Source organism: Bubalus kerabau, chromosome 2 (assembly GCF_029407905.1).
Source record: "Bubalus kerabau isolate K-KA32 ecotype Philippines breed swamp buffalo chromosome 2, PCC_UOA_SB_1v2, whole genome shotgun sequence".
Lineage (NCBI taxonomy): Eukaryota > Metazoa > Chordata > Mammalia > Artiodactyla > Bovidae > Bubalus > Bubalus kerabau.
In genome coordinates, this window is record NC_073625.1 from 147,481,153 (window position 1) to 147,769,510 (window position 288,358).

Consider the following 288,358-nt stretch of genomic DNA (forward strand, 5'->3'; position numbering starts at 1 on the left):
AATTCAAGGCAATATTAGACAGTGATAGCTTCTTATACTTATTTCCAGGTCACATTTACTTTGCCCACAATTTAGGTATTAGGAACTTTATCATCTCTTGTGTACAAATTTATGTATCTACTGTACCTATTTATGTTGCATTTGCAATCATTTGAACTAAATTTTATCTAAGTTCCTTTAATATTCCAACTGTATGATTTCTATTCAAAGCTGTGTTGGAGGAGGTCAAGTTGATCCATGAGCTGAACCCAGGCAATAGGAGGATCCCACTGATCCCCAACCCCAATCCTTAGAATGTGAGTTCTGCTTGCTTCCCCCACTCGCAGAAGCTACTCCCATATACAGCCTTGAAATTGGAATGTGATGTTGAAGCTGTCTGAACTGGACATCTGACTGAATCCAGTTAAGACCTCTTTATAAACTTTCAAGATTCTGGCAGATAGGTGAAGAAATCTATTAACCTTGCAATTACCCAAAACAAGCATCATAAGTTCCCTTGCTTATTGAACCTGCCACCTACCATTTTGACATGGTTTGCCTTTTCTTTAGTCTGTCTCTATCCTCCACATACAGGGATGGTTCCAGATTACACTTGGGGCAGCTCCCAAGGAGGTTGCAAGTCAATAAGCCAATTAGAAATGTAGCAATGTTACTGTCATCATCTTGCATTCATTTGTGTTGACTAAGTCACAAAACTAGGTCTTATATTAAGCATCTAGATTGTATATGTTGCATTCCATTAGTAATTGACATAAATATCACATAGCGTGACTCCCTAAGGTTAGAAGAGTAAGTAGAGAGTCACTTGTGGTTCAATAACAGTATCTTTCAGGTTCTTTGCCATTGTCACAGGTAAAGTACATTATAGTAATAAAACGTAATGAGGTAAGATACAGATCATTTTTCAACTGGAAAGGGCGCTCTGTTCACTGCAGCATAAGATATAAAGCAGCATTTTGGGTACCTCAAAATATATGGGAATCCAGTAGACATTGGAGTGGCTCATTTTGATATTCCAGGAAATCTCTCCTTCAGTTCCTGATATTGAACATCATATTTAGTCAAATTCTAGCATATCAGTCCAGGATGAAGGATTGAAAATCTATAACCTGTGAAATGAGGGAGGATGAAAGAGGAATTGATAAGCAGTGCAGCAAGACTACAATAAAATTTCTTGTGGGAATATAGTAGGGTTAGGGAAGATAATGAACAAGTTTGTAAAGATAAAAAGGAGAAAGGAAAGCTGCTTTTTCACATACGAACTTCACCTTCAAAATTTTATCCCATTGGCCTACAAAAGGATTTATTTTGTGGTTTTTGTGAAGGATAAATCCACATTAATTGAAGATCTTTTTTGCAGTAAGAAGATATTCAGTCTTAATGATTTTGCAGTTCATCACTCAGTAACTTTCCATGTATATCAGGAAGAACTCAGCACATATATTGGTTAAGAAATATAAAGAAGTACAATATTTGATATCATATGAGAAACTTATTGAACAGATAGCTAAGTTCAATAAAAAAATATCAAATGTTAGTGTTTGCATATAATCAAAATCTTCTATTTAGGAAAAAATATACATATAACTTTTTTTTGATATATATAACTTTTTAAGGTTTAAATGAATTTAGGGTATGTCCTAACAGTGATTTCCTTTACTGCTATTGTTGAGGCTTATTTTTTAGATTCATTAATGGAGCTGCAATATCAGTATAGCTTCAGTACAAAAGCTGTAAAACTAAAGATTTATTCATATTATTAAACGTCTATCATAGATGGTGTCTTTAACTTTTTATCAGAAGTATCATCATGCCCAGGTAGCAGATGAGGCTATACCTTTATTAGCCAATTATCACAGAACAATACTGGAAGCCTATACATAAGATCTTTTCATTTTAAAAAGAAAAAAAATTCAAACCAGGATAGCTTCTACCCACAGACATTTGTCTTTACAACTTTCTAGTTATATCATTATTCTGCATCATTCACCAGAGAACATTATTCTACATGTTAAATTGAGTGATGCACTGGAATGACAAAGTTTTAATCTTCACTAAAATTTTAAAAGACATACAGCTATATTTGGCTGAGGAAGCTGCCACTGATTCATTTATAGATTTTTTTTCCCCAACTGCAATAAAGTTGCAGCCATTTTTTTCAAAGCCTATCATACATTATAAAAGAACAGTACTTCAATTAATTCAATTTCTAGGACAAGGAACTGGAAATACAATTACTTGAACAGGATGTGGTTTAGTTAGTTAAAGGGAAAAATGACCTTTTAAAATTCAAAAATCCATTTTAAAATTCAAAAATCTATTTAAAATAAAAGTAATCTAATGATGATATGTATAGTGATGTTATATCAATTTAGAAGCCAAAATATTAAATGTCATAAGCACAGGAATTGGAATACACTAGTTCTTGTGGCAATGGTGCATTCATAAGTAGACAAAACCTAAGCCTTTGCTATATTCATAATGGACAAAAAAAAAAAGAATACATTTCTCTATTCCTCTATAATTTGAAAGTCATGTACATTCATTCCACAGGTATTTATCGAGCCCATTCATGTGTAGAGCCTATCTTTTCTAAGCACTTAAAAATTTTCATTTTCTAAATTAGATTCAGGGCTTGCTTTCTATATATTTAAAATCAATTCAGAGAGACAAGTTTCTATGTGGGTATGTCATAACACAGAGATCTATCACAGAGCTCAGGGAATGAGACACTAATGTCAGCCTGAGGAGGTTGGAAAAATAAATCAATGGACAGAAGCCTTTTATTGGCAGCTATGGCTAAGTATGAACAGTAATATAAAGAGTAAAAGGACAGAAACATTTCAGGAGAGGCAATAATATAAAAAATATTTTTAATTGTGAAAGAACATGACATATTAAAGGTAAATGAAGACTTGTATTTCTGAAGTGAGAAATATGTAGTACAGAATAGTGGGAAATGATTTGAGAATCATAACTTTGAACATGCCTTAGATAGATAAATCCATTATTTCCTATGTGGTAATTTAATACACTATAAGAAGGCATATATTGGCTTGGACAAAAAGTCCCTTTGGTTTTTAAGTAAAAATGAAAGATATATTTTTCATTTTTACGAACAACTTTATGGAACAACATAGTCACAGTTTTGTACCACAACCTTCTGCCATTTTTCAGGCAAATTCATAATTCCATCTTCCCAAAACTTTTTTATCAAAGCACTGTTTCAGGTGCCTTTACAGTCTTCCAGGAAATTGAAAATTTTTCCATTAAGATAATTTTGTGAAAATCAAAATAAATGGAAATCCAAAGATGTAATGTCTGGTGAATACAGTGGATACATGAGAACTTCCCAGCTAAACTGTAACAGTTTTTGCCTGGTGTTTGATCAAACATGTGGCCTTGCATTATCCTGATGGAAAATTATGTGTTTTTTGTTTAACAATTCCTGACATTTTTTCATCAATTTCTGCTTTCGATTGGTCTAAATGGGAGCTATACTTGTTGGAAGTAATCATTCGGTTTTCTAGGAGTTTATAATGGAGGACTGTCCTCTAATCCCAGCAAATAAACAAGATCACCTTTTTAGGATGAAGACCGATTATTGGTGAGGTTGGTAGTGATTCATTTCACTTGCTCCACAATTTCTTCCACCCTACATTATTGTACAGTGTCCACTTTTCATCACCTGTCACAATTTGTTTTAAAAATGGAACATTTTTGTTACATTTTAGTATAGAAGTGCATGTGGAAATATGTCAAGAAGGTTTTTTTTCACTTAATTTATGGGTACTCCAATAATCAAAGCAATTTGCACAAAGATGATGTAAACAATTTTTCAATGCTTGATTGGGATATTTTGAGTATGTCAGCTATCTCTCATGTGGTATAATGTTTATTGTTCTCAATTAATGTCTTGATTTGATTGCTATCAACTTCAATTGGTCTTCCTGACTGCGTGCGGCACATCATCCAGTGAGAAACTTCACAAACTTCAAACTTCAGTATGAAACTTCACAAACCAATTTTGACAGATTCAGTCAGTCACAGCACCTTTTGCATACACCACACAAATCTTTTCTTGTGTTCCAGTTGCACAATGAAATAGTATCATTTGAAGACACATGGATGGACCTAGAGACTGTCATAGAGTGAAGTACGTCAAAAAGAAAAAAACAAATATTGTATAATATGGTGTATATGTGGAAATCAGAAAAATGATAGAGATGAACTTATTTGCAAAGCAGAAACAGAAACATAAACAACCATACGGACACCAAAGTGGGAAAGGAGGGGTGGAATGAATTGGGAAACTGAGACTGGCATATATACATTACTATGTATAAAATAGATAATTGATAAGAATCTACTCTGTAGCACAAGGAACTCTACTTAATACTCTGTGGTGAATACAGTCATATGTATACATATATCCACAGGAAGAAAATTGAAAAAGAAGTGGATATGTGTATACATATGACTCATTCACTTTGCTGTACAACAAAATACTAATACAACATTGTAAAGCGTCTATACCCAATAAAAATTAATAAAAAAGATAGAAATATCTTTATAGAAAAGTAGATTTTTAGTATAAGCAGAAGGAAAAAAATATCATGGGTAAAACTTTTCATTATTTTTTTCTCTTATCGTATATTCTAAATATTTCTATGTAGTATAATTTCTTTATCAATCCTTTCTACATAAAATCGATTTGAAAACAATAAACATGGATGATATATATTTAATTAATAAATGAAAATTATGATGAGAAGAGTTTTAGCCCATTTGAAAAGTAGGAAGGTTGAACCCTCCACTTTATATAAGAAATAAAAGTCAACTATAAAATCATATAACATACATAAATAAATAATTGAAGTTATTTTATGTTATACATGAAATTTGGGCTTTGCAGGTAGCCCCAGTGGTAAGGAATCTGCCTACCAAAACAGGAGATGCAAGAGAAGTGGGTTCGATCCCTGGGTTGAGAAGATCCCCCTGGAGTATAAAATGTCAACCCACTCCACTGTTCTCTCCTGAAAAATTCTATGTACAGAGGAGTCTAATGGGCTATAGTTCATAGAGTTGCAAAGAGTCAGACATGACTGAGCACACACACAGTACACTACATATACATAGAATTTACTATATAATCATTAATATATTTTAAATTAAAAGTAAAACTATTTTCCAATAATTATCATAATTAAATATGAAGGAACTCATTTTTAGTTTAATAAATTAACAATTTTCTTTTCAAAAACAACAGCTCATAGGCTCATATAAACTGACACTTTAAGCCATGCTCCCCATTATAAGAGCTGAAAACCTGAAAAATGTTTATTTCATGTGAAATACATTTTAGTGTATTAACTGTTGCTCAAAAATAATGATCATCAAGCATTATTTTAAATTTTAGTGTTATCTGAATTCTGAAAGTAAAGTGTATATGAATGATTTCTCAAATATGTTGTCAAATATATTCTGTAATAAAATATGCTTGTTGACATTTGTATACATTTTCTCTTTATAATCACTCTACTAAAAATATTGAGAGAGTTATGTTCAATCTTATTTGAAGTTATTTACTGCATACCATTTCTCAGGGTTCCTTGAGCAATGCTAATGTGAAACATTCTCCCGGAGTAAAAGTATCCAAAGTAATTTTAGTTTTGTTTGGAGGTTGGAATCTTTTACATTCTGAAAGGAAAAACTTCTGTTATAAATTTGAGGCCTCAATTGTAGCATGTTTACTCTGCAATTAACCATTAACCATTCTGAAGATAAGGCATGGCCGTGGAGACAAACAGATGTGGGTTCAAGGTTGGGCTTACCTACTTATATGCTTAGTGATATTGGTAAAATAGTGTATCTCTATCTGCCTCATCTATGAAATTAGGACAACAATGGCGTTTAATTTAGAAAACATTTATATGGTTTAAATCAGTCATTCAGATAGTACTGAACCTGTGTCTCAGTTTTTTTCCTTTCTCCCTCTCTTAGGTAGGACAGGAAGCTAAAGAGGGCTCTCTCTCTAGTCACTAAGTCGTGTCCAACTCTTGGGACCCTATTGACTGTAGCCTGACAGGCAACTCCAGGAGATTTTCCCGATCCAGGTATCGAAACCGGGTTTCCTGCATTTAAGGCAGATTCTTTACCAACTGAGCTATGAGGGAAGCCCAAAGAGGGCGGCGGCGGCGGCGGCTGCTGCTGCTGCTAAGTTGCATCAGTAGTGTGCGACCCCATAGACGGCAGCCCAGCAGGCTCCCTCGTCCCTGGGATTCTCCAGGCAAGAACACTGGAGTGGGTTTCCATTTCCTTCTCCAATGCATGAAAGGGAAAATTGAAAGTGAAGTCGCTCAGTCGTGTCCGACTCTTCCGAACCCCGAGGACTGCAACCCACCAGGCTCTGCTGTCCCTGGATAGAGGTGGGTATTTATCTTCTCCTACCTGGAAGGCTACAGCCTACTGGAGTCGGGTATTTCTATTCCCCCAGTTCAACTTGGTCCTGATTTTAGGCTCTGGTTGAATAGTTTCTCCTGAGGGCAAGTCTTCTTAAGAATAGTGTGCAAGTGAAAAAGTATCAGTCTTTCAGTCATGTCCAACTCTTTGCAACCGTATGAACTGCAGCCCACCAGTCATCTCTGTCCATGGAATTCTCCAAGCAAGAATACTGGAGTGGGTGAGTAGCCATTTGCTTCTCCAGCGGATCTTCCTGCCCCAGGGATTGAACCCGCATCTGCTGCATTGCAGGCACATTCTTTACCATCTGAGCTGCCAGGGAAGCACTAAGAACAGTGTGCTCTAACAAGATGGTTCCTTTTTCACTGCCTTCATGAAATCATGAAGGAATTTTTCTCTGATATTTTTCTGTAGGAAGTTGGTCAAACTCCTGGAGGTAAATCTCACAATATTTTCCCACCAAGATTGGATTTCTGTGGAGTTTTTAAAGACCCTAGACATTTTTCAGCTATAGTTGATATTTTCCTACCAGAGAACTAGTTTCTCTGGTGGATTCAGCTTGTGAGACTCTGTGCCTAGATGTAGCTGAGTATTCACTGGTCTGCATCTCTGGTTATGAGAGCACTGGTTTGCCCTGTGCCCTCCAGTCTCTTAGCCGTCTGAGAAGAGCTGTTGATTTTTCAGTCTATCTGTTCTTTACTTGTTGTTAGGATGGAGTAGCAACTTCCAAACCCCTTCCTTACATGCAGAACTAGAAACTGGAAGATTGCAGATATATATTTTAAGATTTATCTTGTATCTGGTCATCTTTCTGAACTCTATTCCTCTAATTCTGACATAGATTCTCCAGGAAATTTAAGGCAGTTCATGCACTCATCCACCAGTGAAAAGTTTTTTCCATCTTAATTCTTCTCATATGTCTTATTAACTTGGGTAGAAATTTCAGTGTAATGTTGAATAGAAGTAAGGATAGCTGGAATCCTTATTTCTGATTTTAACAGGAAAAGTTATAAATTGATTATTAATATTAGCACATATCAGATAATATTTAATTTCCATGATTAACTTATTTTTTTCCTTAAATGGTTCTTTAAGTCAGAATAAAGCAAGTTCCATATAATGAGTTTGGTGAAGCCTTAAATCTATACTTCCTCTCATCATCTTTCCATTTGCATTTGTTAGTAGAATATTCTGCATTCTGGAGATGGTAAAGAATACACCTGTGATACAGGAGACCAGGGTTTGATCCTTGGGTCAGGAAGATCCCCTGGAGAAGGGAATGGAAATCCACTCCAGTATTCTTGCTTGGAGAATTCCATGAACAAGGGAGCCTGGTGGGTTACAGTCCATGGAGTCACAAAGAGTTAGACATGACTGAGCAGCTAATACTTTCAATGTCATGGCATTGATTCATATGCATCTATCTTTTATAATGCTGGTAAATTGATATTTATAGCTAGCAGGTCTTTCAGATTCAAATTCAGTGTTTTGGCAAGAATAATTTATAAGCATCTGGTGTATTATCACAGGCTTCCCTGGTGGTTCAGACAGTAAGGAATCTGCCTGAAGTGCAGGAGACCAGGGTTCAATCCCTACATTCAGAAGATCCCCTGGAGGAAACCATGGCAGCACACTCCAGTATTCTTGTTGGAGAATCCCATGGACAGAGGAGACTGGCAGACTACAGTCCATGGGTTGCAAGGAAGGAGTTGGACACAACTGAACAACTAATACTTTCACTTCATAGTGTATTATCTATTGCAATATACAAGAAAATACATATGCTATCTAGTCACTAAAAATATCACATATTTTAGTGATTTTGAGATCGTTTAGTGAGTTCATACATTGTCTGTTTGATCTTCCATTCTAAAGTTTTCCATTATCTTTTATATAATGTTTTTTGCAACCAGTGATAATTGCTGTCTAAATCATTCCCGGCTGCTACTGCTACTGCTAAGTCACTTCTGTTGCTGCTGCTGCTGCTAAGTCGCTTCAGTTGTGTCCGACTCTGTGCAACCCCATAGACGGCAGCCCACCAGGCTCCCCCGTCCCTCGGATTCTCCAGGCAAGAACACTGGAGTGGGTTGCCATTTCCTTCTCTAACGCATGAAAGTGAAAAGTGAAAGTGAAGTCGCTCAGTTGTGTTCGACTCTTAGCAACCCCGTAGACAGCAGCCCACCAGGCTCCCCCATCCCTGGGATTCTCCAGGCAAGAGTACTAGAGTGTGTTGCCACTGCCTTCTCTGAGATCATTCCCTAAAGGCTGCAAAATAATGATGCTCTGGATTTATTATGTATTTAGTATTTATTAACTGTTTTTTTTCTATATAGACTATCTCTTCACTTCAATTATTTAGTTGTTAAATACAGTTCATACAGTAAATAAAGAAACATTTTGTTGTATCCCTTGTTTCTTCTCAGTGTGTAGAAAGAATGGATGCTGCCTATTGAGCACTATGGATTTATCAATAGTTTTCAATGAGATTATTTTGTTAATATCATTATGAACACATGAAATTTTACATAGTATTTCTATCAACTGCAGTAATTTTAAGCCTTGAAAACAAATGTACAGTCTATTAGAATTTTTACGTGTCTGTTGCAATTGATTGATCATTTATTAGAATACTGTTAAGAGTTTTTCTACAAATTTTTTAAATGCTTTATAGTTTAGTGATACTAAACTGCTATATATGAAATAATAATTTTAATTTTCTCCATTTGGTATTCATTTATTTCTCTACTCATAATCTGTATGTTTTGATATTTGATTTCTTTCATATGTGACATCTAAATTCCACTTAAACAGCATTTTTTCTTCCCTAAACTATGCTTTTGTTGTTGCTCTAACATTTTTGCTTTATTTTTAGAGATGTGGAATTTTGCATCATAGAATTTAAAATTTTTAAATAATTGGCATCATGCAAACTTTCATATGAATTTTAAAATGTGTTGTTATAATTGTTATAACTAAGCATATAGTTGTTATATAAGCATAAATGATTTTATATCATTTGTAATTATTTTGCTGTTGTTCAGCTGTTTTGTTGAATGTTGCCATACCTCCTTTTGTTTCTGGTTAACATTTTTATCCATCCATTCATTTTCCATCTTCCTTCATGAGTTTTATTTAGATATAAGCCTTAAAATTATCATTTAGCTAGAATTTGTTTTCTTATCTAATCCTACTGTATCTGTGTGTTAATAAGATATTTAATTTTAACTGATTGTGGTTACTGCCATGCTTGGAATTATTCCTATGTTCTTATTTTTGTATTTACATGATAATTTCTAGTCATACATACAATGGTACAGATACACATATATACATTTCCATAGTTTTGAGATTTATTGCATTGGTTAACTTGTTACATAGCTTTCCTTAATATTTTGAAAGCAGTGTATTCCAGATATCTTCTTGAATTCTTCAACCTGGACATGTTTATCACACCTATAAATACATTTTAAATGAAAAGTGTGAAGTTAATCTCTATCTCTATTCTCTCATTCAAAAATGCAAGACCTGTGGTATGCTTTAATTTTTCCATTTTTTAAGATAACCTGATTATTAGGTAACATTTTTTTAAAAAGTAACATGTTCCATCATGTTATTTTTTTTCATGGTTACTATTTCGTTAAACTCCAAACATTGCTTTTGTATTCATTATCTTAATTTGGTTTGAAAATGTCATCTATGACATCATTTGGAAGAGTATCTATAGATTGCCTACACTGAATCCTTATATTAGCATTCATTTTTTATTTCATCCTTTGAATTAAATCTTACATTGGCTGGGTAAAGATTAATTTTCATTACATTTAAATCTGAGAAATCTGATATCATTTGTTTTGTGGATATTGTGTTCCTCTTTGCAAGATTTTTAAATTTTCACTTTTTCTCACTTTTTGAAATTTCATCTGCAGTGTACTTTCTATTTTGTTACTCATAATCAGAACCTGCAAGTTGAGAAACAATTAGAAGATTCTTTTAAGTCATCTTTTCTTTAGTAAAAATCTCATCTTCTGTATGACCTAATCTTCAGGAAGTACCAAAAGATCATTGTTCTGTTGGTGCTACACCTCTTATTTTCCTTTGACAGTGTGGCATATGTATAAGTAAGAGATATATGCATATCCTACAAGAGATAGCCCATTTCATAACTATTTTCATTTAATGAAAGTTAATCAAAATGGCTGTCTGGGGAGGCCTTACAAATAGCTGTGAAAAGAAGAGAAGTGTAAAGCAAAGGAGAAAAGGAAAGATATAAGCATCTGAATGCAGAGTTCCAAAGAATAGCAAGAAGAGATAAGAAAGCCTTCCTCAGTGATCAATGCAAAGAAAGAGAGGAAAACAACAGAATGGGAAAGACTAGAGATCTCTTCAAGAAAATTAGAGATACCAAGAGAACATTTCATGCAAAGATGGGCTCGATAAAGGACAGAAATGGTATGGACCTAACAGAAGCAGAAGATATTAAGAAGAGGTGGCAAGAATACACAGAAGAACTGTACAAAAAAGATCTTCAAGACCCAGATAATCACGATGGTGTGATCACTCACCTAGAGCCAGACATCCTGGAATGTGAAGTCAAGTGGGCCTTAGAAAGCATCACTATGAATAAAGCTAGTGGAGGTAATGGAATTCCAGTTGAGCTATTTAAAATCCTGAAAGATGATGCTGTGAAAGTGCTGCACTCAATATGCCAGAAAATTTGGAAAACTCAGCAGTGGCCACAGGACTGGAAAAGGTTAGTTTTCATTCCAATCCCAAAGAAAGGCAATGCCAAAGAATGCTCAAACTACTGCACAATTGCACTCATCACACACGCTAGTAAAGTAATGCTCAAAATTCTCCAAGCCAGGCTTCAACAATACATGAACCGTGAACTTCCAGATGTTCAAGCTGGTTTTAGAAAAGGCAGAGGAACCAGAGATCAAATTGCCAACATCTGCTGGATCATCAAAAAAGCAAGAGAGTTCCAGAAAAACATCTATTTCTGCTTTATTGATTATGCCAAAGCTTTTGACTGTGTGGATCACAGTAAACTGTGGGAAATTCTGAAAGAGATGGGAATACCAGACTACCTGACCTGCCTCTTGAGAAACCTATATGCAGGTCAGGAAGCAACAGTTAGAACTGGACATGGAACACAGCCTGGTTCCAAATAGGAAAAGGAGTACGTCAAGACTGTATATTGTCACCCTGCTTATTTAACGTACATGCAGAGTACATCATGAGAAATGCTGGGCTGGAAAAAGCACAAGCTGGAATCAAGATTGCTGGGAGAAATGTCAATAACGTCAGATATGCAGATGACATCCCCCTTGTGGCAGAAAGTGAAGAGGAACTGAAAAGCCTCTTGATGAAAGTGAAAGTGGAGAGTGAAAAAGTTGGCTTAAAGCTCAACATTCAGAAAGTGAAGATCATGGCAGCTGGTCCCATCACTTCATGGCAAACAGATGGGGAAACAGTGGAAACGGTGTCAGACTTTATTTTTGGGGCTCCAAAATCACTACAGATGGTGATTGCAGCCATGAAATTAAAAGATGCTTACTCCTTGGAAGGAAAGTTATGACCAACCTAGATAGCATATTACAAAGCAGAGACATTGCTTTGCCAACAAAGTTCTGTCTAGTCAAGGCTATGGTTTTTCTAGTAGTCATGTATGGATGTGAAGAAGGCTGAGCACTGAAGAATTGATGCTTTTGAACTGTGGTGTTGGAGAAAGACTCTTGAGAGTCCCTTGGACTGCAATGAGATCCAACCAGTCCATCCTAAAGGAGATCAGTCCTGGGTGTTCTTTGGAAAGTCTGATGCTAAAGCTGAAACTCCAATACTTTGGTCACCTCATGTGAAGAGTTGACTCATTGGAAAAAACTGATGCTGGGAAGGATTGGAGGCAGGAGGAGAAGGGGATGACAGAGGATGAGATGGCTGGATTGCATCACCTACTTGATGGACGTGAGTTTCAGTGAACTCCAGGAGTTGGTGATGGACAGGGAGACCTGGCGTGTTACAATTCATGGGGTCACAAACAGTTGGACAAGACTGAGCGACTGAACTGAATTGAATCTACTACACGCTTCCTTAATAGTTTGAAACATGACAACTTATTATAGTAATTCATGAACTAAAAATTTCTGATACACATTTTTGAACAAGATTATAACCAATGTATTGTACTCTCCTATGATAGCTATATAAGCAAAAACACTACCTTGTCTCATCATTTATTTAGGTAATTGCTGCTGCTACTAAGTTGCTTCAGTCGTGTCTGACTCTATGTGACCCCATAGATGGCAGCCCAGCAGGCTTCCCCATCCCTGAGATTCTCCAGGCAAGAACACTGGAGGAGTGGGTTGCCATTTCCTTCTCCAATGCATGAAAGTGAAAAGTGAAAGTGAAGTCACTCAGTCATGTCTGACTCTTCGTGACCCCATGGACTGCAGTCTACTAGGCTCCTCCATCCATGGGATTTTCCAGGCAAGAGTACTGGAGTGGGGTGCCATTGCCTTCTCCGAATTAAGTTATTAATAAAAGAGTAAATACATTGAAGCATCTATCAAAGTGCCTGAGACATGATAGTTTAGTAAATGGAAATCCCATTTACTTTTGTTTGTTTTTGAACTAAATTACAGCTGCTCAATTACATGCAAATTCACCTCATGTGAAAAAACACACCCACACACTCACAGATCTAAAATGAGTTCTGGGTAGAGTAAGAATCACTTTTGCCTGATTTTATCCAACATAATCTGGCTTCTCAGGTAAGATGCCCTGTGGACCACGTTATTTTATTGTAATTGTATTTGTATTATCTTTTAAAAGATGAGTTTCTAAAGGGAAGAGACAATGCTATTTTAGGGGAAATTTGTATAGATCATGTTTTTGCCTTAACACCAACCTAAAAGACATGTAAAACAGTTTCATGTCTTGTAAAAAGCCTAAAGAAAGAAAGAATTTCATAACCGACCCTGATTATATACATGGAAAGGACAGCATTTCTTGCTAAATTGCCTTATAAAGTGGATTTTCCTTAAACATTGCTACAGTCTTTCCAAAAATAGTCTAATATCTTCCTACAGAAGTTTTTAATTGGGTAATTTGATTAGTACATTTGTTAGAAATAAAAACCCTATTATATATTTATGGCATAATGATTGACTAATTATCTTCAATAACAATTTTTTGTTTCTTGCCTCATTGCACATCAATGATTTTTTTTTAGAGGACTTACATGGAATTTCTAATTCTTTTTTCCACAAACACAGTCTAGAAAAAATTAATTTCATGGATTTGATTCCAGAAGGAGGCACCCTGTGTATACCAATTATGAAACTAGTAAAGCACTCTGTTTTAAGACACCAGCAAAACAGTAAGATTCATATAGGACACTTAGAATTACTATAGTTGATGTCTGAGACCTATCTAAATCTTGGAAATCCATTCATTGTGATTTACCTGCAAATGAAGAAAAATAATGTAACAGTAATGTTGATATCTGTAGTGTATTAGTACCTCAACCCTATCCAATACTAAATGTCTTACAAGTGATTTTGAGTTATTTTATTCCATCTTTCATTTTGTTTTCCTTAGTAAGAAGCTCTTAACTGTTTATAAAGTCAGTATCAGTGTCCTGTGTGAAAACACCAAGACCTAAGGGAAAGCCACAACCCCGAGGTCAAAGTGCCACAATTATTCCCTGTTTTACTGGAAGTGGAAGAATGTGAAGTGGCTTAATAATCCTTCCTCAACTCTGCCGTGGCATTTGTCACCTGGACCCGAAAGAAACACACTAAATCTCTCATAAATCCAGGCTCCCTCCACTACTGGCTTTATTCATTCTCCACATGAAAAAGTAAAATAAAGAATTATTATTTTGGCCAGGTGGGAGAGAAGATGTAAAATTCTCTCCAATGCCTTTGGCCCTTCTACTTCTCCACTAGCAATCATATTAACACTTTCTTCTTTATTCTTCATAGCACATATTGCTCACAATCTGGTTATTATAACATTTTCACATAAAAACTGGAGTAAGCTACTTCTGCAAACAACTAAACTCAGGTTTCCACTTTGGGCTTTTATGGAACATTAAGCTATGTAAATAAGTTAGAGATTCAAAATTCAGTCTTAACTAGGAATTCAGTCATGAATGAAGATGCCCAGACTCCTCATATTTCCTCTCATGAACTCTTAACTTATATTCTAGAAAGATGAGATGTAAAAAAAAAAATAATAATGTTTTTTGTAATAGTTCTACTGTGTATTAATAATAAATAATCAACATTGGCAGTTGTAGCAGCATGGTGCTGAAAAAGTTACCAAGGTAAGAAATCAATTGACAAGTATTTATTTCAGCATAAAAGTGATACTGCTATCTTTGGTGCAGATAACAGCAAAGCAGGAACCAGCAAAGGAACACATTGTAGCCTGAAGAAGTTTTAGAGTCAACATGAGCTATCTCTTCACATTTCCTTAGAAGGAAGTCAGTGAAATATCAGTAAAGTAGAAGACAAGTACATTGAAGTCTTGCTAACATCTATAGAAACAGAATTAAAAAGATTCCATTGGTTTTGCTGTATATATAATCTTACCCCTATGGTAAAAAAGCAAAGTTAGAATAAAATACCATGAGAACAATAAAAAAAATCATAATGCTAATATTTTATAATTTATTTTAAAATTCTTTTAGTAAAGGCAGTGTGATATCAGTAGAGGTGAGTTGTAATCTATGCATTTGGGGCAGCCTGTTCCTTAATGAGGAATATAACACTAAGGGGTTCAAAGACCATGACCAGAGGCAGCAAATACCCTTCAGCTCTCTGTATCATTAGCGTAATGAGAGTCAAAATTAGACTCTTACTGGTGATATTTGTGGTATTGACTAGAAATATTTTAGAATCATTCTCATAAATACCTTAACAACCTTTTCATGTTTTTCTAGTCAGAACGAAACTTCCAATAGTCCAATTATGTACCAATAACATATTGATCTTAAATATGCCCTTCTTTGAATTGCTGGAGCTAGAAGTATACAAATAAGATTTCCCAAATTCCCGTGCTAGGGTCTGACCAAAGTAAACACTGTTTGTGAATGATGGAGCTAGCAATTGATGAGCAGATTAAAGATATTAATTCTCTCCCCTTTTCTTTGCTTCTTTGTAGCATCTGTGGAAATAGGTGTGTCCTGGCAATAAGGGTATGGATAAGAAGCCTATAGTACTCACTTCTAACTATTGGAGCATACTGATATTTATTTTAAAAAAAGACAAAGATAAAAATTATCTAAATTTGCTTGTATTGATTAAAAGCACATTATTTTGCATAAAATGTCAATATTACTTGAATTGAAGCCATATATAAGTATCTATATTTATCTGCTTTTAGTGATAAAATATACTAGACACTAACCAATTCATGTTCTAGAGTTATTGTAATCATTATGTATCCTAAATAATAAAAGGAAATAAGGTAATTTTATTTAGATGTATCCATAATATTTCCTTATTATTGTCAAATAAATAATTTATCTCAATATGGAGGAAAAATGAATATGTATTAATTCATTTAATAAATCTATTTTATGGTCAATGTTATTAAACACCACAAGACAGGAAATTAAAAAAAAAAGCAGGAGAAAAAACAATGCTGCTTAACAAAAGACTACAGTTGTTAAGTTGCATAGAGGAAATGTATATTAGGTAAACACTAGTGATATAAAATAAAATTAGAAGTAATATTTTATAAATTGTCTTTAAGATTATGTGAAATGTCCAAAAGAAGTATAATACTGCTGCCAAAAGTGTGAAAATAATTGATGAAAATATGCCAAAGATAGGGGTTTCCGAGGTGGCTCCTTGGTGAAGAATCCACCTACTATTGCCAGAGACACAGGAGACTGTGCTTGCCTGGAGAATCACATGGACAGAGGAGCTTAACCAGGCTACAGTCCGTGGGGTCACAGAATCAGATCCTACCAAGCACACATGCACACAGGCACATGCCAAAGACACAGATTATGCAACATGCTCCTTTTATGCAGGTAAAGATGATAACTTACAACCCATGAAACACAGAGCAAGCGATACAACAGCACTCAGTGGAGGGTCAATGACAAAATAACACAGATTTTGTGAATTTCACTTATCAAATTACCCCCAGTGCCTAGGTCTGGTACACAACTGATGTCCAATAAGTAGTTGATAAATAAGTAACTGAGCAAGTAAATGGAGGAGGAGTTACTTTGGTTAAAAAAAAAAAAAAAAAAAAAAAAGTAGTGTTAGGGAAAGGCGTTCCAGGCAGAGAGGACAAGAAAGAGGTAGATGTTCTTGATGATGGGAGAAAGGCTAGTGACTGAGCCTGGAAAATACTGACAGAATAAGAATGGTACCAGAGGGGCTGGAGAACAGGACAAGAACCAAACTCAACAGAATCTTGAAGATAGTATTAAGTTTTTTACATTTTATCTCAAGTACAATATAAAATGATGTGTTATGAGCCTGGGAATGGTATTATAACATCTAATTTTCACTTTGAGGTTTTCCATCCAACTACTAGGTGGAAAAAAGTTGGGATAAAAAGATTCTGTTGAGTAAAGAAGAAGCAGATAGAAGGATATAGCAGTAATATTGAATGAAGACATTGGTTTGGGTTGGAGTAAATTTCCAAAAACACACACATACACATACACATACCCACACAGAAGGGAAGCTTGGAAATTTGAAAGAGAAATGAATAGAAAAAGAATTATGTTCTAAGAAGTATGATACTTGAATTCTGGTCCCTACTGAGCATTTACTAGCCATGTGTCTTTGCAAAAGTAAATTAAACTCATCTATGAAAGTAGGGCTACCCAGATAGTATGGAGGTAAGGAATTTTCCTGCCAGTGCTGGAGACACAAGAGATGCAGATTAAATCTCTGGGTCTGGAAGATCCCCTGGAGAAGGGAATGGCAAACCACTTCAGTATTCTTGCTTGGAAAATCCCATAGATAGGGGAGCCTGGTGGACTACAGCCCTTAGAGTCACAAAGAGCTGGACACAGTTGAGCACATGGCATGCTGCACATGAAAGGAAAGATGAGAATTAGAGGAACTTTAAGGTCTCTTCTAGTTCTACTACTGGAGACTATTTAATTTTTGAAGGAAGATGTTGTTGAGCCTGAAATTTTTAAAGGTGAATTAACCAAGGTTCTCCAGGTAAATGTGCCACTAAAACAAAGATTTTCATAAGAATAAAAAATAAAAATCTGGTTTTAGAACATTATAAGCAATGCTGAGTTTTAAGACATGAAATAGTTTGCTAATTTTATAAATCATAGAAACTGATTTGAAAGCACAAAAGTTTAAGCACTTAAAAATCTACACTCTTGGAGTTTTTAAAAAAATCTCTCCTAAGTAAATTTTGAGTTAAAAAGGAATAAACTGCATTTGTATTAAAAAATATATATGAATATACAAATAGTCCAACTAAAAATATACACCCAAAATAGTGGTCAAGGTATAAAGCAAAATTAGGATAGATATATACATTATGATATTTTAAAGGAAGTATATTGCTCTAAATACTTTCTGTACACATTAATTTAACTTTTGTAAATGAAATATACGCATTGGTGATGAGCAACCTGTGAAACATTCAGCAATATATTTCTGATCAGCATCTATTTTTAAACCTATTTCCTCCTTTAATTAAAGGAAGTGCCTTCATCTGTAATTGTTAAAATAAGGCATCATTCTGTTTTCTTTCTAGGATTCTGTGGTTTTTCTCAACCTGTCAAGAGACTATTACAGCCCCATTGCAATCTAAGGCTTCCCTGGTAGCTCAGCTGGTAAAGAATCTATCCGCAATGCAGAAGACTCCAGTTTGAATCCTGGGTCAGGAAGACACCCTGGCAAAGGGATAGCCTACCCACTCCAGTATTCTTGGGCTTCTCTGGTAGCTCAGCTAGTAAAGAATCCATCCACAATGCAGAAGACCCCAGTTTGAAAAATTACCTAACAACCCCATAGTAAGTTCTCTGAGACACCTCATAGTTCCCCATGTACACCCCCTTTGCAGTGATGCCATCATCCCAATTTTGTCTGACTACAGATGTGTCTCTTGAGGTTTCTGAGAGAAATGATGGTTCTGCCAAGATCCAGCTAAATCCCTCATTGCCACCGATGAAGACTGACAATAGTGTGTGCATGAGCAATCCCTGGGGATAGACGGAAATGAGGCCACAATATCTGTAGTTGGACGGTAAGCTTATGCTAAATACAGCACCAGTATTTTGCTGAGGCCCTTTGTTGTTGGGTTTATTTGGTTTTGTTTCTTTGTCAAGGAATATAGTCCTCTGGGGAGTTTGATTATCTTATTGAACTTCTATTGTTTGTTAATGATTTTTTTCCTTGTCTTCTAATTTCTGCTCCCATGGTTTTTTATTTGTCCTTTGAGTGTTTTATTTTGTAATCTATAAAAGAAAAAAGTGAAAAAATGATAGCATGATCAGTTTCCTTGAATTAACCCTGAGGTCGAGGGATTCTTAAGTCTTCCCAGACCAAATTTTTGAGAAATATATCCTCTGCTCATCATTTGAAACTTACATGGAACTTCTTTCTCAGTCTTGTCTTAATGTTTCTGAGAACTTTGTTCAATTTTATCTCCTCAGAATCAAAAGTTTTGTCAATTGGTCTTTTGTTGAATTCTAGAGACACAAGAGTACAGAAACATCAATTACACTGGTCATTGCTGTTCTCGTGTTGCCTGTTTAATATAAAATATAGATTTTCCAGGCCAAATATTTTCTTTATTCCTATTTCTTTACTACAATGTTAAATTATGTTTATTTCTCAGACTGGCACAATTTCATTAGAATAATTTGAAATTGCAATGCTCACTTCTTAGAATTTTGAGGTGAACAGAATTGTTTTACTGAGAGGTGCAAGCAAAGTACAGCCTTGAAGGAAGAAAAATATTTTGCTTAGCATATGAAATACTCCAATCATGTGTCTATTTAGGGATTAATAAATATTATTATTTGTTAAATATGCAGCTTGTTAAAATTTTAGGGATTCAATGTATTAATTCAAGCACACTTTTTCTTTTTTGTGTTTACATGTTAGAATGCCTTTTACTACATCTAAATTTTCTGCCTTTTACTGGTAGAATAAAGAACACTGGTGCTTTTCAATGATAATTTCATATGATAATTGAATGATAATTTCATGTCTCTACCACTAAAGCTACCTGGGAAGTCCTATAGGCACACTAGGATTATCTAATCTGGCAAAGCAGTCATTAATGCCTAAAAGAATGAAAGACTGGTAATTAAACATTTTTGTATCTTTTTATGACTTTGAAAAATATTTTTGCATAATTACCTTCATTTGTAGTGGAGCTAGTGGTCAAGAACCTGCCTGCCAGTGCAGGAGACATATATGATGTGGGAGTGATCCCTGGGTTAGGAAAATCCCCCTGGAGTAGGAAATTACAACCCACTCCAATATTTTTGCCTTGAAAATTTCATGGACAGAAGAGTCTGGTGGGCTACAGTCCATGTGGTCGCAAAAAGTCAGACACAACAAGAATTTTAGAATTGTGAGATTCTCCTCTTTTACTGGCCAACATGACTAAATACTGCCAGTAACCCCTATGATACCTTCAGCATTTGTACAAATTTATTCAAATTGCATATTCAAAACTATTACCAAAATAGCCCTTCAGTTCAGTTCAGTTCAGTCGCTCAGTCATGTCCGACTCTTTGTGACCCCATGAATCGCAGCATGCCAGGCCTCCCAGTCCATCACCAACTCCCGGAGTTCACTCAGACTCACGTCCATCGAGTCAGTGATGCCATCCAGCCATCTCATCCTCTGTCGTCCCCTTCTCCTCCTGCCCCCAATCCCTCCCAGCATCAGAGTCTTTTCCAATGAGACAACTCTTTGCATGAGGTGGCCAAAGTACTGAAGTTTCAGCTTTAGCATCATTCCTTCCAAAGAAATCCCAGGGCTGATCTCCTTTAGGATGGACTGGTTGGATCTCCTTGCAGTCCAAGGGACTCTCAAGAGTCTTCTCCAACACCACAGTTTAAAAGCATCAATTCTTCAGCGCTCAGCCTTCTTCACTGTCCAACTCTCACATCCATACATGACCACTGGAAACAGCCCTTACATAGTTTGAATTATGGAGATTTTATGTTTTGACAACTGACATAACAGTAAAACTCCATCATAGTTATCCTTTGACTTATGATTTCCAGCTAAAAAGACGTAAGTTTTTCATGACTATTATATGACGATTCCATTAGGAAATATCAAATTGAAGATTGTTAGAAATTCACCAGAAACTAGCTGTAAAAGTGATCTGCTTTCACTGAAGACGACAGAACACGTTAACGATTGCAAAAGTGGGCAGCTTCTGAGCAAAGTAAGATAACAAGATCAATTTTCTAAGTCTTCAGTAGCCTTTTGCTTTTTATTCTATCATTAATCTTACATATTATTACATTTGACATACTCTTTTAATTAACAAAGTTTCATCATTGTACTCTTTGTTACCTTCATTTTGTTGCATTTAAACACAATGATTTTCTGTGATTGCTCTGAAATTAACCAACTGATGGCTATTTCGTCCTCTACCTAATCTTACTGACTAAAAATTTAATAGCTGTTCCTTTAAACATTTTAGGAGATAAACATCTTTAAAACATCTCTTCAGATACTTAAATTTTTCTCCATAATTAATTCCAAACTTCAATCTTATTAATATTGAACTTTGAGCCCATATCAACAGATAGTTGTGCTGAAGAATTACAATCCTACCAGCAAAATCTAGTCCACCACCAAGAATATAAAGTAGTGTCAGGGGAGTGGGTAATTTCTTTGGTTCTGTCTCATCTCAACAAAAATTTAAGGCTACAGACATTAAAGCCCTCAATATCTCACAGTTCTCAGATAGACTGTGTTATAGCTCTCGGACAGATCAGTGTTACAGGTCCACGTTACAGTTCAGTTTTATTTAGAAAATAAAAGAAAAATACATCCTTGAGGAGTGAGGGCATGCCGACCCAAAAGACGCGAAGAGAAGAGAGCCCTGTCCCATTGGCTCCTCTTTTATATGTCTTTTCCTCCCTCTAGGCCTGCCGTATGTAAACTGGGCTAGCCAGGAGTGCTGTTTGTTCTACCTGAGGTCCTCAGTCTGGTCCTTGGACCTTCCTTTATTCTATCTTTGCGGGCTTTTCCCTTCCTTGTCTTTTAGCCACTGCCATTCTAGACTCCTGTTTCCTATTCTAACTACCTAACATTCCCCCCTCAAGAGATGGGAGGCCAAATTCTTTGGGAATAGGGGTGTCGCGGTCTTTCTGGCTACTTCCTGCTGAACTGGAACCGTGAGGGTTATTGGACCTCCCCCTCTTGCTAGACTCAGGCCTCAGAGTCCTTACAGTGGTGTCCATCTGAGGACGAGTGATATTTTCCGTGGTTGGCTGTAATTTTATATATCCTTGTTTAACTGGCACTGCATGTTGTAGTTTGTTGACCTGGGCAGAGATACAACAGGTTAGACAATTGATAATACATAGAACAATCATAAACAGCATCAATATGGCATAACAAGGACTAGTAGGGGCATCAGCCAACTCCAAATTCCCAAACCCAGGATGGCTTAAGTCCCTCCTTGTTCAGGGATCAGAAGATCTATCTCTGGTCTATTTTGGAGTACAACACCTGCCAAACTATGTAGGCTCTTTAGAGCTTCCTGAGAAATTTTTAGCCCCAGAAACTAGATTTTGGGGTGTTCATTAGAATGGCACTTATTTGTAGTGTTGAATAAGTATCTGAGATCTCCCAAGGTGAAGGAGGGGTATTGTATTGAGTCTCCTCTTCTCTTTTCTTCCATGGCTTGACTGGTGAGTAGTGAATCCAGGGGTCATGTCCTGGTACCTTGACTGCTGTGGGGGTAGAAAGTATTACAGAGTAACGACCCTTCCATGTGGGCTGGAGGTGAATTTTTGGGGACCCATCTTTCCAGACTTTAATTAGAACTTGAGTCACTGGAGCATATAGTGGTGGCTCCTTAGAATCTTTTGGGTCCTGGTTCACACCCCACAAGTGTATATGCTGTTGAAATTGCCCAGTGGCCATGGTATAAGACTGGAGGGTCTGAGCCTCTGGATCTAGGAAGAGGTCATTGACATAAACAAAATGCCTCCCATATAGCATCTCATAAGGACTAAGACCAACCTGTTCCTTAGGGGCAATATGGGTGCAGAGGAGAACTATTGGTAAAGCCTCCTTGCATCCTAAGGAGGTCTCCTGGGTTATCATCTTTATCGCTGATTATAAGAATTTGTTGGCTCTTTCTACTTTTCCTGAGGACTTAGGCCTCCAGCCACAATGAAGATAATAAGCAATGCCCAATGCTTTAGAGACCCCTTGGGTGACCTTAGAAGTAAATGATGTCCCATTGTCACTTTGTAATGACCTGGGCAGACCAAATCTTGAAATGATTTCATGGAACAGTTTTTTTTTTTAATCACCTCCTCAGCCTTCTCTGTCCAGGTAGGAAAGTCTTTAATCTATCCTGTGAATGTATATATCATGATTAATAGGTATTTATACCCTTGAGAAATTGGCATCGGGGTGAAGTCCATCTGCCAGTCCTCTCCTGAGTAGGTTCCACATCATTAGACAGGCTGGGCCAGCTAGGGTCTTTGAGCTCCTTGGGGGTTGTTTAATTGGCAAGTGGGACAAGAGGAGACCACTTGCCTTATAGTTGTTTGGAGGCCTGTTCCTCTGAAGGACCTTTCTAGAAATCTTTGGAGGGCCTTTTCCCCTAATGAGTGGTGGCATGTAAGTAGTTAATAAACTTCCATTGGAGGTTCTCAGGCAGAAAAAGAAGTCTCTCTTTTTGGAACCACTCATATGATCTTCTTGAAAGCCCTCATTCTTAGTTTTAAGAGTCTCACCTTCAGTATATGAAGGAGTTTCTGGCAAATTAGTCTGTGGAACTAAGGTGGCAACATCTATTAGGTCATTGTTCTGTAATGCTGCTGTCTTAGCTGCCTGATTAGCTGTTTGGTTCCCTCGTGCCACTTCCATGCTCCCTTTATGGTGTCCTTTACAGTGGGAGACTGTAACCTCAGTGGGCAGATGGAATGCCTCCAAGAGTCTGGCAAACGTTTAGCCTCTATCGTCTCAAAATTGGAGACTACTGCATATCCAGCTCTTCCTTTTCCATCCAAGACAAAGCTGCCTCCATCAGTGCACCAGATTTGCTTAGGATTGGTCAGAGGTTCTTCCAAAAATCCCTCGTGGGGTTTTGTCCAGTGATCCAAGGTTTCTAGGCAAGAGTGAAAGGGGAGAGAGCTCTTGGGGGTATGCCAGAGGGTGGCTGGGTTAAGAACCTCACAAGGGGATATAGTAAGGCCTGGATTTTCCATTAGCACTACTTGATATCTGAGGATTCTTTGATCAGACATCCATAAATGGCCTCTCCATTCAGGAGTTGTTTCACTTGGTGGCTGGTAAAAATAGTTTGCCCCCTAAAGAGAGTTTTAAAGCATCTTCTATCATGATTGCAATAGCTGCAAGATTTCGAAGGCAGGGAGGCCAGCCTTGGGCAGTTGGATCGAGCCTCTTGTATAACTAAGCTACAGGCTAAGGCTCAGATCCCAACCTTTGAGTTAACACTCCCAAGGCTATTCCCTCTCTTTCGTGGACATAAAGTTGAAATGTTTTTTCTGTGTCTGGCAACCTCAAGATGGTTGCTTGAGTTAAGGTTTGTTTCAGTGTAGCCTCTGCCTTCTTTTGAGGAGTTCTCAACATCAGTGGGATTGAATCATCCTGTCCCTTTAAGCTTTCATATAAGGGCTGGGCAATTAGACCATAGTTGGGTATCCAGATTCTACAGTACCCAGTTAGCCCCATGAAAGCTCGCAATTGATTTCCAGTCGTGGGGGAGGGCAACTGGCGGATTCCTTGTACCCAATCAGAGGACAGCCTCCTCTGATTCAGATGTGTAATCTGAACTCCCAGGTAAGTGACCTTTGTCTTGACCATCTGTGCCTTAGCACAGGAGACTTTATATCCCTTCTCTGCCAAAAAGTTTAGAACCTGAATTGCATGTGGTTGGGCATTTTTATTATCTGGAGGGCAGATTAGTAGGTCATCTCTGTATTGTAATATTTTCCCACAAGGTCCCAGGTGCAGATCTAGGAGATCCCGGCTAAGGGCCTGTCCAAACAGATGGGGGCTATCTCTGAACCCCTGAGGTAATACTCTTCAAGTCATCTGTTGGTGTTTTTCTCCAGGGACCTCCCACTCAAAGGCAAAAGTATTGGGATTCTTTAGAAAGTAGTATAAAAAAAAAATGCATCTTTGAGATCGAAGACTGTAAACTTGGCACAGGGTGAGATTTCTCCCAAGATTATATAGGGATTGGGTACTGTGGGATGGAGGGAGACTACAGCTTCATTTGTGATCTGGAGATCTTGAAACATTCACCAGGTTCCATCCTTTTATTTTACTAAGAGGATCAGGGTGTTACATGGCGAATTGGTGGGGACCAATAGCCCACAAGCAAGTAATTTATTTATTGAAGGCTGTAGTCCCCCATGAACCTCTGTTTTGAGGGGATATTGTTTCCCGTTAGGAAACCAAGTGGGATCTTGGAGGACAATGATGACTGGTTCAGCTTGGTGGGTTCATCCAGGAGTCCCCTGGTCCCACACCTGGGGGTCAATTTTGTCCTCCCATAGTTTTTGGCCCCTTTCTATTGGAGAGGGTGCTATGGGTTCTTCAGTAGTAACCAGAAGCTGTAGGGCTCTAGGGGCTGAAAAGCTTCCCAGCGCAAGGGTGGTTCCCAGTTTAGTGAACATATCTCTTCCCAATAAGGGAGTAGGACACTCAGGGACCACCAGAAACTTGTGGGAAAATATTTATCCATCCCAGCAACAAAGAAGTGCTCAGGTGAATCTTTTAGTAGTTGTTTTTCCTATAGCACCCAAAATGGTACAGGTTTGGGAGGAGAAGACTCTGGAGTAGGAGATCAAGACAGAGTAGGTAGCCCCTGTGTCAACCAAGAAATTCTCAGACCTACCTGCCACATTCATTTGCACCCTTGGCTTGCACCTCTGGAGTGAGCCACTTCAGTCCTATTGAATCATCGTGAGGGAAGGCTTGGTGCTTTACCTTGAGAGTCCCGGGACCTTGGGTCCTGAGGGCAGAGTGCTACCCAATATTCCAGTTGATGTCATTTATAGCAATCTCTTTTAGGAGACTTGTCACTGTTTGGACACTCTAGGCCCAATGCCCCGCCTGTCTACCAATTAGGCATTTGCCTCATGCCTTGTCCTTCAAGGACTCAGGTTTGCCATAGGGCTTCCCTGGAGGGCAGCCAGCATCTGGGCATGCCTAGTCTCTTTCCCTTTCTACCTCTCCTGGGCCCTGGCCTCCTTCTCCTGTTCTCTGTTATAAAAGATATTGGTGGCTGTCTGGACCATTTCATCTAAAGAGGAAGCAGGGTCCTGCTACTGTAGCTGTTGTAAATTTATTCTGATATCTGATGCACATTGAGACAGGAATTTGTCATTTAAAATCACCTGTCCCTCGTAAGAGTCTAAGTTCAGATTGGTAAACTTTTGGAGGGCCTCTTTTAGCCTTTCCAGAAAGGCAATGGGGTTCTCATTGGGCTCCTGAATTATTGCTGAGACCCAAGCATAGCTGATTACTTTTTTTCTGGGCTGCTTTCAGTCCTGTCTTCACACAGATAAGAAAATGATCCCTTTCCCAGATGTGCTCAGGGTCATTATAATTCCAACTAGGATCTGAGGAGGGGACTACAGGTTCCCCTACTGGGTATTTATCACTTGACATGTGAAGCCCTGTTGCATACCTTCAGGCTTCCTTTATGACCTCAGGGTCATATAAAGTTTGACTAAATATGACCATGATGTCCTTCCATGTCAAGTCAAAGGCCAAGGTAATGTGTTGGAATGTATCTATATATTTGCCTGGGTCATTTGTATAGCTTCCCAAGTCTTGTTTGATCTGTCTTAGTTCTAAGAGGGAGAAGGGCTTATGGATCCGATTTGGTCTGAATTCTCCTCCAGTTTCAGTTAAGGGATGTACTCGAGCTGGCTTTTGTGGAGGGGGTGCTCCTGGATATGGGGGCACGTTTGGATACAAGGAAGGAGCACTAGGCAACTCAGGAGTTGTGGGAGGCTCCAGCCTCTTCCAGGGTGTGGAAGGTGAGCCTTCACAGGGGAGCGGGGGGAGGGAGGGTTCCTTCTCTTGGTTGTCTGTGCCTAACACCATGCCTAGTAGGCTCACTATTAGGGCATACAACAATCCCATACTTAAGACAGAATTTCTTCATATCTCTTAGTTGGAAGAAAATTTGGACATAGGGGATCTCTGTCAATTTCCCTTGTTTTTTGTAGAATAATTCTAGCTGCAGGATGGTAATGTAATTTAAACTCCCATCCTCAGGCCAGTGTTCCTCATCCCCCAGAGGATACTGTGGCCACGCAGTGGAACAAAAGAATTTTAAGCAACTTCTCCTTAGAGTTAGAGGATCGAACAGCTTCCAGTTATCAAGGATGCATCTCAAGGGTATCTGCCAGGAAATGGATTGGTTATTTGCCATCTGAAAGACAGTCATGATAGGGAGGCAGAGAAAAAAAAAAAAAAAACAACAACTAATAGGCTCCTTTAATCTCCATGGGGGGACTTCCTTAGGGGTGAGTCTTTCTGAAGCTTATCCTATCCAGTACTGTTTCAACCTGAGAGCCAGGCGTCCCTGGGTCAGGGTGTAGATCCCCAGGCAGGCTGAGGCATGACAGCCTCTTGGAAATTGAATCCCCAGGAAGGTCAAGGCGTGACAACCTCATGGGACCCCTGGACTGGAGGATCCCTGACAGGTTGAGGTGTGACAACCTTTCGAGGACCAGATCTCAAGGCAGCTACTGGGGCTCAGCAGATAGTGCCTTTGGGACATACCGAGGAGTAGCCTCTCCAGAGTCACACTGAGTGACACATGACAGTCACACCAACTGCTGCTCGCCTGTTTGCAGGGGGTTCAAGGAAACAAGAAATGAGAGATTGTAAAGGAATTAAGATTTTGTTAGGCATCTGTCCCTCCAGCCATAGGAGCAAGGACCTTCTACCTTAACCAGAAGTCTTCTGGAATCTGAGACTGAGCTACATGAGCTTTCTGCTGAGTTCTTTTTTGCTGTCCCAGTTTCCAGCACGATGGTCTTCTTGTCACTTCCCCTGCACTGGGTTTTCTTCGTGTTCCACTTCTACCACGGGAGCTTTTGCCGAGTTGGGCTCCTGCTATGCTTGGCCTCCTCCTTGTGGTGGCTGCGCCGAGGTTGTTTCAGCCAGGTTAAATCGGAGTCACGGCACCATAGATGTCAAGGGTGTGGGTAATTTCCTCAGTTCTGTCTCATCTCAACAAAAATCTGAGACAGACCGTTTTATAGCTCTCGGACAGATTAGTGTTACAGCTCCGTGTTACAGCTCAATTTTATTTAGAAAACAAATGGAAAATACATCCTTGAGGCATGAGGGCATGCCGACCCAAAAGACGTGAAGGGAAGAGTGTTCTACCTGAGGTCCTCACTCTGGTCCTTGGATCTTCTTTTGTTCTATTTTCACGGGCTTTTCCCTTCCTTATCTTTTAGCCACCGCCATTCTGGACTTCTGTTTCCTATTCTAACTACCTAACAGTAGTATTGGGATTACCTTTGTTACAACAGTTAGATTATTCTCTTTGGAGACATTCCAGGCTACTCTGCTGCTGCTGCTGCTGCTGCTGCTAAGTCACTTTAGTAGTGTCCGACTCTGTGCATTCCCATAGACGACAGCCCACCAAGCTCCCCCGTCCCTGGGATTCTCCAGGCAAGAACACTGGAGTGGGTTGCCATTGCCTTCTCCAATGCATGCAAGTGAAAAGTGAAAGTGAAGTCGCTCAGTCCTGTCCTACTCTTAGTGACCCCATGGGCTGCAGTCCACCCAGGCTCCTCCGTCCATGGGATTTTCCAGGCAAGAGTATGGGAGTGGGGTGCCATTGCCTTCTCCAGGCTACTGTCTGCAGGAACTGCTTAATTTTATTAAGAATCTTCTCAGCAAAATAATCAGTAATTGATTACCTCCGAAGGAAATAAATATTATGTGCTCATTAGTCTTCTTTTAAAAGTATAACTTATGTTCTAGAAGTTTAATAAACCAATTTTAATTTTAATTTATTAGTCAGAGTTGTCATGAACAAATACATAACCTTGATTTCTATTTACATAACCAAGGGAGGGTCTTCCCAGGTGGCTCAGTGGTAAAGAACACAGCTGCCCAAGCAGGAGATACAAGTTTGATTCCTGGTTAAGGAAGACCTCTGGGAGAAGGAAATGACAATCCACTCTAGTATTCTTGCCTGGAAAATCCCATAAACAGAGGAGTCTGGCATGCTGTAGTCCATGAGGTTGTGAAAGAGTCAGACATGACCTAGGATGACAATCAAGGGAGAAATCATACTACAACAAAAAATACTATAATAAAAATTTCTTGCTGTGCATATGTAAATACAGCAGGTCACATGGAATAAATTGTGATTAGGCCAAAAGGAAAGCTTACTGGATCTTTAGAAATGGCACAGCTGAATTAAAACAGGTTTTTATTGCTTTAGTTGGATAATTCAGGCCTCTATCTTCAAAGCCTATCACAAAGACTAAAAACTATTTTCTTGAAGCTGACTAAAGTATCTTGTTCAATCTTTTAAACTCTACTGTCATTTCAAATCCACCAAAAATGAATGGAAAAAACTAATTCTATTCAAACAAAAGACAATGTGCTTTGAACAACCTCCCAAGGAGCAAAATCTTGGCAAGAGTGAATATCTTTGTCAAAGAGTGAGTCCTCATTTCATCTACCTTTAGACAAAAGCAGGGCCTGAGAAATAGAAAAGAAACTCCTGACAGTAAGTAGCTGGCTTACCCCTGACGATTAAGATTTGATGTTCCTAAAAGTTGGGGTGATACAGCTAAGCCCTGATGACTTCCTGTTCGAGCTTCTGTGGTGGTTCAGTCCATAAAGAGTTTGCTTACAATGCAGGAGGCCTAAGTTGGATCCTTTGGTTGGGAAGATCTGCTTGAGAAGGAAATGGCAACACACTCCAATATTCTTACCTGGGAAATCCCATGAGCATGGGAGTCTGGCGGGCTACAGTCCATGGTGTTGCTATGTTGTGTCTGACTCTTTGTGACCAAACCACTTAAAATATTGTACCAAACACAAACAACAGACAAAGTCACTTATGATCATGATGGAAAAAGAAGAAAAGTGTAATAATGTCTAAGCAGAGAAAAAAACAATAACTTTGTAAACTAAAACAACAGCTAGACACCGATTTCTTTACTAATATATATAACTGCTGCCTTTTTTAAAGTTGTAGCCTTACCCCACTTTGTTACTCTCATATTCTAAGTAAAAGTGTTTAAGATACTCAAACACAAAATCATCCCTATTTTGTAAGTGTGTCTAAGATCAAGCAAAATTCTGCATCACTTACCCTTCCCCCAAATTACCTAACAGAAGCACAAGTCATATATGTAATACAATTTGTGGTATCTCTTAGTGAGAAGCCCCATAGTTACCCACTGTATGTGTTCTCACTCAGCAACAAGCCAATAAGTCCAGCTTTATTCAACCCTTACCTGTTTTTGACTGGAGGACATCAACAAATATGTATGTAGAAGGAAAAACAGCAGGCTTTCTCTTAAAGATTTGATGGATATATTTAATTTTAAATGTAAATGTATTTATATTTTTGTTTACAAAAGTATAAAATGTCCATTGTGTTAAACCTGAAAAGGAAGAAAAAGTAAAACTCCGTAATCCTGTTTCAATGAAAAAGATCATTTAGCAGATCCAGGCACATCTGTATAGGACTTGCCATTATCTCTCAATGCCATTTATCATTTTAAGCAAAGTTCAAAAATCTGCATATGTGAAAGGAATTATTACACTATACCATGGTAACATCTCTAGAATTCCCTTTTTAAGTAGTTGTATTATATAAACAGCAAGGTAAAAACATAATGGTCCTTTGCATTTATTTAGAATCTAATCCAAGTTTGAATTAAATATTCTGTCAGGTTAGACTGATCTCTAATAAATAGACCCCAATAAAAGTTTATTTTTTCTCTGATGTAACTTTCCAGGATGGGTTTTCAACAATGTAGACAAGGAAAAGAGTGATTGTTTCACACAGAAGCTGAAGGATCAAGAAAGATTGTGTCATTTCCAAGAGATGACTTATAAGGCTGCTTGGTCATCATAACTGTTGCTGCTGCTACTGCTAAGTTGCGTCAGTCGTGTCCGACTCTGTGCGACCCCATAGTCGGCAGCCCACCAGGCTCCCCCGTCCCTGGGATTCTCCAGGCAAGAATACTGGAGTGGGATGCTATTTCCTTCTCCAATGCATGAAAGTGGAAAGTGAAAGTGAAGTCGCTCAGTCGTGTCCGACTCTTCGTGACCCCATGGGCAGCAGTCCACCAGGCTCCTCCACCCATGGGATTTTTCCAAGCAAGAGTACTGGAGTGGGGTGCCATTGCCTTCTCCATCATAACTGTACACCCAAAAAAAAAAAGAGCAGTGAATATCACAAACAAGATATTTTGACCAGACCTGAATCTGGACCACAACACTTTCATTCACATTCTATTTTGAGAGCTTGGGCAAATAATCACACTCAGTTTTAAAAGAGACTGAGTCTATAAGTTTAAAAGTCTGTGTCTATAGAATTAAAGGTATATGGGTTTGGAAAATAGCCACTGTTATCTTTCCAAATGTGTAAGGAAAGAATTATCTCCTTTGCATTTAAATGGTTATTGCTATCACACTAATTTTAATAAACATTTAATTACATAAAACTTTTTGTATGAGTTACAATATATACTGTGAATTTTTTAGAAAATAATACTTAATGAAAACTGTTCACCCAAATGGTTTACTGTTTTATATAAAAATAGTTATACACCCAGCCCTCTGCTGAAGGCTCAACTATGGAATTGTCATATCATTTGTGTGAAATACACTGAAAAATCTGACTCTATAAAATACAGGGCTGGTGCACTGGGATGACCCTGAGGGATGGTATGGGGAGGGAAAAGGGAGGGGGGTTCAGGATGGAGAACACATGTACACCCATGGCTGATTCGTGTCAATGTATGGCAAAAACCAGCATAATATTGTAAAGTAATTAGCCTCCAATTAAAATAAATAAAAAAAAAACACTTAAAGTATAACAAAAATATCATACAATTTGACAGCAAAACAAGTGTATTAGTAAAACATGAGTGAAATCCTTAATGTATGGAAATAAAAATCAGCAAATTTGAGTATCAACTATGTACAAGATACTGCTAAGCAAGATTTGGAATGTTATAAAAGATTATGGCAAAAATATTTAGTGTTAGCAAATCAAAAGAGGATTCAATTTTATCTACAGATTTCAAATTGTAAAAATACAATACTTTGTTAATAGTTTATTAATTTGTGAGAGTTAAAATATATCTAAGTTGAATTTGTATAATAGTAATCCTAAAATCCACTATTAAATGAGATGGATAATAATTTTATATAAAGCTACACTTTCTCACTTGAAGAAAAGTGAGATCAAATTAATACACAAAATCTTCATAAACAAATATTTTGGGTGATTGAAGTGCTTTAGAGCTGACAAAATTAATAAAAACTCCATAGCATCTCAGTTGATTCAAGTCTATGGGAATTCTTTCCTTGGATTTATTAAGCTGATACAGATGGATAAATAACCACATATATTTGCTGAAATCATTCTTCCAAACCTGTGGTCTCCAGGGTGAGGATGTGGTATACAGTGGTTGAATTTTCTTGAAAAAGACAAGTCATCCACATTCTTCTAAAAACAGATCTTTTAAAAATAAAAAAGATATATTATTAATATTAAATTCCTTGAAAACTGCTAATTTAAAAATAGGTATTCACATTGCACTCTCTTTTCTGGCTAATGGAGTAGACATATTTTCCCTATTCTTTCCATTTACTACAATTGTCAAATGTGTACATTATGCATAAAATGAACACAAGAAGACTTTGAAAAATGATGAGAAGGCAGACAGGTTAGGGACCTCAGGATGTAAGAACAATGTAGTAGTGTTCCATGGATTTTCTTTTTGCCTCCTAGATCCCACAAATGCCAAGAGACTCAGACAAACCAAGACCCAACCAAACTTTGGCCTCTCTAGCAAAATTACCAGGAAAAAGCCTAGCAAGTCAGAAACCTTTTAGGCAATAACCACTCAGTTCCAAACACACACACACCCAGCTTAAAGTAAAAAGGCAAGAGTGAAAGAAATATCCTCAGTATACAGTATATTTAATATAGGTACCATTTGTAAAGTACTGTTACAATACTTTTCAGCAAGTAAAAGGCAAGTGAGCTAATTTAAAAACATTTTCAAGGGATATGTTCAAATTTTAAAAGAGAATAACCAAATGGTAATAAACATAGGAAATAGTACTCAATCTTATTAGCCAACAAGTAGATGCAAAATAAACCCACAACAGTTTCACAATCTCACTGGAAGATGTCAAGTAAAAGAGACAGAAGAAATAAAGTGTTAAAGTGGAGGTGAATCAACTAGCAGTTTCATACATTTTTCGTGAGGTGATTCCATTGTATAAACATTTCTGAAACAGTCTGGCAGTAACTTGAAGCTGAACAAATGAATATACCAAGGTCCAGTAATTCTATTCCAACAGAAATATAAATGTGTGCATTTATATATGTATCTATGTGTATGTGTGTCAGACATGAACAAATGTATTCATAGTAGCACAGCTACTATTATTTCCAAACTTGGACACTCCCAAATGGTCATTAATAGTAAATTGTATGAATAAATAACGGTAGAATCACACAAAAGAATATTAAAACAGTAATGAGAATGTTCTACAGTGATACATAATATTACAAATAAGCTTCACAAGCATTAAGTTGAGCAAAAGAAGCCAGATACAATTAAATTTCAAAATCTGACAACTTAGACCTTAAAGAAACTCTAGGTGGGACTTCTAGAGCACTGTTAATTTTCTGTTTCTTGATCTGGGATCTGAGTCTATTGGAAAATTTGCTTTGTGACCATTTATCTTACTATGCAATTACATGTGAAATTTCCTGTATATATATATATTAAACTTAAATATTAATAGAACTTTTAAAAAGTAAACAAATGAGTCAGTTCCGCATATACTGATCTAAGAGGATTCTATAATGTGTCGTGGAAGAACAATCTGTATTAGTATATTATAAACTTATATACATAATTCTTGAAATCATAAAAACAAATAGGCTATAGATATGCATACAAATAAACATTTGGAAGTTACACTTTACTGCTGTATTTTGCTTTTCACAATTAATGTAAATGCTTTGTACTGAAATGTTTTTTGTTTAACTTATTGCTTAGTTGTTGCTCACATATTTCTATTTTCTTTTTTGCAATTTTATATATCTCTAGAAACTGCATTGTTCTCTTAGGCAAGAATGATTGCCTAAGATGATATATATATCATCTAGTTTATTTTAGGTTATATCATTTAGGTTATATATCATTTAGGTTATATATATATATATGTATATATATAAGCATATATGAAGAGATTTATTATAGGAATTGACTCATGTATTTACAGAGACCAGGAAGTCCACAGTCTGCCATCTCCAAACTGAAGAACCATGACAGCAAGTGGCATAATTCAGTCTGAGTCCCAAAGCCTGAGAACCACAGTGCAGCTGGTATAAGTCTTGGAGTATGAAGGCCCAAGAATCAGGAGCTTTGATCTTGGACAACCAAAGAAGGATGCTTGTCTCAGGTCAAGAAGAGAGAGATTATTCCCCCTTCCCCAGGCTTTTTGTTCTATTCTAGCCCTTAAATTAGACGATGCCTGTCTGCATTGGTGACGGTGGATCTCTTCCTCAGTCTCCTGAATCAAATGCTATCTTTTCAGATTTGAGGCATCTCTTAGGCCAATCATCTAGACATATGAAATTAACCATCATCAGTTCAGTTCAGTCGCTCGGTCATGTCCGACTCTTTGTGACCCCATGGACCACAGCATGCCAGGCCTCCCTGTCCATCACCAACTATTGGAGCTTACCCAAACTCATGTCCATTGAGTCAGTGATACCATCAAACCATCTCATCCTCTGCTGTCCCCTTCTCCTCCTGCCCTCAATCTTTCCCAGGATCAGGGTCTTTTCAAATGAGCCAGCTCTTCGAATCAGGTGGATAAAGAATTGGAGTTTCAGCTTCAACATCAGTCCTTCCAATGAACAACCCAGGACTGATCTCCTTTAGGATGGACTGGTTGGACCTCCATGCAGTCCAAGGGACTCTCAAGAGTCTTCTTCACACCACAGTTCAAAAGGATCATTTCTTCAGCACTCAGCTTTCTTTATAGTCCAACTCTCACATTCATACATGACCACTGGAAAAACCATAGCCTTGACTAGATGCACCTTTGTTGGCAAAGTAATGTCTCTACTTTTTAATATGCTGTCTAGGTTGGTCATAACTTTCCTTCCAAGGAGCAAGCGTCTTTTAATTTCATGGCTGCAATAACTATCTGCAGTGATTTTGGAGTCCAAAAAAGTAAAGTCTTCCACTGTTTCCCCATCTATTTGCCATGAAGTGATGGGACCAGATGCCGTGATCTTCGTTTTCTGAATGTTGAGCTTTAAGCCAACTTTTTCACTCACCTCTTTCACTTTCATCAAGAGGCTCTGTAGTTCCTCTTCTCTTTCTGCCATAAGGGGGGTGTCATCTGCATATCTGAGGTTATTGATACTTCTCCCAGCAATCTTGATTCCAGCTTGTGCTTCTTCCAGCCCAGAGTTTCTCATGATGTACTCTGCATATAAGTTAAATAAGCAAGGAGACAATATACAGCCTTGATGTACTCCTTTTCTTATTTGGAACCAGCCTGTTGTTCCATGTCCAGTTCTAACTGTTGCTTCCTAACCTGCATACAGGTTTCTCAAGAGGCAGGTCAGGGGGTCTGGTATTCCCATCTCTTTCAGAATTTTCCACAGTTGATTGTGATCCACATAGTCAAAGTCTTTGGCATAGTCAATAAAGCAGAAATAGATGTTTTTTCTGGAACTCTCTTGCTTTTTTGATGATCCAGTGGATGTTGGCAATTTGATCTCTGGTTCCTCTGCCTTTTCTAAAACCAGCTTGAACATCTGGAAGTTCATCATTCATGTATTCCTGAAGCCTGGCTTGGAGAATTTTGAGCATTACTTTGCTAGCGTGTGAGATGAGCTTGACATACGAAATTAATGATCATACAAGTCAGGAAAAAACACAAACACACACATTCCAGGGGACTTTCACTTTCTATTCAATAAATGTAAGCTTCTTATCCTAGTATTCTTGGACTAACATCTAAAATACACTTTTCTAACTTTGACTTCCACTACTTCCTTACAGGATACTTCTGGTCAAGTGAAACTGGATGACTTACTCTTACCTATAATATCCTACTTTCATGCCACATAACTGTTCAATTCTTTTTTGTCAAGAAAGTGCTGTCCTTCATTTCTTTTCACCTCCATTGAGTTAAATTTCTTTAAGGCCGTCTCAAGTACTAACAGTGATCTCTGTCTAGAAATCTAATCTACTCAATGTGATAGAATGTTTGTTAACTTATGAGATCTTAATTTATATTGTGGTATTATTGTATTCTTTATGAATATTTTATTTTTAATTTAAAGAGTATTTTATATACATTTTTACAGTTTATTGAGATGTGACTGACATGTAAAAATTGATTACATATTTAAGGTAAGCAATTCAATAAGTTTGGGGATAATTATACACCCACAAAATGATTACCACCATTAATGCCATAGAAATATCCATAACCTCCCAAAGCTTCTTCCTGCCCCCTTTTGTGATGATGATAATGATGATGATGGTGAGGTTTATGTGTGTGTATGTGTGTGTTTGCTGAGAACACTTTATGTAAGATCTACCCTCATAGAAAATTTTAAGTATACAATATGTTATTGTTACCTATGGGCACCATGCTATATCGTAGATCTCCGGAACTCATTTATCTTATATAAATGAAGATTTGTACTCTGACCACCATTTCTTCACTTCCCTCTATTCTACTGGCTGGAAATCATCATCTGCTTTCTGGTTTTATGACTATTTTAGATGTCATATAAATGAGGTCATTCAGTATGTATCTATTTTTTTGTGTGTCTGATTTATTTCACTTTTGTGTATACCTTTTTCAGAACTTTATTTTATTCTGGTTAGTTCATTTTATCTAACTTTGGGGTTTTTGTTTTCTTTTCCATGCTTTGACTTATCTCTCAAAAGGTAAATAAGAAATGTCTGCATTTGAGATTTGGCATTCAGCAAAGGGGGAAATGCTTTTATAACTGCTATCGATTCATCATGAATTTCTTGGGAATTTCTTGCTTGATTAAAAATATACAGATCCCCAAATATACTTTGAATCTTTCCACTGTTTTCTAAGCCTAGAATATTCTTTCTACATATTCTTTTCTGCCTGTAAAAACTCAGTTCAAATGGGCTTTTCCCTCTTCAAATTTAATCCCTCAGTCATAATCACTGACTTGTAGAACTAAGTAATTCTAAGTGCTTCATAGCAATCTGTCCCCTACTTTTACTCAACAAATTGTAAGTTATTTGAAGGTAGATTCCTGTTTTTTCTACCCTGCTCCTACGACCGTTAATCAAACACACACACACACACTTCTACCATAATGTAGCAAATCACAATATTCACTGTGTGATATTTAAATTGAATTTGGCTTATTTAGAACATCCCATGTACTAAGAAAGAGGAAGATGGAGAAAGTCACAGTAAAATGATCCTTGACTTATTTTAATAAATAAGAAGAAATGCTTTCCATGACATTTTTCAGAAAAAATTTGAATAAAGAATTATGAATAAGTATTTAAATTTATATTCATTCATTAAAATATTCCTTTAAAAATCAAAGTTTGTCCAAGACTAGGAACTAAATAAATATTTACTTGTCTTTCATTTTTGGTTGACTTTATTTTTTTCTTTTAGTTTTATTCACATAATTGACATGTAGCAGTATATTTTAAGTGTACAGCATAATGACTTAACATATTGCAAAATTATGTTTTTACCAGTATATTACCCAGTTTCACATATTATATACATAAACATACATATATATCCTTTTTTTTAATCCATTCATCTGGTAAGGGTCACTTAAGTTGTTTACAGATTCTGGCTATTGTTAAAAGGCTGAAGTTAACATGGAGTTACAGATGTCTCTTTGAAATGGCGATTTTGTTTCCTTCCGCTATATATTCAGAAGTGGAATTATTGAATCACATGGTAGTTCTGTTCAAGATTTTGAGGAACATCTATAGTGTTTTCTATGCAAGTGAAGAAGCAACAGTTAGAACCAGACATGGAACAACAGACTGGTTTAAAAATTGGGAAAGAAGTATGTCAAGGCTGTATACTGTCACCTGCTTATTTAACTTATATGCACAGGGCTTCCCTGGTAGCTCAGTTGGTAAAGAATCCATATGGAATTCTCCCAAATCCATGGGAGACCTGGGTTTGAAAAATCCTCTGGAAAAGGGAGAAGCTACCTACTTCAGTATTCTGGCCAGAAGAATTCCATGGACAGAGGAGCCTGGCAGGCTACAGCCCATGGGGTCACAAAGAGTTAGACATAGCTGAATGAGTAAACATGGCACAGAGTACATCATGCAAAATGCAGGGCTGGATGAAGCACAAGCTGAAATCAAGACTACTGGAAGAAATATCAATAACCTCAGATATGCAGATGAAACTACCCTTATGGCAGAAAGCAAAGAGGACTAAAGAGCCTTTTTATGAAGATGAAAGAGGAAAGTGAAAAAGCTGGCAGAATGGGAGAAGATAATAGCAAATGAAGCAACTGACAAACAACTAATCTCGAGAATATACAAGCAACTCCTACAGCTCGACTCCAGAAAAATAAATGACCCAATCAAAAAATGGGCCAAAGAACTAAATAGACATTTCTCCAAAGAAGACATACAGATGGCTAACAAACACATGAAAAGATGCTCAACATCACTCAGTATCAGAGAAATGCAAATCAAAACCACTATGAGGTACCATTTCACACCAGTCAGAATGGCTGCGATCCAAAAGTCTACAAGTAATAAATGCTGGAGAGGGTGTGGAGAAAAGGGAACCCTCTTACACTGTTGGTGGGAATGCAAACTAGTACAGCCACTATGGAGAACAGTGTGGAGATTCCTTAAAAAACTGGAAATAGAACTGCCTTATGATCCAGCAATCCCACTGCTGGGCATACACACTGAGGAAACCAGAAGGGAAAGAGACACGTGTACCCCAATGTTCATCGCAGCACTGTTTATAATAGCCAGGACATGGAAGCAACCTAGATGTCCATCAGCAGATGAATGGATGGGAAAGCTGTGGTACATATACACAATGGAGTATTATTCAGCCATTAAAAAGAATACATTTGAATCAGTTCTAATGAGGTGGATGAAACTGGAGCCTATTATACAGAGTGAAGTAAGCCAGAAAGAAAAACACCAATACAGTATACTAACACATATATATGGAATTTAGAAAGATGGTAACAATAACCCTGTGTACGAGACAGCAAAAGAGACACTGATGTATAGAACAGTCTTATGGACTCTGTGAGAGAGGGAGAGGGTGGGAAGATTTGGGAGAATGGCATTGAAACATGTAAAATATCATGTATGAAATGAGTTGCCAGTCCAGGTTCGATGCACGATACTGGATGCTTGGGGCTGGTGCACTGGGACGACCCAGAGGGATGGAATGGGGAGGGAGGAGGGAGGAGGGTTCAGGATGGGGAACACATGTATACCTGTGGCAGATTCATTTTGATATTTGGCAAAACTAATACAGTTATGTAAAGTTTAAAAATAAAATAAAATTAAAAAATAAATAAATAAATAAAGTACTATTGCAGCCAAAGAATTTGAAAAAATTAAATACATTTATATGTATAACTGAATCACTTTGCTGTACACTTGAAACTAACACAGTATTGTAAATCAACTAACTTCAATATAAAAAATATTTTCACATGTTGTAATCCACCTCAAAAAAATGGATAAAAATAAAAAAATAAAATCAAAAAACAATAAAGATAAAAAAAATACAAAAACAAGAAAAAGAAAAAAAAATAAAAAAAAGAAAAATCTGGCTTAAAACTCAACATTTAAAAATCTAAGATCATGGCATCTGGTCCTATCACTTCATGGCAAATAGATGGGAACACAATGGAAAAAGTGACAGACTTTGTTTTCTTGGGCTCAAAAATCATTGCAGAGGATGACTGCAGCCATGAAATTAAAAGATACTTGCTCCTTGGAAGAAAAGAAATGACCAACCTAGACAGAGTATTAAAAAACAGAGATATTACTTTGCCAACAAAGGTCTGTCTATGTCAACAAAAGTTCGTCTAGTTAAAGTTATGGTTTTTCCAATAGTTATGTATGGATGTGAGAGTTGGACCATAAAGAAAGCTGAGTGCCAAAGATTTGATGCTTTTGAACTATGGTGTTGGAAAAGACTCTTGAGAGTCCCTTGGAGTGCAAGGAGATCAAACCAGTCAATAGTAAAGGAAATCAATCCCGGATATTCATTGAAAGGACTGATGCTAAAGCTGAAGCTCCAATACTTTGGCTACCTGATGTGAAGACCCGATTCATTAGAAAAGACCCTGATGCTTGAAAGACTGAGTCAGGAGGAGAAGGGGATAACAGAGGACAAGATGTTTGGATGGCATCACCGACTCAATGGACATAAGTTTGAGCAAGCTCCAGGAGATGGTGAAGGACAGGGAAGCCTGGTGTTCTGCAGTCCATAAGGTCCCAAAGAGTCAGACATGACTGAGCGACTGAACAGCAATTAGCATTTTAGGACATTTTATCTTTACTCATGGTCACTGAAATGTTTCAGTCAGATACTGAAATGTTTCCAGATTAACAAGAACCTTCCTTATTTTTGACAGCAAGGATACATTTTGTATTTTCTTTCTTGTCTAGCATCTGCTTACTAGATCAAATTAATAAAACATTTCTTAATTATACGTATTAACTGGATGACATAGCCAAGTAGAACTTTTTTATGGTAAAAAGAAGGACAAATTAACAATCCTGCTAAATGTATCATGAAATGTAACATAATGGAAGGTAAAAAATATTAGCTCCTAGAAAAAATATTAAATAAAATAAATTTGAATTCAACTTAGGCTGAATTAAAGTTAATAGTAAATATTAAAAGTTACCATTATTCCCCAAATTATGGTCAAAAACACTTCTAAACATGCAGTAATATCATCTCACCCAATATGATTTACCTTCAACTCTTCTTTACATAAGGACATTTGTTCCTCTGCCTTTCCTCACACATACTAATTCCTGTTTTTGCCATCACATCATAACATTTAAGACCATATTATATCCTCTATAAGGTGGCTTATATGGCAAAGAATCTACCTGCAATTCAGGAGACCTGAGTTCAATCTCTGGGCATTGAAGATTACCTGAAGAGAAAAATGGCTACCCATTCAAGTATTCTTGCCTGGAGAATTCCATGGACAGAGGAGCCTGGTGGGCTAGAGTCCAAGTTGGACACAACTGAGCAACTAACACTTCCACTTTTTCATACTATAGTTACTTAATGTGGCAGGGAGAATAACAGTGTTGGCACTGCTGTTCAGTCATTCATTCGTGTCCAACTCTTTGTGACCCCATGGACTGCAGCACACCAAGTTTTCCTGTCCTTCACCATCTCCTGGAGCTCATTCAAACTCATTCCCATTGTGTTAGTGATGCTATCCAGCCATCTCATTCTCTGTTGTCCCCTTCTCCTTCTGCCTTCAGTCTTTCCCAGCATCAGGGTCTTTTCTAATGAGTCAACTCTTCGCATCAGGTGGCCAAAGTTTTGGAGCTTCAACTTCAGCATCAATCCTTCCATTGAAAAGTCAGGACTGATTTCCTTTAAGATAGATGGTTTAATCTCTTTGCAGTCCAAGAGACTCTCCTACTCTGGATCTCAAGACTCTCAAGACTTTTCTTCAACACCACAGTTCAAAAGCATCAATTCTTCAGCACTCAACTTTCTTTATGGTCCAACTCTCACATTCATATGTGGAAAATATGAATAAAACTGGAAAAACCATAGCTTTGACTAATCAGACTTTTGTTGGCAAAGTAATATTTCTGCTTTTTAACCCACTGTCTAGGTTGGTCATAGCTTTTCTCCCAAGGAACAAGCATCTTTTAATTTCATAGCTGCAGTCATCCTCTGCAGTAATTTTTGAGCCCAAGAAAATAAAGTCTGTCACTTTTTCCATTGTGCCCCATCTATTTGCCATGGAGTGATGGGTCCAGATGCCGTGATCTTAGATTTTTGAATGTTGAGTTTTAAGCCAGCTTTTTCATTTTCCTCTTTTACATTTCATCAAGAGGCTCTTTGACTGTTATTTGCTTTCTGCCATAAATGTGGTGTCATCTGAAGTTATTGATATTTCACCCAGAAATCTTGACTGTGGCTTGTGCTTCATCCAGCCCAGCATTTTGTATGATGTACTCTGCATATAAGTTAAATATTCATGGTGACAATATACAGCCTTGATGTACTCCTTTCCCAATTTGGAACCAGTCTCTTCCATGTCTGGTTCTAACTGTTGCTTCTTGACCTGTATACACACATGTACATACATACATACATATCTTGACCTGCATACACATATGTACATACATACATACGTATCTCAGGAGGCAGGTAAGGTGGTCTGATATTCCCATCTTTTTAAAAGTTTTCCACAGTTTGTTGTGATTCACAGTCTAAGGCTTTAGCATAGTCATTGAAGCAGAAGTAGAGGTTTTTCTGTAATTCTCTTGCTTTTTCTATGATCCAATGGATAATAATTGTGCTCCCCTCTCAAAAAGATCTCCATGTCCTACTCCCTAAAACCTGTGAACATGTGCTGTTACATGGCAAGGAAGATTTAAATATGCAGATCATTAAGTTTGATAATCAGTTGACTATAAAATGAGGAGATTATCCTATACTATCTGAGTGGGCCAAATATATTCACCAGGGGCCCCTTTAAGAAAGTGGACAAGTTGTACAGATGAGCAGCTTTAAGAGCTTTCACAGGATTCAAAGGGAATGCAGCTGTGCAGACACCTTTGTTTTAGCCCAACAAGACTAGTTTGAGACTTCTGATCTTTACCATTGTAAGATTATAAATGACTGTGTTGTTTTAAGTCAATAAGATTATGGCCATTTTTATAGAAGAAACAGAAAATGAATACATTGCTTGCAGCCCACCTCTAAGAAGGTGGACTGGATTAGCTTATAGTTTTGCTATCCTAGAAGCCTTTTTTTGGTTACACTTTACCCAAAATGTACTTTTTTGTGTCCAATCCTGGGGATATTTATTATTAACTACTACTTTATCAATCAACCACAAATAAGTATTTACATTTATTCTGACCCAACTCTATTTTTGCTTATGTAAATGTTTATTATTGTTATTACCTAGGATATGTTAAGAAATGGTACAGAGTTTTGCAACACTTTTCTTTTCCAATCAGTCTGCAATTAATAGAAAACTCAATAAGCACTATTAAGTGATTTCAATTTAAATCTAATGTTGGTTTATGTTTATTTTCCAATATGATGCTAATAAGAGAATGAGAAAAATAGATCTATTTTCTCAATTCACCTCTCCATCTTTTAAACTTTTTATGCTTGAGTCTTTTTTTTTTTTTAATTTTATTTTATTTTTAAACTTTACAAAATTGTATTAGTTTTGCCAAATATCAGAAAAAAAAGAAAAAAAGAAAAAGAAAAAAGAGAAGAAAAAGAAAAAAAAGAAAAAAAAAAAAAAGTACTGCTAAATAGGGACAAATAGGCTGTTTTGAATGCCTGATGGGTTCAGTATGTGAGCTATAGCTCATAAAAATATAATTTGCTTCATGAAAAAAAAATAAAATAAAAAAAACTTTTTAAAGTAACTATACATACGAACTAATTTAGTAATTAAAAGCTATAGAAACTAAAAAACAAAGAGGAGTTTTTATGTAAATTAACACTTTATATCCAGTTCTCCATGCAAAGTTGCCAATGTTAACACCTAAAACAAAACTAAAATGGTTTTATATCCATGTAGAGAAGGCAAATTTTAATAAAAAGGATTGCTTATAAATAGCAAATAAACCTATCATGACATTGCAAATCTCAATAAACTGGGCATATTATTTGGTAGTTAAATAGGAATATTTTAGTAGCAGCAAACTTAAGAGCCTCTCAGAAATTTTTCTAGTATATTTGTTTTAATTTGGTTGTGAAGATTTGCTTAGAGCAGGAAATTTACAATTTTTACAGCCAAACAGCTTTATATATATTTTTTATACATTGCTAAAGATTTAGACAAATCAGCAGACATTTGTATATTATTATGTGCCTGAACTACTGTATCAACTTATTTCTACAGAAAAACAATTTTCTGTATTTTAGAATCTGTTGAGTTAATGACTGTACCAGTAAATATCTACTCTGCTTTGAAAATGAACCACCAATGACTAATGAAAGGTAGAAAAATAGAGAATAAAATGGAAAGAATTCATAAATTTTCCTGTGGTTGTGAGAGTTTAAATTGTTATTGTTGAAATATCTTCAATGACCTGAGTAGAGGAGAATGTTATTTTCTTTTTTTTTTATCAAAACGAAAAATTTAAGTTCTTATGCTTGCAATTACATCCACAATATGTGGCACTTTTATGCTCTGGTTCACTATGCTGCTGCTGCTGCTGCTGCTAAGTCGCTTCAGTCGTGTCCGACTCTGTGCGACCCCATACACGGCAGCCCACCAGGCTCCCCTGTCCCTGGGATTCTCCAGGCAAGAACACTGGAGTGGGATGCCATTTCCTTCTCCAACGCATGAAAGTGAAAATAGCAAATATTAAATAAGTCAAGAGCTTCTAAACTTTCATGAAATGCAGATGATTTTGCATGTCATAGTAAACTCATTCTGATTTCTAGTAAACTACTGTTTCTCAACTTTACAAAAATTTTCCCAATATTTCACAGTGGGAAAATTCAAATCTTTTGGAATAAAGTCCTCTTTCTTATTTTACCAAAATTCTCCCAAAGTTTCCCATTTTGGGGAGGGAGAGGTTACATGATCTTATTAAAGTATCAAATATAATGCTATGATTATAAAACAGGTAACTGGTCCCAAATACTATATTAAGTGGCACTACTATGTTTTCTGGAGAAGGAAATCACAACAGTATTCTTGCCAGGACAACCCACAAGGACAGAGGAGCCTGGCAGACTACAGTCCATGGGGATGCAAGAGTCAGACACAATTTAGTGACTAAACCACCACCACCACCGCTATACCTTCATTCTTAAAAATGACTAGTTGTGAGAATTTAGTTACAGAATAAGGATGGAATGATTTAGGTGGAGCACTTTTTCCATACCCAGGGTTAATTAATGTAACTAGGCAAATATCTGGCCTTATCATTCCAGGGAGGTTATTCAACTGTTTCCTTATTTATTATAAGGAAATTATAATATATAATAAATTATAATATATGACAAATTATAATATATAATCAATTAAAATATCCTTTGGAAATAAACACTATTATTCATAAAAATTGGATCAACTTGATAAAGGTGGGAGAGAAAAATCTCAGATTCAGATTTGAAGTGAAAAAATATGGTTGAAGATAAAGCCTTGTAATTTTTTTTTTCTTTTTGGCCTTTGTATCATTTGTGATCAGTCCTTTGCTAAACTGAGTTAATTTCTGTTTTGCACTTTGCATTTTATGTGTAAACTAACTGCTGATGCCCAGATGAAGCCCCATGAGGTTATTTGACCTATTCACAAAGAACTGAACGCAATAACATCTCAGTACAAATAAAGCAATCTCCAATTGCATTTATAAAATTTTACAGAAAAACTGGAAATAACAAGATTAACACATATATAGTGTCAAAATCTGTTTTTGATAACAGTACAAATACTCTATAAAATAGTTTACAATTCTACAACTAAGAGGGACAATAATGCTGCAATGATTTTAAACCTTAGGGAAGCATTCAGTTCAGTTCAGTTCAGTCACTCGGTCGTGTCTGACTCTTTGCGACCCCATGAATCATAGCATTATATGAATCTAAAATAAGAATTAAACCTAAGAAGGAACAATATTTACAAATGTATTCAGTTTGGTTCAGTCGCTCAGTCGTGTCCAACTCTTGCGACCTCATGAACTGCAGCATGCCAGGACTCTCTGTCCATCACCAACTCCCGGAGTCCACCCAAACCCATGTCCATCGATTCGGTGATGTCATCCAACCATCTCATCCTCTGTCTTCCCCTTCTCCTCCTGCCCTCAATCTTTCCCAGCATCAGGGTCTTTTCAAATGAGTCATCTCTTTGCACCAGGTGGCCAGAGTATTGGAGTTTCAGCTTCAACATCAGTCCTTCCAATGAACAACCCAGGACTGATCTCCTTTAGGATGGACTGGTTGGATCTCCTTGCAAGAGTCTTCTCCAACACCACACTTCAAAACCATCAATTCTTCAGCGCTCAGCTTTCTTTATAGTCCAACTCTCACATCCATACATGACCACTGGAAAAACCATAGCCTTGACTAGACAGACCTTTGTTGGCAAAGTAATGTCTCTGCTTTTGAATATGCTATCTAAGTTGGTCATAACTTTCCTTCCAAGGAGTAAGCAACTTTTAATTTCATTGCTGCAATCACCATCTGCAGTAGTGATTTCAGAGCCCAGAAAAATAAAGTCAGCCACTGTTTCCACTGTTTCCCCATCTATTTCCCATGAAGTGATGGGACTGGATGCCATGATCTTAGTTTTCTGAATGTTGAACATTAAGCCAACATTTTCACTCTCTTCTTTCACTTTCATCAAGAGGCTCTTTAGTTCTTCTTCACTTTCTGCCATAAGGGTGGTATCACCTGCATATCTGAGGTTACTGATACTTGTCCCAGCAATCTTGATTCCAGCTTGTGTTTCCTCCAGCCCAGTGTTTCTCATGATGTACTCTGCATATAAGTTAAATAAGCAGGGTGACAATATACAGTCTTGAGGTACTCCTTTTCCTATTTGGAGCCAGTCTGTTGGTCCATGTCCAGTTCTAAATGTTGCTTCCTGACCTGCATACAGGTTTCTCAAGAGGCAGGTCAGGTGGTCTGGTATTCCCATCTCTTTCAGAATTTTCCACAGCTTATTGTGATTCACACAGTCAAAGGCTTTGGCATAGTCAATAAAGCAGAAGTAAATGCTTTTCTGGAACTCTCTTGCTTTTTTGATGATACAGCAGATGTTGGCAATTTGAGCTCTGGTTCCTCTGCCTTGTCTAAAACTAGGTTGAATATCTGGAAGTTCACGGTTCATGTATTGCTGAAGCCTGGCTTGGAGAATTTTAAGCATTACTTTACTAGCATATGAGATGAGTGCAATTGTGTGGTAGTTTGAGCATCCTTTGGCATTGCCTTTCTTTGGGATTGGAATGAAAATTGACCTTTTCCAGTCCTGTGACCACTGCTGAGTTTTCCAAATATGCTGGCATATTGAGTGCAGCACTTTCACAGCACCATCTTTTAGGATTTGAAATAGCTCAACTGGTATTTCATCACCTCCACTAGCTTTGTTTTTAGTGATGCTTTCTAAGGCCCCCTTGACTTCACATTCCAAGATGTCTGATTCTAGGAGACTGATCACACCATCATATAAAATACTTTTCTACAAGCCTTCCATTATCTTATGTTCATTTTTAGAAAAAAATAAGGATTCCCTTGTCTGCATATTCTCTCCTATTCTTGGAATCATTTGTCTTTTTGATAAAGACTATTTAAACAGATGTGAGGCTATTTCTTATTGAATTTTTGATTTGCATTTACCTGGTAATTAATGTTGAGCTCCTTTTCATACACAGGTCGGCCATTAACATGTCTTTTTTTGGGAAAATGTCTATTCAGGTCTTTCGCCCTTTTTCAAACCTGATTGTCTTTTTGTTATTGAGTTGTAGGAGTTCCTTATATTTTTTCATGTTAATTGTTTCACAGATATATGTTTTGCAGACGTTTTCTACCATTCTGGACGTAGCTTTTTCATTTTATCCACGTTTACCAGAGGTAAAGTGACTCGGTGGTAAAGAGTCTGCCTGCCAAAGTAGGGGCATGGATTTAATTCCTGGATCTGGAAGATTCCCTGGGCAAGTAAATAGCATCCCACTCTAGTATTCCTGTCTGGAAATCCTATGGATAGAAGAGCCTGGCAGGATATGTCCCATGGGGTCACCTAGAGTTAGACATGACTTAGGAACTAAAACACAAAAACAACAAGAGATCAAATTGCCAACATTCATTGGATTATTGAAAAAGCAACAGAGTTCACAAAAAACATCTATTTCTGATTTATTGACTATGCCAAAGCCTTTGACTGTGTGGATCACCACAAACTGTGGAAAATTCTGAAAGAGATGGGAATATCAGACCACCTGACCTGTCTCTTGACAAATCTGTATGCAGGTCATGCAGCAACAGTTAGAACTGGACATGGAACAACAGACTGGTTTCAAATAGAAAAAGGAGTAAGTCGAGGCTGTATATTGTCACCCTACTTATTTAACTTATATGCAGAGTACATTATGAGAAATGCTGGGCTGGATTAAGCACAGGCTGGAATCAAAATTGCTGGGAGAAATATCAATAACCTTAGGTATACAAATGACACCATGCTTATGGCAGAAAGCAAAGAAGATCCTCTTAATGAAAGTGAAAGAGGAGAGTGGAAAAGTTGACTTAAAGCTCAACATTCAGAAAACTAAGATTATGGCATCCAGTCCCATTAATTCATGGCAAATAGATGGTGAAACAGTGGAAAGGATGACAGACTTTATCTTTTTTGGTTTCAAAATCACTGCAGATGGTGATTGCATCCATGAAATTAAAAGACACTTACTCCTTGGATGAAAAGTTATGATCACCCTAGACACCATAGTAAAAAGCAGAGACATTACTTTTCCAACAAAGGTCCATTTACTCAAGGCTATGGTTTTTCCAGTAGTCATGTATGAATGTGAGAGTTGGACTATAAAGAAAGCTGAGCACCAAAGAATTGATACTTTTAAACTCTCGTGTTGAAGAAGACTGTTGAGAGTCCCTTGGACTGCAAGGAGATCCAACCAGTCCATCCTAAAGGAAATCAGTCCTGAATATTCATTGGAAGGACTGATGTTGAAGCTGAAACTCTAATATTTGGCCACCTGATGAAAGAACTGACTCATTTGAAAAGAACCTGATGCTGGGAAATATTGAAGGTGGGAGGGAAAGGGGATGACAAAAGATGAGATGGTTGAATATCATCACTGACTCAATGGACATGAGTCTGAGTAAACCTTAGGCATTGGTGATGGACAGGGAGGCCTGGCATACTGCAGTCCATGGGGCCACAAAGAGTTGGACATTACTGAGCAACTGAATTGAACTGAACTGAATTGAACTGATCCAAAACAACAGGAATTTTTTAGTTATATCAAGTAGTTTGTCCTGGCTATTTTTTTTTTTTTTTTTTTTTTGCTTGGGTAGACATTCCTGAGGTGAAAAAATGACCACTGAGGTTCTCACATCAGCATTTGAGAAGCAGTTCTGAAAAAATTTGGAAGCTAAGTGAATGAGTGAGACATGCTGATGCTGCTGCTAAGTCACTTTAGTCTTGTCCGACTCTGTGAAACCCCATAGATGGCAGCCCACCAGGCTCCTCCATCCCTGGGATTCTCCAGGCAAGAACACTGGAGTGGGTTGCCATTTCCTTCTCCAATGCATGAAAGGGAAAAGGGAAGGTGAAGTCGCTCTGTCGTGTCGGACTCTTAGCGACCCCATGGACTGCAGCCCACCAGGCTCCTTCGTACATGGGATTTTCCAGGGCTGGCACCTAAAACTATCTATTGAAAATTTATTGTTCATAAAAATGATTCAACTTTGCTGATTATTTGTGAAGACCATCTTCCTAGAAGTATGATTACTTGGTCTTTTGGGGCCTCATCATTATTAGTTGAATACCAGACATTTATGTTTGACAATAGAAAATGAAAAAAATATTAATATTATTTATTCCCAGAAATGAGCATGCATTTTCTTTCAAGTGTGGATTTTGAGTCATTGAGAACCTGATCCAGGTTTGGCATTTGTTGTTGCTGCAGTTACTCTCAGTGATCCACAGCTTTAAATTCCTCTAACTGTTACTGTTAGATAACACCACTGACTAAATGGACATGAATTTAAGCAAACTCTGGGAGACAGTGAAGGAAAGGGGAGCCTGGTGTGCTGCAGTCCCTGGGGTCACAAAGAGTCAGACATGACTTAGCAACTGAGTAACAACATCATTGCCTTGTGGTTATATTGAGCCTGATTTTCTATAAATATTTTCTTCATACCCAGATTATGTCGTTTCTTTTACCTACAACTTAAAGTGTGTGGCCCTCCTTACTCTTCTCCCTCCTTTGTGGTCAACTGCAGTCCTTTATTATTTAATTCTCACCAACCTTTTTTTGGGAGTGCTGATCTGTTGCTATGGTTCAGCATGGATCTTAGGTGCTGTGTCCCTTTGTCTCCTGGATGATATTTTCTCAGTGATTTTTGTCCCTCTTCTTCCAGCAGAAAGAGGATCTTAGTGATATGGCCTGGTCCTGGCTGTAGTGTGTTACCTGTCTCCGGTTGGTAATGAGGTTCAGCCCTCTTCCTACTGCAGCTTAAGGCCATTTTCCACAAGGGAGTTGGGGAGAAGAGGTCTGCATGGCCTCAAATGTCTCTACAGCCATTGTCATTCTCTTCTTTGAGTCCTGAACCACAAGGGAAGCATTCTCCAGTCTCTGGCTTTGACTCTTATCTTGTGTGTGTGTGTGTGTGTGTGTGTATGTCTAGAGGCTTGTAGAGAAGAGCCTGAAGCAAGCATGAATTTTAAATGCTTGTACTAGCCTAGATTCTGTCTTTGGTAATTGGTTAAACATTTTAGCTGATTCCTTCTAACTAGATTTATTGGCATCTGGTATAAATATTATGTATATGTGTGTGTGTGTGTGTGTGTGTGTGTGTGTGTTAGTGTTAGACTATTTGCGACCGCATGGACTGTAACCCTCCGTGAAATTTTCCAGTCAAGATTACTGGAGTGGGTTGCCATTTCCTTCTCCTGTCTTACGTATATATATTTAATCCTGCAATAAACTTAAAATTATCTAGTTCCATCTTGTGATTAGATAGATGGGATATTTAAATCTCACAATAATAAACTGACTAAAACTAAATTCAATGTTTTTTTCATTTTTTTCTGTGGTACATATGTTTCTAAGGAAAATGTATCAGTGTCTATTTTTTTCTTAAATTTATATTTCTAATACCTAGAAATATGTCATGCATGTAATATATACTCAATTAACATTTTGTTAATAAGTGTTTAATTCTACCAAATATGCTTACTGATCATTCAATCTCAATCCCCAAAAGAATAATTTATGAAACTCAGTGAATAAACTAAAATAAGTTAAAATAAAAAGGGAAAACATACAACAAATATTATTATCCGATTTATGTGCAGAATATGGTAGTTGTCTATATAATGTAAGTATTATTGCTGTCATTCCTGAATCATCTGCTAGCATCTCTATTCTATGAAAGGATATTTAATTCTTTGTTTTAATATATCCCTTTAGAGTTATTAAAAGAAAAACATCCCCTAGAGAAGAATGAATCCTAAAAATCTACTTTACAATAATTGCATTTATGGATCCAGTAGAAAAAGAAAAGCAAGGGTATTGTTAGTTATTGGGATTGGGGACGGGGGAAATGAAGCATGAATGATATTATTTATTGAATATATAACATGTAATTACAACTTTGTATGTGTTTTTTAATGTTAAAAAATTAGCCAAGTTCTTTGTTTATCCATCTTTTTCAAAAAACAAAACAAACAAACAAAAAAAACTAGTCCTCAGAAATGTTTACCAACTTGCCCTATTTACTAGATAGAGTTAATGAATGAGCTGGGGTCATAGCCCCCTCCAGTATCTTGTACTTTTTCACTATTTCTGAAATGTCTTCCTAAGGTCAAGAAGATGAAAATGTAAAAGAGGAAGTACAGAGACTGGACTTAGAATATTATTCTTTTTCACTGTGCCAGACAGGAGTTTAAATAGGAAAAAATAACTAGAGATGAATGAAGATATAAAGATATACCTTTAGATTCTGACAGGTTGAAAAGTTTTTTATTCTCTGTGGACTAATTTGAATTAGAATAGTGAAAAGCAGGTTATCATCACCTTGTTCAACTTTCATGATATTCAGGTATATTTTAAAAGAAAACACTCAAAAATGAGTTGCAATAAATAGGTAATTACATTCTTTTTTATGTGTTCGTTCCTTGTAGCTACATAATATTTAGACTGTCCACTTATAGGATTTTTTAATATTTATTTTCTATTGACTGATGATTGGTTTGCAATAGTGGTTTGCTTTCTGTCATACATCAATATGAATTAAACATGGATGTACATATGTCCCCACCCTCTTGAATCTCCCTCCCAACTCCCACCCATTCCTATTCCTCTAGATTATTACAGAGCCCCAGTTTGAGTTTAAAAACTTGATCTAGCACAATTTTAAAGAAACTCAAATTATTTTTTCCTTCTGTTTAAAAAATACATATTCATAAAAAAGAAACTACTTATAAAATGAGTTTTTTTTTAATTTCTGACAAAAATAGACCTTTTTCTCTTTTGATCTTCTGAATAAAGCAGCTTTGCTACATTTCTACTTTTCACATAAAGGGATGAAATAGTGAATTGTTAATCATTTTCATGCACTGTGACTATTAACATTCTTTAATTATCCTGTTAATCAGTGTAATGTCACCTGTTACAATATTCATGCACTACATCTATGTCACCCATTAGTCCAATTAATTAAAAGCTCAAAGTTATTTATTGATTCATAAAATAACTGGATACAGGTCAAACACCTCTATAAAATTTGTTAAATTAAAATTTTGTATCTGAGTTTTATTTGTCTTAGTTTTACTTGCCCACTCTTAAGTCAGAAAATTCCAGATATTTTAACATTTTTTATTTTATTTTGCTTTGCTAGTCATCATTTTCAAATGTAATCATCTTTTACAGGTATGTGAAATATAAAACAACAATAAGCAAAACAAAACAAAACGAAAAAAAAGTCCTGCTTTCCTGGAACTTACTTTTTAGAGGAAGAAGACAGACTATTACAAGAAATGGGGCAAATGAGTAAATTATATAGTATGTTTGAAGCTAATTGGTTTTATGGGAAATAAATAGGAGGACAAGGAGAGAAACAACATAAGCAATTTTAATAAGATGGTCAGGAAAGAAATAAAATGAAGCCATAGACTACTGTGACCTTCATGGATTTTTGGAAAAATCTACTTCCTTCTCAGTTTCTAAATATTCTTTCATTCTTTTGATCCTCAGTGAGAATTTCTTTACTATATTTAGGGTATTAGAAAAAAAAAATATTTAGAAGCTTAATTAATTGCTGCTTCTGTTTCGAGCTTGGCCCAAATCCACAAGGCAAGAATTCATTATGCCTAGCATCTAGCTCAAACTAAAGAAAAAGGAGAAAACAAAAGTACCATTTAAATAAATAAGTGTACATTAAAAGTTTTTTATTCTGAAGGAGTTAATGAACTCGAGTGAAGACAAGAATATACATATAAAATGACAATTACTTTTTCAAATGTAGAAGGCCTGTAGATTTTAATACATCATTTTATATGAAAAGTGATAGACTAGTAATAAATTGTGAAGCATTCTAATTTTATATACTTTTTATTTCAAACCAGGAAGAACAAAATATGATTTGCCATCTCTTAGAGACTTACTTCGGAGAAGGCAATGGCACACCACTCCAGTACTCTTGCCTTGAAAATCCCATGGATGGAGGAGCCTGGTGGGCTGCAGTCCATGGGGTCGCTAAGAGTCGGACACAACTGAGCGACTTCACTTTGATTTTTTACTTTCATGCGTTGGAGAAGGAAATGGCAGCCCACTCCAGTGTTCTTGCCTGGAGAATCCCAGGGACGGGGCGGGGGGGGAGGGCGGGGCGTGCCTGGTAGGCTGCCGTCTATGGGGTTGCACAGAGTCAGACATGACTGAAGTGACTTAGCAGCAGCAGCAGCAGAGAGGTACTTGGTGGCTCACACAATGAAGAATCCACCTGCCAATGCAGGAGATGTGAGTTCAGTCCCTGGATTGAGAAGATCCCCTATGGAAGGGAATGACTGCCCACTCCAGTATTCTTATCTGGAGAACTCCATGGACAGAGGAGCCAGATGAATTGCAGTCCATGTGGTTGCAAACTGTCTGACACAACTGAGCAACTAACCTGGAGACTTTCAAATATTCAATCCTAAAATTGTTATCTCTGCAAACAACTGTTGGGCCCTAGAAATTAGAGTACTTAAATAATTTGAACTTCAGCTTCTTCAAAATTAAAATTAATAAAGCCTATTTTCCATATTTTATCTCAATTTTGAAAATAATTTAGAAAGTCATATTTTATTTCTTAGAATATGCTTTATCTCTTGAATAGCTTTTAAAATTTTATTCATTATAAAGCTAGTATATTTTATTATATATCATATATAGTATAATCTAGCATTCTCATCGGAGAAGTCAATGGCACCCCACTCCAGTACTCTTGCCTTGAAAATCCCATGGATGGAGGAGCCTGGTGGGCTGCAGTCCATGGGGTCGCTAAGAGTCGGACACGACTGAGCGACTTCACTTTGATTTTTTACTTTCATGCGTTGGAGAAGGAAATGGCAGCCCACTCCAGTGTTCTTGCCTGGAGAATCCCAGGGACGGGGGGGGGGGGGGGGGGGGGGCGGGTCTGGTGGGCTGCCATCTATGGGGTCGCACAGAGTCAGACATGACTGAAGCGACTTAGCAGCAGCAGCAGCAGAGAGGTACTTGGTGGCTCACACAATGAAGAATCCACCTGCCAATGCAGGAGATGTGAGTTCAGTCCCTGGATTGAGAAGATCCCCTATGGAAGGGAATGACTGCCCACTCCAGTATTCTTATCTGGAGAACTCCATGGACAGAGGAGCCAGATGAATTGCAGTCCATGTGGTTGCAAACTGTCTGACACAACTGAGCAACTAACCTGGAGACTTTCAAATATTCAATCCTAAAATTGTTATCTCTGCAAACAACTGTTGGGCCCTAGAAATTAGAGTACTTAAATAATTTGAACTTCAGCTTCTTCAAAATTAAAATTAATAAAGCCTATTTTCCATATTTTATCTCAATTTTGAAAATAATTTAGAAAGTCATATTTTATTTCTTAGAATATGCTTTATCTCTTGAATAGCTTTTAAAATTTTATTCATTATAAAGCTAGTATATTTTATTATATATCATATATAGTATAATCTAGCATTCTCATCGGAGAAGTCAATGGCACCCCACTCCAGTACTCTTGCCTGGAAAATCCCATGGATGGAGGAGCCTGGTGGGCTGCAGTCCATGGGGTCGCAAAGAGTCAGACACGACTGAGCAACTTCACTTTCACTTTTCACTTTCATGCATTGGAGAAGGAAATGGCAACCCACTCCAGTATTCTTGCTTGGAGAATCCCAGGGATGGGGGAGCCTGGTGGGCTGCCATCTATGGGGTCGCACAGAGTCGGACACGACTGAAGTGACTTAGCAGCAGCAGCATTCTCATAGTCAGATAAACAGATGTCATAATTATGATACTTGATTATCAATTTTATCCCTAAATTCATCCATGGGACATTTTTATTTTTGAGAAATTAAGAAAGAAGTAATTGTATGCTTTGTTTACATGCTGATAACTTTTCAGTTACCTGCAAATCTTAAATAGTATGACACCCTGTTATACCATTTAACAGTTAATTTGGACTTCTCTAGTGGCACAGTGAATCAGAATTCACCTGCCAAGGCAGGGGACAAGGATTTGATTCCTGGTGCAAGATTCCACATGCCATGCAGAGCAACCAAGCCAGCACACTGCAACTAATGAGCCATGTGCCGAGAGCCTGCGCTCTTCACCAAGAGAAGCCATTGCAGTGAGAAGCCTGTGCACCACAAGGAAGTGTAGCTCCCAGTCATGGCAACTAGAGAAAGCCCACATGCAGCCACAAAGACCCAGCACAACCAAAAATAAATAAATAGATTAAAAACTACTTAAGTAGTTAAGCAAAATTAGCTTGCTTAAAAAATTAAATTTTATAATTAAAATTTTACATTTTTAGTATTTGAACAAAATGGGGAATTTGATAGTTTGTTTTATTCAAGTACTCCATCTTTTCTAAAATAGGACAAATTCGTCTAGAAATATATAGACATACGTCACTTATACATCAGTAGTACTCTAAATTTTTTTTCCAAAGTATACTACAGCTATATGAAAGGTAAGTCATCAGTTGTTTTTCTATTATATGAGAGAGAGAGAAGTTATGTGTGTGCTGGAAATTCACTCTGGGTTTTTGTTTTCCTATGTCTTACGGAGTATGCTAAGAATATAAGGACCTGACAGCTCTTTACTTATGCCATTTCTCAGGGTTGTGTTTGCAGCAGGCAGGCAACCTTGAGGGATGAGGTATTATAGGCCAAAGAGCAGATTTGTTTATTGCTTGATATAAAACAAGTAGATCCCCCAAGGTCTGTATTCTTCAACAGTGAAGAAACACACTCTATATACAGCATGAATGCTGAATCTGTGGGCTGCTGGGCTGCCTCACGGTGGACTCATGAGACTCAGGGACAATGAGATGTGATGCAGATATCCTGATGGGCATGCTGCTTGCTATGCTGTGAGTAATAAAACCTTCCCTCTTTGACTCAGCAGTCTCTTGTCTTCTGCTAGTGTATATGACAGTTAAGACCCACTTGTTAAGTTGTGCACAGGTTGTTAAATCCCAGATCCAACAATAAGTGATGTACACATTATAGAAGACAGCACTAGGGTAAAAATCAAAACAAACAAATAAAACCCAGATAGAAAATATGGTCCCTTTCCAGGATTCATTTATAGGACACATCTATATTCCCAAATACACAAGGGAACTGCCCCAATAACCTCATAACATGAGAAATATATCTCTAATTTATAGTTCCACATGATAGTTTGCCAGATAAAGTTTTATTATGTTTTTTATCCTTGAATATAAATAGCTTTCAAAATCCATTTTCCTTTATAGCATTATGTTAGGTTGATAACATTCTGTGCAGTGAGCTTCCCAGGTGGCTCAGTGGTAAAGAATCCACCTGCCAATGCAGGAGACTCAGGAGACATGGGTTTGATCCCTGGGTTGGGAAGATCCCCTGGAGGAGGAAATGACAACCCACTCCAGTATTCTTGCCTGGAGAATCACATGGACAGAGGAGCCTGGCAGGCTACAGTCCATGGCAGTCACAAAGAATCAGACTCAACTTGAGAGACTGCACATGCATGCATTCTGTGCAGTAATACCAAAGCACTTGAGAAATCATTCTGTAGAAAATAGTCTTTTAGCATTATGAGCCTATGATAATTTACATGGTTAATCTAATGTAAATTTTCACTTATAAAAAAGACAGTGTCCTACTTAGTAGTCAAAAAATAACTTGAAGTTAAGTTCCCCACTTGAAAATAATTAGAAGGAAATGTTGCCAAAATAAATTGAAGTATTCACTTTCATCTGCTGTTTGATATATCTGAGATAAAATAGCTTAAGTAAGAAAGAAAAATTAAATTTATTTTTACAAAAGGTATCTGAAGCACTTAATTTTTTCCTAATCCGTAATCCCTTAACTATTTTGTTTTGAAGATGCACTGAGCTACTTTAATTGGGAGACAGCCCATAGAGGCAGCTTGCTTTAAATTCAAGCTTTTCTTTCTCAGCTAAATTGATTTTTGGTGTTTATAACCAGGGCCCACAATATTACCCACCACGGACTGACTTTAATATTTTTACAATCATTATTGCATTTTCTATTTCTGTAATCATGGTAAATATAGCAGAACCCACTTTAAATACTTTACTAAGATAGAAGGATCTGCTACAAAATAGAAGAGGATAAATTGGAGGGAATAAAAATAAATTAATAAGAATGTTGTCTGACAACTTTAATAGCATGGTAATAATAACATCTATTGAAACTACAACTTATATTTTTAGTAAACAAAGACATGAACTCTCAAACTTTAAAACCCCAACAAAAGCAAGCAAGCACTTGTAGCTAAGATATTTATGCTTTTAAATACTAATACTGCAGCTGAAGGACAATTGAGTAACAAAAATCAACTACAGAAGAAAATGCTCCTGCTCAATAAAGATAATCCGGACACTATGCAGTCAGAAAATGTTAATGTTGCCTACATAAATTTCAAGAGGCCTATGAAATCATATTCCACCTGTCATTTTGGACTTTGCATATTTTACTGGAATTTTCTCTGCTAAATGATGTATAATAAGGACAGAAATAAATTTTAGTGTATGTCTACATCATTAACAGTAAGTAGCACAAGCAGAAGCGATAAGCTGGTGAGCTGAGAATCAGAGCTATTTAAAAAATAACCCAGAGAGCCTGAAATTCCAGTTACAGTGGAAAATTTACATGTTGGCATTCTAATACTTGAGACAAAAATGCTTCTGGTGGTGAAACAAGCCACTTTTCTTATATCAGAGTATAAAAAAGACATGTGTGGAATGTACAATTTTAGACAGATTGTTGGGGAAAAATGGGGCCAGGGAGAGAAATGGCAAGACTTTCAGTAATTAAAAGAGTAGATTTGGAGAGAAGAGAGTTGTGACAGTAATGATAGAATATGCTTTTGGAATACCATGTTACTATTTTTAACCAGTTACTATTGTCTTGCCCATAGGACTAACTTCTCACATTTAATATGGATTTCTGATAACATTAGAAAGCAAGAATAACATTGCAGAGTACCTTTGTATTTGAGACAAATTATATTTATAATAATTTGAGCATATCTCAAGATATGCCTAAAGCAATACAGATGTAATCAATATAATATATATAGTAAAATGATAAATTCTAAGTTCTTAAGACTGGCTTTGCACAATAAACAATTTTTGCAATTTTCACATCAGGATATAAGGATGATACTTTGTGGGGGTGTTTCTAACCCTTACCACATTTGTAATAAAAACACTTTCAAGAATTTACTATTTACTATTAGAGTTTCTGACTCTATCACTTGGAGTGTTCCATAAATATTTGTTAAATGAATATTGAGTAATGGACCTCCATAGAGTGAAGAAACATGTAGGGAATCCATGAGAAAGGAGTGCAAAACCAAAAAATGGAGAAATTTGACTCCTGACCACATCAGTCTTAGATAGTCAGCTGTGTGTCACTGGAAAGCTAAGTGCTCCACAGAACTTTTTGCTTTTGAAACAGGAGGGAAGAAGGGCACAACCTTTGAAAAATGACTTAGCCTGAGGACACAACATAAACTGATTAAAATCAAATATTCCAAGGTGGCAGACATGTACAGATATGAGATTTCAACCATAAAGAAGGCTGAGTGCCAAATAATTGTTGCTTTCAAATTATGCTGGAAAAGACTCTTGAGAGTCCCTTGGAAAGCAAGGAGATTGAACCAGTCAATCATAAAGGAAATCAACTCTGTATATTTATTGAACGGACTCACACTGAAGCTCCAATACTTTGGCCATCTTATGCGAAGAGCTCATTCATTGGAAAAGACCCTAATACAGGGAAAGATTGAGGGCAGATGGAGAAGAGGTTGACAGAGGATGAGATGGTTAGATAGCATCACCAACTCAATGGACATTGATTTGAGCAAACTCCCAGAGATAGTGAAGGACAAGGAATCCTGTTATGCTGCAGTCCATTGGGTCCCAAAGATTTAGACATGATTTAGCAACTGAACAACAAGATGGCAGACAAGTCAACTTCAACTAGACCTTGATCTTCAGTATACACTCATTGTAACACATCAACAAGCTAAATGAAACACATGACAGTCCCAAGGTCGACCATCAAATACCAAAAAATGGACAGTGGCCTAATTCCTGGAAATCCCCACCCCTTCACCCAAATGATTGGAATAATCTTCCCAATCATTAGCCTATGAAATTACCCAGCCCATATTTCGAGGTGGCATTTGTTCTCTGTGTTGGCCCACATTCTCTGTGGAGTGTTTCTCTCTGAATAAATCCACTTCTTACATATCACTTTGCCTATCACTAAATTCTTTCTGCAGTGAAATATCAAGAACTTCAGCTCCTTTAGGTCCTGAAACCAGGCTCTGTGGATTTTGGCTGGGTTTGAATCATGACCACATGGGTTCAAGTCCTATCCAAGGTAAACAGTTTCACTTTGTGTGACAGAAAGGCGCCATATGCACATATTTCAGATTCTTTGCTGAATTATGTTTCTTCCATTACTGTTTTCATTTTCTATCTTAGTTCTTTCAAATAATGTATGATTAATTCTTTTTAATTACTTTATTTTTTTATTGAAGAATAATTGCTTTACAGAATTTTGCTGTTTTCTGTCAAACCTGAACATGAATCAGCCATATCCTCTCCCTTTTGAACCTCCCTCACACCTCACTCCCCATCCCACCCCACTAGGATGATAGAGAGCCACTGTTTGAGTTACTTGAGCCATTAATGTATGGCTGATTTTTTAATAGAATTTCTGTTAAGATTTTAGGAGAAGATTTTGGTGAAGTTAAGTATAGTTTCATATAGACAGTATAGTGTCAGTTGTTAAGGATGTCAGTTCTGAAGCCACGTTTTCTGAGGTCAAATGTCTTACTGTTATTGGTTAAGTATGTCAATATGCAGATTAAAATAGCAGCTACTTCATATGATTACACTGGAAAATTATATCAGTTACTTTTTAAAGTTTATGGGCTTTGATATATGCTTATGAAAAATTAACCTCACAAGAAATTTAAATACTTCATACCCTGGACCTCCCTGGTGGTCCAGTGGCTAAGACTCCATGCTCCCAATGCAGGGGAACCAGGTTCCATCCCTGGTGAGGGATGCTGCAACTAAGACTTGACATAGCCAAACAAATAAAGTAAATAAATAAACATAATAAATAAATACTTCATACCTTAAAGTTATTACATTTGTCCTCTTCAAATACACATACAGTAAGAAAAAGTATATTAATTTCCAATTGCTGATATAACAAATTATCATGCACTTGGTGATTTAAAGGGATTCCCTGATGGCTCAGTTGGTAAAGAATCCACCTGCAATATGGGAAACCTGGGTTCGATACTTGGGTTGGGGAGATCCCCTAGAGGAAGGCATGGCAATCCACTCCAGTATTCTTGCCTGGAGAATTCCCATGGACAGAGGAGCCTGAGGGGCTATAATCTGTGGGGTCACAAATAGCCAGACATGTCTGAGCAACTAAGCACAGCACAGTGATTTAAAACAACAGATATTTATTCATTTACCTTCTTACAGGTAAGTTGCTTGACATGGCTTCCCTGGGATAGAATCAAAATTTCATCAAAGATGGTTTCTTGCTTCATAGAGCCCAGAGGCTGCTAGTATGGCTCCTGGCTACATCACTTCGATCTGTACTTCCATTATCACATTACCTTTTTCTGTAATGTCCTGTCTCTTACAAAAATCCTTGAGATTACATTGGGCCCACCTAGATAATTTTCTCATCTCAAAATTCTTATCTCAACCCCAACTACAAATATTTATGTTTGTTTGTTTGCCATATAAGGTAACAGTCACCGATTTTGAGGATTAGTATATAGACATCTTTGCGGGGGCAATTATTCAGTCTATTACAAGTATTGAAGGTCAATTTCAAGAAAACAGCTTGGGAGTCATCATTTGATGACCAGTCCAAAAGAGCTGCCAACATGGATAAATACTTGAAGAGGTGATACATGAGAATTTGCTGGGAACTAGCTGCTTGGGTAAACTGAAAGGAGAAATACAATACAATTTCATGAACTGGAGACCAAGAGTGGCAGAGCTGTTTATCCTAATTTTCCAGTTTGTATTCTTACAATTCCACATTCTGTGGACCCTTATGGAGACTTGTTAGAAGAAGACTTTTGCCTTCAAATATCTCTACAGTGGCATTTATCAAAGTCCTGAATGTTGAACCTGCTTATCCTGGATTCAAAAGGATACAGTATGTACTGTGGTAGCTCAATACTGCCAAAGCATCTGTACAGAAGAGATTTCTAGAGGGGCTACAAGTAGCATTGCTATGTTTGAGTTATAAATAGCTTAAAAGGTACCATGCACTCAGCTTATGTAAGAACCTTTTTCAATTCTTCAGAGTTAACTTCAATCAGAAATAGAAGAATTTTTCAAACTTGAAAAATGAGTATAAAATGTGTGAAATATAATGTGAAATTTAGGAATTGAGGATGTAGGGACACAGATATAATTTTTGAGAAAAGGAAGTAACTGTAATGTTTGGTAAAGGCATTTATTAAATTTGATAAGTATGTAGATTCTCTCAGTACATAGCATATGGGCTTTCTTTCTACATCACACTGGGCTGAAACTTTTTTTTTTTAATTTCTTCATAATTCAAGGAGAGAGAATCTGCCCAGCATAGAACCTTTTAAGCAATAATCAGTAATTAGATCTGAAATTGAATACAGACTTAATTTTTTACTTTGTGAAGGAGCCTCTACTGTAGGATGTGTCAGTTTTAAGTTAAAATATAAAATAAATATCATGACTAGAACCATTTTAGGAGAATTAACATTTATCATTAAAATAAAAGTACTAAACAAAGCTGAATGTGTTTATTTCAGTCATGCATATCATTCTACCTTTCCTTTTTTTTTTCCTTCACTTCTCTTAAAGTGAAATTTTCTGGTAAGGGATATTATAAATCAGACCAACTTTGGATTCTAAATGAATAGTTTAAACCATCACTAGAATGGACTAGAGTGGGAATGTGTAGGAGAAAGAACTGGGTCCTAGGTTTTGACCCATACTGAAGTAGTATTTCATCTTGAGTTAGGCAACTTGGTTGTAGAGATGCTACAATGTCCCACTCTCAAATGTTCTTTATAATACCTACCTTAGGTGGAAAGACAAATCAATTGGTGTGTGAGTGAGTGAGTGAGTGCAGTTGTTCACTTGAGTCCAATATTTTGCGATCCCATGGACTGTAGTCTACCAGGCTCCTTGGTCCATGGAATTATCCAGGCAAGAATACTGAAGTGGGTTTCCATTTCCTTCTCCAGGGGATCTTCCCGACCCAGGGATCGAACCCGGGTCTCCCACATTGTAGGCAGATGCTTTACCATATGAGCCACCAGGGAAGCCCATCAACTGGTGTGTATTTAGTTTTAAATTTTAAGCTGTGTAAATTTTGACAATTAAAAGTCCATTTGAAATCACCATAAAAAGAATGTCCATCCTAGGCAATACTTAAATATGATAATTAACTTGCACTTCACTTAACAAGTTTTTCCTATAAAATTACTCTGTTGTCAGTAGTAGCACAGATGTGGCAGATAAATTTTGGTACCAATATCACCTTCAAAATCTGTATCAAATAACACAAATCTAATAAAAATAATGTACTTGTAGTGTGTATTAGAAGGCTTTCCCAATGACTCAGTGGTAAGCAATCCACCTGCAATGCAGGAGTCATGTATTCGATCCCTGGGTCAGGAAGATCCCCTGGAGGAGGAAATGGCAATCCATTCCACTATTCTTGCCTGGAGAATTCCATGGATGGAGAAGCCTGGTGGGTTGTAAAGAGTTGGACACGACTGAACGACTCAACATGAGCACGAGTGTGTATTAGGTTTCTAGAGCTGTGTGGGAATTGTTTCAAATTTACCAGCTTAAAAAATACTACTTATTTTCTCACAGTTTCCTTGGATTGGAGTCTAGGCACAGTTTAGCTGCTGCTTCTCTGGTCTTAAAAGACTGTAATCTAGCTGTGAGCTATTTCATCTAAAGCTCAGAGTCCTTTCCCAAGTTCATGTGGATGTTTGCAGAATTCATTTCCTTATTGTTGTAGGACTGGAGCCCTCAGTCCCTGAGGCCATCTTTTTTTATAGGCAGTTCATGAAATAGTTGTTTGTTTTCGTTAAGGAGACCAGGGAGATATTTCTGATGTTTTATTCTTTTTTAAGGAACTCACCTAATTAGGGCAGGTTCACTGAGCATAATCCCTCTTTGGGTCGACCCAGAGCCCACTAATTTGGAACCTTAACTTCATTTGCAAAATGCCTTCGCCCTTGTCATGTAATCTAATCGTGAAATTAAATTCCATCATATTCACATATCCTGCTTACACTCAAGGGGATTGGACTATACCGACCACGTACACTAGGTGTGGAGGAATCTTGGAATTCAATCTTAGGGGTCTGGCTGCCACAATATGCAAATAGAATAAAATTTCAAGAAAAGTTGCCTCTTTTCTACAACCACCCCCTAATTCTATCCCGTTTCCAACCAGATTTTCATTCTGTAGTTCCCTTCCACTCAGGATAGTAATTCTGGAATTCCAACTGTCACTAATATGTTTCACCTTTTTTCAAGTCAGCATTTCTCAACCTTCTTTTTTCATCACCCACATATGTAGCCTTTTTAGATATTTGCTTTTTCTAATCACCCCACCCCATGACTCTTTAATACCAAAGATAATAAATATATATCTATTTATGTATTATATGTATACTTATGCCTTATACATAAAAAAGAGAAAAACTTTTTTGTTTGTTTGTTTGTCTCCTACAGGACCAGATTTTGCTCCTTTGGCTGCCTTATCCTTGATGTTGAGAATGCATGCTGTAAGTGTACTTGATTCTACTTGCTCTTCAGCTCTGAATACAGGGCCAATAACAGATGATCACTGCATAATTCTCAGAAGGGTGAATGCATGCATGTTTACAAAGCAAACCCTAAACATAGAAGCTGGCTATAGAATTTGTGTGAATTTTCCTCTTCCTTTTCTACCATTTCTTCTTACCAAATTGGAATTATTCCATTTCTGGCTAATACCTATACTCACAAATGGCCAGAACCAAGAACTAAATTTTAGAATAGTCGATGTTTTCAAGTGCTAACAATCAAATGCATGGCTGTATAGAATGTAGCAACACAAGTGGACAATAATTAGTCATGCATTTCAATTATTCATAGTCTCCCTTTCTCCCAGGGAGTAGATAATCACTATGTCTTCTTTAGGTGAAACACTGATTAAAAATAATAACTCAAATAGTGCTTTAAAACACTTAAGACAGTTAAAACCATTATCTTTAATCACTGTTGTCATTTTCTTTACTAGACTTCTTGGCATAGACAGTTAACAACTATAAAAATGTCATATGACATTGTGAAAACACTTGAAGATGTATAAGAGTTTCATGAAATGGACTGGAAGGAGAAGCCTAGGCTGAATGACAAAGAAAGCACTGTTGTCAAGCTGGTAAAGACACTACTTTCACAGTGTTATACTGAGTGACATGATGTAAGTTCTGTTTCAGGGATACTTACCAGGTGCAGAATTTACAGGAAGTCCCTAACATGGGGAAATACAGATGCATTGCTATAATGCCATTCAACACAAGCTCGACTTGTAAAGCAAATATTATCACCTGTTTCCAGATTATATGTACACCCCATATAATAAATAATTAGTGCAAGAAACTTCAGGGAAGGTGAATATATATTAGATAGCTGTAGTAGTTCAGAGTAAAATATCCATGTCTGGTTCATTGTGACTGTCTTGTTTCCATAACACAGTGATCCAAAAATAGTACACTGCACTGTTTTTGCTGGTATTCTTTCTTTCAAGAGATATTTGCTTATTGATTGCTGTGAGGCAAGGACTCTTCTGCGTATTGAGTACAAATGGTGAATAACATTGAGGTGTTTTGATTCCAGTACTACACTTCTGAGAATTTAATTTGCATCACTTAGAAGCCTTATTATACTATTCATACTGTTCATGGGGATCTCAAGGCAAGAATACTAAAGTGATGTGCCATTCCCTTCTTCAGTGGACCACATCTTGTCAGACCTCTTCACCATGACCCATCCATGTTGGGTGGCCCAACACGGCATGGCTTAGTTTCACTTAGCTAGACAAGCTGTGGTCCCTGTGATCAGATTGGCTAGTTGTCTGTGACTGTTGTTTCAGTCTGTCTGCCCTCTGATGTGCTCTCTCAGTGCCTACCATCTTACTTAGGTTTCTCTTACCTTGGACATGTGGTATCGCTTGGCTGCTCCAGCAAACAGCAGCCGCTGCTCCTTGCATTGGGGAAGCTCCTCTCATCCACCGCCCCTGACCTTAGACATGGGATAGATCCTCTCTGCCACCGCCCCTGACATTGGACATGGGGTAGCTCCTCTCCCCCACTTCCCCAACCTTGGATGTGGGGCCGCTCCTATGCTGTGCAGCCGCTGCTCCTGTTCATGACCTCATGAACAGTATGAAAAGGCAAGAAAATAGGACACTGAAAGATGAACTCCCCAGGTAGGTAGGTGCCCAATATGCTACTGAAGATCAGTGGAGAAATAACTCCAGAAAGAATGAAGTAAAGGACCCATAGCAAAAAACAAACAAACAAACGAAAACACCCAGTTGTGGATGTGTCTGGTGATAGAAGCAAGGTCTGATGCTGTAAGAGGAATACTGCATAGGAACCTGCAATGTTAGGTCCATGAATCAAGGAAAATTGCAATTGGTCAAACAGGAGATAGCAAGAGTAAATGTCAACATCCTAGGAATCAGTGAACTAAGATGGACTGGAATGGGTGAATTTAACTCAGATGACCATGATATCTACTACTGTGGGCAGGAATCACTTAGAAGAAATGGAGTAGCCATCATGGTCAACAAAAGAGTCCGAAATGCAGTACTTGGATGCAATCTCAAAAACGACAGAATGATATCTATTCGTTTCCAAGGCAAACCATTTAATATCACAGTAATCCAAGTCTACGCCCCAACCAGTAATGCTGAAGAACCTTAAGTTCAACAGTTCTATGAAGACCTACAAAACCTTTTAGAAGTAACACACAAAAAAGATGCCCTTTTCATTATAGGGGACTGGAATGCAAAAGTAGGAAGTCAAGGAAGACCTGGAGTAGCAGGCAAATTTGGCCTTGGAGTAGAGAATGAAGCAGGGCAAAAGCTAATAGAGTTTTACCAAGAGAACTATTGGTCATAGCAAACACCCTCCTCCTACAACACAAGAGAAGATTCTACACATGGACATCACCAGATGGCCAACACTGAAATCAGGATGATTATATTATTTGCAGCCAAAGATGGAGAAGCTCTATACAGTCAGCAAAACAAGACCAGGAGCTGACTGCAGCTCAGATCATGAACAACTTATTGCCAAATTCAGACTTAAATTGAAGAAAGTGGGCAAAACCACTAGACCAGTCAGGTATGACCTAGATCAAATCTCTTATGATTATACAGTGGAAGAGAGAAATAGATTTAAGGGGCAAGATCTGATAGACAGAGTGAAGAATGAACTATGTATGGACATTCATGACATTGTACAGGAGATAGGGATCAAGACCATCCCCAAGAAAAAGAAATGCAAAAAAGCAAAACAGCTGTCTAAGGAGGGCTTATAAATAGCTGTGAAAAGAAGAGAAATGAAAAGCAAAAGAGAAAAGGAAAGATATACCCATTTGAATGCAGAATTCCAAAGAATAGCAAGGAGAGATAAGAAAGCCTTCTTCAGCAATCAATGCAAAGAAATAGAGGAAAACAATAGAATGGGAAAAACTAGAGATCTCTTCAAGGCAATTAGAGATACCAAGGGAACATTTGATGCAAAGATGGACTCAATAAGGGACAGAAATGGTAAGGACCTAACAGAAGCCGAAGATATTAAGAAGAGGTGGTGAGAATACACAGAAGAACTATACAAAAAAAAGATCTTCATGACCAAAAAACCACGATGGTGTGATCACTCACCTAAAACCAGACATCCTGGAATGTGAAGTCAAGTGGGCCTTAGGAAGCATCACTATGAACAAAGCTAGTGGAGGTGATGGAATTTTAGTTGAGCTATTTCAAATTCTGAAAGTTGATGCTGTGAAAGTGCTGCACTGCACTCAACATGCCAGCAAATTTGGAAAATACAGCAGTGGCCACAGGACTGGAAAAGGTCAGTTTTCATTCCAATCCCAAAGAAAGGCAATGCCAAAGAATGCTCAAACTACCACACAATTGCACTCATCTCGCAAGCTAGTAAAGTAATGCTCAAAATTCTCCAAGCCAGGCCTCAGCAATACATGAACCGTGAACTTCCAGGTGTTCAAGCTGGTTTTAGAAAAGGCAGAGGAACCAGAGATCAAATTGCCAATATCCGCTGGATCATTGAAAAAGCCAGAGAGTTTCAGGAAAAAAAAACAAACAAACACATCTATTTCTGCTTTATTGACTATGCCAAAGCCTTTGACTGTGTGGAACACCATAAACTGTGGAAAATTCTGAAAGAGATGGGAATACCAGACCACCTAACCTGCCTCTTGAGAAACCTGTATACAGGTCAGGAAGCAACAGTTAGAACTGGACATAGAACAACAGACTGGTTCCAAATAGGAAAAGGAGTGCATCAAGGCTGAATATTGCCACTCTGCTTATTTAACTTATATGCAGAGTACATCATGAGAAATGCTGGACTGGATGAAGCACAAAGCTGGAATGAAGATTGCCAGGAGAAATATCAACAACCTCAGATATGCAGATGACACCACCCTTATGGCAGAAAGTGAAGAAGAACTACAGAGCCTCTTGATGAAAGTGAAAGAGGAGAGTGAAAAAGTTGGCCTAAAGCTCAACATTCAGAAAACTAAGATCATGGCATCTGGTCCTATCACTTCATGGCAAATAGATAGGGAAACTGTGGAAACAGTGGCTGACTTTATTTGTGGGCTCCAAAATCACTGCAAATGGTGATTGCAGCCATGAAATTAAAAGATGCTACTCCTTGGAAGGAAAGTTCTGACCAATCTAGACAGCATATTAAAAAGCAGAGACATTACATTGTCAACAAAGGTCTGTCTAGTCAATGCTATGGTTTTTCCAGTGGTCATGTATGGATCTGAGAGTTGGACTATAAAGAAATCTGAGTGCTGAAGAGTTGATGTTTTTGAACTGTGGTGTTGAATAAGACTTTTCAGAGTCTCTTGGACTGCAAGGAGATCCAACCAGTCCATCCTAAAAGACATCAGTACTGGGTGTTCATTGTAAGGACTGATGTTGAAACTGAAACCAATCCTTTGGCCACATGATGTGAAGTGGTGACCATTTGAAAAGACCCTGATGCTGGGAAAGATTGAGGGCAGGAGGAGAAAAGGATGGCAGAGGATGAGATGGTTGGATGGCATCACCAACCCAATGGACATGAGTTTGGGTAGACTCCGGCAGTTGGTAATGGACAGGGAGAATTGGCATGGTGCAGTTCATGTGGTTGCAAACAGTCGGACACGAATGAGAGACTGAACTGAACTGAACTAGAAGGCTTATTAAACACAGCTTCCTGAATCCCACCCCTAGGATTTCTCAAATCCAAGGTTCTACATTTTTAATTATATTCAAATTGAACAATACCATCAGATAATGCATTATATGTTGGAAGTTATTCTACTTCATCCACTCATTCTGAGCATGCTCCTTCATTATACTCAGACTCCTCACCCATCCTATCATTTCCGCTACCTCTCTTTCTGTCCCAATTGTCTCTTGGATGACTATTTTCAAAATTTAGAGTTCTGGAATGACTTTTCAAAGGCAAAACAAAATTAAAAAATAGATCTGTCCTTAATAGGAATATTCTTTTACTGATGGCTTTTTAAATCCTTTGTTCTCCTTACTACATTTATCACCAAAAACGAAAGATATATGTTTATGAGAAAATAATTGAGGATGAATGATGCAAGCTATGATACAGAGAATAAAATTTTGTTAGAAGAATCCTTTATATTTCAAATATGAGTTGTAGCAACCTTTATCTATGCTGTAAACAGTATTTGTTGTAAATAAGCATAGCTCACACTCAAAACAATCTGACCCATTGTCATATTTACTTATTTTTGTAATATATGCTGTTTAGGCATGAATACAAAGTGGTATATTTGTTATTTGTAATGATAAAGCTAATACAATACATTTTTCCTTCTCTAGTCAATGTGTTACTTCTCTAGGATCTATAAATAATATCAATGCAAAAGGTTTTCTAATAAAATGCCCAATTTAATATTCCTTCCTTACTCATACATTAAAGTGACTCATGGCCATACATAATACATCCAAGTAATTGGGATTTCTTCTCTTAGCTCTAGTGTATGATAGAACAGGTACTAGAAACATTTTTATTACCTATGTTATCAATATATTTTAGAAGGAGGAGAAAGAGGTGAAGGATGTAGTAGACAGAGGCTGGGGTGCCAGAAGGAAAGACAAAGAAAAGGAAAATGAAAATTAAAGCCATTATTTGCATCCATGAAGCTAACACATCTCCACTCAGTAAACCTGAATTAATTGCATGATCAATCCACTAATCTAATTTTAAAGTTCTTGATGACCCTTGCTTGTTATATAGTCTTAATATATATATATATATATATATATATATATATATATATATTTTAAGATTTGGTTTCATAATACATAAAATATTTATTGTAAAAAAATTTTGTTTCTGTTGATATATATTTAGGAATCCCTCAGAAACTATGGTAAATTGCTGTTAATGAATGAGAAATAAAATGTGTAACAGATGGGTTTTCAGAATAGAGAGGTAGTGAGTAAAATATCTGTAATGATAATTTTGCCTCTTACATTTCTACTAAACAGATGACATAATGCATTCTAATTACCTGAATGAAGAGTGATCTTTTTTTTTAAACTTAATTTATACCACAATGAATTTGCCATGAATGTAAATTAACACTGAGCAGGTTTTTTGTTGAATCCAAATGCTAAAATGTGTGTTTTTTCTAAGGATGGCACATACACACAAAGTACTTTGAAATTATCAATATTTCCTTCTTCTGTATTTTAGTCCAAATTACTCCCTAGATTTAAGCTGATTGTTACTATTGTTTCACATTCATATAGCTCTAAAAATTTCGAAGAACTTACAAGGTCTGGGCAGTTACTTCAAAATTTCAAAAACCCAGTATGAATACATTAAGAAATAATAACCCATTGTACAAACCTTCATTACACTTTTATTTTATTTTTCATAAAAGAAAAATCAAAATTGCTCATTATCTGTACAGATGGAAAAGGAAACTACGAACCCATGAAATGCAGTTTGGGAATGAATGCAGCAGTGTATGAATGAGCACATGTTTGAGCTTCAACTGTAAAACAGAATGAATTAGCTCTTTCTGATTCCAGGCCTCTTTATCTTTATTTCCAGTCCTATTTATTCCTGGCCTCGTTAGGCCAGGTATTTATTCAAAAATTTAATTCCAAAGGATTCAGTGTTTTTCATGACATTTGTCATACGGAGTGTTCTGATTAACATAACACCTTAACCTAGAGCAGAATTCTCAAGACTTTTCTGTGCTCCCATGGCATTTAGAAATCTTGTTAAAGTGCAGTTTCTGATTCAGTATTTCAGGGGTAGGGTTAGAGAATCTACATCTCTAACAAGCTTGCAAGTAATGCTGATGCTACTAGTTCTCATTAGATTGAGAGAGATCTGGCTGAAAATTTCCCTGGGTCAGGTAATGCTCCATTACTAAACTGTGGGGACCAGTTGAGAGTTTCTGGGCCTTCCTATGAAGAATAATAGTGTGGGAGTCTCTATTATAAATAATAATTCATAAGAATTATTTCTTCTTAAGCAAAATAATTTAAGACTATTTATTTATCTTGAGAATAAAAACTCAAGATTATAGTTACAGTATTGTTTCGATCTTTTTTCTAGTTATAAAAAATACATTGCTTACAATGGACACATAAAAGCAGGCATGCTCACACACATCCACACACATGGGCATGTGAGCATACATGCAGATATAAACCAAAGGCAACTGATTTTTTGATGCTACATTCAAAACTAATGCTTATACACTTTAGTTAACTGCCTCTGTTCTACCACTTATAATTATGGTCCAAAATGGTGCAAATATTTAAGACAGAAAAATTTCAAAACCTAACAAGTATAGTTTACTGCCATTTCTTTTTCTTTTTACTAATAGTAGATTTATATGAAAACCAAAGCCATAATTATTTGAAATGAGGAAAATATTGTGTTTCTGCATGTGATGAAAAAGACAGGCTGAAGTGGTTCAGAAAAAAGCACTTACTTTCTATCCATATTTTCCTGTCTTCTTTTGAATTCTGAGTTTTGAATAAAAACTGTAATTTCTGGCAACAACCTGTTTGAAAAAGACCTTCAAAGAATAGGCAAATGAATAATGATTCTAACATCTTCTTGTGAATGGAGTGATTGTAGAAGCTACTGTAAATATAGTCAAGAAAGACATTTTGTTGACCTATTTTCTGAAAATATTTCTCATGCCACCTGGAAAAGTTAGTCAGTGTTTCAATCAAATGATTAATTAAATTATTCCATGACCTTTCCTTCAAATTCTAGTTATTGGAAATAATTTAAGAAAGGGAATGTATCAAGACATCCCACGCATATCAGATCAGATCAGATCAGTCGCTCAGTCATGTCCGACTCTTTGCGACCCCATGAATCGCAGCACGCCAGGCCTCCCTGTCCCTCACCAACTCCCGGAGTTCACTCAGACTCACGTCCATCGAGTCAGTGATGCCATCCAGCCATCTCATCCTCTGTTGTCCCCTTCTCCTCCTGCCCCTAATCCCTCCCAGCATCAGAGTCTTTTCCAATGAGTCAACTCTTCACATGACGTGGCCAAAGTACTGGAGTTTCAGCTTTAGCATCATTCCTTCCAAAGAAATCCCAGGGCTGATCTCCTTCAGAATGGACTGGTTGGATCTCCTTGCAGTCCAAGGGACTCTCAAAAGTCTTCTGCAACACCACAGTTCAAAAGCATCAATTCTTCGGCATTCAGCCTTCTTCACAGTCCAACTCTCATATCCATACATGACCACAGGAAAAACCATAGTCTTGACTAGACGGACCTTTGTTGGCAAAGTAATGTCTCTGCTTTTGAATATGCTATCTAGGTTGGTCATAACTTTCCTTCCAAGGAGTAAGCGTCTTTTAATTGCATGGCTGCAGTCACCATCTGTAGTGATTTGGAATTCAAAATTAAATGAAGTAATCTTTACTCTCTGCCACTATCTAACCCAGAGTCTCCATCTCTGGCCTCAGTCTACGGTAATGTTATTTTTATTTACACATTAACCAATGCTATAAATTTGGAATTTAACCCTCTTTCTTACTTCAAACACCCAAACTATGTTCCTATTTGGTTCCTTAATGTATCTCGAATAAATTTCTCTTCTCCAGGTGTATGATCAATCACTTACTTGGATCCTCATCATCTTTCCTGTGTATCAAGAAAATCTTCTTCTACATTGTCCCCTGTGTTAAAGGTAAGCACAGTCCTGCTAGTTATTAAAGAAATCATCTTAGCCTATCTGTTTAGAAATGCTTGACCATTAGAGGGGGAAAAAAAAAGATGAATTTGACAATTTTCCTATTTCCCTCTGTTTTCTGTTGATACTGCACTTGTCAAAACATCACAGAAGTTAACAGGACAAAAAGCATAGAGTCTAGGAATTCCCTATACTCTGAAGACTCCTAATAAAAGTGTTAGTTCTCTTACCATTTGTGTTAAAATATTTTGCATGTAATTCAATACTACAGAATAAAGCTCTCCAAATTATTAAGTCTGTCAAAAGTTCAGAGACAGTTTTATGTTAGGATAGAATTTTTAAGGTCTTTTAGTTAATAAAGCCTTTGTGAAATGAAAAATATGGCCCATAAAACTGACAGAATATACTTAGATATCATTATTGCCTAAAACATGTTTACTGAATATGTTTAAAGTTCTGTATTTAGTCCTTTCAGCACATAACACAATGAAAAGCAATATTATAAATTAAAAAATGATATGGCTTAACACAGAAAGTTGAATTTTCCTCTGTTCTATATTTTAAGGCCAGAGGTCATTCTAAGGGTCACCCTGGCATTATAATTCCTTAGGAAACTAGCCTTTTGGGGTAACCATTGGGTTATAATTCCCTTTGACAATAAACACATCCAGCCAAGAAATGCCATCTCACATCTTTCCAAGGAACTGGTGTCACTGAATTGACCAGAAGCAGGCCCTATGGGGTTTCTCTGAACAAAGCCTGTATCTGAAGCTCCAAACTGATGTAATGTATTTTCAATTTTCCACCAAAGTTAGGACTAGGAGGCCACAGGGTGTTTATTAAAAGATATAATGCTACATAACTTATATTCACATTCTTTACTCCACTAACTAACCAATTAAAAAAAAAATAAACATGTTGGTCTACTGTAAGGAATAGATTTTGGAAAAATCATCATTATTGACATGTTAGTCTCATGTTATTGACATAAACTCTCCTGGTTTAGGATGGGAATTTACTTTTTCAAAGAACACTGAAAATCATATCTTTAACCTTCCAGCAGAATTTTTTCAGAGAAGAGAAGGCCTATGTGATTTATTAAATGGGGCCATCTCATATGCGAGTAAAGTAATGCTCAAAATTCTCCAAGCCAGGCTTCAGCAATACGTGAACTGTGAACTTCCTGATGTTTTTAGCTGGTTTTAGAAAAGGTAGAGGAACATCCAACATCCGCTGGATCATGGAAAAAGCAAGAGAGTTCCAGAAAAACATCTATTTCTGCTTTATTGACTATGCCAAAGCCTTTGACTGTGTGGATCACAATAAACTGTGGAAAATTCTGAAAGAGATGGGAATACCAGACCACCTGACCTGCCTCTTGAGAAATCTGTATGCAGGTCAGGAAGCAACAGTTACAACTGGACATGAAACAACAGACTGGCTCCAAACAGGAAAAGGAGTACGTCAAGGCTGTATATTATCACCCTGCTTATTTAAATTCTATGCAGAGTACATCATGAGAAACGCTGGACTGGAAGAAACACAAGTTGGAATCAAGATTGCCCGGAGAAATATCAATAACCTCAGATATGTAAATGATACCACCCTTATGGCAGAAAGTGAAGAGGAACTAAAAAGCCTCTTGATGAAAGTGAAAGTGGAGAATGAAAAAGTTGGCTGAAAGCTCAACATCCAGAAAACTAAGATAATGGCATCCGGTCCCATCACTTCATGGGAAATAGATGGGGAAACAGTGGAAACAGTGTCAGACTTTATTTTTTGGGGCTCCAAAATCACTGCAGACGGTGACTGCAGCCATGACATTAAAAGATGCTTACTCTTTGGAAGGAAGGTTATGTCCAACCTAGATAGCATATTCAAAAGCAGAGACATTACTTTGCCAACAAAGGTCCATCTAGTCAAGGCTATGGTTTTTCCTGTGGTCATGTATGGATATGAGAGTTGGACTGTGAAGAAGGCTGAGCGCCGAAGAACTGATGCTTTTGAACTGTGGTGTTGGAGAAGACTCTTGAGAGTCCCTTGGACTGCAAGCAGATCCAACCAGTCCATTCTGAAGGAGATCAGCCCTGGGATTTCTTTGGAGGGAATGATGCTAAAACTGAAACTCCAGTACTTTGGCCACCTCATGCGAAGAGTTGACTCATTGGAAAAGACTCTGATGCTGGGAGGGATTGGGGGCAGGAGGAGAAGGGGACAACAGAGGATGAGATGGCTGGATGGCATCACTGACTCGATGGACATGAGTCTGAGTGAATTCCGGGAGTTGGTGATGGACAGCGAGGCCTGGCATGCTGTGATTCATGGGGTCGCAAAGAGTCGGACATGACTGAGCGACTGAACTGAACTGAACTGAACTCCTAACTTGAAACCAAGGCTTAAAAGTTCATCCTTTCACTCAACAGGCTTTGAGGCAGGGTTCACCTTTAGAAACCTGGGTGGTGAGTCCTGGTGAGTTTTTGCTCCCAAAGCTCTCTCCAATATAGCACCGAAGTCAAGATCCTGTGCTGTCCCATGTCTTCAGTTCCTAGATCATATTCAGTCAACCTGATACTCTATTTTCATCATCTTATGAATCCCAACTAGTAAAAGCTGAGGGAAAAAAAAATGTGTTTTTAGATTGCCATCTTAAAACTTCAAACTTGATTGGAAAGAAGTAACAACAAGCAGTAACAATAAGTAACAAGGGAGAGTACCCACAGACTTGGGAAGCACAGTAAAAGCTCTCTCAATTCAATTCATTCATGCTATAAAAGTAATAATGCGGAAGGTTTGATTTGATATTGTAAAGTCATATTATTTTGTGTAAATCCTTTTATAATCTGCTGGGTGGTTTGAATAACCAAACCAAGGACAATTATATACAAATGAATCAGAGATCAGCTGAAGATAAACTTGGAAAATACAATTAAATCAAACAAATTTAGAAAGTGTACATAATACATATAATTTATTTGTCAGGAGGTTTTGGAGTATTGGACTATATGTGAAATGAAAAATCTATATGTTAGTGAGATTAAGACCATCAAAATCTCTTAAATATGTATAGTGTTATCCAAGTGTTTTTATTGAATTCTAATCTTATGTTCTCATGGTGCAAGAAAGTGACTAAAATTCAGTGTCGGGGCTAGAGCTACACACAGAGGTAAAATAAAAATCAGTCACTGAACAAATAAAATATATTCCAGTCTTCCCAGGAGGGAAAAAAAAAAAAAGCCTCACCTGGGGAGAGGCCTGGCTGCTCTAAAGAAATGTTACATAACACAGTAACCACAGGACTAGCATAGCTGATTTATGGAGCCTAAGGGAGATGCAAAATACACTGAAACATAAATACATGAGCAGGTGGGAAATAGTCCTGAATATGAAAATAGATGAGGGTAAATGGGAGAAAACCTTTCATTATGTGTTACTGGGGTTACAATTTAATGAAAATCCAATTCTAGAGATTCTTTAAATGAGAAAATAGTATTTAAATACACAACTTAAGACATATAGAAAATAACTATTCATGCTAGGATGGGAACGATTCCCAAGAAGGCATTGCTAGCATATAGTGTCAGATTTTATTTTATGGTCATTAGTACATAAATATATGTAATTAGAAGAGGAGACAGATAAGCCAATAGCAAGATGCCATGTTTAATTTAGAGCTTTGAGATTACAAAGCCTCACTCTAACTTTAGGCTGTTTTCCAGAGAATGGTTTTAGTTCAGCACATACAAATGCTTCTTCTGTATTTGGTATAATATATGAGAATTTTTCAAAAATAAAAAAGCACTGCTGCTACCACTAAATGGCTTAGGATAAAATGGTGTATATTTTTAAGTAGGTAAATAAATAACACTTGAGGATACTTCAAATGATAAGAAGTATTGGATTGAGGAAATGTAAAAGGATCTCCTGAAAAATCTGACTTGAGGATTAACATAAAATATGTGCTTTGGTTAATTGATGAATGTGCTTATGTAACATGGAGGACTATGAATTACCCTAAAGGACCAAATATTTCAAAAATGTTCTAAATTCTTTTAATGGTTTCAATGTACCTTTTTAAAAACCCTTTATTGTGACTCTTCAGAACAATCTGAAATGACAAAAGGACCCTCAGAAACTATTATCCTCCATCTCTTTAAAGTCCACCTGCCTCTTCCAATGTTGCTTTTTAGACAATTAGACTATTATGATAGAAAGGTGTCAATATCCAGTTAAGTTGAACTCACCTATGATATCCCATATTTCTGGAAGCAAAACTGCTTAACATGCAGTCACATAAGGGCTTTCCTGGTGACTGAGCTGGTAAATAATCTGCTTTCAATGCAAGAGACCCCAGTTGAATCCATGGGTCATGGAGATCCCCCAGAGGATAAAATGGCAACCCACTCCAGTATTTTTGTCTGTGAAATTCCATGGACAGAGAAGCCTGGCAGGCTATAGTCTATGAGTTCACAAGAGTTGGACATGACAGCGACTAAGCCCCCATCACCAGCATACTTGCAGAAGGGACCAACGGCCAAAATCCTACTAGTGGTGGTACAGAGGTTTCTTCCTTAAAGACTTTTAATGGACAAACATTGCTAAAAACTGTTATTACTTTTAATATATTTTAGTTTTATAGATTTTATAGAAGAAACCAATCTGGATGTCAAAGAGGGTCATTCACTAACCCATTTTCTACACACAAGAAAACCCTTTAGTTATTTAGTATAAAGTTGACTCAACTGGTCCAAGATAGCTTAGCTGAAGAACAGGCTGATTCAAGCTACAAATTCTAGAGGGTCTTCTTTCACAAAAGGTTCTCTCCTCTCCCAGGAAAATTCTACTGTACATAGTCACATAGAGGTTTCTTATCCACCATCCCTACATACATACTGAGAATTATGAGGTAGGATTCCTCTTAATAGAAAAGTTGACTTGAATGGATAAAGTCTATCTGTGTCTGGATGAGCTGTTATATAAAATCTTATTTTATATTTGCACATATGGCATTAGTCATGTGACTTAGTCCCTTGGGCAAATATAAAAGAAATACCATAGCTTGAGTGGCTTCCTCCACAAATATTTATTTCTCATAGTTCTGGAAGCTGGAAAATCCAAGATCAAGGTGCCAGCACACTTGCTGTCTAGTGAGAACTTGCTTCCTGGTTCATATATAGCCATCTGCTTGTGGTATTCTCACATGGTGAAGAAAATGAAGAAACTTTCTGAGTCTCTTATGTAAGAGCACTAATCCCATTCAGGAGGACTCCATTCTCATGACCTAATAGCCTCCCAAAGGCTCTCATTTCCTAATACTACCAGTTTGAAAGTCAAAGTATTAGCCATTCAGTTGTGTCTGATTCTTTGCGACTCCATGGACAGTTGCCCACAAGGCTCCTTTGTCCATGGGATTTTCCATGCATGAATACCAGAATGAGTAGCCATTCCTTTCTCCAGATGGTCTTCCTGAACCAGGGATCAAACTCAATGTGGGTCTCCAGAGCTGCAGGCAGATTCCCATCTGAGCCACCAGGGAATGACTTTGGGTGTTAGTATTTCAACACACTAACTTTGGAGGAACACATCCAGTCCATAACATGCTATAGGGTGCATAACTCCTATAGAAGTTGGTTAATGACCATAAAAGGATATACTCATCTTGTATCACTGTTATTCTTTTTGAAAATAGTATCTATCTAATGGCTGAACGCCAAAGAATTGATGCTTTTGAACTGTGGTGTTGGAGAAGACTCTTGAGAGTCCCTTGGACTGCAAGCAGATCCAACCAGTCTGTTCTGAAGGAGATCAGCCCTGGGATTTCTTTGGAAGGAATGATGCTAAAGCTGAAACTCCAGTCCTTTGGCCACCTCATGCAAAGAGTTGACTCATTGGAAAAGACTCTGATGCTGGGAGGGATTGGGGGCAGGAGGAGAAGGGGCCGACAGAGGATGAGATGGCTGGATGGCATCACTGACTCGATGGATGTGAGTCTGGGTGAACTCCGGGAGTTGGTGATGGACAGGGAGGCCTGGTGTGCTGTGATTCATGGAGTTGCAAAGACTCGGACACGACTGAGCGACTGATCTGATCTGATCTGATCTATCTAATGCACAAACACCACACCATAGTGGAAAATATCCCTTCTAGGGACATTGGCAGGTCATAGGAAATGCTGGTGACTGACTTCTTCAGGTTTCCAAGTGGGTAGAATGGCTGTGAAGAGAACCCATTCAGCATTTTACAGAAGAGCCACTAAGACATCTGTTCTAAACCCTGTGGAGAGCAGCAGAGCTGTGATGGCTCATAGCTCCAGAGGACATATGGCAGCCACAGAATGTGCTAGACAAGGACCACCAAAGCTTCAGACAGCTCTGCTCCAAACCCTAAGGGTAATGAGGCAGCATCAGAGTAGTCTGCCAGTCACCAAAACTCCCAAACCAAGAGACAGTTGAAAGTATAAGAAGCTTAAAGCAAATCAAGTCCCTAAAACATGCAAACCATTGAAAAAAGGTGGATTTGCTACCAGAGGAAAACCCTAGGTAGTGAGATTGGTAACAGAGAAAAGGAGGTCAGAAAAATTGGAGCTCAGAAAAGTCCCACAGGAATACATATACTCTGTGGCTGCTGGTTTAGGAAATGCAAAGATTAAAGACATTAGCAGAGCTCATAAATATGAGGACTTGAAGCACAACCAAGCAGATGGTCTGATATAAAATCCTAGAATGCATCTGGCTTCTCCATGGGGCAAAAATTAAATTTAAAGCCAATTTTTTGGTTTCTGAGAACTAACAGGATGAATGAGGTAGAGACAAGAACCAGGTCAGGGAACAGAACTCTGCTCTTCCTCCCAGGGGAGGATTGGTGTTCAGAACATTCCTGAACTAGCTAGATATTGGATCTGACATGACTCAGTTTCTTTTGTGTCTAGTTTGTCCTTGCTCTTCTTTTGTTAAGCTGTAAAATTATATAAATATTCTAGATGCAAGATTATATAGGCATGTTGCTTGGCTACAGGCATTACAGGCTCTGCTATTGGCTACTAGGAAAGGTGGAAAATTTACAACACCAAGTGGTCTGTACTCACAAAGCTTGCTAATGCTGTAAAGTTCTAACAATGTCTCATCCAAGTTCTACCAATGTCTCATTACAATGGGCTGAATTGTGTTTGCCCCTAAATCATATGTTGATTTGTTCTAACTTCCCACACCTCAGAGTGAGATTTTATTAGGAGATGAACTCTTTCAGGCAATCAAGTTAAAATGAGATCATTCAGTCTGGGATGAGAGTGGCTAAATCAGTATGACTGATGTCTTTTAAAAATGGGAATATTTGGACACAGACACAGGGAGAAACCATGTGAAAATGAATACATGACACTTCTAAAAGCCAGGGAATATCCAGGATTGCCATCAACTCACCAGAAGTTAGAGGGATGCATGGAACATAGTCTTTCTCAAAACCTTCAAAAGAAACCAACTCTGCCAACATCTGGATCTTGAACGTCTAGAACTGGAGTTTCTAGAACTGTGAAAAAATAAATTCCTGTTATTTAAGCGAACCAGTCTGTGCTATTTTGTTTTGATAAGAAAGTCATCACCATTGATCCTATACAACTGGACATCAAAAGTGTGCTAGGTTGCTTCAGTCATGTCCGACTCTTTGCGACCCTACAGACCTCTAGGCTCCTCTGTCCATGGAATTCTCCAAGTAAGAATACTGGAGTGGGTTGCCATGCCCTCCTCCAGAGGATCTTCCCTACCCAGGGATTGAACCCGCATCTTTTAAGTCTCCTGCATTGGCAAGTGGGTTTTTTATCACTAGAGTCACCTGGGAAACCCAATATCAGAATACTACTCTTGTAATAAAAAAGACTTGGCATGTAGCCTTGAACATTGCCAGTGTTTTGTTTCTTGTATTACTCTGAGAATAAAACCCACATTTGCCTTTAGTCTTTTGAACTCATCAGTAACAGGTCATCAAATCATGGACAAGCCCAAGTAATGTGTTATTCTCATGGATGTTCGACAATCTGTTAACAATGATGTCTATGCTTGGGAAGATATTGATACTTTATTTCTAATATAAATATAAAAGGAAATTAAATGTAGGTACTTCTTTAGCTGCTTCCACAAAATTCAGTTTTACTTTCACAAGCATTTAGTTATGGGTATCTTTTAATTTCCTTTGTAATCCATGAGTTAATGAGAGGGCTATCGTTCAATTTAAATCCTTTGGGGATTTTCTAGGTAATTCCTTGTTTCTGTTTACTAATTTCATCCTTTGTGATTACATACTCTGTATGGCTTCAAGAATTTGAAATTTATTGAAGGAAGACTCTAAATGTCAGTGGTGCATGCGTGGTGTAATTGGTATAGTGCCTGGGCCTGTGCTCAATCATGTCCAACCCTTTGCAATCCATCAGGCTCCTCTGTCCATGGAATTTTCAAGGAAAGAATACAGGAGTGGATTGCCATTTCCTATTCCAGGGAATCTTCTTGACCCAGGGATTGAACCCACATCTCCTGCGTCTCCTGAGTTGAAAGATGGATTCTTCACTGCTGAGCCACCTAGGAAGTCCAAACTTTCAGTTAGGTTAGTGGGTTGATAGTTTTCAAATGGAGAAGGCAATGGCAGCCCATTCTAGTACTCTTGCCTGGAAAATCCCATGGATGGAGAAGCCTCGTAGACTACAGTCCATGGGGTTGCGAAGAGCTGGACATGACTGAGCGACTTCACTTTCACTTTTCACTTTCATGCATTGGAGAAGGAAATGGCAACTCACTCCAATGTTCTTGCCTGGACAATCCCAGGGACAGAGGAGCCTGGTGGGCTGCCCTCTATGGGGGCGCCCAGAACAGGACACGACTGACGCGACTTAGTAGCAGCAGCGGTAGTTTTCAAACTTCTCTCCTTTCTGATTTTTAAAAGTGACGATCTATAAAAAGTCTGGAATCTCTTTCCCCACTTAGTTCTGTCAAGTTTTACTTTGACTTTTTTTTTTTAATCTATTGTCCAATCCATACACATTTAAGATTTTTATGCTTTTTTGATCTTTTTGTAAGTATGATATGTTCCTCTCTATCATTGGCTATACTCTTTGCTCTACTTTTGTCTGATATCAATACTGCCACTGCAGCTATTTTATAATGTATGTTGTGCATTTTATCTTTTCTATCTTATCATTCTCAATCAATTTGTAATTTTATGTTTGAAATTCATTTTTTGAGTTAGCATAAAATTTCATTTATCTCAAAATGTTTTTTTTTTTAATCTGCATTATGAAGTATACATTCATTAACTAGAGAACTCTGCATTGATTGTTTTTATTTTCTCTTTCAGCACTTTGAAGGCACTGGCCATTTCCTTTTGTCCTTGTTTGTAAATCAGCCGTTAGATTTTTTCTTTGATCTTCTGCATGTGATATGACTTTTTATCTTGGCATGTTTTTTAGATTCTTTTTAGCAGTTTGAGACAGTGTGATTTGGTATGATTTTATTTTTAGTCAATCTATTTTGTGTTTTCAGAGATTCCTGGACCCTTTGATTGCTTTTGAGCAACTACTGTCAGCTTGTTTTGGAGGCCTAATTGAGAGAATCATTTCACAGAAACCAAAGTCATGACTTAAACATTCTCATTCTAAATCAGGTCCTTTCAAAATTAAATTCCCACAAAGTGGGGCAAATTTCAAATAATTCCAGTGTGAAATGAGGACTATGATTCCAATTGATTAGAGACTGTAAAGAGATAGCTGTTTCATATTATATACTTGGATGTTTTTGAATAATAACAATAATATAAACTGACTCAGTGGAGCACTACTAAAATACTTGGCAACAAACTGATAGTGTGGTTGACTGATAAAACAGCCCACTTCTAAAGTTGTGATAAAACTAATAAAATAGTACAGCCACTCATCCTAATGATGATAAATTTCTGATGTCCCAGTCTATTGAGTTTTCTTCTGTTACTATTTCTAAAGATAGGGTAGAATTAGCTATTTCTAAAGATAAGATTACTCAGTATTGGCAATACTGACATTTTTTTTTTCATATCATTTCTTTGAGGGACTATCATGAGCATATGTTCAGTAATATCCCGGGTCTCTATTTACTGGTTACCAACACCATCCTCTGCCACCGCCAAGCGTTACAATCAAAAGTCTCTCCAGACATTGTACATGCCCCTCGCAAGAAAAACAACCTTGGTTAAGAACCGCTACTATAGACTATACATCCCTTAGAATGACTGAAATATACCTTTATGCATGGTGGGGAGGGGGAAAAGAAAGTGTTGCTAATAGCCTATTTGGATAGGACTATTGGTCTGCTAAGGACTAAACAGCTAAGGTATTTGGTTGCCATCTTCTGGAAACACATGCAACAACTTATTCATAAATTTGATCTTCAAACAATACTCATAAGTGCCTATATGAAGTGCCACATCTAGATTAAACCATCTGGACTTACAGTGCCATTTAAACATATTAGTTATCATCTCTTCTATAGCCCAGTAAATCTATGTTGTAACCCATCATAATAATGGAACCACCAAAAATGATTCAAATGATCTATATGAAATTTTCCTGACTTATATAACTGCCACTTTATGGGTCTTCTCACTGGTAACTACTATAGGAACAATTGGTCCCATTCTAGTCAGATATTTAAAGTATACCTGAACATATGTGCTTAGTTGATTTTCTATGTGTCCAAGAGTCAGGAAAATAAAGAGATTGTGAGGGGAAATAGTAAGTACCAAATTGATTCTTATGCTTTAGAGTACTTACTTTGACCTCTGCAGATAAATGATGGATAATAGATAGGTAGGTAGTTAATACCACTCAGACAGTGGATACCAAGATAAACATGAATAAGGACACATAATTTCTTTCAGATGATTCCACAACCATGATATTATGCCTCCAGATGTGATTCATATTGACAAAAAGGTAATTATTGGGTTCCATGGAAAACATCACTCTAAAAAATTGAAAAAGAATAGTCTCTTCCATGAGAAGGCATGACATCTAGTTCACAAAAGTGATAGGAGACCAGAGGAAGGTGTTAAATATTGCTCTCCTTTCCTTACAGGTATGGACAAAAATCTCCAGCTGCCCTTCTATAATTTTCTAGGCAGTGACTCATTAACTAATAGCCTTACAATGTTCCATATATCATTTCCCATCTGGGACAGCTGTTTCAGACCTTTCTAATTCTTGCATCCCAGAAAATATCTCTACTATCTCTATGACCTGAATTAAAACAAACATGAAGGGGGGAAAAATGAAATAGTTCCACAAACATTTGAAGACTAAATTAACAAGAGACAGATGTGGATTGCCCTGGAGGCTAATGTCATCCCATCTTCTGGTAGGTTAGCAAAAGTCTGACTCAGCAGGTGTGACTTGACCCGATACAAAAAAGGGCTGATACCAGTAACTGCTGTTGGATGCTTCTTTTTATCTGGTCACTTTCTCAACCCAAGCACTCCTATTTTTTCACGTCTGTACATCTGTTCCCTACTGCTGCTGCTGCTGCTGAGTCGCTTCAGTCGTGTCCGACTCTGTGCGACCCCATAGACAGTAGCCCACCAGGCTCCCCCATCCCTGGGATTCTCCAGGCAAGAACACTGGAGTGGGTTGCCATTTCCTTCTCCAATGCATGAAAGTGAAAAGTGAAAGTGAAGTCGCTCAGTCGTGTCCGACTCTTAGCGACCCCATGGACTACAGCCCACTAGGCTCCTCCATCCATGGGATTTTTCAGGCAAGAGTACTGGAGTGGGGTGCCATTGCCTTCTCCAGTTCCCTACTAGTTGACTCAATAAATACATAATTATTATATGGGGGATTCTCTGCTGAGAAATTGGCCACAGTAGTATAGTCCATCTATCCTCAGCCTAAATCTTGGAGCCAGGGTTAAACTTTTGAGACTGTGATGTTCTGTTTAAACTTCATGTGAATTTTTCCCCAGTAAACCCGTTTTATATCCACAGTGCATGTGACCAGTGGTATCTGTCTCTTAACATTTACATCATATCAATATGCTCATACTTATACATTTATATGTTATTAATAAAAATAAATATTCAATATGCTAGCATTATTTTGAGTAGTTAATAGGTTGGAACTCTTCAAAATATCATTAATACACTCAATAAAATTTTAAAATCCCTTGTATGACTATATATATCTTAATGAAAATATATTACATGGCATTTCAAATAAATCTCCAAATGCTCATGAATATCAATAGTGGTGTTATTATTAAATGCCTTTGGCTATAGAGAAAAAGTCAGACAGATTTGATAATATATATTTAATAACTGACTATGCACAATAAAAAAAATCTTGGAAAATGCAGTGTCACCCAATCTTGACTTGAAAATCATCTTCAGATTTTTTTCTCATATTATTTTTATCGTATAATAAAATTACCAAAATTGTTTCTGACACTAATGTAATTTTAGTATATTTTGTATTCAAACATTTTTTAAGCTTTTTTTTTAATAAGCAAATTTTTGGCAATGGAATGCAATGAGGTTTAATGAAATTTCTAGGTATATATATTACAGTAAAAGTTATATAGCATACTTAAAATGCACTGGAATATTACATGATAAGCTTTACAAAATAGAAAATAAATTCTATTTATATGAAATATTAGAATGGGTAAAATTATCAGAACAGCAGCTGTCACTGGAAGGTTGGAATGGGATTGATTTGGCAGAGGCATGAGGATACTTTCAGGGAAAATGGTAATATCTTATATCTTCAAAAGGGTTTTGGCTACACAAGTTAAATTATTTTCCTAAAGTTAGGCAATGTACACCTAATATTTTTGCATTTCACTTTATTTCAAAAGAAATAAAAAAGATATTGAGCACTAAATGATGTAAATGCTTTTTATATCATTTTTTAGGAGGAAGCTTGCTAATGTCTGCAATTTACATTGGAATGCTTCCAAAATGAAACTGGACTGATGACAGGCATATTAATGGCAGAATAATTTCTTTGGAAGGAATGATGCTAAAGCTGAAACTCCAGTACTTTGGCCACCTCATGAGAAGAGTTGACTCATTGGAAAAGACTCTGATGCTGGGAGTGATTGGGGACAAGAGGAGAAGAGGACGACAGAGGATGAGATGGCTGGATGGCATCACTGACTCGATGGACGTGAGTCTCAGTGAACTCCGGGAGTTGGTGATGGACAGGGATGCCTGGTGTGCTGCAATTCATGGGGTCAGACACGACTGAGCGACTGATCTGATCTGATATGGATATTCACTAGTAGATTCATTTAATTTTGCTATATTTTGAAATGTTTTTAAAATTAAATTTTGAGAAATAGAATAAAATAAGATAAAGTTAAATGAGAACAGCCAGATGAACATAAAACATATTGACAATTAGGAATAATATATAATATATCTAACAAAGGAAACCCTCAAACTTAAGAGCTTGGTGAATATTTTTAATGCCTTGTAAGATGATGATTGAGTCAAATTTTTACATACAATATGGAAACTTTTATTAGAATAATAAAAATCTAACATGCAAAGACAAGGTTTTTGTGGGGTAGATAAATTTTTTCACTCTTAGGACTTTCCTTAAAAGCAATTCTTTAAAGTAATATACTGTGAAGAGTACTACTAACATTAAAAAAAAAAATGACATGTGAAGTCTAAAGAAAACAGAACACATGGAAAACTGACTTTCTAAAAATCAGATTTGCCCCAATCCCATTTTCTTCAGAAGGTCAAGAACTTCTTCTTATAGGAAATAGTTAGCAGATCTTTGAAAACTTTACTTTCAGCAAAGTAGTGGAGCGAGTAGAACAACAGAGAGTAAAATGTTGACTGAGATGCATTTTCAAGTTCCCAGTTTGTAAGATGTTTTGCTGCAATTCATGGCTGTCACTTTCTTGAAAATGATTGTGTCACATTGTTTAGCAGTTATGTTTTTCATTTATTAAAATAATTGTGTGTTAGTTGCTCAGTCATGTCTGACTCTTTGTGACCCAGTGGACTGTAAACTGCCAGGCTCCTCTGTCCATGGAATTTTCCAGGCAAGAATATTGGAGTAGGCTGCCTTTCCCTTCTTCAGGGGACCTTCCTGACCCTGGGGTCAAACCCAAGTCTTCTGAATTGGAGGCAGATTACTTACCATCTGAGCAACCAGGGAAGATAATTAAAACAATGCATATAAATAACCTTGTTACAGATCTCTCTGTGGGAATAGAGTCATTGACTTAAGTTATATTATATATATATATATATATATATATATATATATATGTATTTTAGCACCTTAATTTTTAAAAATAATTATTAAATGAAAACATTTATATTATGGGTTAGACTATGGAAATAAACAGAAGTGGATAAAATAGGAGTTATTGGCTCCAAAAAAATTCACAGACAAAAGTCATTTGGAACCCATTCTTTCTTAAGTAAAAAATATCTCAAAATTTCTAAAACATATTGAAATTAAATAGTAAGGTGAATGTTTCAGGAGAGGATAACAGTAAGGTTGCATATATGTGTGCTGTCGCTTCAGTTGTGTCCAACTCTTTGAGACCCTATGGACCATAGCCAGCCAGGCTACTCTGTCCATGGAATTTTCCAGGCAAGAATGCTGGAGTCGGTTGCCATGCCTTCCTCCAAGGGATCTGCCCAACCCAGAGATTGAACTCCTGTCTCTTATGTCTCCTGCATTGGCAGGCAGGCTCTTGGCCACTAGTGCCACCTGGAAAGCCCAGAAGTAAGGTTATAATTCCTTAATTGGCAATGTTGACAAAGGCTGGCATCACATTAAACTCCAATATTTTGGCCACCTGATGCAAAGAACTGACTCATTTTAAAAGTCCCTAATGCTGGGAAAGATTGAAGGCAGGAGGAGAAGGGGATGACAGAGAATGAGATGGTTGGATGGCATCACCAACTCGATGGACCTGACTTTGAGTAAGCTTGGGGAATTTGTGATGGACAGGGAAGCCTGGCGTGCTGCAGTCCATGGGGTCACAAAGAGTTGGCACCACTGAGCGACTGAACTGAACTGAAGGCCAAATAACAAGAACCAGATAGAATGACAAAATAAGCTACATTAAATCACATGGTGAGATCTAGAAAGAAATATGAAGAAATCAGTACATGCCAAAATAATGCCTTTTTTGTCTTTTTTTTTTTTCCCGAAGCCCTGAGTGGTCCAAACTTTCATGCATCTTTCTCTAGCTTATAGCAGATTAGTTTTGTTTCAAATATTCATTTCAGAACAATAATGTAGTTTTTTTGTATCTTGATTTCAATAGATCACTGGCCACAATTTATCATATTATCCTTGAGAAAATGATTGAAAAACAGCTTGATGATAAGCAAGTATAACTATCTGTGTGATTAAATTTTAAGAAGTTGATCACACAGATAGTTATACTTGCTTATCATCAAGCTGTTTTTCAATCATTTTCTCAAGGATAATATGATAAATTGTGGCCAGTGATCTATTGAAATCAAGATACAAAAAAAACTACATTATTGTTCTGAAATGAATATTTGAAACAAAACTAATCTGCTAACAATACAATTATGTAAAGTTTAAAAATAAAATAAAATTTTAAAAATAAATAAATTAATTTAAAAAATAAATAAATAAATAAATAAAAAAGAAGTTGATCATTAGAGTGAGAGGTCAAGCTAGGGAAAAGATGATAGAAAAGAGTCAAAGGTTGCTATAATATTTAATAAATGTTTAACTTAGATGATAACACAAAACAAGATTAAAACTTGCAGATGAAGCTGAATTGTTAATACCAACAATGAACTGAATGAAAGAATTGATATCAGTACTATCTTTACTAAATAGAAAATTAATATGAATTGAGCAATAAAATCGTATATATAAACTGGAAAAAGTGTATCTTCCATCCAGGATAAAAGAATAAATTGACTAATTTCAAAATGCATTAACCAGGTTGGTAAAAAATCCCAGTAAAAGAAGCTATCTTACAGTAAGTCCTTGTTGGTTATCCATTTTAAATATACCAGTGTGCATAATAGTGTGTACATATTCATACCAAACTCCCAAGCTATCTGTTTGGAACTCTGCTCAATGTTATGTGGCAGTCTGGATGGGAGAGGAGTTTAGGGGAGAATGCATACATGTATATGTTGGCTGAGTTCCTTTGCTGTCCACCTACAACTATTAAAACATTATTAATTGGCTATAGCCCAATACAAAATAAAAAGTTTAAAGCAAAAAAACAAAAAAAGAAGTGATCTTTATTTTTATCTTAGGACTGGAAAATTTCAGTTTTCAATCTAATTCCAAAGAAAGGCTATGCCAAAGAATTCTCAAATCATGGCACAATTGCACTCCATTCATATGTTAACACGGTAATGATCAAAATCCTTCAAGCTAGGCTTCAACAGTATGTGAACTAAGAACTTCCAGATGTTCAGGCTGGATTTAGAAAAGGCAGAGGAACCAGAGATCAAATTGTTAACTTCCACTGGATCATAGAAAAAACAAGAGAATTCTAGAAAAAGCAACTATTTCTGCTTTATTGACTATGCCAAAGCCTTTGATAGTGCGGATCACAATGAACTGTAGAAAACTCTTAAAGGGATGGGAATACCAAACCACCTTACCTGCCTCCTAAGAAGCCTGTATTCAGGTAAAGAAGCAATAATTAGAACAGGACATGGAACAATGGACTGGTTCCCAATTGGTAAAGGAGTACATCGAGGTTGTAAATTGTCACCCTGCTAATTTAAATTATATACAGAGTACATAATGTGAAATGCCAGGCTGGATGAAGCTCAAGCTGGAATCAAGATTGCCAGGAGAAATATCAACAACCTCAGACATACAGATGACTCCACTCTAATGGCAGAAAGTGAAGAGGAACTAAAGAGCCTTTTGATGAAGGTGAAAGAGTTGAGAGAAGAAGCTGGCTTAAAATTCAGCATTCATAAAACTAAAATCATGGCATCTGGTTCCATCACTTCATGGCAAATAGGTGGAGGAAAAAAATGGAAACAGTGACAGACATTATTTCCTTGGGCTCCAAAACCACTCATGATGGTGACTGCAGCCATGAAATTAAAAGAAATTTGTTCCTTGGAAGAAAAGCTATGACAAACATAGACAGCATATTCAAAAGCAAAGATAAAACTTTGCTAACAAAGGTCTGTCTAGTCAAAGATATGGTTTTTTCCCATAGTCATTAAGGACATGACAGTTGGACCATAAAGAAAACTGACTGCTGAAGAATTAATGCCTTTGAGCTATGGTGTTGAAGAAGACTATTGAGAGTCCCTTGTACAACAAGATCAAATCAGTCTATCCTAAAGGAAATCAGTCCTGAATATTCATTGGAAACACTGATGGTGAAGCTGAAACTCTAATACTTGGGCCACCTGATGTGAAGAACCGACTCATTAGAAAAGACCTTGATGCTGGGAAAGACTGAAGGCAGGAGAAGAAGGGGAGAAGAAAAGGAAAGATATACCCAACTGAATGCAGAATTTCAAAGAATAGCAAGGAGAGATAATAAAGCCTTCCTCAGGGATCAGTGCAAAGAAATAGAGGAAAAACAGTAGAATGGGAAAGACTAGAGATCTCTTTAAGAAAATTAGAGACACCAAGGGAACATTTCATGCAAAGATGGGCTCAATAAAGGACGGGAACGGTAGGGATCTAACCGAAGCAGAAGATATTGAGAAGAAGTGGCAAGAATACACAGAAAAACTGCACAAAAAAGATCTTCGGGACCCAGAAAATCACAAAGGTGATCATTCACCTAGAGCCAGACATCCTTGAATGTGAAGTCAAGTGGGCCTTAGAAAGCATCACTATGAACAAAGCTAGTGGAGGTGATGGAATTCCAGTTGAGCTATTTCAAATCCTGAAAGATGATGCTGTGAAAGTGCTGCACTCAATATGTCAGCAAATTGAAAACTCAGCAGTGGCCACAGGACTGGAAAAGGTCAGTTTTCATTCCAATCCCAAAGAAAGCCAATGCCAAAGAATGCTCAAACTACTACACAATTGCACTCATCACACACGCTAGTAAAGTAATGCTCAAAATTCTTCAAGCCAGGCTTCAGCAATACTTGAACCGTGAACTTCCAGATGTCCAAGCTGGATTTAGAAAAGTCAGAGGAACCAGAGATCAAGTTGCCAACATCTGCTGTATCATCAAAAAAGCAAGAGAGTTCCAGAAAAACATCTACTTCTGCTTTATTGACTATGCCAAAGCCTTTGACTGTGTGGATCATAATAAGCTGTGGAAAATTTTGAAAGAGATGGGCATACCAGAACACCTAACCTGCCACTCAAGAAACCTGTATGCAGGTTAGGAAGCAATAGTTAGAACTGGACATGGAACAACAGACTGGTTCCAAATAGGAAAAGGAATATGTCAAGGCTGTATATTGTCACCCTGCTTATTTAACTTATATGCAGAGTATATCATGAGAAACACTGGGCTGGATGAAGCACAAACTGGAATCAAGATTGCCGGGAGAAATATCAATAACCTCAGATATGCAGATGACACCACCCTTATGGCAGAAAGTGAAGAACTAAAGGGCCTCTTAATGAAAGTGAAAGAGGAGAGTGAAAAAGTTGGCTTAAAGCTCAACATTCAGAAAACGAAGATCATGGCATCTGGTCCCATCACTTCATGGCAAATAGATGGGGAAACAGTGCAAACAGTGTCAGACTTTATTTTGGGGGGCTCCAAAATCACTTCAGATGGTGACTGCTGCCATGAAATTAAAAGACACTTACTCCTTGGAAGAAAAGTTATGACCAATCTAGACAGCATATTAAAAAGCAGAGGCATTACTTTGTTAAAAAAGATCCATCTAGGCAAGGCTATGATTTTTCCAGTAGTCATGTATGGATATGAGAGTTGGACTATAAAGAAAGTTGAGTGCAGAAGAATTGATGCTTTTGAACTGTGGTGTTGGAGAAGACTCTTGAGAGTCCCTTGGACTGCAATGAGATCCAACCAGTCCATCCTAAAAGAGGTCAGTCCTGCGTTTTCATTGGAGGGCTGATGTTGAAGCTGAAACTCCAATGATCTGGCCATCTGATGCGAAGAGCTGACTCATTGAAAAAGAGCCTGATGCTGGGAAAGATTGAGGACAGGAGGAGAAGGGGACGACAGAAGATGAGATGGTTGGATGGCATCGCTGACTCAATGAACATGGGTTTGGGTGTACTCTGGGAGTTGGTGATGGACAACGAAGCCTGGCGTGCTGTGGTTCCTGGGGTCGCAAAGAGTCGGACACGACTGAGCGACTGAACTGAAGAAGGGGCAACAGAGAATGAGATAGTTGGATGGCATCACCGATTCTATGGACATGACTTTGAGCAATCCCCAGGAGATAGTCAAAGACAGGAGACCTGGCGTGCTGCAGTCCATGGAGTCTCAGAGTCAGGCATGGCTGAGTGACTGAAAAACAACAAGACTATAAGATTCATATGACCTTGAAGGAGAAAATCTGGATTATTCTCTTTGTTTAAGACTGACCACACCTGAAAGTGTGTCTGAATAGCACATTTTTAAAAGATTACTAAAAAGAATGCATAAATGATTAGAATCAGGAACATGATAGAGAATGAGAAGAGTATGGTCAACTGTGTCATATGAATAAAAGTTGTTGAAATCAGAGGTGTTTTGCAAAAAGAAGAGAATTTCTGGATGAAGGGAAAAATTATCTCAGTCCTAGTTTTCCTACATTGCTCATGTTCATTAGTATTCACGGTACCAATAACTATTTCTCTAATTATTTCACAGCACATGTAGCCTTGCTGTTCAAGTTGTCTTAAAATCATTGATCCCAACATCAAAATGTAGATGGTTTTAAAAATCTGTCATATGAAAGAAGAAATAATAACTCCAGAGAGCAAAAATAGAATAAATTCTTATCTCCATATATTGAGTAAATATGAAAAATTCAGCTCATTATCAGCCCATAACATTTAAGCCACATACAATACCACTTTAAGTCACATGATATAAAGTAGATTCTTGCACCATTAGGAAAATAACATCACTAGCAAGCATTAGTGTCCATTTCAAATCTAAGACTGTAATATTTTAATTTGGTAAGGAAAAACCATTTGTCAATGGTTTTTATCTACAATTCTTTTATCTACATTGAAATATTATATTAATCAAATAATCCCAATAATTACCTTTTGGCTAAAACCTGAATCCATTGACTCTTCAGTGTCTTTATTTGGTTTCATCTTTCCCCCATTCCACAGGCAGTGGCTCTTAGAATCCATATTCTTTTTTTCTGTATTCCCAAACCTTGGCACTTAGTATTTACTAACTCAAATCACTCTATTGAATTATAGATGACGATGGAAACTTCATGTCCTCAAAATTAATCGGCAATCCTAGAATTTTTACCGCTCGTAATAATTTGAAAAAGGTACTTCCCAAACCATAAAGTATCTGTATGACTAGAAAAGAAAAGTACAGAAACTCATTATTCATCAGTTTATTATCTAGCAGAAATTGGGCCCTGAGGAAGTTAAATATGAGGATTCTAGAGTAGGATGCATTATCTAAGAAAGGAAGTTCAGTCATGGCAACATGGAAGTTTAGTCACGGGTCTCTTCCATTGTCTAGGGATGTTGTTAGTTATGTTTTTCATATGAAAAATTGAGACAAGCTTAGTTTTCTCCACAATTCTGCTCTAGTCTATTTTATAAAAATTAATGAAAATGGTAACTTAAAAATTGTGTTAAGAGCAATTACATGAAATCTACACAAAACAGTACTGCTGACTATATACACGGTGTTGTACACTAGATCTCTATAACTCATCCATCTTGTAGACAGGATACTTTCTATCCATTGAAGAGCAACTCCCCCTTTCCCCTTCCCCATAGCCCTCACAAATCACCATTTTTCTCTCTATTTCTATAGTTTGACTATTTTAGATATGTCATTTAAATGGACTCATGCTGTGTTTGACTTTCTGTAACTGGTTTATTTCACTTAGCATAATGCCCTTCAGTTTCTTCTGTGCTTTCACATATAACAGGGGTTTCTTTTTTAAAGGCTAAGATTCCATTGTATGTATAATACCACATTTTCTTTATCAATTTATCCATTGATGGACATGCAATTTGTTTGCATAGCCTGGCAATAGGCTGCAAATTGTGCTGCAATGAACATAGGAATTCAAATATCCCTCTGAGATCTTGATGTCAATTCTTTTGGCTATATACCCAGAAGTATAATTGCTGGATCATATGACAGTCCTTTTTTTTTTTTTTTTTTTTGAGAAACTTCCATACTGTTTTTCATAGCAATTGCACCAATTAGCATTCCCACTAATACTGTATGAGGGCTCCAATTTCTTCACATCCTCACCAACTCTTGTTATCTTTTGCATTTTTAAATAAACCCATACATATACAGTCAATTAATCTTCAACAAGGGTGCCAAAATAAATGATGGGGAAGGATATCTATATGTGAAAGAATAAAATTGGACCCTTACACTATATCCCAAAATGAAATCAAATTAGCATTAAAATGTAAATACAAAAGCTGAAACTGCAAAATTCCTAGAAGAAATCACAAGGAAAAATTTCATGACACTGGTCAAGGAAACAATATCTTGGATATGACACTGAAAGCAGAGCAACAAAAGTAAAATCTGACAAGTGGGACTATATCAAACTAAAAAGCTTTGCACAACAAAGGAAACAATCAATAGAGTTAAAGGCAACTTGCTGTGGAATCGGAGAAAAGATTTGCAATCCATATATCTGATAAAGGGTTAACAAGCAAAGATATAAGGGACTCCTATAGTAACAAAAAATCCAATAACTCAGTTTTTAAAAGGCAAAGGACTTGAATTGACATTTCACCAAAAAGGCATCCAAAAATTGAACAGGTGTATAAAATGATGCTCAACATTACTAATCATGAGGGGAAGGCAAGTTGAAACTACAATGAGATTATAACCTCACACCTGTAAGAATGGCTGTTATGGAGAAAACTCTTTTCAATTAGGATTATTTTTGAGTTCTTCATGTTTAATGGAAAGAATCTGGACACTTTCTCTTTCTAGCAATTTTCCCTTCTGAAATTATTGCCTTTATATATTGTTTGCTCTGCAAACTCAAAGTTTATGTAAGTATTAATATTTTGACTATGTAAAAAGAATTTGAAATTGCTTACAATAAAAAGAGCATGACATAGTACTTAACAGCATATAATCTAGAGCCAAAATGTCATTTAGTCTGTATTTACTAAGCATCATTTCTCTCCTCTGGCCACCAGGTTTAGATGTTCCAGGAGCGTTCCCTCTGTGGGCTGCTTGCATCTTTCTGTTGCAGCAGGCAGATTTTTGTGCATCCCTCGGTGGCCCCGACTCACTATATTGCTTGGGTGTTCTGTTGGGTGGCACAGGCACCTAGTATAACTGATTACTGATGCCTGATGGAGTACAACTACTGTGAGACCACTGGTGGACCAGGCAAGCTCCCAGCACTAATAGGCTAGAGGCAAGATTCCAAAATGGCACTTTCCATCACCAGTGTTTCAGCATGGTAGAACAAAATCCCCCAAATGGCTGCAGCCAGGGTCTCCACACCCAGGGGGTGCTCACCTGCTTCTTGCCTCAAATTTGGGAGAGTTGGAGGACTAAAGGAACAGAGACAATGCTCTTAGTACATGTAAAAATTTTCACAGGCTCTGAGACCTATTAATAGGTCTGACCTAGGTGCCTTTCAAACTACTGCCTCTGTGCTAGAACTCAAAACCTGTGAGATTTTTTGCATGTACTCTTTAAGAGCATTGTCTCTGTTTCCAAAAGCCCTCCAACTCTCCTGAATTTGTAACTTGTCTTAAACATTTTGGGGAGCTTCCCAGTAGTGGTAAAGAATCAAACTGTCGATGTGGGAGACATAAGAGATGTGGGTTCAATCCCTGGGTCAGGAAGATCCCCCAAAGAAAGAAATGGCAGCCCCCTCCAGTATTCTTGCCTGGAGAAGCCCGTGGAATGAGGAGCCAGATGGACTACGGTTCATAGTATTGGAAACAGTCAGACATATCTGAAGTAACTTAGCACACACACATTGAGCATTTTTATACCAGGCACTATTCTGAGAATTTTGTATCTTTAACATAACATAACATACATAATATACATAGTATACATAACAAAACAAATATAACATTAGCCAATGGTTAAAGAGAAAGAAAGTCACATGGTGATTAAGGGGGGAGGGGTCAAGATTTGAAAAAAAGATTTACTTCTTAGCCATTGTCCCTCATCACAAACCTTGCAAAACAATACAGCTGCTTCTTAAGATAAGGGCATCTGGAAACTAGAGCATCACATTCCAAATTGTTCTTTGCATATTAAACTCTAAAAATATTCCATGAATAAAAAAGTCTGTGGTGAAATATATTTGAGATCCAATAGAGTCTGTTTCCCACACACCCTTACAAATTCACAAAGCACATCACAAACTCTTAGAAATCCTGAAGGAAGAAATCCTTTATATGTGTTAATTTTTACATTTTCCAAATTTTACTCTTTTGAGCCCCTAGAAACTTATGTACTAACCTTCTGGATAATCAGCCACAATACACATTGAAACATTCTCATCTGTAAAGTAGCTGGAGAAAATCTTTTAGAGAGAAATCAGAATCTCTCATAAAACACTGCATATACAAAAGCCTTCGTAACCTACAAAAATAGAAATCATTGATTAGAGATAATTTTGATAATGTTTGAAGAGATCCTCATTCCATATCTAAGAGGAAAATACTCCTTTCTCTCTTTATAGATGAAACAATAATCCCTGAAAAATTGTGATGTAATTATGATCTCACAACCTGCACACTGCTCATTCTTCCATATTACTTTAAATTGTTATATTTCTGATTAGTCTAATGTGAAAGGATTTTTTTTTTCTTTTTTAACCCAAGCCTCCTCTATAGAAGTGTTGACATTTTAAAGCTGAGCTAGTTCAATCCCATTTATGGCATCACTGCCAATTTCCCCAATTAGTCTGACAAGACACATAGTCTCAGTAGTCAAGTTGTCTTAGAATCATTGATCCAAAGACCAAAGGATAAGTACTGCTGATCTTCAAACCAGTGATCAGAATGGCCTTCCTAATTATGGTTGTCCACTCTCCTTTTTATCTGTATGACACAACCGTTCTTAACAGACTTGAGTCATCTGCCCAGAAGCTGTTGTCATTACTCATTAGAATTTCACATCCAAAAGGTGTAAACAAGTCTCCTGGTTTCCATCTAGAGATAAAAAGCCTTCGGAACAATTTCTTTTTTCACACTGCTAGATTTAACATTGTCTTTGCCATTTTATTTAATAGTTCACAACTTCTTTTTTTTTGGGAAATTAAGATAATTTCCTATAATTTTTATCTTTTTCTACAGGTTTATTTAATCATTTTTTATCCCTCATTTGTATATCATGACACAGTCATTTATGAATGACGATAATTTGACATTTAAATTAAAGTGTTAATAGATCTATAATACCTCTAAGTACACCATTGCAATATGATTTTTCTGGAGTTCAAAGTAGATATTGAAGGAATATGTGCTGAAATGGTAGAGTTCTTTCATTTATTTGGGCAGATTTAGTTACTTAATTAGACATGGATATAACCATGTAGATTACTAGTTAGATTAAAACTCAGTCTCTAGGAGTGGCTTTCTTTCAGAATTAGCGACTGAATGTATATGCTTCTCAGGTATTCAGAGCTCTCCAGTTCAATAGATTATCAGAATATTATTATTTATCTCTCTTGTTGACTGACTTTTAGCCTTTTAATGCCTTTCCATACCACTAATAAAGGATGAGCAGAAGAGACATTGAACTTACATTAGTCCACTTCTTAGTCAGTCACTGAGTCAGCAAGGACCTGCTGGGTGTCCATAGCACACAAATTACAGCAATTTTCTCTTGGTAATCACTTAGTGAGAAGGAAGCTGAAAAAAAAAATAATGATGCTGCATTTATTATGGTTTCTATGAATTTCAACTATGTATATTCTATTACAATGTGTACTATTGTTAATAATATTTATTTATATGACTATGTTTAAGTGTAATTTTCTCCTAAGTCATACTATAGAATTTGAAATATAATAATTTAAGTTCAGTATAAAGATAACATCTGATGAGCATTCCTTTATAATTCTTGATACTATTTTCTATTAATATACTGATGAATAGTTTTTTAAAACAGTTAAAAGTTCACCAGAATATAAATATAAAAAAATAGTCAATAATTGTACAAGTACCCCAGAACTGGTAACTATTGCAACCAGAAATATTGTGATTTTAAAAACATAGTTGTTGACACACACAGCCTTCACTCTGGTGAACAGAAGTGTGTGTTACTAAGAAATATATGTGAGATGTCTGTTCATTGGTTTTCCCACCCCCACCTTCCTCTCCCATTTTCTCAAATCTCTTGAAATACAATCTGCACCAACCAGGAGAATCAACTTTTGTGTCTTATAAGGCTCCAGAGTCTCTGCACCATCCATTCTGTGAAGCATTAACTGTTCTACTTCCTTCTATGTTCCCGAAATAACACAGTAGGGGTCAATAAAATGGGAAGTTCCCTAATATAAATAACAAAAAGAGCCCATGAAACAGAGTATAGGTTTCTATGCCTTATATTTGATAAAAGAGGAAATTCCTGACTAAGGGCAACTGGAGCAAAAGCTACCCTTTGTTTAGCCAGATCCTGGATCAGAGACAGGGTCTGAGAAAGCCCTTTTTCAGTCCAGCAAAATCCCAAGAGTTAATCATATAGCAAATACTGGAAAGTGCTTAAGAACATCTTTTGGCAGCCATGTTTCAACTTTTATTCAGAAAATAAAATTCTTCCTCTGCCCACATAAGCAGTTGTTGTTTAGTCACTTCACTCATCTCTGTTGTTTTAGCGACCCTATGGACTGTTCCCTTGCAGGCTTCTCTCTACATGGGATTTTCCAGGCAAGAATATTGGAGTGGGTAACCATTTCTTTCTCCAGTGGATCTTCCTGACCCAGCAATAGATCCTGTGGTTCCTGCCCTGTCTCCTGATCTGTTGGCTGATTCTTACAGTTGAGCTTATATGGAAGCCTATATAAACAGTATTAAGGCAAGAAATCTTCCAGACATATTTGTTTACAAATGCCAATTTTGGGTGGAATTTACCTTAATGGAAATACTAAGCATAGTTTTCAAACAAACAAAAATAATGTTAGCCTATGGGAAAAAAAATAAAAACTTTCTTCTTTCTCTCTCTGAATTTTCTTTAAGATCTATATCTACAGAACATAAATAGTGGGCACCCTGAAGTGTTTAAGAAAAAAAAAAAAGTCTTTACACTACTAAAAACCTCTGTTTTAGAACATCAGTAGGAAACAAGATAAAATTTCTTCCATGACTCACGAAGAGGAAGTCAGAAAGGAAATTTTAAGGGTTTAAGAAAGAGTGTTTACAAGTCATTTTGAGGAAGTCTGAAAACAATAAAGGACTTAAATAGTCTGCAGGCAATTTTTAAATGGTTATCTGTTTTTAAGAGAAAGAAGTTATAAAATGTTTGGACATATAAATTCCAAACATATTTTCCAATATTATTTACTTAAAGTTTCACTTACAAGCATTGTAATGATAATGAGCAGTCTCTCAATGGTAAACAGCTCATTAAACCAGGTTTCTGAGAGGAAGATGTATGCTTGCTGAAGCACAGGGCTGTTTGTTGTCTTATTTTTCTTTTGGTCAAAATACTAAAAAGCAGGATACTATATTTAACGATTCACATTTTCTCTCTCTTAAAACAATGAGACTATCTGGCAATGTCAATACCAGAGCTGCGTTGCCACAGGGAAGCCATCTGTTTGACCTGGCTTAAATTAACCTCCCTCCAAAGTTTCTTACAATTAGATTGCTCATTGCAAATCCACCTGCATTTAAATTTCTAATTTGTGCTCTTTCAGCATACATATTTTCGTGACGTGTCTGTATATTAGTTAAATCTGCAGTTTTTATTGTTTCTATTGCATTGCCGTGTATCTTCAATTTATAAAAATGAATCAAGAGTTGAAAGAGTTTAGGGGGGCATAAACTGTTGAAGAATTTTTGAAATGTAAGTTCTGTTGAGCAAGAACTAGAAATTCTAGGAATTTATTTTTATTACTTTCAAATTTTAGTCAGAATATACAGCCAATTAACGCTCGAGAGAATCGTACTGCTTCTAGTGGATTTTTATAAAAAGAGCTCACAGAGTTAACTGTTTATAACTTGACAATGAACCCTGGCCTATATTATTGTCCAGTTGGAACACTGACCTGAAGAAACTTTACAATTTGCTAACGATTAAATGCTTCATAAATTAACTGGCCATATCGCACAATCCATGCTAATAATCTTGATGTGATGTTATCAATGAGCTAGAGATTTCTGGCTTAGCAAATTTTTGCAATGAGTATATATGCATTATGTTATCATATTGTCAAGCAAGTGTATTCTCCTCAGTTCTGTCTCATCTCAACAAAAATATGAAGCAACAAATACTAAAGCCCTCGGGCGTGTCACAGCTCTTGGACAGACCGTGTTATAGCTCTTAGATCAGTGTTACAGCTCCTTGTTACAGCTCTATTTTATTTAGAAAATAGCAGGAAAATCCTTCCTCAAGGCATGAGGGCATGCCTACCCAAAGACGTGAAGAGAAGAGAGTGGGGGAGCATGAGAGAGAGAGAGAGAGAGAGAGAGACCTGGCCTTTGGCTCCTCTTTTTATATGTTTTTTCCTTTCCCCGGGCCTCAACTTTGTAAACTGAGCTAGCCAGGAGTGCTATTTGTTCTATCTGAGGTCCTCACTCTGGTCCTTGACCTTCCTTTGACCTTCCTTTGTTCTATTTTATCGGGCTTTTCCCTTCCTTGTCTTTTAGCCACCGCCATTCTGGACTTCTGTTTCCTATTCTAACTACCTAACAAGATGAAATAAATATTTCTCGATTTTATCAATATATACCATATGTTGTAACATTCTTATACAATTGTGTAAGCAAATTTTATCACCCAGAAAATCAATAGTACTTGCTTTTCATATTTGATCTCGTTGAGGTTAAACTTAAAATCAGACAATCTCACTTGTTCATAATAACATGATTAATCTGATCTATTCTATTTTTATCCATAAAGGAGAATAAATATATAAATAGGTTGCCCAGTTGTTTTATCTGTTCTTCTACTTTTAAAATTTCTTTAAATGGGATAAAAGACACATCTTTGTTAATAGTGTGATTCAGTGTGAGTTCTTTTTTTTCTCCACTGGATCAAAAGAAAATGTTAAATTTTCCTTTTATTGAGTGGGTTTAACTTAACACTTTATTCTAAAGATAAAATAATTATACTATTTATATATAGCAACATATTTAATTGTATTAATATTCAGGGTGAATAAATAAATAACATTTCTACTCCCTACATAATAAAGGGAGTGTATATTGTGACTCTACTGACTTAAAACATCAGGCTTTATATATATGTAAGCTATCCATATACCACTAAATTTATTAGCATTTTAAAACATGAAATGTGAAAGTGTTAGTCACTCAGTCATGGACAACTCTTTGGGACCCCATGGACTATAGCCCAATAGGCTCCTCTGTCCATCAATTCTCCAGGGAAGAATACTGAAGTGGGTTGACATTCCCTTCTCTAAGGGATCCTCCAGACCCAGGGATCAAACCTAAGTTTTCTGCATTGCAGGCAGATTCTTTACAATCTGAGCCATATGTTTCCTAAATATATAAATGTGTGTTTTATAATATGAAATGTTGAGCAATAAGTCATATATAATGTAAAACATTGGCTTCTAAATGTATTAATAGGATTTTGTTAAAGTGAATCAATACCAAATACAAAGAAACACCCTCCTTCACAAGGGACAGTTAGTTGGCCCTGTGATTGCTTAGCAATGACATTCCATAGCCATTCCAACCATAACTGTGTGTGTTGAGGTGGCAGCCAGAAAGCCAGGTCTTCCTGAAATCATACCTGACAGGATAACAGGTTTAACAGAGATCAGATCAGGTCTCTCTTCCATCTATCTCTACTGGCTCTTTTATCTGGTGTCCATAACTTGTGGGAAATGTCTTCTTATTTTCTTTTTCCCTTGATGGCTTTTACTATGATTAGCCCTGAGATTTTAGTCTTTTATACTCCGCCTTGATTCTTGCATGAAATCTCTCTATTTAATTTTATGTTTAACCCATTTAGACTTTTGATAATGATTGAGAACTACAAAGATCTTTGTTGGCTTGAGTGGATCTTTTGTTGCTACTTCAGACACTAGAAAACAAAATAACAGAAATTGTAAATGTATGTATTGATTTATTTTAAAATAATACATGTTACCATAAGTAACATAGCTTTTGAAAAATAATTATATTTTAAAAGAAAATTAGAAGAGTTGCTTTTCTTTACATTTCTGCAAATCTCTCTAGCATTTGACTTCATGAACAGCAGTTGGAATCTTATATATGCTTCTGGATTTCATCTGCTGTGATCTCAGATATCTTGTAGTCCCTAGAGAACACCACTCAGGAGAAAACAAGAGTGAAAAGGTCTAACAACGTCTGGGTAGCATTATGAAAATAGGTATCTGCAAATCTCTTAAAAAGTCTTGGACACTCCTAAACAAATCCACACTATATTTCAGAACCAGTGGCCTAGACAACTTTGTCAAAAATGGATCAAGTTATACATATTAAACTATAACTGTACAGATTAGACTCAGTTTCAACTCCAGAATACAGATTCTCTTGCATCCACAAGAAGCATGAGGACTCAGAAGAGAGAGATGGCCTCCAATTCCTTCAATGTACTCCAGGGTCATTTTTACCACCAATAGTATATGACCAATTGTATTTGTTGTTTATATATTTTAGATATCAACCCCCTATCAGTCATATAATCTGAAAATATTTTCTCCTATTCAGTAGGCTGTCTTTTCCTCTGGTCAATAATTTCCCTTGCTGTGCAAAGGTCTTTAAGTTTAATTAGGTCTCATGTGTTTATATTTGCCTTTAATTTCTTTCCCTTAGGAGAGGAATAAAAAAAAAATTACTACAGTTTAGTGTTAAGTCTAAGTAATCTTTTAGGAGTGCTATGGTTTGGGTTTTACATTTAAGTCTTTAGTCCATTTTGAGTTTCTTTTTTGTGTATAGTATAGGGAAATGTTCCAATCTTATTCCTTTGAATGTAACTGTTCACTCAAGATCAGAAAAACAAACAACCTGATTAAAAACCAGGGAGACTTGAATAGACACTTTTCCTAATAAGACATGTAGATGGGTAATAGGCACAGGAAAAGATGCTCAACATAGCTGATCATTAAAGATATCAAAACCAAAATCATAATATCACCAAACACCTGTCAGAATCGTTATTGTGGAAAAATCTACGAATAACAAATGTTGAAGAGGATGTGAAGAAAAGGGAACAATTGTACACTGTTTGACAGAATGAAAATTGGTGCAGCCACTATGGAGAACAGCATGGAGGTTCCTCAGGAAACTAAAAATAGAACTAACCATATGAGCCAGAAATTCCACTCCTGGATATCTATCTAATGAAAATAAAAACCCTATTTCATAAAGATGCATACAACTGAATGTTAATTGCAGCATTATTTATAACAGTCAAGACATGGAAGCAACTTAAGTATCCATCAACAGATGAGTGAATAAAAAAGGTGTGGTATAGATATACAATGAAATAGTATTCAGCCATAATAAGAATGAAACTCTGCATTTACAACAATGTGGTTGGACCTAGTGAATATTACATGTAGTGAATTAAATCAGACAAAGTAAGATAAATACTCTGTTATAACTTATATGTGGAATCTAAAACGTAAAATGAATATATACATAATAAAGTAGAAACAGCCTCACAAATGTAAAGAACAAACTAGTGGTTATGAGTGAGGAGAAGGAAGGGGAGAAGGGTGAGACAGGAGTACGGTATTAAATACAAACTGCTACATATAAAATAGATGACCAGGAAGGGTATATTATATAGCATGGGCAAATATAGCTATTGTTTTATAATAATTTGAAAGATAAATCTATAAAAGATGAATTACTATTTTGTGAAGCTAAGATATGCAGATGACACCACCCTTATGGCAGAAAGTGAAGAGGAACTAAAAAGCCTCTTGATGAAAGTGAAAGAGGAGAGTGAAAAAGTTGGCTTAAAGCTCAACATTCAGAAAACTAAGATCATGGCATCCGGTCCCATCACTTCATGGCAAATAGATGGGGAAACAGTGGAAACAGTGTCAGACTTTATTTTGAGGGTCTCCAAAATCACTGCAAATGGTGATTGCAGCCATGAAATTAAAAGACACTTGCTCCTTGGAAGGAAAGTTATGACCAACCTAGATAGCATATTCAAAAGCAGAGACATTACTTTGCCAACAAAGATCCATCTAGTCAAGGCTATGGTTTTTCCAGTGGTCATGTATGGATGTGAGAGTTGGACTGTGAAGAAAGCTGAGTGCCGAAGAATTGATGCTTTTGAACTGTGGTGTTGGAGACGACTCTTGAGAGTCCTTTGGACTGCAAGGAGATCCAACCAGACCATTCTGAAGGAGATCAGCCCTGGGTGTTCTTTGAAAGGAATGATGCTAAAGCTGAAACGCCAGTAACTTTGGCCACCTCATGTGAAGAGTTAACTCATTGGAAAAGACCCTGATTCTGGGAGGGATTGGGGGCAGGAGGAGAAGGGGACGACGGAGGATGAGATGGCTTGATGGCATCACCGACTCGATGGACATGAGTTTGAGTGAAATCTGGGAGTTGGTGATGGACAGGGAGGCCTGGCGTGCTGCGTTTCTTGAGGTCTCAGAGAGTTGGACACGACTGAATGACTGAACTGAACTGAATATCATATTACAAATCAACTATGGTTTAGTAAAAAATTATAAGATCAGCTACCTGTTTTGCAATACTGTAAACAGAATATATGAAATAATTGATAAATAAATAATAGCCACTTCTAATCACTGAATGTTAGAAACAAGTTCCTAAACATTCTAAAAATAATGTTAATGTTAATTAACATTAACAAAAATAATGTTAATGTTAATGTCAACTTAATGTTAAGAAACTAATATTATTACAGTTGAAGAAACTATCAGAGACTTACTGAAAATGATACAGCTAACAAATGTCAGACCTGAAACTACTTGAACTTCAGATCTGGCTGACTCCAAACATTGCCTTACATTCAGGAAAGACCTGTCTACAATTTAGTCATGTTTCATACAACACTGCTTGATGCTTCTATTAATAAAATAATAACATAAGATAATTAATGAAAATTAACTTTAATAGTCATTAACAAGTCAAGGTCTTAAAAAATATATAACTGAACTGCACTTGGGATTCCCAGGTGGCACAGTGATAAAGAATCTGCCTACCAGTGCAGAAGATGCAGAAGACATGGGTTTAATCCCTGGATCGAAGATCCTCTGGAGGAGAAATGGCAATCCACTTCAGTATTCTTGCCCGGGAAATCCTATGGACAGAGCAGCCTGGCATGCTACAGTCCATGGGGTTGCAAAGAAACAGACACGACTGAGCATACATTCGCTGAAATGCACTTAACATACTCACAAACTGTCAAAAGAAGCTGACCAGTTTTTCCCCTGATATTAGATAGGTTTCTGCATAAAATGATAGAAAAACTGTAATCATGGTAAAAATAAGTTCAGTTCAGTTCAGTCACTCAGTCGTGTTCGATTCTTTGCGGCATGCCAGGCCTCCCTGTCCATCACCAACTCCTGGAGTTCACTCAAACTCACGTCCATCGAGTCAGTGATGCCATCCAGCCATCTCATCCTCCGTCGTCCCCTTCTCCTCCTGCCCCCAATCCCTCCCAGCATCAGAGTCTTTTTCCAGTGAGTCAACTCTTCACATGAGGCGGCCAAAGTACTGGAGTTTCAGTTTTAGCATCATTCCTTCCAAAGAACACCCAGGACTGATCTCCTTAAGGATGGACTCGTTGGATCTCCTTGCAGTCTAAGGGACTCTCAAGAGTCGTCTCCAACACCACAGTTCAAAAGCATCAATTTTTGACACTCAGCTTTCTTCACAGTCCAACTCTCACATCCATACATGACCACTGGAAAAACCATAGCCTTGACTAGACAGACCTTGGTTGGCAAAATAATGTCTCTGCTTTTGAATATGCTATGTAGGTTGGTCATAACTTTCCTTCCAAGGAGTAAACGTCTTTTAATTTCATGGCTGCAGTCACCATCTGCAGTGATTTTGGAGCCCAGAAAAGTAAAGAGAGCTACTGTTTTCACTGTTTCCCAATCCATTTGCCATGAAGTGATGGGACCAGATGCCATGATCTTAGTTTCTGAATGTTGAGCTTTAAGCCAACATTTTCACTCTCCTCTTTCACTTTCATCAAGAGGCTTTTTAGTTCTTATTCACTTTCTGCCATAAGGGTGGTGCCATCTGCATATCTAAGGTTACTGATATTTTTCCCGGCAATCTTGATCCCAGCTTGTGCTTCTTCCAGCCCAGTGTTTTTCATGATGTAAAAGTATAGCAGTTAAAAAAAAAAAAAAAGTGGTAAAAAGCTCCAAGCTTTGGCTTGATATCTTCCCCTTCTTTTCTACTGGTTGGGAAGATGGCATTATTACAGTCTGTTGGTGTTTTGCTCAGGTCTTACAAGCCTGAGACTTGTGTAAAATCCCATTTAATTTCATATGTGAAGTTGGAAATTGCATTTTTAATCAGACAGATGTAAAAGTATCAGGGAAATAGATTAATACAACTCAGATAATAGTATGTATATTTATAAAGGTTAATTCTTGAAATGTGAGGACCGAAAAATTCATAGTAGGTATTGTCAACTTTTGCAAAAAAATTTAAAAAGTACATATGCTATTTCCTTCATTATATCTTGAATTCCTTTTTCTATTTCATATTGTTTTATTACTATAAGTATGTTACATTATTTGGGAACTTTTTCTTTGAGAAGATTCTAAAACATCATATACATTTTAAAATTATAGCTTTAAAAAAATCTCTGTGTAAAATTTAAAAGAAGAAAACACATTTAGAAAATTGTATAATGTAAAAAAATATTCTTTAGTAGCATTATTGAATTTTTATGCACACATGGATGCAATTTATATGCACTCCATTATGTACACATTGAATGAGAACATAGTTTATTTTGAGTAACCATCTTTATAATTTGTAACATTGTATATATATACTATTAATGTTTTAATAATATTTATTACTGTTTATATGATCTGTTTGTCTTCTGGCTCTCCCACCCCCCATACATACTTTATCTTATTTCATCACCATTGGTATTGAAATAGATATGTATCCCATGTCTGCTTTAGTTTTTTCTCCAAAAATAAGTTTTTAAAGGAAAATAGTGAAAGTGGTTAAATTGTAGAAGTGCTTTATATCTTCAGATGTAAAGACTGTGACTCATAATTTATATTTTTTTGTGTGTGTGTGACTCCATTTCTTTTGAGATTCAAAATTTGCTTGAAAAGAAATAATTACATATATTAACCTAGTTTTTAAAAGTGTTCTAGCATTTATGGTTGAAAATATTGAAATATAAACTCCTTTATTAATTCAATTTTAGTGAATTGCTTCCATATTTAATACTTAAAAGATGGGAAATCTGGTCAACCACTTGTAAAAGAATGAAACTAGAACACTTTCTAACACCATACACAAAAATAAAATGGATTAAAGATCTCAATGTAAGACCAGAAACTATAAAACTCCTAGAGGAGAACATAGGCAAAACACTCTCCGACATACATCACAGCAGGATCCTCTATGACCCACCTCCCAGAATATTGGAAATAAAAGCAAAAATAAACAAATGGGACCTAATTAACCTTAAAAGCTTCTGCACATCAAAGGAAACTATTAGCAAGGTGAAAAGACAGCCTTCAGAATGGGAGAGAATAATAGCAAATGAAGCAACTGACAAACAACTAATCCCAAAAATATACAAGCAACTCCTACAGCTCAACCCCAGAAAAATAAATGACCCAATCAAAAAATGGGCCAAAGAACTAAATAGACATTTCTCCAAAGAAGACATACAGATGGCTAACAAACACATGAAAAGATGCTCAACATCACTCATTATCAGAGAAATGCAAATCAAAACCACTATGAGGTACCATTTCACACCAGTCAGAATGGCTGCGATCCAAAAGTCTACAAGTAATAAATGCTGGAGAGGGTGTGGAGAAAAGGGAACCCTCTTACACTGTTGGTGGGAATGCAAACTAGTACAGCCACTATGGAGAACAGTGTGGAGATTCCTTAAAAAACTAGAAATAGACCTGCCTTATAATCCAGCAACCCCACTGCTGGGCATACACACTGAGGAAACCAGAAGGGAAAGAGACACGTGTACCTCAATGTTCATCGCAGCACTGTTTATAATAGCCAGGACATGGAAGCAACCTAGATGTCCATCAGCAGATGAATGGATAAGAAAGCTGTGGTCCATATACACAATGGAGTATTACTCAGCCATTAAAGAGAATACATTTGAATCAGTTCTAATGAGGTGGATGAAACTGGAGCCTATTATACAGAGTGAAGTAAGCCAGAAAGAAAAACACCAATACAGTATACTAACGCATATATATGGAATTTAGAAAGATGGTAACAATAACCCTGTGTACGAGACAGCAAAAGAGACACTGATGTATAGAAGTCTTATGGACTCTGTGGGAGAGGCAGAGGGTGGGAAGATTTGGGAGAATGGCATTGAAACATGTAAAATATCATGTATGAAACGTGTTGCCAGTCCAGGTTCGATGCACGATACTGGATGCTTGGGGCTAGTGCACTGGGATGACCCAGAGGGATGGTATGGGGAGGGAGGAGGGAGGCGGGTTCAGAATGGGGAACACATGTATACCTGTGACGGATTCATTTTGATATTTGGCAAAGCTAATACAATTTTGTAAAGTTTAAAAATAAAATAAAATAAAAAGATTTTAATTTGCTTTCTTAATCAGCTAAATACAATCATATAACTAAAAAAAATGGTACCTTGAAATATAGAAAATTTAAAAACAGAGTGATTTAAATCCATAGAGAATTGAAATGATACCCTAATATGAAATTTTGGTCTGGGCAGCTGTTATTTATAATGAAAAATAATATTAAAAACCATTTATAAGATTAATAAATCATTATTAATATCTTGTATAACACATTATTAGATAAAGCAAATAACCTGTAAATCACCTTTGGGAAAAAAGTACAGTTTACACGAGGTGCAGGACAATAGGAGAATGCAGGCAAAAGACCTAGCAGAAGGGGAACACTACAACTTGGGTTCAAGTCATCCTGGGTAATTCCAGCGTATACCTTTCAATTTTTAGAAGAATGAGGAATAGTTTCTGGTGATATTAACTTTTGTTTTTGCACTTATGAAAAGCATTTTTCCTTATGCTCAGGAAAAATGAATACACAAAATACACTCCCACTGAATCATTACTTTATTTTAAACAGCAGCCCTTCATGCTTAATATTAAAGAATTTTACTACAACAGGCTTCTAAAACAATAACATATAAGGATTACAAGAGGGAAGTTATCTTAAAATATATTGACTGTGCAAACAGTGTGTATGAGTCAATGTTAAGATCATACAAATTAGATTTCAAGATAAAAAATATTATTTGGAATAAAGAATTTTATTGCCTGATGCCTAATTATGAGGAGGATATAAAAATCCTGAATTGTTATGAATTTAACCATATACTTTCAAAATGTTACTAATTATGACAAAGTAAACATATAAATCATACTGCATTTTTATGAATGTATAATATATATGCCAATAAATATAAATGTGTTTTATTTTGAAATTTAATGAAGGAAAAGAATGCAGACTTTAGTGAAAACATTAGATTTGATCTAGGTCATGAAACTTAGATCTAGCTATAATTAAAAAAAAAAAAGACTAGGAAGAAAACTCTCATTTATTAATGTCTAAAACATGCTAGCTAATTAATTTACTCACTAATATGTAGTTCACACATTCTCCCTGATAAAATTGTCCAAAGTGTGTTTTATGGATGAGTTGCAATAATCTTCAAAACAATTTTTGTCATAATTTTACTGATGAGAAAACTGATATTCAGTTCAGTTCAGTTCAGTCACTCAGTCGTGTCCGACTCTTTGTGAACCCATGAATGGCAGCAGCTAGGCCTCCCTGTCCATCACCAACTCCCGGAGTTCACTCAAACTCACATCCATATAGTCGGTGATGCCATCCAGCCATCTCATCCTCTGTTATCCCCTTCTCCTCATGCCCCCAATGCCTCCCAGCATCAGGGTCTTTTCCAATGAGTCAACTCTTCACATGAGTTGGCCAAAGTATTGGCATTTCAGCTTCAGCATCAGTCCTTCCAATGAACACCCAGGACTGATCTCCTTTAGGATGGACTGGTTGGATCTGCTTGCAGTCCAAGGGACTCTTAAGAGTCTTCTCCAACACCACAGTTCAAAAGCATCAATTCTTCGGCGCTCAGCTTTCTTCAGAGTCCACCTCTCACATCCATATATTACCACTGGAAAAACCATAGCCTTGACTAGACGGCTGTGGTTAACTAGATATCTATTTCATACAGTTATCACAGCAGATTTTCAAGATGAGTATTATTGAACAAAGAGTTTAAACACATCCCCCAAGGATGCCTGGTGAGTAGCTGAGTCAGAATCTATTTCAGATTTTATTCATTGCAAGATCTTGTGCTTTATCCATCATGTTGTGCTCCCTGTAAAAGCAATTCAGCTTAAATTAAAGTGAGTATGGTGTGTGAGGTATAGTCAGAATCATCTGTCATAAAAAACTGCATTTCCTGTGGGAGATTTAAGTAACCTTATAACAGTGAAAACTGGCTCAGCCGGTAAAGAATCTACTTGCAATGCAAGCTACCCAGATTTGATCCCTGGATTGGGAAGATCCCCTGAAGAAGGAAATGACAACCCACTCCAGTATTCTTGTCTGGGAAATCCCAGGGACAGAAGAGTCTAGTGGGCTACAGTCAGTGGGGTTTCAAGAGTCAGGCACAACTTAGCGACTAAACCACCAATCACCACCAATAATTATGAACAGGCAAAAAAAAGATTTGGAGACTTGGTTTCCAATTTTATTTACAAATTTGAGTATTTCCAATTTTATTTTATTTATTTATTTTTATTCGCCTGTGTTTTTTTTTTCTTTTTTTTTAAATTTTATTTTATTTTTAAATTTTACATAATTGTATTAGTTTTGCCAAATATCAAAATGAATCCACCACAGGTATACATGTGTTCCCCATCCTGAACCCTCCTCCCTCCTCCCTCTCCATACCATCCCTCTGGGTCATCCCAGTGCACCAGCCCCAAGAATCCAGTATCGTGCATCGAACCTGGACTGGCAACACGTTTCATACATGATATTTTACATGTTTCAATGCCATTCTCCCAAATCTTCCCACCCTCTGCCTCTCCCACAGAGTCCATAAGACTTCTATACATCAGTGTCTCTTTTGCTGTCTCGTACACAGGGTTATTGTTACCATCTTTCTAAATTCCATATATATGCGTTAGTATACTGTATTGGTGTTTTTCTTTCTGGCTTACTTCACTCTGTATAATAGGCTCCAGTTTCATCCACCTCATTAGAACTGATTCAAATGTATTCTCTTTAATGGCTGAGTAATACTCCATTGTGTATATGTACCATAGCTTTCTTATGCATTCATCTGCTGATGGACATCTAGGTTGCTTCCATGTCCTGGCTATTATAAACAGTGCTGCGATGAACATTGGGGTACACGTGTCTCTTTCCCTTCTGGTTTCCTTAGTGTGTATGCCCAGCAGTGGGATTGCTGGATCATAAGGCAGTTCTATTTCCAGTTTTTTAAGGAATCTCCACAGTGTTCTCCATAGTGGCTGTAGACAGAACTTTTCTGTCTTCAAGCTCTGAAGTTGCATTATAAAATTAAAATTTAATCAGGGAAATAAAATAATTATACTCTATCAAATAATATGTCACTCAGTCATGTTCAACTCTTTGTGGCATCATCAACTATAACCTGCCAGGCTCATCTTTGGAATTCTCCAGGCAAGAATGTTGGAGTGGGTTGCCATTCCCTTCTTCAGGAGATCTTCCCAACCAAGGGATTGAACCCAGGTCTCATGCATTACAGGCAGATTCTTTACTGTCTGAGTCACAGAGGAAACCGCCAAATTTTAATTAATTTATGGGATGACTTAGTTCCCAGACAAGTTTCAAAAGTAGTGATTCTCAAATGTTTTAATTTCAGGAAACTTGAAACTCTTAAAACTTTGAAATCTCAAAGAAATTTTGTTTATGTGGAATAAAATTGTTACAAATTTACATAGGTATTCATTTAAATGAGATATTTGAAAATAATTATATTTAAAATATCAAAGTAAATACATTTAACCTATTTAAATGTATTTTACTTTTAGCAATGTATTTTATAAAATAACATTATTTCCAAAACAAACAAAAAACATAGTAATAAGAAAGTCATTGTTTTACATTTTGCCCAAACTCTTTCACACTTGGCTTAATGATGTAACATTTGCTGTTACATCAGATATGCAGCCTCTGGAAAACTCCACTGTGCATTTTTGAAGGTTTCAAAGTAAAAAATGACAAATAACATTTAGTATCATTATAAAAATCATTTGACCTCAACCCCCTGAAAGGACCCTGGGCATTAACTCACTAAATGGGTGAATTTTCACGAAGAGAGAAAAATCCAGTCAGAATTAGGAAGGCTTCTTGAGACAGAATGTTGTTGTTGCTTAGTCCCTCAGTCATGTCTGACTTTTTGCAGCCTCATGGACTGCAGCACGCCAGGCTTCCCTGTCCTTCACTAGCTCCTGGAGTTTGCTCAAACTCATATGTCTCTTGAGTCATGATGCCGTCCAATCATCTCGTCTTCTGTTGCCCCCTTCTCCTCCTGGCTTCCATCTTTCCAAGCATCAGGGTCTTTTCCTGAGTCAGCCTGGACTGCAAGGAGATCAAAGTAGTCAATCCTAAAGAATATCAATCTTGAATATTCATTGGAAGGACTGATGCTGAAGGTGAAGCTCCAATACTTTGGCCACTTGATGCAAAGAACTGACTCATTAGAAAAGACCCTGATGTTGGTGATGGACAGGGAAGCCTGCCATGCAGTCCATGGTGTTGCAAAGAGTTGGACATGACCTGAGCAATTGAACTGAACTGATAAATAGAAAAGAAGTAATTTAAAAATGCATACATTCATGCATATATGTACACAACATTCTGTTCTCTAAGTGTGTTTTTTTACTCTACCCCCCACCAAAAGCTGTGTTTTTAGAAATAATGTTCTAATTAATCAAAATGAAACTAACATATTGAACTCTGGGTTCAGATGCAAAGTGTCATGGCAATCAGCAGAAGAGAGTGTGTGTTTGGTGTGTTTTGAGGTTGGCTAAACAAAAACTTACTGAGAAGGTAAAAAGATGGTAATTTCTCTTAGAAAGATAAAGCTTGAAATAAGGTTTTCCTTCTGCCTGAACTTGATGATTAAAAAAAAAAATAGAATGAATATTTCTGTTTCACTGTAGTTAGCATAAGTGATCATAATGATATATCCCATGTATTTCTTATTTTGTTTTGGTCAGAGGCAATACAGCTACATGAAAGAGATTTACTGTAAATTATTGAATATTATTATTTTTTTATGGCTTCCCTGGTAGCTCAGCTGGTAAAGAATCTACCTGCAATGCAGGAGACCTGGGTTCTATCCCTGGGTTGAGAAGATCACCTGGAGGAAGGCATGGCAATCCACTCCAGTATTCTTGCCCGGAGAATTCCCATGGACAAAGGAGTCTGGTGGGCTACAGTCCTCGGTGTCGCAAAGAGTAGGACACAGCTGAGAGACTAAGGACAACATATTATTATTTCTTAATTTTTTGTTGAAGTATACTTTATATGGCTGGCTGGATTTTAAAAAGAATCATTGTCTCATTCATACATGATTGGTAACGTGTCACTATAAAATGAATAAAAAAGAAGTTGTCAGATCCTCTCCCAGGTTAACACTGTGAATAAATTCTTCAATTGATAAATAAGAAATAAAAGGAATATGTTCAAAACCATTTTTCATTTTAGTGAAACTTCCCATGATTGTTCCTAAAGCAATTTTAAATAAAACATATCATCTTGCATTTTAATGGGAACATGATTGGTTGTTTTATGAGTCCCTTAAGAACTGACTCTGGAAATAAAACATTTGTAATATAAATATGATGATACTTTTATTTTTATGCTAACTTCTGCTGTACTAAACTAAGCAATACTATATACTTTTTGCATTTTATTCCTCTAAAAAATAATGTATTTTAATCTGTAGAATTGCACTCTGTGCTGTTTTTCCTATGTATTTTCCTGTGCATTTATGAATACATAACATAGTTGGAGACATATCACGTTAATGTCAAATAGTGTCCAATCAAACAATACCACTTTTTTCCTAAGAATTATCTGATACCGAAAAAGCTGTATTTCGGGATTTGTATTTTAAACGTATCTATGTTATAGCTATGAAATTTATATTTAGGTAAGCTTTATACAATTTCATCCTATAAAAATACTATTTTTTGTGTTTCCTTGGTGGCTCAGTGATAAAGAATCTGTCTGCAATGCTGAGACACATGTTTGATCCCTGATTTGGGAAGATTCTACCCACTGTGGAGCAACTAAGCCTGTGCACCACAATTATTGATCCTGTGCTTTAGAGTCCAGGAGCCACAACTACTGAACCCACAAGCTACAGCTACTGAAGTTCGAACACTGTAAGGCCTATACTCTGTAAGAAAAGAAGCCACTGCAATGAGAAGCCCAAGCACTGACACCAGAGAGTAGCCCCTGCTGCTGCTGCTGCTGCTAAGTCACTTCAGTCGTGTCTGACTCTGTACGACCCCACAGACGGCAGCCCACCAGGCTCCCCCATCCCTGGGATTCTCCAGGCAAGAACACTGGAGTGGGTTGCCATTGCCTTCTCCAATGCATGAAAGTGAAAAGTGAAAGTAAAGTCGCTCAGTCGTGTCCAACTCCTTGCGACCCCATGGACTGCAGCCTACTGGGCTCCTCCGTCTATGGGATTTTCCAGGCAAGATTACTGGAGTGGGGTGCCATTGCCTTCTCCCAGAGAGTAGCCTTTACTTGCTGCAGTTAGAGGAAAAAAACAAGCAGCAATGAAGACTGAGCACAGCCAAAATGCTATTTTGTAACAATATTATAAAAAATGATAATGGTCAAATAATGCTCAAATTCATAGAGCAATTTTCTTCTCTGTACATATTAAAATTTAATTTTGTATTTCCAAGCTCTCTACAAAGCAAGGGCAGTGCATTATTAGTCCCCATAAAAGATATACTATCCTAAGAAAAAAATATTTAAATAAAATATTCCAAAGTGACTTAATTAATTAATGGTAGAGACAAAAATTTACCTCCTGATTTCTAAGTCCAAACTTTCTGAATGCCTCATATGATTTTTCCTGATATAAACCATATTTATTTCCAGAAATGTCATATCTTAAGAAATAGAATTTTTTCAACAAAAAAGAAAATATAAATATGTGAACATTTAAATAAACAATCCATCAAATAGTTAAATGAAACTCTACCTGTGATATGAAAAAAAGCCAGTATTTTTGTGTGTCTCTTTTTAATCTCATTATTAATTATTGAACAAATACAATTATAACAACAAAGAGCTGATACTCTTCTCACTAACAACAATAAACACCAGAAAACAGTGGAATAATATCTTCAAAATCCTGAGACCAGAGAAACAAACCAAAGGAGAACCTATCTAAATTTCATGTTCAACTAAACTACAAGTCAAGAGTTTGTTTGAAATAAGAAATCTGTGGAAGATGATAGTAGGACAAGACTAACAAAATCAAAAATATATGATGATTTTACCATAGTACAATGTGTAGATGTTTAGTAACCCTAAGTGTGTAAGGAAAAATCACAGCTTCAAGCATATAAATAATAGAATCTATAAGAGAGTAGCAGATAGAAGCAAAGAGCATCTGACAAGTCCAAGAAGAGGAGAACCAACAAACTACCAACAAATGCATTCTAGAAAATTGTTTGGGGGTATTTAAAGGGTCAACAGGGCATAAAAGTGGAAGGCAATTTTGTGCTCCTGTTCATGGATTCATGGCAAGCACTGAAAAGGCTGGAGAATGTTGGCTCCCATAAAGTCTTTAAAACTAGCAAACTAAAATATCCACCCTTGACAAAACGTCATGAACAGGAAAAACTGCTGAGAGTTGAAAGCAAAGAGATAAAGGAGCTATTGCACTAATAAGCCTGAAAAACAGGAAAACAATATCTCATAAAAATTAGAAATGAAAATGTGCCAAGAAGATGTGCCCACATACAGCTTAAAACTTAATCTAGTCCAAAAAAAAAAAAAAAAAAGACATTAACAAAAAGAAATGAGAGTAAAGAATTAAGTATTAAAAATTATGTGATAATAGCATTGTAGGTATATAGCTATATTTTCAAATATAATACTTCTCTTTTAGAAATACTAAAATATTGTGGGTGATAAATATTGACTATATGTTAATAATTAGTGAAGCTAAGTGATAACAAATATGGGTTCATTATATTCTTGTTTACTTTTATATATGTTTGAAATTTTTCAAAAAAAATTTAGAGGAAAATTCAGATAGTAAAAACACAATTAAAATAGAAAAAAATAAATTTCGCTAAGGGTGCTAAAGTATTTGAAAGCTTTCTGAAAAAAAGACATTATATTCATATAAACATTTTACCTGAAATAAAAGTTGATATTGTCAGGGGAGTGTGTAATTTCCTCAGTTACATCTCATCACAACAAAAATTTGAAGTGACAGATGTTAAAGCCCTCAGCATGTCACAGCACTCGGACAGACCGTGTCTCAGCTCTCTCGGATAGACTGTCTCAGCTCTTGGACAGACCAGTGTTACATCTCTTGGACAGATCAGTGTTACAGCTCCGTGTTACAACTCAATTTTATTTAGAAAATAAAGGAAAATGCAACCTCGAGGCATGAGGGCATGCCGACCCAAAAGACGCAAAGAGAAAGAGAGAGAAAGAGAGAGAGAGAGACCCCTGGCCCTTTGGCTTCTCTTTTTATGCTTTTTTCTCCTCCCCCTGAGCCTACCCTATGTAAATTGGGTTGGCCAGGAGTGCTGTTTGTTCTACCTGAGGTCCTCACTCTGGTCCTCAGACCTTCCTTTGTTCTATTTTTGCAGGCTTTTCCCTTCCTTGTCTTTTAGCCACCACCATTCTGGATTCCATTTTCCTATTCTAACTACCTAACATTCCCCCCTCAAGAGATGGGAAGCCCAATTCTTTGGGAATAGAGGTGTTGAGGTCTTTCTGGATACTTCCTGCTGAACTGGGATGGCGAGGGGCATTGGGCCTCCCCCTCTTGCTAGTCTCAGGCCTCAGAGTCCTTGTAGCGGTGTCCATCTAAGGATGAGTAAAATTTTCCATGGTCGGCTGTAGTTTTATATATCCTGTTGAATTGGCACTGCATGTTGTAGCTTGTTGACCTGGTGTCAAAGGTTTAGCCTCTATGGTCCGAAAATTGGAGACTACTGCATATCTGGCTCTTCTTTTTCTATCCAAGACAAAGCTACTTCCATCAGTGTACCATATTTCCTCAAGATGGATCAGAAGATCTTCTGATAATCCCTCCCAGGATTTTGTTCAGTGGTCCAAGGTTTCTAGGCAAGAGTGAAAGGGGAGAGAGCCCTCAGCAGTAGGCAGGAGGATGGCTGGGTTAAGAATCTCACAAGGTAATATAGTGAGGCCTGGATTTTCCATCAGCACTACTTAATATCTGAGAATTATTTTATCAGACATCCATAAATGGCCTCTACCATTTAGGAGTTATTTCACTTGGTGGCTGGTAAAAATAGTTAGTTTGCCCCCCAAAGAAAGTTTTAAAGCATCTTCTACCAGGGCTGAAATAGCTGCAAGGTTTTGAAGGCAGGGAGATATTTCTTCCCAATAAGGGAGGAGGACAGTCAGGGTCCACTAGAAACTGGTAGGAATATATTTGTCCATCCCAGCAACAAAGTACTCAGGTGAATCTTTTTGTAATTGTTTTTCCTGTAGCACCCCAAATGGTACAGGTTTGGGAGGAGAAGCCTCCAAAGTCAGAGATCAGGACAGAGTAGGTACCCCCCATGTCAACTAAGAAATTCTCGGACCTACCTGCCACATCCAGTTGCACCTTGGCTCCAAACCCATGGTGGTTATCTGTGACAGGCAGGCTGCCTGGAGCGGGCCGCTTCAGTCTTGTTTAACCATCGTGAGGGAAGGCTTGGCACTTGACCTTGAGGTTCTTGGGCCCTGAGGGCAGAGAGCTACCCAATGTCCCAGTTGATGTCATTTATAGCAAGATGTTTTAGGAGACTTGTCACGGTTTGGACACTCTTTGGCCTAATGCCCCATCTGTCCTGGCATTTGCCTCGTGCCTTGTCCTTCAGGGACTTGGGGTTTGCCATAGGGCTTCCTTGGAGGGCAGCCAGCACCTGGGCATGCCTTGTCTCTTTCCTTTTCTCCCTCTCCTGGGCCTTGGCCTCCTTCTCCTGTTCTCTGTTATAAAAGATATTGGTGTCTGTCTGGACCATCTCATCTAAAGAGGCAGCAGAGTCCTGCTGTTGTAGCTCTTGTAACTTTTTTCTGTTGTTTGATGCACATTGGGACAGGAATTTTGTCCTTTAAAATCACCTGTCCCTCATAAGACTCTAAGTCCAGATTGGTAAACTTTTGGAGGGCCTCTTTTAGCCTTTCCCGAAAGGCAATGAGGTTCTCTTTGGGCTCCTGAGTTATTGCTGAGACTGGGCACAGTCCCACAAGTAATAGGCTTCCTTCTATTTCCATGGGCAGACTTCCTTAGGGGTGAGTCTTTCTGACGCTTACCCTACCCACTGCTGTTACAACCTGAGAGCTAGGTATCCTCAGGTCAGGGTGCAGATCCCCAGGCAAGCAGAGGCATGATAGCCTCCTGGAGATCGAATCCCCAGGCAGGTCAAGGCATGACGACCTCCTGGGACCCCTGGAGTGGCGGATCCCCAAGCAGGTTGAGGCGTGACAACCTTTCAAGGACAAGATTACTAGGCAGGTCAAGGCATATTGACCTCCTGGGACTGCCGGACTGGAGTTGGGCATCCCGAAGGTCTCCAGAGTGACCAGTGCTGGGTAGGATTAAGGGGTTGTACTTTTAACTTATTGCCAGTTTGTTTACCACAGATGGTAACAGATACCATGATATAAAGCAATCCAAGCCTGTGCCCTGGTGAAACAGTCATAAGCCTTATCCTCTTACTGCTCTAAGGGATTCTAAGTCACTGATTTCTTCCCCTAGTCCTCCATAAGAGCAGGTTAGGGTGTCACCAAAGGTAAACGTTTCATTGTCATAGACTCACTTTAGGTAATAACAGAAGTAGTGACAAAGGAGTGGGTTTTCTGGCCCTGTTAGGTGCATTAAAGTACTTTAATAATGGGCTGGGTGGAGCAATGTTACCTACAGGGTCCTGGTTGTAGGAGTCAGTAATTGGCTTAAGAACAAATTGGTAAGAGGCAACAGACCAGATATTCCATACAAGTGGAGTGGAGATTTGATCTGGGGGTATGTTTGTAACTTTAGGAGAAGGATGGTAAGGGTTTGGGTTCAAATGGCCTGCAGGGCTAACTCCCAAAGTGGCAAACATTATCCCTAGAAGTCCAAGTGCCTTTTAAGGGATGCCAACAGATGGACTTCTAGCAGGCGTATTGTGCCTGTCTTCTACCCTAGCAGGTTCACTGAGAGATGCTGATGTTGCACAGGTTGTAGGAAACATGGACGATGAAGACCTGAATATCTAGAGGGGCTGGATATTATACAGTATTTCCCTTCCAAGGGCCAACTATTTTCTGGTTGTACCTCCAGAAGATTGTAGAGGAAATACTGTGGGCCTGGATGGGACTCAGGAAAAGGGAGTGAAACAGGAGGAAAGGGAGCAGAGCATAACTTTTGAAAGAATGACACAGGGCAAGGGCATAACATAAACCAATTAAAATCAATTGGGTCCAAGATGACAAGTCAAATTCAAGTAAACCTTAATCTCCAATCTGTAAACTAAATGATACACCTAGAGGTGGCAGGACAGCTCCGAGGCACTGTCAATAGATGGAGGAGTGGGTGGTGCCCCAGTGGTTGCGGTGATCCTTCCACTCATTACCATATGAATTCACCCAGCTTGCAAAAACTAGCCAGACCGCATTTCCTGGCCAAAGCCCTTGCTCTCTGCAATGGCCCACACCCTGCATTGTGCACTTCTCTCTGAATCCTAATCTACCTCTTACCTGTCCCTGTGTCTCTCACTGAATTTTTGCAATAAGACGTTATTGCCTGAGCTTCAGTAGGTCCTGAAGCCAGGCATTATGGGGTTTGGCTGGGCTCAAGTACCAGGAGAGAGGAGCTGAAGGATGGCAGGAAAAAGCAGTGGGAAAAATGTGCCAAGGAATCCCCCTCATAGCCTGCCAGAAAATCTGCTAAATATCTGACTTGTGCTCACAGTTTTCACTGGCCTGATCCTTGGCACAAAGAAGATTAAGGACAGAAGGACCCCCACTGGCTTAGGTAACAGATACTGGGGTTCAGCAGATAGTGAAGCCTTTAGGACATACTGAGGAATAGCCTCTCCAGAGTCCCTCAGTTGCACCCACTGATGCTCGCCTGTTTGCGGGGTGTTCAAGAAAACAAGAAACGAGACAGTGTATAGGAATTAAGATTTTGTTAAGCATATGTCCCTCCAGCCATAAGAGGGAGGCCTTCCTACCTTAACTGGAGGTCTTCTGGAATCTGAGACTGAGCTGCATGAACTTTCTGCTGAGTTCGTTTTTCGCTGTCCCAGTTTCTAGCACATTGGGCTTCTTGTCACTTTCCCTTCACTGGGTTTTCTTCGTGTTCCACTTCTACAGGGGGAGCTTTGCTGAGTTGTGCTTGTGCTGTGCTTGGTCTCCTCCTTGTGGGGGCCATGCCGAGGTTGTTTCAGCCAGGTTATATTGGACTCACAGCACCATAGTTGGCAGGGGAGTGTGCAATTTCCTCGGTTCTCTCTTGTCACAACAAAATCTAGAAGCGATGGACATTAAAGCCTTCAGCATGTCACACCTCTCAGACAGACCATGTCTCAGCTCTCAGACAGATCAGTGTTACAGCTCCATGTTACAGTTCAGTTTTATTTAGAACATAAAGGAAAATACATCTATTTCCCATGAAGTGATGGGACCGGATGCCATGATCTTCGTTTTCTGAATGTTGAGCTTTAAGCCAACTTTTTCACTCTCCACTTTCGGGAAATAGATGGGGAAACAGTGGAAACAGTGTCAGACTTTATTTTGGGGGGGCTCCAAAATCACTGCAGATGGTGACTGCAGCCATGAAATAAAAAGATGCTTACTCCTTGGAAGGAAAGTTATGACCAACCTAGATAGCATATTGAAAAGCAGAGACATTACTTTGCCAACAAAGGTCCTTCTAGTCAAGACCATGGTTTTTCCAGTGGTCATGTATGGATGTGAGAGTTGGACTGTGAAGAAAGCTGAGCACTGAAGAATTGATGCTTTTGGACTGTGGTGTTGGAGAAGACTCTTGAGAGTCCCTTGGACTGCAAGGAGATCCAACCAGTCCATTCTGAAGGAGATCAGCCCTGGGATTTCTTTGGAGGGAATGATGCTAAAGCTGAAACTCCACTACTCTGGCCACCTCATGCGAAGAGTTGACTCATTGAACAAGACTCTGATGCTGAGAGGAATTGGGGGCAGGAGGAGAAGAGGACGACAGAGGATGAGATGGCTGGATGGCATCACTGACTCGATGGACGTGAGTCTGCGTGAACTCCGGGAGTTGGTGATGGACAGGGACGCCTGGCATGCTGTGATTCATGGGGTCGCAAAGAGTCGGACACGACTGAGTGACTGAACTGAACTTAATATGTTTTTGTTTTTGTTTTTTCCTCCTCCTCTTGAGCCTACCCTATGTAAATTGGGCTAGCCAGAAGTGCTGTTTGTTCTACCTGAGATCCTTGCTTAGGTCCTCAGACCTTCCTTTGTCTATTTTTGTGGGCTTTTCCCTTCCTTGTCTTTTAGCCATGCCATTCTGGACTCCTTTTTCCTATTCTAACTACCTAACAATACAAAGTTCCTTAAATAGGAAAAAATGATAGTGGATGAACACAAAAAGAAACAACAACAACAAAAAAAAGGAAGTGAGAATTAAGAATAAATTAAATTTCACATCATTTCTATTTACCAATATGGAAAAAGTCATAATATTTTTCAAATATAATATATTTTTACCTATGCTTTATTCAGGTGAAAGTGCTTGGTTTAATATATCATTTAAAGTCCTGTATGATCAGGGCTTATTAAGTTATAGGCAACTGTGATAAGATTATTGCTAGAGATGTTTTCTAAGCATCTTTTCAGAAGTGTATGAGTCAGTAGGCCCACAGCAAAGAACAGAAGAAAAGGAGCAAAACACCAAGGCTGTCACTATCAAACTTCTGAGTTGGTTTAGCACCTGGAAGTCATGGTATTTTCTGTAAAAGCAACAACAAGACCAATGTATTAACACAATAACTTTGTATGCATGTTAGGTGGCTCCAGTCCTGTCTGACTGTGTAACCCTATGGATTTTAGCCCTCCAGGCTCCTCTGTCCATAGGATTCTCCAGGCAAGAATACTGGAGAGGGTTGCTATGCCCTACTTCAGGGGATCTTCCTGAAGGAGGGAAGGGACTGAACTCATGTCTTTTATGTCTCCTGTATTGGCAGATGGGTTCTTTACCACTAGTGCCACCTGGGAAGCCTTAACTTTGGATAGCATTGTACATTAATCACTAGCGATTTGAGTTATCTAAATTATGGATTGTGGTATCAGATTGCCAGTTTGAGTGTTAGCTCATGAATTTTGTGCCACATAATAAAAGTCAAATACTTATAAACCTCAGCTTTCTCACTCTTAAAATGAACGTTGACTAAAAAATACAGTCACAAAGTGAAAGTAATTTATTTGGTGGGAAGATTTAGGAACTCAGAGCCCAGGAGATAGGATCTCAGTAGCTCTGAGAAAACTGCTCCAAAAAGGCAGCAGAGAAAGTCAGGATATATACAAGTCTGTAACAAAGGGAGAAGGCAGCCTGAATATCAAAGATTAGGTATCAAGTTAAGGAATTTAGCATTCTATGTATGGGAAGATGTAAGCCCTTGGGCTTACCCAATTCACTCCTTTCATATGCACCTCAGCTATCTGGGGCCAATCCTGTCTCCTTGTTCATCTTGCATCTTACATTCCCCCAGCTCCTCAGCAATCACTGTGAGGGGTGGCAGCATCTGCTGGATCACAGTTTTGGGAGCTCTCATTCACATTTGGAGACCAGAAATCGCTGATGGCTGTGGCATTTCTTGCTTATTAATATGGCAGGAGATATTTTCATTTCACATGAAGGTAAGAATAGAACCAACCTCAAGGAAGAGGTCATAATGTATACAAAAGATTTAATACACTGTCTGAATATTCAAGAATGCAAAGTTTTAATTATGGTCATTAATTAGATGTCTCAACACCAGTTTCCAATACAGAAGGAATATGTAGACAGACTGAGGAAAAACAAAGAATAAAAACCCTCAAATATAATTAAATTCTATATAATAATTTTATTATCTCTGGATTATAGAAATGCCATGTTTTGTTTTAGTGGAAAATCATTTTCAGATAAGCAAGGGTGATTTGGATATAAATGTATATATTTTCATTTATCAATGGCTCCATTATGGGGGCTTTGCATTCATAATGGTAAATAAGATTTATCCACATTAATATAAAGTGCAGAGAAAACCAAGAGCTAAGGCAGATAAAAATTGGATGTGTGTGTGTGTGTTCAGTCATGTACAACTCTTTGTGACTCTATGGACTGTAGCCCACTAGGTTCCTCTGTCTATGGCATTTCCCAGGCAAGAATATTGTAGTGGGTAGCATTCCCTTCTCCAGGGGATCTTCCTGACCCAGGGATTGAACCCACATCTCTTATATCTCCTGCATTGTAGGCAGATTCTTTATTGCTGAGCCACTGGGGAAGCCCCTGAATTGGATAGTTCTTCAGTATTTTAAATATATTTTTTAGTGTATAATATGTTTGTGGACTCTTGGGTAATAGGATTTTATTTTCATTGTTCATGAACTCAAATATCACATCAATAAACTTAACATTTTACACTAAGTGCATTAATTATAACAGCAGCTATACAGGTTTCAAAATAATATCAATGCAGCATTGGTGAATTGGCATTAATTGAGACAGTATTGGATACAAAGGGGAATACATAGATTCCTCTCAGAATGGATTCAGGATGACACTAAATAAGACTATGGTTTAAAATAGAGGTATTTGGATCAAAACTTTTAGAAATTGAGGCTATCCCTTTTCTTTATAATTTAACTGATCTCCAAAAGAGCACTACTGAACATCCACTCTCATTTATTCTTTCTCTTAGGAAAAAATATGAACTAACATTTTAGTGCTTTTATGAGAAATAAACTCATTTTAAGATTACTTAATTACTCATTTTAAAATGTATTATAGCAAAAGTTAATCAATCAGGGATTAATTTAGTGTTCTCTTTGTGGCAGAAGAATTATTGCATCATTGCTTCTGACTCACACCTTGTTCATCTTAGTACAGGCTCTGAATTGTTTTGATAACCTTCTCTGTCATTTATTATGTCAGTGGCAATGTCATCTATTCCAGAGGTTGTTTTCCTTACCCTTCAATTCATTTTTGACTCACTTTCCTTTTAATAAATAGAACATTTTCTAGAAAAATCAATGGTTTCATTTCACTTAGAAATTGATTATTCATTTAGAAATTTTGTTATTTCATTTATTTATTTATTTTTGCTTCATCCTCATGTTATCAGCAATATTCAGGACCAATATAGGTCATTTCTGCCACAAATCATCAGCCATTGTAGCCTGCCAGATTTCTCTCTCCAAAGAATTCTCCAGGCAAAAAAATTGGAGTGGGCAACCATTGCCTTCTCCAGGGGGCCTTCCAGACCCAGGGACTGAACCTGGGTCTTCTGCATTGCAGGCAGGAGACTGAGCCACCAGAGAAGCCCTTCATTCATAGGTCACTTCTGCCATAAATCATCAACCTATCCTAATGTCTAGTCATTATAGTCAAAGATTTTTTTTTTTTACTTCTTCAAAAATTCTAAATCCTATACTTAAAATATCAAATTTCATGTCTTATTTTCTTGAGTTTTAGAGTTCATTGTTGCCTTTTATCCTTTAATCATGTGGTTTCTTTATAAACATAAAAAATATATTTTTATTTACCCAGATAATAGGTTGTCAAACTACAAATTGGCACTTGCCATCTATCTCTACAAGGATTAATTTATGTGCTGCTGCACTGCTAATTTTCAACACATCCAGAAAAGGGTTTAGGTTCCTCATGACTCACAGAAAGCTTCATGAGACTAGCAAAAACTTGGAAAAATATGTGTTAGAGTGCATGTACTCTCACTTCACCATAATCACATAAATACTACCTTCCCCCCTACCTCTTTGGAGCAGTTTCTTGGCACTATCTAGGATGCTGTCTTCCAAATCTCAGTCCTCATTTTGTCCCCATAAAACTTAACTTGCAACTCACACACTGTGCATTTTTTAAGCCAACAAGGTATTTTACTTCTTGAATTTATTTTTTGTTAGAATATTTTTATGATGCTTCTCTTTAAAATTAGTGTATACTATTGCTACATATTTTACAGTAAGATAAGAATCTATTTCACCTGAATGACAATATGGGTGGATGGAGGATCCTACTGTGTTCACATCCAGTGTTATTTACATAACAGAAGTCCAAGGCCAGTAAACCATATATGTTCCTTCTGGCTGGAAACATATAATAATATTTTTCATTTTCTTATTTACAGCTCAGCAATTTTACCAGAATTTGTCCTTTCTGTGTGTTTCTCATTAATTTACCCTGAATAATAGTTACACCTTTCAATTTGTAGACTCAGATCTTTCCAACTAAGGGGAAATATTTTTCTATAAATTATTGAATTATCATATCTCCCACATCTGTTCCATTTTCTCTTTTCACATCTGTCTTTCAAAGTTTGTAAAATAGATTGTTTCCTGAATGTTTACTTCATCTTAATGTTTTGCATTGTGCTTTGAGATTTTCTTGCCCTTAATTTTCCAGAGCATTAATCCAAGGCTCAGAAGGACCTACCAATCATTTATTTAATCTACACTGTACTTAATCTTGGAGAAGGCAATGGCAACCTACTCCAGTTCTCTTGCTTGGAAAATCCCATGGACAGAGGAGCCTGGTAGGCTGCAATCCATGAGGACACGACTGAGAGACTTCACTTTCACTTTTCACTTTCATGCATTGGGGAAGGAAATGGCAACGCACTCCAGTGTTCTTGCCTGGAGAATCCCAGGGATGGTGGAGCCTGGTGGGCTGCCGTCTATGGGGTCACACAGAGTTGGACACGACTGAAGGGACTTAACAGCAGCAGCAGCAGCAGCAGCACTTAATCTGCATAACTTTTAGTTTAATAATTATATATTTAAGCTCCAGGGAATATTGTTTTTGTTGTAGATTGATTTCTTTGTATGGGTGTGTGCTTGTGTAATGTATGTTATCCATTTACCCTGCCTTCAACAGTTGTATTTCATTTGACCTGTATTCTTTTTGTAATACGACCCTCTCTGGTAGCTGGAGCCCTCAGAGAGGTTATTGTCGCTCTTTGTGAGCTCACTCTGTGGTCTGCAGTCCAATTGCTTGAGTCTTTGCCATGGTGAACTCCTGGGATAGATGGGTTAGATGCAAGTGTGCATCTTACCATATCCAGTACTCCCTGGAAGAACATAGAAAATGCCTATCTGCTTGTTGGTCTCCCTATTTCCACTTCGAAGGTAGAGAAGATTGGGCTCATTAGCTCAATTCTTTTCTGAACTTTAAAAGTCTGGAAAAGTTACCACATCCTTTGACATTGACATTGAAGATCCTCTCAGTCCCCTGATGAGGATGCCAAGTTGCCCCCTGGGATCTTTCACCAGTCTCCTGTCCTGACTGGTTTAGTTCATCTTTATCTGTGTCAGCCACATGGGGAAGGGAGTAACATTTTCCAGACACATATTATTTAGAAACATATTGTTATCTCTATCTCTAGATGAGGAACCTGAGACCAAGAATCTTTAAATAACTCCAAGTCAGGCACCTGATAACTTCTATGTCCTGCCTCTTTGTTCACTGACAAATGGCCCCATACCTCATATGTATGAGGGGCCTAACAAAAATCTGACTTAGTAAATACTCAAAAAAATTCTCTTCCCCATGTACTTCTATAATATATAATCTATGTTAAATTTTTTCCTTTAGTTATTGGTTTATTTAATTTGATTGATGCACGTGAAAATTATTTTCAACAGAAGAAACTAAAGCAATTTAAGCTTGCATTGACTGCCGAAAAACAATTCAGATTTTTACACTGATAAGAATTAAGTTATTTGCAGATGCTTATATGTAGACTATGTCTTTAGCACTACATACACTCAAATAAATGCATCTTTTTGAAAAAAAAGTATCCCCCCTCCTTTGATTATCATAACTTTAGCATCCAATAATGAGGTTTAAAAGAACTTTTGCTAAAATCTCAGAAGCATGGAATTTGACAATTATTTTTAGTAATAAGAATGTGTTATATACTGACACATGTGAGGACATTCTTCTAGTTTGCTTTGAGTATATAGGTCAGAACTAAATTTCTGATCTTTTCCTTGCAAACCAAAAGAAACTTAAGTTTCATCTGTGCTCCTTTTTCTTCTTCTCATATTAATTTTGATATATATTGCTTTTGATATACTATTGAGCTCCCTATAATTACATAAGACTCACTTAAATCAATTTTGGAAAGAAGTAGGCAGATCCTAGTTGGCTGGTTTGCTAGATAAGAAGTAAGAAAAATATATATGATGACGCAAAATTGAGAGAGGACAAGAAAGACTTTCATCTCTCTTGAACAAGTTACTGAAAAATGATTGTACTTTAAAGACACCTAGCTGAATCTGTTTTAATTTGTATTCGTTTTGGGAGCATGAACATGAAAATTAGGGTTGAGACGGAAAAAGATAGTCCTCCTCTCACACAGTAATTAGTAGTTCAGGAATATTTGAGTATCTACCACCTTCCAGCTTTTGTTTGGGTGATGAAGATGGAAAGAAGTGTCAGGCAAGTGTAGGCTCCTAGGTTCTGTCTCGTTACAACAAAGATTTGGAGTGACGGACATTAAAGCCCTGGGCGCATCACAGCTCTCAGGTCTCGAACAGACCGTGTTTTAAAGCTCATAGACAAATCAGTGTTACACCTCTATGCTACAGCTCTATTTTATTTAGAAAATAGCAGGAAAATCCATCTTCAAGGCATGAGGGCATGCCAACCCAAAGATGTGAAGAAGAGAGTGGGGGAGTGTGCCAGTGTGTGGAAGTGAGAGAGAGAGAGAGAGAGAGATCCCCAGCCCTTTGGCTCCTCTTTTTATATGTCTTTTCCTTCCCCCTGGGCCTACCCTATGTAAATTGGGCTAGCCAGGAATGCTGTTTGTTCTACCTGAGGTCCTTACTCTGGTCCTCAGACTTTCCTTTGTTCTATTTTTGGGGGCTTTTCCCTTCCTTATCTTTTAGCCACCACCATTCTGGACTCCTGTTTCCTATTCTAACTACCTAACAGAAGGACAGAAAAACAACCCCCTGACTTCCAGGAAAGGAAAAAAAAATCAACCTTGTAGTAAAAAACATGTTTTTATTTTTTCCTATTTCTCTCTTATATCCTCTCTAGTTATTAATGTGAAAATCAGATATTGGTCTTTTTTTTTCTTTGAAAATATTAAAATAAAAATTTACACAGTACTTATTTTCAAAATATTCAAATAGAAAGATTATTTAAGTTTCACAAACTTCAAATAATTAACTTGCAACACAATTAGATATTAAAATTATCTCATTTGTAGAATTTTGATAACATAGCAAGGGAAAATTTTCTTTTAAAGATAATATTAACAGAGATAACCTTGATTGCAAAATTTTATTTTTCAACCAGTTCCAGCAGTTTTTTTATCTTTATGTATTATATACTATTTTTAGTTTGTTTACTTCTTTTTATAATTGTGATTATATACAATCATTGGATTAAAAAAAACTATTACTTTATAAATATGCAAATGCACTCTAATCACCAGATTAAAAAAAAATCAATTCATACTGATAAATTCTGAGTGCAACCTTTTAAGATTTAGAAAATTCAAAATGATCCTTCCAAATGTAAACTCTGGTTCAAGGTTTTTCTTTTTTTTTTTTTAAGGGAACTAAACTTTCATTTCTCTATATAAAAAATAAAATCAAAGTATCAACAAACTAAGATAATTTAACAAGGTTACTAAAGAAAAGAACTACAAATAATTAACCCTAAAGTGACAGGTTTTACTAATACGTGAACCACTAAATAACCATGAGTACTGTTTATCGGCTATTGTACTATTTATTTATGTGTACTATTTATTTCTCTATCATCATTATATTACATTAGGAAACTTAGAAATCATAGCTGTGAAAAAATATATTTTCTTTAAATACACACTTGGGTTAAATACACACTCAACAGGTTAGGAAAATATTAGCAAATCACCTAAATAAAATAATTTCAAAGATGGAGGATTTCATTTACTCTCCTCTACTTTTATAGATGGGCCAATTTACAATTCTCTTCCTCTGCTTAACCCTTCTGCTAAAGTTTACCTTTATAACTCAACTTTTCCATAAACGTCAGACAAACTGACTCCTAAACATATCCTCTTATTAAACTATCACATAGCTATACAGGTTACATTATTTCAATACCAGTATTGTTTTAGGTGCACATAGAAATATGTGGCAAAACTATACAATGATTAAAGAACTAATAATTTTCAATTTTTTAACACTAAAAAGATCAATGATATTACTAAGTCAGACTGCTCTGGATAAAAATAAAATAGTTGTTGCAAATTTTGCAGATAAATTTAGCTTGATGAGTTAGAAAAATCAATATAAAACTGCCCCAATGTGGTATTTTCTTTTGGTATTTGATATCAAAAATGTTATTTACACTGCTAAAAGATCATGTTTTACAACCCTTATCCTTTTGAATTAAAAATAGCCATATTGATTTTTGTTTAAATGGCTGGTCATGAGCACATATCATGAAGTAGTTAACAATTTATGATCAAAAATAGTAAAGCCTGGAATGCTAATTAAATATCTTAATTAAAATATGTAAGATAGTATATAAATAAGGTGACTAAAATATAAAGCATTATGATATGGAATTTAGATATCACCTTGCTAAAGAACAGATATTGAATGTGTTTATAGTGGAGGATTTTTTTAAAAACTTCTTGGTCAATGATTTTGTGAAGAAGAATTCTGAATAGCATGAGACCTGGAGGATAATATAAATTAAACACATTAATGTAATTAAACAATATTCAATTAATGAACATTTATTTTGTATGCAGAATCCTGCATTAGGAACTGTAAGACATAAAAAGAAATAAAAGAATGTGAGCTTCCAGTATCTCACATTTTATCTTTTCTTCCCTTACACAGGAAAATTAATTTGCTGGTGAATCATGCATATGAGCTGAACAATTTAAGAGAAGGTAGAGTAGCCAAAAAAAAAAAAAGAAAGACAGAAAAGAAAAAAGCAGGTTCCGAAAGTAACCATGTGGAACAAAGCCATTCACCAACCAGGACTGTCACCATAGGTTTGTTACATAAGTGAATAAATATTTATTTTTGCTAAGCCACTCAATTTTGGAACCTTCTTAATTGTGTTTTCCCTTCACTTTAGCTAACATAATAATTTGCACACACTTGGAAGAAAACAAATATTACAAACTTAGTATTTTACTAACATATTGTACATTCATATAACAGCTCATGAAGTAATCTCATAGAAGATGATGTGTAGCTACAGCAAAAACCAATTTTAATTTGCAGTGGAAAGGTTATACGTTCAGCCTCAGTTAGCAAGTAAATGAACTTGGCTTAAATAAAAATAAATTCTTGCTTTTCATTCTAGCATATAGATTGTAAGGAAAATTTTCTGGTAAGGATAATCAGACAACTGATTCTTTTGTTATAGATTCAATTATAGATGTTTCTACAACAAAAAACTATCTAAATGGGATAAATATCCTTTTTAATATCCATATTAACTTATATATTACAATAAAACCATGCTTACTTGTATCTGTGCTTCTGCTTGTGTTAAGCTGCTCCAGTTGTGTCCACCTACTTGCGACTCCATGGACTGTAGCCCACGAAGTTCCTCTGTGCATGGGATTCTGCAGGCAAGAATACTGGAGTAGGTTGCTGTGCCCTCCTCCAGGACATCTTCCCAACCCAAGGTCTGAACCTGCATCTTTTATGGTTTCTGTATTGGTAGGCAGGTTCTTTCTCAGCAGTGATACTAGATGCTAAATATGTTTCCATCTTCTGTTTGACATCATGATGAAGAACATCCTTTGAATAGAAAGATGTGATTAACGACCCACCAAAAGATATCCTTGTCTTAATTTCTGGAGCCTGTGAATGCCACCTTTTATGACCAAAAAAAAAAAAAAAAAAAGTACTTTGCATTGTGATTAAATATAAGGTTTGACATGGGGTATTATTCTGAATTATCTGGATGGGTCCTAAAATGCAATCATAGGTATCCTAACAAAAGGAAAAAAAAAAAAAAGTGGGGTTTTGGCACACAGAAGGAGGAAGAGAAAGCAATGGGATCAGACAAGCAAAGATGGGAGTTATGTGTCCACAGGCCAAGGAATACTGGCAGCCACCAGAAGCAGAAAGAGGCAAGGAACTGGTTCTACCTAGGGCCACTAGGAGCTTCCCTGGTGGCTCAGATGGTAAAGAATCTGGTTGTAATGCATGAGACACAGGTTTCAATCCCTGGGTGGGGAAGATCCCCTGCAGGAGACAATGGTTACCCACTCCAGTATTCTTGCCTGGGAAATCCCATGGATAGAGGCAGGCTACACACAGTCCATGGGGTCGCAAAGAGTTAGACATGACAGCAATTAACACTAACTAAGGGCCTCTAGAGATAGTGTGATCCTACTGACACCATGATCTCAGCCCAGTGAAGCTGATTTTAAACTTCTTGCCTCCAGAACTTAAGGTGATATTACATACTCAGTATTACATATAATGCATGCACACATTTATATTTAGTTATAAATTTAATACAACTGATGTGAAAATACTAACAGCAATTGTAAATTTAGAAATAAAATGTCAAAAATATAGATTCCCTAAAATTAATTTTATAGGTTACAATGTATGTGACTGTCCATAATTTTCCAGTCTTGGAATTATTCTTCATATTAGGAACTCTAAATAAGCATTTTCTTAATTTTGGCACACCTAAAACAAGGGAATTGTAAGATACTGAAATTTTTCAGAGCGTTTTTTCATTAGCCTGCAAGAGAAATTGGTGCCTGAGGAATTTAAGGGCTCAGAAATCATTGGTCCATTATAATAAATAAAGTATGTAATACATTTTATGATAGTTAAAGGGTATGCTTTGAATATGGTACCTGCTTACCCAAATTTATCATATACTGAAGGAAGGATTGACTGGATTCTTCTCCCAGGCCAGCAAATTCACTTTCTTAATCCCACTTGGGCATGGATGATAATTGTGCTCATTAGTGAATTACATTTGAATTGAGTGTTTCAGCCCAGTATTTATTTATTAGATAAGTTTGTAAACAAAATATCCTACTCTGAACAAACTCCTTTTTATGGTTTTTACATAAATTAATATGCAAGGCATTATGCAAAGGTGTTTCCTTCCTTGGAGAAGGAAATGCAAAGGTATTTCCTTCCTTGGAGAAGGAAATGGCAACCCATTCCAGTACTCTTGCCTGGAAAACCCTATGGATGGAGGAGCGTGGTAGACTACAGTCCATGGGTTCACAAAAAGTCAGACGCACCTGAGCAACTTCACTTTACTTTACTTTATGTTATGCAAAAGTGTAAAGAGATAAAATAATTTAAAAGTCAACATCATGAGAAATATTTTATATACTCTTGGACAGGATAAAATAATCACACAAACGATGCTAATTTAAAGTAACATTGGATAAGTATGTGTGAAGTATATCCAGATTGCTGGGAACAGGAGAATGAGAGGTATGGCTACATGATGAATTGGTACAATTTTACTTGACTAGAACTAGATACGGAGAAGGCAATGGCACCCCACTCCAGTATTTTTGCCTGGAAAATCCTATGGACGGAGGAGCCCGGTAGGCTGCAGTCCATGGGGTCGCTAAGAGTCGGACACGACTGAGCGACTTCACTTTCCCTTTTCCTTTTCATGCATTGGAGAAGGAAATGGCAACCCACTCCAGTGTTCTTGCCTGGAGAATCCCAGGGACGGGAAGCCTGGTGGGCTGCCGTCTATGGGGTCACACAGAGTCGGACACGACTGAAGCGACTTAGCAGCAACAGAACTAGATAGGATGTGGGCAAATTGTAGACAAGATAAAGCGAAGCCCCACCCAGAAAAAGACCTGAGGTACCTGGATTATGAAAAAGAAAAAAAAAAAGTTTCCAAAACCAGAAAGAACACATTATGTTAAAAAAAAAATTGTTGTGGAAAGAATAGTCTGATGTAACAAAATTTACCTGTAAAACTAGAAGCCAGAAGCTGAAGAACAAATGAAAGCAAAGATACAAACCTTCATTTTAGGTCAATAGTTTTTAAACCCCCATGCACATTACAGTCATCTCAGAGTTTTTTGTTTTTTGTTTTTTTTTTTAATCTCAGAGTTTTAAATGAGTCCAATCCTAGAGCAAAAACATTAGACTCTCTGTAAGTAGATAACTCTACAATATGAATTAAAATCTCTATGGGTGATTCTAACATGCAACCAGGTTTCGAAACAACTTCTCAGAGACTGAGAAAAAGCACTGTGAACCGACAATTCCACACCCAGCCAAGCTAAATTTCATGTGAAAGGATTCTAACTAAACAATACTTTACAAGCTATTTCTTATCCCAAGGAGAACCTAAGTGGAAAGGAAGATGGTAAGCACTGAGGCTTGCCTAGAAAATGTTAAACAACTGTAATTGACATAATACTACTCTATTTTTTGTGAGGAATATTGAGCCAAGTGATGATGATGCATGAATATTCTGACAAGAAAGATTCTTACATCTTAATTTAGCTCTGAGACTGCTTGTCCCATAATCAAATCTCAATACACTAGGTTAGAACAAGAACTTTAAGGATTATTTCCCAGACTCAGCCTCACATTAAGCTCAGTGTTTTGTATCATGAAATTAGCGAATAAATGGGCCAATTCTTTCTTTCCTTCCCTTTGTCATTGTTTCCTGCAGTGTGACAACAAAAATTAATGTCAAAAAATGAAGTCAATCTATGAAAGAAGTGGAGAACTTTATTCAAGCTGAATTTGCAGATTATAATCCAGAAATGGCATTTCAAAAAGCTCTGGGAACTGTTCTGCCTGTTAGAAATCAAAGAACATTTATTTAAGGTTTTTGAGACAGAAGGCTCTACATCAATTGACATATTATTAACAGTTTACACAATCCACATCTCAGTGTTATTTGGCCCCTTGAAAGATCAAGAAAGCATGCTACCTTTTAAAGAGCTGTCTTGATAATGCCGGGAGAATGTTGCTGTCTTGGTGGAGCAGGTATTTCTGCTCATGCAGGAAGTTTGGTTTATGCGTAAGTCAGATACACAGTGCACAGCAGTAGGGAGAGGGGAGGCCCAAGTGTATAGGAATTTTTATGTGTAAATTTTTCTTGTCTTGCTAAAAAACATAAAGTTTATTTCACAAGTGAAATACTTTGAACTTTTCTCTCACCTGTGTTTCCTACTTAAGCCATTCTAGTGCTTATTGAGTGGTCCCATTTTGTCAATTCACCTTACAAATATTCCTTATCCAAAGCCACTTTGAATATCTTCAAAACTATTTTCCAAATTAAGTAGCTTATAATAAAGCTTCACTGAATTACAAAAAGTAACAAGCAACTTTGATGCAAGACATTCAGTCCCTCCCTCCTTCCCTTCCACTTTTCCTCCCTCCTTCGTTACTACCCTCTCTCTCTGCCTTCTTCCTCCTTTCATTATTTACTTTCTTTCTTACTGATTTTTCTTTCTTCCTCCTTTTTCTCTTTTTTCTTCTACTTCTTTTCTCCTCACCCCTCCTTTTCCGTCTCCTTCTATCTCATAATTGCCCACCTTTCCCGGCAAGATTTGTAAAACCATACTTTGAAATACTGATTAACTTTTTTGATATAGAAAATGGAGAAATAGGGCTGTTGTATAGCTTGAGGAAATACAGATACAAAGCTATTCTAACATTAGAAGCTTCCTACTGTAGAGAATAATCTCCTACATTATATGATTAAGTCGTTTTGCAAAGACTCTACACTGCTAGCAACTGTAGCATAAGAGGACAATTCTAGTAAGTGAACATGTGACACAGGACATGCCAAAATGGCAACATTTTGTTACCTATATTTGAAAATCAACAAGATAAAATTTAGTGGTATTGAAGGACCCTTTTAATACACCCGGCAAAATATTTACTGTATACCTAGCTTTAAATCATGAACATCGGCATTTTGATCTGGGGCTGTTAAATCACTAATTAATAAAATAGGAACTCTTTTTTCTGAAGATAATGTTTACGTCAGTCTCAACAAGTACAAAACAAAACTGAACTTATCTTCTCAAACAAGCATACTACTTTTTATATATTGTTTTAATTTTCTCCCTAAGAATCTAAGCTAAAACTTTTTTTTGCTTTTGCTTTACTTGTTTAATTAGATAAGGAACATAAAAGAGAGTCATTATAGTTTTCTTCCATAATAAATTTCATCCAGAGAAAGGCACTACCTAAAGTAAAAGAAAAAAATCATATCAATTTTTTTCCCACAAATAATGGGTATGGTATGCCTATGGGATTTACAATAGAAGTAATTAAAATGTTTCCTTAATTTATTTTGGTTCATCACAAATTTTAATGTGACATTCATAAAATATATATGCAGAGTTTCCATAATAATAAAAAGCAAAATTGATGTACTGATCACTTGTTTCAAATAATAAATTATCACTATTATAGCAGAAATTCCACAAGTGCCCCTTACTGAACATGAACCCCTACATTTCCCAGAGGAACTATTCTGCTCTGATTTCTATAGTAATCATACTATGCTTCCCTGGTACCTTAGTGGTAAAGAATTTGCCTGCCAACACAGGAGACACAGGTTTGATCCCTGGGTCGGGAAGACCCCTGGAGAAAGAAATGGCAATCCACTCCAGTATTCTTGCCTGGAGAATCCCATGGACAGAGGAGACTGGTGGCTACAGCCCACAGGGTTGCAAAAGAGTTGGAGACTACTTAATGACTGAACAACAACAACATGCCATGCTTATAATTCTAAATTTATGCATTTATAAACTTTATATGCATACTATTGTTTCTTTCCAAACTTTATATAAATTTAATCATATTGCCTGTATTTTCACTCAATATTGTTTCTTTCATACATGATGCCTATAAATGTATTTCACTTAATTTTTATATTTCATTTCTTTTTAAGAATCTACCCTAATATATTTATCAATGTTGCCATTCACTTATAATTCGTGTCACGTTTGGGCAATAATAAACTTTGTGTCTGGGCTTCTCTGGTGGCTCAGATGGTAAAGAATCCACCTGCAGTGCGGAAGGCCTGGGTTCTATCCCTGGGTTGGGAAGATCCCCTGGAGAAGGGAACAGCTACCCATTCCAGTATTCTTGCCTGGAGAATTCCAAGGACAGAGGAGCCTGGCATGCTACAGTGCATGGGTTTGCAAAGAGTCAGACATGACTGTCCAACTTTCACTTCACAAACTTTGTGTCTATGAACATTGTTACAGATAATTCTGTACAAATGTGCAAGAAATGTTCTGAGGTCTGTACCTGAGTGTAATTACTGATTTGTAGCATTTGTGCATCTTGTATTTTAATGGGCAATGCCAAATGATTTTTCAAAGTTCTTAGACTAACTTTACTCCCTCAGGCAGTGTATGAGAGTTGTATGCCCTATTCCACTCCTATGCTTAGGATTTTCATATTTAAATATATTTACCAATATAGGGAGCATAATAATACATAATTGTTATTTTAACATACTTGTTTCTTAAGACTAATACACCTTCAAATTTTTATTGGATATGTGTATTCTTCTTCATGATATGATATTCCTGCTAAATCATTTGATTGTGTGGCATTTGTATTTTTTCTATTCATTTTTATTAATTTTTAGGAACTTATTTTTTGTTATTGTCCTTGCAAATATATTCACCATATTGTGACTTGTCTTTTCACTCTCATTTTAGTGTCATTTAATGAACAAAAGTCCTTCTTTTTAAAAAAATGCAGTTAAACTTATTTTCCCCTTCATGGATCACAGCCTTGTCATGGATAAGGGGCTTGCATAACTCAATGAAACAATAAGCCATGCCTTGTGGCTCAACAATGAGCCACCCAAGATAAGTGGGTCATAGTGAACTAAAGAGCATCTTGATGAGGGTGAAAGTGAAGAAAGTTGAAAGTGCTGGTTGCTCAGTCATGTCCAACTCTTTGCAACCCCATGCACTGTAGCCTGCCAGAGTCCTCTGTGGGATTTTCCAGGCAAGAATACTGGAGTGGGTTGCCATTTGCTTTTCCAGGGGATTTTCCCAATCCAGGAATTGAACCCTGGTATCTTGCATTAAAGGCACATTATTTACTCACTGAGACACCAGGGAAGTCTCAAGGAGACTGAAAAAGCTGGTTTGAAACTCAACATTAAAAAAGCCAACATAATGGCATCCAATCCCATTGCTCCATGGAAAAAAGAAGGGGAAAAAGTGGAAGCAGTGACAGATTTTATTTTCTTGGGCTCCAAAAATCACTGTGGACTATGACTGCAGCCATAAAAGTAAAAAGATGTTTGTTCCTTGGAAGGAAAGTTATGACAAAACTAGACAGTCTATTGAAAAGCAGAGACATCATTTGCCAACAAAGGTCCATCCAGTCAAAGTTATGTTTTTCCCAGTAGTCATGTATGGATATGAGAGTTGTACTATAAAGAAAACTGAATGCCAAAGAATTGATGCTTTTGAACTGTGGTGATGGAGAAGACTCTTGAGAGTCCCTTGGACTGAAAGGAGATCAAATCAGTCAATCCTAAAGGAAATCAACCCCGAATATTCATTGGAAGGACTAATGCTGAAGCTGAAGTTCCAATACTTTGGTCACCTGATGTGAAGAGTCAACTCATTGGAAAAGACAATGATGCTGGGAAAGTCTGAAGGCAAAAGGAGAAGTGGGTGGCAGAGGATGAAATGGTTGGATAGCATAACTCACTCAATGGACATGAATTTGAGCAAACTCCAGGAGATAGTGAAGGACAGATGAGCCTGGTGTGGCACAGGATGTGGTTGCAGAGAGTCAGACATGACTTAGCAACTGAACAATAACAACAAACATTTTAACCTTTATATTTTTACTGTTTTGTTTAATATATCCTTTCTGATCTTGAGATTTTTTTTTAAAGTTACCTGTATTTTGCCCTAAAATTTAGTAGTTTTGCTTTTACATTCCTTAGTTTACCTGTATTTTTTGTATGTTGGGAAACAGTAGTTCAATTTGATATATTTCTGTACAGCTACTTGACTTTCCCAGCAGTGTTATTAAAACAAAAAATCTGATGCACTTATCTGAAAAATAACATCCTTATATATCAAATTAAGATACTTGTGTGGGCCTTGTGGAGTTTTTATTCTGTCAACTTATGTTTTTTTTTTCGCAATGATTTTTGCAAAACATTCCTCCCCATTTTCATTTTCATCCATAAAGATTTGACTATTCACACACACACACAAACCTGGTGAGACTGATTTAAGATACCTAGAAAGATAAACTAGAAATAGTGTGCATTTCTATTATATTTGATTCTTGCAATACTTGAACATGATGAATATGGTGTATCTCTCCATGTATTAATGTTCATTTATGTCAATAAGGTCTTGCAATTTTTTTTCATAGAGGTTTTTACTTTATTTGTCAGATGTATTACTAGTTGTTGTACAGTTTCGCACTATTTTCTAATTGTTTCTGTAATCTAGAAATAAAGATGAAGTTTATTAGAATTTAAATAGCAATTGGAAAACTTTCTAAGCCCTCTTATTACTTATGATAATTTGCATGAGTCTTTAAAATACATATGTATATATAAATATAATAATATCAGCCAATAATAAGGACTTTGCTTTACACTTTCAGTCTGACACTGTTTATTACTTTTTAAAATTAAATATTGTGTTTTTAATTGTAATATGATACATAGACATTGGGTTAGCCAGCATTAATATCTTGCTCCTTTTATCAAAATCTAAGTGTTCAATGATCCCCTAATAAGTATGCTTGCTTTGCTTTTTTTAAAGTATTTTTTTTTCATTAAATAAAAGAGTTTCTCCATGTCAATACTTAGCTTAGAGATGTTTTTAACCAAGAAAGGATAATGACTGGCAGTTTGTGCCCTTTGTTCAAATTTCCAGTTATGAAAGAAGTAAGTTCTGGGGATGTAATGTGTAGCATGGCAACTATAGTTAATAATACTGTATTGCATAATTTGAAAGTTGATGAGAGTAAATTTTTAAACTTATCAGCACAAGAAAAAAATTTGTAATTCTATATAGTAAGTGATGTTATCTAGACTTATTGTAGTGATCATTTTACAATATATATAATTATCAAAACATTATGTTGTACACCTGAAATTAATATAATGTTACATGTCAATTGTACTTCAATAAATAACAACAAAACTAAAAAGCCACATGAAATGTTACTCAGTAATTTAATTACCCAATAAATATGAAATAATATGTATTTAAGTGGCCTTAATAGTATCTTCCTGGATGGTACTAATGGTAAAAAATCAATCTGCCAATGCAGGAGACACAAGAGATGCGAGGTGGATCCCTGGGTCAGGAAGATACCCCAGAGAAGGAAATGGCAACCCACTCGGGTATTCTTGCTTGGAAAATCTTATGGACAGCGTAACCTTTCAGGCTACAGTCCTTGGTGTCCTAAACTGTCGGACACGACTGAGAGACTGAATACACACAAAATAGTGTCTTAGGAAAATATGCAGACAGTAGAACCTGCCCAGTTGTCCTACTGGAAGATTGAATGAAATTGATTTCCATCGTCTTCCACCAATGAAAAAAAGAATAATAATGTTATTACACATTTTTTGCATCTGTGAAAATAAATATGTATTTCTTCCTCCTTAGATCTGTCAATGTGGTGGTTTACATCAATTGATGTCTTTGTGTGTGACCCATCTTGAATCTCAGGGACAAATCTTATTACCTGATAAGTTATTATACTCTTTATATATTGTTGGGATTGATTTGATAATATTTGTTTAGAACATTTATACCTTTGCTCAAGAGCAAAATAGCTATTATTTTCCTTTCTCAAGATGTCCAAGATACTAGCATCAAATTTTTCTGTCCTCATCAAGTGTGCTGAGAAGTGTTCTCCGATTAGTATTTTATTTAAGAATTTGTGCTAGTTATTTTTTTCCTTGAATGTTTAGTCTCATTAATTTGAGAAACCATATGTTCATTCAATTTTATATCTGAAAAAATTTTATTGATGTGGTACAACTTGGCAAGTTTGAAAAGCTGTATTTTTCTAATATATGTTCAGTTGCTTAGTTGTGTCGAACTCTTTGAGACCCCACGGACTGTTGCACGCCAGGCTTCCCTGTCCATCACCAACTCCTGGAACTTATTCAAACTCATGTCCATCAAGTCGGTGATGCCATCCAACTATCTTATCCTCTGTCATCTCCTTTTCCTCCTGCCTTCAGTCATTCCCAGCATCAGGGTCTTTTCCAGTAAGTCAGTACTTCACAACAGATGGCCCAAGTATTGGAGTTTCAGCTTCAGCATCAGTCCCTCCAATGAATATTCAGGACTGAATTCCTTTAGGATTGACTGGTTTGATCTCCTTGCAGTCCAAGGGACTCTCAAGAGTCTTCTCCAACACCACAGTTCAAAATCATCAATTCTTCAGTGCTCAGCTTTCTTTATAGTCCAACTCTCATATCCATACATGACTACATTCATGCATGACTACTGGAAAACCCATAGCTTTTACTTTGACTAATATATGTAGTCTAACGTATAACTAATCCTCAAATTGGTTGTTCTGTGCTTTTTCTGTTTATCATTCTTTCAAGGGGTTTTACAAAGGTTATCAATATTTTCATAATTCTTTGGGTTTTGTTCTTCTGCTCTATTATTTAATCTTTTCTTGTTGTATTAATTTGTATTCATATATGTGCTCTTTCTTTCTTACTCCTTTGTTAAGTTTAATATGCTGCTTTTTATGCATCTTCATTGGATAGATGTTTAACTCAATATTTTTTACCCTGTTTCCCTAATGTTTGCATTTGAGAGTAAATTTTTCTTTCTGATAATTTTTTAGATATAAAACACAATTTAAGATATGTATTATTTACCATAAGACCTATATGAAACTTACATAATATCCAATATCACTTATTTGTCTGTATACTTTTTAACTGAAGTATAGTTGATTTACAATATTATGTTAATTTCAGGTATATGGGAAAGTGATTTGGTTATATTTGCTCCTAAGTGGGCAACAGGGGGTCTACATACCTGCTACCATTGCTGTTTGTGATTTTCTCTCAATAAAAATTGTTCCAGCCAGTCTGGTATAGGATATACCTGGGCATACACCTTTGGTCCCTGGATACATTTTTTTGTGTGTCTTAAATACTGATTTCTAATATTAGCATATATCTAGGAATTTTTTCATATGCATCATTTGTTTACTTTCAACTTTATATTATATATATATATCTAAAATGATAATATTCTTTGCTTTTTTAATTGAAAAATTTAACAAATTTAAATTTGAGTAATATAAAATGCACTGTGCTTTAAAACAAGTGATCAAACTTCAGTTTCAGAAATTCTGCTAATTATTTTCTAATATCAATTCTTCACCCTTTTATTAACAGCAATCTAAATATTATATTGGCGTGATACTCCCCATCCAAAGAATATATTTCTCATGTGCCTTTACTCTGGACAGGGACATGTGATTATATTTTGACTGAATGATTGTGATAACTATTGTTACACATCTTTAGATGCATTGCTTCAAATAACTTCTATTCTACATTATCTCATTTTTTTAAGAAGTTCATTCTATATACTTGGGTGGACATTGAGAGGCAGCTAAATGGTAAAAATAGGATAAAAAGACATTTACTTTTCCATCCAAGTGTATTATAGTTAATGGCTTTAATCAGTCAAATGAAAGAATAATATAAAGAGCGCAAAGGGTAGTAACCAAAATCAGGGTTTTCTAAAATAATGAAAATAAATTGCCAAAATGTGACCTCTAGTTGTACTTATTTGCATTTGGAATTTCCTATCTGTCAATAAACTGATAGTCCTGTCATATTGCAGGGTAATTTATTACCCATATAAGGATAATCATGGCATCCAGTCCTGTCACTTCATGGCAAATAGATGGGGAAACAATGGAAACAATGACAGACTATTTTGGGGATCCAAAATCACTACAGATGGTGACTGCAGCCATGAAATTAAAACACACTTGCTCCTTGGAAGGAAAGCTATGACCAACCTAGACAGCATATTAAAAAGCAGAGACATTGCTTTGCCAACAAAGGTCAGTCTAGTCAAAGGTATGATTTTTCCAGTAAGTCATGTATGGATGTGAGAGTTGGACAATATAGAAAGCTGAGCACTGAAGAATTCATGATTTTGAACTGTTGTGTTGAAGAAGATTCTTGAGAGTCCCTTGGACAGCAAGGAGATCCAACCAGTCAATCCTAAAGGAAATCAGTCCTGAATTTTCACTGGAAGGACTGATGCTGAAAGTAAAACTCCAATACTTTGGCCACCTGCTGCTAAGAACTGACTCACTGGAAAAGATCCTAATGCTGGGAAAGATTGAAGGCAGGAGGAGAAGGGGACGACAGAGGATGACATGGTTGGATGGCATCACTGACTCAATGGACATGAGTTTGAGTAACTCCAGGAGTGGTAACAAACAGGGAAACCTGATGTGCTGCAGTCCATGGGGTCTCAAAGAGTCGGAGACGACTGAGTGACTGAACTGAACTGAACTGAAGGATGTTTCACCCTTAAAGGATCTCTGAACCTCAAATTTATCTTCATAAAAAGATGAGTTGCAATGTCATACATACCCAAGAACTATATTCTCCAATACCCACATTAAATTCTTCCAGAATAGTTGATGAACAAGAAACATTCTTCAGAGGTCAAAGCCAGAGATCAGGCAGAGCAAGGGACAGGACAAAATCCAGGTTGTCACAAGGGCTAACTTATTTTCAGTGTTTAGGGCAAGGAAATGAAAGTGAAAGTTCCCTCAGTCATGTCCGACTCTTTGTGACTCCATGGAATATACAGTCCATGAAATTCTCCAGGCCAGAATACAGAGTGGGTAGTAGTTGCCTTCTCCAGGGCATTGTCCCAATTCAGGGATAGAACCCAGGTCTCCCACATTACACACAGATTCTTTACCAGCTGAGACACCAGGGAAGCCCAAGAATACTGGGATGGGTAGACTATCCCTCCTCCAGTGGATCTTCCTGACCCAGGAATCAAACCAGGGTCTCCTGCATTGCAAGGGGGCTCTTTACCAGCTGAGCTACCACTTGTCTACTAATTTAACATTTTATGCTTCCCAGGTAGCAGCTAGTGGTAAAGAATCCGCCTGCCAATGCAAGAGGTATAAAAGATGTGGGTTTGATTCCTGGGTTGGAAAGATCTGGAGAAGGGAATGGCCACTCACTCCAGTATTCTTGCCTGGAGAGTCCCATGGACAGAAGAGCCTAGTGGGCTACAGTCCATGGGATCACAAAGAGCCAGACACAACTGAAGTGACAGCATGCACTGTCATTTTATATCTGGTTTGTGGGTCAGATAATTTCTCCTTTATGTAGACAATTCCTCATAAACCAAAGATCCTGAATTGGAGGCAGTTCAGTTGCTTGGTCATGTCTGACTCTGTGACCCCATGGACTGTAGTATGCCAGGCTTCCCTATCCATCCCCAACTCCCAGAGCCTACTCTAACTCATGTCCATTGAGTCAGTGATGCCATCCAACCATTTCATCCTCTGTCATCCCCTTCTCTTCCTGCCCTCAATCTTTCCTAGCATTAGGGTCTTTTCCAGTGAGTGAGTTCTTAGCAGCAGGTGGCCAAAGTATTGGAGTTTTACTTTCAGCATCAGGGTCTTTTCCAATGAGTCAGCTCTTCTCATCAGGTGGGTAAATTATTGGAGTTTCAGCTTCAGCATCAGTCCTTCCAGTGAAAATTCAGGACTGAAGCCTGATCAGAACATACATATGCTTTATTCTTCCCCCATAAATGAAATGTATATAGACCAAATTTTGATTAGAAAAAAAGTTGATTGACTATACTGAATAATTCTACTAAATCATTATAAAAAGTCTGCTGAATGGTTTTCTGGGAAAAATAAATCCCAAATGGGTCTTATTCATTTTTGAAAATTCAGGACTGATTTCTTTAGGATTGACTGTTTGGATCTCCTTGCAATCCAAGGGACTCTCAAGGGTCTTCTCCAACACCATAGTTCAAAGCATCAATTTTTCCGCTTTCTATATAGTCCAGCTGTCATATCCATATATGACTATTGGAAAAACCATAGCTTTGACTAGATGGACCTTTGTTGGCAAATAAAGTCTCTGCTTTTAATATGCTGTCTAGGTTTTAATATGCTGTCATAGATTTTTTTTTTTCCCCCAAGGAGCAATCACCTTTTAATTTCATGGCTGCAGTCACCATCTGCAGTGATTTTGGAGCCCAAGAAAACAAAGTTTCTCATTGTTTCCATTGTTTCCCCATCTATTTTCCATGAAGTGATGGGACCAGATGCCATGATCTTAATTTTATGAATGTTGAGTTTTAAGCCAACTTTTTCACTCACCTCTTCACTTTCATCAAGTCTCTTTAGTTTTTCTTCACTGTCTGCCATAAAGGTGGTGTCATCTGCATATCTGAGGTTATTGATATTTCTCCTGGCAACCTTGATTCCAGCCTGTGCTTCATCCTTGGAGTAGGGTAAAGTAACTCATTAGGACATGTTATTGCCATTGTCTCATTTGGAAAGCAAGAGAGTGATAAAAGTATATTGGTTGGCAAACTGATAAACTATGGAATAGACTGCAAGTTGCCTTCCAATACTCACTTTTCCTGTTTCCCTTGGAATAACAGATGTTCTGTGAGTTTAATTGATCTCTGAATAGCCACTATAAATACTGCTTGTTGCAGTGTCTTTGCAGGTGGGTGTATCCATATAATTATGTTTTGGATAATGTTTTGGATAATGGAATGTGAATGACATGGTCACATTACTGACAGATTTAATAAGGAATTATTAATCCATTTATTTTCCTCCTTCCTGCTGCAAGGACTATGAATATGGTGGAAATATAACAGCTATCCTATGCGAAGGGATTAAAGCCACCTTGATAAAATTATTTTTTGATGGACAAACTTCTATCTTGTTTAAGCCACTGCTGGTTTTGGACCTTTGGCACAGTAACTGAGCTTGTATCAAAGCCAATACAGAAGTTAGTACTTATACATGGGTGCTGCCTGAATGCAAGCACAATACATATGCCATTGTCTTAATCTCTGTCCTGAGTAATATAATTTCTGGAATGAAATTGCAACCCATTATCATACAAAATTATGCAGTAGTCTCTTTCAGTATTACTCTCCTTCCCATAAACCCTACAACAGTTGGTCATTGGGCTAAATCCTTTATATGTGCTATTTCATTTAATTTAATATAACTTCACTATAAAGATATTACTTCATCCCATTTTATAAGTTAGTAAAATGTGTAAGAAATTTTCCCATTAACTATAGGTAAAGCTAGTAAATACAGAGCCAGACTCCAATTAAAGAACTCACCTCAAGGCTCTCATTCTTAATCAACACCCTATCATATGCTAGGATTTTGACTATTTTTTGCTGTTGCTGTTTACTTGCTAAATCGTGTCTGACTCTTTGTGACCCCAAGGACAGTAGCCCTCAAAGCTGCTCTGTCCATGGGATTTCCCAGACAAGAATACTGAAATGGGTTGCCATTTCCTTCTCCAGGGATCTTCCCAATTCAGGGATCGAAAGAGTGTCTCTTCTGTCTCCTGAATTGCAGACAGATTCTTTACCACTGAGCCACCTGGGAAGCCCACCTAAGATATTTTACTTCTCAGCTAAATATTGCCTTGGAAGCAAAAAGGAACTTATACTTAACTACTAACTTAGAAATAAAATTGTCTTCTTTACCACTTACAAGAAAATAAAGTGACCTATTGAAGTTGGCCTGTTCTAACCAAAAATTCTCCAGTGAATTTTTATCCTTAGGAGTGTGTTTCAACTGTATCCACTTACAGTTCCAAGTTACTCACAGTAACATTTTCCTGAAGATGTTGATTGTGGAAACAAAGACAACATGAAGATAATGACATTAAAGATCAGTGGATTTGATATACTATCTCAGCAAGGAAAGCAATTGGGAAATGAAATGAGCAGTTAATATGTATAGTATGCTGCCTAACAGAAGCAGATGGATGACCATCTGTCAAAAATATAAGAATTCCATCCCACAGTGATAAACTGAACTATATAATTTCTAGGGTCATTTCGAGTCTTTACATTTTGTGGTATCTTTCTCTCTCTCCCCATATACATGTGTAGATAGATAAATACATAGATAGAGCCATGGGTTCCTTTGTGGTGGTTATGATTCTGGTAACCCATAATTCAGTTTAAACTATGTGAGGGCCACAAACCAAATCCCTGGGCTTTTGTGAGGCAGAGATTTTAACTGGGATCCTACTTAAAACTTGAAAGATTGTACTTGAATGAAACATTAAACTAGGTAAAACATTTGTTATCGCCATAAAGGGAAAATTTAAAATTATTACTGAACTCTGTTTGGGATCCAGGTAGAAAAGTTTTCTCTCAGAAGTAAATGTAATTAAAACCTGTGCTTCATTTGAGATTTGGTTTGACTTTCCACTGCCACATAGTTCAAAAATTTCAAACTTGTCTTAGTTATATATTATGATGAAGAATTCTAAATACAGATGATTAAAAAAAAACCCTTATTTGGTATGATGTTAGTCCATACAAACCAAAAAGGTCTCAGAGTGAAAACAAGCCTTACCAAAAAAGACTTACAATCATTAATTATTAATTTTTCTTTTTTAAGTGAGGTATGATCAACATATAACATTATATAAATTTAAACTATGAGATGTAATTATTTGGTATCTGTGTATATTATAAAATTATCACCACAATAAACCTAGTTGACATTAGTCACCATACATAGTTTCAAAACAATGATTAATTGTTAAGCACTCTCAAATAATAAGCTGATTAGAAGCAGTTTTATGTTCTATTGTATTATAATCAGGAGTGAGACACATATAAACATTTTCACACTATCAAAATTGAAAATGTTATTACTGTTGATTAAAAGTCAAGTAAAGGATGCATTTTGGAAACCAAAGGAAAGAAACAATGAAAAAAGCATGTTAGTTTTTTAACACATGGACATCACCAGATGGTTGACACCAAAATTAGATTGATTATATTCTTTGCAGCCAAAGATGGAGAAGCTCTATATAGTCAGCAAAAACAAGACAGGGAGCTGACTGTGGCTCAGATCATGAATTCCTTATTGCCAAATACAGACTGAAATTGAAGAAAGTAGAGAAAACCACCAGACCATTCAGGTATGACCTAAATCAAATCCCTTATGACTATACAGGGAAAGTGAGAAATAGATTTAAGGGACTAGATCTGATAGACAGAATGCCTGATGAACTATGGATGGAGGCACGTTCCTGACATTGTACAGGAGATAGGAATCAAGACCATCCCCAAGAAAAAGAAATGCAAAAAAGCAAAATGGCTGTCTGAGGAGGCCTTACAAATAGTTGAGAAAAGAATAGAAGCCAAAAGCAAAGGAGAAAAGGAAAGATATACCCATTTGAATGCACAGTTACAAAGAATAGCAAGGAGAGATAAGAAAGCCTTCTTCAGTGATCAATGCAAATAAAAAGAGGAAAACAATAGAATAGGAAAGAATAGAGATCTCTTCAAGAAAATTAGAGGTACCAAGGAAATATTTGATGAAAAGATGGGCTCAATAAGGAACAGAAATGGTAGGGACCTAACAAGCAGAAGATATTAAGAAGAGGTGGCAAGAATACACAAAAGAACTATACAAAAAAGATCTTCATGATCCAGATAATCACGATGGTGTGATGACTCACCTAGAGCCAGACATACTGGAATGTGAAGTCAAGTGGGCCTCAGGAAACATCACGACGAACAAAGCTAGTGGAGGTGATGGAATTCCAGTTGAGCTATTTCAAATCCTAAAAGATGATGCTGTGAAAGTGCTGCACTCAATAGGCCAGCAAATTTGAAAAACTCAGCAGTGGCCACAGGACTGGAAGGTCAGTTTTCATTCCAATCCTGAGGAAAGCCAATGCCAAAGAATGCTCAAACTGCCGCACAATTGCACTCATCTCACACACTAGTAAAGTAATGCTCAAAATTCTCCAAGCCAGGCTTCAACAATACGTGAACTGTGAACTTCCTGATGTTCAAGCTGGTTTTAGAAAAGGCAGAAGTACAAGAGATCAAATTACAAACATCTGCTGGATCATCAAAAAAACAAGAGAATTCCAGAAAAACATCTATTTCTGCTTTATTGACTATGCCAAAGACTTTGACTGTATGGATCACAATAAACTGTGGAAAATTTTGAAGAGATGGAAATACCAGACCACCTGACCTGCCTCTTGAGAAACCTGTATGCAGGTCAGGAAGCAACAGCTAGAACTGGGCATGGAACAACAGACTGGTTCCAAATAGGAAAAGGAGTACGTCAAGGCTGTATATTGTCACCCTGCTTATTTAATTTATATGCAGAGTACATCATGAGGAACGCTGGGCTGGAGGAAGCATAAGCTGGAATCAAGATTGCCGGGAGAAATATCAATAACCTCAGATATGTAGATGACACCACCCTTATGGCAGAAAGTGAAGAACTAAAGAGCCTCTTGATGAAAGTGAAAAAAGAGAGTTAAAAAGGGCTTAAAGCTCAACATTCAGAAAACTAAGATCATGGCATCCGGTCCCATCACTTCATGGCAAATGGATAGGGAAACAGTGGAAACAGTAGCTCTCTTTACTTTTCTGGGCTCCAAAATCACTGCAGATGGTGATTGCAGCCATGAAACTAAAAGACGCTTACTCCTTGGAAGGAAAGTTATGACCAACCTAGATAGCATATTCAAAAGCAGAGACATTACCTTGCCAACAAAGGTCCATCTAGTCAAGGCTATGGTTTTTCCAGGAGTCATGTATGGCTGTGAGAGCTGGACTGTGAAGAAAGCTCAACGCCAAAGAATCGATGCTTTTGAACTGTGGTGTTGGAGAAGACTCTTGAGAGTCTGTTGGAGTGCAAGGAGATCCAACCAGTCCATCCTAAGGGAGATTAGTCCTGGGTGTTCATTGGAATGACTGATGTTGAAGCTGAAACTCCAATCCTTTGGCCACTTGATGCGAAGAGCTGACTCATTGGAAAAGACCCTGATGCTGGGAAAGATTGAGGACAGGAGGAGAAGGGGATGACAGGATGAGATGGTTGGATGGTATCACTGACTCAAATGACATGAGTTTGGGTGGACTCCGGCAGTTGATGATGGACAGGGAGGCCTTGCGTGCTGCAGTTCATGGGGTCGCAGAGTCAGACAAAACTGAGAGACTAAACTGAGCTTAAATGTGTTGGCCCATATTTATTAGAAATTAAAAAGATTAGAAATTTGAATATGTTTTTTGGTTGTTTAAAAACTTGTAATATAAACAGCACAGACATATAAGGAGAGCAGGTACTTGATATTAAAGGAATCAGTCTCTTCTATTATTTAGGAGTAGGACAGAACTCTTTATTAGCTTCAGACTGTCTGTGGTAAATCTGCATGCTATAATAGTAAAGAAAATTATTGAAATTATATCCCCAGTACATATCTTCTAAGGTGTGCAAGTTGAGGGGAGGTGATAAGAACTTTAAAATACAAATAGAAGGAAAGAATAAAAGAGAATTTTTTTCCATTTAAATAAAGAATAAAGCAAAATATTAATAAATACAAGACAAAAAATTAAGAGTAAAAATAATCAAATTTTAAATATAAAAATAACCACATTATATTTTTGCTTCTGGTTTTAATGTGGTTGCCTAGCTCTTCTGGGAACAACTAAAGCAAACAGATAAAACATTTAGAATCCACTGAAGGACGTAAAAGAGCTTCTGGACAAACTGGGACGGCAGGGACCAAGACTCAGGAGCTAGGAAACAATGGGAAAGTGAGATGATATTCTGCAGCCCCTTCATCCATTCTGTATGCAAGACACAAGGCTGAGAACAGGAGCCTTTTGTGGGCAGAAGGAGGCTGCTCAAGAAGAAAGCAGTGGAGCTCTTTCAGTGGCCTCCTCAGTTCAGGAAGATAAAATTAGAGACTTTGAAGAACACAGACTCAGTTAGAAAAGTAGGATGAAAGACTGAACCTGATACACTGCTCATTTTCAAAAAGATATTTGCTAAACTTTGAAATTTCATGGACTGAAGCTCAAATATTTAATAACCTCACAAAAAAATACAACATGGAATATCCTGTGGTCTAGCCATGCTGAGTAGACAGGGATTGCAATTCAGATTGTACCATAGGGAAGGGCCCTGTGAGCATACCAGGACTCAGGTGGAACAGGGAGATTCAGGGGTTGAGGCTTACCAAACCTGAAAACAAGATTTGACTTCAAAATTTATAGTCAATAGATGACTGGCTCAGGAGAAATTATTTATACCGGTATATATATAAAAAAAAATCTAACCTTTTCTGATCCCTATCTTATACTATAAAGAAAATAAATTTGAAAGTAATTTAAAGGCCACATTATGAACATAAATAAAACATTTAGAGAACATCAAAGGAGACTATGTAATGACATAGCTTTCTTAAGAAAATAAAAGGACAACATGTAAAAAGAAAAAAGGTAATATTATCTATTATACCATTAAAACTTAACAATCACAAAGGCCGTTAAATGAAGTGAGTACACAGATGCCTCTCCAGGAAAACATGTTTTCAGGTAGATAATGAAGAAATTTGGGCTTCCCTGGTGGCTCAGAGGGTAAAGTGTCTGCCTGCAATGCAGGAGACCTGGGTTTGATCCCTAGGTCAGTTAACAGCCATGACAGAAATTGTTACAAGTTAATAAAAAATTAACAACCAAGAAAATAGAAAACAGTCCAAAGTATGTGAACAAACAAATTACTATATAGAAAATAAGTAATCAATTGCAATTGGAAAAATGTTTAAATGTCAATGATCAGGTAAATGTAAATTAAAACAATATGTTACTATCTCACAGCCAACAGTGGAGCAAAAGAAAAATAATAATAAGTCATTATACAAGACTTTACTAAGCTTATTGGGTAACAGACCATTTAAATTTTTCAGAGGAAATTCAATTCACACAGTTACTTGGGAAAAGCATTTCCATGGTTCCAAAACCGTTGACTATGTAGCCCATCACTGATTAATCTAGGTTACTGTTCTAGACAGAAGGATCACATGTGCACAAGGAAATATTAATATATCCAACAATCTTCATTTTTAGCAATGTTATAAATTATTGCAAAAAATATTTTTTAAATAATAGTACCTAAATAGGAGTATGAATAAAGTATGTTTTAATTTTGCAATAAACCCTAACATTATAAATAAATCAATTGACATGGAAAAACTTAAAACTATTAATTGTGAGCCAAAAAAAAGCAAACAAAACTGAAAATAGCAAAGAAGTATGATACGATCATTTATGTGAACTGTCAAAATACCAAAAACAATTAATTATTTAATTATCTATGTGTGTAGGTATTTGTTTATTAGATATTTTTATGTAGAAAATGTACATTTGCCATTGCAGAATTTTAGTAAAAGTGAAAAATTTATAATAATGTTCAACCAAAATATAATTCACCTATTAGTGAGATCATATAGATTTATTTTACTTAATATCATTATGAAAACATATTATATTAATATAATAAATACCTTTGCATAAAATTTTGATACATGTTATAACAATATATTAACATTTTCAAATTATTTTACATATACTATATATTGTAAAATTCCATATTCATCTGAAGTGTATGTATTATAAGTTGATAATTGTGGGTAAAATTATTTTTTTATACTTTTTTATAATAATCTTTTGTCATTTTTATAATCAAATGAAATAATAAACTAGAATAAGTGCCATAGAATTTGTGTAAATATCAAGTTGTTTAGGGTTGTGTCTAACTTTTAGATTACTTTTTTTTTTTTGACAAAGAAATTCAGAGTTTGCTCTTGATGATTTTTTTCCCCCCCAGTGGAGTACACTTGCCAGTTAAATTTATAGGTGGGCCATGTTTGAGTATATAAGATAAATTTATAAAAGTTAGTTTATGAAGTCAAAATGGTATAAATTTTGTTAAAATGTAGAAATGTTATTGCTGCTGTTTTTACCTTGGGATGTATACCACTAGCCTATGATGAGAACGGAAAAGAAAAAGGAAGATTAAAAGAGAAAAAGAAAAAGCCCTGTGGAATAAAATAAATATTAAATCAGATATTTATTAAATAAAATAAATACTAATAAAACAATATTACAGTGTAACGGTGTTATATACTAGGTTGTAAGCAATAAGATATTTAAAAATACTGTGATACCTACTAAATCAGAACCAAAACGGGTAGAGATGAGGTAAAATCATTTGAAAAATACCACAAGGTAATTCAACTCTATTGCTAGGACTGTAAGCCACTGGAGCAATGGTTCTTAGGCTCCTGTGGCTTCAGAATCTGTTGGAGAAGTTAAAACACAGCTTTCTGGGCCCACTCCCAAGCCTTGGTTTTCTCACTTTTTAGGCCTTGGATAATTACTGTTTGTATTTCTAATAAGTTCCCAAAATAGTACTGATGCTACTAGCTCAAGGAGCACACTTTGAAAAGCGCTGTATTTGAGATTCCTTTAACACTCCAAAGTGATTATGGTAGTTAGAATAAATTTTGAAAAGCATTTTTACATGTTTATTCTATTATGCTTTAATTTATACCTCATATTTCCCAATCAAAAATTTCATGTTACTGACAAAAATATTAAATTCAAAGCATGTGCTTTCTAGTAAAGCTGATCAGACCAGCTGTTCAGTGCAGTTCAGTCACTCAGTTGTGTCCGAATCTTTGCAACCCCATGGACTGCAGCATGCCAGGCTTCCCTGTCCATCACCAACTCCCAGAGCTTGCTCAAACTCATGTCCTTCTAGTTGGTGATGTCATCCAACTATCTCATCCTCTGTTGTCCTCTTTTCTGCCTGCCTTCAATATTTCCCAGAATCAGGGTCTTTTCCAATGAGTCTTTGTATCAGGTGGCCAAAGTATTGGAGTTTCAGCTTCAGCATCAGTCCTTCCAATGAATATTCAGGACTGAAGCCTGATCATAACATACATGTGTTTTATTCTTCCCCCTTAAATGAAATGTATATAGACCAAATTTTGATTAGAAAAAAAGTTGATTGACTATATTGAATAATTCTACTAAATCATTATAAAAAGTCTACTGAATGGTTTTCTGGGAAAAATAAATCCCAAATGTAATTCCTTGGGTCTTACTCATTCTTCCAAGAAATATAAAATTATGTCAATGATAGAGAAAAATCACAGTATAAAGCAAAAATATATATTTTATATCAAAGTACTCATGGGCCTTCTAATTCTTGATGACATGTTATATTGCCATAGCTTATTCTCTTCTCCCACCACGCTGACATTGTCCTTGTCAACATCCTACCATATATAGAATTCAAATTTATGTTAACTTTAAAAATTGTTTATAAAGTTTCTCAATGTTGAATAGTTATGAGGAATCGAACTTATTTTTCTTGTATTAACTCTTTCAATTAAAATTTAGTCCATAGATTCAATAAATTAAATAAATGTGATTTATTTTATACTAAAAAATTAGCACAAAAATGCTTTAGAAACATATATATGGGTCTATACATTATTATTTCAATAAAAAAGTAATATTCTAAAATAAATTGTACTATATAAATTTATATATAAGAAAACATATATATATAAGAAAATTACTAGTTTTAAAAAACCCTAGGCTTTCAATAAAAAAATATATAATTATCAGTTATATTTGCATAGAATTTTAATTATATATAATTTATTGAAAAATATAACTATTTAAAATTTATTCAAAATCATAAGTTCTTTGGAAATTATTTTTATTGATATTCTTATATTTATTATACTACTTTACTCATTGACTACACTAAAGCCTTTGACTGTGTGGATCACAACAAACTGGAAAATTCTTAAAGAATGGGAATACCTGACCACCTTACCTGTCTCCTGAGAAACCTGTGTGCAGAACAAGAGCAACAGTTAGAAATGGCCATGGAACAATGGACTGTTTTCAAATTGGGAAAGGAGTACATCAAGGCTGTATATTGTCACCCTGCTTATTTAACTTATATGAAGATTGCATCATGAGAAATGCTGGGCTGGATGAAGCACAAGCTGGAATCAACATTGCCAGGAGGAAGTATCAATAACCTTAGATATGCAGATGACACCACCCTTATGGCAGAAAGCGAAGAGACACTAAAGAGCCCCTTGATGAAGGTGAAAGAAGAGAGTGAAAAGGCTGGCTTAAAACTTAATATTCAAAAAATTAAGATCATGGCATCCGGTCCCATTAATTCATGGCAAATAGATGGGGAAAAAGTGGAAACAGTGACAGATTTTGTTTTCTTATTTTTATTTCCTATATGATTTGGGCTCCCAAATCACTGCAGATGGTGACTGCAGCCACAAAATCAAAAAAAGTCTTGCTACTTGGAAGAAAAGCTATGACAAACCTAGACAGAGTATTAAAAAGCAGATACATCACTTTGCTGACAAATATCTGTCTAGTCCAAGCCATGGTTTTTCCAGTAGTCATGTGTGGATGTTAGAGTTGGACCATAAAGAAGGCTAAATGAGAAAGAATTGATGCTTTCAAACTCCAGTGGTGCTGGAGAAGACTTTTGTTAGTCCATTGGACAGCAAGGAGATAAAAACTGTCAATCTTAAAGGAAACCAACCTTAATTATTCCTTTGAAAGACTGATACTGAAGTTCCAACACTTTGGCCACCTGATGTGAAGAGCCAACTGCTTGAAAAAGATACTGATGCCAGGAAAAATACCCACTCCAGTGTTCTTGCTTGGATTATCTCAGGGACGGAGGAGCCTGGTGGGCTGCGTCTATGGGGTTGCAGAGAGTCGGACACGACTGAAGTGAATTAGCAGCAGCAGCCAGGAAAGATTGAGGGCAAGAAGAGAAGGTGTCAACAGAGGATGAGATGGTTGGATGACATTACCAACTAAATGGACATGAGTTTAAGCAAACTCTGGGAGACAGTGAATGACGGAAGCCTGATGTGCTCCAGTCCATGGGGTCTCAAAGTGTCAGACACAAATTAGTGACTGAGTAGCAACAAATCATTTCTACAAATTTCTTGATGTAGTTTCTACCATTATTGAATCTCTACATAGACAGTGCCATATTTCTTTATACTTGAGCAAGATTCTCTTTAAATGAAATGGTACCACCCCTGACTGCTATTACCAAAATAATCTTAAACATCCACCAAATTGGGGTAACATTGCCATCTGCTGGATAGGTTTATCAAATTCTTAATGGTTGGTGATGAATGTGAGCATTATGTGCACCTGAAGCTGAAAAAAAAAAAAAGAAAAAACACACGATATCTTATATTCATTGGTATCCATACATCTAGAGTTTCTTCTAAATAAAGTACAAATTCAAATAAAAACTGAGTACATTAATTTCCTTGAAACAAAGTGAATCTATGATGGAGAGGTTTTCTGCAACAAAAAAAGTCTGAACTTGTTTAGAAATTGTCAGACAACAGTGACTTCTGACTCATAAGCAACATAAACATGAGTGTTCACTTTCTTTCTTATCCCACCAGCCAGACACCAGGTTTGTGACCACTGTAAATAAAAATGTGAAATACACATCACTGCTTCAAACTCAAAAGGACAACTTCTAAGACTAGTCACCAGGGATTTCTTCTCAGTGCATTCAAACACCTGACAGAGAAGGAAGATGTTTGACTTCTTTTGCTTTGAAAATAGAATATTCTGAAAAAGAATGCTACACATTCATGGAGGAATCCTGATAAATCCAAAGAGTGAGATTAGTGAAAGTGAAAGAAAAAAAGGGCTAATCTGTTGGCTCAGACAGTAAAGAATCTGCCTACAATGCAGGAGACCCAGGTTTGATTCCTGGGTCAGAAAGATCTCCTGGAGAAGGAAATGGCAACCCACTGCAGTGTTCTTGCCTGGAAGATCCCATGGACAGAGGAGTCTGGTGGGTTACAGTCCATGAGGTCGCAAAGAGTCTGACAGGACTGAGCAACCAACATTTTCACTTTTAGTTCCCTGAGGTCAGAGTTCCTCTCCTTCTAAACACTATTTCCTAGCCTATAGTTAATGCTCCTCAAGTGATAGAGGACATCACTAGTTATTCAACGAATGATAAAAGGCAGCCTTAGGAGGCAGAATATTAGAGCAGTAGGAATTCCTCTTAAGACTGGGTACCCATGCTGAATCAAAATGGTTTTGATGTTTGGCTTTCAAAAATAGGGTCTTTTTCCAGAGTGAGCAGTTACTATGAGGAGAGAATATTTTGGGACACAAATTAAAACTATCAAAAATAGGTATAGACAGAATAGGTCAAATGTAGGGTCTTTCTTCTATTAATCGAAAGAGATAATGCCATGAAAACCCTTTTGCTTAAAGAAAAAAACTTTAAGTGATTTTTTATTTTGTCCTCCAGATTCAAAAGAATATATCTTGGCTATAAAGCTGAAGCAATTGGTTATAAAAAGTCTAAAAAGATGGAGAAATTTGTAAAGTTTGATAAACATGATTTTTTCCAGTAAGCATCAAACAATCTATTGTAAATTACAGAAAAATAATGACAACTGACAAATTAGTGGGGGGAAAAATAATTACAAGAAAATATAAGACCTTTGATAGATGAAGAAAATCCAATCTACAAAAGAACAAGAAATCCAAGTTATAACTCAATAACAAAAATTCTTCTAAATTAAGAATGAAATGAATCTATGAGCAAAAGAGAAAGATGCTAAATACCAAGTGTTGTTACAAGGAAATGTTTTTATTTCAAATATTCAAAAATTGTGTAAGCATCCAAACTATGCACAATGGAGATGAATGAAAAACACAGGGAAACAGACTGGAAACATTAAAGGACATTTATAATGCAGATACAACTAAAGATCTTTTGGAAGGGTAGTAGGTAAGAAGTTATACAAGAAGACTCAAAATTCAAGAATTCTCTACTGAAGCCAAAACACTCATCATGCACTAAGCAAACAGACTTCCTTGACTCATAGTAGGTACTTATAAATTATTCATTGTTAAAGTCATTAAAGCAAAACTTTAGTAACTATATCATTCATATAAACTTCCTGAATAAATTACATAAATATAACCTCTCTTTGAATGAAAAATGAATAAAAATCCAAACTTAAGAAACAGGAAGAGTTAAAAAACTTAGTGTTGGCACTAAAGCCAACAAAATACAAAATCATGTCTATATAACTATATAGTATATAAAAGGTATTCTCAAAATAAAAAGTAATCATTTATGAGTCATTTTAAAAAAGAGAAGATAGATAGTATAAAAATACAATTAATACTTACTAGTAATTAAATATCTCTTATTTAATTTTAAAAATCCAGTTAGGTATAGGAAAAAAAATTGTAGAAATTTAGTATTCATGTTTTACAAATGGATTACTCTTTTTATACAAGGATGTAAATTTTATGTAAGTATGTATTTATTGATTTAAATTAATTTTTATTGGAGTATAATTGCTTTACAATGTTGTGTTAGTTTCTGCTGTACAACAAAGTTGATCAATTACATATATAAATAGATCACCTCTTTTTTGGATTTCTTTCCCAATTCTGTTGCCACAGAGCATTGAGTAGAGTTTTTTATACTATACAGTAGGTTCCCATTAGTTATCCATTTTATATATGGTATCAATAGTGTATATAGCTCAATCTCCCAATTCATCCCACCCGCCTTTTCCCCTCTTGGTGTTTATATATCTGTTGTCTATGTCTGTATCTCTATTTTTGCTTTGGAAATAAGTTCATTTGTATCATTTGCTCTAAATTCCACATATAAATGACATTGTCTAATATTTGTTTTTCTCTTTCTGACTTACTTCATTCTTTATGATAGTCCTCTAGGTCCATTCATGTCTCTGCAAATGGCATAATTTCATTCCTTCTTTATGGCTGAATAAAAGTCTGTTGTGTATATGTACCACACTCTTTCATCCTTCATATTGTCAACAAAAACAACAAAAAATAATGCTGTGAGTGTGCGTGTTTCTGGTTCATTGAAAAAGCACAACACATTGCAATGGTAAATCGTTTTCTCCCATTATGTCCTTGAATTTTTCTTGAAGGGTTTGCTTGTTTTTTCTTTTCATTTGGATATAAAGTTGAACAGTTTCCTTAACTTTTATGGTTAGTTTTAGGTAATTTAAAATATTAAAAGTACTTTAGACCATAAAATATATTTCTAATTCACAAATTTAAATGCCTAGTACCAGGTAAAAATCAAACAACCCAATATGATCTAAAGGTGAAACTTTTTCCTCATTTATAAAGGCAATCTCAAGAAAGTGTGTTTATGACCAAGGTACTCTTATCTCCCGCTACATAATGCTTCTTCTCCTCCAGAAACATAACTGTGGTATCTGACAATGTTGAGAATAAAGATGCAAAGAAGGGGATCAGAAAAATCTCAGCTTAAGCAATCTTACCATGATGTACATCAACAATTTCAGATTTGGTAGGTAACTAATTAGGTGTATTATCTTGAGAAAGGTTACCTCATTCTGGGGATCTCACACCTGCAGTTTCTTGTACAGCAAATTCCCACTGAATATCCCCCAGGTTCTCAGTTCAGATCAGTTCAGTCACTCAGTCATGTCTGACTCTTTGCAACCCCATGGACTGCAGCACGCCAGGCCTCCCTGTCCATCACCAACTCCCAGAGTTTACTCAGACTCAAGTCCATTGAGTTGGTGATGCCATCCAACCATCTCATCTTTTGTCATCCCCTTCTCCTCCTGCCCTCAATCTTTCCCAGCATCAGGGTCTTTTCAAATGAGTCAGTTCTTCGTATCAGGTGGCCAAAGTATTGGAGTTTCAGCTTCAGCATCAGTCCTTCCAGTGAATATTCAGGACTGATTTCCTTTAGGATGGACTGGTTCTCAGCACCCAGGAATCCTTTTAGATTCTCTCTGTTGAGCTCTCTTTTCCCTGTCTTGGGTAAAACCTAAAGTAAGGCCTTTCTGGCTCTCCTTTGTGACTTGATTCATATGACTCAATAGAAGTGCTGTCAAATATTGACACTTTGCCTCACAAACTGTGAAACATCAGATACCAAAGAACCACCATGATTCTGCTTCAGTAAACCACTTTGTCAGTCTCTCTCACTTTCTTAGTTGTAAACCAGACAAGAGCTCAAGGTGTTCTGTCATGTACAGTTGATTCTAAATTAAGTATCTCATGTAGTCTCCTTAGAGCCTCTTTTTGTTTGTTCAGGATTGGAATAACCACCACCAATCATAGTTTCCCATTCCCTCCAAGGAACTCACACACAGCTCCACAAGTCCTGAAAATACTTGGAAATCTCCAGATCTCAACCTAGGTGGTCTCTCAGTGCAAGTGAGATGAGGAGCTACAGAGCCATTTGTATCAGTACACTACTATTAATACTTTTAGAATTATAATCTAGCATACCACTTAAAAAATATGCATCTGATTTGTTTCAGCAAACATTTATTTTAAAAATTGAATATATATGCCACACCTGGTAGCTCAGTGGTAAAGAACCCTCCTGCCAATGCAGGAGATATGGGTTCAATCCCTAGGTTAGGAAGATCTTCTGGAGAAGGAAATGAAAACCTGCTCCAGTATTCATGCCTGGGAAATCCCTTGAACAGAGGAGCCTGGTGGTCTACAGTCTATGGGGTCACAAAGAGTTAGATGCAACTTAGCAACTGAGCACAACAACAACAATATAGAATGCACAATACACCCATTGTGAGAAGGAATGTTTAGAATTCTAGAGTTTTTAAATTGAATAAATGGATCCCAATTCACTAGAACAAAGAAAATAACAAAGAAAATCTAAATCTTAGATTAGAAAGCGAAAAATATTACTGCATTAATGATGATTGTAATAACATAAAAACAATAAGTATTTCTTTAAAAACACATAAGTGTTGTAGGACCAAGCATGTCATGCATCTCTCCATTCATTTTATTTATTTATTTATTTATTTATTTATTTTTTATGGTTTCTGGTCTTACATTTAGGTCTTTATTTTTTTTTTAATTTTATTTTATTTTTAAACTTTACATAATTGTATTAGTTTAGCCAAACATTTAACTCACTCTCTTCTTTGTCATTTCTCAGATGTTCAATTTATTACCTTTAGGACTGGCCCCTGCTAACAAAGTACATTATTTACTATTATGTTAATTCTTTAGGGTATGATTTTTACAACTAAAATATAAGAGCCATATGGCAGGGATACTTGGTAAATTTGCTCATGGATGTTTTCATTGTGGTAAAAGTTGTAATGTGCCATTTAGTAGATAATGTTTGTTTTTGAATAGAAGTGAATTAGATATCTCACAATCAACTTATATTGTTCTCTTGATATATACCATATAAGCAGAAATCTTTACTGAAACTTAGACTATATAAAATATCTTTTAAAAATAGACTGTTTTTTGAAGTAGTTTTAAGTCCACAGAAATATTAAGCAGAAGGTCCAGGGATTTTCTGTATACCTCCTACCCCGTATATGCATAACTTCCCCCATATGAGCATCCCTTATGACAGCGGTACATTTGTTAAACCTGATGAAACCTACATTGACATATCACTATTATCTAAGGTCCAGAATTTACATTAGGGTTCACTCTTGATGTTGAACATTCTACAAGTTTAGACTATCAACTACAAATTGACACTCGCCATTGGCACTTGCCATCTACTTCTATAAGGATTAAATCATGTGCTGTTGCAGCTGATGATTTTTAAACACACCCTGAAAGGAGTTCAGAGTGGAGAGCAGAAATTAGGCACTCTGTGCTCTGAGGGAGAGAGGGAAACTGGCAGGACAGGTATTCACATAGTTAGATATTTTCAGGAGCTGATTTTATAAGCCCAAATCTAGTATCTCCTCAATCCAAAAAAGCACTAAAATCCTTCATGGTGACAACCATTCCTCATGACTAGCAGAAAATTTCTGGAAAAATATGATGATTGCATGTTCTCATCCTTTTCCAAAATCACATATATACTGACCTTCCCCCTGTCTCTTTGGAGCAAATTCTCAGTGCTATCTGATGAGCTGTCTCCCAGGCTGCAGTCCACATTTTAGCCCCATTAAAACTTAACTCACAAACTCTCATGTTGTGCAATTTTTAAGTCGACAAGACTGATGTATAATGACATGTGTCTATCATCATAGTATCGTACAGAGTAATTTCACTGCCTTAAAAATCCTCTGTGCTCTCCCTAGTCATCTCTTTCTCTCCTAACCCCTCATAACCTGATCTTTTCCTTATCTTTACAGTTTTGCTTTTGTCCTCAAATTGGAATCATACAGTACGTGGCTTTTTCAGATTGGCTGCTTTCACTTAGTAATACAGATTTGAATTCCACTCATGTCTTTTCATGGCATGATAGCGTCTTTCTTTTTAGCACAGAATACTATTCATTGCCTGACTTACCACAGTCACAAAATACCTTTTGATCCCATGATAATATTTATGTATTTACTTTTTGCTCATTCACTCCCTAATTTAAATTAACAAGTATGTGCTTATAATATTAAAATATATAAAACACCGAAATTTATACTTACAATGTAATTCTCTTTTTTTTACAAACTTAATTAAAAAAAAAAGTCATGTGGATTTTCAAATAGGTAGTTTAATGTATATCTAAAAATTAGTATGTTTTTCACTTTGTCTCAAACTGCTTCCTCTTGTTTCCCTAGCTCAACAAAAAGTGCATCATATACATGGTTAAACAGGCAAGAACATTAACCAAGACTTTGTCTCCCCATAAAAATTTACTAAATCATGATAATTTTGGCTCCTCTCTATTACCAGAATTTAAGTATTTGATTCTGGATCCTTTGGCACTTAGTTTATGTCACTGTCAATGATAAAGTAGACTAATAAAATTTTCCAACTAATACTCCTCTAATTTATTCACTTCTCTGGAGCTAGAATAATCTTGGAAATACACAATACCAATATTTGTGAATTCCTATAATAGCTTTTATTTTTATTATTATTTTTTTTGCCATTTCCGTTCTCTTAATAAAAAAATGTAAATCTCTCAGCAAAGTCAACAACACACTGCAAGAGCTGAGTCCTGCTCACATGTTCAGCATTAATTCTGATCTCACTACCACCTTCCATAATATCCTCAGGCCACACTGAATGTCTTTCAGCTTCTAGTTCTTCCCTTGGAATTTTTGCATGTGCTATTTCCACTGTCTGGTACATATTTCTTTCTATCTAACAAATTTAAACTTGCCAAGAGCTGCTCACCATTCTCACCTCAACATGGAGGCTATTTTCTCCCAAGAGCATTCCCTGGTTTTTCTTTTGATTATTGTTGTTCTTCAGTGGCTAAGTTGTTTCTGACTTATTGTAACCACATGGACTACTGCCCATCAGGCTCCTCTGTCCATAGGGTTTTCCAGGCAAGAATATTGGAACATTTCCCATTTCCCCCTCCAAGGGATCTTCTTAGACTAGGGATCAAACTCTTGTCTCTTGAGTCTCCTGCATTTGCAGGAAGATTCTTTCCCACTGAGCCACCAGGGAAGCCCGTCCTTTGATTATACTCAATGGTAATTAGCAGTGTTTCAGGGCTTTACATATAGTAACTTATTTAATCCTCATAAACAAGATTTCCATGAGTTAGGGTGACACGTTTGGTTCATCCTAAAGGAAGCTGAATTTGCCAGGCAGGAGGTTTATTAGTGACTGCTCCTGTCAACAGCATTTGTGGAAGAAAAAAGAAGGAAGTTAGACTGAACAGAAGGAATCAAGCTGTGATGTAATCTCAAGGAACTCCTTAGCCAACTGGATGATGGTTCTGAAAACAGAACGACTGTAAATACTGAGTTGAGGTGACAGAGACCTGGGATCCTATTCTCTTGTGTGATTTAGCCATTGGATGTCAGACACCCCAGGCAAGTGGACTGAGTGAGACTGCTCTCTTCAGCTAAATCCCTCCCTAAAATGAATTTGACATTGAGAGCTATCTGCTGAAAGCAGTCCCAGCAGCTGGCATAATGTTAGACAGTGTTCTTATCCCAGCTTTATAGATGAGGAAACTTAGGAACAAATATGTTGGGAAACTCATCCTATTTACACAGCAAAATTACTGGATGGAGGATTCAAACCAGAGCGTCTGGCCAACAGTTCATAACATACACAGAAAAGAAAACAAAAACATTTCAAAAATAAAATATAGGGAAAAAAACATGATGCACTTGGCATATTCCAACACTTTAAAGCAATAATATAAAGCAATAATCATAAATGAATGCCTGATAACTTGGACTATGTTGTAAAAGACTTTGTCAAACAGGCACATCAAATAATTTAAAGAGAAACCACAAACATAATATTTAAAATAAATAGCTTAACAAAGTCTGCATCCAGAAAACAAATAAAATTGTTAAGAAAACAAAATTGAAAGGTCAATTTTTAAAAATTTGACAAAAGATTTGAATAAGTTCTTCACAAAAGAGAAAGTCCAAATGGTCTATAAACATCTTGAAAGGGCTCCACTTTTATAATCATTAATAAAATACAAAATAAAACTGCATTGAAATTCCATAATACACCCCCAAGTGGTTAAAATGAAAATAAGGTAAAACAATACAGAAATAAATAAGTTGTGGTAAGGTAAAAACATAGAACAAGAACAAAATCTCATGTACTGCTGGTAGAGAGCTAAAATCAGTGCAACTGCTTGGGAAAATCATTCAGCAGTAACTACCAAAGGTGAACATGTTAAAATCAAAACTTTCACTCCTAAATAACCCAGCAAAAATGCATGTACATTCTCAAAAATATGTACAAGAATGCTTATAGCAGTATTACTAGAAATGGACCCAAATTGAAACCTATCCAATTTCTAATAGACAATGGAATGAATGAATAAATCCTAGTATATTTACACAGTGATTTGCTATTTGTTTGTGAAAATGCATGGATTACTATTATATTTAACAATATGAACTGAGACATTAAATCCAGGCAGAAAAAGTACATGTTCTGTGATTCTGACATCATAAAATTTACAAACAGAAAAAACTAATCTATGGAATTATAAGTAAACATAGCAGTTATTCTTAACGGATGGGAAGGTAATACTGGAAAAGAACACAGAGACCCGTGTGAAAGTTCCTCAGTTGTGTCTGACTCTATGCGAACCCATGGACTGTAACTGCCAAGCTCCTCTGTCTATGGAATTCTCTAGGCCAGAATACTGATGTGGGCAGTCGTTCCCTTCTCTGGGGACTCTTCCCAACCCAGGGATCAAATCCAGGTCTCACACATTGCAAGTGGATTTTTTACCATCTGAGCCACCAGGGAAGCACATGGATGTTCATAATTTGAAGTTCTTTATCAAGGTGGTGGTTATAAAGAGAGGTTCAATTTATGAGAATTCACCAAGCTGTGCACTTATGATTTATGCAATTTTCTAGATGTCCTGTTGTGCACTTTAGGTCAAAGGAAAAGTAATTCCAAGCATTCTGGGTCCAATGATCATGATTTTAAGGACAATGTCCATTCATCATTTTCTATACATGTGAAAGTAAATCATTATAATAGCCTTGTATCACAAGGTAAAATCATATAATAAACTTGAAGGCTCAAATGTGATACATTAGTTTTGGTCCTAAACGTGCATCTCAGAAAAATTCTTGATTTATCCAACAAATGACATGTGAAAGAATTTGCAGATCTGCATTATTTGTTAAAAAAAAAAAGAAAAATGAATAAAGACAGAAAATATTCCAACTATTCATCAAGTCAACAAGAAAGTAAACTGTGGGATGTTAACAACACATTATGTATTGGTGGTATACATCAGTGAACACAAATAAACTACAGTCACCCACAACAGTGTGCATTAATTTTAGCAATAAACTGTTGGCTAAAAATCAAGTCCCTGAAGATTACACAAAGCATAAAAAAATTTTAACTATCTCAAAAACAATAAAAACTAAACAGCACAATATTTAGACATGTATATGAATACAACAAATTTTAAAACATAAACACTAATTCTAGATGGAAGTTATTATACCTAAAGGGGAGGCAAGGCTGTGGGACATTAAAAGAGCACATGATATTAACAAACATAACATATCGGTAATGTTCTAGTTCATGAATTATGATAAGAATTTACAATTTTTCAGTTTAAATTATTCATATAACATTAGTATATGACTTAGATATATGTTTCATATGATTTTGTATATATTTAATGTTATATTTTGAAGATGTTGATGTAAAATATAGAAAATCCCAAAACACCATGGGCTGTGATGGGAAGGAGAGAGATGAAATTAAAGAAAAAGTTGGATAATAGATTTAAGGAGACTTGTCTGTAATAAAAGAGCCAGTAGAAAGATAGAATAACAAAAGTCTTTTATATAAAGGTGGGAGTAATGGTCAGAGTGCAGCACTTTCACAGAATCATCTTCCAGGATTTGAAATAGCTCAACTGGAATTCCATCACCTCCACTAGCTTTGTTCATCATGATGCTTTCTAAGGCCCACTTGACTTCACATTCCAGGATGTCTGGCTCTAGGTGAGTGATCATACCATCGTGATTATCTTGGTCATGAAGATCTTTTTTGTTACAGTTTCCAAAGCAAAAACAGTACCCAGTTGTGGATGTGACTGGTGATAGAAGCAAGGTCCGATGCTGTACAGAGCAATATTACACAGAAACCTGGAATGTCAGGTCCATGAATCAAGGCAAACTGGAAGTGGTCAAACAAGAGATGGCAAGAGTGAATGTCGACATTCTAGGATACAGCGAACTCATATGGACTGGAATGGGTGAATTTAACTCAGATGACCATTATATCTACTACTGCGGGCAGGAATCCCTCGGAAGAAATGGTGTAGCCATCATGGTTAACAAAGAGTCTGAAATGCAGTACTTGGATAGAATCTCAAAAAAGACAGAATGATCTATGTTCGTTTCCAAGGCAAACCATTCAATATCACAGTAATCCAAGTCTATGCCCCACCCAGTAATGCTGAAGAAGCTGAGGTTGAACGGCTCTATGAAGACCTACAAGACCTTTTAGAACTAATACCCAAAAAAGATGTCCTTTTCATTATAGGGGACTGGAATGCAAAAGTAGGAAGTCAAGAAACACCTGGAGTAACAGGCAAACTTGGCCTTGGAATATGGAATGAAGCAGGGCAAAGATTAATAGAGCTTTGCCAAGCAAATGCCAAGCAAATGTCATAGCAAACACGCTCTTCCAACAACACAAGAGAAGACTCTATACATGGACATCACCAGATGGTCAACATGTAAATCAGATTGATTATATTCTTTGCAGCCAAAGATGGAGAAGCTCTATACAGTCAACAAAAACAAGACCAGGAGCTGACTGTGGCTCAGATCATGAACTCCTTATTGCCAAATTCAGACTTAAATTTAAGAAAGTAGGGAAACCAATAGACCATTCAGGTATGACCTAAATCAAACCCCTTATGACTATACAGTGGAAGTGAGAAATAGATTTAAGGGACTAGATCTGATAGATAGAGTGCCTGATGAACTATGGACTGAGGTTCGTGACATTGTACAGGAGACAGGGATCAAGATCATCCCCATGGAAAAGAAATGCACAAAAGCAAAATGACTGTCTGGGAAGGCCTTACAAATAGCTGTGAAAAGAAGAGAAGCGAAAAGCAAAGGAGAAAAGGAAAGATATAAGCATCTGAGTGCAGAGTACCAAAGAATAGCAAGAAGAGATAAGAAAGCCTTCTCCAGCGATCAATACAAAGAAATAGAGGAAAACAACAGAATGGGAAAGACTAGAGATCTCTTCAAGAAAATTAGAGATACCAAGGGAACATTTCATGCAAAGATGAGCTCGATAAAGGACAGAAATGGTATGGACCTAACAGAAACAGAAGATATTAAGAAGAGATGGCAAGAATACATAGAAGAACTGTACAAAAAAGATCTTCACGACCCAGATAATCACGATGGTGTGATCACTCACCTAGAGCCAGACATCCTGGAATGTGAAGTCAAGTGGGCCTTAGAAAGCATCACTATGAACAAAGTTAGTAGAGGTGATGGAATTCCAGTTGAGTTATTTCAAATCCTAAAAGATGATGCTGTGAAAGTGCTGCACTCAATATGCCAGCAAATGTGGAAAACTCAGCAGTGGCCACAGGACTGGAAAAGGTCAGTTTTCATTCCAATATCAAAGAAAGGCAATGCCAAAGAATGCTCAAACTACTACACGATTGCACTCATCTCACATGCTAGTAAAGTAATGCCCAAAATTCTCCAAGCCAGGCTTCAGCAATACGTGATGATGAACTTCCAGATGTTCAAGCTGGGTTTAGAAAAGGCAGAAGAACCAGAGATCAAATTGCCAACATCTGCTGGATCATGGAAAAAGCAAGAGAGTTCCAGAAAAACATCTATTTCTGCTTTATTGACTATGCCAAAGCCTTTGACTGTGTGGATCACAATAAACTGTGGAAAATTCTTCAAGAGATAGGAATACCAGACCATCTTACCTGCCTCTTGAGAAACCTGTATGCAGGTCAGGAAGCAACAGTTAGAACTGGACATGGAACAACAGACTGGTTGCAAATAGGAAAAGAAGTACGTCAAGGCTGTATATTGTCACCCTGCTTATTTAACTTCTATGCAGAGTACATCATGAGAAATGCTGGGCTGGAAGAAGCACAAGCTGGAATCAAGATTGCTGGGAGAAATATCAATAACCTCAGATATGCAAATGACACCACCCTTATGGCAGAAAGTGAAGAGGAACTAAAAATCCTCTTGATGAAAGTGAAAGAGGAGAGTGAAAAAGTTGGCTTAAAGCTCAACATTCAGAAAACTAAGATCATGGCATCTGATCCCTTCACTTCATGGGAAATAGATGGGGAAACAGTGTAAACAGTGTCAGAGTTTATTTTTAGGGGCTCCAAAATCACTGCAGATCGTGATTGCAGCCATGAAATTAAAAGACACTCCTTGGAAGGAAAATTATGACCAACCTAGATAGCATATTCAAAAGCAAAGACTTTACTTTGCAAACAAAGTCCTTCTAGTTAAGGCTATGTTTTTTCCAGTAGTCATATTTGGATGTGAGAGTTGGACTGTGAAAAAAGCTGAGAGCTTAAGAATTAATGCTTTTGAACTGTGGTGCTGGAGAAGACTCTTGAGGGTCTCTTGGACTGCAAAAAGATCCAACCAGTCCATTCTAAAGGAGATTAGTCCTGGATGTTCTTTGAAAGCACTGATGCTAACTCCAATACTTTAGCCACCTCATGCGAAGAGTTGACTCATTGGAAAAGACTGTGATTCTGGGAGGGATTGGGGGCAGGAGGAGAAGGGGACGACAGAGGATGAGATGGCTGGATGGCATCACTGACTTGATGGACATGAGTTGGGTGAATTCCAGGAGTTGGTGATGGACAGGGAGGCCTGGCGTAGTGCAGTTCATGGGCTCGCAAAGAATCAGACACGACTGAGTGACTGAACTAAACTGACCTGAATGGTCAGAGGGAGATTTCTGGGTTTGTCAGTGAACTGTCAAGACTTGCACATGAGCAGGACCATGCGGACATGTTAGATTCCTCCTTCCCTGATTCCCACTTGCAGGCTCCTCTTATTGGACAAACTGTCCTTTCCCTTGTTTGTACTTGTATCTGAACATGAGCAGGGTTATAGAAATAATAAAAATAATCTTCAAACTTTTTAGTGTTATAACTTTGTTTATAGGACCATGTGCTCTATTTGTCAGATGATTCATTTTTACTGTAGTATTCTTTATGTCTAGCATAATTACTGACAAATGCTACATGTTTTTTAAAAACCTGTTAAGCTGGTGAACTCATAGAAACAAAGAGCAGAGTTAGGGAGTGGTTGGTCAAAGGCTACAAACTTTCAGTTATAACATGAAGAACATCTGAGGATATAATGGGTAACAGTTCTAGTGATAACAGTGAATTGTATAATCAAAATTTGTAATGAGAATAGAACTGCAGTCGCCTCACTGAACACAATATATGAGGTGATAAGGGTGAATGGAAGATGCATTCATGATGTATATGAATATCAAATTATCCCATGATATACTTTAAATAGGGGCTTCCCTGGTGACTCAGGGAGGAATGGTAAAGAATGGTAAAGAATCTGCCTACAATGCAGGTTCGATCCCTGGGGGAAGATCCCCTGGAGAAGGGAATGGCAACCCACTCCAGTATTCTTGCCTGAAGAATTCAATGGACAGAGAAGCCTGGTGGGCTATATAGTTCATGGGTCGCAAAGAGTCAGACACGACTGAACAACTAATACACTTTAAATATCTTACAATTTTCTTGACAATTGTACCTTTAAAAAGCTGAAAAATTCTATTAAATTGATATATTTTAGCTAATCAATCTTATATATGTATCATTAGTTTTAACTATAAAAATAATTTTTGATCCATCAAATAGCAACTTGTATATGAATCATTTTATTATTAATAGTATAGCATTTCTTCCTAAAAGAGCTGTTTAACTTCAAGGCAATGACTCCAGTTTTTTTACAATAAAGGGGAGACCTGATGATATTGAGTAAATATAGGATCACAGATGGTCTGAGGATGAAAATATAAGCTGTAGGGCTATATTACATTTTGCAATCCTACAAATGAATCCTACAAACACAATCTTAAACTCCTAACACTTGACTGTTATCAATAATAGTCAAAATTCACCCTTCTTCTTAGAGGTGGATTTTTTGTGTAGGCTATGAAAAATTACCCATAGGAGTCAAGATATAACCTGAAGTTACTCAGTAAAATTTTAAAATCATGATAGTGTTAGGCTGTTAGAATAGGAACAAGGAGGCCATAATAACGGTGGCTAAAAGACAAAGAAGGGAAAAGCCCATGAAAACAGAACACAGGAAGGTCCAAGAACCAGAGTGAGGATCTCAGGTAAGACAAACAGCCTCCTGGCCAGACCAATTTACATAAGGCAGGGTCTGGGGGAGGGGAAAAAAAAAAAAAATATATAAAAAGAGGAACCAAAATAGAGCCTCTGGCTTCTCTTCTCTTCCTGTCTTTTGGGTGGCCAGCCATCATGCCTCAAGGTTGGATTTTCCTTTGCTTGCCAAATAAAACTGAACTGTAATACCAATCGTATGTCACTTCAAATTTTTGCTGTGGTGAGACAGAACCGAGGAAATTACACACTCCCCCGACATCTACGGTGCAGTGATTCAGATTTAACCTAGCTGAAACAAACTTGTGTCAGCCTCCATGAGGTGGGAGCCAAGCACAGCAGAAGCCCAACTTGGTCAAAGCTCCCGTGGTGGAAGCTGAATGTGAAGAAAACCCAATGCAGAGGAAGTGACAAGAAGCCCAGCCTGCTGGAAACCAGAACAGCAAAAACAAACTCTCAGAAAGCTCATGCGGCTCAGTCTCAGATTCCAGACCTTCAGTTGGGATTAGGAAGTCCTCACTTCTATAGTTGCAAGGACATATGGCTAGCAAAATCTTAATTCCTTTACAATCTCTCATTTCTTGTTTCCTTGAACTCTCCACAAACAGGTGAGCAGCAGTGTGTGCAACTGAGGGACTTCGGCAGGGGCTATTTAGTAGCTGTTGCCCAAGTGGGCGGAGAAGGCAATGGCACCCCACTCCAGTACTTCTGCCTCGAAAATCCCATGGACGGAGGAGCCTGGTAGGCTGCAGTCCATGGGGTCGCTAGCAGTCGGACACGACTGAGCGACTTTACTTTCACTTTTCACTTTCATGCATTGGAGAAGGAAATGGCAACCCACTCCAGTGTTCTTGCCTGGAGAATCCCAGGGACAGTGGAGCCTGGTGGGCTGCCATCTGTGGGGTCACACAGAGTTGGACATGACTGAAGTGACTTAGCAGCAGCAGCAGCAGCCCAAGTGGGTGGGGGTCTTCTGTCCTTAATCTCCTTTGTGCCAAAGATCAAGCCAACGAAAACTGTGAGCACAGGTCAGGTATTTAGCAGATTTTCTGGCAGGTTATTAAGGGGATTCCTTGGTACATTTTTCCCATTGCTTTTTCCTCCCATCCTTCAGCTCCTCTCTCCATCTATGCCACTACTTACACCATCTTTCCATTTCTGAAAGTTGTTCTTGAAACTATTTACCTAAGATTGGGATTTAAACCCACGTGGCAGGGACTCTGTGCTATGCTTAGTCACTCAGTCCTATTCAGATGGGACTTGAGCCTGACCAAAACCCATGGTGCCTGGTTTTAGGACCTAATGAAGCTCAGGCTCTTGATGTCTCATTGCAAAAAATTCAGTGAGAGACACAGGGTTAGGTAAGAGATGGATTTGTTCAGATTCTGAGAGAGGCACAGTCCAAGAGTATGGGCCATCACAGAGGGGAGTGTAGCAGTTATGGAATGTGGTGTGGTTAGTTTTCCCTAGCTGGGTGATGTCACATGCTGAGTGAGAGGATCATTCCAACTGGGGAACCACCCACTCCTCTGTCTTTTGACAGTAACTTGGTATCCTTGATCCTCAATCTGCTTGACTTGTCATCTTGTACCCATTTGGTTTTAATTGGTTTATTTTATGCCCTTGGGCTATGTCATTCTTTCAAAAGTTGTGTTCTGCCCCCTTCCCTCTGGCTACATGCCCTTTTCCTAAGCCCCTTCTGGGCCCACAGTGTTACCTCTACAATCTTCTGGAGGGACAGCCAGAAAATAGCTGGCCTTTGGGAAATAAATACTGTATAATATCCAGTCTCTCTTGGTATTAAGGCCTTCATATTCCATGTTTCCTACAACATCTGTGTCAACAGCAACTCTCAGTGAACCTGCTAGGGTGGGTGACAAGCACACAGTGCTTGCTAGAAGTCCATCTGTTGGTGGCATCCCTTCAAGGGCAATTGGGATTCCAGGGATAACGTTTGACATTTTGGGAGTTAGCCCTATAGATCATTTGGACCCAAATCCTTACCTCCCTTCTCCTAAAGTTAAAAACATACCCTCGGATCAAATCTCCAGTTCACTACCAAGGAACATCTGGTCTGTTGCGTCTTATCAATTTGTTCTTAAGCCACTTAACCAGCTCCTACAACCAAGACCCTGCCCCCTTGTAGGCAACATTGCTCCACTCTGCTTATGATTAAAATGCTATTAATGCCCCTAACAGGACAAGATAACCCACTCCTTTGTCCTTACTTCTGTTATTACCTAAAGTGGGTCTATGAGAATGAGATGTTTACCATTGAAACACTCTAAACTGCCCTTATGGAGGACTAGAGGAAATCAGTGACTGACATTCCCTCAGAGCAATAAGAGGATAAGTTTTATGGCTGTTTCATCAGACCAGGCATGGATTGCTTTACATGATGCTATCTATTCCCATCTGTGGTGGACAAACTGGCAATGAGTTAAAATTACACTCCCTTAATCTTACCCGGCTCTAGTCATGCTGGAAACCTTAGGGATACCCAACTCCAGCCTGGGAGCCCCAGGAGGTCCTCCTGCCTCAACCTGCCTAGGGAATCTGGTCCTCAGGAGGCTGTCACACCTCAACCTGCTCGAGGATCCTCTAGTCCAGGGATCCCAGGAGGTCGACATGCCTCGACTTGCCCAGGGATCCAATTCTCGGGAAGCTGACATACCTCGACCTGCCTGGGGATATTCGGTCTCCAGGAGGTGTCACGTCTCAACCTGCCTGGGAATATGTACCCTGACCCAGGGACCCCCAGCTTTCAGGTTGCGACAGTACTGGGTAGGTCAAGCTTCATAAAGACTCAACCCTAAGGAAGTCTACCCATGGAAATAGAAGGAAGCCTATTATTTGCAGGACTTAGCCTGGTCTCAGCAATAACTTAAAAGTCCCAACAAGAACCCCATTGCCCTTCTAGAAAGTCTAAAAGTGACCTTCCAAAAGTTTACCAATCTGGATTTAGATTCTTATGAGGGACAGGTGATTTTAAAGGACAAACTCCTGTCCCAATGTGCATCAAGCAACAGGATAAAGTTACAAGAGCTACAGCAGCAGTACTCCGCTTTCTCTTTAGATGAGATGATCCAGACAGCTACCAATACCTTTTACAACAGAGAACAGGAAGGGGAAACCAAGGCCCCGGAAAGGGAGAAAAAGAAAGGGAAAAGGCCTGCCCAGATACTGGCCACCCTCCAGGGAAGCTTTATGGCAAACCCCGAGTACTTGAAAGACAAGGCATGAGGCAAATGCCTTATCTGTAAATAGGCAGGGCATTGAGTCAAAGAGTGTCCAAACCGTGGCAAGTATCCTTAAACCATTTGCTACAAATGCCATCAACTGAGACATTGGGCAGCACTCTGCCCTCGGAACCCAAGAACTTCAAGATCAAGCGCCAAGACTTCCCATACGATGGTTCAACAAGACTGAAGCAGACTGCTCCAGCCAGCCCTCCTGTCACAGATAACCATCATGGGGCTGGAGCCAAGGGTGCAACTGGATGTGGCAGGTAGGTCTGAGAATTTCTTGGTTGACAGAGGGGCTACCTAGTTTGTCTTGACCTCCTACTCTGGAGCCTTCTCCTTCCAAACTTGTACCATTTTATGTGCTGCAGGAAAAACAATTACAAAATATCCACCTAAGCACTTCTTTGTTGCTGGGATGGATAAATATTTTCGCACCAGTTTCTGGTGATCACTGCATGTCCTACTCCCTCATTGGGAAGAGATCTTTCCCAGACTTCAAAATCTTGCAGCTATTGCAGTCCTTTAAAGAAGATGCTTTAAAACTCTCTTTTGGGGGCAAACTAATGATTTTTACTAGCCACAAAGTGAAACAACTCCTGAATTGGAGAGGCCATTTATGGATGTCTGATCAAAGGATCCTCAGATTTCAAATAGTACTGAAGGAAAATCCAGGCCTGACTATAACCCCTTGTGAAATTCTTAATGCTGCTACCCTCCTGCCTACCCCCGAGGGCTCTCTCCCCTTTCACTCTTGCCTAGAAACCTTGGACCACTGAACAAAACCTTGAGAGGGATTGTCAGAATATCCTCTGACCAATCCTGAGGAAATCTGATACACTGATGGAAGCAGCTTTGTCTTGGATGGCAAAAGAAGAGCCGGAAATGCAGTAGTCTCCAATTTTGAGACCATAGAGGCTAAACCTTTGCCACCAGGTACTTCAGCCCAATTAGCTGATCTCATAGCCTTGACTCAAGCTTTAGATCTGGAAAAGGAAAAAGAGTAGCCATTTACACTGACTTCAAGTATGCCTTTGTGGTGCTACATGCACATGATGCTATTTGGAAAGAAAGATGTCACTTGACCACCCAAGGGTCCCCAATCAGATATGGTGATCAAATCATTAGGCTCTTTTAGGCAGTCCATCTGCCCACAGAAGTTTCAGTCTCCCACTGTAAAGCACACCAAAAAGGGAGCATGGAAGTGGCACAAGGGAACCAAGCAGCTGATCAGGCAGCTAAGACAGCAGCATTACAGAACTATGACCCAATAGGGGTTGCTACCCTAGTTTCAAAGACTAATTTGCCAGAAACTCCTTCATATACTGAAGGTGAGACTCTTAAAGCTAAGAGTAAGAGAAGATCATATGGGGTGGTTCTAAAAGGAGGGACTTCTTTTTCTGCCTGGGAACCCCCATTGTGCCTGGAGTCCTCAGTCTTCAGGAAAAGTAGAACGAGCCAACCAATTCTTTTGTTTTTTTTCAACCAATTCTTAAAATAAGCAATAAAAAGGATAACCCAGGAGACATCCCTGGGATGCAAGGAGGCTTTACCAATAACTCTCCTCTGCACCCGTATTGCCCCTAAGGAAAAGGTTGATCTTAGTTTTTATGAGATGCTATATGGGAGACCTTTTGTTTATATCAATGACCTCTTCCTAGATCCAGATCAGACCCTCTGATCTTATACCATGGCCATGTGGGGTGTGAACCAAGACCCCAAAGACTCTAAAGAGTCACCATATATGCTTCAGGGACTCAAGTCCTATTTAAAGTCTGGAAAGATGGGTCTCCAAAGGTTCAACTCCAGTCCACATGGAAGGGCCCCTACCCTGTAATACGTTCTATCCCCACAGCAGTCAAGGTACCAGGACAAGTCAAGCCATGGAAGAAAACCGAAGAGCACACTCAATATACCTGTGAGCCCCTGGGAGATCTCAGATACCTATTTAGGACTACCAATGAGTGCCATTCTAATGAACACCCCCAAAATCTAGTTTCTGGAGATAATATTTCTCAGGATAGCTTTAAAGAGCCAACACAGCTTAGCAAGGCTTGTACTCCAAAAAAAAGATAGAGATAGATCTCCTGATCCCTGAACAAGGAGAAACTTGAGCCATCTTGAATGAGACATATTGTTTATTCTCCTGGCAACGGGGAATTTGGAGTTGGCTAATGCCCCTACTAATCCTTGTCATCACCTTATTGATGCTGCTTATGATTGAACCATGTATTATCAATTGTCTAGCCCATTTTGTCTCTGCCCAGGTCAACAATCTACAATGTGCCGTGCCAGTTCAACAAAGATATATGTAACTACAGCTGACCACGGAAAATATCACTCAGCCTTAGATGGACACTGCTATAAGGACTCTGAAGGAGTCTATAATGGTGGTGGTTAAAAGACAAAGAAGGGAAAAGCCTGTGAAAATGGGACAAAGGAAGGTCTAAGGACCGGAGTGAGCACCTCAGGTGAAGCAAACAGCCTCTTGGCTAGCCCAATTTTACACAGGACAGGCTCAGGGGGAGTACATATAAAAAGAACATATAAAACATATGTTCACATAAAACATATAAAAAGAACATATAAAAAGAGGAACCAAAATTGAGCCTCTGGCTTCTCTTCTCTTTCCGGGTTTGCCTGCCCTCACACCTCAAGAACGTACTTTCCTTTGCTTGCCAGATAAAACTGAGCTGTAATACCGATCCGTCCATCACTTCAAATTTTTGCTGTGGTGAGACAGAACCGAGGAAATTACCCACTCCCTGGACAAATGTATTTGAAACATAGTTGAAGAAACTATAGAAATGTGAAGTTACTTTATTGATACAGAGGCATAATTTCAACAGAAAAAATCTGTAGATTTGAGTTCAAACATCTACATTTTTACTATTAAACTGTGAGTAGAAGATCAATTGACCAATCAATTACTAATGGATACAGAAATGAGACTATTACAGCAAAAGTGTTAATGATCAAGCACTGAAACTAAAAAAATCTCCGTATATAATAGCATCTTTTTTTGCATCTCTATGATGTTAATTAATAAGTAATGTGGTTGACATAATAGAGGTAATGCAACTTAATAGGTGTCTTCTTTAGTTTAATAAATCAAATTATAATGAAATAGAGTAACTTTAAATATTTTCCTCTTCTTCAAATAACATTGAATATTCTAATTTCTATTTTGTTTAGAATTCAAACCACCCTCCAATGTTTATGAAAGGGATTTGAAATCTTTTTGCAAAGATATGTACTTTAGTAGCAGCACACCAAATTCTGATTATCAACTGCTAAGCCAGGGACTCTCAGAGAAGGCAATGGCACCCTACTCCAGTACTCTTGCTTGCACAATCCCATGGATGGAGGAGCCTGGTAGACTGCAGTCCATGGGTTTGTTAAGAGTCAAACACGACTGAGTGACTTCACTTTCACTTTTCACTTTCATGCATTGGAGAAGGAAATGGCAACCCACTCCAGTGTTCTTACCTGGAGAATCCCAGGGTCGGGGGAGCCTGGTGGCTGCCGTCTATCGGGTCGCACAGAATCAGACACGACTGAAGCAACTTAGCAGCAGCAGCAAACCAGGGACTCTAGCCACACTTCAATTCTGATGTTTTTAATTGAATAGTTTATACCTAAATGGCTGCTTAATGATCTGTGACCCCAGCTTCAAAAGAAAAAGCATTTCAATGATAACTAACTTCTAGGGCTCATGAAATTTTCATGGATTTATGAATTATGACACTTTAGATCAAAATCTGCTTATTCTTCTATGAGACTGATGCCACATCTGACGTTTATTCAGAAAGTGCACGTAGTGCTGGGATTCAGATTTAGGCAAATGGATCATTTCTCTGATTAACTAGCTTGATTCTCATCTATAGCCTTAGGTATAGATGAGAAGGATCCCCATTTTAATTCATGACAGTTGGTAATAAGATACTTTGTATTTTCTGTTATTTTACCTTTTCATTACATTAGAGAGGTTTCTGTTTTGTTTTTTTTTTTTCCACTCCTGTTTAAGTAAATCTTCACTCCCTCACATGTCAGTATTTGAGTGATTTTTTCCACTTCTATTTTATCTTGGGTCCAAACCTATGATTTATGATCAGAAAGTTTTGTCAGGAGTTCTTTAAAACTTTAGGAACTACATCAAGATCTCTATGGAAATGCAGTATTCATTTGCCAACAAAAATTAGATTTCTCTCTCTTTCTCTGCCTTTTTAAATGTCAATTCATGATTATTGAAGAAAAAACAGCATAAAATTATCCAGATTTTGTTGATCTTATTCCTGTATGTTGGATACAATTAATTAAACACAATTCAATAAATAATTATATAAGATTTAACATGCAAACCTCTATTTATTCATTCAATGGCTGATCATTGATCATTGACAATGTACCTGAGAACTTGCTAACTGGAAAAAAGAAAAGAAAAAAAAAAAAAGAAGGAAGAGACAGGTAAAGTTCCTGTAGGTTTGCTTTATATTGGAGCATCTTTAAAGTTAGTGCACCAAAATTACTCAGAGAACTTGTTAAAACACAGATGGTTGGGACCCACTCCCAGAATTTAGAACTCAGTAGGTCAATTAGCAGCTGATACTGCTGCTGCTGCTGTCCTGGGAACAACACTTGCTAAACCACCTATTAAATGAGTGCCTGTATCTCAAATGAATATTTGTCCATGGGATCCAGAGGATACTTTGTCAAAGTATTCGCTTCGTTTTTACCTTTATGGCAACATACATTATTCATTCCAATAATCCTGTTTTTCATTTGCTGAAATGATAGATAGTGAGATGAGAGAATTCTTTCTGGGTTGAAATGTTCAGCAATTCCTTGGAGCTTCATCTGTGACTATTTAAGATTATTAGGAATGCTTGCCAATTCTAATACTATCCACTGCTATATACTGTCAGGTATGATTTTTTTTTTCCCCTTGTAAATTCTTTTGAAGTATAATACAAAGAAAGATGCAAAATCACTAGTACATAGCTTGATACACTTTCATAAACAGAGCACACACATTCTCACCATCATCCAAATGAAGAAAAACAATATTATCATTACCCCAGAAACCTACTTAGAGTACATACCTTTCCATCAATATCTCCTCTAAGGTAACATTGTCCCTATTTCTAACACCATTGATGGAAATCTGCTTCTATACGTTAAATGGAATCACACTGAATGCACGTTTTGTGACTGCTCTCTTTTTGAGTTTTGGATTTTTGTTTCTTGATTATTTTTCCCCTCAATATCATCTCTGCAAGATGTGTCCTACCTTGTGTTATATAGTGGCTTGTTTTCTTTTCTGTCCTTCACTGTATTGTATGATTTTATTGCAATATATTCATTCTATTTTTGGTGCACAGTTGAGTTGTTTCTGATGTTTGGCTAAAGCTGTTATGGGAATAATTATTCATCAGTTCAGTTCAATTCAGGTCACTCAGTCGTGTCTGACTCTTTGTGACCCCATGGACTGCAGCGTGCCAGGCCTCCCTGTCCATTACCAACTCCCGGAGTTTATGCAGACTTATGTCCATTGAGTCGGTAATGCCATCCAACCATCTCATCCTCTGTCGTCCCCATCTCCTGCTGTGCTCAATCTTTCCCACCATCAGGGTCTTTTCAAATGAGTCAGCTCTTCGCATCAGGTGGCCAAAGTATTGGAGTTTCAGCTTGAACAACAGTCCTTCCAATGAACACTCAGGACCTGATTGCCTTTAGGATGGACTGGTTGGATCTCTTTGCAGTCCAAGGGACTCTCAAGAGTCTTCTCCAACACCACAGTTCAAAAGCATTAGTTCTTTGGCTCTCAGCTTTCTTCACAGTCCAACTCTCACATCCATACACGACTACTGGAAAAACCATAGCCTTGACTAGACAGACCTTTTTTGGCAGAGTAATGCCTCTGCTTTCTAATATGCTGTCTAGGTTGGTTATAACTTTCCTTCTAAGGAGTAAGCGTCTTTTAATTTCATGGCTGCAATCACCATCTGCAGTGATTTTGGAGCCCAGAAAAATAAAGTCAGCCACTGTTTCCCCATCTATTTCCCATGAAGTGATGGGACCGGATGCCATGGTCTTAGTTTTCTGAATGCTGAGCTTTAAGCCAACTTTTTCACTCTCCTCTTTCACTTTCATCAAGAGGCCCTTTGGTTCTCCACTTTCTGCCATAAGGGTGGTGTCATCTGCATATCTGAGGTTATTGATATTTCTCCTGGCATTCTTGATTCCAGCTTGTGCTTCATCCAGCCCATTATTCATTATAATTATTCATAATTTTCAGTAAACATGCATACAGATTTTGGGTAAGGTGTATACATAGAAGTATAATTGCTGGAAATAGGAATGTGCATTTTCAGCTTTCATAGATACTGCCAAGTAATTTTCCAGAGCAATTTTAACAATTCACAGTCTCACCAGCAACCATGTTTCTGCCACTCTAAATCCTTGTCAGTCCTTTTTTAGTTTATTTGTTTTTGTTTGTTTGTTTGTTTTTTGCTTGGTTTCTTTGTTTTTAAATTTAGCTATTCTGATGGATTTGTTAGAGAAGGCAATGGCACTCCTCTCCAGTACTCTTGCCTGGAAAATCCCATGGAAGGAGGAGCCTGGTGGGCTGCAGTCCATGGGGTCGCTAAGAGTCGGACATAACTGAGCGACTTCACTTTCACTTTTCACTTTCATGCATTGGAGAAGGAAATGGCAACCCACTCCAGAGTTCTTGTCTGGAGAATCCCAGGGATAGGGGAGCCTGATGGGCTGCCGTCTATGGGGTTGCACAGAGTCGGACACGACTGAAGCGACTTAGCAGATGGGTTTGTATAAAGACTAGCATCATCTCAGATGTATTGCAATGCAAATAATGGATATTCTCTCTTATCTGCAAAGTAAGAGATATTTTGAATATATCTTTATTATATGTAGCCATTCAAAGTCTTTCTTTTGTTTTCCTTTTTTCTATTAGTTTTCCTGCCTTCTTTTATTTTCTTGATTCAGCCAATGAACTCTTTGAAATATAAAGATATATCTTCTACTATTGTGTGGCTTTCTTTTCTCTCTTAATTGTATCTTGTTCAAAATTTTTAACATTGTTAAAACTATTTAAATTCAATGCATTCTATAATTTTTTTTTCATTTTGGTTTATTGCTGTTTAGGTATTAAGAAAGTTTTGCCTAACCTTTGCTAATATTATGCCCTATATTTGCCAATACCACAAATCTATCCAGTCTATAGATTTTTATAGATTTTTATTTAACTTTTGTATTTAGAGTTGTGTACCATTTATAAAGTTATTGTTTGTTGATGCAAGGAGTAAAAGATTTGTTATTTTTCTAAAGTATCAATCATTAAAAATGCTTTTACCTACTGTTTTAGAGTCTTTCTATGATCATAAGTCAGGTGACTTATATATGTGTGATTTGCTTCTGGACATTCAACTTTTCAATATTTTCAATTTTGTGTATTTCTAGAAATTAATACATTCATTTATGACTTTTTCATTTTAATGCATGGTATTATTTTAATGACTTTCTTGAAAATACTAGAATCTTAGAACATTTTTACTCCATTCACCTTGCCCTCCTAATTTATATTATGGCTGCTGTATAATTTGTGATACAACTATTACACTCAGATACTTAAACCCCTAAGGTATTATTATTACTATTCTATATAGTTAGTGGGGTCCAGATCACAAGAAGAAATTTTGCACATCACACATCACTTTCTAACTCTATATTCAATGGTAGTGATATTTAAAAAGGGAAATTGATGAATGTGACCAATTAGGATTTTTAAAAATTGTTGTTAAGCATTTACTAGCATACCTTTACATACAGTCAATATTCAATTAAATTTTTTGACATATTTAATTTTTCAACTCTTGTTATTCTTCTCTGATTCCTCCTTCCATGGATTCATTCTTCCATGACCTGATAATTAATTTTTATTATTTTACTGTGGTTGTGCTGGTGAAGCATTTCCACATCTGTAGGCTATCTTTATTTTACTTTCACTTCTGAAAATGATATTCCTTTTGTAAAGCTTGGGCTTCCCTGATGGCTCAGTGGTAAAGAATCTGCCTGCAGTGAAGAAGATGTAAGAGATGCTGGTTTGATCCCTGGGTTGAGAAAAGATCCTCTGGAGGAGGAAAGGCCAACCCACTCCAGTATTCTTGCCTGAAAAATCCCATGAACAGAGGAAGCTGGTGGACTACAGCCCAAAAGGTCACAAAGAGTCAGACATGACTGAGTGACCAAGTGCACATAAAATATTAATAGTTTTGATATTTTCTTTTGTTAATTAAAAAATGCCCTCCTGTTAAATTTATTGCTTCCTCCTTTCTTAATGAGTAGGCAATTGCCAGTCCTTTTCTTTTTTCCTGTGGTTTCTTTCTCTTCCATTCTTCTTTAAAGCATTTTATTGAGGTATGATTGACACACACACACACACACGAACACATACACACATGCACACACACAAAGAAGCTGTGCACATTTAATGTATACAACTTGATGAATTTGGAGATAAGTATACACTTGTGAAACCATCACCACCTATGAAATTGTCACCACAGTGTACATCATAAACATATCCATCACATCCAAAACTTCCTTTTTGTCCTCTGTATTATTATGTTTTGGGGGATAAGAACACAATATAAGGTTTACTCGCTTAGAAAAAATTAAAGTGTGTAATATAGTATTGATAACTATAGATACTATGCTGTACGGTAGATTTCCAGGACTTATTCATGTATACTGAAGCTTTGTACTCTTCGACTAATACCTTTCTGTTTTCTCTTTGCCCAAGTCCCTGTCACTCACCATTCTACTCTCTGCTTCTATGAATTTGATTATTTTAGATTCCTTGGCAAGTGTGTGTTTTACTTTAAGAAGGGCACACACTTATCAAAGACTATTAAAGTATGTGCCCTTCTATGTCTGGCTTATTTCACTTATGATGTCCTCCAGGTTCATCCATGTCAGAAAAAGCATGATTTCCTTCCTTTTTAAGACAATAAAATTCATTCCTTTGTATCCATGTGCCATATTTTCTTTATCCATCTATCCAAGATATACATATAAATTGTTTCCAGGTCTTGGATATTGTGAATAATTCTTCAATAAATATGAGAGTGCAGATGTCTCTTTGAGATCTTGATTTCTATTCCTTTGGATTCACAGAAGTGAAATTGCTGGATCATATGGTAGTTCTATTTGTGAATCATATATCTGATAAAGGGTTAATATCCAAAAAATATAAAGAACTCCTACAACTTGATAACAAAACACAATTAACCTAATTAATAAATGGACAAAAGAAATGAATAGGCATTTCTCCAAAGAAAACATTCAAATGGCCAATAGACATATGAAAATGTGCTCAACATCACTAATACTTGTTGTTTACTTACTAAGTCATGTCCAACTCTTTTGCAACCCCGTGAACTGTAAAGCCTTCCAACCTCCTCTTCAGTGGAAATTCCCAGGCAAGAATCCTGGTGTGGGGTGCCATTTCCTTCTCCAGGGGATCTTCCTGACACAAGGATCGGATCTGTGTCTCCCGCATTGGCAGAAAGATTCTTTACCACTGAGCCACCAAGGAAGTCCCACTGATTATTAAGGAAAGGTAAATCAAAACTATGATGAAATATCACCTCACACTTGTTAGGATGGCTCTTATGAAAGAAAAAAAAAGAAAGAAAGAGAGGGAGAAAGAGAAGGAGAAGGAAGGAGGCAGAAACATCTAGTTCATGTCTATCAGCAGCAGTCCCTCAGCAAAGCACGTATTATCAAACTCTTCCCTCTCCTAAGAATCAGCAAGTGCCCCAGGGGAAAGTGACTTACCCAAGTCTGCTTTCCAAAATCTTAGACTCTCTCCTCTTCCTTCCTTCAGCACTACCCTAAGTTCTTCAAACTGATGATTTTTAGTTTTGATACAACTTTACTAATTGCTTTTGGTGGAAGAGTTGATCTACTACAATTATTCTAACTTACATATTTCTCCAACTTTCTTGGAAAATCCCACAGGACTATTCTATTTAGACATAAATGTTCTATACTCAGGAAAAATATAAAGAGAGTGAATAAGGAAGAACTGTATCTATTAGAATGGTATTAGCATATGATACTAGAATATGACATGGTACTGAGGCAAAATTATTATTTTATATTATCAATATTAAATAATTTCCAAGTTATGATTTTTCTCAAGCTGGCAATGAACTAATTAAAAAATAATAAATAAAACAATAAGCAATGAGTGAATTTAAGTGGTAAAAATATTTATAAACAATATGAGCAAGATACAAAGTAATTCAAATTATAAATTACAGAGGTACATATTTGAATTTTCTATCTTAGCTTAGAAAATCATGGGCTTTGCTAACATAATCTTTCTGGGAGTAATTTCTAAAGTCTCAAGAGGCAAAATTGTCAAAAATTTTTGATCAATAAAATCCTATCATTTTCACATCTGTTTGATCTAATGTTAACTATGCAAATTGTATAAGAAATTGGAAAGAGAAGACGTATCTTTCAAAGGTAGATAAGTAAACCCAAAAGCAAAGCATAAATGTTTATTAAGTATACTTCCTTATATAAAATGACATTTTTGGAAGAGTTACACAGGCTTCAGTGTATATTTGGAATTATATATCATTTTTGTTGATATTATATTCATAATGTCTAATAAAATACTGATTTTTTAGTGTATGGTACTCAGAGATACTAGAATATTTGTTTATAATCTTCACAAATGTTAGCACAAAGACTTTTTTTCCTAAATATTTCTAAGAGAACTTTATTGAGTTTGCTGATGCTGCTAAGTCACTTCAGTCGTGTCCAACTCTGTGTGACCCCATAGACAGCAGCCCACCAGGCTCCCCCGTCCCTGGGATTCTCCAGGCAAGAACACTGGAGTGGGTTGCCATTTCCTTCTCCAATGCATGAAAGTGAAAAGTGAAAGTGAAGTCTCTCAGTCGTGTCTGACCCTCAGCGACCCCATGGACTGCAGCCTTCCAGGCTCCTCCATCCATGGGATTTTCCAAGCAAGAGTACTGGAGTGGGGTGCCATTGCCTTCTCCATTATTGGGTTTAAGATATTTTAAAAATCTGTTTTGAAAAGAAAATTTATTGAGTTTTTTCTATTATAAAGTTTTATAGCTCGGTTTTGAAAATGAAAATGAATCATTATTGAATCATAGAAGAAAGGAAAAGTTTATAAGATAAATTACCTTATGTTTTTGTGTTGTTTTTTCCCACTGTATATTAGTTTTTGGCCTGAATTTTAAAATTTTATTCTACTACAAAAGGAGATATGTAAATTTTACCATTTTTTTTAAAGATACTGTGTTAAAACTGAAAGTTTTCCAAATTTTCTAAGGTTATTAATTACTTATATATTAGTTTCATGTCTTGAATTATGAATAGTTTCCATTCTATAACTTAATACTCTAATTTTGCATGTTTTATTATTTATTAATTAGCTTTTAAAATTCATTAAGCACTACCATTTCCTTAAGAGAAAATTAAGAACACATTTTAAAAGACAATGATATTTAAAAATATATATAAAATAAAAATTAGTAAAGCCAAGTTTTGCAAAATCAGCACAATCTACATTTTTAAAAAATGAGTTTCATAAAAGTTATGAGAAAAATATCTCAGTTCCGTTCATTTCAGTTGCACAGTCGTGTCCGACTCTTTGCAACCCCATGAATCGCAGCACGCCAGGCCTCCCTGTCCATCACCATCTCCCAGAGTTCACTCAAATTCACGTCCATAGAGTCCGCGATGCCATCCAGCCATCTCATCCTCTGTTGTCCCCTTCTCCTCCTGCCCCCAATCCCTCCCAGCATCAGAGTCTTTTCCAATGAGTCAACTTTTCACATGAGGTGGCCAAAGTACTGGAGTTTCAGCTTTAGCATCATTCCTTCCAAAGAAATCCCAGGGCTGATCTCCTTCAGAATGGACTGGTTGGATCTCCTTGCAGTCCAAGGGACTCTCAAGAGCCTTCTCCAACACCACAGTTCAAAAGCATCAATTCTTCGGCGCTCAGCTTTCTTCACAGTCCAACTCTCACATCCATCCATGACCACTTGAAAAACCACAGCCTTGACTAGGTGGACCTTTGTTGGCAAAGTAATGTCTCTGATTTTCAATATGCTATCTAGGTTGGTCATAACTTTTCTTCTAAGGAGTAAGCATCTTTTAATTTCATGGCTGAAGTCACCATCTGCAGTGATTTTGGAGCCCAAAAAGATAAAGTCTGACACTGTTTCTACTGTTTCCCCATCTATTTCCCATGAAGTGATGGAATCAGATGCCATGATCTTCATTTTCTGAATGTTGAGCTTTAAGCCAACTTTTTCACTCTCCTCTTTCCCTTTCATCAAGAAGCTTTTGAGTTCCTCTTCACTTTCTGCCATAAGGGTGGTGTCATCTGCATATCTGAGGTTATTGATATTTCTCCAAGCAATCTTGATTCCAGTTTGTGCTTCTTCCAGCCCAGCGTTTCTCATGATGTACTCTGCATATAAGTTTAAAAACCAGAGTGACAATAAACAGCCTTGACGTACTCCTTTTCCTATTTGGAACCAGTCTGTTGTTCCATGTCCAGTTCTAACTGTTGCTTCCTGACCTGCATACAGGTTTCTCAAGAGGCAGATCAGGTGGTCTGGTATTCCCATCTCTTCAGAATTTTCCACAGTTTATTGTGATCCACACAGTCAAAGGCTTTGGCATAGTCAATAAAGCAGAAATAGATGTTTTTCTGGAACTCTCTTGCTTTTTTGATGACCCAGTGGATGTTGGCAATTTGATCTCTGGTTCCTCTGCCTTTTTTAAAACCAGCTTGAACATCTGGAAGTTCACAGTTCATGTATTGCTGAAGCCTGGCTTGGAGAGTTTTGAGTGTTACTTTATTATCGTGTGAGATGAGTGCAATTGTGCAATAGTTTGAGCATTCTTTGACATTGCCTTGCTTTGGGATTGGAATGAAAACTGACCTTTTCCAGTCCTGTGGACACTGCTGAGTTTTCCACATTTGCTGGCATATTGAGTGCAGCACTTTCACAGCATCATCTTCCAGGATTTGAAATAGCTCAACTGGAATTCCATCACATCCACGAGCTTGTTCATACTGATGCTTTCTAAGGCCCACTTGACTTCACATTCCAGTATGTTTGGCTCTAGGTGAGTGATAACACCATCGTTATTATCTGGGTCGTGAAGACCTTTTTTGTACAGTTCTTATGTTTATTCTTGCCACCTCTTCTTAATATCTTCTGCTTCTGTTAGGTCCATACCATTTCTGTCTTTATTGAGCCCATTTTACATGAAATGTTCCTTTGGTATCTCTAATTTTCTTGAAGAGATCTCTAGTCTTTTCCATTCTGTTGTTTTCCTCTATTTCTTTGCATTGATTGCTGAGAAAGGCTTTCTTATCTCTTCTTGCTATTCTTTGGAACTCTGCACCCAGATGCTTATATCTTTCCTTTTCTCCTTTGCTTTTCACTTCTCTTCTTTTCACAGCTAGCTGTAAGGCCTCCCCAGACAGCCATTTTGCTTTTTTACATTTCTTTTCCATGCGGATGGTCTTGATCCCTGTCTCCTGTACAATGTCACGAGCCTCCGTCCATAGTTCATCAGGCACTCTATCTATCAGATCTAGTCCCTTAAATCTATTTCTCACTTCCACTGCATAATCATAAAGGATTTGATTTAGGTCATACCTGAATGGTCTAGTGGTTTTCCCTACTTTCTTCAATTTAAGTCTGAATTTGGCAATAAGGAGTCCATGATCTGAGCCACAGTCAGCTCCCAGTCTTGTTTTTGCTGACTGTATAGAGCTTCTACATCTTTGACTGCAAATAATATAATCAGTCTGATTTCAGTGTTGACCATCTGGTGATGTCCATGTGTAGTCTTCTCCTGTATTTTGGAAGAGGGTGTTTGCTATGACCAGTGCGTTCTCTTGGCAAAGGTCTATTAATCTTTACCCTGCTTCATTCCAAATTCCAAGGCCAAATTTGCCTGTTACCCCAGGAGTTTCTTGACTTCCTACTTTTGCATTCCAGTCCCCTATAATGAAAAGGACATCTTTTTTGGGTGTTAGTTCTAAGAGATCTGATAGGTCTTCAAAGAACCGTAAAATTTCAGCTTCTTCAGCATTACTGGTTGGGGCATAGACTTGGATTACTGTGATATTGAATGGTTTGCCTTGGAAACGAACAGAGATCTTTCTGTCGTTTTTGAGATTGCATCCAAATACTGCATTTTGGACTCTTTTTTGACCATGATGGCTACTCCATTTCTTCTAAGGGATTCCTGCCCACAGTAGTAGATATAATTGTCATCTGAGTTAAATTCACCCATTCCAGTCCATTTGAGTTTGCTGATTCCTAGAATATTGACGTTCACTTTTGCCATCTCCTGTTTGACCACTTCCAATTTGCCTTGATTCATGGACCTAACATTCCAGGTTCCTATGCAATATTGCTCTTTACAGCATTGGATCTTGCTTCTATCACCAGTCACATCCACAACTGGGTATTGTTTTTGCTTTGGCTCCATCCCTTCATTCTTTCTGGAGTTATTTCTCCACTGATCTCCAGTAGCATATTGGGCACTTACTGACCTGGGGAGTTCCTCTTTCAGTATCCTATCATTTTGCCTTTTCATACTGTTCATGGGGTTCTCGGAGAAGACAATGGCACTCCACTCCAGTACTCTTGCCTGGAAAATCCCATGGCCAGAGGAGCCTGGTAGGCTGCAGTCCACGGGATCGCTGAGGGTCGGACACGACTGAGCGATTTCACTTTCACTTTTAACTTTCATGCATTGAAGAAGGCATGGCACCCCACTCCAGTGTTCTTGCCTGGAGACTCCCAGGGACAGGGGAGCCTGGTGGGCTGCCGTCTATGGGGTTGCACAGAGTCGGACACGACAGAAGTGACTCAGCAGCAGCAGCATGGGGTTCCCAAGGCAAGAATACTGAAGTGGTTGGCCATTCCCTTCTCCAGTGGACCACATTCTGTTAGACCTCTCCACCATGACCCACCCATCTTGGGTGGCCCCACAGGGCATGGCTTAGTTTCATTGAGTTAGACAAGGCTGTGGTCCTAGTGTGATTTGATTTACTAGTTTTCTGTGAGTATGGTTTCAAGTATGTCTGCCTTCTGATGCCCTCTTGCAACACCTACCTACTCTAATGAATAATAGTTAACAGAAAATATGATAGATATTCTATTATTATTACCATTCAGATGTTTATTATTTTCTTATAATGGATTATCTACTTTACGAAAGTATCATATTATTCAATAGTTTTCATTATCAAAAGAGTGGCCACTGTGCAGAGTAAAGTGACAGACGATATATTTCCTAGGATGACAATTTACACTATGGAGGGCAGAAGTGAACTATGAATGTTTAATGTGAACCTGTGCATACTAAAAGGTTATAAATACTTGGGCACACACAATGAATGAATAACAATAGTCTTGAATTGTTATGCAAAGAAAAACTGTAAGCATAAACATATTTATTCAGATGTGTTTATATATAAGTATGTAATATAAGTATGCAAGTATATGGGAGAGGAATTTACCCTACTTTGGAAGTGATATGATTCACTGTTTTTCACTGTGGTTTAAGGAAAACAGTTAAAGTTGTAACCATGGATTGTGTGTGATAAATTTATAGTTTAATCGGGTATCATCAAATAAGAAAGAAGCCAAGAAAACTGCTTTTATAGCAAAGAAAAGCAGTGACATGTTTGAGAACTCAGTCTATAATATTTCCTATTCATGTTATATATAGAGTTCTTTAGTTTCAAAAGCTCTGTTGATTTTCTGGGATTTCCTTCTGAAGCTCCTTCTGAAACTCCCCTCCTTTTTTTCTATTTTAATTTTTTTGGCCTTTCCACCTTGTGGCATCTTGCTTCCCAGATTGAATGTGCAGTCCCCTGGCAGTGAGATCATGGGGTCCCACACACTGGACCTCCAGAGAATTCTCTCTCCTCCTTTTGATCAGAGGACAGTGTTGCATTTGAAGATAAGAAAGACTTATTTAATGAACTATGGGCTGGGCTGTGTTGCTCAGTCTAGTCAGACTCTTTGTGGCTCTATGGACTGTAACCCACCAGGCTTCTCTGCCCATGGGATTTTCCTAGCAAGACTACTGGAGTCAATTGCTATTTCTCCCTCCAGGGCATCTTCTCCATCCAAGGATGGAATCCACATCTCCTGCACTGCAGGCAGATTAATGAGCTATTTCCAAAAAATATATTTGGTTTTTGTTTCAGTTAGTCTCCAATAAATATACTTCCTTTTCTGCTCTAAGTGCCTTTGAAATCACATTCAAATTAGAAAAACTCAACAGTAATGATTTTAGTACTCTGTGACAATTATTTGGTTAAAAATATAAATTCAAATGATCTGATCAGATAGAGAAGATAATGTGCTCTATCGTGTTCATTTCAACCCCTTCCTGTGAAATACTTGATGAAATATATTAGTGAGAGTTCTCCAGAGAAACAGAACCACCAGGAGATAGATAGATAGACATAGGTATAGATACAGACAAGCATAGATTTATTGTGTTAACTGGCTCACATGCTTATAGAGGCTGAAGAGTCCCATGATCTGGAAACTAGAGAACCAGGAAAGCTAGTAGTGTAATTCAGTCACAGGCTAAAAGCCTGAGAACCAGCAACACCAATGTTAAAAGTAGAATGATGTCTTAGCTCAAGCAGAGACACAGACCTTTCCCCTATTTTGTTCTCTCATCCCTCAGTGGGTTAGATGCAGCCTCTTGCTTTGGTGAGGGCAACCTTCTCTACTGAGTTTACTGACTCAAATGCTAGTTTTCTTTGGACATCTACATAGACACACTCTGATAATGTTTTACCAGCTATCTGGGCATCCCTTAACCCAATCAAGATGATGTATAAAACTAACCATCACACCAAAATTTTGAAAAATTAAACCCACTTTTTATTAAATACAATTTCAAAGAAGCACTTAGATTTGTATGAGGAGTTTGGAAAATTGATGGTCAAGACAAAATCTTGAGAATTCAAATAAAACTAAATTACTGGGTCAATTTTTGTCTCATAATTGTGCATGAAGGTAGTTTCTCTATGACCTGCAACCTCTGAGGGTTTCAATGAGATGTCAGGTATATGCATATATCAATACTACTTTATTTGGGGCATCATAATCCAGTAACATAGTGTTTCCTTGTGTGTCATTTCAGAGGCAAATTGGGCTTTTCCAAATTCAAGTGTAGTTGATGATTTTTATTTTGGGTTTGATTTTACCTTGCAAATTAATATTTTTCCTTTGTTTTATCCAAGTTCCCCGGGCTTCCGTGGTGCTTAGATGGTAAAGAATCTGCTGCCAATGCAGTAGTCCTGGGTTCAATTTCTCAGTAAGATCCCCTGAAGATGAGTATGGCTACCCCACTCCAGTATTCTTTCCTGGAAAATTCCATGGACAGAGAAACCTGGTTGGCTAGAGTTCTTGCTGTGTGGTAAGTCGCTTTAGTCGGGTTCCACTTTGTGCAACCCACTGGACTGTGGCCCGCCAGGCTCCTCTGTCCATGGGGATTCTCCAGGCAAGAATACTGGAGTGGGGTGCTGTGCCCTCATCCAGGGGTTCTTCCTGACCTAGGTATCGAACCTACATCTCTTCTGTCTCCTACATTGGCAGGCAGTTTCTTTACCACTAGTGCCACTTGGGAAATCCCTGGGCTAGAGTTCATGGGGTCTCAAAGAATTGGACACAACTGAGTAACTTTCACTTTGTTATCTGATACAGGCATCAAACCTGGATCACTTACGTATCTTCTGCATTGGCAATTGGGTTATTTACCACTAGCACCACCTTGGAAGCCCTGTTTATGCCTGATTTACTCTCAAAGAATTTGAGATTTGATGGTATATTAAATAACCACTTTACCAGTAGTCAGAACCTGTGCCCAGGAAATTTCTCTAATTCTTTCTAAATGTATGAAGAGTAGGTGTGGTTTTTCTGTGTTTTGTAGTCAATCTTTTTCCAGCTTCAGGTTGAAACTCATTAGGAGGTTATAAAATAAAGTTAGTGGGCTACAATTAGATAGTATTTATTTACTATTAATTTCAAAAAATAGAGAAATAGAAGCAAAGGCTTGGATTAGAGTTTCCAACTACTGGGTAGCCAGAATAAGTGTCTTATAATCCTTATCTTACTCAATGACCCTATGTTTTTTTCTATACTTTAAACTCTATATGTGTGTGTGTGTGCTCAGTTATGTCCAACTCTTTTGAGACTCCATGGACTATATCAACCCAGACTCCTCTGTCCATGGGATTAACCCAGGCAAGAATACTGGAGTGGGTTTCCTCATCCAGGGGATCTTCCTGACCCAGGGATTAAACCCGAGTTTCTCGTGACTCCTGCACTGGCAGGCACATTCTTTACCACTGGGACACCTAGTCTTGCATAAAGGTTTAAATGTCACCATCCTAAAGGAGATCAGTCCTGGGTGTTCATTGGAAGGACTGGTGTTGAAGCTGAAACTCCAATCCTTTGGCCACCTGATGCGAAGAGCTGACTCATTTGAAAAGACCCTGATGCTGGGAAAGATTGAGGGCAGGAGGAGAAGGGGATGACAGAGGATGAGATGGTTGGATGGCATCACCAACTTGATGGACATGGGTTTGGGTGGACTCTGGGAGTTGGTGATGGACAGGGGGCCTGGCGTGCTATGGTTTATGGGATCACAAAGAGTCGGACATGACTGAGGAACTGAACTGAACTGAACTGAACTCAGGAACAAGAGGTTAATTATATTACGAAGTATTCTGGAATTTATAAGTAGTGAAGAATCTAGTAACTAAAAATTATGTCTTTAAGAATTTTCCTTACATTATCTTTTATCTGACATCTTAGTTCTTCTTCAGGAATTGCCCTAAACTGAAAGATGTTGCCTTGAACAAGTTTTCATCCAGTCCTTGGGCAACCTATATCCAAAAACTCACTAATAAAACGGTACGAGGTTCCACCAACCTTATCTCAATTGCAACAATTTTCAAGGTACATGCCAACTCCTTGTAGGATTAATTGTTTTTTTTTATTGGAATTATATCCCAATTTAATCACCCTATTCCCAGTTTTATTTCTCTAGAATTATTTCCAAATAAGTCTCTTGTATGTAAATCACAGATTTTGTTTCTCAAACAGCTAGAATAGAGTAGTTCTATTTCCCCCCCATAATTAGTATGAAATGTGCCTTAGGAAGACAAGAAAAAGTAGAAAATCAAATAGGCAAAGGCCATCTCTAGGATGTGAATTCAGTATCTTTTAAGCCTTTTTAAATTATTCATCTGATCTTTAATGATGATACACCAGGTGCCTCACTAGACTTTGGGGAATGTATTAATTGATACCACATTAAATTTATGTCTACACACCTTAAGTGGGCCCTTGGTTCTGCTTATAATTACAGCATATCACAGTATATCACAGTGTATTTTACTAGTTCACTCATTCCTCTGCTTTCCATTTCACATTGTCTCCTTTGTCATCACATTTGAAAATAAGGAAATTCCTACCTTCAAAACATATTCAGACCCCTACTAATTCTATTACCACTTTTACCAACAGGGTTTTAGCTATCATCACCTCTCACCTGAATTATTACAATACAAAATATAGTCTATTCTCAAAAAAGTAGACAGAGTAATCCCACTAAAAGTAACTCAGCATAACATTCTTCTGTTCCAAAAGTTCTACTGGGCCCTACTTTAATAAAGAGCATGGTAAAGTCTTTAAAATGCCTATATGCCCTTTGTGATCTTCTTCCTCATTCCTTAATCATTACTATCCTTCAGCTTCATTTCTTACCACCATTTCTTCCACACACAATGTCCTCCTTGTTTTCCATCAACTGGCTAGGGTTAGTTCCATCTTAGGGCTTTTGTACCAGCTGTTCATGAAATATACACTCCCTAAAATCAACAGGATAACTTCCTTCCAGAGCCTACTCTCTAGCCTATTTGGTTTGATTTCTCCTGTTGCTCATTACCTTCTAATATATTACAACATTTCAGACTTATATTTATGTGTACAGACTGTCTCCCTTACAAAAGATTATCTCCTCTAGGGAATTTTTGTAATTTTTACTCACAGGTACATTCCAAGAACCCATAATAGTGCATGTAACTTAGAAGACACTCAATAAATACTATGGAATAGATTATTGAAACAAAGAAATCAGTATTTTAAAAATACTAAGATCTCCATAAAGTCTCTCCATTCTCAAGGTTATCACATAATACCATGCATATATATAGAAGATGTATAATTCAGTAAATATATTACAATTGAAAATTTTAGGCTATTAATTATTTTAACCTATTAAATTATACTGCAATCTCATGGCATTTAAATGTAATCCATTTTTTTAATGTCTCTAGGTTAAAGGTCAAGATGTAAAATAATCAAAAGATAATCTAAGAGTAGAATTAACATACATATGGCAGATATTACATAGATTCATATAACTTTAAAAAATAGAATGAGGAAAAACAGTCCTAAAATACATTAACAAATAAAAGAATTTTTTTTCCCTAAATGGAGAACAGCTTTCATTCAAGATTTTAAAGGTTATTTGAGAAAGAATACTTTTGCTATAAAGGGTTGTTATAAGACATATGGATTATTTGTATTGAGTTGCCATTTCCTATGTAAATTTGTTTTCCAGGAGTTTCTAATGAAGTCACTAAGGCCAAGACCACCAAAAGATGTTAAACCAGCTGGGTAAATGTAAATTTTAGCAAGTCTCATGCATATTTCATATGTAGAAGAAAACTATGTGGAGTAATCATTTGCCCTTTCCCTGATATTTCAGGCAGCAGGAAATAAAAAAAGGGAAAAGCATAAAAGAAGGGCCCCAAACAGCCCTTTGAAAGCACATCTGGTGAGACTAGAAGAATGCTGCGGTTGTTGAAACATGTTTACATATTTATAAGCTGAATGTTTCTCAAGATGGTACAAGTTACAAGGCTCTAACTTTTTATTATTCAGATATTCAGTCTGTGGGGTCTAAACCTTTCATACCTTGTAAAATAAATCAATTTAAAAACAAAAACAAAACACCTGCCACTTCATCAAAACAAGCTGTGAATGTTTCCAAAGCAAAATACAATAACTGTCAATCTTCATACTTATGTGCCCTCAGCCCTCAATACCATTATCCAAAATATATGTATGTGGGAATTAGGAAAATACCTAAATTTAGGCCTAATAAGGATCATTCCTATGACCCAGTACTTATAACATATTTATTTTCTTTTGAGAGGGGATGATGGGGTCCCCAAAATAACAAAATAGATGAGTGCTGTGCAGTTTGTAAATACATGTTTAACTGAATTAAAGGTAATATGTGTATTTTGTGTAAGCTTGATGACCAAAATGGAATGATACTCCAAGAAGAAATATTGAGAGAGAATCACTGTTTCTAAATATAGGACCTGTGAGCTTAGTCTCACCTAGACAAGATAAACCTGAACAGCACTGATTTAACACTGACCCACTTTCAGTTTTTAAGAAAAAGTTTAATTTTGAGTGAAAGCCTCATAAACCAAGGACAAAAGCCTAATTTGTTTTCAACTCCATATCAATGAGAATCCTTAAAAATACACCAGCAATCCATAAGGCATGTGAACAATTTGCAACCTTTTTTGTTATCTTTTGTATGGTTTTCAAAAGTGAAACCATCTAAACTGGTGTTTCTTTTCATTATTTCTGAAAGCTGCAATGGGATTGAAGAGTTGGGAAATACCATCTTAAACAAATTCAGGTTCCTGTTGGAGAAGAGAAAAGAATCTCAAAGCATCAAATAAACAATGAGCGACAAATGCCAAGAGTCCAAAAATTGGTCTGAGTTCCATAGTCTTGCTATATAAATCAATCTACCAACCAAATAAACAAACAATACCTCACATTTCTGAGTATGAATAAGGGTAATTAAACAGTAAAAAGACCTAGTAGTATTTCTTTCAACATATCCATGCCTTTTGTCACATGTATTATAAGATCAGTCAATGACATCACTTTGTCAGGAAGATGAGGCTACCTAATCTTAGAGCACTTCCTTTAGGTAATTGTATATATTTCTTGGGCTTCCCTGGTGGCTCAGGTGGTCAAGAATCTGCCTGCAGTGCAGGAGATCTGGCTTAATCCCTGGGTTGGGAAGATCCCCTGGAGAAGGGAATGGCTACCCACTCCAGTATTCTTGTCTGGAGAATTCCATGGACAGAGGAGCCTAGTGGGCTACAGTCCATAGGGTCACAAAGAGTCAGACTCAACTGAGCAGCTAATGCTTTCACTTTTCACTTTCATATGTTTCTTCTTGTTGCTGTAAATTACTATAAACTTAACACACTAATTTAAAACAATGCAGATGTACTATCTTAGAGTTCTGAAGGGCAGTGTCTAAACTGGGTTGGCAATACTTCATTTCTCTGGATTCTCTAGGAATGAAACTATGTCCTTGTCATTTCTGGCTCCTAGAGGTCACCACTTTCTTTGGCTTTTGTCCTTGTATTACTTCAACCTTTATTACCAGCATCACATCTCCTGAGCCAACTCTGAGGCCCCTGCATCTCTCTAATAAGGACTCATGATTGCATTTAGCCCACCTGGATAATCTAGGATTATTTCAAGACCCTTAACTTTATCACATTTGCAATGTCCCTTTTGACATGTAAGGAAATATATTCACAGTTTTTCATGATTAGAAATGACAGCTTTGGGGAGGCCCTTATTCTACTTACAACAACCATCATGTTAATTATGCTCTTTTTCTTCCTTTCACCTACTATGTATTTGAAGAAGAAGGGAAAGAGTTAGTGGCCCAGTCGTGTCCAACTCTTTGCGACTCCACAGTCTGTACCCTGACAGGCTCCTCTTTCCATGGAATTTGTTAGCAAGAATACTGAGTTGGGTTGCCATTTCCTTCTCTAGGGGATCTTCCCAACCCAGAGATTGAACCCAGGTCACCTGCATTGCAAGCAAGAGATTCTTTACCATCTGTGCCACCAGGAAAACCCTCAGTTCCCTAAGTATTTACTACATATTAATATGTTTTGATCTTCTATACAGTAAACTCCAGAAGGGGAGGGATTTTTCTCTTATTTTGGCCCTCAATAAATTCCAGGATTTCTGGAACCATGCTGGAAATGTAGTTATGCTTCTATTCATTATGTTATAATACCTTACTTGAAACCCTGAAGTGTTTAATGTAACAGAAGTTTATTTCTGGCTCGTGCAACAGGTCCTACAAACGGGCTTATGCAAGGTTAATGTGGTACCCTGCTCTGCACAGTGACTTGTAGCTGTACCAACTGAAGTCCATGGCCAGTTCCATTCTCAAAATAAAGAACAGAGACTTTGTATAATTGTAAAACATTTTTATAGACTCAGAATAAAGGTGGCATTTTTCACTTTATGTCATATGTGATCGACCAGAACTAGCCATGTGACCCTGAATGATTTCAAAGAAGCTAAAAAAATGTAGTTCCCTGCTAGCCCAGAAAGGAAAGAATAAGTATATACTATGAACACAAGAACACTAAATTTGTTAAATATTGCATGTGATGAGAATAGGAGACAATAAAGAGAATACATGCAGTTATGCCATGAAGAAATCGCCCCTACAAAGACAAATCCCGAACGCCTAAGTCAACATCTTTCGTCTCAAACTGGAACTTCAGGGAGATTTGGGGCAGAAGATAATATGTCTTTGATATCACAAGATTTGTCTTAAAAAAGCACAGGGTTTTGAGTCTCAATCCATAATATATTGATGTCTGATTCAGTATAAAACTGGCTTTTTAATTCAAATCCTCAGGAAATGCTTTATACTTACTCTACCCTTTGTAGTCACAGTTTAAGAAATACAGACAGAATAAGAAGGAACAGTGGCAATTAATCAATCATTATGGGTTGTGAATTTCCAGTCTAGAAAACTTAGGAGTCAAAGTTGAGAAGTGATGTATCGATTTTACCTAGAATAAGTTTTATTTAGTTTAAATTCACCAGAGATGCACTTTCATTCTTGCACTTATTTCCAGAGGTAGTAGACTGTAGGCATCCCATTATTAAGTCTTATTCATACCTGCTTATACATTCACTTATAGATTTCGGTTCTCTCAATAGTCTCAAATAAAATCCATAGTCATTATTTTTTGTCTCTCTCTGCTGTAAGCTTCCATCTACTGTTTTCAAAATATGAGAGTTGAAAGGACTTTTGAGGTCATGTAAAACATCTGTTCTTGTCTAGAATGCATTTAATATCCAATGAGTACTTCTATCACCACTAACAAAATGAACTGGTCAAATTTCATATCTAAGAATCAAGAAACTAGGATGAGACAGTAAGCGAGCAATTCTCACATCCTAGTGTTTTTTGCTAAGCAAGTTCTAATTTCTGCTTACTCTGTCAAACTAGTATAATATATATCAATCTATGTATTGCTTTATAGTGCCTTATTCTCCAAATAAAAGTTTAAAATAAAATTGACCTATATATATTTAATTCAGTTCAGTCCTACATTTCCCATAAATGCATTTCCTTCTTATTTTCTCAGATAACTGAAGCTATTCTCTATTTCCCAGCTCCTAACTCCACTTCCTACAGTCTTCTGTGTTCACTCTGCATTTCTAAATCAAATATTCTTGGGGAATCATCTCCCATCTTTCATATCCTCTGAGGTATCTTTCCACAAAATAAGATTAGGTGTTATGCAAAGAGAAAATGGTCACTGATGTAACTAGGCTGAGATGAATTTTAGCATGTATTCTGTCTTAGAAAAGAAAACTGGCTTTCAATTTGAAAAGATAAGACAAACATTTGTGATGCTCACTTTGGCTATGGAGTAAACTCTCAACACAGGTAGAATTCTTGTTATATTTCCATGTGTTGAAGGCAGTAACAATTCATGTCAATTTAATCTATGTCACTTTGAGGTATAAAAGTAAGTATGTATACATATGTGCTTATTACTGAAGAATCACATTAACAGAAAACTCAAAAAATGCATGTGGTTAAATTTTCTTGATTATCTGAATTTAATAGCAGCAACTAGTTAGAATATATTTTATATGTATACATATATTTGTAATTATCTTTTTTTATTTAAAAACATGGTAAAATATAGTATAAATGATAAATTGTATATTTGTGAATGCTTATTTTTAACATGAAATATTTAGAGAAAATGCAAAAAATATCATTACCTCATATACAATGCTTAGCAATCAAGTTGGCAAGTTAAAAGAATGCCAATAGTATCTCTTTTCTAAATTAATATAACAAACGTGTGTGTGTGTGTTAGTCACTAGGTCATGTCCAACTCTTTGCGACCCCATGGACTGTGGTCCTTCAGGATCCTCTGTCCATGGAATTCTCCAGGAAAGAATATTGGAGTAGGTTGTCATTCCCTTCTCCAGGGGATCTTCCCAACCCAGGGATCAAACCCACGTCTCCTGCACTGCAGGCAGGATTCTTTACTGTCTGAGCCACCAGGAATCCCAATAACAGACATAATTTATCTCAATTATATTTATGTCTTTAATAGATTCAGTTAAGAAACTCATCACTAAAGCAATTTATCTTTAACAATTTCCAACTGCTATCTCTGCAATTCTAGGGATTTCTCCCAAAATAAGTTGACATTTAAGACCTGTGGGAAATCTGTGTACCTAACTACCAAAACATAGTAAAATATGATAAATTGATATTCTCATATATCATATATATTTTGGTGTGCATATGCTTGCCAATTATTATGTAGTCCATCATGTGTGTTTTAATACATCCTTACCAACTCTAAGAAGATGAATATCTTTACTTTAGATTTTACTGGAAAGTTTCCTCTTTCATATTATTGAATCAGTTGTTTCATAACACCACATGAAACCTTTATTCTTTTCACCCCTTTCTCATAACCACTTCTCTATAAATCCATTAAATCTGTAACAAAGCTGAATGCATCAGTCTTCTGTTTCTCTTGGACTAGACTGACCTGAAAGCCAAAACTGTCTGGAAATACAAAATGTTTCTTACAATGAGTTACAGTTATAGAGATCAGTATTAATTCTTATATAATATACCATACTTAAAATTTTACATTTATAAACCAATCACTTGAAATTATTTTTAAAATTTATTTACCATTTCTCTGTCTTTCTATTTGTTGCTATAAAATTCAAATATTCAAAATGAAAGCGCTAAGAAATATGGTTATTCTGTTATATATCCTTAACATGCAAGTAGCCTCCCAAATTTCAGGTATATGGCATAAGTGCTTTCAGATTTTAATGTGATCTAGAATCTGGAATCTCACTGTAGTAACCCTGATTTATCATTTGCGTTTAAATATGGCCTGTAGAGAAATGCAAGGGGACTTGAATTTATTATGAAAGAATACATGGTATCCTTGGTAAGTCAATGTCTTAAGGCCGTGTATTATCTTTCATCATTATCCAGAATGATATATAATGCTCACTTTCTCCCATTTATGCATCATTTTTAGTGTTGCATAAGTTAATGGCCACTTTCATTTCTGTCTCATCAATAAAAAGTATCTTAGATATTCTCAAGAGATCAAGAAATCATCTAAATTTTCAGGCTAAACTTCAGTCTATACTATTTCTGAAATATAATTCATGTTTCTTTATGTATGTATCCTTGCTACTCTTGGGTCCAACAACATTCTGAAACCACCAGCCAACTCAGTGGGACTTCGTTATGAAGAATGTTAAATGATTATAATTAAACTCAATAAGTTTATCAATATAATAATATAGATCTATTATGAAAAGAATCAATAATGAAATTGGAGCAGTGTGTCTATGTAAATTGGCCTGCTCCCAAATCTTGGAAAGCTTTATCAGCATCAGATATCTTCTGCCTCACTTCCTGCTAAGTCACTCAGTCATGTCCGACTCTGTGTGACCCCATAATCGGCAGCCCACTAGGCTCCTCCGTCCCTGGGATTCTCCAGGCAAGAATACTGGAGTGGGTTGCCATTTCCTTCTCCAATGCATGAAAGTGAAAAGTGAAAGTGAAGTCACTCAGTTATACCCGAGTCTTAGCGACCTCATGGACTGCAGCCTACCAGGCTCCTCCGTCCATGGGATTTTCCAGGCAAGAGTACTGGAGTGGGTTGCCATTGCCTTCTCTGACCTCACTTCCTAGTTAACTTTAATTCACTAGTTAGTTGAAAAGTCCAGTTGGATTCTGGAGTCTTCTTTAAATGAGAAACATGAATCCAAGATAGCACAAGAATTAGTTAAGAGTACCTTATATGATCCTTTAAGTTGTAAAGAATCTTTTTGAAGATGTCTTTTTTTCAGTCGATAAAATTACTTCATTGCAGTTTGTGATGTTTGTGGTCTTCCTCTACTAGAAGCACACTGTGGAAAGATTGTCCAAAGAGGATATGGCTTCTTTGTCTGAGTTTCTGATTAGTCCTTTGCAATACTAAAGCTTGTTTCCTTTAATTAGCTTAATATCAAGATCAGAGAGAGCCAAATGTATAGGGCTGCCAATAGTGACTTCAAAGGGTGACATATTGTTTTTCCCAAGGAGAATAGCTCTCACATTCAAAAGGACCAGAGGAAGTGCCTTAGGTCAAATCAGTTTCAAGGTCTCCATAAATTCTGCCAATTAAATCTTAACAATGCTGTTGTTCTTTCTACCAATCCAGAGGACTCAGGGTGATAAGCACAGTAAAAATGTTATAGAATAGTCCAAATCACACAGATCTGTTTCATATCATGGCCAGTAATAGTATTTTTGTAGCTGCTAAGGCAGTAGTACTTTGGCAAGGACACGCTTCAATCCAATAAAAAAAAAAATGCAAATCATAAGAAGAACAAACTTATGTACTTAAGAAGAAGGCACCTGGATACAATCCATTTCTCAAACTTCAAAATGCCAAATGTCCAAAGGCAGTTTGGATAGCTTTCCTTGGGTCATATTTAGATCATCCAACAAAAGTTAATTGTGCCTCCTTGGTGGCCTTAGAAATATTTCCCCACCAGTCTTGTTTCATGAAACTTAAAAGTTTATCTCCAGCCCAGTGGGTCATCTGATGAGTCTTTTCATGAACTCTGGTTTTATTGTTGTTGTTTTTCTGCTAAGTCATGTCCGACTCTTTTGTGACCCCATGGACTGCGGCCTGCACAGGGTCCTCTGTCCATGGGATTTCCCAGGCAAGAGTACAGAGTGGGTTTCCATTTCCTTCTCCAGGGGATCTTCCTGACCAGATATTGAACCTGTGTCTCCTACATTGACAGGCAATTTTTTTTTTTTTTAATTTTTTTAAACCACTGAGCTACCAGGGAAGCTCTGGACTCTGGTAAGACAAATCATTTATTTGGGCCATTTCATAAGTTGGTTATTGGACTACTAATACAACTGTTATCAGTTCAGTGAAGCTTTTCTTTATGTAGTACCTTATTTCCCATTGCCCTCACTCCCCCGCCTCCATCCCAGGGTTAAACCTAATATCTTGGTTTTGGCAATTCAGAATTTAATTTGTTTCTCTTACTTTTCTGTCTGGAGATAAATCCTCAGAACCCCAACATCATCCACATCTTACTTTTCCCTTTCCCAAAGGAAAGAGGCAGAGGAAGGAGATTGTATGGTTCTTTTTCCCCTTGAAATCTTTATCACAAATTATAACACACTCAAAGAGAAACTCACCATCATGAAAAGCAGTGTCTTTTCAGTGAGATTTCTGCCTTTATGTGGTGCCTTACATTGGTTGTCTTTGATTATTTTTATTAAATTCTATTTGTGAATGTAGTCAAAATTGGCTATAACAGTTTCAGGTTTGGTGACTTATAAGACTGTTGTCCTTCTGGCTTGATCTGCTAAATTATCTCCTTTGCTTTTTTCTGAATTTAATTTTTAATGCCCAGTCTCTGAAATTATGTCTAGAATAGAGAGAAGTTGGATTGATTTAAATTACTCATTGACCCAATGTCCATTCTTAATATGATATCCTCCTGAGGTCAAGAATCTTTTGTTTCCAAAGCACATCAAAGTCATGTGACTATCCCCAAAGACAGGGATATAAAATAAACAGCTTTACCTTCTGCTAAGGGGCAACCTCTAGTTAAAGCATGGAGTTCTGCTTGCTGGGCTGAAGTAGCAGTCAGCAGACAAGCTGCCTCAAGTAGTTCAAGGGAGGAGATGATTACATATCAGACACAATATTTTTCTTCTCTATTTTTCATATAAGAACCATCAGTAAACTATGAAATCTCAGCATTAGCAATAAGGATTTCTTGTAAGTCAGCTCCAGGGATTAATATCTGATCAGACAGTCATGAGGAGTTATGTCAGTAGGTAAAGGGAGAAGGCTTATGAGGTTGAGGTTGTTGTCATGGGAAAGAGTTATGTGAGGGAAGTTAGTAACAATATTTCATATGATAGTAAGACTGCTTACAGAAACGTGTTATGTGTGATAAGAATTGAGCAAGGCTTCTACTGCATGGAGAATATAGATAGTGAATAGAGAGCCCGAAACTACTACTTAGTTATTTACCTACAGGATGCCACTACTGAAATAGCTCCCATGTTTGGGGGAAGAGTTCATTGGAAAAGACTCTGATGCCAGGAGGGATTGGGGGCAGGAGGAGAAGGGGACGACAGAGGATGAGATGGCTAGATAGCATCACTGACTCGATGGATGTGAGTCTGGGTGAACTCTGGGAGTTGGTGATGGACAGGGAGGCCTGGCGTGCTGTGATTCATGGAGTCCCAAAGAGTCGGACACGACTGAGCAACTGAACTGAACTGAACTGAACTGATGGGGGAAGACCTCTGGCTAAAGGGTCTAATTGTTGCCTGTAATAGCCAAGGGGGTCAGTGTTGACCTCCCATGCCTTTCTATATGCACTCCCAAGGCATTCATGTCCTTGTGAAGGAAAAGTAAAAGGGAAGCTGCCCCTTAGGATGTCCTAAATCAGGGGGAGGGCTTTCCTAGTGGCTCAGTGGTAAAGAATTCACCTGCCAATGCATGAGACACAGGGTTCCGTCCCTGAGTTGGGAAGATACCCTGGACAAGGAAATAGCAATCAACTCCAGTATTCTTGCCAGAGAAAATTCCATGGGCAGAGGATCCTGGCAGCCTATGGTCGATTGGGTTGCAGTGTCCAAAGAGTTGGACACGACTTAGTGAGTGAGCTTGCAGGCAAAGCAGGGGGACTGAGAAGTTGCTTTTCAGGTTCTGGAAAGCCACAGAGACGTTTTCTCCCCAGTCTACGAATCTGGTGTTTGCATGGTTGAGGCCTCCTGTGTTTATTTAGGTTGACAAAAGAGAAACATCTGTGTTTTGATATAGCAAAACTACTGAGTATATGAATCATTTCTGATAAAAAATAGAAAAATATAGGGTTTTGGCTTACAATTTTTATTTAAGCCAAATATTCCTGAAAGTATAGATATATGAATTATTTTAAACATTGTTGAATGGAAGCTTCCCTAAGAGAATCTATGTTAACTAGATAGATTATATATAATACTGGTACTCCAAAAATAAATTCTAGATGATCTCCCAAACTAGAGTAAATAATAAAGGCAGAATCACATCCATTTGTGCTAGCAAAAACTCAAAGTCACATTTCTTTTTCACCAAAATGGCCATATCTTTAAATAGTTTAATATGACTTCTAATACTTAAACCAACAACGCAGGTATTCGTTTACTGTTTAGTCTCAAAGGGTGATTTAAATTGTCTCTGAAAATATCTTCCAGAGACCTATTTTTGTCAATAATAGAATATTTTCTTTGTGTGCATGCATGCTAAATTACTTCATTGTGTCCAAATCTTTGCAAACCTATGGACTGTAGCCCGCCAGTCTCCTCTGCCCATGGGGGTTCTCCAGGCATGAATACTGGAATGGATTGCTATGCCCTCTTCCAGGGGATCTTCCCAAACCAGGGATCAAACCCATGTCTCCTGTATTGCAGGTGAATTCTTTACCACTGAGCCACCAGAGAAGCCTGTTTATCAAAAAACATATCAAAATATTTCACTTTTTTTTTTGGTCTAGAATTTACTCAGAAACAATTAGCTTCACGGTTTCTATGAACCTAGTGAAAGAAGACAAATCCTGGTTATAAAAAATTTTATTGCCAATCTCTCCAAAACTGTAAAATTACTTGGCATTTATATAGAGCTTTACAATCTTCCAAATGCATGTAGAGAGAAGTATGTGCTGCTTTAGGATTTTAATAAGGAGACTACGATAATAAGAAAAACGGAGTTACATGGCAACAAACAAGAAATAAAAAGAAAATCTAAAGAAAATTTTGATATTTTTGGTTGAAGAATGAGTTTGCAAATAGTGGCATTATCTTCAAGAAACAGAAGAAATAAACTAGAATAAAAGTTAAGAAAATTTGCCCTTGTTTTAAGAGTTGAATGAAGTTTTAGTTTCTCTGGGAGCTTCCCTGGTGGCTCAGACGGTAAAGCATCTGTCTACAATGCAGAAGACCCGGTTCCATCCCTGGGTTGGGAAGATCCCCTGGAGAAGGAAATGGCAATTCACTCCAGTACTATTGCCTGGAAAATCCCATGGACAGAGGAACCTGGTAGGCTACAGTCCACGGGATCGCAAAGAGTCGGACACGACTGAGTGACTTCACTTTAGTTTCCCAAGAGCGCAAATAAACCATAGATGAAGTGATAGGATAGAATCACATTTTAAGAAATAAGTACATTCTTTGTGAAATAATAATGTGGTGAATTAGTAAAATTAGTACTTTTTCTATAATAACTTTTCTATGTAGGCCCTGAAGCTTTTATTAGAATTGTAACTAAATTAACAACAAAAACTCAAAGCATATTTTCACAATATTTTAATTATAACAAAAAAATTGTTACATGTTTTGCAAAGGAAACATTTAGAATCATAATTAAAGCTGCTTAAAATTGATAAATTATAGTAGAAATTCAGATTACTATTTTAACAAGCATTCCTCTTATTTGAAGATAGAGTTGCTATTAAGGAACTGGTATTTTATTAGATATTTTTATAAATCTGCTTTTATAATAGTTCTTCTAGAAGTTAAATTTCAGTTATTTTTCAATTCATTTTCTTAATTGGTTTTTTATAGTTAACTACAGCAACAACTTTAGGAAACCATTCCTTCTCATTAGATCCAATTGAAATATTTATGTAACAATTTTAATAATCTGTAACAGACTCCACTAACTCTGATATAATTACAAATAATGTTTCAAATTCAAATTCAATAATTTTCTCTTTTTCAAAGTTGTGTTGCTAAATGATATATACTACAGAAACCAAGACTTAAACCTGAAAAGCTGAAGTAAAATTCAATGATGATGATATTTCTGGGCAGCTTTATAAAAAATAAATTTATCTCCCAGGAAAATAAAGTATTGGCCCAAAGGCAGGAAAATTAAGATCAATAGATCTAGCATTTTTAGATGCTTTGCAATATTTTTGAATTGTGCTAACATTAGGGATAGCTCAGTAAGATCCCAATTAGTTCATCCAGTCTTTTTACTTCAAATGTTAATGCTTTACCTGGACCACTTAATTCTAGATTTAAAGGAAATATTTTAGATTTCTACTATTGGAAATGATAAAGGAGATATTAACAAACAAATGATTTCTGAAAACTAAAAAAGCTGAGTGATATAAAACAAAAAACAATCACTAAGAGTTCATTAAAAATTTTCCAAGTCTGTCACATTTGAGGGGCCAAGATCCCAGACAGAACAGTGCCCCATTGAAAGGCAATATTTTGTGCATTGTTTGGGTCTTGGAATATTATAAAGCACTATAAATTTTAGTGAGACTGTATAAACTTTGTGTTGTATTTCCATTAATATTTAGTTTTAAATATTTTCTAAATTCTCTTTAGATTTTTTTTTACCTATGTGTTATTAAAAAAGTGTGTTCTTGTATTCCTAGATACTTGAGAATGCTTTTAATGAAATTATTGTTGCAGGTCAATATCTATATCCATCTATGTATGTATTCAATTGTTTTGTAATAAATTGACATTATATTTATAATTCAAGGCCCTACTGGTCCAAGGTGACATTTTGTATGATTTAAATAATTTTAAATATATTCAAAATTATTTTTGGTTTGTGACCCAGCATATACCTATCATAAATATGTGAATTTGAAAAGATTGTGTTTTCTGCAGTTGTGGGGTGAAGTGTACTAAAGAATCAAGTCAAAGCGATTGATAGCATTTTAAGATCATCTGAAACAAATGTCTCTTTTCCCTCTAGTTGTTTTATCAATTGTTGAGAGATTTATTCAAACAGTAGTTGATGCTTTTTTGTCTGTCTACTGCTGATATGCCAAACATTTATTTACATAATAAGTTTGAGTATTATAGGTTAGGGGAAAGGAAAGCAAGGAGACACAGAGAAGTATTCAAGTTGTTAAATAAAAATTTATTGGATTAATAGTGACCATGCCCTGTAATCTTCAGGAGTGAAAGAAATTTCAGAATCCTACATATATAGCTCATCCTATGTGAAATTCCTACAGGCTATAAGTACAATGGCAACCATATTTCATATAAAATTAGAAAAATGGGAGTTTAGGAGATATATTATACAGTTCAGTTTTAGGAGAGATTTTAAAAAGACAATATTTTAAGGAGTTTTGAGCATTGTTTTACTTCTGTTGAGGAAGAAGAAAAACATTTTAATGGAAATGAAAAGTTGGTTACTTAAGTCTGTAAATGGTTCAAGATTTTGGAGAAATTCCATTTGGCACTAATATTTCTTTCAAATTATGACAAACAACTATATGATAAAGCTTTGATATATGAGAAATATCTTTTGCTTTGAGGGGTATCAAGAACATTAAGGTACCCTGGTGCTTTTGTTTGTTTCTCTTTTTTTGCCTTTTCTTTGCTTTTTTAATGAGATACATATACAGAAAAGGTTACTGTAACATATGCACCACTGAGTAGTTATAATGTGAACATTCACATAAACACAGTTCAGGTGAATTCAGTTCGGTTCAGTTCAGTCGTTCAGTCGTGTCCGACTCTTTGCTACCCCATGAATCACAGCAGGCCAGGCCTCCCTGTCCATCATCAATTCCCATAGTTTACTCAAACTCATGTCCATCCAGTCGGTGATGCCATCCAGCCATCTCATCCTCTGTCATCCCCTTCACCTCCTGCCCCCAATCCCTCCCAGCATCATAGTCTTTTCCAATGAGTCAACTCTTAACATGAGGTGGCCAAAGTATTGGAGTTTCAGCTTCAGCATCAGTCCTTCCAATGCACACCCAGGACTGATTTCCTTTAGGATGGACTGGTTGGATCTCCTTGCAGTCCAAGGGACTCTCAAGAGTCTTCTCCAACACCACAGTTCAATAGCATCAATTCTTCAGTGCTCAGCTTTCTTCACAGTCCAACTCTCACATCCATACATGACCACAAGAAAAACTATAGCCTTGCCTAGATGGACATTGGTTGGCAAAGTAATTTCTCTGCTTTTCAATTTGCTGTCTAGGTTAGTCATAACTTTCCTTCTAAGGAGTAAGCGTCTTTTAATTTCATGGCTGCAATCACCATCTGCAGTGATTTTGGAGCCCAGAAAAATAAAGTCAGCCACTGTTTCCACTGTTTCTCCATCTATTTGCCGTGAAGTGATGGGACCGGATGCCATGATCTTAGTTTTCTGAATGTTGAGCTTTAAGCCAACTTTTTCACTCTCCTCTTTCACTTTCATCAAGAGGCTTGTTAGTTCCTCTTCACTTTCTGCCATAAGGGTGGTGTCATCTGCATATCTGAGGTTACTGATATTTCTCCGGGCAATCTTCATTCCAGCTTGTGTTTCTTTCAGTCCAGCGTTTCTCATGATGTACTCTGCATATAAGTTAAATAAACAGGGTGACAATATACAACCTTGACGTACTCCTTTTCCTATTTGGAACCAGTCTGTTGTTCCATGTCCAGTTCTAACTATTGCTTCCTGACCTGCATACAGATTTCTCAAGAGGCAGGTCAGGTGGTCCAGTGCTCCCATCTCTTGAACAATTTTCCACAGTTTATTGTGATCCACACAGTCAAGGGCTTTGGCATAGGCAATATGTTTTCCTGGAACTCCCTTGCTTTTTCAATGATCCAGCGGATGTTGGCAATTTGATCTCTGGTTCCTCTGCCTTTTCTAAACTCAGCTGGAACATCTGGAAGTTCACGGTTCATATATCAGGTGCATTAGAGAATCTTAATTAAGAGTCTACTGATACTTGCAGAGAATTTGCCCATATCTCCTTTTTTTTTTTTTGCCTTTTCTTTGCTTTTTTTAATGAGATATATACAGATAAGATTACTGTAACATATGCACCATTGGAAAAGGTCAGTTTTCATTCCGATCCCAAAGAAAGGCAATGCCAAAGAATGCTCAAACTACCACACAATTGCACTCATCTCATATGCTAGTAAAGTAATGCTCAAAATTCTCCACGCCAGGCTTCAGCAATACATGAACCGTGAACTTCCTGATGTTCAAGCTGGATTTAGAAAAGACAGAGGACCCAGGGATCAAATTGCCAACATCAGCTGGATCATGGAAAAAGCAAGAGAGTTCCAGAAAAACATATATTTCCACTTTTTTGACTATGCCAAAGCCTTTGACTCTGTGGATCACAATAAACTGTGGAAAATTGTTCAAGAGATGGGAATACCAGACCACCTGACCTGTCTCTTGAGAAATCTGTATGCAGGTCAGGAAGCAACAGTTAGAACTACGTGGAACAACAGACTGATTCCAAATAGGAAAAGGAGTAAGTCAAGGCTGTATATTGTCACCCTGTTTAGTTAACTTATATGCAGAGTACATCATGAGAAACGCTGGACTGGAGGAAACACAAGCTGGAATCAAGATTGCCAGGAGAAATATCAATAACCTCAGATATGCAGATGACACCACCTTTATGGCAGAAAGTGAAGAGGAACTAACAAGCCTCTTGATGAAAGTGAAAGAGGAGAGTGAAAAAGTTGGCTTAAAGCTCAACATTCAGAAAACGAAGATCATGGCATCTGGTCCCATCACTTCATGGGAAATAGATGGGGAAACAGTGGAGACAGTGTCATACTTTATTTTTTGGGGCTCCAAAATCACTGCAGATGGTGATTGCAGCCATGAAATTAAAAGACGCTTACTCCTTAGAAGGAAAGTTATGTCCAACCTAGATAGCATATTCAAAAGCAGGGACATTACTTTGACAACAAAGGTCCATCTAGTCAAGGCTATGGTTTTTCTTGTGGTCATGTATGGATGTGAGAGTTGGACTGTGAAGAAGGCTGAGCCCCAAAGAATTGATGCTTTTGAACTGTGGTGTTGGAGAAGACTCTTGAGAGTCCCTTGGACTGCAAGGAGATCCAACCAGTCCATTCTGAAGGAGATCAGCCCTGGGATCTCTTTGGAAAGAATGATGCTAAAGCTGAAACTCCAATACTTTGGCCACCTCATGCAAACAGTTGACTCATTGGAAAAAACTTGATGCTGGGGGGGATTGGGGGCGGGAGGAGAATGGGACGACAGGATGAGTTGGCTGGATGGCATCACTGACTCAATGGATGTGAATCTGAGTGAACTCTGGGAGTTGGTAATGGACAGGGAGGCCTGGTGTGCTGCGATTCATGGGGTAGCAAAGAGTCGGACATAACTGAGCGACTGAACTGAACTGAATGCACCATTGAATAATTATAATGTGAACATCCATATAAACACTGTTCAGATGCATTCGAGAATCTTAATCAAGGGTCTACTGACACTTGCAGAGAATTTGACCATATCTCCTTTTTTTTTTTTTTAAGCTCTGCATAGTTTTCTACATTGCTAAATTAATAGTGGTTGTTTAAAAAATCTAGTTTTTGACATCCTTTAGCTCACTGAAGTGTAGTGAATCTGTCTTTTTCTGTCTGGGCTTTGGGTGTCTCTGTATCTTGCTTGTCCTTTTTTTTTTTTTTTTTTTTTTTAATTGAAGGATAATTGCTTTTCAGAATTTTGCTGTTTTCTGTCAAACCTCAAGATTAATCAGCCATAGGTATACACATATATCCCTCCCTTTTGAAACTCCCTTCCATATCCCTCCCCATCCCACCCCTCTAGGTCAACACAGAGCCCTTGTTTGTGTTTCCTGAGCCATACATCAAATTTCCGTTGGCTATCTATTTTACATATGGTAATTTAAGTTTCTGTGTTACTCTTTCCAAACATCTCATCCTCTCTTTCCTTCTCCCCGTGTCCCTAAGTCTATTCTAGTATGTCTGTTTCTCTATTGTTGCCCTATAAATAAATTCTTCAGTACCACTTTTCTAGATTCCGTATATATGTGTTAGAATACAGTATTTATCTTTCTCTTTCTGACTCACATCATTCTGTAAATAGGTTCTAGGTTCATCCACCTCATTAGAACTGACTCAAATGCATTCCTTTTTATGGCTGAGTAATATTCCATTGTGTATATGTACCACACTTCTTTATCCATTCATCTGCCAATGGACATCTAGGTTGCTTCCATGTTCTACCTATTGTAAATAGTGTTGCAATGAACAATGGGATACATGTGTCTCTTTCAATTTTGATTTCCTCAGGGTATATGCTAGGAGTGTGATTGCTGGGTCATATGGTGTTTTTATTCCTAATTTTTTAGGAATCCCCATACCATCTTCCATAGTGGCTGTATCAATTTAATTCCCTCCATAGTGCAAGAGCATTCCCTTTTCTCCACAGCCTCTCCAGTATTTATTGTTTATAGACATTTTGATGAGGACCATTCTGACCGGTGTGAGGTGATTGCAGTTTTGATTTGCATTTCTCTAATAATGAGCTGTGGGCAACAGGAGAAGGGGACAACAGAGGATGAGATGGCTGGATGGCATCACCGACTCGATGCACATGAGTTTGAGTGAACTCCAGGAGTTGGTGATGGACAGGGAGGCCTGGTGTGCTGTGATTCATGGGGTCACAAAGAGTCGGACATGACTGAGCAGCTGAACTGACCTGAACTGAATAATGAGCAGTGTTCAGCATCTTTTCATGTGTTTGTTAGCCATCTGTATGTCTTCTTTGGAGAAATATCTGTTAAGATCTTTTTTCCACTTTCTGATTGGGTCGTTTGTTTGTCTGGTATTGAGTTGTATGAGCTGCTTGTCTACTTTGGAAATTAATCCTTTGTCAGTTGTTTGATTTGCTATTATTCTCTCCCATTCTGAGGGTTATCTTTTCACCTTGCTTATAGTTTCCTTTGCTGTGCAAAAGCTTCTAAGTTTAATCAGGTCCCACTTGTTTACTTTTGTTTTTATTTCCATTACTCTAGGAGGTGAGTCATAGAAGATCTTGCTTTGATTTATGTCATCAAGTGTTTTCCCTGTGTTTTCTTCTAAATGTTTTATAGTTTCTGGTCTTACATTTAGGTCTATAATCCATCTTGAGTTTATCTTTGTGTATGGTGTTAGGAAGTGTTCTAATTTCATTCTTTTACATGTAGCTGTCCAGTTTTTCCAGCACCCTTTATTGAAGAGGCTGTTTTTGCCCCATTGTATATTCTTGCATCCTTTGTCGAAAATAAGATACCCATAAGTGCATGGGTTTATCTTTGGGCTTTCTATCTTGTTCCATTGGTCTATATTTCTGTTTTTGTTCCAGTACCATACGGTCTTGATGACAGTAGCTTTGTAGTATAGTCTGAGGTCAAGAAGGTTGATTCCTCCAGCTCCATTCTTCTTTCTCAAGACTGTTTTAGCTATTAGGGGTGTTCTTTGTTTCCATATGAATTGTGAAATTTTTTGTTCTAGTTCTATGAAAAATGCCATTGATAATTTGATAGGGATCACATTGAATCTGTAGATAGCATTTGGTAATATAGTCATTTCTACAATATTGATTCTTTTCACCCAGGAACTTTGAATATCTCTCCGTTTATGTCATCTGTGATTCCTTTTATTAGTGTCTTATAATTTTCTGTGTACAGTTCTTTTCTATCCTTAGGTAGCTTTATTCCTAGATGTTTAATTATTTTTGCTGCAATGGTGAATGGTATTGCCTTCTTAATTTCTCTTTCTGATTGTTCATTGTTAGTATATAGAAACAGAAGTGATTTCTGTGTATTGATTTTGTATCCTGCAACTTTGCTGAATTCACTGATGAGCTCTAGCAATTTTCTGGTACTATCTTTAGGGTTTTCTATGTACAGTATCATGTCATCTGCAAACAGTGAGAGCTTTTCTTCTTCTTTTCATATCTGGATACCTTTTATTTCTTTTTCTTCTCTGATTGCTGTATCTATTACTTCCAGAACTGTGTTGAATAATAGTGGTGAAAGTGGACACCCTTGTCTTGTTTCTGATCTTAGGGGAAATGCTTTCGGTTTTTCACCATTGAGAATAATGTTTTTTTTTAGGCTTATCATATATGCCCTTTACTATGTTGAAGTAGGTTCCTTCTATGCACATTTTTTGAAGAGTTTTAATCATAAATGGGTGCTGAATTTTGTCAAAGTCTTTTTCTGCATCTATTGAGATTATCATATGGTTTTTATATTTCAGTCTGTTAAATGGTGTATCACATTGATTGACTTGATTATATTGAAGAATCCTTGCATCTCTGGAATAAACCCAACTTGATCACCATGTATGAGCTTTTTGATCTGTTGTTGAATTCTATTTGCTAAAATTTTGTTGAGGATTTTTGCATATATGTTGATCAATGTTTTTGGCCTGTAGTTTTCTTTTTGTGTGTGTTGTCTTTGTCTGGTTTTAGTATCAGGCTGGTGGTGGCCTCATAGAATGAATTTGGAAGTGTTCCTTCCTCTGCAATTTTTGAAAGAGCTTTAGAAGGGTAGGCATTAGCTCTTCTCTAAATGTTTGGTGGAATTCTCCTGTGAAGCCTTCTGGTCCTGGGCTTTTGTTTTTTGGGAGATTTTTTATCACAGTTTCAATTTCAGTGCTTGTAATTGGGATGTTTATAATTTCTATTTCTTCCTGGTTCAGTCTTGGAAGATTGAACTTGTCTAAGAGTCTGTACATTTCTTCCAGGTTACCTATTTTATTGTAATATAGTTGTTCAAAATAGTCTCATTATACTTTGTATTTTGGCATTGTCTATTGTAACCTCTCCTTTTTCATTTCTAATTTTATTAATTTGATTCATCTCTTTTTTTATTGATGAGTCCTACTAAATTTTTGTCAATTTTGTTTATCTTCTCAAAAAAACAGCTTTTGGTTTTGTTAATATTTATTATTGTTTCTTTCATTTCTTTTTCATTTATTTTTGTTTGGATATTTATGATTTCTTTCCTTCTACTAATTTTGGGGGATTTTGTTCTTATTTTTCCAGTTGTTTTAGATGTAAAGTTAGCCTGTCTGTTCGATGTTTTTCTTGTTTCTTAACGTAGGGTTGTATTGCTGTAAACTTTCCTCTTAGAACTGCTTTTGCTGCATCCCATAGGTTTTGAGTTGTAGTGTGTTCATTGTTATTTGTTTCTAGAATTTTTTAAACTTCCCCTTTGTTTTCTTCAGTAACCTGTTGGTTATTTAGAAACGTGTTGTTTAATCTCCATGTGTTCATGTTTCTTACAGTTATTGTTCTAATTGATATCTAGTGTCATAGTGTTGTGGTCAGAGAAGATGCTTGATACAATTTCAGTTTTGTTAAATTTACTGAGGTTTGATTTGTGACTGAAGATGTGGTCTATCTTGGAGAATGTTCCATGTTCACTTGAGAAGGTGTATTCTGCGTTTGGATGGAATGTCCTAAAGATATCAATGAGACTCACCTCATCTACTGTATCATTTATGACTTGTGTTTCCTTATAAATTTTCTGTTTTGATGATCTGTCCATTGGTGTGAGTGGGGTGGTAAAGTCTCCTACTATTATTGTGTTACTGTCCATTTCTCCTTTTATGTCTGTTAGTGCTTGTCTTATGTATTGAGGTGCTCCTATGTTGGGTGCATAGATATTTACAATTGTTTTGTCTTCCTCTTGAATCAATCCCTTGATCATTATGTAGTGTCCTTCCTTATCTCTTTTAATCTTCTTTATTTTAAGGTCTATTTTGTCTGATACAAGGATTGCTACTCCAGCTTTCTTTTGCTTCCTATTTGCATGGAATATATTTTTCCATCCTCTCACTTTCAGTATATATGTGTCTTTAGGTCTGAAGTGGGTTTCTTGCAGATAGCATATATACGGGTCTTGTTTTTATATCCATTCAACCTGTCTATGTCTTTGGTTGGAGCATTTAATCCATTTACATTTAAAGTAATTATTGATATATATGTTCCTGTTGCCATTTTCTAATTGTTTGGGGTTGATTTTATAGATCTTTTTTCTTCTGTTGTATTTCTTGACTATATAATTTCCTTTAACATTTGTTGTACTGAATTCTCTTAACTTTTGCTTGTCTTAAAAACTTTTGATTTCTCCATCAGTTTTGAGTGAGATCCTTGCTGGATACAGTAATCTTGGTTGTAGATTTTTCCCTTTCAGTATTTTAAATATATCCTACGATTTTCTTCTGGCCTGCAGAGTTTTGTTGAAAGATCAGCTGTTAAGATTATGGGATTTCCCTTGTATGTTACTTGTTGCTTCTCCCTTGCTGCTCTTTGCGTTTGGTCTTTATTAGTTTGGTTAGTATGTCTCTTGGTGTGTTTCTCCTTGGGCTTGTCCTGTATGGGACTCTTTGGGCCTCTTGGACTTGCTTGACTATTTCTTTTTTCATTTTGGGTAAAATTTCAACTATAATTTCTTCAGAATTTTTTTTCACATCCTTTCTTTTTTTCTTCTGGAAACCCTATAATTCAAATGTTGTTGAATTTGATATGGTCCCAGAGGACTCTGAGACTGTCTTCAGCTCTTTTCATTCTTTTTGCTTTATTCTGCTCTTCAGAAGGTATTCCACTTTTTTATCTTCCAGCTCACTGAATTCATTCTTCTGCTTTAGATATTCTGCTATTGATTCCTTCTAGAGTATTTTTAATTTCAGTAACTGTGTTGTCTCTGTATGTTCATTCTTTAATTCTTCTAAGTCTTTGTTAATTGATTCTTGCATTTTCTCCATTTTGTTTTCAAGGTTTTTGATCATCTTTACTATCATTATTCTGAGTTCTTTTTCAGGTAATTTGTCTATTTCCTCTTCATTTATTTGGACTTCTGTGTTTCTACTTTGTTCCTTCATTTGTGTAATATTTCTCTGCCTTTTAATTTTTTTCTTTTTTAAGTTACTGTGTTTGAGGTCTCCTTTTCTCAGGTTTCAAGGAAAGTTTAATTTATTTTTTGAAGAAGGTTGAAAAAGGTTCTTCCTTTTGGTTTCTGCCCTTCTAAGTTTGCTCCAGTGATTTGTGTGAGCCTTGTAAAGGGTGAGATTTGTGCTGAGTTTTTGTTTGTTTGTTTTCCCTCTGATGGGCAAGGCTGAGTGAGGTGGTAATCTTGTCTGCTAATGATTGGGTTTATATTTTTGCTTTGTTTGTTGTTTAGATCCTGCATAGGGTGCTACTGTTGGTTGGGTGACACTAGGTCTTGTGTTCAAGTGGTTTCCTTTGTGTGAGTTCTCACTATTTGATTCTCCCTAGGGTTAGTTCTCAGGTAGTCTTAGGGTCTTGAAGTCAGTGCTCCCACTCCAAAGGCTCTGGCTTGATCTCTGGTCAGGAATGAAGATTCCACATGTGGTTTTTTTTTTTCTGACATTAATTGAGGTTAAAACAAATATCCAAAACCAAGAAATCACAGATGAACCCCAGACAAATGGTACTTATAAAATCAGGCAAATAGTAATTAAAATAATGGAATATACATTTACTTATGCACCCATGAGCAAGGTGAAAACAGCCCAACAAAAATAAAGTATAGTAGATTGACCCAGCAAAGAAAGGAAGTCAAAAATTATATTTATTAGTTAAGAACAAAACTAACTTAAGCACAAACTGGAAAACAAAACCAAAGCAAGGTGCTAAGTGAGGAATAAAGCAATGAAAACAAAACTAATAAATACATTTACAGGAAAGGAAAGAAAGAATAGATATACAAAGTTAAAGACAGGTAGATGAAGAAGATTTATATACATTAAAGATTAACTAAAAGAGGAAAAGAATAGTAGGAATGGCAAACAAAGGAATAAATGTAGAAAAATATAATAGGTTTTAAAAAATTAAAAATTGAGATTATAAAAAAGAGAAAAGTTAAAAAAGGAAGAATAAAGAAAAAAGCAATAAATAAATAAATAAAACTCCATAGAAATGCAAATGCCCAATGTAGAAGCAGAGATTTATAACAACAGTAGAAAGTGTGACTGAATATACACATATACATATACACCCATAAGCAACATCAAAACAGTCTAACAAAAATAAGGTGCAATAGATTGACCTGGAGAACAAAGGAAACCAAAAATTATATCTACCAGAACAAAACTAATTAAAGTACAAACTGGAAAACAAAACTAAAGCAAGGTACCAACTGGGGAATAAAACAATGAAAATAAAACTAACAAATATATTGAGAGGAAAGAAGAGAAAGAAAGAATAGATATGCAAAGTTAAATAGTGGTAGATAAAGAAGATTTATATAAGCTAAAGATCATTCTGTCATTTTTGAGATTGCATCCAAGTACTGCATTTTGGACTCTTTTGTTGACCATGATGGCTACTCCATTACTTCTCAGGGATTCCTGCCTGCAGTAGTAGATATAATGGTCATCTGGGTTAAATTCACCCGTTCCAGTCCATTTTAGTTTGCTGATTCCTAGAATGTCGATAGATAGAGTGCCTGATGAACTATGGACGGAGGTTCATGACGTTGTACAGGAGACAGAGATCAAGACCATCCCCATGGAAAAGAAATGCAAAAAAGCAAAATGTCTGTCTGGGGAGGTCTTACAAATAGCTGTGAAAAGAAGAGAAGTGAAAAGCAAAGGAGAAAAGGAAAGATATAAGCATCTGAATGCAGAGTTCCAAAGAATAGCAAGAAGAGATAAGAAAGCCTTCCTGATCTATCAATGCAAAGAAATAGAGGAAAACAACAGAATGGGAAAGAGTAGAGATCTCTTCAAGAAAATTAGAGATACCAAGGGAACATTTCATGCAAAGATGGGCTCGATAAAAGACAGAAATGGTATGGAGCTAACAGAAGAAGATATTAAGAAGAGGTGACAGGAATACACAGAAGAACTGTACAAAAAAGATCTTCACAACCCAGATAATCACGATGGTGTGATCACTGACCTAGAGCCAGACATCCTGGAATTGTGAAGTCAAGTGGGCCTTAGAAAGCATCACTACGAACAAAGCTAGCGGAGGTAATGGAATTCCACTTGAGCTATTTCAATTACTGAAAGATGATGTTGTGAAAGTGATACACTCAGTATGCAAGCAAATTTGGAAAACTCAGCAGTGGCCACAGGACTGGAAAAGGTCAGTTTTCATTCCAATCCCAAAGAAAGGCAATGCCAAAGAATGCTCAAACTACCACACAATTGTACTCATCTCACATGCTAGTGAAATAATGCTCAAAATTCTCCAAGCCAGGCTTCAGCAATACATGAACCATGAACTTCCAGACGTTCAAGATGGTTTTAGAAAAGGCAGAGGAACCAGAGATCAAATTGCCAACATCTGCTGGATCATCAAAAAAGCAAGAGAGTTCCAGAAAAATATCTATTTCTGCTTTATTGACTATGTCAAAGCCTTGGACTGTGTGGATCACAATAAACTGCGGAAAATCCTGAGAGAGGTGGGAATACCAGACCACCTGACCTGCCTCTTGAGAAACCTATATGCAGGTCAGGAAGCAACAGTTAGAACTGGACATGGAACAACAGACTGGTTCCAAATAGGAAAAGGAGTACGTCAAGGCTGTGTATTGTCACCTTGCTTATTTAACTTCTATGCAGAGTACATCATGAGAAACCCTGGAATGGAAGAAGCACAAGCTGGAATGAAGATTGCCAGGAGAAATATCAATAACCTCAAATATGCAGATAATACTACCTTTATGGCAGAAACTGTTGAGGATCTAAAAAGCCTCTTGATGAAAGTGAAAGTGGAGAGTGAAAAAGTTGGCTTAAAGCTCAACATTCAGAAAATGAAGATCATGGCATCCGGTCCCATCACTTCATGGAAAATAGATGGGGAAACAGTGGTAACAGTGTCAGACTTTATTTTTGGGGCGCTCCAAAATCACTGCAGATGGTGATTGCAGCCATGAAATTAAAAGACGCTTACTCCTTGGAAGGAAAATTATGACCAACCTAGATAGCATATTGAAAAGCAGAGACATTACTTTGCCAACAAAGGTCTGTCTAGTCAAGGCTATGCTTTTTCCAGTGGTCATGTATGGATGTGAGAGTTGGACTGTGAAGAAAGCTGAGCGCTGAAGAATTGATGCTTTTGAACCATGGTGTTGGAGAAGACTCTTGAGAGTCCCTTGGAATGCAAGGAGATCCAACCAGTCCTATCTAAAGGAGATCAGCCCTGGGACTTCTTTGGAAGGAATGATGCTAAAGCTGAAACTCCAGTACTTTGGCCACCTCATGCGAAGCATTGACTCATTGGAAAAGACTCTGATGCTGAGAGGGATTTGGGGGCAGGACGAGAAGGGGAAGACAGAGGATGAGATGACTGGATGGCATCACCGACTGATGGACATGAGTTTGAGTCAACTCCAGGAGATGGTGATGGACAGGGAGGCTTGGCGTGCTGTGATTCATGAGGTCGCAATGAGTTGGACATGACTGAGCGACTGCACTGACTGAGCTGAAAGATTAACTGCAAGGGGAAAAGCACACTAGGAAAAGCAAACAAAGGAATAAAAGTAGAAAAAATAATAATAGGTTTAAAAAATTAAAAATGAAAAAAGAGAAAAGAAAAAAAAAAGAGGGAAACTCCATAGAACTGTAAAATCCCAGCCTAGAGACAGAGGTTTATGACAACAATAAAAAGAAATGTGTCTGAGAAAAAAAGGGGGAAATGATAAACACTTAATTGGATTTCTTTGTACCAATAAATTGACAACTACAACAGAAGGGGGAAAAGGGGAAAAAAATCCAAAAGACTCTGGAGAACGCAGTCAAAAATTAAGAATAATAAATTATTTTCTTTTCTTTCTTTTTTTTTTTTTTTTTGAGTCACTGCTTTCAGTGTTCTTTCCCTCGCTGGGAGTCGCAGTCCACCTTATCTCCCTAGGATGCCCTCCAGCACTCTACTGATCTCTGAATCTGCTGTGGAGGCAGCTCAGATTCTGATCTGGTCCTACTCCTATGTGTTCTGGCTTTCCCTGGTGGCTCAGAGGATAAAGTGTCTTCCCACAATGCGGACCAACTGGGTTTGATCCTTGGGTCAGGAAGATCCCCTGGAGAAGGAAATGGCAACCCATTCCAGTACTCTTCCCTGGAATATCCCACCGACGGAGAAGCCTGGTAGGCTACAGTTGGGTCGCAAGGTGTCAGACACGACTGAGCAACTTCATTTTCACTTTCCGTGTGTTCTTTCCTCCAATGTACACATCAATCAGAGATAGTGCTTTTGTGTGTGTGGGGGGGGGGGAGCTCTCAATGGCCTTTTATATATTCCATAGACACAGAGTCTGCTTATTTGATTATGTGGATTTAATCTGCAGCTTGTACAGCTGGTGGGAGGGTTTTGGGTCTTCTCCCTTAGTCCCACTGCCCCTGAGTTTCAACTGTAGTATTATTTCCACCTCTACATGTGGGTGGTCCACTGGAGTTTAGCTCTTGAGGTTGCCCTGAAGTGCTTGGGCTTGCTCCTCACAGTGTCTGGGGTGGAGGTGGTGCTGAGTCACAGTGCTTGAGTCACAGTGATTCTGGCAGCACCAGGAACTCGGGGCAGGGGGTGGGGTGGAGTTGGTGGCTAGGGCAGCAGGAAATAGAATGCTCTAGAAGGGTATGGCAACCAATATTGGCCAATATGCTCCAGTATTCTTGTCTGGAGAATCCCCTCTCTGACAAAGAAGCCTGGCAGGCCACAGTCCACAGGATCGCAAAGAGTTGGACACAACCAAAGTGACCCTGCATGCATAGAGGCAAGATATTTTTTTGCCTGTGGCAGCTCTGCCCCAGTGAGGCGGTGCAGCTGCTTGGCTTGTGGGAACCCTGGTGACACCAAGTGTGCAGGGACACAGACTGCCTCTGCCACAGGAGTTATGGCCTTTTTAGAGTCTTTTTTCCAGCTTCTTGTAGCTGGCGGTCAGAAGGCCTGTTCGGCCAGTCTTTCTCCATAATACCGCCTGTTCAGGCACTTAGAGGGTTCCCTTGCCCGGGGTCCTTCTCTGTTGTTCAGCATGTCCGGCACATAGAGGAGCACCCCTGGCTGGGGTTCTACACTTTGTAGATCGGCATGCCAGGCACTTAAAGGGGTACCCTGGACGGGGTCCTATTCTGTAGTTCAGTGCATCAGGCATTTGATGGGCCAGCCTCTCTATTGTTCAGCTGTCTATGCTGGTGTGGAGAGAGGCTATGGTGATGGCTCTGCCCTCTACATGTGACTCAGCAGTATCGCCTTGCTTCCATGGCTGTCCAGCTTTTCTCTACGGGCATTTCCCACCACAAATTCATCCCTCACATCCCCTCGATCTGTCTCTCTGCAGTCAATAGCAGCCATTGCCCTGAGATTGCTCCACAATCCCTAAACTCCAACTCCCATCTGCTGTCCCTTTCAGGAGACCAGCGTTCCTATCAAGATTATGTGTGGCTGCGGCAAGGACTGTTTGATTCTCATTCCATTTAGGCTGCCACAGATCATCTGTTTTACTCTCAGCCTTAAATGTTTCTCCTCTGACTCAGACAGTTACCCTACTGTGGGGATCGGGCCCCTGCTTCAGTTTCACCTCCTGCTGATGGCGGGTCCAATCCTACTAACACTCCTGTTATTCCCCCTATTTTCTTCATCCTACCGAGTTTTAAGTGGTTCTATATATTCTTTTCCACTGGTCTGGTATTCTTGTCTGCTCTCAGCTTGTGTTCTGCATGCACTTCTGTGTCTGAAGGTGTAGTCCTGATGTCTCCATGGAAAGAAGGTACATTCCTGATGTATTCCATGTCCACCTACTCCTTTCTCTCCTACTCTTGTTATTTTTTACTGTGACTTCTCATTGTCCTCAGAATTAATGGAACAGAACTATTTTTAAATGAGTATATGCCTAACATTTTTGTTAACTCATTCACCAAGCAACTGGCAATAAGGTGGAATTCATTCAAAGTGAACTTGAAAAGCTGAGTACATGTAGCAACTGAGAGCTTTCCAGGTAGTGCTAGTGGAAAAGAATCTGCCTGTCAATTCAAGAGACACAAGAGCCATAATTTCAATCCCTGGGTCAGAAAGGTCCCCTGGAGAAGGAAATGGCAACCCACTCCAGCACTTACCTGGAGAATCCCATGGACAGAGGAACCTGGTGGGCTACAGACCATGGGGTCACAAATAGCTGGACATGACTGAATACACATGCCTGGCAGAGCAATGGAAAAAATCTTATAGTAAAATTTTAGTTTAGGTATAACCTGGTACAAAAATAAAAATGTAGAACTTTTGATGAATCACTGGACATCTTCAGTTTGGGGAAATCAAAATACTTCTTCTATTTAACTTTCTACCCCATGATGGCATCTTTTCTTCGAGGGTAATTGCTGCTCTATGTCAAGGCTGTATATTGTCACCCTGCTTATTTAAATTATATGCAGAGTACATCATGAGAAACGCTGGGCTGGAAGAAGCACAAGCTGGAATCAAGATTGCCGGGAGAAATATCAATAACCTCAGATATGCAGATGACACCACCCTTATGGCAGAAAGTGAAGAGGAACTAAAAAGCCTCTTGATGAAAGTGAAAGAGGAGAGTGAAAAAGTTGGCTTAAAGCTTAACAGAGGCATTACTTTGCCAACAAAGGTCCATCTAGTCAAGGCTATGGTTTTTCCAGTGGTCATGTATGGATGTGAGAGTTGGACTTTAAAGAAAGCTGAGTGCCAAAGAATTGATGCTTTTGAACTGTGGTGTTGGAGAAGACATTTGAGGGTCCCTTGGACTACAAGGAGATCCAACCAGTACATTCTAAAGGAGATCGGTCCTGAGTGTTAATTGGAAGGACTGATGCTAAAGCTGAAACTCCAGTACTTCTGCCACCTCATGCAAAGAGTTGCCTCATTGGAAAAGACTCTGATGCTGAGAGGGATTGGGGGCAGGAGGAGAAGGGGAAGACAGAGGATGAGATGGCTGGATGGCATCACTGACTTGATGGACGTGAGTTTGAGTGAACTCCAGGAGTTGGTGATGGACAGGGAGGCCTGGTGTGCCGCAGTTCACGGGGTCGCAAAGAGTCAGACACAACTGAGCGACTGAACTGAACTGAACTGAATTGCTGCTCTTGTTAGCTTTGCTAGCTTTCCTATATCTGGAGCCAAGTCTTTCCAGCAGTGCTTAATCCCTTCAAGGAGAGAGAAATGTCTGGTTTTCTATAAGCTCATGTCTATTCTTAATAGAACTTTTATTTGAAAAGGCTCTAATAAATTAGTTTTTAAATACATATATATATGTCTTAATGGCTCTAAGTGCTAACCTGGTAAAATTTTAAAAATTAATAAAAGTTTCAACCTTCTTATCTATGTATAAAGTGCTTTGTTGAGCAAAAACAATCTTCCTATTTTAAGAAGACCAGAGTAGTATAAATGAGGATCTATATACATGTGTGCTAAGCCACTACAGTCGTGTCCAGCTCTGTAACCCCATGGACTGTAGCCTGCCAGGCTCCTGCCATGCTATTTTTTAATAGCAAAAAATTACAAAAATTGTGGACTAAGACTAAATTACATAACTACTGTGTATAAATTATATAACCACTATTCCAGCAGGCACATAAATTGCTTAAATAATGAAAATAATGATATCAATACTGCCTAGGTTTATTGAGTTAAGCTGTGGAGTTATGTACTGTTACTATTTTCAGATGCATTTTATTTTCAATAAAACATTACACAAACACAATTTATAAAGTTTGATGAACTCTATTTAAAATGAACTCTCCCATCTTGTGTCCTAGTCTAGGAGGTTAATTTTTTGTAATAAACATCATCTGTTTTTCATTACCAAAATGTTTTATAGTAGTTTTTAAACAGTTGTGATGCAAGATATAATGCAAAAATTCACAGGTTAGGAACTTAAAGCAAAAGAACCCATCCAAAGTCATTCTTAGCTTCTTTATAGGGAAGACTGGCAAAAGAAACATCTGTTTTTACCCAAATCCCTTTTAACACAATTTGAGTCTAATAATTCCATCTGCTAAAAGGTATGAAACTAAAAGTGTTAGTTTCTCAATCATGTCCAACTCTTTGCAAACCCATGGACTATAGCTCACCAGACTCTTCTGACCATGGAATTCTTCAGACAAGAATACTGAAGCGGGTAGCCATTCCTTTCTCCAGGGGACCTTCTGGACACAGGGATCAAATTCAGGTCTCTCACTTTGCATAAGTATTCTTTACCATGTGAACCACCAGGGAAGCTAAAAGTCATAGTATTTTCAAAATTATCTTCAAATTTAAACTGATTTTGTGGCTATCTTTATGACATTAAGCTTCTAATCTATTCTTTTACAGTATGAAAGTGAAAGTGAAGTCGCTCAGTCGTGTCTGACGCTTTGCGACCCCATGGACTGTAGCCTATCAGGGCCCTCTGTCCATGGGATTCTCCAGGCAAGAATACTGGAGTGGGTTGCCATTTCCTTCTCCAGGGGATCTTCCCAACCCAGGGATTGAACCCAGGTCTCTAGCATTGCGGGTGGATGCTTTACCATCTGAGCCACCAGGGAAGATCAGTATATTCTTTTACAGTATATTCACATCCTAAGTAGCAAATCGGAGAAGGCGATGGCACCCCACTCCAGTACTCTTGCCTGGAAAATCCCATGGACGGAGGAGCCTGGTAGGCTGCTGTCCATGAGGTTGCTAAGAGTCGGACAGGACTGAGCGACTTCACTTTCACTTTTCACTTTCATGCATTGGAGAAGGAAATGGCAACCCACTCCAGTGTTCTTGCCTGGAGAATCCCAGGGACAGAGGAGCCTGGTGGGATGCTGTCTATGGGGTCACACAGAGTCGGACATGACTAAAGCAACTTAGCAGCAGTAGCAGCATCAAGTAGCAAATCACACTTACAGGAATACTCATAATGCTAACCTGCCCAAGGAGATCAGTGACTGATCTTGCTGTAGTCACTGACAGCATATATTATAGCAGGATTCAAAATATTTTGCCCTGTAATCATTCACAGATGTTTATTCAAATAGGGATTTCTCCAGATATAGGCAACATCAAGAAAACAGAAGATATGAGGAATATCATAGTTCTTGAAATATCATTCAATATGAGCAAATAGTGTAGCTTGGGACAGCCAAGCTAGAATTATGCATTAGAAATTACTGTGAAGGGAATTTGGTTCTTTATTAACATAATTTACTGGCCATTCAATTAATCAATTGTGAGATAGGTTGTCTGCAATGGCTGCGGCAGAGAAAGTTCCACATTGGCTAGTGCCTGCCAGCACTGACTATGCACATATGGGATTGAAACCTGAAATTTAGGTGAAAGATTTAGGTCTGCTTTTGTGAACTGTGTGACCATTCACAAGTTTCTTGACAACTCTTAGACATAATGCCTTCAGATAGGAAATCACTGCAATACATGCCTCTCTCTACCAAAGTGGTTGTCCAATGGCAATGATTTATATAAAAGATTATGAAAACATGATTTCCTTATTAAACGCTTAGATTCTATTTCAAGTCTTTGACATTAAGCCTCTTAGATGCTTATGTTCAACTTATAAAGAAAATGCTTTCACCAACAGATTCAACCGAGTTATCTTAAATTAATCTGCCCTGTAATATAATAACCAATTTGTTGTCATATTTATTTGGCGAGTTGAAAATTGAAGTTTATAAAGATTTTGTCATTTGTTAAACATTTTTTAGCCAGTGAGTGTTTGAACTGTAATTTGAATTTAGTCCTTTTGATGTGAAAGTTCATGCCCCTTTTACTAAGATGCTTTTTTGCAAAGGAATTCTTCTCAAGTTACAAATAGAGGACAGAGGAGGTGCATTGTTTTTGCTAAAGAAAATGTGTTCATTTCTCTAAAAACTTGTGTGATTAGAGATGGAGAACTCAGGGTGAAGTCTAAAATTTCTGAATGCCTTTAAAGTAAGTCATTGTAGGGACAAACACAGTTCTCCTGAGGCCTTCCCATCGCTTTGCAGCAACTTAGCACTGATCATAGATAACTATGGCATTGCAACATATTGGTGAAGAAATGGAGAAGGTTTAGGGTGAACAGCATTCAGGACTGTGGTAATTAATTCCATATTATTAGTGAGAACTAGATTTTTCAGTCATTAGAGAGTTCAGTTAACTATGGCACAGAGATAATAAGTTAGATTTATTTCAGTGACATTTGCAAGTAACACAAGGAAATCAGAATCATTATATAATTGTGTTTTATTTTTTGCCTCAAAAAAAATTAAGTCCTATCCACAAGGAGATCCAACCAGTCCATTCTGAAGGAGATCACCCTGGGATTTATTTGGAAGGAATGATGCTAAACCTGAAACTCCAGTACTTTGGCCACCTCATGCGAAGAGTTGACTCATTGGAAAAGACTCTGATGCTGGGAGGGACTGGGGGCAAGAGGAGAAGGGGACGACAGAGGATGAGATGGCTGGATGGCATCACTGACTCGATGGACGTGAGTCTGGGTGAACTCCGGGAGTTGGTAATGAACAGGGAGGTCTGGCATGCTGCGATTCATGGGGTCACAAAGAGTCGGACATGACTGAGTGACTGATCTGATCTGATCTGATCTGATCCACAAGTTAATGAAATTTAACTCTTTCCAAAACTTAAATCCACATTTAAGCTTTTGCAAATGACTTTACAACCCAAGATTCACGCAATCTGCATATAAAACCTGTGGGTTTTGGTCATAAATAGGGGATATGGAGAAAGTTCAATTGGATATAGATAAGACTGCTAGCTGCAAAACCAGGGAAAAATTAACTGTGGGAATTCAAACAGAAGCTAAGGAATGCTTGAAACACAGGTAGTAAGAGTGGAGAGAAGGATTGAAAGAGAAACAATAGAAATCAGTGATGTGATTTAGGTCAAAAGTGGGATCAAGTTAAGTTAATAAAATAAATGCTTTGATGAAAAAAGAAAACCGTGCCACTTATGTCATTTACAAAAGAGACAAAGAGGAGATTGTGAGAGAGGAAATTTGTATGTGTAGGTGAGGGGATGTTGATGAAATAATGTTATCAAATTTGCATATAGTATATTTGAGATAGTTGGGAGAAATTCAGGTAGAAAAAAAATGCATGTGGGCTCAGGAGAGAAATGTTGACTGGATATATATATTTTTATAGTGGTGGTTTAGTCATTAAGTCGGGTCTGACTTTTGTGACCCCATGGTGTGTAGCCCGCTAGGCTCCACTGTTCATGAGATTTCCCAGACAAGAATACAGGAGTGGGTTACCATTTCCTTCTCCAGGGGGTCTTTCCAACCCAGGGATGGAATCTGGGTCTCCTGCGATACAGGTGGATTCTTTACCAACTGAGCCACCAGAGAGATCATATGTGTATCTACCTCTCAAATATTAAATGAGGATGTAAAGGAGCTGGTAAATAGTCCACCTGCAATGCAGGAGACCTGAGTTCAATTCCTGGGTTGGGAAGATCTCCTGGAGAAGGGAAAGGCTACTCACTCCACTATTCTGGCCTGGAGAATTCCATGGACTGTGTAGTCCACGGGGTAGCAAAGAGTAGGACATGATTGATCGACTTTCACTTTCACTTCAATGTCAACAGAATTACATTTTAATAGAGAATCCACAGCATTCAGAACTAAATGTCAGCTATCAGTTCATAATAGAGACTTTATTACATTTTATCCTAATTCTGTGCATGTGAATGAGGCATTTATTATTTTAAAATATTTTAAAGCTATTTTAAAAATGTCTTATTAGAATTAGGATCAAATCAAATAAACTTTTTATTTTGAATTGGTAGCCTATGTTTAGTTCTAAGTACTGTGAATTCTCTATTAAAATTTTAATTTAGTTGATATCACACCCTTATTTAATATTTAAGAGGTAGATACACATTTTTTCTATTTTTTTTTCAAAATATTTTCTCTCCCCTCATTTTATTATATACTTTATTTCATTTTTATGTTTCAATATGCTTTTTGAAAATAATAAAAAATAAATTATAAAGAACATATATTTGTATCAAATATTAACCAAAAATAAATATAAAAAGATAATTCAAACATTTCTATGGAAAAAATATATACAGTATTTTTTAATGAGAGGAGAAGAAGACTTCATCTCTGTTCTCAGTGACCTTAAATCATACTCTGGTCTCTTCTCTGGGTGGAACTTATCTGCCTTTTGACCTTGGTTATATTCATGTCATTCTCTATCCTGTGGCACAGTCAACTGCCTAGTGAAAGTGTTCCTAGGAGCTATCCTCAAACAATCTCATATGTGGAAATGTTCATCACAGGGTCACTTTCTAGGAAACTTGACCTAAAATGGTTATTGTGAAAAGTGACTGTAGGAGGCAGATTCTAAAATGAGATTTTGAAGCTGGATTACCTCTTAGCTCCATGAAAAAGTGAAATATTTCACTATGGTCAGATGAAGTATTGATAACTCCTCAAATGTTGGGATAGCACAATTGTTAAAGTTTCGTTGATGATAAATTGAAATGGGATGTCATTGGAAGGAAGTGCAGCCAGTGAAGTGCTTGCCTGCTGAGGATAAAGGAATCTATAATGCAATTCACTATAGTCAAAGGAATAGTCAATGCCCTAGCATCAGGTGGTAGAGAATTACATGGAATTATATTTTCAATATTTATGATCAAGCAGGAGATAAGATAAAATTTTATAGATGAGAATTTATTAATAAAGGTGCATTTTCTTGTAATAACAGAATTTAATATACTGACAGGTCCCCTAGGACAGGATGCTATTAGGCTACTTGTTTGGCATGTGGAAGCATGTAAAAAATGATGGCCCATACTAAATGAAGAACAAATGTTAAAACTGATATATTAAATGGTGGAAGAACGGATTAAAAAGGATCAACATATTGGGTGCCAAAGTGGGTATACTAGGTAATGCAGAAAACTGTCCCATGTCCCAATGAGTGGAGGGCATTCTCTTTAAGAAACCAATGACATACAGTACTGAGATGAGCAGTGTAGACTAGGGTTGGTGGTACTGTGGAGTAGGAAATGCTGTTAATATTCCAGAATCAGACTCCCCCAAATCAATGGGGATACAGAAATAAAAAACAATAACAGCCAGCTTTTTTAATACTTAATTATAATGAGCTGCAAAGGTTAAGTGGAAGTCAGAGAGGCCTGGCTAACTGACAGAGAGCTGTGAAGATGGTTTTAAACACTGTGTTCCTAGGAGAAAGAGAGATAAATAGCCAACAAGAATATTATTTGATCTGTACAGCTAAAAGAAATGAAGGAAAAATAACTTGATGGCTGTAATATCAAGATCTTTGTCCAATTTTTCTTTGAGCCAATTCTCACAGGAAAACACATTAACTGCAATTAAGACTGGGTTCCAATGAGAAAGAGACTTTTGGAATACAATGACAATTGTACAGTGCAGTGATCTCCCCATATTCTGAGTATAGTTCTACCTTTCCTATAAAGTGTTTGACTCCTCAGGATGCAATTCCATGTAATATTATATTATAGCAGATAACCAATTCACTTTATCACATAAGAGGGAGGCAGTGTTTACCAATACATGGAATCCATTGCATTTATCAATCACATACTGTAAAGCTGTTGGCCCCTAAGAATACATGAGTTAGGAAGCAAGGGATGCATTTACAAATGGGCCTAACAATGACCCACATGGAGAATTTTGCTTCTCTTGTACGGAGCTTTAGGCACTATGAATGTGGAGATCCAGCAACCAGCTCCTGAGATTCTTTGCTTGAGGGCTTTCACAATCTGCTCTAGCTGTTAGGACTTTGTCTTCCTACCCAGAGAAGGATTTCTCCTCCCATAGACAAAGTTCAGGGTCCCATTCAGCTTAAAACTATGACACATGACATGCTGACTTCTAGGCTCCTCTTGTCAAGAGATAAGGAGGCAATGGAAAATATTACCATATTGCCAGGACTAATTAACCCAGATCACCAGGATGAAGTTGGGTAGCTATTATTTCATGGGGCTGGGAAGGAATACATTTGAAATACAGGTGATATGATTATGTGTCACTTCATAATTCTCTGCTCAGTGAGTGTTAATGGAAAATATAACAGAAGTATTTCTCGTTACCTCACAGACATAATCAAACATATACTCCACAGTTGAAAAAAACCTCCATTGACCTACACAATACATCACTTATCCTATTATTCACATACACAAAAAAATATATAGGAACATATTGGACAGCAAAAAGTAATCTTAATGCACTGAGTGAAGATGGGAAAATGTGGGAGAAGAAGCCATATGCTCATGTGGAAATACCTTTTCATAAAAATATTAGTTTGTGTGAGATGAGTGAAAATCTTCCCATTTTGATATCTGAGCAGGGAGGGCAATGATAGAGTCAACCTTAGTAGGGTCCAACACAATTCAGTGGGATTCTTGACATGGTTTCTTCTGTGTCAGCACAGAGGATTGACGAGGTATCTGGCAGCCTTACCTAAAACTCAGTAAGTCGCTGGCTATTCCCCTTGAAATGTTGACTGCCTCAGCCAACTCTTTGCCAGAGAGCAGTGATTTGACTCTCAGGGGATTTAGAGTCAATAGTAGTATATGGACCCTCCAGGACAGAACATGCAAGCAAGAGTATTGCTGGGCAATGCTGCCCTAACTGTGAGGAAGGATCACTATCTTACTGGACTGGATGGGCTGGTATATACAGAGGCACTTGGATAAAATTATTTATATTTTAGTAGTCACATTTTAATGTTGAAATTATATTCTGGCTATCATACAATTACTGCTGTACAAGTAAGATTTTACTTAAAAGAGAGATTTTGTTTCAAGAAAGATTTTATTTAAAAATCAATAATGCTTTCAAAACATTTTGTGAAAACAAAAGAACTTCCACATCAGAAAGGTAAGGTGTTGTTACCCAACAACCGTCTGAGTCTTTGTAACCCCATGGACTGTAGCATACCAGGCCTCCCTGTCCCTCACCATCTCCTGGAGTTTGTCCAAGTACATGTTCATTGCATTGGTGATGCTGTCCAGCCATCTCGTTCTCTGATGCCCTCTTCTCCTTCTGCCCTCAATCCTTCCCAGCACTGGGGACTTTTCTAATGAGTCATCTATTCACATCAGATGACCAAAATACTAGAACTTCAGCTTCAACATCAGTCCTACCAGTGAATATTCAGGGTTGACCTCCCTTAAGATTGATTGGTTTGATCTCTCCTTGTTGTCCATGGGACTTTCAGGAGTCTTCAGCAGTTCGAAGGCATCAATTATTTGGCATTCTGTATTCTTTACAGTCCAGCTCTCATAACTGTATGTGACCACTGGCTTGACTATACCATAGCCTTGACTATACAGAGTAACGTCTCTGCTTTTCAGCACGCTGGCTAGGTTTGTCATCACTTTCCTGTCAAGAAGCAGTCGTCTACTGGTTTCATGGCTGCAGTCACCATCTGCAGTGATTTTGGAGCCCAAGAAGAGGAAATCTGTCATTATTTCCACCTTTTCCCCTTCTATATGCTATGCAGTAATGGGGGCAGATGCCATCATCTGAGTTGTTTGTAATACTTACTCCTAAGCTGGCTCTTTCACTTTCATCCTTCACTCTCATCAAGAGGCTCTTTATTTCCTCTTTGCTTTCTGCATTAGAGTGGTAGTATCTGCATATCTGAGGTTGTTGATGTTTTTCATAGCTATCTTGATTCCAGCTTGTAACAATTAAGAAGGATCACCATCTTACTGGGCTGGTAAGCCTATCTTACTGATGGGCTGGTATACATGGTGACATCTGAAAAAAATTATCTATATTTTAGTATCACATTTTAATGTTGAAATTACATTCTGGTTATCATTCAATTACTGCCATACAAGATACTAAAGGAAGATTTTATTTAAAAATCAGTAGCACTTAAAAAACTTTTTCTGAAAGTAAAAGAACTTCCACATGAGGAAGGTCAGGTATGTTTCTCATATATTCTTGGTGAACTATACATAAAGCAACATATTTGCTACATGGATCCTATAATTTGATTTTATATATATATATATATATATATATATATATATATATTTCAGTTTCTCTATTAAATGTGAACCGTGAACTTCCTGATGTTCAAGCTGGTTTTAGAAAAGGCAGAGGAACCAGAGATCAAATTGCCAACATCCACTGGATCATGGAAAAAGCAAGAGCATGCCAGAAAAATATCTATTTCTGCTTTATTGACTATGCCAAAGCCTTTGACTGTGTGGATCACAAGAAACTGTGGAAAATTCTGAAAGAGATGGGAATACCAGACCACCTGATCTGCCTCTTGAGAAACCTGTATGCAGGTCAGGAAGCAACAGTTAGAACTGGACACGGAACAACAGACTGGTTCCAAATAGGAAAAGGAGTACGTCAAGGCTGTATATTGTCATCCTGCTTATTTAACTTCTATGCAGAGTACCTCATGAGAAACACTGGACTGGAAGAAACACAAGCTGGAATCAAGATTTCTGGGAGAAATATCAATAACCTCAGATATGCAGATGACACCACCCTTATGGCAGAAAGTGAAGGGGAACTAAAAAGCCTCTTGATGAAGGTGAAAGAAGAGAGTGAAAAAGTTGGTTTAAGCTCAACATTCAGAAAACAAAGATCATGGCATCCGGTCCCATCACTTCATGGAAAATAGATGGGGAAACAGTGGAAACAGTGTCAGACTTTATTTTTCTGGGCTCCAAAATCACTGCAGATGGTGATTGCAGCCATGAAATTAAAAAATGCTTACTCCTTGGAAGGAAAGTTATGACCAACCTAGATAGCATATTCAAAAGCAGAGACATTACTTTGCCAACAAAGGTTCGTCTAGTCAAGGCTATGGTTTTTCCTGTAGTCATGTATGGATGTGAGAGTTGGACTGTGAAGAAGGCTAAGTGCCAAAGAATTGATGCTTTTGAACTGTGGTGTTGGAGAGCACTTGAGAGCCCCTTAGACTGCAAGGAGATGCAACCAGTCCATTCTGAAGGAGATCAGCCCTGGGATTTCTTTGGAAGCAATGAGGCTAAAGCTGAAACTCCAGTATTTTGGCCACCTCATGCGAAGAGTTGACTCATTGGAAAAGACTCTGATGCTGGGAGGGATTGGGGGCAAGAGGAGAAGGGGACGACAGAGGATGAGATGGCTGGATGGCATCACTGACTCGATGGACGTGAGTCTGAGTGAACTCCAGGAGTTTGTGATGGACAGGGAGGCCTGGCGTGCTGCGATTCATGGGGTCGCAAAGAGTCAGACATGACTGAGCGACTGATCTGATCTGATCTGATTAAAATAAACATTAGAAAGAGAAATCACATTTGGGAATCGGGGCAAAACACAAAAAAGAGAGACTCTTTTATTTATTTATTTATTTTTTTAAATTTTATTTTATTTTTAAACTTTACATAATTGTATTAGTTTTGCCAAATATCAAAATGAATCCGCCACAGGTTTTAAATATTTTTTAGTAGGTTATTATTATCTATTTGAAATATAGCACTGTATACATGTCAATCTCAAATTCCCAATTTATTATTATTATTATTGGGAATAAATTATTCCAATTTATACCTTTTCTCCATCCTTCCCTCCAGCAACCACAGATTCATTTGCTCAATCTGTGAGTCTGTTTCTCTTTTGTAAATAAGTTCATTTGTATCATTTTTTTAGATCCTGCATATAAGAGATATCATGTAATAAATGTCTCTGTCTGACTTACTTAACTTAGTATGATTATCTCCAGGTCCATTCATGTTGCTGCAAATGACATTATTTCATTCTTTTAAATGGCTGAATGATACTCTATTGTATATATGTATCACATCTTCTTTATCCTTTTATCTGTCAATGGACATTTAGGTTGCTTGCATGTCTTGGCTATTGTAATAGTGCTGCAATAAATATTGGAATGTATATATCCTTTTGAAACATGCTTTTCTCTGGATATATACCCAGGAGTGGGATTACTGGGTCATATGGTAGCTCTGTTTTTCTGTTTTCAAGGAATCTCTATATTGTTCTCCATGGTGGCTACACCAATTTACATTACTACTAACAGCATAGGAATGTTTCTTTCTCTCCACATCCTCTTCAGCATGTATTGTTTATAGATTTTTTTGATGATGGCCATTCTGACTTGTGTGAGGTGTCATCTCATTATAGCTTTGATTTGCATTTCTCCAATAATTAGTGATGTTGAACATCTTTTCATGAGCCTCTTGGCCATCTGTATGTCTTTGGAGACATACATATTTAGCTCTGCTGTCCATTTTTTTGATTAAACTGTTTATTTTTTGGATATTGAGCCAAATGTACTGTTTGTAAATTTTGGAGACTAATCCCTTGTTGGTAGCATCATTTGCTAATATTTTCTCTCATTCTGAGATATATCTTTTAATTCTATTTGGGTTTCCTTTGCTGTGCAAAAATTTTGAGTTTAATAAGTTCTCATTTGTTTATTTTTGCTTTTATTTCCATTACTCTGGGATACAGATCAAAAAAGATACTGCTGCGATTTATGTCAATGGGTATTCTGTCTACGTTTTTCTTTAAGAGTTTTATAGTATCTGGTCTTATATTAGGGTTTTTAACCCATTTTTGATTTTATTTTTGTGTATGGTGTTAAAGAATGTTCTAGTTTCCTTTTTTATATGTAGCTATCCAGTTTTCCTAGCACCATTTATTGAAGAGATTGTCTTTTCTCCATTATATAGTCTTGCCTCCTTTGTTATAGGTTAATTGACCATAGGTGTGTGTGGGTGGAGGGAGGGGAGAAGGATCTATGGAAAGAGAGATCTAGAACAAGACACAAAAAAGATAGATTTTAAAAGGAATTTTTTTCATCAGAAGTCTCTTTTAGAAAGTGAAAATGGCAAGTTACAAACTAAAGGAATCTTATTTAAAATTTCCAAGTCAAAATGTAAAGTAACATAAATCAATAAGAAGTAAACCAATTACCTATTTTAAAAACGGGCAAGAGATATAAATAAGCATTTTACAGAAGAAAAAACATGTATGACCAACAAACATATGAAAGGATATTCAACATCAATGTCAATCAGAAAAACACAAGTCAAGATCATATGAAGTTTTATTTACACATAATAAATTGGAAAAAAAGACAGAATGTGTGAAAATAGCAAAGTGTTGACAGTATCAGTCACAGAGTCTCTGTACATTGCTGGAGAAAGTGTAAATTGTTACAGCTGCTTTGGAAAACAATCATTTTCTCCTGTAGCTGAATATTTTTCATGCCTAAGTATATACCAATAGCAGAACACATGTATAAGAATGTTTATAAGAATAATTCATAAAACAGAAACAACTCTACCTATGGTCAGCAGGAAAGTAGATTAGTATACCATAGTATATTCATACAATGGAATATTTAATAGCAGCCAAAACTGAACTATTGCAATGTTTCCAAACATGAATGAATTTTAGGAATGTTACAGGAAGCTTAAAATTAGGTCACCACATTTTTTATAATTTGATACTCTTTTCATGGAGCTTCCTGAGCATTTTAGCTGGTAAAATATCTGCCTGCAATATAAGACACCCTGGTTTGATTCCTGAGTCAGGAAGTTCCCCTGAACAAGGAAATGGCAACCCACTCCAGTATTCTTGCCTGGGGAATTCCATGGACAGAGGAGCCTGGTGGGCTACAGTCCATGGGGTTACAAAGGGTCAGACATGACTGAGGGACTATGCACAGGGACAGGACTCTTTTTATAATGTTAAAAGTGTATCTTATAATTATGTGACACAATGTTGTTGTTGTTGCTTAGTTGCAAAGTCTTGTCTGATGCTTTGCAACCCCATGAACTGTAGCCCACCAGGATCCTCTGTCCATGAGCTTTCTCAGGCAAGAATACTGGAATTGGTTGTCATTTCCTTCTCCAGGTGATCTTCCCAACCCAGGAATCAAATCCACATATCCTGAATTGCAGATGGATTCTTTACCACTGAGCCACCAGGAAAGCCATGTGGACATAAATAGGATTATATAAGGAGGAGAACAAGAAAGTGATAAACATAGAATTTAGAATAGTAGTTATTTCTGGTGAGGGGAACAGTTTATAAGGTTTGTGTTGGAAATTATATGAATGTTTATTATTAAGGTTCTAGCTTTGGTCTGGGGTTGTAACTCATTAACAACTGATCAGCTATTTAATTAGAGGAGACTCTTCAAGGTCAGTAGTTACCATGTATCATGAACTAAAATGAATCTATGAAACACTAAGGATAAATAAAACCTAAAGAGTGTTCAAAACTTTTGATGAAAAAAAAATAGTAAAAAGGGTATACAAGTAAAGCTAAATAAATAAATAAAACATTGATGAAGTCACAAAAATACTGAAGATTTCCCAGTTTGTATTGTTTGTTGTTGTTGTTCAGTCACTAAGTCCTATGCAACTATTTGCAAACGAATGGACTGCAGCATACCAGGCTTCCCTGTATTTCCCTATCTCCTGGAATTTCCTCAAACTCATGTCCATTGAATCAGTGATGGCATCCAACCATCTCATCCTTTGAGAAGAGCCAACTTATTGAAAAAGACCCTGATGCTGGGAAAGATTGAAGGCAGGAGAAGGGGGTGACAGAGGATTAGATGGTTGGATGGCATCACCAACTCAATGGACATGAGTTGAGCAAATTCCAGGAGGGAGTTTGAAGGACAGGGAAGCCTGGCATGCTGCAGTCCATATGGTCACGAAGCATCCGGTGCAACTTAGCAACTGAAAAACAACAATCCTTACTGAGGTGAAAAAGAGTCAATCTAAGCATTTCTTAAAACATGAAGACTTTTAAAATAATTTACTTTATCAAATTATAGAATATACCAATGAAGTAGGGCTAATCATATACAAAACAGAACTTTGATCCATAGTTTATAGCAACCAATCCAGGAAACCAAGCCATCTTTTTGGTCAGTAACAATAATCACCCTAAGAAGCCAGCCTGCTTTTTCTAAGTCACATTTGTAGAAAGCCAGGAGGCTATCTCTAGAAGTCATTCTAGAAAGCTAAACAATAACCCCTGTGATAATTGGCCATAAATGTCTAGAACTTGAAAATAATTGACAAGTCTCCAATTTTGATGCCATTTTAAAAGGGAGGAGCAACTAGAAAAGTTCAGATACATACCTCAACCAGTCACACAGAATGGCCCACTTTTGGTTAGCCTATTTGATGTCCAAACTCTTTTTTTTTTTTAATTTAAATTTATTTATTTTAATTGGTGGCTAATTACTTTACTTTTATAGTATTACCATTCAGATTAGATCAGATAAGTTCAATCATGTACCATCCATGCAGTGGTCAGTGATGTGTTCAAGGCATTTAGCTCTATTGGCATCATTTGCGAATTTCTTAGAAATGAAGTCTTGGGCACCAAGACTTACTGAATCAAAAAGTTTGATAATGAGGCACAGTGGTCTGGGTTATGATAAGGTAATTTTGATATAACTAGAGCATATGAAAGAGTTACCTAATATTTGAATACCTAGAGAAACCACTTCTCAAATAACTTGAAGCAATTATGGAATCTGAAGTTCTGATTGTCTTTCACTATTTGTTCTTTAATTTTATAGTTAAATTTCTAAAATCATATAATGAATTACACATTCCCCTATTTCTTTCATTTTTTCCAGTTATTAAACAAATATTTATTGAATGTCACACAGTCTTGGTTCGTGCACACTCTCCTAAAAAATAAAAAAAGTTTACAATAGAAATATGTGTAAGTGAGATACACAGATGAGTAGGCCACTAAAAGAGAATCTGTTTAGTGTTATATAGAATAAGAAAAACATTTAATGGGTTACTTATATCTTGCTCGGTACACCATTTCTTTGAAAATTTTGATTGCAATCTACTCCTGGTGTCTCAGATGGTAAAGAATTTGTCTGCACTGCAAGACTGGGTTCGATCCCTGGGTCTGGAAGATCCCCTGGAGAAGGGAAGGGCTACCCCTCTAGTATTCTTGAATAGAGAATTCCAGGGGATAAAGGAGCCTGACAGGCTACAGTCCATGGGGTTGCAAAGAGTCAGACACTGCTGAGTGACTAACACTTTCACTTTTCATGTACAAATTAAATTCAAATCCTTCCTGAGATACACAAAACATAATGCCTCCTTCCATTATTCTACATAAGCTCCATCTTCAGCCACTGTTCTCATACACATTCAGCAAATCCTCTACTCTTCCTTCATCTTTCTCCCAGAAATGAATTCTTATATACTACCTGATGATTTAATTCTTACCCATCAAAATAGATCCATGATAAGTACAAAACTTATCCTTCTCTGATCTCCATGTTCTATGCTGTACATCATTTTCTGGATTTATCTTTTATCACTTCTGCCTTAAACTTCCTAATACATGGCCTCAATTATTATTTTTTAAGCCTAACAATATTTGTTTACATCATTCCTTTAGCCAAGAATGGCTTTTGTGGTAACACAATTTATCACTAGCATATTCAGGGTGAATGTAAAGCATCTTTTCTATAAAACTTCCTTATCAGGAAAGATCCTTTCTTACAAGTTTTCACAGCACTTAAAGCTTCTATTAATAACACACATATAAAATCTATCATACAATAGGTTTAAAGTTTGTCATAGATTTATGTGCAGAATTAATTTGTAAATGGTAAACACCTGAAGGTCTGGCCTGAGTTTTATGTATCCTTAAATTCTTTATATCACCTAGCATCATTTCTTACCTATGGATAAGTTATGAAAACTTTTAATAATTATTAGTTACTCTTTAAAAATTTACATCTTTCCTTTGACTCCTTTAAAGGGGCAATACTTCTATGATTCCAAAAAATATGTATTTATAGAAGTATGAATACAGAAAATAATAAAAATAAAATGATTCTACCAGTTAAAGATGAAAATAGGTAATATTTTGATGTATCTTCTTCCAGTTTGTTTTTTTTTTTCCCCATCCTAAGCCTCTGTGTATTTAGGTCTATGAATTATCCCACCAATTTTCACGTAAACTTTAGTGTTGAATTTTTAACACATCAGTAAATATCAATTAGAAGCAAAATTGTTATGTACTTCCTTCAATACATCTTTTTCTTATTTTTTGATATTGTTTTTCTATTTTCATTGAGAGTACATTGAGTAAAATACTGTTATCTTCTGAACTTTTTATATTTCTGGTTGTGACCAGAAGAGTTACCTAACTATATTAAAACTTGATTGATCTTACTTATTAACAAAATTCATCAAAGGTTTGAAAGAGAGGATCAAAATCAAGTTTATTACTGGGGGAAAGAGTAACCATTTTTAGGATCTTTAATGAAATATAATTCACATGCCACAAAACTCTTCCTTTTAATATTTTTTGTAATATATTCACAATGGTGTCCATCTATCAACTACACCCAAGTTCAGAGCATTTTATTTACTGCAGAAAGGAAAAAAGTCACTTCTCACTTCACCTCCACCAGCCTTGGAAACCACTAATCTGCTTTCTGTCTCTATGGATTTGCCTATTCTGAACATTTTATATAAATAGAATAATTCCATATGTGTTCTTTTTGTGACCTACTTCTTGTTAATAGTGTAATGTTTTCAAAATTCTTCTGTGTTGTTGCATGTATCAATACTTCATTCATTTTTATGCCTGAATAATATCTATTTGCATGAATATACTATAGGGTTTTTTTTTGGTTGTTGTTGTTAATTCATCAGTCAATGGATATTTGGAGTATTTGCACTTTTGGACAATTATGATTGGACTTCCCTGGTGGCTCAGTGGTACAGAATATATTTGCCAAAGCAGAAGACGTGGGTTCAATCTCTGAACCCACTCCAGTACTCTTGCCTGGGCAATCCCATGGACAGAGGAGCCTGGCAGGCTACATACAGTCCATGGTGTGCAAAAGAGTTGGACATGACTCAGCAACTAAACAACGACAACCATTATGATTAATGATGCTGTGAAAATTTATGTACAAATTTGTGTGTTTTCTAGGTAGAATCTCTTTGTAGTGGTGGATGTGGACACTGGTTTCCTTCTCCCAAAGCAATATCTGCTTTATAAACAGGGCTCTGAAATGAAAGCAGTAGCCTCAGGGTCTTCTCAGCTTGCCTCACTTGATGTAATAGTCTCTGCCCTCTGAGTGAGCTGGGGTGAAAGTGACAGAAAGCCCTGACATCTGTGGCCTGCCTCACCTGAATAGAACCTCTTCCTTGAGAGTGGAGGTTGAGTGGATGATAAGAATTGCTGGCCTCTCAGCCTTCCTTTCTGGGAGTAAAATTTCTACTACACGGGAATGCTCTAGCCCTAGTCCTCAAGCAGGGGTGAGGGAAGGCAGGCTCTGTGTTTTCGGCTGTTAAAGCTTCCATGATACCAAGCTCAGTGGATGAGAGCAGGAAAGCTGTGATAGACTCTGCCTTTATTATGATGATTGATTACATTTTCCAGAATTAAACATTTCATTGTTTGCTCTATGCCTTTAGGATAATTTCTGGAGGATTTATATTATTTTATCATGTTCATCATTCATGGCTCTTTCTATTAGGAGATGATTTACCAAGCTTCTAATGCCACCATACCAGACATGCTCCTTTAGGGTTACCACTTTTTGAGTATTTAGACACAATTTATGCTCTTTATATAAAGAATTATATTAAACTCTTCTGACATAATTATTAATACACTTATTTTACAGATAACCAAACTGTGACTGAACCTGCACATAATCAGTGCTTTAGTGTTGGGATGCAAATCCAGTTTTGTCTCAGTCCAAAGCTTATGGTCTTAAACAAAATGTTGGCATACAGAAAAGAGAATGATGTCTTGCAGATTAGGACCTAGTCAGCCTCCAAAATATTGACTTCAGGATTGAAGCTTCAGGAGATGAAATATTGGGCAACTGGGGAGTGGCATACTAGAGAAAGTGATTCTTGGTAAGTAACCAAGAAAACTCGAATCATTTTCACATTTCGTCAGGGTTGCCTGCTTCTAGCAGTTGCTTTGGGCTTGCTGAAATAGTATAAAAATTACCCAAAGGCATGTGACTGAATATATAACAATTTTCAGTTTCAGCAATGTACTTCAAACTACCAGCCAGCCTGAAAAGGACAAGAGTGTGTTATAATCTGTGCAGAAGCCCTGAATGCAGCCCAAACTTTTCTTTAGTAATGAGCCTCTCAAACACATCTGCCAATTATTGTTATTTCTTCATGTTATATCATTGATAGACAAGGATTTAAGGGAAAAAAAATCAAGGACTCTACAAACACTTAAGGATTAATTCACAGGTTAGAGTATACATTGTTCAGTATTAGCTCCAGAGTAAATTGGCATATAAACATTTTTAAACCTGCTTCTCACTCACTTGCCACACCAACTCCAACAACAAATTTGGTAACTGAAACTAGATCCTGAAATCTGAGTGTTTTCAGATTTATCAATGACTCATTTTATTTTTATGCTATGTAATTCTTTTTGAACCCTTTTAAATTAAATTTTACATTGGGGCTGTCTTATAATCACTTTCTCAGAACACTTTCATCAACTACTATCTGAGACCAGCTCCTTTTTCAAGGACTGAAATCACATATAAAAAGTATGAGCAGTAATTTTGTATAAAATACAATCAAAGTGTGTGTTTGTTCATTTGATTTGCATGATTGTTATATTTAGAGCATTAAAATTATAACAAGACTAAAGTAAAATGAAAAATACTTAAACCATAACCCTGGAGAAACTTTTAAACTAGAATATATTCCCAGAATGATACAGAATATTGTTTTTATTATAGTCTTGATCATGTGCAAGCCTCTATATCATGGAAATTATATCTAATCCTCAAAACAATTTCATGAAGTTGATACATGATGTTCTCCTTTTGCAGGTGCAAAACTGAGATACCACAGCCAATGAGCAGTAGAGCCAAAACTCAGAGCCCTGTCTCTAAGATCCACTTCTATTATCTCTGTCCACATCCCTGGTTCATGGTAGCATATGACACTCTGGGTTAACTTGAAGTGACTTAAAATCTTTATTTTTCTTTTTCCAACATGTCCATATTATCAGGTTAAATTAAACACTCTTTAATACCAGGTAGTTAAAAGAGGGGAAAGGAGTGCCTTGTTCAGACTTAATGAATAAGAAAAGAAAAAGAGATTCTTTTCATTCTATCCTAATCCCCTCATGCACAGGAATTATGTGTGTCTTATTTAAAAGGTAATATCAAGAAGACTCTACTTGGCTTTAGGTTTTCTTCCTAAAATCCTGATGAAAGTCAGAGGACCAGGGGTGGTTCTACAGATGTCCACCTAACAAGCTGGATGTACTGCTGCAAAACAAGCTTTAAACTAGGCATCAGATTCATTATGGGGCTCCCCTCAATTTACCATTGTCATTAAGAGTAAACTGAATTCTCATGTTTTTAACATAAACACATCAAAAATAAGAGGGACAACTGTTGACTCTACCAGGTTATCTGACATAAGAAGAAACCCATATATTATAAGTCAGAACTTTTTTCTTTTAGATTTAGGTTTTGTTTAATAGTACAACCTTAATTTGATTTTGAATAGATTTTTGAAAACAACACGTTTAATTACTCAAAACTGGCAAATTGATGGTTATGAACTGAATCATGTCTTTCAAAATCCATATGTTGAAGCCCTAACACCCAGTGCAACTATATTTAGCTACAGAATTCTTAAGAAAATAATTATGGTTAAATGAGTTCACAAGGGTGCGGCTTTAATCCAATATTGATGCCCTTATAAGAAATAGGACACCAGAGAGCTCTATCTCCCCATATCCAGACACAATAAGAAGGTGGCTGTCTGCAAGCCAAGGAGAAAATACTCCCTAGAAACCCACCCTGCTGGTATCTTGATTTTGGACTGTCTCCAGAACTGTTAAAAAATAAATTTCTATTATCTAAGCTACCCGGTATGTGGTTCTTTATTATGGTCATCCTAGCTGACTAGTACAGTAGTTAAGGGCAGATTTAAGCATACAGAAACTTGTTGTTTGGCTAGTAACTACTTAAACAATAACATTAATAATGTGCATTTAAAGGTTTTAGACCCAGGACTCAATAAGTGTGTTTTGAAGCACTTCAGTTTCTTGATATTTGCCAGTGAAAGAAGTCATTTGAATTTGTGATATCTAAATGAAAAATGATACATATAATTTTGAAGAGAGAAATAAAGTTTATAGACCTTGTATTTATTTTGTGTTTGTATCAGTCTGGTTCTAATCAAGAAACAATAAAATGTTTGATTACTTGAAACAAGTTATTTTAAAGTGAAAGACACAGAGAAAAAAGCAGAATAGTTAACATAGGTTTAATTATCAGAAAAAGCTTCATGGGAACAGTAGGTCTTCAGGAAACTCTGTCAAAGTGTGAAGCAAGAGAAATGAGGGGGACTCACCATCATCAATTAGGCATGAACCTTACTTAAGAAAAATAAGAAACTGTAATCAAAAATCTTCCAGCAAACAAAAGCCCAGGTCCAGACGGCTTCACAGCTGAATTCTACCAAAAATTTAGAGAAGAGCTAACACCTATCCTGCTCAAACTCTTCCAGAAAATTGCAGAGGATGGTAAACTTCCAAACTCATTCTATGAGGCCACCATCACCCTAATACCAAAACCTGACAAAGATCCCACAAAAAAAGAAAACTACAGGCCAATATCACTGATGAACATAGATGCAAACATCCTTAACAAAATTCTAGCAATCAGAATCCAACAACACATTAAAAAGATCATACACCATGACCAAGTGGGCTTTATCCCAGCAATGCAAGGATTCTTCAATATCCACAAATCAATCAATGTAATACACCACACTAACAAACTGAAAAATAAAAACGATATGATTATCTCAATAGATGCAGAGAAAGCCTTTGACAACATTCAACATCCATTTATGATCAAAACTCTCCAGAAAGCAGGAAGAGAAGGAACATACCTCAACATAATAAAAGCTCTATATAACAAACCCACAGCAAACATTATCCTCAATGGTGAAAAATTAAAAGCATTTCCTCTAAAGTCAGGAACAAGACAAGGGTGCCCACTTTCACCATTACTATTCAACATAGTTTTAGAAGTTTTGGCCACAGCAATCAGAGCAGAAAAAGAAATAAAAGGAATCCAAATTGGAAAAGAAGAAGTAAAGCTCTAACTGTTTGCAGATGACATGATCCTCTACGTAGAAAACACTAGAGACTTCACCAGAAAATTACTAGAACTAATCAATGACTATAGTAAAGTTGCAGGATATAAAATCAACACACAGAAATCCCTTGCATTCCTATACACTAATAATGAGAAAACAGAAAGAGAATTTAAGGAAACAATTTCATTCACCATTGCAACGGAAAGAATAAAATACTTAGGAATATATCTACCTAAAGAAACTAAAGATCTATATATAGAAAACTATAAAACACTGGTGAAAGAAATCAAAGAGGACACTAATAGATGGAGAAATATACCATGTTTATGGATTGGAAGAATCAATATAGTGAAAATGAGTATACTACCCAAAGCAATTTATAGATTCATTGCAATCCCTATCAAGCTACCAACGGTATTCTTCACAGAGCTAGAACAAATAATTTCACAATTTGTATGGAAATACAAAAAACCTCGAATAGCCAAAGCGATCTTGAGAAAGAAGAATGGAACTGGAGGAATCAACCTACCTGACTTCAGGCTCTACTACAAAGCCACAATCATCAAGACAGTATGGTACTGGCACAAAGACAGAAATATAGATCAATGGAACAAAATAGAAAGCCCAGAGATAAATCCACGCACATATGGACACCTTATCTTTGACAAAGGAGGCAAGAGTATACAATGGATTAAAGACAATCTCTTTAACAAGTGGTGCTGGGAAAACTGGTCAACCACTTGTCAAAGAATGAAACTAGACCACTTTCTAACACCATACACAAAAATAAACTCAAAAGGGATTAAAGATCTAAACGTAAGACCAGAAACTATAAAACTCCTAGAGGAGAACATAGGCAAAACACTCTCCGACATACATCACAGCAGGATCCTCTATAACCCACCTCCCAGAATATTGGAAATAAAAGCAAAAATAAACAAATGGGACCTAATTAAACTTAAAAGCTTCTGCACAACAAAGGAAACTATAAGCAAGGTGAAAAGACAGCCTTCAGAATGGGAGAAAATAATAGCAAATGAAGCAACTGACAAACAACTAATCTCAAAAATATACAAGCAACTCCTACAGCTCAATTGCAGAAAAATAAATGGCCCAATCAAAAAATGGACCAAAGAACTAAATAGACATTTCTCCAAAGAAGACATACAGATGGCTAACAAACAAATGAAAAGATGCTCAACATCACTCATTATCAGAGAAATGCAAATCAAAACCACAATGAGGTACCATTTCATGCCAGTCAGAATGGCTGCGATCCAAAAGTCTACAAGCAATAAATGCTGGAGAGGATGTGGAGAAAAGGGAACCCTCTTACACTGTTGGTGGGAATGCAAACTAGTACAGCCACTATGGAGAAGAACAGTGTGGAGAGTCCTTAAAAAACTGGAAATAGAACTGCCTTACAATCCAGCAATCCCACTGCTGGGCATACACACTGAGGAAACCAGAAGGGAAAGAGACACGTGTACCCCAATGTTCATCGAGCACTGTTTATAATAGCCAGGACATGGAAGCAACCTAGATGTCCAGCAGCAGATGAATGGATAAGAAAGCAGTGGTACATATACACAATGGAGTATTACTCAGCCATTAAAAAGAATACATTTGAATTAGTTCTAATGAGGTGGATGAAACTGGAGCCTATTATACCGAGTGAAGTAAGCCAGAAAGAAAAACACCAATACAGTGTACTAATGCATATATATGGAATTTAGAAAGATGGTAACAATAACCCTGTATGTGAGACAGCAAAAGAGACACGGATGTATAGAACAGTCTTTTGGACTCTGTGGAAGAGGGAGAGGGTGGGATGATTTGGAAGAATGGCATTGAAATATGTATAATATCATATAGGAAACGAGTCCCCAGTCCAGCTTCTATGCACGATAATGGATGCTTGGGGCTGGTGCACTGGGACAACCCATAGGGATGGTATGGGGAGGGAGGAGGGTTCAGGATGGGGAACACATGTGTCCCTGTTGCGGATTCATTTTGATATATGGCAGAACCAATACAATATTGTAAAGTTTAAAAATAAAATAAAATTAAAAAAAAAAGAAAAAGAAAAGAAATTATTTTTACCCATTAGAAATTTCAACATAGAGCAAAAATAAAATGTTTAAATAAAAAGATACATTTTACACAGATGCATAACCCTTAAAAAATTCTTGTTTGAACTTCTTTGTGATTGCAATCACTAAGAATAAAACTTACATGGACATCCTTTAGTAGAGGCAATGTACACCATAAAAATCACAGGTTCTGTGCAGTGTGATTAAAAGAACCATCTTGCCATTAAAACTTTTAAGAGTTTTTGTTTTTTTTTAACTTTTACTTGAACTTGAAAAGATGTACTTTCTCAGGGTCTAGGCTGCTATCACTGCAAGCAGACCTGATTATTCGGTTGGGCTTTTATCAATGAGAAATGAGTGGATGGGTTGTGCAGTGTTTGAGACTTCCTCTAGAAAGTGTCAGGATCCGTTTAAGGAATTATATTTAAAAATTCAGTTATAAGTGTTCCATGAAGAAGAGAGGTTCATACTCTTTTCATTCATCCTTCATGGTGAACTATTATCAGAACAACAACAAAAAACTACATTGGAATGTGAAGGTAGTCAAGATAAATGTGGAAGTATGTGTGCTAATACCATAACAAATGAAGTCTGACATCTGTTAGCCCTTGATGCTGGCTAGTATCCCGTGAGAGAGCATGTCCTCATTGACTCTCAAGAGCTGCATGTTTCAAGTTCCAGGAGAGAAAGACAAACATAAGAGAAACATGGCAGATGAGAGTGTAGTTCAAGACAAAAGCCAGTAAGAGAAAGTGCTTCCTCAGATATGCACTGATTATTGGAAGAGTTAACATTCTTCTCAGAGTTGAAGTGCTAGTAGTCCTAAATTAGATGACACAACCAATGGCATTCTCATTATATTTGCCAACCATGAGATAGATCACAGCTTAGTGGTATTGAAAATTTGGTTTAGGTAAAACAATATATACAGTATAAAAATTAGTATAGCTAACCCTATAACTGGGGCTTTCCAGGTGGTGCTAGGGATAAAGAATCTGCCTGCCAATGCAGGAGACTCAAGAGATATGGATTTGATCCCTGGGTCAGTAAGATTCCCTGGAGAAGGAAATGGCAACCCACTTTAATATTCTTACTTGGGAAATCCCATGGACAGAGGAACCTCGTATGCTACAGTTCATGGGCTCACAAAGAGTCAGACATGACTGAGTACACACAACCCTATAATTACAAGAAGGGATTAAAAAATTAGTTCACATAAGGTGGAACACAAATGGATTTGTGTGAGGATAACTACCAAAAACACACATCCTTACCTAGGCAGAAAGTGTAATAACAATCATTATACTGAAAATAGCATTAAGAATATCTATATTCTTCTTTAAAAAAAAAAAAAAAAAAACTCTAAACTGACCAATCTAATAAGACCAATATTTTTACTTTTGTTATTTTAGAATAAAAATGAAGATATTAAAAACACACACACATAATTTCTCCTCCCCTTAGCTTCAGTTGTGAATGTTAAAATAAATAAAGAATGAAAAAAAAAAAGTCTGTTTCTAGAATGTAAAATACAAATAAACAAAACTGTAATACTTTCTAATAGAGAGGAATTGTATAGGTATTTGTTCCTTTTACTAAGTATTTGTCTGAAACTGGATTATAACTAAGGAAATGGGAATCTCCATATGTAACGTGGAAAGAGGGAAAGAACATGTGTCAAAAATAAAATTTCAACTGCTTTCATACATATCACATAACAGAGCTTTAAAGTATTTGATTATCAAAGTTAGTGGTTTTATTTCAATGTTTGAAGTGTCTGCTTATATTCCCATTTATCCTGAATATCGCCTGCTCTTGCTCATTTGTGTGCAACTCTTTGTGATCTCATGGACTGTAGCCCACGAGGCTCCTGTGTCCATGATATTTTCCAGGCTTAAATACTAGAGGGATGCCTTTTCCTATTCCAGGAGATCCTCCTTACCCAGGGATGGGACTCTGTCTCTTGCATCTCCTGCATTGACAGGCTGAATTTTTACCATTGGTGTCACCAGGCAATAAAACTGTTCCATCAGTTCAGTCGCTCAGTCGTGTCCAATTCTTTGCAATCCCATGGACTGCAGCACACCAGGCTTCCCTGTCCATCATCAAATCCTGGAGCTTACTCAAACTCATGTCCATTGAGTCAGTGATGCCATCCAACCATTTCATCCTCTGTTGTCCCCTTCTCTTCCTGCCTTCAATCTTTCCCAGAATCAGGGTCTTTTCTAAGGAGTCAGCTCATCGCATCAGGTGGCCAAAGTATTGCAGCTTCAGCTTTAGCATAAGTCCTTCCAATGAACATTCAGGACTGATTTCCTTTAGGATTGACTGGTTGGATCTCCTTGCTGTCCAAGGGACTCTCAAGAGTCTTCTCCAACATCACAGACCAGAAGCATCAATTCTTAGGCACTAAGCTTTCTATATAGTCCAACTCTCACATCCATACATGACTACTGGAAAAACCATAGCTTTGGCTAGATTGACCTTTATTGGCAAAGTAATGTCTCTGCTTTTTAATATGCTATCTAGGTTGGTCATAGCTTTTCTTCCAAGCAGGAAGTGTATTCTAATTTCAGGTTGCAATCACCATCTGCAGTGACTTTGCTGCTGCTGCTGCTGCTAAGTCACTTCAGTCGTGTCCGACTCTGTGTGACCCCATAGACAGCAGCCCACCAGGTTTCCCCGTCCCTGGGATTCTCCAGGCAAGAACACTGGAGTTGGTTGCCATTTCCTTCTCCAATGCATGAAAGTGAAAAGTGAAAGTGAAGTCACTCAGTCGTGCAGGGACTTTGGAGTCACCCAAAGTAATGTAGCTCACTATTTCCACTGTTTCCCCACCTATTTGCCATGAAGTAATGGGACTAGAGGCCATGATCTTCATTTTTTGCATGTTGACTTTTAAGCCAACTTTTCACTGTTGACCTTACTTTGTCAACAAAGGTCCGTCTAGTCAAGGCTATGGTTTTTCCAGTAGTCATGTGTGAATGTGAGAGTTGGACTATAAAGAAAGCTGAGAGCTGAAGAGTTGATGCTTTTGAACTGTGATGTTGGAGAAGACTCTTGAGAGTCCCTTGGACTTCAAAGAAATCCAACCAGTCCATTCTAAAGGAGATCAGTCCTAGGTGTTCATTGGAAGGACTGATGTTGAAGCTGAAACTCCAATACTTTGGCAACCTGATGCAAAGAGCTGACTTATTTGAAAAGACCCTGATGCTGGGAAAGATTGAAGGCAGGAGAAGGGGGCAACAGAGGATGAGATGGTTGGATGGCATCACCAACTCAATGGACATGAGTTTGAGTGAACTCCAAGAGTTGGTGATGGACAGGGAGGCCTGGCGTCCTGTGGTTCATGGTGTCACAAAGAGTCAGACACAACTGAGTGACTGAACTGAAACTTTCACTCTCCTCTTTCACTTTCATCAAGAGGCTCTTTAGTTCTTCCTCACTGTCATAAGGGGAGGGGATGCCATAACAGTTTGCAATTTCTTAATTTTTATTTTCTATTTTTTCCTTACTACAGTTTTCTTCCTTCCCTTCTTTCTTTTTCCTTCCCTCTGTTTTTTCTTGCCTTTTCTTCTTGCTTTCTCTTTCTTCCTTTCCCAGAAACACTGAGTGACTATATTTCACTCTGAAAAGACTTAATATTTTGAATAGACAGCATCATATACCTTAAGATCCATGTTATTAGAAACTGAAAATGTTTAATAACTTTTAAAATTCTAAATAAGATCACCCCAGGTAAAGCACACTAAAAAAAAAGTGTGTATAATTTGCTGAGCAGCAATACATTTAGACATATCTGATAGTCTCTATCTGACAATTTATGCTACAATGGCTATGGGATATAAACTGCTTTTGTAACCAATTTAAAAACATGAATGTTCTTCTCTTTACCCTAGAGCTTAAAGACAATTTACAGAAGTAGGTCAGTATGAAGTATTGCCACAATAAAATGTTGTTTTACTTCCCTTTTGTAGCAAAAATTAGGAAAACACTGCAATGCTGTTGAGTTATAAATTATGTTAGCAATAAAACAAATACAAGCCATCAAGTTTATTTAATTTCTACTATTACTATCATTATTCAGAAACCTCTTTAAAGTCTTTCATATATTTGAAAGTAATTTATTTTGGAAAAATATGTCAAAGTTGGAATAACATTTTTAAAAGCTGCATAGTTATGAACAAAATCATCCTTAATAAAACAAAATATAGGAGTTATTTTACTAGTTTCATTACAGGAAATATTTAAAAATAATTTTATTTCAAAACTTTTTTTTTTTTTTTGCCAGTGAGCTTTCTGTGACAATATAATTTGTATCTCTCTTTAAAAACAGTTATCTACCTTTTGACCTCATCAGATTTCAACTAATTGTATGGAGTAAATCTGTGTTAAGTATGGAAATGTACAGGAATAAAATCATTACACTTCCCAACATTCAAAATACACAGTTGTTCAAATACCAAAAATCAAACCTTAACTATTGACATTTTTGCATAGTAAAGGATAATTTTCCCATTCTAAGTGCTAATAATTGGAATAAAATATAGATAAATGTGTTTTGTAATTGATTCAAGTTTCAAGAGTTATAATTAGTGGGAATGACATAAAATAAAGCTATAAAACAATCATATAAATGTAAGGAATTGTTTTAAAGTTTTCAAACTGTATTCAAATGGTTGAACAAAAGACACATTAATATTCTATGCACTTGTTTCTAATTAAGAAATAAAAATGTTTTTGTAACTTTACCAATGAATATATTAAGACTATTTGAAGAATTTATATTGTAAATCACCTGGTTTTCCTTAAAGGAGAAATTATTTCAAAATAAATGACACTATTGATTTTATTTTGCCAATTTGTTATATCAGAAATTATTTTTTTAATTTCTGCAGAGAAATTATTTGACAAATTCTCAGGTTTATCAAATGGGATCAGTGTGAAGAACATATACTCTAAAGAATCTCAAAACTCTCTCAAGAGCTAAGAAGAATGATCCAGTGCTATCATATAAAATTTCACTCCATTTTAAGGATAAAGGAAGATTTGTAGGCTTAAAGTAACTTCTGGCTTCCCCAGAAAATTTCAAGTTCATCAACAATAGTCAAGACAAAGTACAAACAATCAGAAGTGAGATAGCTCTTTCTGGAAGAGTCAATAGAGAACCTCTAGGGAAAAACAGTACAGAGGTTCCTCATAAAGTTAAAAATAAAACTCCCACGTGGTGCAGCAGTTCCATGTCTGGTTACAAATCTAAAGAAAATGAAATCGCTATCTCAGAGATATCTGCCATCACATGTTCATTGCAGCATTATTTATAATAGCTATAATATGGAAACAACAGGAGTGTCTGTCAATGGATTAACGAAGAAAATGAAAATGTGAAGTCATGATGTGCTACTTTACCTTACAGAGGTAGTAATTTTGCAGTATACATTTATCAAGTCATTACATTATATACCTTAAACTTATACAATATTAAATGTTAGTTATATCTCAATAAGGCTAAAAAGAGAGAAAATAAATTTTAACTTTCTATAAAAAGAAAAATTGTAAGAATCCTATAAGAAATGCTTGTGTACACCATAATCAACTTCACCAATTGGTTATATTTGGCTCTGTTTTTTCCTTTCTCTCTTTACATGCACACATACAGGCTATCTTCAGTTTGCATGGTGTGATTTTCACAAATTTCAGTTACTATGGTTTAGTGCTTCAGTACTAAATGGTTTAGTAACTGAAATATGGTTTAGTACTCATTGGAAAAGACTCTGATGCTAGAAGGGATTGGGGGCAGGAGGAGAAGGGGACAACAGAGGATGAGATGGCTGGATGTCATCACCGACTCGATGGACATGAGTTTGAATGAACTCCAGGAGTTGGTGATGGACAGGGAGGCCTGGCGTGCTGCAATTCATGGAGTTGCAGAGAGTCGGACATGACTGAGTGACTGAACTGAACTGAACTTCCCAGTTGGCCTTAGTGGTAACGAACCTGCTTGCCAATGCAGGAGATGTAAGAGACACAGGTTCGATCCCTGGGTACAGAAGATCCCCTGGAGGAGGACATGGCAATCCACTCCAGTATTCTTGCCTGGAGAATCCCATGGAGAGAGTAGCCTGGTGGGCTACAGTCCATAGGGTCACAGAGTCGGACATGACTGAAGCAACTTAGTATGCAAGCATGCGTGGTTTAGTTACATAAAACTAATTCTCCAAATGCATGTGGTATGGTCTGAATGTTTGTATTCTCCCAGATGCATATGTTGAAGCCCTAACCTCTACAGTGATGCTATTTGAAGATGGGATCTTTGGGAGGTAATTACAGTCATGAGGGTGGAGTCCCTCATGATGGGATTGGTGCCCTTATAAGAAAAGACATGAGAAAGATGATCTCTCTCTACTGTGTGATGATTCAGTAAGGAGGCAGCTGTCTACAAACCAGGAGGAGGGCTTAACTAGATACCAAGTCTCCTGGAAACTTGATTTAGTCTTCTCAGCCCCCAGAGGGCTTCCCTGGTAGCTTAGTTGGTAAAGAATCCACCTGCAATGCCACAGACCCCAGTTTGATTCCTGGGTTGGGCAGATCTGCTGGAGAAGGGATAGGCTACCCACTTCAGTATTCCTGGGCTTTCCTTGTGGCTCAGCTGGTAAGAATCCGCCTGCAATATTGGAGACCTGGGTTCTATCCCTGGGTTGGGAAGATCCCCTGGAGAAGGGAAAGGCTACCCACTCCAGTATTCTGGCCTAGAGAATTCCATGGACTGTATAGTCCATGGGGTTGCAAAGAGTCTGACACAACTGAGTGACTTTCACTTTCAGCCTCCAGAACCATGAGAAATAAATGTTCATTGCTTTAGCATTTCAGTTTAGGGTAATTCTTATAACAGCTCTGACTGACTAAGACAGTTGGATTCAGATTTCAGTTACAATAGAATATTAATTATGATTAACTGTGTAAAGCACACATTTTGCTACTAGGTCTTTATTCCATAATCACTATTGGTCATTAATTAACAAATGTGTATCATAATCAGTGACCAATCAGGTGGCTTCTCTCAGAGTCTGCTGGTGATTGATTACTATACAGCTTTTATATAGCTCATGAACTGACAGCAAAGTGTGCAATTATGTTGTTTCCTGGCCTAAAAGTAATATGTCAACATGACATTTTAAAAAGTGGATAACCAAAAGAGGTAGTTAGCCAACAGATGCAAAAGTCCAGTAAAGAAATAATAGAGGTTTGAATATGGAGTTGGATATGGTTAGAAGATAAAAGCCTGTGGGGAGTATTTACAAGGCTACTGTTTGAGAGACTTAATGTGTTGCCAGAGGAATTTAGTGAAGACAAACCTGTCAACATAAATTTTAAAAGTTTTTTCACTTCAGTTCAGTCATTCAGTCATGTCTGACTCTTTGCGACACCATGGACTGCAGCATGCCAGGCTTCCCTGTCCATCACCAACTCCTGGAATTTACTCAAACTCACGTCCATAGAGTTGGTAATGCCATCCAACCATCTCATTCTCTGTTGTCCCCTCCTCCTCCTGCCTTCAATCTTTCCCAGCATCAGGGGTTTTTTCCAAGGAGTCAGTTCTTTGCATCAGATGGCCAAAGTATTGCAGCTTCAGCTTCAGCTCAGTCCTTCCAATGAATATTTAGGACTGATTTCCTTTAGAATTTACAGGTTGGATCTCCTTGCAGTCCTAGGGACTCTCAAGAGTCTTCTCCAACACTACAGATAAGAAGCATTAATTCTTTGGCTCTCAGCTTTCTTTATAGTCCAACTCTTACATCCATACATGACTACTGGAAAAACTATAGCTTTGACTAGATGGACCTTTGTCAGCGAAGTAATGTCTCAGCTTTTTAATATGCTGTCTAGGTTGGTTATAGCTTTTCTTCCAAGCAACAAGTGTCTTTTAATTTCATGGCTGTAGTCACCATCTGCAGTGATTTTTGGAGTCCTCAAAAATAAAGTCTCTCATTGTTTCCATTGTTTCCCCATCTATTTGCCATGAAGTGATGGAATCGGATGCCATGATATTCATATTTTGAATATTGAGTTTTAAGCTAGCTTTTTCACTCTCCTCTTTCATTTTCATCAAGAGGCTCTTTAGTCCCAGAGAAAGTGACAATACCAAGTAATTTCACATTAGAATAACTCTTGTAAATATTTCACAACACCAAAAATACAAAGGACAAATGTTGAGAGCTGATCCACATTTAGAAAGGAGTATGAAATTTCCTGGACTTCTCAGGTGCCTCAGTGGGTAAAAATCCACCTGCAATGCAAGAGATGTAGGTTCGACCCCTGAGTTAGGAAGATCCCCTTGAGCAGGGGGCAACCCACTCCAGTATTCTTGCCTAGAGAATCCCATGGACAGAGGAGCTTGGTGGGCTACAATCCATAGGCTTGCAAAGCGTTGGACAGGAGTGAAGTGAAAGCATGCCACAGCACACCTATGAAACTTCTCAACATAATAAAGGTATTCACTCCATATTTTACTTCCTATTGTAATAACATATTGTAATATTGTAAGATGAGGAGGCAAGTACTTTTCAAATATTTTATGTTTTTGCAAAGAAATCACTAATTCTCTGTTTCTAAATAAATAATGATTTTATTTTTTCCTTTCTCTCTATACTTATAACCAACAAGAGAGTTTTTAGCATTATGCCAAAAATTTTAAAGGGCAATAAACAATGGTATTTTTCCATTGAATATTAAGTGTACTTTATTGTTTCAGCTTGCACAGTCTTTTTACTATCCTAATATGTATATGTATGTATATATGCATATATCCAGGAGAAGGGAATGGCAACCCACTCCAGTATTCTTGCTTGGAGAATCCTGTGGACAGAGGAGCCTGGAGGCCTGCTGTCCCTAGAGTCACACAGAGTCGGATACCACTGAAGCGACTAAGCATGCATGCATGCATTGGAGAAGGAAATGGCAACCCACTCCAGTATTCTTGCCTGGAGAATCCCATGGAGAGAGTAGCCTGGTGGGCTGCCATCTATGGGGTCACACATAGTTGGACACTACTAAAGTGACTTAGCTGCAGCAGCATGCATATATACATGTAACTGTGACATGCTAACCTAGCTTGTAAGTAGGGTAAAATCTGAGACCATGAACATTTCTTGACAGTTTTAGTGATGAAGATTGGGTGTTAGATACATGATTTTCTGGAAGAGAAAGATGAAGGTCTCATAAGCCAATTTGCATTATTTGAGCAGAGTCAATCTAATCAGCAATGAAAATAATGACCAAACTGTATGGTCTTCTGAACAATGCATTTTCTTTATTTCTTGCTAATGAGGAGGTGCTTGTAGGTTGAGTCCTAGGATAGGTTCAAAAATAGTCTACCTGGTTTGTGCTCACTCTTTCTGGGCAGCAGAACTGCCTTGTCAATCCAGCAGTCAACCTTAGTTTGCTCCTTTGTAATAATTAGTCCTCAGATTTGTTTTCAGTTGACAAAGAGCTCTATCTTTTTCAGATAATAGAGATGTTTTTCTACACTGCATGTAAAAGAAGGATGAGTGACAATTGCTATAGGCAGAAACCAGAAGAATGGTTTAAAATGTTTAATTCAATTGAGATATAAGGTGGCAAAATGCTCAAGGCTCCCTAAGAAAGACTGTCAATAGCTGGACAGTCTCATAGCTCAGCCATTCCAGAGTCTATTGTTCCAGTGTTAGATTCCTTTGAACATGACAATGAAATATCTCCTTGTTTTTTAGGTTTTTGCAATGATTCCTGGCTACTATGAAGGGGCTGTCTATGGGAAAATAAGAGAAAGACAAAAAGCAAAGAAGCAAACAAAAACTCCTGTGGTAAACCAAGCATAAATCATTGGCTTGAATTTGAGCTCTATTTCCCAGATTGCTTTTTTTTCCCCTTTATGTTGATGCAGATAGCCTATTGGAGAAACTGACTCATAAAGATCTGTATAATTTTTCGGTCAGCCTTGTCCCCTTGGAAAATTCCCTTAGCATTTATATTAAGTCAGGCCAAAAAGCAACAGATGCCCCCAGATTAAAATGGATTGTTCAAAACATTTTCCTGCTGTACAAGTCAGCCTGACTCAGACAGAGGGCTCAAACCCCATAGTCCCACCCAGAAAAGAAAGCAACTAAGGCTGCTGAGCCAAGGGCTGAAATAAAGGATGACATCAGAGATGATATGGAGTATCGAACTGGCTGAAAGTATTCATTTGGTCGAGTCATCAGGCATCACCATGGAACCTGAAGCAGAAAATAAAGGTGAAGCTTTTCTTTAATGGCATAGAGCTCCTCTTTTCATCTATGCCCCAGGCCCTGCCCTATAGCTGTCTTCCCTAATCACAATTACTTTGAGGAGAAGGAAAATTGGAGGTGAAGTCAAGGTATCCCACCCCCTAGGGAAACTGAAGGCCATACTTACCTCTGAAAATGTCCGGAAACTTAGGGGAAGGAGAGACTTGAAACTTATTGTTCTGTTCATAAAGCTGTCTGAGTTATTATCCTACATAAACTCTGTGGAAGAAAAGGTGTTGGTTTCAGTTAACACAGTCAGGCAGTATTTACGTTAAGAGAGCTGTTAGATAGTTAGTTCAGTCGCTCAGTCCTGTCCGACTCTTTGCCACCCCATGAATCGCAGCACGCCAGGCCTCCTGTCCATCACCAACTCCCGGAATTCACTCAGACTCACGTCCATCGAGTCAGTGAAGCCATCCAGCCATCTCATCCTCTGTTGTCCCCTTCTCCTCCTGCCCCCAATCCCTCCCAGCATAAGTCTTTTCCAATGAGTCAACTCTTCGCATTAGGTGGCCGAAGTACTGGAGTTTCAGCTTTAGCATCATTCCTTCCAAAGAAATCCCAGGACTGATCTCCTTCAGAATGGACTGGTTGGATCTCCTTGCATTCCAAGGGACTCTCAAGAGTCTTCTCCAACATCACAGTTCAAAGCATCAATTCTTCGGCGCTCAGCCTTCTTCACAGTCCAACTCTCACATCCATACATGACCACAGGAAAAACCATAGCCTTGACTAGACGGACCTTTGTTGGCAAAGTAATGTCTCTGCTTTTGAATATGCTATCTAGGTTGGTCATAACTTTCCTTCCAAGGAGTAAGCGTCTTTTAAAGTCATGGCTGCAATCACCATCTGCAGTGATTTTGGAGCCCCAAAAAATAAAATCTGACACTGTTTCCCCATCTATCTCCCATGAAGTGATGGGACTGGATGCCATGCTCTTTGTTTTCTGAATGTTGAGCTTTAAGCCAACATTTTCACTCTCCTCTTTCACTTTCTTCAAGAGGCTTTTTAGTGCCTCTTCACTTTCTGTCATAAGGGTGGTGTCATCTGCATATCTGAGGTTATTGATATTTTTCCTGGCAATCCTGATTCCAGCTTGTGTTTCTTCCAGTCCAGCATTTCTCATGATTTACTCTGCATATAAGTTAAATAAGCAGGGTGACAATATACAGCTTTGACGTACTCCTTTTCCTATTTGGAAAAGTTGTTGTTCCATGTCCAGTTCTAACTGTTGCTTCCTGACCTGCATACAGATTTCTCAAGAGGCAGATCAGGTGGTCTGGTATTTCCATCTCTTTCAGAATTTTCCACAGTTTATTGTGATCCACACAATCAAAGGCTTTGGCATAGTCAATAAAGCAGAAATAGATGTTATTCTGGAACTTTCTTGCTTTTTCGATGATCCAGCAGATGTTGGCAATTTGATCTCTGGTTCCTCTGCCTTTTCTAAAACCAGCTTGAACATCAGGAAGTTCAAGGTTCACATATTGCTGAAGCCTGGCTTGGAGAATTTGAGCATTACTTTACTAGCATGTGAGATGAGTGCAGTTGTACGGTAGTTTGAGCATTCTTTGGCATTGCCTTTCTTTGGGATTGGAATGAAAACTGACCATTTCCAGTTCTGTGGCCACTGCTGAGTTTTCCACATTTGCTGGCATATTGAGTGCAGCAGTTTCACAGCATCGTCTTTCAGGATTTGAAAGAGCTCAACTGAAATTCCATCACCTCTGCTAGCTTTGTTCGTAGTGATGCTTTCTAAGGCCCACTTGACTTCACATTCCAGGATGTCTGGCTCTAGGTCAGTGATCACACCATCGTGATTATCTGGGTCGTGAAGGTCTTTTTTGTACAGTTCTTCTGTGTATTCTTGCCACCTCTTCTTAATATCTTCTGCTTCTGTTAGGTCCATACCATTTCTGTCCTTTATCGAGCCCATCTTTGCATGAAATGTTCCCTTGGTATCTCTAATTTTCTTGAATAGATCTTTAGTCTTTCCCATTCTGTTGTTTTCCTCTATTTCTTTGCACTGATCACTGAGGAAGGCTTTCTTATCTCTCCTTGCTATTCTTTGGAACTCCGCATTCAGATGCTTTTATCTTTCCTTTTCTCCTCTGCTTTTCACTTCTCTTCTTTTCACAGCTATTTGTAAGGCCTCCCCAGACACCCATTTTGCTTTTTTGCATTTCTTTTCCATGGGGATGGTCTTGATCCCTGTCTCCTGTACAATGTCACAAATCCCAGTCCATAGTTCATCAGGCACTCTATCTATCAGATCTAGTCCCTTAAATCTATTTCTCACTTCCACTGTATAATCATAAGGGATTTGATTTAGGTCATACCTGAATGGTTTGGTGGTTTTCCCTACTTTCTTCAATTTAAGTCTGAATTTGGTAATAAGGAGTCATGATCTGAGCCACAGTCAGCTCCTGGTCTTGCTTTTGCTGACTGTATAGAACTTCTCCATCTTTGGCTGCAAAGAATATAATCAATCTGATTTCGGTGTTGACCATCTGATGATGTCCATGTGTAGAGTCTTCTCTTGTGTTGTTGGAAGAGGGTGTTTGCTATGACCAGTGCATTTTCTTGGCAAAACTCTATTAGTCTTTGCCCTGCTTCATTCTGTATTCCACGGCCAAATTTGCCAGTTACTTCAGGTGTTTCTTGACTTCCTACTTTTGCATTCCAGTCCCCTATAATGAAAAGGACATCTTTTGGGGTGTTAGTTCTAAAAGGTCTTGTAGGTCTTCATAGAACCGTTCAGCTTCAGTTTCTTCAGCATTACTGGTTGGGGCATACTTACAGAGGAAACAGGTGGCTAATCTGGTGTTGTAGGTGGGAACCTTTACATTAAATAAATATACTGATTTTTTTTCCTACATATGAATTAATGGTATTTACTGTTCCCTCACACAAGTGTGAGAGAAGAGTCTCTCAATTAGGAACAATTGAATATAGAATAGAGTTACTGGGACAGGAAAATCTCTGCCTAAATTTATCATACGATTCCTGGGTTGGGAAGCTCTTCTGGAGAAGGGAACGCTACCCACTCCAGTATTCTGGCTTGAAGAATTCCATTGACAGAGGCCCCTGGTGGGCTACAGTCCGGGGGTCACAAAGAGTTGACACCACTGAGTGACTTTCACTTTTACAATGACAATTTTTGAGTTTTAAATTTCTATGGCTGATGATTAAGTCAAAGTCTCAGGGTTTTGAAACTTACCTTTCATCCTACCTGGAATATTTTTCTTCAAGATTTTCATATGGGTTCTTGTTAAGTTGATCTTAACTCAAATGTCACTTTTTAAACTATGGGTGTCAGGATCTCCAACAAATAGTAGCTCTCCATTTTTCCCATCTGTGATGTCTGTCATTTTTTATCAAAGCTTAGAGAATTTTTTTTTATGGAATACCATTGATGCATAACAGACTGGTTCCAAATAGAAAAAGGAGTACATCAAGGCTGTATATTGTCACCCTGATTATTTAACTTCTATGCAGAGTGCATCATGAGAAACGCTGGGATGGAAGAAGCACAGCTGGAATCAAGATTGCCAGAAAAAATATCAATAACCTCAGATATGCAGATGACACCACCCTTATGGCAGAAAGTGAAGAGGAACTAAAAAGCCTCTTGAGGAAAGTGAAAGAAGAGAGTGAAAAAGTTGGCTTAAAACTCAACATTCAGAAAACGAAGATCATGGCATCTGGTCCCATCACTTCATGGGAAATAGATGGGGAAACAATGGAAACAGTGTCAGACTTTATTTTTTGGGCTCCAAAATCACTGCAGATGGTGATTGCAGCCATGAAATTAAAAGATGCTTACTCCTTGGAAGGAAAGTTATGACCAACCTAGATAGTATATTCAAAAGCAGAGACATTACTTTGCCAACCAAGGTCCATCTAGTCAAGGCTATGGTTTTTCTAGTAGTCATGTATGGATGTGAGAGTTGGACTGTGAAGAAAGCTGAGTGCGGAAGAATTGATGCTTTTGAACTGTGGTGTTGGAGAAGACTCTTGAGAGTCCCTTGGACTGCAAGGAGATCCAACCAGTCCATTCAGAGGAGATCAGTCCTGGGTGTTCTTTGGAAGGAATGATGCTAAAGCTGAAACTCCAGTACTTTGGCCACCTCATGCAAAGAATTCACTCACTGGAAAAGACTCTGATACTGGGAGGGATTGGGGGCAGGAGGAGAAGGGGATGCCAGAGGATGAGATGGCAGGATGGCATCACCGACTTGATGGACGTGAGTTTGAGTGAACTCTGGGAGCTGGTGATGGACAGGGAGGCCTGGCGTGCTGTGATTCATGGGGTTGCAGAGAGTCGGACATGACTGAGCAGCTGAACTGAACTCAACTGATTGACTCATAAACAATGAAATCCCATTATGTGCAATAATATGGATAGACCTAGGGAGTATTATGCTTCGTGAATTAAGTCAGACAGAGAAGGACAATGCTCTATTTTATCATTTATACTTGGAATCTAAAAAAAGAGAAGAAAACAAAAACAAAACTAATGCATAGAACAAAACAAAAACAAGCTCACAGGTACAGAAAGCAAACTAGTGGTGACCAGTGAGGAGAGGGAAATGGGCGGGGAGCAAGAAAGGGGTATGGAATTAAGGGACATAAACTACTAAAGTAAATACACAACCAGGATATATTGTACAGCACAGGGAAATACAGCCATTAAATTGTAATAACTTTAGATAGAGCATAATCTATAAATGCATGTTTACAGATAGCTAGCAAAAAGGTATTGGTATAATATTTTATAGACATAATAGTTTATAGGCTCTCCTATAAAGCCTAGTCATTCAAATACTGAATAATAGTATTTAAATTTTGATGACTTATTTTTCCACTGCCTTTAATTGTTTTCCTTTTTGTTTTCTTTAGGGAATAAATTAAAATAATAAAACATATTCCAAGAGGAAGGTTTGGAGATATAGAAGTCTTCAGAGTCTTTTTGCTCATTGGCTTTATTTAAGCAAAACTTATGAGATTTAATTTTGTGTCTATCATAAATATTAGTTATTTCATATATGGGATCCCCAGGTGGTTCAGTGGTAAAGAATCTGCCTGCCATTGTGAGAGAGATGCAAGAGATGTGGGTTTAATCTCTGAGTCGGGAAGATCCCCTGGAGTAGGAAATGGCAACCCATTCCAGTATTCTTGCCTGGAAACTTTCATGGAGAGAGGAGCCTGGCATGCTATAGTCCATGGAGGTCACAAAAGAGTCAGTCACAACTGAGCACCCATGCATTTCATATATGAGTGCAAAACCCCTCAAAAACATATGAAAAATTATGGGTCTCCATAGAAAAGTATTTTGAATATTGTCAAATAAAAATTGCACTGGGTGAAGTTAAATAGTCAAGGAGGAAATTATCTAGGACTATTGTGGTGAGAAGACTTCCTTGGTAGCTCAGCTGGTGAAGAATCCGTCTACAATGCAGGAGACTCTGGTTCAAACCTGGATCAGGAAGATCACCTGGAGAAGCGATAGGCTACCCACTATTCTTGGGCTTCCCTAGTGGCTCAGACAGTAAAGAATCCACCTGCAATGTGGGCGGCGTGGGTTTGATCCCTAGGTTGGGAAGATCCCCTGGAAGAGGGCATGGAAACCCACTCCAGTATTCCTGCCTGGAGAATCCCCACTGATAGAGGACCCTGGAGGGCTACAGTCCGTGGGGTTGCAAAGAGTTGGACATGATAGAGCGACTAAGCATAATACCGCACATTGCAGTAGAAAAGACTACTCTTCAACTCCAGTGAAACAAAGGTCTGGGGAGTCTTAGTAGCTGAGATGGAGGAAAGTAAATTTTAGGCCACCTGTGTTTGCTGATTGGGCTTTCACAACTGAAAATTAAACTTTCTCATATCCTCAGGCCAGGAAGTACAAGATGTACACAGCAAAATTAGGTTTCTACCTTTCACAGAGATCGAGAGGTAGAAGTACTACCTTCCTTGATGATTATATTTCAAAAAAGATGGCTCTCAGGTCCTTGACAAAGACATTCCCTGGGTCATAAAACTGTCAAGAGAATTTTAAGAGGATTTATGTACTTTTCAAAAGGTGCAGAGAGAGAATTTGTAGTTACAAGTTTTCTAAAGTAAATGCATTAAGAAAAGGGAGGTGGTGGTACTACAGACAAGAATAAATCTATCTAAAGTTTAGTCAAACTGAGGAGACTAGTAAGGCCACTCTGACAGTGATATACTGATTTTATAATCTTTGTAACAGAAAAACTAAATTATCTCTTGTTCTCTTTCATTAAGTAAATGTCTGTCTGTGCCCTATTTGCATGAAATGCCAAAATTATAAGCAGGGGACTTCACCAACTTAAAGAGTATGCAGCTATAACCAGGCTTGGTTTTAATTAAGGACCATCTGTATTTGGAATACAAGTCCATTGGAAACTTAACTGCTGTAACAATGGTACAGATACTCTGAAAGTTTTGAATCCTTTAAGAGCAGTTAAACCTCATTTTTGTTGGTCAGTGAGCTAAAGGATTATAATACAGAAATTTTAAAGTCATTTTATGTAGTTGAAAGTACATTTAATTCCAACTCATAATGACTACGGCTTTGCTTTTGGATTTTTTTTTTTTTTTTGGCTTTAAAAAAGATAATTTTTAATGCCAGAGAGTTTGCCAGAACCTCGACTGCTCTGTTCTGTGTGCTCATAATTCTGAATAAAATGTTCCTTTGTAATGGCTAATTGTCTATTATCTATTGAACCCAGGGGAGGGCAAGGGACAAGTCAGTACTTTCAGATCAGATCAGATCAGATCAGTCACTCAGTCATGTCTGACTCTTTGTGACCCCATGAATCACAGCACGCCAGGCCTCCCTGTCTATCACCAACTCCCAGAGTTCACTCAGACTCACATCCATCGAGTCAGTGATGCCATGCAGCCCTCTCATCCTCTGTCGTCCCCTTCTCCTCTTGCCCCCAATCCCTCCCAGCATCAGAGTCTTTTCCAATGAGTCAACTCTTCGCATGAGGGGGCCAAAGTACTGGAGTTCCAGCTTTAGCCTCATTCCTTCCAAAGAATCCCAGGGCTGACCTCCTTCAGAATGGACTGGCTGGATCTCCTTGCAGTCCAAGGGACTCTCAAGAGTCTTCTCCAACACCACAGTTTAAAAGCATCAATTCTTCGGTGCTCAGCCTTCTTCACAGTCCAACTCTCACATCCATACATGACCACAGGAAAAACCATAGCCTTGATTAGACAAACCTGTGTTGGCAAAGTAATGTCTCTGCTTTTGAATATGCTATCTAGGTTGGTCATAATTTTCCTTCCAAGAGTAAGTGTCTTTTAATTTCATGGCTGCAGTCACCATCTGTAGTGATTTTGGAGCCCAGAAAAATAAAGTCTGACACTGTTTCCAATGTTTCCCCATCTAATTCCCATGAAGTGATGGGACTGGATGCAATGATCTTCGTTTTCTGAGTGTTGAGTTTTAAGCCAACTTTTTCACTCTCTTCTTTCACTTTCATCAAGAGGCTTTTTAGTTCCTCTTCACTTTCTGCCATAAGGGTGGTGTCATCTGCATATCTGAGGTTATTGATATTTCTCCCACAAATCTTGATTCCAGCTTGTGTTTCTTCCAGTCCAGTGTTTCTCATGATGTACTCTGCATAGAAGTTAAATAAGCAGGGTGACAATATACAGCCTTGACGAACTCCTTTTCCTATTTGGAACCAGTCTGTTGTTCCATGTCCAGTTCTAACTGTTGCTTCCTGACCTGCATACAAATTTCTCAAGAGGCAGATCAGGTGGTCTGGTATTCCCATCTCTTTCAGAATTTTCCACAGTTTATTGTGATCCACACAGTCAAAGGCTTTGGCATCATCAACAAAGCAGAAATAGATGTTTTTCTGGAACTCTTGCTTTTTCCATGATCCAGCGGATGTTGGCAATTTGATCTCTGGTTCCTCTGCCTTTTCTAAAACCAGCTTGAACATCAGGAAGTTCACGGTTCACATATTGCTGAAGCCTGGCTTGGAGAGTTTTGAGCATGACATTACTAGCATGTGAGATGAGTGCAATTGTGCGGTAGTTTGAGCATTCTTTGGCATTGCCTTTCTTTGGGATTGGAATGAAAACTGACCTTTCCAGTCCTGTGGCCACTGCTGAGTTTTCCACATTTGCTGGCATATTGAGTGCAGCACTTTCACATCATCATCTTTCAGTTTTTGGAATAGCTCAACTGGAATTCTATCACCTCCACTAGCTTTGTTCGTAGTGTTCTTTCTAAGGCCCACTTGACTTCACATTCCAGGATGTCTGACTCTAGGTCAGTGATCACACCATCGTGATTATCTGGGTCGTGAAGATCTTTTTTGTACAGTTCTTCTGTGTGGAGGTGACCGCACAATTGCACTCATCTGACACGCTAGTAAAGTCATGCTCAAAACTCTCCAAGCCAGGCTTCAGCAATATGTGAACCGTGAAATTCCTGATGTTCAAGCTGGTTTTAGAAAAGGCAGAGGAACCAGAGATCAAATTGCCAACATCTGCTGGATCATCAAAAAAGCTAGAGAGTTCCAGAAAAACATCTATTTCTGCTTTATTGACGATGCCAAAGCCTTTGACTGTGTGGATCACAATAAACTGTGGAAAATTCTGAAAGAGATGGGAATACCAGACCACCTGATCTGCCTCTTGAGAAATTTGTATGCAGGTCAGGAAGCAACAGTTAGAACTGGACATGGAACAACAGACTGGTTCCAAATAGGAAAAGGAGTTCGTCAAGGCTGTATATTGTCACCCTGCTTATTTAATTTATATGCAGAGTACCTCATGAGAAACACTGGACTGGAAGAAACACAAGCTGGAATCAAGATTTGTGGGAGAAATATCAATAACCTCAGATATGCAGATGACACCACCCTTATGGCAGAAAGTGAAGAGGAACTCAAAATCCTCTTGATGAAAGTGAAAGAGGAGAGTGAAAAAGTTGGCTTAAAGCTCAACATTCAGAAAACAAAGATCATGGCATCCAGTCCCATCACTTCATGGGAATTAGATGGGGAAACATTGGAAACAGTGTCAGATTTTATTTTTCTGGGTTCCAAAATCACTGCAGATGGTGACTGCAGCCATGAAATTAAAACACACTTACTCCTTGGAAGGAAAGTTATGACCAACCTAGATAGCATATTGAAAAGCAGAGACATTACTTTGCTAACACAGTTCATCTAGTCAAAGCTATGGTTTTTCCTGTGGTCATGTATGGATGTGAGAGTTGGACTGTGAATAAGGCTGAGCGCCGAAGAATTGATGCTTTTGAACTGTGGTGTTGGAGAAGACTCTTGAAAGTCCCTTGGACTGCAAGGAGATCCAACCAGTCCATTCTGAAGGGGATCAGCCCTGGGATTCTTTGGAAGGAATGAGGCTAAAACTGAAACTCCAGTACTTTGGCCCCCTCATGCGAAGAGTTGACTCATTGGAAAAAACTCTGATGCTGGGAGGGATTGGGGGCAAGAGGAGAAGGGGACGACAGAGGATGAGATGGCTGGATGGCATCACTGACTCGATGGACGTGAGTCTGAGTGAACTCTGGGAGTTGGTGATGGACAGGGAGGCCTGGCATGCTGCGATTCATGGGGTTGCAAAGAGTCGAACACGACTGAGCGACTGATCTGATTAGAACTTTATAAGTTACATTTATGAGACAATAAAGTTATTTCAATATTTTGCTATTTTTCTGAAAACTATTGTAATTTTCTTTGGATTTAGTTCAAGGTCTGTTTTGTGAGCTGACCGTGAAACTTAGTCTTATTTATTTAGTTATAATGTTTTTCTTTGATTTTAAACAGTATCTTCCAACTTAATCACTCTCTTATTCAACAAACTTGCCTCCAAATATGTTGTGTCATTTCCAAAAAAAGAAACCACCTTTAAATGATAAACAGTTTCCTTGACAGAGAATGTATGAAGGAATGTGCTGCAGCCTCTAAGAACTATCCTAAGAGAAGATCCCAAAATCGTATGAAGAACATCAGCATATTTAGGAAAAATGTATGGTCTTGCACTGTCACTATTCTCTGTTCTTTCTACTAAGTGTGTCTGATTATTTTAAGAATAAATCTTGTAGTACATCCTTCACAATTACTACCCAAAAAGGTAAATATTTTAGGCATTATTATACAATATATTAATCTTTAAAGAAATTTTAGTGGCTTTTAATAAAATTGCTAAGAAAGATGAAGACATTGTGAGTGACAAAAATAATTTGTTTTGCTTTGAAACTGTTAGGCTTTAGCAATTAATATTTTGATATATAGACAGTATACATATCAGTATCAATATGGATACAGATATTGATATATATTTTATGTGAGTACCAGCATGTGCAGTTTGTATAGATGTACAGATATAAAGACATATGTATATGCATATAACCTAATGAATGACAGAATCTAAAAATATTTATTTGAAAAAGAATTCAACAGTAAAATCACAATATTCTAGCATATATTACTTACCTTGATGAAAACTATAAAATCAATTACAACTTAGCATACAGATAATTGAATAACTTTTATCTGATACTGTATACTTTCCACATGGAGATCTTAACAATTCCCCATTCAACTCTTAATTACGTGTTTTGTTCCAATTCATATCTTGCGTGGCATCTTTTTGAGACTAATAAAGAAAAAAAATCAATAGCGTATTCCTCTATAAAAAGTTCATATAAGTTCTTACAAGTAAGTAAAATTTAAAATGTCTCCCTGAAATATATGTTAATGCCTATTTTTCCTTTAAATTTCAACACTGTCCATGAAGAACAGAAGGAATGTATTCAACTTTTTTAATATGAAGTAATAAAGAACCCAATAAATGTTTTAAGATTAATTTTCATTGAATTTCTGAACTGATATCATTGCTATCATCTTATAAGAAATTGCATTCAATCCAACAATTCCCCTACTAGGGATATGTATTTATACAAGAGGAATGAAAACATACATCCACAGAAAAATTTGTACATAAGTATTCACAGCAGTATTATTCATATATCAAGAAAATGAAAATAACTCGTGTCCATTAATAGATAAATGGATGAACAAAACTTGATATAGCCATACAGTAGAGTATTATTCAGCCAAAAAAGTAATACTAAAGCAGTGAGAACAGTCCATTCACATGATAAACTTTCTGGAACCAAGACAGACTGAGGAAAATCACATCAGGCATTCACCAGACAAACTGAAACACCAACTTGACATTTTTCTGTTATCCTCCTCATCCCCTTTCCTCTGCATGTACAAATATTTATGTCTTTCATAACACAAATGTCACATGTTTTAAAATAGCATTTGATGAGAGAAAATAGGAAATTCTAATATAGAAAATATGACTCCAGAACCAGTGTTTTAGCAATTACTCTATTTTCTCTTCTTTGTTTCTAGCACTTATATTTCACTCTCTTGTCAAAATTTGTTGTTGAAATGTCAAGACTCATGTTAAATAATATGGAGTCAGAGTGTTACACCCCTGTTCTTGTTTTGAATGTCTTCAGCGTTTCATCATTGAGGATGATGTTGGCTGCTAACTTGAATTGATATATACAATCATTAAAATATAGATATTGGGCTTCCCCAGCTCAATGGTAAAGAATCTGCCTGCAATGCAGTAGACTCAGGTTTGATCCTTGGGTCAGGAAGATCCCCCTAGAGAGGGCAATGTCAACCCTCTTAGTTATTCTTGCCTGGGGGATCCCATGGATAGAGGAGCCTGGCGGGCTACAATCCACAGGGACGCAAAAAGCCAAACATGATTGAAGTGACTGAGCCTGCATGCACTCACACATATAGATATTATCATAGAAACAAATATTTTGATTGTTTTCTTAGACATTTAGAGAAGGTTTATAAAAAATTCAGCGTTTATATTTATCTGTCATTTAATCTTTTATTATATAGATTGTAAGCTTGCTCTCCCATGGATCTATTGCATATAGTAATTTTCTAAATGTACTGTGAGATACCCTTGAATTTCCAGTGTAATGCTTACTTGGTAATGGTGAAAAGTGAAGTTGCTCAGTCGTGTCCAACTCTTTGCGACCCCATGGACTGTAGCCTACCAGGCTTCTCTGTCCTTGGGATTTTCCAGGCAAGAATACTAGAGTGGGTTGCCATTTCCTTCTCCAGGAGGTCTTCCCAACCCAGGGATTGAACCTAGGTCTCCCTCATTGTAGGCAGATGCTTTACTGTCTGAGCTACCAGGGGAATCTGGTAATGGTACTTTGCAAATCAAATTTAATAATATTTTATAATTTTTGCACTAATCATAAATGAGTTTGTTTATTCTATATTCATCATCTCTTTTGTCATGGTTTTGCTTGCTTTGTTCACTTTGCTCTTTCCCTTCCCTATATAGTAGAACATTTTGGATAGCACATATGTTTATTATTCTTTCCATCTGAAATAAGCTCATTTTACCTGGACGTTATTGGGTTCTTCAGGTTTCCTAAACCTTCTAAAGTTCATTTTGGAAGTTCACATTTTCCTAGAAAACTAGCATTTCATCTAAACATACAAATTTATTTTATAATATTGTATAAAATTATACTTGAGTTCTTTTATTTCCTTTTCATGCATTTGAATTGTAATCCTTTAATAACTTGCCTGAAATATAATTAATATAGCATACAGTTCTTCCATTTAAAGCATAATTGAATTTTTTTTTAGAATTTTCACAAAGTTGTACAACAAGTACCACAATCTAATTTTGCAACATTTTTATCACCCCAAAAGAAAACCCAAATACAAATTAACAGTCACTCTCTATTTTTCCCCCCACTAGGCATCAGGCTATGCAGTAGGTCTTTATGTATAGTAGTGTGTATAAGTTAGTCTCAACCTCTTAATTTATTTCTCCTACACAATTTCCCTTAGTAACTATATTTTTCTTTAAATATCAGAAATGGTGGGGAGGAGGTGGAGGCTATAGTCCCTAATGCATCAAATTAAAATTCCTAAGATTCTCTTCCTATTAATTCTTTTTCTTCTCTTTCTTTTATAAGAAAACCTCTCTCACAGGTACATTTTGCAATATAAAATTATATGTGGTATGAAACCTTTGGGCATATTTTGCTAATATAGGCTATGCCAAAGTAAAATTTTATAAGGGTTATGTTAAAATAATCAAAGAGAACCATTTAATTGATAGAGGCAAGTTTTATTTTACATTTCCTGAAGCCGACAGTCTCCTCCTTCAAAAGTCCAGAAAACTGCAAAGCAAGTAACAGGGCTGTGAGCTTTTACAGAAGACAACTGGGGGATACAAAATTAAGATACAATTTAATTTAAATTGATTGACTGGGGTTGCATATCCAACCCTATTTAGAACAAGGAAATCATTACAGATTCTTGGCATTTGGGGACTGGATATACAATGTTTCCAGCTAAGCAGAACATTTATAGGAACAAGAAAGTTATCTTAGTTTCAATTTGCTGAGGTGGTATCCCAGACAGGAGCTGCTCCATCTTGGGCCTAAAAATTTATTTCAACAGCCATTTGAATTTTCCTAACACTGATGGGGGAGCCTGGTGGGCTGCCATCTATGGGTCGCACAGAGTCGGACACGACGGAAGCGACTTAGCAGCAGCAGCAGCAACACTGTTCATTTGACATTTATATCAAAGTCAACTGACATTTCCATTGCAGTAGGTGAGGGTGGCAGGTGTGCTAAATTGATTCAGTTGTGTCCAACTCTGCAATCCCATGGACAGTAACCTGCCAGGCTCCTCTGTTCATGGAATTTCCCAGGCAAAAATATTGGAGTGGGTTGCCATGCAACCCACTGGGAAGATCTCCAAGAGATCTTCCTGACTTAGGGATTGAACCCATGTTTTCTGTTGCTCCTGTATTGCAGATTCTTTACAGCTGAGCCACCAGGAAAGACTGAGGGTGACACCAAGTGGGGAACAGATATCACAGTCCATTAAATGTATCGAGTAGGGAAAGCTCACTTTACCCCATAATATGTAGGGTACAAAATGCAGTACACAGTTTATCCACAGATGCTTCTGATCCAGAAGGCTATATTACTCTCAGTCATATGTAACAACTGAAAAAAATAGAAAAATTCCATATGAGAAGACTTTATAAGTTCAAATATACTTCTTCAGAATTATCTTTGATAGTATTGTGTTAATTAGAAGGGATGGTTATCAAATTCAATTATTCAGTCTTTTATGTTGAACTGTGTATGAGAAAAATATCATCTGCTAGTGTTAATGATACACAATAGGATCACAGCTTTAACTAAAGCACGTATATGCAGTTAAGAGGTACAACCACATGTTGCGGATGAAAATATATGTTCAGCTTAAGAGAAGATAAATTGCCAAATGAAGCAACTGAAGGAAGGATAGATAGTGGATACTCAGATCAAAGCAACAAATACAACATAACCCCAAAAGAACCCAAAAGGCTGTAAAAGTCCCTTTACTGCCTTTTATTATTGAAACAGTCTTTTCAGTTAATGTTCAATCTCTCTAGAAAAAAAAATGCAACATCTCTCAAGTAGCCTTTTCCTTTGTTTTCCTCCTAAGATGATATCTGAGGGTGCCATGTTATGTTGGGCTAAGTTGCTTCATCATGTCCAACTCTTTGCAAACCAATGGGTTACAGTGCACCAGGCTCCTCTGTCCATGGGATTCTCCAGGCAAGAATACTGGAGTGGATTGCAATTTACTTACAGAAGCTGGCAGGAAGAGCTGGAAACATTAGGTACTTTGTCTATTAGGTGCTCTGGTATCTATCAGCTTACAAGCTCACCTCCAAGGCTTGTTTCTATCCCCAGTCCATTTTATCATCCCCTAATATCACCCACACTTCCCCCACAGTGAAGCAAACCTTGTCTCAAGAACTGGGACAAAAGTATCTTCACTATTATACTACAGAAAGAAACCTATGTTGTGACTCCTTTAGTAATACTAATAATAACACTCATAAAGCACTATGTGTCAGACATAGTTATAACCACTTTACGATTCTTAACTCGTGTAATTATGTTAATCACCCTATTCAATCATGATCTCACCTTCCTTCCATTCATTCTGTAAAGAATGCTAGGCTACACCCTGGTTGATGTGTTCTTCAGGCCAACTAGGATAAAGAAAGATCTTGCAACCAAAAAAATCAAAGTGAAAATAACATTAAAAATTTCCTCAAAGTTTTTCCTTTATTATTTATATGTGTCTCCCCTGTAGAAATAGAATCACATGCTCATTTTGCTGCTGCTGCTGCTACTAAGTCGCTTCAGTCATGTCCGACTTTGTGCAAACCCATAGATGGCAGCCCACCAGGCTCCTCTGTCCCTGGGATTCTCCAGGCAAGAATACTTGAGTGCATTGCCATTGCCTTCTCTGATGGTCATTTTATTTACAGAATATTCACATGAGCCTTATTTAATAATGTATGTTGTAGAATATAGCAATATCAACTCTGCTTTGGCTGAACTTCTTAAGAACTAGGAACATGATCTCAGAGTAGAGAAAATTAAAAAAAAAAAAATAGAGAAAGAGAGAGAGAGAAGCCTAAAATGGCTGGCAGACAAAATTAGAAATAATGCAACATAACAATATACCTAAAACCATCATTTTCAAACAAAATTGTGGGTTTATTTTAATCTACATCCTTTTCCTCAGCATGATCACACAAATTTGCAACATAAACCCCACTGTTCTCTTGTTCTAGAGCAAAAGGAGAAGCAAGGATTTTGAAGGGAAGGGGGTAGAAATGGGGAAGAGATGGACTATTGGCCTATGTATGGTTAATGAGAAGGAACCTGGTGTAAATGGGTTTTGTTGGATCACTACGTGATATATAGGAGGCTCAAAGGACTGTGTGTATCAAATTTAATTGGTTTGAAGCTGCCTGTAATGGGAAGCTGTACCGCATTATGAAAAGATCAAGAAAAACTAACTGAGAGGCTTGACTTCTGATTCCAGCTGTCACTAGCTCTTTGATCCTTGAGTGTTTCACAATTCTTTGGGCTTTATTTTCTTCTTTATGGTTTTGAAACCTAAATATTAATCATAATCACACAACATCCTTAAAAATATGATTACTTCTGTGCCTCACTTCAGATCTGTAAAACAAGAATGTCTAGAAAATCTATTTATACAGTAAGCTCTTCATTACAATAATTAGCCAGTTGGGAAACCACTGTGCCAAAAGATATCTTAATTCTATTCCAATTTAAATGTTCTGATTTTAATTCCTTTTTCAAAAAATATAATCCACCTAAAGTATGCCATTTAGTGGATATTAGTATATTTACAAGTTGTACAGTCATTACAACTATTTAATCCAGAAGGTTTTCATCAGTCTAGAGAAATTATTTACCAGTTACCACTCCTTTTTCTTACAGAGATAAAATATTCAAAACATGAGAAATTTATCTCACTTCTGGAACAACTAAAAGAGACTTAATAGAGGCATCATATACCACCCCTGTAGCTCAAATGGTAAAGAATTTGCCGGCAATGCAGGAGACCAGGGTTCTATCCCTGTGTTGGGAAGTTCTTCTGGAGAAGGGAATGGCAATCCACTCCAGTATTCTTGCCTGGAGAACTCCATGGACACGGAAGCCTGGTGGGTTACAGTCCGTGGGGTCCCAGAGAGTCGGACACGACTGAGCAACTAACACACACACAGAGGCATCAGTCTAATGCAATTTATAAAACTCTTAGGAATCTGTTTCAAACAACCACACAAAAAAGGAAAACTAAGTTAAATTTTCAATCTCTTTGAAGATATACCCATTTCAGTATTACAGGAAAAATTATTTTATGTCTAGTGTTTACTTTAGAATAATCTATTGTGGGGGTGGGGGGGGTGCAGGGTTCCCCTGTGGCTCATCTGTAAAGAACTCACTTGCAATGCAGAGATGCAGAAGACTTGGTTCGATCTTGGGGTTGGGAAGATTTCCTGGAGGAGGAAATGGTAGCCCATTTTAATATTGTGCTGGGATAACCCCATGAACAGAGAAGCCTGGCCGGCTGCGGTCCATGGGGCTGCTAAGAATCAGACACGACTGAGCAACTAAACACACACACACACACACAATCTATTATGGAGACAAGTCGAAGAGATATGGATGGAATAAGACTGGACATATATCAATAATTTTTAAATCTGTTTGATGGATGCATGGTAATTTGCTGTTTATCCAAACTCTTACATTTGCTTGATAATTTTTACCCTATAAAATGAAAACATCTCCTTTTTCATGATGCCCTCTACCAAAGAATTATCAAAGCTTCTTTAATTTTTTCATATACATCTTGGTAATACTGAGAGATATGGTATTTTCCCTTTATAGGATTAAACTAGTAATGTTTACTTGGGTCTCTAGTTCCCAATTTAGAATTACATTCCTACTGACATTAGAAAAAATTGTTATTTTTAAGCTAAGACTTTTTGAAAACTTTGAAGGCTGTCTACAATTTCCACATAGTGGAAAAATTGTCACATGAAGCACTAAACAGAATAAAAATAGATGGTTCTAAACACTGATGAAACTCTTGAAAGGTTTAACTTGTCTGATTTTAAAACACTGTGTACTAATACTATTCTTTTCTCTATAGCAACCATTAGTATTAAAATTTATTTCAACACACTGTGGGTTATATCAATGAAAATATTTTCCCAGTTGTCCCTGTAATTCTATTGGTGCAATATCCTATTCACATTGCTATTCTGGAAGCTTCTAAGTTGTTGACCTTAAACATTTGTCACACTGAATAGTATAGAATTAATCTGAAGAAGGCTGCATTAATGAGTCTCTGGAAACTGAGATTCTAGATAAATTGTTTCTCTGTAGAAGTTGTAATATTTAAAATCTTAGAGATATCAACAATTATGTTTCCTGGAACATAGAAAAATAAAATTAAGGGAAAGAACATGACTAATATACTGAGAAAGCAGAGACTAGAACTGTAGAGTGGGATTTCACTGGTGGTCCTGTGGCTAAGATGCCATGGTCCCAATGCAGGGGGTCCAGGTTCAATTCCTGGTCAGGGAGCTCTGTCCCACATGTCAAAACTAAAGATGCTGCATGCTGCTACTAGGATCCAGTGCAGCCAAATAAACAAAAATTTTAAAAAAGAATTGAAGAGTCCTTGTGGGTTTTTGAATTCTTATTTTTAGTAGTGACTGAGATTTCTGTCCATCTACATTTCTGTTCTTGCAATTTGATTATTTAAATTATCTTTGGATTCTCTAACCTCCAAATTGCATTCTACTGGTTTTCATTTTATTTTGGTTATTTGGAGACAAACAAATGTAGTTGACTCACGCTATGAATACTATCAATTTCATTTGAACAAGAGCTTTAGATTAGCACTTTGATGAAGAAATAGGAAGAGAATATGAAGTTTAATGCACCAAGAATACTGAAAGCTTTTCTATGGTGAGAACTCAAGTGTTTGATTCAAATATTGGTGGAAGTTTCACTGTTATCATAGATAGAAAAAAGCCACTCTCAGAACTGTTGAACAAGAAAGAGCTCAATAAAACTTGGAAAATATATATATATATATATATATATATATATATATATATTTTTTTTTTTTTGCATTACAGAAAAATGAATCTTCAGCATCTTCCAGTCACCAAAATGAAAGTAAAAGTGAACATCTCTCAGTTAAGTCTGACTCTTTGCAACTCCACGGACTGTAGCCTGCCAGGCTTCTCCATCCATGGAATTCTCCAGGCAAGAATACTGGAGTGGGTTGACATTCCCTTCTTCAGGAGATATTCTTAACCCAGGGATCAAATCTGGGTCTTCCACATTTCAGGCAGATTCTTTACCATCTGAATCACCAGGGAATAGAGGTTGCTTAAAAATTTCATTTTTCTTTAGGCCAGAACCTTGAAATGATACCAGAACCATAGATTACAGGAAAGCAGCTATGAAAAATTTGGGGGTACTGAATGAATAGATTTTCCAGGTTGGAGTAAAAAAAATCACAAACCTTGTTTTCTTTAGTGGAAACCAAAACTTACATACTTGGGCACTTTTTTGAACCATACTTCTGTTAAACTGGCCTTAAAATTGAAATCAGGTTCATTTTTACCAAAACATAATCCATAATTCAGCCTAAGCCACATGTTTTTCATTAACTTGGAAAAAAAAAGAGATCAATATACATTCAAACACAAAAATCCTTTTAGAATCTAGTAACTCTTAACACCAGAAGGCTATGGATATCTGGAAAAATGAATGGTAGGAATTTTTACACTGGTTCTGATACTGTGAATAAATTTGAGTTCGAGATCATGTTCCCATACCAATGCTATTATTTTCTATGCACACTATGCCATGAAGAAGATTGAGATACACTGCCTTTGAGCATCCTGCCAAAGTGATAAAATCCTTTGATAAAAAAAAGGCATTTTAAAAATTTTGTTAGCCATACTTACTTACTTATAGCTTCTCTAAATTCTGTGCTGAAAACCAGAATTTCCCTTGTAAACACCCCAGGGAATTCTAAATTCAGGAAACATTCTGACAATTTATTAATGAGTCTATTCAGACTACCATGCTCTATCTACAACCATGTGTTTTGTGGGTTGTTTTTTTTTTTTTTTTTTTTTTTGCATTTTAAAATGCATTTCCATGGTTAGAAGATACAGAGCCATGGAATTTAGAAAATACACATAATATTAGCAGGAATAGACTCTTTTCAGATCCACCATGGACCTGAGGTGAGGATACACTTCACAGTTTGAGTGTCATAAGAATGATTCAATCAATTGCTAACATGGAGAATGTTAGCCATAAAATAATTTGAACATATGACCACCTGCCACCCACTCCTCATCAATACCATCTTCCCTGGTGCCTTTATGTGTATCACTTCTATCATTTTGACCTCCTCAACTCTAAGATATTAGGATCTCTGGTGTAAATTTAGCAAATGCTTATCCAGGTGAGACCCAAGAGCAAAGCATGAGTCAGGACCTCTTAGGACCTCTCAGGACCTCTCTGAGTCATTTGTAACTCTCCTTTAAGACAGGCTCCAACACCCAAATATCTTTAATTATCTGCATGTATGCCTGTAAATGGGTATATCTTTCCTTTTCTCCTTTGCTTTTCGCTTCCCTTCTTTTCATAGCTATTTGTAAGGCCTCTTCAGACAGCCATTTTGCTTTTTTGCATTTCTTTTTCTTGGGGATGGCCTTGATTCCTATCTCCTGTACAATGTCATGAACCTGCCTCCGTCCATAGTTCATCAGGCACTCTATCAGATCTAGTCTCTAAAATCTATTTCTCAAAAAAAAAAAAAATAAAATAAAATCTATTTCTCACTTCCACTGTACAGTCATAAGGGACTTGATTTAGGTCATATCTGAATGGTCTAGTGGTTTTCTCCACTTTCTTCAATTTCAGTCTGAATTTGACAATAAGAAGTTCATGATCTGAGCCACAGTCAGCTCTTGGTCTTGTTTTTGCTGACTGTATAGAGCTTCTACATCTTTGGCTGCAAAGAATATAATCAATCTGATTTCAGTGTCAACCATCTGGTGATATCCATGTGTAGAGTCTTCTCTTGTGTTGTTGGAAGAGGGTGTTTGCTATGACCAGTGCATTCTCTTGGCAGAACTCATTATCCTTTGCCCTGCTTCATTCTGCACTCCAAGGCCAAATTTACCTGTTACTCCAGGTGTTTCTTGACTTCCTACTTTTGCATTCCAGTCCCCTATAATGAAAAGGACATCTTTTTTGGTGTTACTTCTAGAAGGCCTTGTAGGTCTTCAAAAGACTGTTCAACTTCAGCTTCTTCAGCGTTATTGGTCAGGGCATAGACTTGGATTACCGTGACAATGAATGGATTGCCTTGGATACGAACAGAGATCATACTGTCATTTTTGAGATGTTCAAGCTGGTTTTAGAAAAGGCAGAGGAACCAGAGATCAAATTGCCAACATCCACTGGATCATCGAAAAAGCTAGAGAGTTCCAGAAAAACATCTATTTCTGTCTTATTGACTATGCCAAAGCCTTTGACTGTGTGGATCACAATAAACTGTGGAACATTCTGAAAGAGATGGGCATACCAGACCACCTGATCTGCCTCTTGAGAAACCTGTATGCAGTTGAGAAAGCAACAGTTAGAACTGGACATGGAACAACAGACTGGTTCCAAATCGGAAAAGGAGTACGTCAAGGCTGTATATTGTCACCCTGCTTATGTAACTTCTATGCAGAGTACGTCATGAGAAATGCTGGACTGGAAGAAGCACAAGCTGGAATCAAGACTGCCGGGAGAAATATCAGTAACCTCAGATATGCAGATGACACCACCCTTATGGCAGAAAGTGAAGAGGAACTAAAGAGCCTCTTGATGAAAATGAAAGAGGAGAGTGAAAAAGTTGGCTTAAAGCTCAACATTCAGAAAACAAAGATCATGGCATCTGGTCCCATCACTTCACGGCAAATAGATGGGGAAACAGTGGAAACAGTGTCAGACTTTATTTTTCTGGGCTCCAAAATCACTGCAGATGGTGACTGCAGCCATTAAATTAAAAGACGCTTACTCCTTGCAAGGAAAGTTGTGACCAACCTAGATAGCATATTAGAAAGCAGAGACATTACTTTGTCAACAAAGGTCCATCTAGTCAAGGCTATGTTTTTTCCAGTGGTCATGTATGGATGTGAGAGTTGGACTGTGAAGAAAGCTGAGCGCAAAAGATAATGCTTTTGAACTGTAGTGTTGGAGAAGACTCTTGAGAGTCCCTTGGACTGTAAGGAGATCTAACCAGTTCATCCTAAAGAAGATCAGTCCTGGGTATTCATTGGAAGGACTGATGTTGAAGTTGAAACTCCAATCCTTTGGCAGCCTGATGTGAAGAGCTGACTCATTTGAAAAGACCCTGATGCTGGGAAAGATTGAAGGCAGGAAGAGAAGGGGACTACAGGGGATGAGATGGTCTGATGGCATCACCAACTCGATGGACATGGGTTTGGGTGAGCTCCAGGAGATGATGATGGTAGGGTGGCCTGGCATGCTGTGGTTCATGGGGTCGCAAAGAGTCAGACACGACTGAGCAACTGAACTGAATGAACTGTAAATAATGACTAGCATTGCCATTACATGATGTAAGCATTATTGATAATGTAGCCAAATGTCAAAATAAAACACTCCCAAGTGGTTATAGAATAATGCCTCCTATAGAACTTCCCTCCTGATTGCTTAAAGTAAGCTTTCAACTGTAATTATAATTGCCTTTTCTATGATGACTGTTGATATCTTAGAATGAGCAGCTATTGTGGCTCATACAGTCTCCAAAGTGACTACTACTCTTCTTTCTACTTTCTTTGGTACAAACTTCAGAATGAGGTACAAACTAAAAAAAAAAAAAAAAAAGAAAAAAGCCTATATTTAATAAATAAACATTTCATATGAACCCATGGCTAAAAGGAAAATCCATTCCTCAGTATGGTTCAATTAAAAAAAAAAGAGGAAACATAAGTATGATCTCTAGGAAGGCATTCCTCTCTGAATACTTCTTAACACCTTTTTCCTAGATGACACCTAGAAGCCAAAACTCCCTCTTGTACTCCTTTTTTATCCAAGAAGTAACTTGTCAAATCCTTACCTTTCTGTCTTTATGGCTCACTGATCTATTCATCCAAGGAGACCACTTGTTCTGGTGCTTAGTCCTGAAAGTTTATTAGGGTGGAAAAAAAGCAGTTGAACCAGTGTTTATTAATGTGAAGACTATAAGCAAGCATATACTTTTGAGCTCAGAATGTCTATTCTACAGAATGGTTGCAGGGTGAAAACATAATTCAATATAGAGAACAAAACATTGATCACTACTACAAGATGTGGCCAATGACACTGCATGACATATTCAATGTGTTATCTTTTATTATCAATGCATGATACAACACACTGTGTAAAACGCCTGCAAACACAGTGCACTAACACTAATTCCCCTCAGTCCCTGGGTTCCCTCAGATGATTTGTGTCTCTGATTTTCATTTTTAATAATTATATATCTTTAGTAAACCACTGTAGGAATTTGATCTGTAAATAACAAAACACAAATGATAACTATATACTCAGGCTTTGTGTGTGTGTGTGTGTGTGTGTGTGTGTGTGCATCTGTGTTTAGTTGCTCAGTCATGTCTGACCCCATGAAATATAGCTTGCCAGGCTCCTCTTGTCCATGCGATTTTCCAGGCAAGAACAAGCAAGTATCCTGGAGTGTGTTGCCATTCCCTTCTCCAGGGGATCTTCCCAGACCAAGAATTGAACCTTTGTCTCCTGCATTAGCAAGCAGATTCTTAACCATTGAACCACCAGGGAAGCCCTTAGGCTTTATGACTAGCTGTATAATTAATTTTGAATTGATTAAAACTTATCCTAAGCACTAAAGTGCAGCTAGAATAGGTTAGAGAGGGTGACTGTCTTCATGGAGCACATTAACTAGACAGAATAAGTGTATGTGTGGTGCACATAGAGGAACATTGTGATATAAGAGCATATATTGTGGGGAATTTAACCTAGTTTATGGATTTAGGGAAGATTTTCTGATATAGTGATATTATGCTCAGGTTATAAGAAAAAGTAGATTACTGAAATTAAACTACAGAATCAAAAGGGCCAGCTCAATCTAAACAGAGAATATGGCATATGAAAAACCCTGGACTTAGAATGTGGCATATTTGAAGCACTGTTAAAAAAAAAAGTCCATAATACCTGGATGCAGAGTATGATAAAATGTGTCTGGGAAGTTAAGACTACATGTGGGGATACTTATAAATCCTGTTAAATGTTTCAGGTTCTATGACAAGAGCAATAGTAATTCATTAAAAATTTTTAAGCAGAATTGACACAGTTGGATTTTATTTGAAAATAAAGATTTAGCAGGACAAGAGAAAGCATGGAAACCAAGAGAATTTTGCAGTAGTAAGGACCAGGATGCAGTGACCCATGCTAGTGGCAGGATGCTGAGATACCAGTATATGCTTTAATTCTATCTGGAAGAGGTAGAATCAATCAACTGGATTTATTGATTGACAAATGTAGTGGGGACCAAACGAAAAATCAAAGACATTTTCAAGGTTGAGTAATTGTAGATTACTTAATAAGATAGGTAAACATGGAGAAGGGAAAAAATTATGAGATAAATAAAATTGATAAATCCTCATTCTGAACTTGAGGTTTAAGAGCTGTCCATTAGGCATATAGAGGATAGGATTAGAAAATTACCTGTTTACAGATGGTTATTGAGACTTCAGACTGGATTCATGTTTGGATTCAATGTTTGATGGCTTATTTTATACTTTAAAATGAAAGCAGTTTAAGCATGTTTAAATGTGACTAGGATAGAACCAATGTGGGGGAAAACTTTAGTACAGGACTGAAAAGGAATTATTTGTAGCTGAACAATCTTTTGGATGTTTTTACTATCTATTCCTCCTAAGGAGGGGGTTTTGGTAAGTGGAGGGTCTTTTATCTTTTGAGTACAAGTTATTATGGTCAATAGAATGGCTTTTCCGATAGGTGAGAAGAGTTTTAAGAGATGAAGCAAGTATGCGTTTAAGAGAAATCTGACAGCTCAATTTACCCACATGGGAAAAAAAGGGGGAGATATAAATTGACACCTAATAGGAATTGCATGAAAGTATGAAATGTAGGACCAGTACTGCTGAGCTCTATTTGTAAAAATGAAAGAAAAAGAACACAATGCCGGCAACAACCTAAAGAGACCAAGGAACAAGCAATAAACACTTTAAATTAGGTCTTTGAGTGAAATTCTACCCAAAATTTGACGTAAAGCTATTCTTCAATTTCCATAAACATCCACAGTAAAATCATCATTTTTTATGTAATGATAGTTTATTTATTATATTAAATGTAAAGAACCATGCCAGACACTACTTAGCAACAACAACAACAACAAAGAACCACGTGTCCTCTGTCAAAGACATACTTGGGCCAGTCAACATGTACATCAGCATTTGTTACACAAGGTCTTTTATGTGACGATAGATGGGAGTTTGTACACAGAGGTAAGAATAGGTGAACCACACCTTTCCACTATAAAAGGTGAAAAATATTAAAAAAAAAAGATAGGTGAGGACAAGGAATTCAATCTCATAGCAAGGCCCATTGCTGAAATGGATGGGTAAGATGCAATTACTGCCAGTTTAAGAATAATTCTGAGTTTCTCAAAAAGCTAAAAATAGAACTCCTATATGACCCAACAAAATTCCACTCCTGTATATCCAAAAACAAAATAAAAACACTAATTAGAAAAGATATATGCACACCAGTGTTCACAGCAGCATTATTTACAATTGCCAAGATATGGAAAACTGTCCATCAACAGAGGAATGAATAAAGAAGATGTGGTTATATATATTAAATAGAATACTAATAAATCATAAAAAAGAAGAAAATTTTTTGTCACTTGCAGCAACATGATGGACTTGGAGGGCACTACGCTAAGTGAAATAAGTCAGAGAAAGACAAATACTGTATGATATCACTGATATATGAAATCTAAAAACTAAAACAACCTAGTGAATATATATATTAAAAAAAAACACACTCACAAATATAGAGAACAAACTAGTGGCTACCAGTTGGGGGGCAATATAGGGTTTGGGGAGTGGGAGGTATAAACTATTGGGCATAAGATATGCTCAAGAATATATTGTACATCATGAAGAATATAGGCAATATTTTGTAATGACTATAAATTTAAATTAACATTTAAAAATGGGTTTCCCTGGTAGCTCAGCTAGTAAAGAATCAGCCTGCAATGCAGGAGACCCCAGTTCAAAACCTGAGTTGGGAAGATCCATTGGAGAAGGGTCACTCCAGCATTCTTGGGCTTCCCTGGAGGCTCATCTGGTAAAGAATCCGCCTGCAATGCAGGAAACCTAGGTTTGACCCCTGGGTTGGGAAGATCCCACAGAGAAGGGAATGGCTACCCATTCCAGTATTCTGGCCCGGAATTCTTCATGGAATTCTTTGTGACGGGTCACAAAGAGGCAGACACAACTGAGTGACTTTCACTCACAACCTTTTAATTGTATAAAAATAATAATAAAACATAAAAAAAACACAAATAAAGAATAATGGGTAAACATTGAACTACTTGTAAAGGTTGAGCATGTGAGCTTACAATGAGATATCAAATGTAAAATTGACAAAAAGCATCAATGAGTGCTAGTCTGCTCTCTTCTGAGACAGGAGCTATAAAACAAGGCACAGTTGTGAATCAGGAGGTTGCTTGAATCCCACTTAAAAACTGCTATTTTTCCATGATGGCGTGATGAAAGGCCAAGGAAATAAGAGCACTCACCTACTGATTTGACAATTTTTATTTCTAAGGGTACCTCACCCAGAAGACGAAATTCTTAAGATGTTTCATCTCAGGTATCTTTTAAAGTACTGTTTTTGTTATGCAGAAAAGCAAATTTAAAAAACACTTGCTTTCTAATTCCTATTTTATGTGGCATCAAAACCAAACAAGTATAGATGGATCCCTATGAACATCATGTATAACTCACGAAATGTATTCTTATTTGGTCAGCATAACTAGAAAAAACATTTGTTTTCCAGCTTCATTTATTTGAAATAAAACAAAACAAAACATTATCTTGCTTTATTTCCTGATACAATAGATGGTAGTCCTAAACTTGGAACAACAATTTGTTTGATCATGTATTACCCATCTAAGTGTATTATCTACAAAACCTAGTAAATTTCAAATACAAACCACAGATTTGGAAACAATGGCCCGTGGAAGGAACCATATACAGGTTGCAATGTCTTAAGTGTTTGTAGGTTTTTACAAAGGTCTGTTAACAGTATAATGTTAACATTTAAATTACAATTCAAAAACCCAAGTGAACACTCTTTAGAAGGAACCTGTCCAAGAACACTCATGTCATTTTGGGCTTTCCCTTTGTCTATTTATTTAACAGGATAAGTAATAACATTTTGAGAAGCCTAGAAGGAGCACTCAAAATTATAAAGCCATTTTAGAAAATACAATCCAAACATGACACTTCCATAATTATAAATCATGATATCAAAGGCCTATTTCCCTCAGGCCTCTCACCTATTAACAAATGGCTAGCCAGATACAATGTAATCAGTGTTGCCTATTTGGAAAGTTGTGATCTGGAAAGATTGCAAATCTACTGGCACTAAGAACAAAGCAAAATTTAAAAATAAATATTTGGGGAATGAAAACACATATTGTTTAAGTGACAGTTCTGTCTATGGCCTCCCCCCAAAATATTCATGCTTATGTTGTTATTGTATGACTCCAGAGCTTTCTTCTGGATGAAGTAAGAAATTCTCATGTTCTAAAATGCATAACGTGGCTACTGTCCAATGTAGAATTCATTCCTAACTTAATAATTTACTGTACCAGCAATAACTATTGTGGCCAGGCAGAGAGAAGAATTATTTTCTTGCTTTTAATATAGTTCTTATTAAAATAAAATTTAATAAATAAATTTATTATTACATGTGCAAAGATGTGCATTTATATATGTATATAAATGACAGGATGTTCTATAATTTTAATGTTTAAAGTTGAACAAATATGTATATTCTCATTGACTTCCTTATTAAAATATCTAACCAGTTAGTGCTTCACTAAGAATTTTAGTTTTAAAGTGTCCATGTTATTTAAAGATATGCACTTTATGAGCTTTTCCTGTAGAAGATAAGAATCTATCCCTAACTAAGCTTACATTTTGTCTTATTGTCATATTTCTTCTAAACTAATGCAACATTTTGAAACACTATAGAAAGCTACATGATAACATTGATATAAATATGACATTTTTATCCTATATTTTTAATTCATTTTCTATGAAGTCCATTCTCTATTACTTTCAATTTCACTAGCAAATAACTGAGAAGATTTGCCTAGACAAAGAATATAGCATTCAATTCTAGTTTAATTTATATGTTTAAATATGTTTTGTTAATAAAAGAGAAGCAGATTCCAAGATAAATTAAGATTTATTCTTTGCCATGGAAAATTTTATGGAACACACTGGAGAAAAATAGCCTGCTTTACAATAGACATGTTTTATATTTATGTATAACAAAATGCAGATTTTTGTCTACCAAATTACATTTTTTCCCCAGAAAAGGAGCATTATTTCACATAAAGCACTTAAATTATGACTGTCTTACTATGGAAGTCTTCAGTAATTATGTTTTTCTATTATTGTTTATTAAGAATGTGACTTTCCTCTTGTAGAACTCAAATACCAATATTGAAAGATGTATTTTATAATAGTATCCATACCACTCACTTCTTTCTTGGCAGGAGATTCTTCCCGAAAGGGATTTAGTTACCTTGTTATGAATATTTCTTTTCAGTATTATGCTGTCATTTCATAAATAATTAATTAGAATATATTGCTGCTGCTGCTGCTAAGTCGCTTCAGTCGTGATTGACTCTGTGCGACCCCATAGACGATGGCCCACCAGGCTCCCCCGTCCCTGGGATTCTCCAGGCAAGAACACTGGAGTGGGATGCCATTTCCTTTTCCAGTGCATCAAAGGGAAAAGTGAAAGTGAAGTCGCTCAGTTGTGTCCGACTCTTCACGACCCCATGGACTGCAGCCTACCAGGCTCTTCTGTCCATGGGATTTTCCAGGCAAAAGTACTGGAGTGGGGTGCCATTGCCTTCTCCATAAAATATATTAGATGACTCTTTTTTAATGCATAGAGACTGGAAATATTTCATCAGCTTTAAAGTGAACTGAATGAGGCACATTACCATAATATATCTTCAAGTAGGGAGTAAACAGGGCAGGAAGTGAAATCAATAGTGTTCTCACTACTGCACATGAAACACTATTTTTTTTTTAATGTGATTGGTCCCTATCATGAACTTCCTTCTAGCTATCATTTAAGCAATAAGAATAAATAGGCCATAAAAAAGGAAAGCTAGAGAGCAAAAAGCATTCTGAAAATAAGATATGGTGAATCATTCGGGAGCAAATTTTTCTCCAAGTCCCTTTGTTCCTTTTTTTCAGATACCAGGTACATGGATGGATAAGGGACTCAAAGTGAGAAACTGATAATAAGTAATAAAGAAGGACCATAGACTTGTAACATCTTCTTGATTACTCCTTTCAGCTTCAGTGTTTGTTGACTCCTGTACTCACTGGTCACTCATTCCATAAACATATAGGCATCATGCAATAAGTCTCTGTGTTTACAGCTTATTATGCACTTTTCCTTAAGGAATGATTATTTTAGTAAATTATCAAAATTTTTAACCACTTAAAGTCAAAATCTTGAGTTTCAATAAAATTTCTTGTTTACTTTGTCAAGATTAATCCAAATCAAAACAAAATTAATCACTTTTTTAATCTATCTACCTTACAATAAATGCATTGCTTAAATTCTAATAGTATTGTAATAACCTGTGGCTACAACTAGGAATAGAACAACAAAAGCTTTTGTGAATAGCTCTGACTGTTCAAATGATTTATTAATCAATTTTAATAATAATATGAAGGGCTGTTAGTATTTAATTAGAATTTATTAAGAATCATAATAGTAAATATTCACATGTGTCTGGCTCCCCCACTTCCTTTGGCCAACTTTTGCTCATCCTTCACACATTAGCATGAATATTAACTCCTAAGAGTGGTTTCCTAACATATCAGACTAAAGTATAACACTGTTATTCTAACTCACTTTGCCATCTGGTATCTACATACATACATACCTACATATAGGAATATACTATTATATATTATATATATTTATATGTATATGCTTATTTTATGAATACATTTGTTTACTATATACTTGTTTATTTATTGCTGTAGTCTCAAAAACTAGCACAGACTTTGTGTATTAATATGTGTATTAATCAACATGTAGAATATGTATATTAATCAATTAATTTTCTTTGGCATATTCTGTTCTTCCTTTAGTAACCACCTTCCACTTCATTCTTTATTTAAAGAACTTAATCTGGTCAATAAGACTTTGACACAACTGTCTCCTTTAAGATGATTCATTATACTTCTGCTTTGATCTCATATATTGAGTCTGTCACTTGATTCTGGGGCTTCCTAGTGGCTCAGTGGATAAAGAATCCACCAGCGATGCAAGAGATGCAAGAGATGAGGGTTTGATCCCCGGATGGAAGAGATCCCTTGGAGAAGGAAATGGCAACCCACTCCAGTATTCTTACCTGGAGAATCCCAAGGACAGAGAAACCTGATGATCTATAGTCCATGGGGTCACAAATAGCTGGACACCACTGAATGACTGAGCATGCATGCACAAACTTGATTAGAAGATAATTTTGTACTCAGCATCCAGATTTATGTTAATAGCCATACCAGTCATTTGGAAAGTAGATACCTAATGCAAGATGATTCTATCATTTAAATTTTAAAGAGATATTTTTCAATGTGACTAAAAGCTTGAATACATTTTTTTCACTCTAGCCTTTTTGAGGTATATTGCTGTAACTTGTGGTGAATAAATACATCTACAATATAAATATTTTAAAATAGTCCAAAGCATGACTAAATCTTTATTGGGAAAATTGCCTAATTCACCACTTGAGTCACAGTGACTTTTCTCTAATGTAACCCTGCTGATTAATCCAAGATTAAAAGAATTAGGAGGTTCTGTTTAGTTCGTTCTAATGCTCTATATCTGGATAAAGAGAAAGTTATAGTCAATTTCTTTTTATAGGTGGCTATTTTATTCCTCCATTCTTTGAAAATTGAGGATCATTTCAGATAATGATAATATTCAAAGCACAAGAATATTTTATCTCTCACACTTGTCCTCACACTTGCCAACTATTGGGAATTCATTTGATTAGTATTAACAATTATATAGTCTCTGTGAGCCCAAAATAAGTTATGTAGGAAACATGAAGGAATGAGATAGA